Here is a 247,878-nt window from a genome sequence, read left to right as displayed (position 1 = left end):
AGGGATTTACTTTGCGGGTTCCTTCTGCGCGCGCGCGCGCGCCGAGCCTGCAGCGGGCTGTGTGGCTTCCCCAAATTGCGTTTATTATTGCACCTCACCACATCCGTTCGGGTTGATTGCTCGGCCCGGACCGACCCACGGGCCATTATGGGAAGCGAATGGGAAGAATGGTTAATGGACCGGGGCCATCATCGGGGCCGCGGGACCGTTGCTTTCACTCGGCGCAGTGAATCAGCGCACGGAGCGCACGAAGAATGCTTAGCTCGTTGGGAAACGATTACCGAAAGCCGATACGGGCCACCATCGGGGGGAATGTTGATGATTTTTAAACAAAATGTATGTTTAACTTTATGTGAACATCATTCCGCAACGTGTGTCCGATCCCGGGACGAAGACGCTTTCCGGTTCCAGGCCGGGCCGGGCGAGCCAGATTTCAGATTGCCACCGGAACGCCCGGACCGTGGGGAATTTTTCGTCCAAAACTCGAAACACGCATTCAAACAAACGGCCTGTTTACCTCCCTCCGGCCAGGGTTCCTCGTAAAGTGTCCACTTTATGATTGGACCAGCCTGGGTCTGTCTGGTTGCGCCGAAATGTAGCTCAAATTTCGCGTAAAAGTAAAGCAATACATGGTTTGGTATGTAAATTTGATTTCCGTTCATTAGCCGCGCTCGCTTGATCCGACACGACACGGCGGGGGGTAATTGCAATCTCGGACCGCAAAAAAGGTCCCGGTGGCGGTGGCAAAACTTTTCACATTTACCAATGTATTTATTTGACTGGCCTTTCGGAAACGATCAAACCGGACCGGGGGTTTGTTTGGCCCGTGTTAGAACGATGGCGGCGTCTTCGGTGTCGAAGGTTCGGAATTTATCATAATAGAATTTCACCGCTCGGTACGGAAAGTGCAGGAGAAATTAATTTCCTGTCCCATTGCTCCGGTGGCAACGTCAACAACATCGTCGTCGTCGTCGTCGGAAGCTAACAAAGGACGATCAAATTTGATTATGGCCGACAACTAAAGTAGCGAGAGCATCGGCGTCTATCGATGGCTCGAGGCGGCTTATCTCGACGACAGGAACACAGGATGTAAGGATCCTCCTTTTGACAGCAACTTTATGATGACTAAGCATGGCGCGCTGGGGCCCCCCCCCCCTCGGGGAACGGTGCATAAATTAATGACAATCCCTCCCAGGGTGGACCTTGTTTACGCGATAATAAGTGGCCCCAACATTAAGAAGAGCGGTTGATTCCGGGGGGGGGAATCACCGTCGTAGTACTCAGTACATTTTAAACATGCTGAAAATATTCTGTAGCCACCCGGTGGCCAGCTGATGAATGATGTCCGCTGGAAGCCCGAACCACACGATCATGGTGGGTGGTTTGGGGGTTGGCTTTCACCCGCCAGGACCGCCAATCCGAAATCCATCACCGGACCAACGGAAGCGCGCTAGAGGTGCTCCGGAAGTTCAAAGTTCATACCGGCCGCAACTCTACCGGCGTGCCAAGGCCAAGCTGGTGTTTCATTTTATGAAAAGGTTTGGTTTGTACCCTCCACATACATGCTGCACGGTCGGCCCATTCGATGTTGGCGAGCCATTGTGATGAAGCCCTTTCCGGCTTCGCAGCGATTACCGGGGGTCAGCGTTTCGCTAAACCGGACTGCGTTTGACAGGTATGTTGCGGGTTCTCATGGGGGCATTCTGCATGTTTGCATGTTGTTGGCCCAGGCCAGGCCACCATCGTATCGGTGCTATTCATCAACACGTCCGTTCATCAAAGGACCGGGAGTGGCCAACAAGGCACCGTTCCGAATCGAACAGGTTTGGGCGGGCGCTGCAAGCTCTGATCCTAATTTATCTCGTGCAGGAATCGGATTCTAGGATGACTTTACTGCTGTCACCAGACGGCCTACGGAACCACGAAAATTCCTCTCAACAGTCAGCCTTAAGTTTAGTTTCCGTTTCCGATTCATAGTCGATTCGGATGGCTGAGATAGATCCGCTATTTCCGGATAAAATTATTGATCTGAGCCGAGCTGGTGTCTCTGCCAAAGTCCATTTCTTGACCAGCTCTCGACGCCTTTAAATCCCAGCCGAAGCTTCAGGATTAAGCAAACACCCCTACGGAAGCTTCATCGAACAAATCCGACCTACACAATCGCATCCGGAATCGACTTCGGCTTCCGGCTGGCTATCTTCATTTGCAAGTCAGCAAAAGTTTGCGGACCAAGAGCGGACCGTTATTGCGTCGATAAAAGTTCTGGCCGTCCGGTCCGTCCGGCGCGTTGATCCGTGTGCTGCAATTTGATCATTAAACGGATAATTTCCTCAACCGGTCACGGACTCCTGCTTCTGTGCCGGTAAAACTCCTAGTGCCTCTTCTAACATTCGCCACCGTCACGGTCGATTTCTGATTTCTACTTTCAACCTGTTGCGGACGGACCAGGGCAAAGACGGTCCCAGCTTTCGGACATACTCGGGGCGTCAATCGGGGTCACGGAGTGCTGCTCGTTTCGTGCTGCCGGGGCGAGTGTTTAATCGGAGAAATAATTTAATCATACGTTTTACCAACGTTTACTGACATTTTACCGGCCGCCTGCAGCGCTGGCACTTTAACCGACCACAATACTGCTTCTTCTTTGGCGGACCTGGAATCGGGACTCCCGCGGAGAATTGCTCGGTGCCCGCGGCAACGCGTAGCATTCCGACTTTCGGGCGGAAAAATGCAATAACAGTGACCTTGCTATCGTTCCCAGGAGTCCGACCGGTGCACTCTCGCCAGAAGTGCCGGGCGATAAAATGGTACCGAGTGACGGAAACATCGGAGTGCCGAGCAATTTGCACCTTGCATTGTGTTCGGATGCGGAGGTTTCCGCCGGCTTGCCGGGTTGGAAACTGTTTGCCTCGTTTTCGGCCACCGGTTTTTTGTGTTTGTTGCGAAATGAAAGGGATGACGGAAGCACTTTGACGGCGAAAGATCCGAAGCAAGGTTCGCAGGCGAAAACATTTGCGCGAGCGCGTTCTTCGGCAGCAGCATGTTTAATGGATGCAAATAAAACGCGGTGCTCTATGGGCCGGCCGAGAATGAAGATCCCGGCCGATAATGGCCGTTATTCTTCACTCGGTTCTCGGTCGATGCGACTAATTTTGTTTGCTTTACTCACGTACCCGCTTCAGCGGCAAGGATTCGCTTGTGCATTGTGAACTCGCAGGACCGGTTGGGCTGAAATGGAGATAGATTTTAATGCCATCGTCCAACCTTTGATTAAATCACAAGAAATTAGTTCAATTTTACGCTCGTTAGGCGTTGCAGACTTAACGATTCCGATGCCGGTTGATTGCTTGCAGTTCTCAAAATTCCATTTTGAAGTCAGTCCATTGCAGTCCAAATTAGCGAATGTGCTCCTTGAGGCATTGCCGACCATTGCCAGGGCCTTTGATCATTTGGTTGGTTTTTTTTTCAACAACATCAGTCAAGTTTTTCAATCAACGCCCATCCTTGATGATTGAGTGGTCAGGTGAAACAAAAACGAGAACGCCATATGCACTCGGCGGTGCATCTCCCCTTAAGGGGATTGCCTTTGGGAATGCCTTAATGATCCCTGGAATGATGAGTTCCTGCTAACTGCGAGGTGGTGGTGATAAATTGTCCGCTCGATGCCAGCGCAGCCCGGTAGAAGTGTGAGAGCTGAACGCTGGAAAATCGGCATTCCCAGGGTCATTAGTGCAAAATTCAACATCCTTTTGAAAGTATATTAAACGTTTTTGTGTAGCAACACACTACAACACCCGTGTATATCCCGGCCAAAAGGGCGTGCCTACGGTACCATTTTTGTCGATTGAACCCGGTGTAAAGTGTTGCTTAATACGGAGCCCAATCTGTAGAACAAAGCGGACTTTGCCCAGCAAACCGTTAAGATAAACTACACGCTTGATTGGAATCCCCCAAAAAGGGACTCTGTAGGTTCGGTTTTGCGCGTGAATCCCGAGCGAACCTTTCGGGGTGGACTTTTCTCCTATTTCGGGGGCCACTATTCGATGCGTCGTCAGCATTCAGGGTAGTAATGGGCGTAGCGGCAATAACTTCATTAGCGGTCTGTTGGAAATAAAAAATTTATCGTCTAATTAAAAAGTGCCCCTTCCTTCGCTCGCTAGCTCGCTGTGGCCGCACTGGGTTAAGCTTAAAGTGGTGCTCTCGGGATCCGGATCTTAAAGCCCCGAACGATTTGCCCATTTGCGCTTCCTATCAGTACGAAGCTCGAAGTGGGACTGGTTTTGATTATTTACTAATAATTTGTTGTTCTTTCCAGTGGGGCCCGGTATTATTACAAAAGTTTCCACAAAACTTCACCGATTCGGGTCAATTTTCCTTTTTCCTTCCGGAGTTTAGCCACTCGAAACTTGAGCCACTTCGGGGGTTCATAAACGTTGCTGCCTGCCGGTGGTGCCTGGAATGAATTTTCCAAATTTTATAACTTTTTTGCGCAACAACACGCGAAGATCGCGCTTTGCGGTACACGCCGGACCGCGGGGGTTTTGGGTTGCACTTTCGCCACTCCGAACCCTCCACTCGTTTCGCCAACTTCAAGTGTCGATCTTTCGGCGGACGACGAACGAACGTCCCGGAAGTAATAAGAATAGAGATTACGTTAAAAATTCAATTTATCCACCCTTACGCCCGTCAGGGGGCGCAGACGGACGTTGCGGTCATGTTAGGGTGTGTGTATATGTGTGTGTGCGCGGCTCCGAGTAACAAGTAAACACCCCTGCGGACATGACATCCTACCTTTAACGTTCAGCCAGGCTTCCCGTGGCTTTAAGGTGCTCTTACGGGCGTAAAACTTTTGATGGTACAGGCAAAAGTTGTTCCCCCGGCAGGACCCTAGCCGCCAGGACCGTTGATGAGAAAACGGAAACTCGCAAATTAGTGCGCAGAGCTTTGCGTATTACGGTGGGCGCGATTTTGTTTTGTTAAGGTTGGCCGAGGGACCGCGATGGCCAGAGGGTTAGTAAATCAGTGAAATTGTCCCGCCCCGGGGCAAAAATGAAACGCTAGATTGCGCGGCGCGTTGTTATCTGACAGAGTGATCGAAAAAGTTAACCCACAATGGGGGGGCTATCTATCCCCATTACGTCATCCTGTGAAGATAAATATGAGCTTCGTGATTCATATTTTAATGGCACCCGGGAGTTGCTTGCAATCTGCTCGGTGCCACACGCTCGCTTCGCCAATCACAAACTATTCAATCGACGACAGCAGCAAAACTGTAATTGATCGCTTATAAAACTGTAATTAAACTTTGTCCTGCTCTCCTGGAAACACAGGACCCTCGCCCGCAGACTGGTAACCCCGGGATGCTCAGGAATCGATTAGAACTTACGAGGAACGGCGAAAGAGTTGTGCAAAGATGTAGATTATGAGTTTCATCGCCGACATCTTTTTCGGTAGTAAAACTACCATCGTTGGCTTCTTCGCCGAAGAGGAAGATAAGCGAACGTTGTTGCCGTGGGTCCGGGAACCGGTAGGTAGCAGTAATTAGGTTTTGAGAAACTGTTGGAAACGAACCGTAGTCATCCGGTATCGGCTTCGAGGAAACGAACGCGCTGGCTGACAGTTAACCTTTGTGAAATGTCCCATCCGAAGGCAAACGGCTTCACACGGCACTGCAACAGCAAACTGATAATCGAGTTGAATAGATATTTATCACAAGTAAAACGTCTCCTCCAAGAGTAGCGTTAGCCTTCTGCTTTTCGGAAATAAAACACTTTTCGGCTCACAAAATTTGGGCTACGGGCTAGAAATGGAACTCAAATGTCACGGAGGATATAAACTTAATCACGGAACAAAACCACAGCTTGCTAGGACGCCCACAGCAATTGCGAAACGTTCAGCTTGACAGCCGCACGGTCTACTTGGACCGTTTTTGCATTTTGGAAAAATAAGCGGCCCGGACCATCCGTCACCGAGGTCCGGTTTGTCGCCCTAGGTGGGTTGCCTCCGCGTAAAGCTTAAGAACCGTACGATTTATGTCGGCTTTCGGGACTCTCTCTCTCTCTCTGTTTCTTTTTATCGCGTTTCTGTTTCTTAAACCCACGACGGTGGCCGGCACGACACGACACGAGACGGATGGGAATAAATTTTTACGACCCGCTCCAGTTTGATGGAGCTAATGGCGAAATCCTCGTTTCGGTTTCGGGGCGCCGCTCGGTGTTTGTCCGAAACCGAACCGAGAGAGCTAATGGAAAAATGCCACCCCCCGGCGGGGGGAGGTTGGAGCCAGGACATGCAAAAAGGTCATTTTTTACACCCTCCCCAAGCAGTACAGCGCAGGGTGTCTCCTACACGGACCATGTGTCACCGAGCCATAAGGAGTGCAGGATCTTCATCGAAATGGACACCGGGGGAGCGCGTGTGCAGATTATATGGCACAGCAACTGTGATTTAATGTGGTGAAAAATTATAATGTACGTCAGCGTCTAGTGGCGTGTGCAGCTTTTACGATCTCCCGGAGATGCGCATCGTTTTATGACGCTGACGCCGGGAGCTGAATCCGGAGTGAAGGGTGATGACAACCGTGTCGGGGACGCGAAAGGAAAGTTTAATATTTTCCGAGCGCATCAACCGAGCGCGATGGTCCTCGCGCTGTCCTATTTTTTTTTTTTCGAAGGACGACGTTGTATTTGAGCAAACGGTACGATGCTTTTACTAATGCACCAGGATCCCAAGTCTCGAGTGGACGAATTCAGCGTGCCAAAGCTGCTGCGCCGAGGCCACAGAAAGTTATATCATTAATAAATCAAACCCAGAGACTTACTCGTAAAAGTATCAGCCCCACCAGAGCAGCTTATCGTCGCCCACCGGCGGGCGCGAGTTGGGACAAAGAAAAGTTCCCTGGCCGAGTTTCAGCTGGCCCACCTGGTGAGGAAAACACCCACACAGACACGCGTCAGCCGTCTGACGACCAACGAGACGTGTTGCGCGCTATTCAATTAAGCCCTCACGTGTGCTCTCGTTTCATTTCAATTTTCCTCTCGAACGAAGGACGAAAGCTCAGCGTACCGTGCCGTGGGCCGTGGGCGCCAGACACACGGTTCACGGCAGGTTGATCGCTCGAAATGAATTGAAGTGGCACGAAAAACTCGCTTTTCCAACTATCGCCCCATTACTTAACGGGAGGGGGCCCTAGACGCGTCGCACCGTTTGCTTTGGATGGTTTTAATCAAGTGCCGATGAGAGCGAGGCTCAGAGCGGAATATACATTTACGAGGTGAAGCAGAAGATACTGTCGGATTTGCATACTTGCCTAGGACTTCGGGTGCTGTTTTCGATGATTATTTGGTGAAAGTAATGCTCGAATTCTTCAACATAAGACGTACTTACGAAAAACAGGGGTCACACTATGTTCACGTCAGCTTCCGTTAGTTACACTCTGGTTACGAAGCTTGTTTTAAATTTAAAGTGTAAACCACCGAGGACCCTCGTGGTGCTTCCCATTTTTTTTTCGACCCCCTTAATTAAGCCGCACACTTCTCCGTGTCGGTTGTAGGTAATTTGCAGCCTACGGCGGAAGAGCATAAGCACGGCGCACAAGGACGTCGAGAGAATTTCCTTTAGCCAAGTGACACTTTTGTGTCCCAGGAGTGGCCAGAGTAATGCAAAATGCAATGCGCGGCCACCGGACCCGGCAAACGGTTAGAAGCCAACTCGGTAGGTCCACAGAAAATTAGCACGGCACACCGTCGTCTTCAGTTGGGTTGGACCACAAAAATAATAACGGCAGCAACCTGGGGCCAGGAACAGCGCCGCACTGTTGGTCGGTAAACTTTTACGGCCGTGCCCCTTTGGGAACTTCTCGGAAAATCACGGTGACGGTCGTGCAGGGGATCCGTTTTCCTAGATCCGAGCGATATGTTGTTCCACGCTCTGATTAAGGTTCCGGGTTGTGCCCGGGGAGACCCGCACCCCGAGAGAGTTTACTGCTCCTAAACACCGGCGAAAAGCACGTGTGACAATGACAATTACCCGAGCGGAGTCTCGAAGATTGTTTCTCGCAACGGAACGGAGACTCTGCGGTTTGGGCTGCGGACCGCAAGCGTAATTACAACGGAAACGGGCCCGAGCCGATAAATCATACAGATAATTGGCCCATTACGAGAGGCGGCCGGCATTACATTCCTTCGTCCTAGGTCACCCAGAAAGCAATCACCCCACCATGTTGATGTTGGTCCCATTAAAAGGCGCTTCGTCTGGGGGCCACATTGGTTGCTTCGCAGATTCTTTGGTGGCTGAAAGGCCAACCGGAAGGATGTCCACGCGTAAACCGCACGGTGTTCGGGACGAGAAAAAAGTTATTCGAAAATTAATAAACTTGCACACGACAATTGGAGCCCATCGAAAGGGCCCCCAGCGGTCGTGGTGTCGTCCGAACTTTGTTTAGCAGTTTCAATTTCCGGACCACTACCGCGTGCATCACCCACCAACTCGAGCCACAACCCAGCCCAGGATTTGGTGTGAATTTAATATTTGAATTTAATTTTCACCAGCGACCACGGAAAAGTTTACCACAAACTCGTTCGCCAGTGAAAGTTGGCCGATTTTTGGCCGCCCATTCAAAGTTTGGCCGAAAAGTGGATCCACCCAGTGGCCGATACTCTCCTCGCTCGCTGTTCGCCTCGGTAGTAGCATTTAGCTAATGGAGTGGCACGCCGATAAGTTGCCGGCATCGTTCGCCAACTGTACTGGAAAGATAATGATGCTAATAATATTGGAAAATTCTTTTAAGAAGGAGGCCAACCGAGAGACCGGAACGCTCAGAACTTAACCAACCCCAGGTTTCTGAGTTTTCCGGCATTCTGATTCTGATTGGGCCTCTGTGGGCTTCAAGGCTGGTAAGACAGAGTGGTAAAGATTTTATCGCACTTTCGGGCCACCAAATCTGCGTTTTGCTGCGTGTCCATAAACGTTATTGATCCATTAGGTGCTCAGTTTATCGGAACCCAGACGCGCATATTGCACCGTGCAACGGCGATAAATTCCACATGGAACTGCCCATTAACCAAAAAGGCTGCCGCTCGGGCGCGAATGGTCCTGTTTTTTTTTTCGCACGTCCATTTCGGAAAACGCCCGATTATAATGTCCGAAAGTTATGTCCTTAATGATTATTACTTCTCTCCGGCCGCGTAATTGCTTGTTCCGTGCGCGATGCCCCATGATAAATGCGGCCCCGTATCGTAAGTCACGATTAAATTAGTACACAAAAACTGATAAAGACATATCAGTTCACGCGGCATAACAATTAACGGGCTCGGGAAGGTGGCTCGATGCAAAACGGGGGCCGCGGGCCGGGCGACCAAGACGATCGTCGGGACCGCCGTTCGCGACCCGCCTTTCATATTGTTTCTCCCATTTTCGCCCGGCCGTCTTCTCGTTGGCGTGGCGTGTATTAAATTATCAAAATCCCATGTTCTCCCGTTGTCGCTGTCGCATTAAGCGAAATTTATTCTTCCATAAATTACAAGATTGCCTCTCAGAGGCTGCCGGTGCCGTGCTGGGGTAGCAGGCTGCGTGATATTGGACGAAGAGGACCGCCCGCTGCATCGCACTTATGTTGCTCTTTTTCGATTGTTTCTTACAGCCAAGACAACTGGGACAACGGAGACGTCTTCCGAAGCAGCGCTGTGACCTACGCAAGTTGTGATAGAAATTTAGTGGTGCTCTCATTGCTGTTGCGGATGCGATCGGAATCGGTTTTGAGCGAAGGCAGACGGGCACGCGCCAACCGGCTAGAGGCCGGGATGGGGAACACGACATAACTGGGCGGCATTATGCAAATCGTCTCGCGTCAACGTTTCGACGGATGGTGCCGAACGTATGCCGACTGACGGCTGCGTAGGGACGACTTCAAACCGCCACGGGTCATGGAGTTGACGAAGCGAACCGATTTGAACCACGGTCTGTGATAGATCCGCGGCGCATCCGGCGCGGCAGCGATCGTTTCCCCGTAGAGTGCACCGTTTGCTTTAAGCCCGCTGTTCCGCGTAGCACCGGGAACTGTCAGAGTCCGCTCACATTTGACATTTGAACGCATCTCTCAATCGTAGTAGCCGTGTGGTCGTCGACTCTCGCGAAGGATAAAAGATGTATCCAAGCTACCCGGGCGCACCGATAGCGCTAGGATCTTTGGGTGGACCACAGTGCATCTACCGGAGCTACCCGAATCTTCCCCACCAGTCGTCGTACCCGTCGTGGCTCGGTCCTCAGACCGCCGGCACCACGTGTTTCCCGCAGCAGTCGATGACCCTTCCATGACACTACAGCTACCGTCAGCAGCAGCAGCAGCAACAACCCCCACTACAACCACCACCACACTACACCCCACAACAGTCCCAGCAGCAGTCGGCGGCGGCGTCGGCCACAACTACACTGCCAACCGGAACCGGTTCGTTTCAGCGGAAGAAGAACAACTGTTACTACTGCAACAACAATATCAACCTCACCTGCACCTGTCTGTCGTCGAGCGCTCTGGGCTACTTCTACTCGACCTCCCAAACCCTGCACCACTCGTCGGCTCCGACGACCCTGAATCGGCGCCGGCCGTCGATACGCGCCCCCGGCAGTGTTTCGTTCGCGTCCGACACCCTAGCGCCATCTGGTGCCCGTCTCCAGCAGCAGCAGCAGCAGCCGTACTTTTATTCGTCTCTACCACGACACTGCGGTCGGACAGCGCCCCAGCAGCCTCTCCTGCGGACTGCGTCGACCGTGGCCGTCGGTGTGCAGGTTCCTTCTCCACCGACCCAGCCACCAGCAGCACCACCGGTCGCCCACGCAAGACGTTCGCAGCATCACCAGGAGTCACAGGTCGATGAGAAGATGCTCGGTCTAGTGAGCGAAAGCCCGAAGCCGTCATCGGCAGACCCAACGCAGCGCAACGATCCCCTGCAAGGCGGCCCCGATGACGAGGACGATGATGATGACCTGGACAATCCTGACTCACCGGCCCTGTCGGCGTCACCTCCACCGGCACCACCACCACTGCCACCACCGGTCCGCAATGGTTGCCAGCGGTGCCGCTTTTCGATGGCATCGGCCAGCTCGACCCTTAATCGATCCCATCCACACCTGGCCTCGCTCGGCGGCGGCGGCGGTGGCGGCGGTACCCTTGGGTCGGGATCGATCGGAAGTGGCACATTGCCCCGGTCACACAATCGGGCTGGTGGCACTCTGGAGCGTAACCACTTGACCGCCAGCTCGGGACAGCTGCAGACGGGCGGCAACGGCACCTATCCTGGTAGGTCCTGGAGTGCTTCCAAATGGAGTGCTTCTTTTGTTCCTTTCACTTTCAACTTATTTAATTTGAGTCCCCGACGAGGACGACGTCCAGACATTGACCACAGATGAATTGTTCTCAATAATGGCTTCATTTTGCGGACCACTCGAAGTACTCGGAGGTGACTGACAAAAGAGGTAGCAATTTGCGTGATGGACCCAGTCCGAACGATGACACGAGAGTGCACAGGGTAACGGGGCAGGATGCGGCGTGAAGATAATCCCTGGTCCCGAAAAAAAAGCCCATCGTCATGTCACTCACCCAGAGCACCGACGGGCAATGGCTCCTGAGATAATAACAATATCGAGCGAGAGGTGTTCATGGCTCAGCTCCCTATTCCCCCAACGAGGATGATGATGATGGGGCGTCGAGCGAAAAGTTAGCCCTTGGTCATTTTGGATACTAACAAGCATGACTCGCCTCCCCCCCGTCCCACATTATCATTTCCATCACGATTTACGACGAAGATAGCCCAGGACTCGGGGTGGGACCTTGAGCGAGGATAATGGAGTTGATGTATCTCCATTCCATGCGCGGTCTACGTAGGCGCTGCACGAAAACTGCACAGACAGCAGGATGTGTGTTCATTGTTCAGTGCTCCGTTCCCCGTGCAAATATCGGTCCCGTGTGCCATCCGTCAGCGCCCGGGCCGAGATGACGAAGCAGTTCGCGTGGCACAGAAATTAATATTCGCCCGCTTTCGGGCGTCGGCCACACCCCGGTGAAAAAGTTAGTAACGAATCAAGGGGGCGCGCAATTTCATTAGGCTTATCGACTTCGCATTCTGCCTAGTGGCCTGGCCTGTGGATGGAAAGGTGAAAGTTGGTGCCCACCCCACGGGCAGGAAATGGCGTAAATACGGCACGACGACGAGGCGGATTAAATTTATGTACCGAGCACTCATCGTCGTCGCTCCGGGAACGCTCGTCATTCGAGCGATGCCACGAAACGCCATTCATCACATCCACCGCAAAATATGCAACGACCGCCGGCGCCGCTGGTGCACCGCCGATCACCGGGAACGGAATGTCCCTCCCGACGTGGGTGAAAGTGATGCACTCGAGCGTCCCATAGTTCACCGGGCGGGGCGAGCTATAAAACAATGCCAGGCAGACAACGGGCCGGCAGAACCAACCCACAGTGCGAACGTTGATCTTTGAGCGCATAACAAAGCACTCAATTATGTCGCCGTGTCGTCGCGGCCCGAGGTCCTAGCTCATGAGCTCTGGCGTGAAGTTTCAAATTACTGCCCTCCGGCCGTGTGGGTCGAGGGAAAATGATTAATTAGGATCGCAGGTCGGCTCGCGCAGGTCTTAAACGGTGTTTGCCGGGTTATTTCTGCACCGGTTCCACAATATCAAAGATTCAACGAAATGAATGCAATTAAATGGGGCCCCCTAAGTGCCTACAGTCGTACGTTTAATGTTTGCGCCAGGACGCTCCGGAATATTGTTAACAAACTCTACAAACTGCACCCGAACAAGAATCCCAGTTAGTGTTTGCAAATTAGTTTTCATTACGAAGTCACACCGCAAGCCAGAGTTCTTTGTAAATCTGTGGTCGAGACGCTGGCCAGCACACCCGGCTAGGATGGCCAACTTTTACGGCTGGTGTGAAACCCCAAAACATACATAAACGTTCTCTCACTCTCTCGCTTAGTGTTGACGGAGTAATTCGTGGAGTTCCCGTTTCGGGCCCATTATTTATACCTACCCTTTATAATGCAAACTTTGGGGCCATAAACACGAAACTCACGAAACAAAACAAAAAACTTTTCTTTACGCCGGCCCACATACGCTCGTCCCGGGAAAACTCGTAATTGTAGCATTATTTTCAACTAGCGGGCCGTTCTCTGGTCCCTCTATTTTGCGTTGCATTTTGTGCAGCATCGGAACACCTACGAATGGGGCTACGCAAACACTCACCTAACTCAGTAATAATTCATTTATTAAAGACCATTTAAAAAGTGTGATGCCTGAGTGATTGATAACCATCGCTCCGCTGGAGTTCAACCTCAACGATTCCTCTTTTTTGAACATATTTTCCTCTTTAAACATGATGTTAAATCTATGTCCATTTACTTGTTGTGCCTTCGTATGACCTCTGTCCGGTAGCTTGGGGGGCGGGAGCGTTTATCAAAATGCGCCGAACCACACTCTATGTAGGGACACCCAGGACACTAGGACATGAACGGACAGCAAATGAAGGGACGATTCCGTGCGGCCTCGCACCTGGCCTCGGGCGGTTCGGTTCTCGTTTTCAATCAAAATTTATCTACACGGTAAATGAATTTTTGATCGAAATTTGATACCTCGCCCTGTGGGGTTGTCGTCTCTCGTCCTCGTCACACACCACATGTCGTCATTTCCCCATTTTCCATTCATAAAATTCCCGAACCCGACGAATGGTTTTCTCATCGTTTTTTCGCCTTCCCTTCCCCCGCCCGGGCTCGACAGGATACGATCGGAACCGGTTGCTGGATGAGGAGGACTCGGCGTACCCGGCGCTGCTCGAGCGGGAGCTCCACTCGCTGCACCGGAACGTTCCTGCTTTGAGGCGGGCCGGTGTCGATACGACGGCCATCAGACAGGTAAGGTGCCACGTGCCGGCTGTCCCCGCCCCCCCGAGGGTTGGTGACGTTTGTTAAACTGATTTTACTGTTTGACTTTTCCCCTTTTTTTTCATGTCCTTCGTGGCCGTCGTCGATACGTCGGAAAAATTGTTTGCGCCTGCACGCACGCACGCACGTCCTGGGGTCCCGGCGCACGTAGCACTTCTACCCGGACGGTGGCTGGGGCTGGATCGTCTGTGGTGTCGCGTTTCTGGCGCATGTACTCACGACCGGCTTCCAGCTTTCGTACGGGCTGCTGCTACTGTACGCGATACGCCATCTGGGTCACGAGGTGAATACCGAAGCAGGTTAGAGAGCACGAATTTATTTCCTTTTTTCTACCCCTGTTGTTTTTGCCGTGTCCGTGTTCTATGTTTTCCCACTTTTTATGCAATTGTTTTCAAGCCACTACCGTGCCGGGTGTCAGAATTAACTTAAAGTTGGAGGACCCCCCCCGCCCTGGGTTGTGTGGCACTAAAAGCGGACAGCATCTGCAACATCAGCCGTTTCAGCATAAAAAAACCGGTCCCGACCGGTATCGATTTTGGCTCGGAATTCTGCGAATCTGCTGCGCTCTTACGCGATGCTAAAGGTATCGCGATCGATATCGGGCCGTGTTGGCCACCACATTTTTCACCACAAACTGTCACTGAGTTACTAAAGATACAGAGCAACCACCAATTCCTAACGCCTTTCTTCGGACGGAAAAAGGCTGCTAAAAGCGATAAAATATTAAACCAACATCGGTGGACGCGGTGGACATTTTTCGTGTAAATGAATAAACAATAACACAATGGCCCCCGTCTGGCCATTTCAACGATTACTTATGGCGCACGTCCCGTGGCGGCAGATAGTTCTTGAGCCGGTGTGAGCTGTGTTTAAGCATTCAGCAATCGTGTCCGCGTGACTGCACACGGTCTGCCTGTCTGGCATAAAATATGCGGCAGATTAGGGAGAACTCCCGGGATGTCCTGTTTCCGGAAACTGCCACCGAAAATAGAGACAGAGAGAGAGAGAGAGAGTCCCATTGGTCACTGTATGGGCAAACTATTCGTCTCGACACACAGTTCCGGGGTAAATAAAAGCATCCTCATGAATTTTACACTTCATTCCGAGACTTCCCAGCCCGAGGAGCGACGCCATGGTCGGGCCATACGTGCCCTGGAGCCCGGCCATACCAGCGGTCATAAATCAGCGTCGACGATAGTCTGCTGCTGCCGGTGGCGACGCCGGTAATAAATAGATATAAATAAATATTATAACCTAATTTATGGCATCGGCGCTCGAAAGTGACCCACGGCGGGACGCTGCAGGACACGCGCGCGCCCCAGGCCCAGATCAGGCGGCTAATCATTTACCGCGCTCTTTTTTATGAGCCCCGGTCACCGGCGGAAGTGATTCTACGGACGTGTTCGACAGAACGTGTCACGACTCGGGGAAGAAGATAAAACTAATCTCTCTCTCTCTCTCTCGGTCCGTGTCGTCCGGCCACACTCCGTGCGAAGAAGATTCTCTTATCGGCCCCATTAGCGGCGGATGAAGATCGATTACAGGGGCCCCTGTTTGGTGTCGTCAATTTTAAATGTCAAAACTACATGGCCATTTGTATCCTTCAGGTTTCTTGTGACCAGAGTTCTATCCATGGTTTTTATCCTATTTTCTGTGACCCCTTTTTGGGTGACAAAACTCAATCGCAATCGAATCAATCTTTTTGCTTTGAATCCCGGGCATATGTGCAGACGCCTGGCGACGACAAAAAACCGATTGCTTTCAGTGGCGCCTGGCGCCTTGCACCGGCGAACACAACAGTTCTGGCCGAACAGAAAACAATAACCGATGGTGAAAATCCGGACCGACACAATCGGAAAGGGTCCCACCCCGAAAAAACCAGGTGCCTTTTCTCGCTTCAAACTTTGCTTCGTTAGTGACGCATTTGTCGCACTGCTGAGGCCACTGCCGTACGGCAAATGCATTTTGTGTCCTGTTTACGACAATCGTTTCCTTTCGTGTACGGCATCTTGTTTTTCCTTTTTGCCGGTGCCGATTGGCCACCAGCAACAAAGCACAAAAGTTTCGACGTTGTTGTCGTGGAAGGAAGTTCAAAGCGCAATAAATTGTGTCATGTATTTACGATTCCTTGGAGGGCTCCTTGCTCTTCCTGTGGCGCCCTGGGAACCGGGTCCACGAACGGGCAGGTTAAGTAAAAAGTTACTTGCCCAGTGCAGTCAACAGTGTAACGAAAGTCGACAGCTTTCTTTGTGGATACGCTGGGAAACATTGTAACACAGTTGGTACCGTGTTCCCTGTTTACCTTACGCTGCAATTAGCCTCGGAGAGCTCAAACGCTTACCAGTTCACGCGGGTGCCCGAGAAGTGATCAATCATGAAGCAATTTTGTGTCGAAATGAAGTAAGTATCTGTCGGTTCGGTAGAACGAACTGCGATCCGATCCATGCAGCACTTGTAGCCGACTCAGCAACACCTCGAGGATAACGGATGACTTCCGCCGTAGGTTGACGCCGGCCGTGAGTTGGCTGAAAAACTGCTCCCTTACAGAATCCGCGAACGGTTCGGCTCGATTCGATTGATTGATGGTTTGTCGTTACGCACGCAGTGCGTAATCTGTTGCTGAAAACTTCAATCCGTCGTACGCCGATAAAGCCATCACTGGTTGGTGAACTCGCAGTGCTCCTCGCTCCAGGCTCCGGGTTGGCAGCAAAAACCCATCGATGGCGCTTTCGATCAATTTCGCACGATTGCGCCTTCGCTAACAATTTGGTGTTGGCGCGCGTGTATGTGGTGACACATAAGTCAACGTAATAACGCGGCCACGCAACGGTGGCCATTAGTTATAATTAATTGACAATGTTATTTCAATTCCGGCCCGCAATTGGTGTGTCGGGGGGAGGGGCGGCTACAAAAGCGTTGGGAAACAATAACCGAACGGAACCCGGCACAATTCAGGCCGTGGTCGGCGCCTCTCGCCCAGAGTGCTAACGAATCGGTGCTCTCCGTTTGGCAATCGTCCAACCAAACTACACTCATAACTCATCCGACACGTCCCTCGCTGTGTCGGTGAAGGTCCTTATGTTTCATTCCTGTGTGTGCCTTTTTGTGAGTTCTGAGTTTTGGAGAGGATGGAATTAAAACGAAATAGCTCGTTCTTCATGTCCCTTGGGCGACATTTTTTGACGGGTCGATAAACAGAGAGCCCACCGGATGCCGGAGGGCTAAGCAATAACGGCAACTTGTCTGGGTTGATGAAAAGAATCGGCAGCATCGGCAGGGACCCTCTGGGGGGCGTAACGTCATCGGTCATACACGTGATCGTTGGTTCAATCGCTCAACTCATTCGAATCGGCTCTGGAACCGGAAAACAGAAAAAAGCCGGAACCCCGTGATTGTGGGACGTTCTTTGATTATTCGTCCCAAATATGACGCTGGGGAATTGCCGGTAATGGAGACGCCTGGTGCCTTTCAGCACCAAAATTAACACCTTCCGTGGAGACGCATGGTGCTTTCGGTTTTTTTCTTCTGCCTGTTGGGGGATCCGGGAATTTTCTTTCAATTTCTTCACCCGTTACTTACAGACGGTAGCCCCGATATGTGACCAAAGGTTGTTGTTTGTTAACCAGCGAGGCGCACTCGCCTCGTTGGCTGTACTTTCGTCCTGAACGACACGCGGCCTGAAATCGACGAGCAATCATCGGATCGCAGAAATCCCATTCCGTCACTCGGCCGCACTCAGCGGTGGCCACAGTAACAATAATGTTGTTTGTTGTTTTCCGTTTCCAGACCGGAACCGTGGCAGATGTTGATTGGATCGGCAATGTGAGAGCCTAACGGGATTGGGAATTCTTGGAAATCGGCTCCCGCAGCCCTCGAGCGGGGTCAGAACCAATTTGAAGAAGTCGATTGAGCATCTGTTTCGCAAGGGGGCGGTTTCGGCAAACCTAACGAAGCCAATCGAGTGGCCAGACCGCAACGCGCGCAACCAGCGTTAATAAATGGTTCAACAATTTCGGCGCCATCAATGCCATGATGCCTGTCGTGCGCTCGTTTTTATTGATAAATTACTTGCCGACGTTGAGCGCCGACAATTGAAGGACTCCTTACTTTCCTTTGTGCCGTGTCAAAGCTTGCGGTTCGGGCGGTTGGTTGCTGGTGGAACACGTAGCGCTATTCGGAAGGCTAATGCTCGGTGCTTGAAATGGCTTGCATGGGTTTTATGAGTTTAAATCAACCAATCAACACCTAAAACGAAAACGGGAAATGATTTACTTTCCTGGGCGATTTTCCGGCCCCACACGCGATGCGATCCGACGTTCGACGTAAGCTGCCATTATTTATCCGTCGATTTTCCACCGAGCGAGGTCAGCGCGGAGAACGGAGCACCCGGAAATGGCGGGCGTTACACTGATCCCATAAATACCGAGGCCAAAGCTCAGCCACAACACACACATAAATATCGCGGCTCCTGGGCCAGGAGATATGCACATTAGGTGCGCCGACCATCGACCGAGGGAAGGCGCATTGTGCTGGCGTCGTGCAGTTCGCAGCGGGACACTACCACCTGCTGGGTGGGTGCTGCTGCTTCTGCTGTATGTTCACCGAATAATTCGCCTCGACATCCTTCCCGAATGGTATCCACATGCAGTCCCGAGAAAGGTTGTTGTTGCACCAGCGCAATGTGGCCACAACGGAGCGAGGCGGACATTCAAGGAGACCGTCCAAAGTCGACAGTTTTATAGATATTCTCTCTCTCTCTTTCTCTCTCTCTGTCGACCCAACAAATGGCCACCATTACCAAGGGTGGAAATGGCCACTACTAGAAGGGTGTCCCACTTTTTGTTGTTTTGTTTATTTCACGGCATTTTTACCACTCCGTTGTTGGCACCGTGCCTTACATTGTAGCTCTTGCCACTGCCACTGTTGCAGATATTTCTTCTTTTGTTACACCACAGACCTTCGTTGTTTTCTGCCCCGCGACAGGTTTTGCCCCTTTTCCACCCTCCGAAAGACGCCCCGTAATACGCCTGACAAATGTTTTTAGAACGGAACGAATGCGCCGCCAACGTGCGCCGTTGCTATGGTTACAAGGACCTGCCGTCCGTGAATTGACAGCGAAGACGCTGGTTGTGTCACGGTTGCAGAAAATAATGCTCGACGTGACCTTTGCGTTCACGCTTGCATTTGTCACCCGGCGCCGGTGAAAGCGGCCGTGACACATGTGAGAGGCTTTCGGAATCTGCAATCGGAAGAAAAGATGCCAAACCCTTTTGATTGATTGCGCGTACGTTGGGCGCAATCGCCGTGTGTCAATAAGGGACATCCATTGTGGCAAATTCTTATTGTTGTGTGACTGTTTGGCTTTAAAACATTTTTTGTGGCAAAAATATATAAGCAGTGTAACTCGATAAGTGAACAAATCCCGGTCTAAGTGAAATAAGTTTAAGTGATCCTGCGCCGTACATTTTTCCCTCATAATCTGCTTAAAACACGGCGACGACGACGAGAACGACCGAGAAGCACGACACAATCCCGATCCAGTTCCGGTTCCGGCTTCCGGCCACATTCATGATGCCTTTTAACCACTTGTTAGCTGGGCGAAAATTTATGCAAATAAATAATGGTGCGAAAAGCAGCTCGGCAGCGCGCGCCCTGGGCTCGGCTCGACGTCCGCTCCGACGAGTGTTGCCACTTGCTAAGTAAATTCATAATTCAAACCATGAATTAGATCCATGGTGAGCCCCACTGCCGGCACTGCTGCTGCTGTGTGGCGCAATAAATGCTCGTGGTGATGTCGGTAAGAGGCGAATAAATAAATAAATAAATAAATATGAATTCATGTTGAAGATGCGTCTCCACTGGCCAAAGCTGCACCATCAGTCGCATTTTGATTTGCCGAATGCCCAGTCCCGGGGGGTACCTCCTCACCAGCAGCCACGTTCGCAGCGACTGTAAACGAGGGAAAACACAATTCATAATTTCTCATAAAAAATCTACAATGTTTCCCGGTTCTAGCGCCACCGGTTCCTCGTCGGAATGGCGCACGGTTCGCACAATTCCATTACCGATGCTTATTTACTTACGCGATGACCATCTGTCTCTCTCTCTCTCTCTCATTACAGGATGGCTCGGGCCGGCCAGCTGGGCTGCGTCGCTGTTTTCGGCCACGATCGTTGTGGCGCTTTGCCGCAGGAAGTCCACCCGGCTGACGGCCGTCCTCGGTGGGCTGGTGCTCGCCCTCGGCATCCTGTTCACATCCTTCGCCACGCAGCTGCACCAGGTAGCATTCAGTTATGGTAAGTAACGGCCTTCAGCATCCGGGCGGGGGCTGTTCAAACATCTTCCCACGAAAAATAGTCCGCATGTAGGCCGCGATCGTGCTGAGCTGGGCTTATGCGAGCGAGCTTCAATTTACATCTTTATTGGTCTTCATTCTCCCGTGTCGACGAGGCTCACACGGCTTTCGTAAGGATCCTCTTCATTCTACTCTCATTCGCGTTTTTTCGGATCCGTTATGCGGTGCCCAATTTGGTCAAACTGAGTAATATAAAGCTACACAAAATGGCAGTTTCAGTTTGCTTGATAATCTTTTTGTTGAAACCCAAAATACGTGTTATAAACATCATGCAAGGAGACACCCTAAGGACTAGTTTGGCAACGATCCGAGCATCGGATAGTCTTGTTATCCCATTTGTGGGCCCGTTTGTGGACCTCAAAACGACACTCACATTAAAGCCAATTATTGTTAGTGGCTTGTTGTCATCCATATGGCATCTTAAAGCTCGCATAAATAATTCATATATTCATTGCCCGGCCAGTCGTGTACGTCGCGCCAGACGAAAGCTCATTTAAATGGCATATCTATGCGATTGCTTCAGCCGCCAGGATATTTGCGGGTAAAAATAGCTTGCTCCATTACGCAGGAACTAAATAAAGTGCTTCATTGAATTTTGTTGTGTTCCATTGTGAACAATAAACGCTTGCGGCTCAGTTGAAGTCATTATTAAATCATAGCCACCCAGGATCTTCGTTAGAAATGGGCGCCTTGTCCAGATTCACAATTTTACGCACCATTTCAATCTAGTTACCAACGTTCAATTTTGGTTCCAGTCGCATGTTACGGTACATGTGTTTCCGCTTCATATGGCTTATCTCGAATGCGGTTCCCTCCGGAACCCTGCTAGGCTAGCGAAAACACATTGTACCTGTCCGAGAAGAATTATCCGTATCCCGGCAGAGTGCCTGGCCATCGAGGACTGGACCTCACCCACTGGTTCACTTTTACGGCCAATACGGCTTAGGGAGTCCATTTGCTCATCTTCTCCCGCGCTGGTCGTTGTGTTTACGGCATCGTATCTGATCTATAGTTCCTCTTCTCGGTGCGTGTGGTGCTCTGTGTGCCGTGTAGAAGATATAAAATTGTCAGAGGTTTTTATTTGGCTGCTTCCAAAAGTTATGTTCACCACAGCCCGAGCCGAGGCCGGGTCACCTGGCAGCTATTCGGAGAGCACTTCCTGTTGCGGTGTTAGCCTTGGGAAGCCACAGAAAAATAGGGCGCTTCTTCGGGTCGTGTGGTCTCCCGAAAGCCGATGTTGCTGTTGTTGTTTGATTTGTTTTATGGCACTTGCGTCTTGCCGTGTACGATACGTGGAAGTCACGAGTACTATGGCTGCCACTGGGAGCGGCGAGAAAGGCTTGATCGCATCGGCTTCATTATGGATTATGTTTCTGCTCCGCATGCAGCCGTCTGCAATCAACATTTGCCCCCGATAGGATCGCAGGGCAGCCCTCGTTTCCAAAGGACACCGAGGCGGACCGAGGTTCGAAACTACTTACAATTCGTTTGCGTTCGGTACGGTTGGGTTCACTTCACCGACCGACCGACCGACCGACCGGGAGACCGTTCGGAGTCATCCAAGCCGAAAGAATGGCGAATGTACGATTAACCCAGATATTTTCCACTACCGGTGGTGGTGGTTCCGTCCCGTTGACCATGTGGCATCCACCCTTCGAGCCACTTCGGCACCGCCACCGAAACCCATTTCTGCCTAATTCCATCCGCTCTCCCCTCGGCTCGGCCTTCGGTCAGCGCAATTGTCCTTTGACCTTGGGGACTTGGGGAGCGAAACACCACAAAGTTCCGGCAGCCCCTACCTCGAACACCACACTAACCCACATTTTGACACCGTTCGTCGTCGTCGTCGTCGTCGGTAGCATCGCTGACAGGCAGACAGGACTCTCTATTCCCGTTTCAAGCAGAGCCTACTACTTCACGGTTTAGCATTTTCCACATCCTTCGCCGGGGTCTCTTTCTTTCTTCTTTCTCTCTCACTCAAACGGTTGTCGGCTCGGCGTCATGGCGTCCTTTGCGCCGAACCCATCGTCATTATCCTTTTTCTCTCTGTATTGCAGGCGTCATCGTTGGTATCGGTTCGGCGATGGTTCGAGAGTCGGCCGCCGTTATGCTGGGCCATTACTTCAAACGTCGGAGACAATTTGTTGAAATGATCACCATGTCCGGCGAGGGTGTCGGTGTGGCGCTATTTTCCGTCATCTTGAAGGAAGGCGTCGGGTAAGTCGAGCCGTTTAGTTGCGATATGGTCCCTACGGTTTGTCCCGTCCCGTCTACCTTGTGGTTGTTTATTGTCCCGGCATGGCCAAAGAAGGCACACATCGCAGCTTTGATCGTAATATGAGCAAGGCTCACAGCCTCACTGTTATTTTGTCTGTCAACTTGAAGTCTGACATTTATTTCGCTTCGCCCTTATTTCCGAAGTTTCCGATGTCCTACTTTTTCCCATCTTCAACTCTTGCCACCGTTGGGCGTATCTCTTACCACCGGGGTAAGCTGTAAAGGAAACGAAAATCAAATCTAACCAGCAAAAAGATTATTTTCCTTTTAGCCCCGTTGCGTGAAGGCTTCGTGGAATCGGTTTCGCTTATCGAGCTTTTCGGACTCACCGTTAGCCGTTCGCTGCGCCAGAGAATCCACCGTCGGGTTGGCTCTCAATTTCAGCGAGCAAACATCACGCGCTAACGTGGAACCCAAGCGTAGCGAAATCAATCACCACCGAATCGCACCAGGATTCAGTGAAGTGAACGGGCCGGACTCTACACAATCAGTCAGTGTGCGGTTTTTGAACGGTGAACGACGGCTTCCGATGATGGCATGGCCAACAGAAATCCATTATCATTTCCTCCCGCGGATGAGGGCATCCGCTGTCGAGTTAGATTGGAACCATCCGACCCATCACCGTACATCGGGCAATCGATCAGGCAGCGATGGGATATTTGAGGCTTAAAAAAGGAAGCCCGATTATTAGTTCTGAAATGAGCGAATTACTATTTCTAATATTGCCACAACTTTCTTGAGCCCAAGGAATAGGGTTAAACTTTTTACAAAAGAAACATACCTTCTTCTTTCCGTTCGATCGGAATCCTGGAGCCCTAACTTAAGTTCTGGATTTATGGAGCTTCAAAATCACGTGCAAAAACTTCCCAACCACCCGGAGGCCATTTATGGAAGTGTCTGCCCGCCAAGTGTCTTGCCCGCCCCTTTCTCACTTTCACTCTCTTGCGCGGGCTCCTCTCGGGAAGTAGGTAAAGATTTTGCAGCATAATTCGTAGTAAGGACGCCGGCGGGCAGTAAATAATTCCTTCAATCCGTCGTCAGCCTAGCCGGCTGCCGGGTCTTCAACTCGTTGTGTGTTGCGTTGGAGAGGCCGACCCCAGAAACACGCACTCGCTTTGTGGCACACAATGGAGCAGGGATCAGCAGGATCTCCGTTGTCTTATTATGTTTACCTTACGCCGAATGTCCTGTCACTTATGCCCGGGCCCGAGCCCGGCCCGGGCCATAATCGCTTTCACGATCCGGTGGGGATTTTTGTGACGCTTTCCTCGCTTCTCTCGCTTCCAGGAAGATGGGTTGGCGACTCGGTCTGCAGGCCGTCACCGGGCTGGTGTCGTTCAGCTTCTTCATGGGACTGCTGTACCGGCCGGCCTCACTGTACCATCCGCAGCGGCGCGCGATACTGCACTTGAAAAACCAAAGGAAAAAGGTAACCCGAGCTTTCTGCGTGCTGTAAGATGATTGTTGTGTCCTTCCGTCACAGTCCTTCCGGCGCTTACTACTGCGGGGCCACCATCGCAGCCCTCTGACTGTCCAAAAGAAAATGGTTTCGAAGCCTCGGCGTCATTAAAGAACAACTCATCAAAAATCCCGATTCGTAATGCTTAACAAGTTAAAGGGGTTAAAGGGAAGAACTTTTCCAATCTGAACCCTAATTTTCTTTCATCGTCAATATTTCGATTCCGCAGGTGAAGGAAAAGAAAACTCACGTCCGTACGCCGAAGCCACCGTTTCTCGATTTCACGCCCCTAAAGTCGTCGTCGGTGCGAATGCTGTCCATATCGGCCTCGGTGGCCGCACTTGGCATCTATTCTCCGATATTCTTTCTGGTAAGTCTGGATTCGTGTGGACCCTTCCGTAGGCCCGTAGGAGGGTTTTATTTCAGCCCCCTGGATCCGTGTGTGAAGCGGAACGAACGCAAACACCCGGCATCCCGGCAAAGGGATCCGCCCATGGGTGGATCCGTTTTCTTTTGCTAACTAAGGACGCAAAAATAGCCCGACCGTCTGCCTGCGGGGCGTAAATCAATCAACATATCGGACCGGCTCGATTGAGAAGAAAATTGATTCCCAGCTCTGAACCAACCAATATGAAGTTGGAATCCGGAATCGAGCGAAAAAGGACGAATCGAACATTGCGTGATGGTAAAAAGTTGTTCACCAGTTAGCGGTGTTTTAAACGATGATCCTTAACACCCCGATGACCGCACATCGCACGGTACCAACAACATTAATCGTTTGGGACAAAATGAGTCCAAAATTCCTGGTCGGGTTGCGATTAGCGACCGAGAGAGAGGGAGTGTTTCAATTTGCTCCATAAAATCGCCCCACCGCCGCAAGCTGTCTCAAATAATAATTCAATTCCCGGCGTCCATCAGTGTGACCACTCGCACACATACATACGTAGAATTACCACAAAATGGCCACCGCACTGCAGGAAATAAGCGTTCGCGTTCGCGTTCCGATAGCACCCCGGGTGGGCTTCCATTAAATCGTCATTAAGCCGCAGCTTTCCACGTTCCAGTTCGGTTCGGTTCAGGACTACATGTCCCGCCCGCACGATCCGGCCACTAATGGGGGAAAAATCGCACGGACACGAATCGTGCGAAGTAAAATGGTGGCTAATACCTTTATTTATTAGAAACACTCAGCCCTCGGTCGCTCAGCCAACGATCGTGTGGCGCTCTCGTGGGGCGCAGAGGATTGAAGGGCACGCAAAGGGATTGTTCCATGGTCCAAGCTTTTACACCTACGTACCGGCCCAGACCACGGCATTTGCGGTACAGTTTTGGGGGATTTCAGTTTAATCGCTTTAGCCGTCTCCCGTTTTTCGCTCTTTTTAGTCCTTGCACGGGTTCAGCGAGGGCTACGACATGCAGGATCTGGTGCTGCTGCAAACCTTTCTCGGACTGTCGATAGCGTTAGGCATAGTGTTTAGTGGTTCATCGATCAACAAGACGCTGGAAATTTCCTTCCGGAAGGTGCAGATATCGCGTCAATATGTTTGTCAGGTAAGAACGGCCCGCTGATGCTGATGCGGATGTCAAACGAAACCGAGTTTAACCACAACGATGTTCGCTTCCCGGGGCGGCTGGCAGGGCTGTGTTACGTTAGTGTCACTCTCGCTATTAGTGTTATCGGCCGTGGCCGACTACCGGGGCCTCTGCTTTTCGGCGTGGGCCTACGGACTCGGGCTCGGCGGCTATCGGTACACCTTGAAGATGCTGGCGATCGAGCGGATCCGCGGCAAGTACTTCTCCAAGGCGTGGGGTTTCATCAAGGGAGCGGAGTCACTGCCGGTGCTGTTCGGGGTGCCCCTGTGCGCCTTCCTGAACGACTCCTCGCACCGGTATGGCCGAGCCGGTTACTACATTTGCGCCGCCAGCGCCGCCATCTCCGCCATCATCCTGTTCTTCGTCGGCTACCCGGACGGGCGCAACATGAAGTACTCCACTAATGGGTAAGTCGAGCCCTGGAGCCCGAGCGTTCGCTGTCATCACTGTTCCGTTCCGCTCGTCGGGTCACCCGCAGGTCCATCACATCACGCTGCACGGTCCCGACGTCCTCGAGCGCCGACTGTCAGCATATCCTGGATCGCAGCTTTTCCTCGCACCGTTACAACAACCCACCGTGGTACGGCGGGGGCACCAACACGCTCGCCACGAACCTCTCGAACGGTTGTCACGGAACGACAGGCAGCTTCAGTGCGGCGGCCGGCCCTCCGGGCACACTGCAGCGTGGCCTCTCGACGAGCCAATTCATGAACGGTGGTCTGAACCTGTCCTCGGGAGCAACGGCCGGAACGAGTGGTACCGCTGGTCACCTGCTAGGCAACAGCCAGTCCGTCGATAATCCGCAGCCCGGTCCGGCCGGCGGTGGTCAGCCCTTCGGCAGCTATCACAGCCCGTACTGCGGCCAGGCGGGTTCCGGGACGATGCCGCATGGCCGGCTGCACAAGAGCCTCTCGTTTGCGTTCCAAACGCCGATGTTCAGTGACGATCCGGTCCATCACACGTGCCAGCTGGCATCGTATGCGGCGGATTATCCTCCGAGCCGGTGCTACTCCAGGTGGGTCCTTAATTTCGTGCCAATTAGCGTAGACACCGGTCGAATATGTTTCGAAGGCCCCAAAATGCAGACCGGCTTGTTAACGATCCTGACAGGACCGTCCCGGCTAAAGGCAGCGACAACGCATCTAAGAAATTTGTAGAATTTCCTCTACCAAGCCGTGTTTGTTCGGACCGAAACGACGACTGGTGTTAAAGTCCTCGCCCTGGAACCCTTCTGGAAAAATGTGGCCACAGCTAATGAAGATTAAAATATGCGAAATGAAGCAGCGACCCGGGCCCAACCAAAAGATGTTAAACACATTTAGAAGGATCCGGCAACCGGTTGCTACGACAGTCGTCGGGCTGCCCAGGCCTACTACGACTCCTTTTGCCGGGAGAAAAGGTACCAGCCGTAGGTAATGTGTCAAACTGGAGCAAGAGTTGTGTTTGACAGTTACACTCTCTGGTGACACTTTCCCGGCCAGATTTACCCGGCTCTAATACCCGGCCAATAATCATTCAGCAAACGCTGGCCCGAGAGTTGCTTAAGCCCCTCTGTTGGACTTTGCTTAATGTGGGCAACATTTGTTTGGCTGTCGTGTCACGTTCCGCGTTGAGGAGGATAATAAATTTACTTAAATTATTTTCTCACCAGATTTAGCCCACTGGCTGGTCTGACGTGATGCCGCACGCCGCACCACAACCGACCGTCACCAAATCCACAGGGGACGGTGAAAAATTTCTTGGTGCTTAGCAGGATTTATGGAGTCACACAAAACCGATTTATCTAACTTTTGGCTGCTGTCACGAGAAAGTGGTTCTGAAGAAAGTTCTCCGAGCCGACCGAATAGCTTCATGAATAATTCAGTAAATCGCATAATAGTTGTTAATTTAGTTGGCTCTGGTGCTGATAAAAGCATTAACCGATCGATTTTATCCTGCGAACCCTCTCGGGGCCCCCCGCGAAACATTATTCATAATCGCATAATCAAAATCAAATAATGGCGCCCCGTTTCGAAACTAATAAAATAGAAAGGGGCCACCGAAAAGTTTTCGACAGCAGACAGGGGACAGTATTGCGATCGGTTATTGGTTTCTTTGTTTCAGCCCCCGGCCCGTGTGGCCAAACTTTCTCCATCGCCCCCCCCACCCCGTTGATCAACGTCAATTATCGAGCTTAAACACATTAATAATGCTGGCCGAAAGTAATAAATTCCCCGTTCCGCACGCACGCAGGTGTGAAGTTCACAATCCGTCAGCGGCAGCGACACCGGTGACGGTCCACCGTGACACTCGGCAGCAGAGCTTCCGTTCCGGTGGGCAGACGGGTCGCACCCAGACCCAGGGCACACCAGGGCGTCAGCGAAGCGTGGGGCAACAGCATCAACCGTCAACACCGCACCACCACCACCACCTTCAGCAGCAGCATCCGTACCATTATCCTCCTCATCAGACCCAGCAACGGCATCATCGTCATCCGCATCATCAGCATCAACTGCCACCGTATCCGGCAAACGGGCTCCAGTATCAACCGTCCCGCAGCCGTAGCGTTCCGGAGGGGCTGGGCGGGCGGCCGGGGCCGGCCACCGGGGGTGCGTTCGCCGACTGTCACTGGAATCACTGCCACTGGACCACCGCCAGCGGGGTCAACTTCTGCCGTCCGAATCGCCCGATTCAGGTGGTCGAGCAAATCACGACGTCCGTTTGACTAAAGTTTAAAATTCTCAAGTTCTTCCTGTGCATCTCGCTGCACCTGCTGGAGGGACTGTTTTCGTAGAGCAGCACCTGGATCACGGACCCGGCGCTCTTTTCGAGAACTTGAGCCAACGGAACGACTCGTCATTAGAATTAAATTCCGCGAAGGTCAAGCGAATGTCGAACGACTAGTTACAGCGTTTGGGGCGATCGGAATTGTGTGGGAAAATCAGTTGTGAAAAGCGCAAACCGAACCGAAACACGCAAAAATTCAACATTAATTCTCGAAATCGATCGGCTCGATTAAACGGTTGTTTTCATGGAAAGTAAAGTCGACGCACAAAACGGCCCACGAACAAAGAGCGAGACGACCAATTTTCATGCCCCTGGCGTTCGGCGTGGGGCCTTCTAATTAAATTGCAAATTTTCCACCGATCATCGCGTGCAAGTGCGCCCACCACTCGAATCCAATCAGTAGACCTGCGGGGCCACCGTTTTGCGTTTCCATCTCGGTTGTTGACTAAAGAAGCGGCTTTTTATCAGTTTTTAGATGCCTCTTTTTCGGTGCAAAATGGGCATTTTAGATGGAGAATGAAATTATTGTCGATCGAATTCCAAATCGTCACGCGCATTAGCGCACCGATAATCGTATCGGTTCCACCGGGTATCCTTTTTCCCCCCGTGAGGTTCCAATTGTGACATAAATCGTGTGCGTGATTGTTTCGGATAAAATATTAAATTATAATTACGTGCCCGACAGCTCAATCGGATTAGTGGAGGAGCCAGTCGGGACTAGGCAGACGGGGGCGCAGAAACTGGCGGCGGTGGCCATTTTAGTGAGTAGAGGCTTAGAGCGAAATATAAAAACGCGTATATAAATAAATAAAATGAACGATGGGGCACACATTCGGGCTGGCACGCACTAGGTGGCCTGTCCCGGTGAATGCACCTCCTAAATCCATAGTCAAAATCCTAACGAATTCATAATGTTGATTAGTGCAAATTATTATCAAACGGCGAGGTGTTCAGAACCGCGAGTCGGGTCGGGCGATAATTATAACAATGTTTTCCGATGTGTGTTTCGTTCTAATTTATGTGTTACGCTGGTGAGACGAGTTAGAGTAAGTTTGGTATTCGGAGGCGATTCAGTTGAGTATCCGTTTTTCGGGGAGCGCGTGATTCGAGAGAGAATATTTAATAAACAGTTGATTTTTAAACTGAAACGCTCGTTTGGTTGCTTCAATGACTTATTGTACACTCAATTGTTGATCGTGGATAATGCACTCTAGCCATTCATTCTCGGAATGTGGCAGCGAATTAATTATGCATTGCTCTTTTGTATTGGTTTTCAGCAGTTTCAAATTTGCAACACTGGTTTGCAGAACACCCTCTCCGTTGTGGCCACTAGTGAATAATTAAGGTTGTGGCTTCAAATTAAAAACCTATCCTTTAAAAGCATCACACAAAAACGACCAGCTTTAAATGTCCACATAACAAGCTCTCTATCGCTATATCGCCTTTACGGAATCAATTATTCACCGGGCAGCGCATAGGTTAACGGATCATTCGTCATTTTCAATCGTATCTCTCTTTCGCTCATAAACATTATTTGGCAATAAATTATCTGTTGGTCATTTTTATCGCAAACGAAACGATGGGAAACAATTATCTACCAAGGAGTCAACGATCATTTGTCGGTGGTGAAACAAACAATTTCATTATAAAAATTAATTTTCGCCGTTTGCTCGAACCCGATCTCAATCGATTTAAAGGGAATGATATTGGGAATGGAGAGCCTTCGTTAGCACTATCTCTTAATGGGCGATAGTTTCCCGTAGTGCAGCATGTTTTCCAAACACGAATCCGACTGAAAAGACGGTTATTGCTCAGTTCCTCATTATTTTTACACTCACCGCATCCGGGTGCTTGGGACGAATAAAAACAGTGAAAACAAGAAAGAACTGTTCCGTTTCTAGCAAAGCTAATATCCCCAACGACGACGACGACGACGACGACGTGACTCGATATGTCCGCCGGATAGCAAGGAACCCGTCGTAACTAACCGAACGCGCTGCCTTCTAGTGAGTCCAGCAAAAAGGACACCCTTTGTTTTATGTCCATTACTTCCCGCTGCATCCAGGGGATTGAGAAAGTTGCACAAAGCTCCAAGGACCGCTGGTCCCGGTGGGCGAAAGTAAAGTGAGCGAAAAACTGGAAAATGAAATCATAATAATGGTCACAATTTCGGTCACATTTTTCATCCTATTTGAACGATTTACATTCAGTCGGTGTTCGGAGTCCAGCAGGATGTCCGGAGCAATGAGCGACACGGCGAACGAAAAGCCATTCGGTGAAGCAGCTGAAGGTTTGCACTGCATTCACTTAAAAGAAATGTTTGCCCATCTTGATGGGGCAGGCAGAATGCACTCTCCGGATGGACCGATAATCCCTGGTGCATCCCGTCGGAGGAGCTTTTAAGTCTTGCCATTTCGGTCCGTCCATTTCGAGATCGAGATTTCAAATCTCGGTCGGTTGATAAAAGTCTGTTGCGTCGAGTGAACTGGACCGGAACTACCCTGTTCGGGCCAGGCCACAGAGTGGTTCGTGTTCGTGAGGGCATCGTTTTATGGTCGAGTCGATTGCACACAGTTCCAAATTGCTTCCGCAAATCATTCGTTGAATCCCGCACAATCTCATCATTCGCTTCCTTTTACGAGACAATGGATAGTTTTATCGAACGTTTTTCAGGTTCTCGAAGCAGCCCTTATTTAACGGGGCAAACGGGAAATGAGAGCAAATAAGATGTTGCTTGGAAGGTTGGTTAAATGTCGGAGGGATTACGTTAACGCTTTGCAAGGTGGAAGAGTCAAATGAAATATTCATACGCAGCAGAAACAACAAATTAAAAACGAATTTCATCGAGGGAGCATAATTTGTGTCGCCAACCAAATACCGAATTAATGTAACACCTACGGCCGTCCTTGTTTAGGAGGCGATCCCATACGGGACGAGTCTCTCCGAGCTGGTTTTCGAATACCAGAACACCAGAACCGCCATTAACCTAACGACGGCTTTGCAGGCTGTCTTCGCCGACAGGGAAAAAGGCTGCTAAGCCTACTGGATGGACGCCCGTTGAAAGCTCTTGTATCTTATCATTCTGCTAGGATAACTAAATCCTTCCGGTGAGAGGCAGACAGCGCACAATGTGGAAAAGGCGTTCAGAAACCAACTTCAAAAATTGTGGGTTTTGTATATATTCTCATAAAATAGATAAGTTAACTATTGCAAAACCGAATTTTTAGCTTTCTGCGTTGCGTATATTCCGAGAATTCATCTGTCAAAGTGGAAAGCGCGATAAATTTACTACTTAAAACAAATTTTTATCTTTTTAAATTAGTTGTTTAAAAATTCCCACATTTTTTTTACACTCATAAGACGTTAGATTGAGTGACGATGAGTTGAATTCAAACAAATCACATGCAAAGAAAATAATAAAGTTGAAAAAAGTTCGTAGATTCTTCCTAAAATCAAATATGTCCGCCTTTGTCGTACAAATTTCCCACTGTGCAGCGTAGGCTTTATTGTCCGGATCCCCACTGTTGCCTACTTTAAGGCGTATCGAAGCAGACGGCGCAACAGAGCTTTGACAGAGAAAAAGCTAAGAAGCGTGGCAAATTTTCAATTTCAAAACATTGGTTTGTTGAACTTTAATTTCAATCGAACCCAGCGATCATTGGTGGTAAATGATTGGTACAATTTGAATCTAAATTGAGACATAAATTATTAACGGAAGGAATCATGCACCGGAACTTAAATCGTCTTCTTTGGTGGAGCACCCCACTTTGACCGCCATTTCGTACGAAGAAAAAGTGTACTTCCGTTCTCGATTTATTACGCATACGCAATTGCACGCCGCGTTTCTACCGGTCGCTCCAAATGTTATTGAAGATCGGCGTGAAATATACCCCATCCGGCAGCAATAGAGAAACAGTAATCCTACCGAAACTGCAAGCCGCCCGAGGCCACGCAGTTAAAACATCAATTTCCATTTCCTAATCCATGCTTTTATTGCAGCCGCTATCAAGGCTTAAACTCAAAACCAGTGTGCACGTGTGTGACCGCTGGTATCAAGATTTATGGCACCGTTGACCCATTCCCCATCGGAACCGGAAGTGCTAAAGGAAGAAGCAAACGACTCCATAAAAGAGTGTGAAAAATGGAGCTCTTCTAAGCGGACGGCGCGATGGAAATGAAGCCCGGAAGACAGGATAGTTCCAAAGGAGCGCTTACCCATTCAGCCAGAGCATACGGCTGGAGCTGGAGCTTCGATGCGACTTGGTTTTGCCCCTATTCCTTATCCCATCCGGATGCGTCCTTGTGACAGCGCGGCCATATGCAGCATATGCTCGTTCGTGAAATGAATAACGAAATGAATGAATCGAAACCATTCCTGCGCTTCCGGAGCCGGGGCTTGCGGAGTGCCACCGTCGTCGTCATCACCCGGGACGAAGGACAAACGTGGGCGTTCTTTCTAACCCCGTCAGAACGACGAGGACTTTTCTATTTGCGTTTTCGAAGCACTTCCAAGCTTCGTACGCGAGTTTCGCTAACTCACAATGCAAAGACCGCATGCTCGTATCGAACAATAGACGAGCAGCCACCCGGGACTTTCTTTGTACCGGGAGCTATTTATTGTACCACGAACGACAATCGCTAATAAGGCAATGGATCATAAAAAACGAACTCGAAAAGCACGGTTCCACGCGAACGATCACTCAACGCGAGTCAATCAATCGAGTCGAAGCGTATGCTCCGGAAAGGGGCTACCAAATAAGCAAGTTATAAAATCTATGTTTTATTGCGTACAGCGATTCCTCCCAATCATCACCAAAACCGGAAACATCTTCATTCGTCGTCGTCGTCGTCGTCGTCGTCGTCGGCGAACAATCGCACTCCATCAGCGGGTGGCTTTACACACAACATCAACACCGAACATCGGGGAGCAATAAATAATATTCTTTTCATCGCCATCCCCCGGCTTATGGGATAATGATGAGTAGCTCTAGGTGGCTGGCGGCGCGCCGAAAGAAAGCGTTCCGTCGGGACCCAGCCGTCTTACGAAGCCCATGTGTGCCTGTGTTTCTTAGATCGTAGGAGCAACGACGCGGCCACGAAAGCCTACTTTGGGAACGAAGAAGAGCCTCAGACCATGATTGAATTTGCTATTTTCCATGGGCAATAAAACAGAGATTTCGTGCCCAAATTCAATCCAATAGCGCCACGGTGGGCGACGACAACAGATTGGTCAATAATCGAAACAAGGCCATTTTCTTGTTTGCTTTTGTAATGTCTGATTTCTTATAACAGCAATAGTTTTGGGGAAGACTGCGTTTGCGGCCTAGAGTGGCCCGCAGAGCCCACAGTGAAAGGATTTTTTTTAACCGCCCAGCTGTGAGTGATTTCCCACAGTGCGTCCGCGTGAATTCCGTGTCCTCCGGTGTGCGGCAAGCCGCTAGAGTAGCGGGATACATAATTTTATTTTTTGTCTTGCACCTTGTTTGGGAAGATTGCTTATTTTGTGTAGCATTAACATTCACATTCGAGCGGATGGAGAGAGACATTTTGCGTCGCCTTCTTCGGTACATCGACTGTGGATGAAGGACCAATACAGGACGACAACAATTGACGGCATTATGCGAAGCATCCCAGCATTCGGCTCCAAAAACGAACGGAAGCTGCTGAGATCTAAGCAGCCTGTGCCATGTTGTGGCAGAGTATTTGTAGAGCAATGATTTGCCCATACACGATTTGCTGGTCGAAAAGTCGGATCGAAAAAGTTCGATTTTTCTTCTCTCTCTCGCGCGAAGTACGATGAAGAGCCACCAGTCGCTGATAAGCGTAAGAGATGGGAATCCCGAAACCACTGATAAGGTAGCGACTTTTTGCAAACAAACACAGTGCGCCATGATGGATTTTGTGATTTGTTTTTCGATCAACTTCGCTCATTTCAATTTCGCGTCGGTGTCTTTCTTCTGGGCCCCGGGATTTGGCATCATCTACCGGTTCTACTGCGGGGCTGAGGGAAGCGAAAATGCAAATCTAACGATTTTCGGGTAAACACGCGCCTTCGATGATGACGACGGCGCGGTCGCGGCCATAACGATTTTCCAATTCACCATTACGACGTCACTGGCGAGGTATCGTAAAAGAAAATGTTAGATCCCCGCCCGATAGTTTGGGCTGAAAGTGAGGGAAACTTTTGCCTCACTCCCGACTCCCGATCCCGCTCCATAATCGGATGTGTGCCAAATGATGTGCCATGGTTCGGAATTTAACGAACAAAGTTGTTACTCCGTTCGCACCGCGCGGTCACCGCGACTGTTTGGCTTTTAGGTTAAGTTGTTAAAAGCTATTGCAAATAGCGTGTTTGAGTTTCAGGCTCTTGGTTTGGGGGGGAGCCATGTGTCGCGTTGTGATATGTCGATAATTTAATGCAACAGCGGTTTTCAAATGAAAACTTTTCAGCCATCATACAGCATTGATGGCAGCGTTGATGAGCCCTTAATAAATGGTTACCAAATCGGTTTAAAGATCAATCGGAGGGATGGTCGCACTTTATCACCCACTTTACTAAATACCATTTCCAATCTAAGGCCAATCGAGGTCTGCCCTCTGCCTGATTCCAGTCTGCACACACAATCGGACAGTGATCGGAAGCTTCGGTATATGAAATTACCTTCCCATTACACCGGAAGCGGAAAGAGCATCCCACGCCACCATCCTGGAGCTGGAGGGACTTGGATGTCTGTTAATTGCATTTGTTCCACATCCTTTCTTGCCCGGGGCCGGTCACTTCGGCCGGCCACCACCGACGGAAATTAGATAATTCGATGACGAAGACAGTGGCGAGGCTGGCGAACGATGGGGCGAAATTGATGATTCCAGCCACTGCCGCTGAGTGCCCCGAAAATGAACACGAACCAGCCGAAGAGTAGAACAAAAAAAGCCGAGCCTCGGAATTACATTTCAATCATCGGGCGTTAGAAAAGGTTCTGGGCCAAACGACGGGCCCAGTTGCCGGTGCGCGTTATTGGGAATATATTTTCTGACATCCCATAAATCAGCGGCATCGGCTCGAGAAGAGCGAAACACGAGGGGCCGAACTAATATGTTTCGATCTATTTTTTAAGGAGCCAATTTTGTCTCGAGGAACTGCAACTTTCAGAGCTATGCTCAAATTATCTCCCCAATTTGGACAAACATTTAACAAATTCGATAAACATTTAACAAAGCGTATGTAGGCATGGCATTAAACTTGCAAGGACTCTTTTCATCTTCAGCCATCCGACAGTAACGGTCTGCTTCATTATTAGCGTAAATGGCCCCCGGCCCAGTACACGATCGTTTGCCAAAAACATGCCCCAAACGCTTCCTGCATCGGATTGAAAGCTAAACGTCGTTACCGGAGGCATTGCTCCGGTGACTCCGTCGTGGTACTCCTCTCCGCTCGACGGACTCCGGTATCGAATGCGAATTAGTAAATAATGCTCCCCACATGCTATCTCGTCGTGGGTCGCCGGCGGCATTTCGGCTTTCGCCGGGCCAACCGGAAACTCATTGGGTTCGACATACCGCGGCGAGAACCGCGTCGTCCTCATCGTCGTGGTCCCCAGCGAAAACATAAACATCTTTATTCTAAATCCAAACACGGACGACGATCCGGTACAGCCAGCGCGGATGCGCGTGCTGCTCGGAGCGTGTTTGAAGATTAAAGCGCGCCAGAAGCCAGCAGCGTTTCGGCCGCCGCCGTTTGATCTGTGTCCTTGCTGTCTTTATCTGGCTCGCAACTTCCGAGCCTTATCCTTCCGCGACAGGCGACAATCAAACCGACGGCACACCATCATCATTATGATCGACGGCAGCGGCGGCGGTTGGCAGGATCCGAGAAGCCACCAGAAGGTTGTGGGTTTATTGTTTTGTGCTGGAAAGATAAAAACGTCCTACGGCGCCACAGCCTTATTAGCGGCCGTTTTTGGAGTGGAGTTTCTTTTCTTTCCGAGCCGGGCTTGGTAAACTTTTTGCAGCCCTTTTTGTTGCGTTCCACTCCAAACACACAAAACTCCGTCCGTAAAATGGCATAAGTGGAAGAACGGATACGCGGCCCGACCGGGTACCCGGGAACTGGCAAAGCCGAGAATGCCGACGGGTGGGCGAGTTAAAGCTTATTAGAGATGTTTTGCATTTCTTTTCTTCGGCGCCGGAGTGTGCTTATGCATGGCTAAAGCCTCTTTAATTATTAACAGCTTTCGGAGGGGCTGCTGCAATGCGATGTTCCGTCGGGTGGTTCCTCTTCAGATCTCGAATAATACCCTTCGAGTTGGCAGCGGTGGAGCTTAACTCAATTCAACATGGGTTTCGGAATTAGATTTGCCAATGATTCAAAAACAAAACCGGGAGCCACACTCGTTTGTTATCAATTATCCAAACGAGTAATATCATTCATCCGCCATCTGCCTACGTCACGTGAACGCGCGGCTTAACTCTACTTTGCCTTTCAACAGCCGGCCAGAAAAATGTTATTCTAAAAAAAGCCCCAAATAATGCTTTATTCATGTGCGCCAAATCTGCGATGCTAAGCGCCCAGCGGAATGGCGATCGAAGCTAAACGAATCAACATATTTTCTCATCGCCTCGTTCCACTTTCCGGCCGGCGGATCTGCGGACTGGTTGCGTCCGGCGCCCAAGACCTTTGGCCGCGTATGGCATGTCAACGCCCTGCGGTGAGCTACACCCGGACGCATCTGCTTGCTGTTTGCCAAACCGGCATCGAACCGAACCGGGTCCCTCCGGCGAAGAATGGTGTCGTCGTTGCAGTGTGATAAGAACTGGCACTACCGGGATGCATAATGTCATGTAACACCGCTCTGATCCTTATCGGAACGCTCTCTCGTAAGACTTTCCAGGGTCGTGCATCGATGTACGAAAATCTGCATCGTCGTCGTAAGTCTACTTACGGCTAAGCCAGGCTCAAGCTGTTGCTGTAACAGAGTGCGAACACTGTTGGGGCATTTTTCGTGAATGAAACATTCAGCCGGATCGTCGCTTTAAATCGTACTTTAAAGACGGGCCCCATGCTGCCGGTCCCATTGCCCCAAAAAGAGGTATGTCGTCAAATTAGTGCGCCTCAAAGATTGCACCCGTGCGCGCGATGCCGTCGATGGCAAAGTAATGAGGAAAGGGCCCGCGGGACAAAACAAATCCTATCATCATCAACATCAACCGTGAAAAGCGATACGTGCGGGAAGATACGCTCGCTACAAATCCGGGCTATCAGCAGCAGCACCCGCCACCAAACAGCGCCAAACGCCGCGGCGTACGACGTCGGCGTCCACATTATGCAAATCATTATCATCGCCGTCACCTACAGCATCATCATTATGGCCCCCGGTTCGGAGGGCCTTCGCCTTCGCCTATCCGTATTCAGGCGGTGTACGGAGTCCATTAAAGAATGGCTTTGCGGGTTGGCGTTCTTTTCTCCACTCCTCGCTGCTCGTTGACTTCGTCTTGACACAAAAGTACCTTCACCGGGGTCCTTCCTTCGTCTGCTCGCCGAGGAATCGGATTTGACGGATGCCCCAGCTGTTGGTGCTGGTCGGCGGCTGCGGCGGATCATGATGATGGCGGTGATGACGATGATGATGATGTTCTCCACATGTCACCGTTTATCAAATTGTTTCAGCACGCACCATCTGCCTACGCTGACGGTGTCCTACATACGCCGGTTCTCCCTCTCTCGAGGGGATGCAAATCATTCTCGTTCGCGTTCGTGGTGCTGTCAATGAAAAAAAAACACACAAAGAGAGCAACAAATCGTATCACATTGCGTTACGCAACAGCTTCCGGGGCCCTCGCAAAACCCCAAACGGGGATCGGCATGAACGAATAAGTTATTTATTAATTTCTTTATGCCTCGGCATTGAGATGTGCGCGCGAAATTACCAAAACTGGCTTCTCTCGTCGACTGGCTGGCTGCTATAAATAAGAGTAAGGTGCGCCCACAACAATCTGGCGGGCGAAAGACCGAAGACGTTCTTAATAAACAGCTGGAAATGGTGCAACATTAGCGTAATGCCAATTCATCCATCCATCGGTTCGTGATTTGACGTTGCGTTCTGGACTACGCAGGAAACTGGCACGTGAGGTACGCCGGAACGGGTGGCAATCGGTGGCAGTGAAAAATGAAGCAACATCGAGCGTAATCTTGTTTATTCATCACTCCGGTCCGGAAGGAGTTTCGTGTTGTTTTCCGCGCCCGACGCGCTTTGTTTTTTGACGCTTCCAATGCGGGGAAAAGGTCTGGAGAATGCGAATTTTCCGTCGCGGAAAACCATAAATCATCGCAGCGTTCGCGTGATGCGCTTCCGTTTAACGATATTCGCATCCGGCGTTTAGAGTTCTTTTTGTACGCCGTGTTGTTTAGATGTTGGGACGGAATAGCGAAAAAGGACGACGTATACTTTGATCGATTTCGCGTAAACAGTTAGAGTCAATTGGGAGGGCCCACTTTTGTTTGCCTATTAAAAATGGTTGACTTACCTGTAAAATTAACCGATACAACCCGGGACAATATGAAGCTTAGCTCGTGGCGGAATGAAATTAAATTAATATCGTTCAATGAACAGTCTTTGAAATCGCTTCAAGTGTTGTATGGACGACGCCAGAACGTCACGAAGCCCACCATCGCCTACTTCGGAGCTGGTGTCAATTATTTCTAATAACTGTGCTAAATACAGCCCCTGCGCGTACTTGACATTTCTCCATTTTCAGCACCGGCCCTTCTGCCCTGGAATGGTCTCGCTTACGGCGCTCGCGAAACGTTGGACACAATCACTGCCTGCTGCGACTGCGTAAACTTCTGCTGCTTGGCGGAAGCTGCGCCGGATGATGGCCACGTCAAAAACGATTAACTGCGCCGCAGCAGAGAGACAGCTGAAGCATTTTAATCGTTCGCTCCATTCCGCAGATCGTGTCGAGTTTCTCTCTTTTGAGTTTTCCACCAAAGTTCTCGGGAGACGTCCACAAAACGCGGATGTCACTGACCACCGGGTCTTCCAGAGTCTTCTTTCGTCGGGGGAGGGGTAAGTTTCTCCAAGAAAATCGCCTACGATCGTGCGCTACGCCCCGGGGGCCCACGGCGTGATCGTCTTAAGTGAATTGCTATTTCTTCCAGCCCCGCCGAGATGCTCCGGTGGGTCAGTGTTACCAGCAGCAGCAGCGGGGTCGGGATCGGCTGTGATGGAAACACTTCACCGCGGTTTTGCACTTCATCTCCGTTCCGTCATGGGAAATGTCAAATCGTCAGCTGTCTCATTCTTCCGCTGGTCGTTTCTCTCTTTCACACCGTTCCAGGAAACGGCGGCGGCTTCCACACTTCGTTCCGCAAATTTTACATCCTCCACGCCAACCAACTTTTGTCCGCCGGTCGTACGTTCTCTTTTCCCTGCTCAGTGCTTCTGACGCATTTTTAGCCATCTTCCTGGGGGGACGAGAGCTTTTGTCAGGTAGAAAACACATCCGTCTGGCACGACGTTGGAAGCTTGGTTCTATGTTTTGGCCCAGATTTTGGGGAATTAACTGTTACCGCTTTACAGTTCGTTCCCACGTAACATAATTTAATGCTCAAATAATAAAAATTAGAACAATAAAGATGAGAAGACTAAACTTACTTAGATTACAGTCGATTTCCGATCTCACTTGAGCCGATACGGGGACTTTTCTTAGGAACTACCCAAAGGTAACAAACAACCAATAGCAAACATTGATAATTTTCGTTCATATTCCGTTAGAAAGCCAGATACCAATTAATGGTGCTAATCGCCTGAAATGGTGGAACCCGTTAACGAAACGACACCGGTCAGCGGCGGTCACGCAACACTTGGCCACCGTCTTGGCCCCCGTGTGTTCTAAGAAGCTCGCGGGGCGATCCAGAACAAGAGCACGAACGCCCGTGAGCGGTTGCGGAGAGCGTATAACCGCAAACCTACTCACACAACTTGTTTCGCGACTTCCGTGGCCGAGGCGAAGACGAGCGGCACTTTGGCCGGTTGTCAGCTCGCGTATGACGTCCACACGTTTCGCGAACGGGGCCCCCCTTGGTTTTCGTACGCCTTTCACTATCCTTTGCGTGGCGAGAGCGAGCGAGCCCGAGAACCGAAACCGTGATTTGCGTGGCCAAGCGCGGGCTGGGTGTCGGTGGGGAAGGGCCCTTCATCTTATAAAAGAGACTTCCCGCGAGGACCGTTTCTTCAGTATACGAACGAACTCTGGCCGAACTCTGGCTGGTGGGGTTGGCTTTAACGTGCTGTGCGCGAAACTACGGTACGCTGCGGTTCGCGATCCTCGGAGTACGCCGCGACCTGCTCTCTGACAACGAAGGGATTTAGTGAAGCAAGAATTGATCCACACATCGGACGTGGAGCACTTTATTTTCGCGCAAACCCCACGAAGCTGACTCAGCGCATTCGCGATCGATGATCGATTGATCAGTGCTCGGTTCTACTCCGCGGCGGCTCCGCGCTTGCGTATTGTCGCCCCCTCCGTCGAAGGAGGCTTGCCATCTTGGGTCGCTCTCTCTCGCTCTCTCTTCTGCCCTCTCTTTTCATTTGTCTCTCCCTCTCTTGATCGACGATTAAGTTGCCCCTTCTTAAAAAGCCACAGCAGCCCGGTCTCCATCAATCATTGACTCGCAAACTGGCCAACGGGCAGGACGGTCAACGAGGTGCCAATCCCAGTGATAATCTTACCACTTCTCCCTTCCGTGCTTTCAGTGATCAGCGTGCGTGAGTGTGTGTCCGTACGCGCGTGCGTGGCTGTGTGAAAAGTTCTAAAATTGGAAAGCAATCGCTAGTGATCCTCAAGAAAGTGATCCCGAAATAATCACGATTGCAATGGCGATGAAGTGGATGATTCTGAGCTGTTTGGTCATTGCGTGCGTGATTCACGCTGGAGGTGAGTTTTTGAAAGAGATTTTCTTGTAAAATTGCACGTCACCTCTATGTGATCAAGTGATCTTCATGTGCATGCCTGCATCTTCATTTCGTAGTGTACGATCGTGTATAAAGTGTTGTGTACATAAGTGATAACCCTTTGACAGTGTATATATGTACATATAGTAGCCCTCCGGTTAGCCCTCAAAGCTTCTTTTCTATTCTGTCTTTCTTTTCTGTCACTAGGTCTGTCTGTAGCATAAACTCTGTCATGTTCTATTTCCTCATAAAAGTCTTTGTCATATTTAACACGTGCACTCACAACGGTTTATTGAAGCAGGATTGATTTATGCGAACTGCGACTTCTTTTAACGCCTTCGCCCCTGACCTTACGTGGGATAACCCACGGGTATAGAAGAAGCAAATCTGTTGTCCAGCCAAATGAATAAGCTGACGGGAAAGACTAACTTGCAGCGTTCGAATAGAATTCCCATGTAGTCAATTTTTAGATGATAATAAATAGAAACCGATCCCCGATTGATGCGTATTAACCTACGCTGATAAATGGTACAAATGTTGCACAAAACGCTACGAAGCATAATTAGTTGCCGAACCAGCGCGAACGGCAGCGAAGTGGAAGCAGATGAAAGGAACACACCCCGTGCCATTATCTCACTTTGTTGATTTATGTTGCTACAATTGTTTTTGCTCCGCTGTTTCCGCTTCGACAAGAGGAAGCACCACTGGAGGCAGGCACGGAGTTGGCGTGACGCGTCCGTTGGCGCGCCTCGGGTACTCCGTCTGTATCACGCTCTGTTGCTCCAGCTGGGGCTGATGACGGAGCTACCGAAGCCCAATCTTCATTTTATTCGACGAACCGCACAAGGTCATCCCGCTGCGATGCGATGATTCATGATACGCGGCCCCACGCGGCTTTAAAAAGGGACGAACAAACACGGGGCTCGTACTCCCTCGCGGATCCGAGATGAATATTTTACCGCGTGATCGATCGTGACCCGCGAGGTGATGCCATAAAAATCGTGCACTACTTCCTGCTGTTGAAGCTTATTAATTATTGTTTAGGAGCAACGGATCCGCGATCCGTGTATCCTGTTTCTGCTTGAAAGCGAGTCTTTGGCCTTGCCCTCATACTGCATACATTAATGCACAACTGGTTTTTTATCAGATTAACAGATATTTCGCACAGCATAGAGCTGATTTAGCATTTAGCGGAACCACGCGGAGGCTGCCACGAAGCGAAATTGCGGCCATAAGAAGTGAGAAATAACGCCATTCGGTGCCACTTCAACCACCACCGAAAGCTGTGTTCTTTTTTGAGTTAACGGATGTGAATGTACTTCGTAAGCGAAGGCACCGGTCTTTACTGGTTTCGAACGCCTAATAGGCTCCCTCTGGCAGCCTCCGGAAGGGACTCTTTTACCCACCATCCTGAACCGGCTGGCAAGTTGCACGCTTCAATGGGAGCAATTGCAAAGTGGCGCACTTGGCACAGAAAGAAACACGAAAACGATTAACTTGAAAGAACGCCATTGCCCACACTATGCCACGTAAAAGTTAGTGAACACATAAAAATACGAAATAAAATAAACCACAACCGGTGGCAACACCAGCAGGCAGCCTATTAGCCGCTCGGATGAGCTTCTCCCGCTTGGCCGGCGGCTTGACCGAAACGAAAATGGTAGAATAATTAGCTCCGCTGCGCTTCTGACGGCCCTACGCGAATGTCTATGCCGGCGGCGACGGATATCGAAGCCCCGCGATCATAAAAGTAAGAGAAAGAGGACAGAAGCTGCACAACTGCAACTTCGGGCCGTCGGGGCTAGACGCTTTCCCCTTTCTAGAGGCGAAAGGAGGGTATGCAACCCGCGGGAGCCCCATTCCTCCCCCCGATGGGAAGGTGCCAATGGCCGGGTTGATGATATTTTGGCATTCCGTTATTCGAAGCCTGGAAACATGGGAAGGAAAATGCGTAAATTAGGCAAATGGATATACTATAAATAAATAAAATCAAACGACACAGTTCAGTAAGTCAATTTTCTTTATTCAATAAATTCACATAAGGCCGTCGAGAGAGTTGGGACTAAAATCCGCTAAAGATGTTCCGGAGCTCGGCTAAAACGATGCTCTATATTTTAATTTAATGTTACCACACTAATCATCTTTCGTGGCCACTGACTGTTGCCAGCCGGCCAGGAAGTTCGATAACAAATTCGAACTAATAAACTGCAGGCCCCAGCAGGTTCCAGTTCGGACTCCTGGCCATGAAGGCCGCGCTGATGCTGGTTCTGACCACCAGGACCGGTGGTCGTTAATTCGATCATCCGTGCACCACCCAAAACCGGTTCCGGCTGACCGGCGACCGGTGGTGGCGTTAAACTGCGCCGTGCATGGGCACCAATTTCGCATGCACCGCCACCGCCAACCCGACCCGATCCGGCGGCGGGAACTGAATCCCATTAGGCCGATGGCGATTTTTATTGTCCTACCCGTAGCCCATCGAACCGGCCTCCGGAAACACCCGGCAGAATCCGTTCTCGACACTTAGAAATTCGCGGGGCTCGGGGAACCGGGAAATAAGGGCTAAAAATATGCAACCCCCCCCGCGGGAGGAGGTTCAATGTCACCCTTCCGATGCCACCCGCGCTCGCGCGAATGGCGCAGTAGCAGCGGCGCGCATCGAAAACTGGTTGCACTTGCGTATTATTATTGTTATTTTCCCTTTTTGTCGGCTCCGGGGCCGTCCTAGGGTCGTGATAGGAAATCGAGATCGGTTTTAAAATTCCACGTGAGCGCTGGGCGTAGAACGTTCTAGCCGTGGTCGCGGTCGTGAAAACGAGTTTCCACTGCGCGACTGACTCCCCGGGGGCCCCAAGGCCGGCCGGCCGGGCGTGGGCAAATGAAGTGTAAATTTGCACGGCAAATATGGGGTGGAAAGAGGTTAAGAAGGGCGCTACCAGGCAGGCCAGGCCCCGGGAGCCAGGCTGCTCCAGTGCGGCACCCCCTGGGTTGTTGATTGATGCGATTGGAATTTGTTTAACCGGATCTATAAAGAAAGCTTCCCTTTGCCGCCTGACTCATTTACTATTGGAACGAGTTGGAATAAAATGAAGTAAGCAGGTCACTTCGGGGCATGTTAAAAGAACATAAAATGTTGAAGCAACCTGCGGCGGCAAATTGAGCGATCCTCGGCATTAAATAGCGATCCGCTAAATAGAATTGCAACAATTTAACCTGACCGTTACTGTCAGACACCACTCTCCGGACAGCTCCGGAGAAGAGAAGAGCCGAAGAGAAGGCCATAAAAGTCGAAAAATCTCATCAATCCTAGAGACCCGACCGGCATCCTCCGCCGGGCAGCGACTCCATCCATGTGTCGGCAGCGGCCATTGCGGAACAAATCGCCGTACAGCAGAAAAAAAAAAACTCGAGACTCGAGAAACCTGGGCGATATAAAGTAACCGAAATTGCTGCCCGTCATCATCATCATCATTACAGCGATCATCATTATCGTCATTAGTGCAAATAAATGCTCGCTTGGTACGTGGCCCCTCGGCCCCTCGGTGTGGATTCTTTGGCCGGGCCGGAAAGGACTTCGATCGACAGCGAGCTACGGAGAGATACAACGAGAGAGGGAGAGAGAGATTTTTTTAACGATACATTCCTCATACGGGGCGGGAAATTACCTTAAACGAGGGGCAGCTGTTTGGGGCCGATCGCGTCTCAAGGTCAACCCTCGCAAGATCAACGATCGGTCGATTCTGGGCACACTAAACACGATCACACGAGACGATCAACATAACATACGCAATCCACACCACGATCGCCACCACATAACTAATCACTCTGCATGACACACTAATCTGTACATTCTGGGGAACTTTTCGAACTGTATTTTGAGCACCAGGAAGTAACATCCGAACCGCCCGAACACTAAGTACCGTTCTCCTGCAGAGTCCGCCCCACGCTATCAGGTGTTGGAGCCACGCGAAGGTTACGTGCCAGTGTACATTCGCGTCGGCGATCAACCGTTGGTCGACATCAACCCGGAGCTGGCGGCCGCGTTCCAGGAGTCAGTAGGTCGCGTGAGTCGCTCCGAGCTCGCCCAAGTAAGTGATTGATCGTTCGCAGCTGATCGCCTGCAGTTGTCGAATCTCATACGTCGCTTTGGTCTGTTTGCTTTGTAGGCCCTGCAGGCTGACCAGGGTGTCGCTGGGCATTCGTCGAGCCTAACGGACTCGCACTCACACTCCGCTTCCGACGAGCACAAGATACTGTTGGCCGGATCGGCCGTCAAGCCGGAGGCACCACCGAAGGTTTAGGGCCGCAGCCGCCGGATGACGAAGCACGGAGTCCTGTTACACTAACCGGCACAGTTACCTGTGCGATCGAGCACACGTCCAATGTTATTTATTTCGTTATATGCAAAATGCCGCTGTTGTACTACACTGTACTAAACCCGAACTTTCGGTAGCATTCCCAATAAACGTACGCCACGTGCGCGGGCTTCCACGCGTGGACCCAGAGTGTTTTCGGTGGTTTGATGTTCCTCTGTCCCATCCCGAAAGGCCCCACGGTTCGGTTCGTCCTGACTGCTGATGGTTTTTTAAACGACTCCCTTTCTGTACTCCCACGGTAGACGCGAGTCCGGACAAGCACAAGGACTACCCGAAAAAGGGCAGCTTCGTGCCGGTTTACATCCGCTTCGGTAATCAACCGTTAGCTTCCATCAGCCCCGAGCTGGCCGCCGCATTCCAGGAAAGCTCGGGTCGCAGCTCTCGCAGCAAGCTGATTCAGGTAAGTCACTTCGTAAGTACACTCCCCGTCCGGTCACTAAACCGCTTTGCTGTGCCACCTTCGCCAGGAGCTGAACCGCCCGGTGCGGTTCTCGTCGGAGTCGAGCAGCGACGAGGAGCTGCGGAGTGACAAGTCGACGACGCCGAAAAAGGTGGACTCGGCCAGCAGCGAGAGCAACTCCATCTCGAACGAATCGATCTCTTCCGAGAAGGAAGCCAAGGAGGCCATCAAGAATTTGCTTAAACAAATGCACGCTCTCAGCAATCCGCCGTCGGTGAAGACAAACACGGTCTAATGGCTGTGCACTTGCCAGGCACTTCCAGCGGCCCTCATTAGGGCGGCTGGAGAAAGGCGGCACGATGGAAAGTTGGCCGCGTGTGTTTACTAAAACCCTCGGATACTCTTGCACTGCATACTGCCATTTTGATAAATCGTATTTATAGGGAAGAAATTCTATTAAATTCGCAAGAAGAAGACTGCATTCATTTAGGTCGGTCGGCTTTTTTGGCAAACCTTAGAAGAAAACTATGAAAAACGAATGCTACAAGTGGTTCCCGGCCTTTTCGGGAGCCCGATTAGGGAACTGAGATTTACATTAGGTAAAAGGCCAATAATAAAAACATCAACCGCTGTTTGAACCGAAAGCTAACATCGTCGTCGATCGGGGGGGATTGAGGGCGAAAGAAGGAAGCTGACCAGATTGTCTGCCGGAGAAGGTAAGTGCAGGCCGCGAACATGTGCCAAAAATGATAACCTCTTGCCTGGCTTTGGCAATCAAAACTGATACATTCCGCCGTTTTGCGCTCCAAACTGGAGCCCCATTGGCGTCCCGATCAGCCAAGGCGGGTTAGCTTTTAAATCTCGTTTGGTCCACAGTCACGAGCTATTCTGTGAACGACAGCCACTGAAGAAAGGCCTCTTAATAATGAAGTGTTTCTTGTTCGTCATCTTGTCGCTGGCCCTGCTGCTGGCGCAACTGTCCCCCGTTGGTACGCCGGGTTGAGCCGAGTCGCTGACCGTTTTGAATAATATAAAATAATTTTTCTCGTTACGCGCCACCCAAAGAACCAACTACTCACGGTGTCGCCGACCAGGGCCTGGGTAAGGTGCCGGTAGGTCCTCAGGTAACAGCGAACCCCGAAACGGAAGGGTCAAACTCATATTGCTAATGGTTCTTTCGCGCTTCCCAAACAGCGCGGTCCCGCCGATCAACCCAGATTCGGAGTAGGCGATGACGATGGGAGCGATGAAGACCTCGGTCCACCGGGACCAAGACTGCCGGATGGTTTTTGAAGCACAGCGTTATTGCAACGATTCTGCAAACAGGATGTGGTTGAACCGTGGTTCTGAGCTCCGGATTGATTTCACCGAAACTGTGAAGAAAGCCAGTGGTATCCCTTTGAACATGAGATGATACCCTGTGGTGTGCTATGCAAATGAATAAACATGTCCAAAACGATGGGCGTATATCGTCCTGAGCGTGCTTTGTGCCGTGCCGTTCTGTTCCCGTACCGGAACACACATCCCGTGGAGCCGATTGTACGATGGCTCAATCACACAGTAGGGATTATTTGAGTGTTGCACCAGCATTTTCGCGTGCCATCTGGTACGAGAGCCGACTTCCGGTCACTGTGTACATACGGACCTACAATCAATCGTTTCTGGCGACCACTTCTCGGGATAGCATCTTCTCGTCCACCTGACTTTGATCCATGCTCAAGCGCAGTCCTGCTCCGTTTTCGCGTTACAAAGGATTTCGGGAACTTCGGGTCATCATCGTCGATTGGTTTTTGGTACACGCTGTACCATGGACTCATCTTGACGGGTAGAACAATATTGGAGGAATGCATGGATCGCAGTAAGCTTTGTTTTGTTAGCACCGCTGAGCCAAACACTGTTTGCGACGAGATGTCAATCCACCATCCAAGTGCCCCTAGGCAATTCGAATCACATTGGTCTGGCCTTCTATCTGGCCGATTCCTATCTTGGCGCACCGATAAACGATTGGGATTTTACACACCGGCCTATGGCCCGGGTGCTGCCGCTGGACCATAATTCGGACTTCCAGCGCAATTAATGTGCGATAATAGGTAAGCCGAAACGTGCTGCGATTTGTCAGGTGCAGGTGTTATGTTGAAAATACAGTCCATCCGCCGTCCACCAGATTAGATATCGACGTGTGCGACGTAAAAAGCCCAACCGGCATACTCCATTTGAGCAATTCGCGACTAGGCAGCGGTTGGTTGGGCAATAGTGAATAATGAAGGTCCTGTGGTGTGTCGTCTCTTTGATCCTGCTCGTCGAAGCGGCCCCAGGTACGCCGTGCTGCCCTGTCATCGGCGTACGGGTGACTTTAATTGGCTTCGCAATTATTTCGACCCACACTCCAGAGCGCCGCATCTTCGGTGGATACGATGCGCTGGCCGGGGAACTTCCGTATCAGGTGTCGATCCAGCGGGCCATTCTGACCACCCGGACACACGTCTGCGGTGGCAGCATCCTCAACCAGATGCACGTCCTCACGGCCGCTTCCTGCTTCTGGACGGACTCGAGCTCACGCTTCGAAGTGGTCGCCGGCAATCTCCGTATCGACCAGGCAAGCGAGACCCAGCAGCTGCTGACCGTCAACTGGATCCGTATGCATCCGGAGTACAACGGAGGGCCCAGCTCATCTGACCTGGCCATTGTATGTAGCGTCTCGCGGTGCCGTGTCCTGCTCAGCGTGTAATCCTGGGACTTGCTTTCTAGGTCCGTACTTCGTCAGCTTTCTTCTACAACCACGTCGTCCGTCCGATTACGCTTCCTCCGGCGGATCAGCTTCCTTCCGGTGTCGTGCGCATCGGTGGCTGGGGCTCCAGCACCACCAGCATCCTGCCCGGGAACAACTTTTCCAACATGCTGCAGAAAATTAGTGTGCCCATTGTGGACTGGAACGAGTGCTACGCCGTTCTCGGCGGTGCCGAAGGTCCATTGGACGAGCGGAACATGTGTACGGGACCACTGACCGGTGGCATTTCGACCTGCACCGGGGATGCTGGTGGGGCCGCCGTCCAGCAACAGGGTATCGACGTTTACCTGCAGGTTGGCGTCATTTCGTGGAACCTAGTGCCCTGCGCCGCCATCAACACACCGTCGATCTACACCCGTGTGTCCGCCTTCATCGACTGGATACAGGCAAACTCGGTCTTGTAAGAAAACGGAGCTCGATATTAAACTGTTACCTTTGCCACGTTAAGTTTGTTCGGTTTCGAAGTAACAATATCACAACACGATAGTACTGGCCTGGGTCTTAAAGCACAATCACTAAATGGCCTCCGAGTTGGGCATTGAACATTTGATGCATGGTGAGTCGCTAGGGTCGAGCTTCATCTTCATCGGCATCCATTATTCGGGGATAATCTTATCGTGTGCGGAGTGTGCCGGATGATCCTTTCCGGTTATTGTGTTTCGGTACACTGATAAGGTGGCCGCGAACGATGGGTTTATTCATATATCATGAAGCCGTCATCAGTTTGGCCGTTGCAGTTCGGTTGTGAGATTTGTGAAACTAGAACCATAAAATGTTGCTCTCGTCAAGATTAATCGCAGCTCTGCTGGTGGCAGCCATTGCTTCAGTGGCGGGTCCGTAGTTCTCGACTTCAGCGCATAATGACTAGGTGTAATGATTCCGAACTCCAATTTCAGCTAACGTGGGTGACAAAACGGGTCAGCAGCGAATCGCCGGCGGTGTCCGGGCACTTCCCGGTGAGTTCCCGTGGATGGTGTCGTTGCAACGGATGCTCTTGACGCGTGGTAACCACGTGTGCGGTGGAACGATCCTGAACAATTTCCACGTTCTCACGGCGGGAGAATGTTTCTGGTTCTACGAAAACAGCCGCTACCGGATTCAGGCCGGTAAGCTGCTACTCAACAGCCTCGAGGCCACCGAACAAACGATGAACGTGCTCCGATTCACGTTACACCCGTTGTACGATGGCAGTGCCAGTCCTTACAATTTGGCCGTCGTCCGTACGGCTTCCCCGTTCGGGTACACTGCCTTCATTTCTCCGATCACCCTCCCGTCGATCGACTCCATTCCGGAGGGAGTGGTGTCCATATCCGGTTGGGGACAGACCGCTTCCGGGCCGTTTCAGAGCATGTCGACCGAGCTGCAGATGTTCCACGTGCCGATCATGCCGAACAACGTGTGCCAGATAACGGTCGGCGGATCGATTGGTAGTGGGCCGGTGACGGATCGAAACGTTTGCCTGGGTCCGGGCACTGGCGGTATCGGAACGTGTGGCGGCGATGCGGGCGGAGCGGCCGTTCAACGGATCCTCGGACAGGACGTGATCGTGGGCGTAATCTCGTGGCCGGTGTCGACCTGTGGCCAGGAAGGCTTCCCATCGATCACCACTCGCGTGTCGGCGTTCGTCGAGTGGATCAATCTTAATTCTCAGATTTAGAGTGTGATTCTTGCGGCAAAAGTAAAGACCAAATCAATGCGTTCCCCGTACCCCGTCAATCACATTTTATTGGCCTTTATCGTCAAGTTCGGTATTCAGCGCGGGGCGCGTGTCAACGTTGTCCACCTCCTTCACGGCCGGCCGAGGCGATAGTGGCCGCTTCCTGAGCTGCCGGCATAATAACGGTAGTTGCCACTAGTTGACAAGCGAACGTTAGTAGCCTTGACGGTAGATTTTGCCACACCGGGCACCATTTACTTACTGATTCCACCGTACTTCATGCCCCATTCCATCCACGGTTTGAGCTGCTCCATGTCTTGTCGCTTCACTCTGGTTCCCGTGGGGCTGCCCTCGGCTACGATAAGGACGATAAGCAGCAGCGGAATTGCGTGGTAAAATTTGAACGTCATCGTGCCGACGCTTCAGCCGGTTACCAGTGCACCAGTGTCCGAATCTGCTCCTTTTTATAAGTTATGTTTCCACGCCTCGTGATTCGTTAAATGTAAATGGGCGCTTATCATTCGGAGAACTATTTTGTAGGCCAGGAATGTCTAGGGGTTTTTATTGTTATTTTGTTGATTGCTACTCCTAGGTACGGGTGGTTCAGTTAGTCAGTGTTGGCGAGAACCCACGGAATGTAGTGCGAGAGACCGACATAGACCGACGGGAAGCCGACGGTTCCGCACGGGATCCAGCCCCACGAAACGATACCGACTTGCTCGTGAACATTTCCGACGATGCGGTACAGTGGGCCACCCGAGTCACCGGAGCAGGCGGACACCCCTCCGGTCAGTGGGCCAGTGCAGATGTTGGTCGGCCCAAGGGGCGAGTCAGGGCCGGCAGCGGCTTCACACTCAGCGTAAGTGATCAACGGCTTGGAGACCTTCTGCAGAATGTTGGCCGGCAGCGGGATAGCTCCACCGGTCGAGCCCCATCCGGCCAGCGTTACAGCCCCGGTCGGTGTGCTGCCCACGGTTGGCAGCGTGATCGGTTGGATGAAGGCGGTGTACGTGAGCGGACTGGCCATCCGCATGACGGCAATATCGGACGGGTTCACACCGCCCAGGTACTCCGGATGGACTGTGTGGCTCGCTACGCTGATAGTCTGCCGAGTCGCTTCCGTCGCGGAAACATCGTGGGTTCCGGCCCAGATCGCGAAGTTGGCCCCTGCCGGACTCTCGGTGATGCAGTGAGCAGCGGTTATGACCCAGAAGTTATTCAAAATGCTGCCACCGCAAACGTGAGCCGACAAGATCAGGATCACCCGTTGAACCGAGACGATCGAGGGGAATTCTCCCGGAAGCGCATCTATGCCTCCAACGATGCGTCCACTCGGGAAGCCGTATTTAGTCTGCACCGCGCCTGGAGACGAATAAAATCAGACCAATCAGCCGCATGGAGCAGAATAGACAAATTAGGCTTCTTACGGGGCGCAGCGGCAACGACAGCTACCACAAACAGCAGAGCAAGTACGGACTTCATTTTCAGCAACAACTACGGCAACTACGTACAGCAATACGCAGTTGAAGGGGTTTTATAACTACCGCACCGCATCGATACCAGCGAGCCGTATCGGTGCGATTAGATTATTCGGTGATAGTCTTCTAAATCGCTGGGATCAGATCAGGGTTTACAGCGAGAAAACCCCGAACGAGTGCGACGTCATCAGGAGCGTAACTCGATAAGCGGCCGCATTGGAACGGAACATGTTTCGTGACGAATAGAACTCGGGTATTTTCGGTGCACGATTGGTACCGCCATCGAACGATAGGAAAATACGCCAATACGCCGGCAAGATAAAACCACGTTTGATTAAAAACTACTAGAATCAACGCCTTTGAAAGAAAAAAAATGTACCAAACTTATCAGCAGCAAAGCATATCACAACGCGAAAGGTTGCTCTTGTAAGCCTACCTACAAAGTTAGAAAAGTTATGAAAATTATAAAAAAAGGCTTTTTTTTCGGAACTTTCTCAAATCAGCTGTTTTCAACTTCAGAAAACAACATCTTGTAACGGTTTTTTTTGAAACATTGAAAGCAAGGTAAACATAGGAACGATGTTTTCGCATGCGCATGTAAGCAGCTTGGTAAGAGCGAATTTGGCATTGTTTTGCTTTACAAACAAAACATTCCAGCGGCGAATATTTTCGTTAAACGAATCATGCAAAAATCGGATCTTACGTTCGATGTGAATAAAGTTTGTCGGTTGTGTATCCAGGAGCTGCAAAATGGACTGCTGGTCAATCTGTTTACCGTCAGTATTTCCGTCAATCCTTCGGTGATGCTTGCTCGCTGTACATCAATAGAGGTAATGACGGGCCACCGAAGACGACCGCGGTCAACTGTTGAGTTACTTGTTCGTAAATTCGTAGGTATACGAAAAAGATGGGCTACCGCAGGCGATTTGTAACGATTGCTTTTTCAAGCTGGGCATGTCGTACGAGTTCCGCAATCGCTGCGAAGCCTCGGACCAGAAGCTGCGCCAGTACCTCAACATCTTGCCCGGACCGAGCAAAAACGAGCTGTAAGTGATCGAGAGCATCTTTTTCTACTTTGGGTTACTTAACCGGTTGCTGCGCCGCCTTTCCTAGTGAGCACACCAAAGAGGACGATTTGTACGCCACCATGACGGATATATTTGGCCCTGAAGAACCGGAACCCATCGTTGAACCGTCAGCGACGACGGGCACCACTACTAGCCCCGAACCCCCGACGAAGATCGAGAAAACCGTGGAACACCGTTCGACGAAAAGCAGCGGTCCCCAGCGGCAGATAAAACGGAAATCACAGCTCGATGAACTGTTGGTTAAGCACAAGGAAAAAATGTGGGTAGAAAGCACGAAGGTTAAGATATTTCGCAAAAAACGCACCGATCGCAAGAAGGTGGCCAGTGGGAAGGTACGGCCGGCGCAACTGGAACCACCGGAACAGTGCTCACGCTGCGGCACGTTCTTCCACTACGCTGGTCAGCTGGAGACGCACCAGCGAACGGCGGGTGCGTGTGAGAAGTCGTTCGAATGTTCCGTCTGCCACCGTCAGTTCGGTCAATCCAAGAACCTGCGGATGCACCTCCGGGTCCACAACGAGCGGCAATATCAGTGTGAGTTTTGTAGCAAAATGTTCAAAACGTCGAGCAACCTGAACGCTCACCTGAGAACACACTCGCAAGAGCGGAACTACGTGTGTTCGGTCTGCGAGAGGGCATTCCGGACGAACCGGGAACTTGGGAACCACGCGAAAACGCACAGCGAGTTCAAGAACTTTGTGTGCCGCCGTTGCGGCAAAGCGTTCGTGAAGCTGTCGTACCTGAAGACGCACCTAAACACGGTGCACGTGGGACTGAAGCGCCACCGTTGCCAGGAGTGTGGCAAACAGTTTTCCAACAGCTCGAACCTGATCGCGCACCGGAGGGTGCACACGGGCGAGAAGCCGTACGAGTGTGGCGAGTGTGACTCGAAGTTTAACCAATCGTCAGCCCTGGCCCGTCACATCCGACAGCAGCACCGGCCGAAGCCGGCCACTCCGGAACCGGTCGTCCCACCGGTCAACGAACCGGATGAGCCAACGATCGAGGTGGACGAGAATCGGTCCGTTGAAAGCACGGCCAGTTCGGAACTGTCGGTAGCCACCTCGTACATGGATGCCGCATTCTCGTACGGAGGCATGCCATACACGAAGACCTTCATGCCGCAGCATTCCGTCAGCCAGTCCCAGACGCAGCTTCACCATCAACCGACCCATCCATCACATTTCCATCACCAGCAGCAGCAGCAGCAGCATCACGGAACGCATCACCATCTACATCACCAACCGTTTGTGCAATCGATGCCCGGCGCTGGCAACCAGCAAGTGCCGGGTGCTAACCTCTACTCGACGGACTATCTGCCCTACCATTCGGCGCCACAGCAACCGCACTACGAGCTCGGAGGGTACGACATGTGCTACAGCATGCCCGCACCGACCGTGCTCAACCCTAGTCTCATGAATCCGCAACCGACGTACATCTTCGATGAGTGATGTCGGGCTTTAATAAAACAAAGCTAACAACCGAACTGATTATTGTTAATTGGAGTTCTGTTTTATTGTTCAGCCCCGTTTTAAGATAACAAGTAGCATTCCGGAGTTGAGCACACGACGTCGCCACACGTTAGCCGGAAGCGTTATCGTGCCCTCTACTCGTCCACGATTACCGCCATTGTGTTTTGCAATATTTTCTCAGCCCTTTCGCTTAAATATCGAATGGATTGTATAGTGTTGCTCCGTCCGCTCTCCCAACCGGAACACCCGCTCTTTCCACAAGAGGGGCTATAGTTGAAGCTACGAATCTAGTTTATGAAGATCGCCCGAAAGGAGGTATATAAGAGGATAGAAAGCGGAACCCTACACTAACTGGCCCTAGGTGGCTCTATGGCTTTTGGTGAAACAAAAGAACAAAACGGAAATGCAACTGGCCGACCGGGTGTCGCAGGGGACACGGGCTAGGTGAAGTTATTCTAATCCAAATCGTCCACGCGAGCACCACCGCCTGTGCCTGTGCCTGTGCCTGCGCCCGCACCCGCACCCGTGCCTGCTCCGCCGCCTGCGCCAGCGCCAGCATCGGGTCCACCGAAACCAGGGAACCCACCAGCGAATCCGGGAAATCCCGGGAAACCTCCGGGAGCACCACCGGCCCCGCCGGCTCCCGGGAAGCCTGGAACACCTCCCTGGCCGGACTGCGAGTACAGCTTCATGAGGATATTCATGATTTTGGGATTGTTCTGGTACTTGGAGATGTTGGCCGGATTCGAGAAGATGTCGGACATGGCCGCCGTCACTTCTGGGTCGCGGAAAGCGCTGAACAAATCGGCACCGGCTCGAGCATCGAAGTCGGGCATACCGCCTGGTCCACCGCCCATGCCAGCGGCCGCCTCTTCCTGTGCCTTACGCTTCTCTTCCTGTGCCTTCCGAACGCGTTCCTGTCGCTCCCGGAGCTCGCGCTCCTTGCGGCGCCGGTCCTGTTTCTGTTTGTGCTGCTCGATCTTCTTCGCGTTCGGGGTCACCTCCTTAAGCCACTCGTTGGCCTCCTCGTCAAAGTCCAGCTTGCACGCCTGCCGCAAATCTTTGGCCGCTTCCTCCCAGTGGCCGAGCAGTCTGTTGGCGCGGCCACGGAACTTGTAGGCCGTGGCCGAGTCCGGGTTGATTTCCAGCGCCCGATCACAGTCCCGGATGCAGGCGTTCGGTTTCTGTAGCTTCAGGTACGCCTGGCCGCGCTTGGCGTAGTATAGGGCACTCTTCGGGTTGAGCTGAATTGCGCTGGAGAACAGTTTAACCGCTTCTTCGTACTGTTGATCTCCGTACGCGCAGGCTGCTTGCGAGCGCAGGTCATTGGCTTGGTCAAACTCTTCCTCCGTCGGTTCCTTCGAAGAGTCACCCATCGGTTGGTCCGGGTCGGTGTCCGGATCGACGCAACCATCGTTGTCCAGCTCGAGGTCCGACTCCGGGTCCGATTCCGCCCCTTTGGCCGTCGGTTCCTCACCGGCCGTGGTCGAATCCGCCGCCGAGGCACTGGCACTGCCACCAGTACTGTGGCTCGGAGGCGTGTTGTTGCTGCTGGTTTTCGCGCTACCGCCCAGATTGGCAAAATCCGGCTGACCTTCGGGCACTTTTCCGCCCAGGCTTTCAACAAACTGTTTGAAAAAGTCCAACTGTGGCAGGTTCAGCAGCTGCGGACTTTTCTGGCAATAGTCGACGAACCCTTTGAGCTTCAGCAGCTCGGCCGGATTGATGGGGCACTCCATTTTGTTTCTTTCTTAGCAGGCTGAGGGACGAAGGAGTGCGCGTTACATTTTCGTACCAGCGAAAAGTGTGCTTGGGCAAGGGTTTACGTGTAGCGTAAGTACGTTTGTTGGGCGTGTTACTTACGTTTATTTGCGTTTTCAACACAATGTTTCGTTTTGATGAGAAAAATTACGCCTTGATTCCGGGTGGAACGAAATAGATGAGTTATCGCAAGCGATTTCGCTCCCTTGGTACAAACAACACAAACAACTGTCAGAAATGGCGGATTTTCGCCTTTTCGCCTTCCTGCAGATTTACGCTACATTCTGAACTGTAACGGTTTTTTCTTATTTGCTTCACAACAATTGATCGAGTGAAATCCGAGTGATTTCAAGTAAATCCGTTCCTAGTGGAAAAACACCATATTTATCAAGCTGTTGATTGAAAGAGAAGTTGTTGGTTAGTTGCTAGATTGAGTTAGTGAGATTAGTTAGGTTAGTTAGTGAGATTGAGATTTTGTTTTAAAAACAACGTTTTGTTTTGAGGGAAACAATTCAATAAAGATAAAGTGAAACAAAACCAAATAAGTGAAATAAGAAAATAGAAATCTTGCATTTTCAAAACGAAGAAAAAAACAAAGAACTACAAGAAAGAATTTGGCCAAGGTTCGTATACTTGGTGGCTAAGGTGAGCGCGAAAAAACTCCTCTTCTCTCTCTTTCGTGCGCTGTCAAATGTCACGATGTTTTCGTGTTTATTTCTCGGTCTATTTTTAACGGTGCGAAAAATTGATTATTCGATTCCAGTTTTGAGAGTTCGTGTAAAACGTGAACGTTTGGTTCCGGCACAAGTGTAACGAAGGTGAAATCACGGCAGAATGCTAACGAACCGAACGATGTACGCTTAAACACTACAATGTGTGTGTTACGGGTATCTTTCTCCGTAGAATCCGCTGGAGACCGTGCCGGAAGATGGCCTGGCTACGGCAGGTTTGTGGGGTGCTGAATCGCAATGGTTTGCCAGTTAAGGCCGCTTCGTATCCTGGCCTCTGGGCAACCGAGTCGATCAATCACCGGAGGTTGCTGGCAAGCCACGCCTCGGGCAAAGCAATAGCGTCGCCCGGAAGTGACCGTATCCTGTCCGTCAGTGAATGGCAGGACTCCAATCGACAGCGACGGAGAGGCTACAAAAACTTCGGGCATCAGCACGAGAAAGAACCGTTCATCACGAAGCTGTTCTACATTTTTCTCTTCACCATGATCGTGGTACCGTGTGTGGACTGGAAAAAGTAAGTTGCCCATTGTTTGTGGGGAGCGTTTGTCCCACACACGCTTACATCACTTTTCTCTATCGCAAGACTGCGGGTCGCCATCGGTTGGCCGAAAGTGGATGCCGATGCCGGCGTGGAGATGGGCAAGAAAGACGACCACAAGGAGCTGCAGCAGGACGACGACGAGGGCGACGGCGATGGTGAAGTGGATGCCCAGGGCAGGAAGAAGGCCCGTAAGGAAAAGATAGGTTTTCGCGATCGCAAGGTAATGGACCCCCCTGTTGATGTCCGTGAAGCGAACTAATGTTTCCTGGGCGATCAACTTCACTGTCTAGTCCCAAAATAGAAGAACCGTGTAAACATGATCTTTCGGAGTGCGCTTTTATTATTTGACCCACTGTCATCGTTTTATTTTCTATGTACCCTCATCTTGTCGTCCACCTTTGGTCAACACTTTCAATACGCGCGCGTTCCCGTGACCTTTGCTGATGTATTATTTGCTTGACGCACGTTCCGTTACGCTGCCACCATTTGTCGCCGAACACAATATCTCGCCAACCTGAAACCATTTCATCCACAACACACCGTTGCGTTGCCAAAAATGCAAATATCAACCCACTGCATCCATGCACCTGCGCTCCGGCCTCGGCCTGTCAATGTGTTGCGATCGCGATCCCCCCCCCGGGCGGGGCAGATCATCGAGTACGAGAATCGAATGCGAACGTTCTCGACACCGGACAAGATCTTTCGGTACTTTGCCACCGTCAAGCTGCTTCACGGGGAATCGTCCACGGTCTATATGACACCGTATGACTTCCTGCGCGCAATCACCCCGGGAATGAAGCAACCGGATGGTAATGTTTTTCACCGTGCTTTTGCTGTGTTTTGTTCCTATTAATCCGTCCGTTTCCGTGTCGACTAACCGTAGAGTCTAGGCATTCGTGTTTAATGACGCCCCCCGAGTATCGGGTGGCACCGTGGTTTTTGCGTGGTTTTTCGGGCTAACCATCAACCGTCGTCGTACGTTGCTTAGATAACTAATAACGAGTGTTAACGTGTTGAAATTATACACGCCGTAGGTACCTGGTTGTGTTGTGGGCTTTTTAAACAATAACATCGCTTCTTGTTAGTTCGTTCGATTTATTTAGCTTAGATTCTTGGCCAAGCATGTGTGGGAAACCAACGTGTCGCGTGTTCGGTGTTACAATGCCCCTTAAGAATTGAAATCTGTCCCAAAATTATGATTTATCGTGTGTACTTCTTTTCTTTTCTTCACCAATGATCAGTTTATTCATCATTCGACACAAACACGATTTAGTTACGTTCGACACACTTTGCTCCCTAAATGCTCTAAGCTCACACCAAGCCTCTTTGCGCCACTGTTGTTTTTTGCCAGATCATTGAGTATGAGAACCGCATCCGCCAGTACTCGACACCGGACAAAGTGTTCCGCTACTTTGCCACCATCCAAGCGCCGCAAGGCGCCGGGGAGAGCGTTGAGGTGTTCATGACTCCGATCGATTTCCTCACTAGCATGACACCGGGAATGAAGCAACCAGAGGGTATTATCGGAATTATTCTCGGTGTAGTAATAACACTTTTTGCTCTATATCGCACGGGCTTTCTGGTTTTATTTTGGAAAACTCACACCGTTTCCTTGCGGACAGAAAAGTTTTTTCTTTTGTTTAGTTTTTTTTTATTTATCTGGAGCCTTTTTTCCACTGACGGGGATTGTAGGGGTAATGCATGCTGCTTCGTAGTAGTTCCGTTAATGTGATGCCTTTATGATCGATAATCTATGATACTGATGTTTTTCCCTATTTTTGCTGTTCCCGAATCAACGCAACGATCGACATTCGACGGTGGTGATCATGTTGGATGCGCTGCCGCAGGCCTGGGACTGGATCAATACAAGCGCTACGATTCGAAGGTAGGTGGCTCACATTTTGACTAACTTTTTACATGCACACACTCGACATACACTGATTTCCGAGAACACACGGATCACGTTACACACTCCTCGTCCACCTTGTTTCTCACTCAGCCATCATTGCATATTCTCTCGACAATGTACTTCACCCTTTTCCGCGCCGGTTGTTACACTTACGTGCCGATCAGTGTTTTAAGCTCATCTCTTCACGTTGCAAACAAACTCTTGCTCTGTTGTTTTGCTCCCTCTCTCGCTCTTTCTTTCTCTCTCTCTCTGTCATGCAACACCATCTTTTCCAGTTTGAATCACAACCGGATCACTTGATCACTTTTGAAATTTTTCTCCAAAACTCTTTCCCCCGCGTTCGAATGATGGTTCTCCAGTTTTTCCCACAAGCGCGCGGCTCGAAACTGTAGATTTGATGTTTGTTACACACCTTCTTGGGACTTGCTGTCCCGTACTCTGTTGTGTCCCTTGTTTTGGTTTTCCGATCCTTGCCATTCTTTCGCCATAACCACTAACTTAATTGGGTGATGGTTTTTGTTTTTCCAATTCAATTTATGTATTTGTTTGCTTTCGATGTACTTTTGTACAGCCTTGAAGAGACAATTTATGCATTTTGTTCGTTTTGCTTTCCTCTTTCTCTCTCTCCGTGGTGGTGGTGAGGTTGCGGAATAATTATTAACAATATAGGGTTTTCATTAACTTTTTAATGCTTTCCTACTCGTGGTGGTATCGTTTTTGTTTGAACAGCTCATTTAGAATAGAGGGTCAGCCATTCATTCAAAAACTGTACGTTGTGACCCAACGGTAGACACTTTGATCCTTTAGAACGGACATACGGGTTTTAGAGCAACAACGTGCGTCATTCCAAAGTATCACCATTAACCGATCATAGGGCTCTAGCCTTTTGCGTTTGCGTCTTCACGAACATCTTCAATTTCGTTTCCTTTCTTTGTCATCTACCATCGGTCACTATCTCGAAACTAATCTATTGCTTTTGATGCTCAATCACTTCACTTTCGTGTACTTTCAGAGCATTGAAGAGGTATTGCTAAATGGGCGTTTGAAAGCAAACGCCTTCAAACGATTCAAACAATAAACAAGCTTCCAAACGTTGAAACGAGCCAAAAGACCAAACAAGCCAGTATTTCCCCCTATATCTCTCTCACTCTCTCTCTCTCTCTCTTGCTGAAAAGCTCTGTTTTCTTCTGATCTTTGTCTATGGTTTAACCGTTTTGAACTATTTCTGTCTATTTGAATGCTGTGATAGCTTTTTGTAAAACTTATCATATAACAACTGTGTCTGCTGTGTGCTTATGGTTGTGATTACTTGCCGTGTTCTTTTTCTTTTTCACACACCTAATACCAACAGTAGTTAACAAACCGAAATTTCATAACCAACAGCAGCAGCAGCAGCAAGCATTAGTATTAGTTTAAAGTGGTATCTCACAAATTTAGGAGCCAAATTTCGATCGCTTACAGTTACAGCTAGTTTTAGAATAGTAGTTGTTACAAGGCCTGTAGCTTTACATTCGGTGCACTTGCTGTGTGTTGAGAAAGCAATGGATAGCAGGTTTTGTTAAATCACCGACAGTTAAGAGATTGTTTTGTATACTCAGTTACGATTGATCTTCCTGAACAGTGCAGAAAATAGTGAAAGGTAGATCAAGGTTTGGTTGTGCACCTGTTTAAATTTATCGTCAGCATCTCACACATTATTGCATGATTATTTTACAGCTACTTGTTATCGTTCTCTCTCTCGGACTTTCATAGGCACTATTATTAGCTGCTACAAATTCTTACTTAACCTTATCACATCTTTTTCTGACTCTTATAACATTCTTAACATTAAAGCAATAGTTTAACAGTTCTCTTTCTGTAGTATCTTAACGCGGCTCACGATCGCTTAGCTTGTTGCCTCTCTATTCGCTGCACGCAGTAATGGCGCCGCCGGGCACGCTTGCTAGCGAGAATCAATCTTGACCGTTCTAGGAGCGATCTCTACTCAAACGCATTTTCCGCCAACGGCTTAACAGCCAATGTTTCCATTACATCCAAATTGTACGCGCATAAGCCAGTTTTTCTCTAGATTCCTAACAAAATGCTGCACCGTTTTCTCGATGGTTCGTGCTGTGTTGTTAGATGGAAATAGCTTTAACAAAACGGGGGGAACGGCGCTCTAGAGCTCTGTCCCCCTGCCTAGTGTACGTTCGTTGGCTGTGTGTTTCCTGTTTCCGTACTCTATTTCGTATGGCCACCTAATTTACGAGCAGCACTCTCGGCGAGTTTGGCAACTGGCACCGTCCTTTGATGTTTCTGGCCTATCGTTCTGCTGCTATGTTATACTGTGGGAAAGAAATTGGCCGTACCGTAAAAATTGGAACGCTAATTCGGCCGCCTTTTGTGTTGAGCCAACGTAGCTCCACAAAATTCAAACTAGATACAAAGCCCCGCTCGCTATTTTCCGCCGGACAAAATGTGTCCTCCGTTGTTCCGTCAGCAGAACGGCAGAGAGATTTGGGGAACATCAGTTCCACATGTTCCCCAATTTAGTTGTGGTTCTCGCTTATGTTCCGACCTCCGTTTTTCCCGAGCAATATCGAGTTAAGATTGATTTGTGTTTTCTGCTTCGCTTCCCATTATTATATCCCCGGTCCTTTCCCGGTTGCCTGCCCCGCCGCTCAGTAATGGCTAAAAACCTAGGTAACGATGGGTGACACGGAGGACTGCGCCACTAATGTCGGGCTGTTTCGGTTTTACAGAGCGTGTCGACGCGCCTGGATCTGCACCTGGACAGCGACAGCATCTTCTACAAGCTGGGCGCCTACGGGTTGATCTCGTTCTCCGACTACATTTTTCTGCTCACCGTCCTGTCAAGTAAGTAGATCCCCTGGGGCAACCTACACCCGATAGGGAACAGGGGGTGCTGAATGGCTGCTGGTGGTGGTTTTGGTTCTTTCTATTCCGATCAAAACACAATCAGAAGGTCATACTTTTTTCGTATTTTATTTGCCTCAATTTTCTTCGGTCGGTTTGTGATAATATCGAAGGTACATTAGTTGACAAACGACAATGGGTCTACGAACAATAGTAATACGAGTCGAAGGATGAGAGGATGCAGTTGTTAAATATCATTTCATTGTTTCCATTTACGTGTGAGTGTGTGTGGTTGTAAGCACGACAGAATCCGGATTCCAGGATGATTATGGGTTGTCATCGGGTGTGCAAGGGTGGTCGGTCTGTCGCTAGTAGCACTCTTGGACGGAGCACTACGAATGACGAAGCCTACTATGAGTGACGTTTTCTAAATGGTTGACTTTATGTGTTGACTTTCTTTTCGCTTTCCTACGCGTTATTGGGTGATAATTATCGAACGTTATGAACGGACTGTCGTTTTGTTAATGTTGACAAGTTGTTGTCCTCTTTGAACGGTGACGCAATAGAGTTGAAACTGTATACTTTAGATCTAACCTTTAGAAGTAGTCACTAGCATCAATATTTGCTGTTTTAACTATTTTATTATGTTACTATGGCTGGCTCCAGCTAATGTGTTTCATGTTCGGTTTCGAGGGCTGGCTCTTCATGTAAATTATTGAATCTATTTCCAACTTTGTTCGTTTCTCGATTCGTGTAGGTGTGTGCTTCATACTGTTTGTTTATTTCTTGTTTCCTATTGTTGTGTCTCGCTCTTTATCGCTCTGTGTTGTGTTTTTCGCTCGCGTCAAATTACGCCTATAGGAAAAGTGAAAACAGAAAACAGAAAACTGTAAACGGTGTTTGAGTCAAAATTTAGAATTTTGATTTGTTTTTCTTCCGAAAATGGTTAAATATCTTTATAAAAATCGCTCACAAAACTGTTTTTCTTCTGCTATTTTGCTTGTGTTCGCTCCCTTGTTAGTCTCTTTATGTTGCTTGTACGTTCCACCTTCCAGCCTCTCTATCTAATCACTCATCGGCCTCAGTGTTCGCCCGGTCCTACTATTTTCAATATACTATTTTTAGTTTTAAATTTTATTTCACGTTATACAATATATACGACATACACAGGTAACATCAAACAATTTTTTCCGTAAATCTTTATCCAATTTTTGTTATTTCTTCCGGCTGCATACTAATGGAATTGCGATTGTGTAAATATTTTCCCTAGAGTTTGTCCCCATCCACCGGCTCCGTTCGCTTCTGGTCCGACTGTCTACTGATGCTTTTCTGCCGTTTCTGCGGCTTTGACCTCGTCGAGCGGTGTCAGAGTCCATTCCGCCTATCTATATCCTACGATCATTATGTGCACAAAGGTGTTCTCTGCTAAAGGAGTATCGCCGGGCGGTTACAGCACAATGCCGCTAGCACCATGTTAACACACGCGGAACCCTCAATCACCCGGGCGAAGAAGATGCGCGAAGATTTGGTTTTACTAGTTCTCTCAGTTTTGGCACTTTGAAATCCCTTCATCGCTGTTCGGCTGATGCGGCTTGTGAGCGGAGCGGTGTCCATGTTCCTGTAGCAACGGAACGTCATTACGAAAGCTTTAAAAATGAATTGATGTCGTTTACCGGCTTTCCTTTTGCCATTTCTCGCCCGTGTCAGAGTTTTGCAGTACTACAAACCGCTTTTCAAATCTACCATGTTAACCGTCTCGGGTGCTTCTAATTCCGGTGGTGAAACGTTCCAGATTTCTTAAGCTCTTTAAAGAGAAACCAAAAGAAATGCTCGTGTTTCTATTATCCAGCTGCGGACGGTAGAATTGCGCTGCAAACGTAACAATCGAAACACAATGCGTTAATGCCACTTATAGATAACTATTTATGGTGGGATTAAGTCCTTGTACGGTCGGTTTCTGTATCATTAGCTGTTCACCTGTTTCGGGCCGGGGCCGCGTTCGCTGAATGAACCTGTTGGATGCCACCAGGGAAGGGTGTTTACTAAACAGCTAGCTATTCTTGTAGTAACGCAGGTTGCAGAAATGTACATTTTGCTAAAAACGGTCAGTAAAGTATCTCGAACGCGATGGTATACGTTTGTATAATGGGAATATTCTTGGTGCGGTGCACCACTCTGTGGTGCACAAATGGTGCGCAAAATAACTTTCTATGAACTATCGGTGCGCATACACGGATTGGCCCGGAGCTATGACACTGCCGATACGATCTACATTCACTGTCTGTCTTTTTAGTCTTTGTTTATGCTTTCGGTGCGCGGCCCTAGAAGCTGCTATCCGTAATCGGGCGACTGAACGTAGCTGTAGTACTTGGTGCTGTTGTAGCCAAACAGTTCAAAGTCCAGCTGGTAGATCTCCAGCACGTCCGTCAGTAGCTTTTCGTCGATTTGGGCAAAGTATCTGCGAATGAAAAGTCAACAAACAAGCCGCTGATTTGTAGTCTGCCCCGGATGGCGAAGCGGAACGCGATCGATCCACCGTCCGTACCTGGGAATCAAGTTCCGGGTGTCGCTCGTGGAACGATTCGTTATCCAGCGAGCCTTGTAGCGGGGCATCTTGTTGAGTAGCAGCGTTTCGAGACCGGCCTGCCGGATGATGTACTCGCTGTCACGCTGAAAGGTCTCCATTTTGGCAATCAGCGTGAAGTTGATGCTGCACGGTGTACAGAACGAGTACACCGGGCTCCAGTGCTCGTCGAAGCGGCCACCCGACCGATAGTGGCTCACGAGAAACTCGAGAAACTCCCGGAACGTGGGACCGTGTGGTGTTTTCTATTTTCCGGCAAAGAAGAAGGGTATGTAAACACATCGGTGCCTCGGAACGGGGAGCCACAGTCTGCAGCTGCGTACCTGTGAGCCCTTGAGTGGGTTTGCTTTCCGGAACTTTTTCACAATCTGCTCCCCGAGCAGCTTGTAGTACTTGTTTCGGCATCCTTCCAGCTTGTTACGATACGCCGAAAGCAACCGCTCGAACGGTTCCCGCACGATCAGGAACGATATCGTGTTGGAGATGTAATCATTCAGCTCGTTGGTGGTGGGCCGCGGAAAACGCTTCCGGGCCAGATCGATGGGCGAAGCCTTGGTGCGCTGTAGGTACTGCACACTGTAACCACCTACGATGTGAGGACACAACCATACACACGTAAGGGTATGTTAATTCCCGAATCCCGTTCAAGCGATACCTACCGAGTATGTTGAAGTAGTACATCCAGGTGCTGCTGGCCGCTTTGAAAATGTTACACCACGCGATACCGTGGCCGGGCGAGATGAAGAATTCCCACGCGTTCGGTGGGTACTTGCCGATGATCCGATGCTCGGCACACACGTTCCACAGCACCATGCGCCGCTCGTTAAAGTCCGTCTCGGCGGCCGCGTTCATCTCGTCCGAGTACTCGTAGACCGGGTTCAGCGTGGACTGGTTGCCACCGGCCGGTGCCGAATGTCCATGGCCGTGCGTTCCTTCCTTCACGTCCTGTTGCAACGACGGTGGGAACTGACGCTGCTGTTTACTGCTGCCCGCTTTGGCAAACCGACGGCTCTCGGCGCCCACCACACTGTTGTGTTTCGCCCTCTCGTTCCGTTTACTCTGGTCGAATGGCGCCGGCAGGACATGGGTGAAAAGAAAAAAAAGCGGCAAAAATCCATCAACTTTTCATCACTCCCGCCACAACGACTCCGGTGTCCGGTCCGGTTTTGCATTTTCATTGCAAACGGCGCGCCACACTGGAGACGCATCGCCGGGTACTGTGTAGTGTGGTTGCTTGGATGATTGTGGTGAATGCTACGCCTCCTTCGATCGCCCCATTGCTTCTTAGTGTGTGCGCAGTTTGTCTATTATTCATCACCACGATTCGCAACTATCCACTTTCTCCGCCAATCATTCACTGTTCCGGGGCTCCACCGGTGGCCACCGATTGTAGAGAAATGATAAGCGAAGTGGTTGGATCTGATGGACAAGAATAGGCATTTGAATATTTAACGAGCGCGCTTCCCTTTTCGGGGGCCCCCCTATAACTTTACAACCGTGAAGCGGACGTCCCGCCCCATCGGGTGTCCACCCCATCGGGTTGCTCCTTTGACGTGCAATAACGGGCATTATGTCCGAGCAAACGTTTTTTGTGCTCGCTTCTTTCCTATCAGCGCTCCCCAATCGTCCGGGCTCGGAGAGTCCATTATAGTCATAACCTCCCCATAGGGGTGGTCCACATCAACGCTTGATTTCCGCAGGGAGTGATCAAGTGCAGAGGAGGGCTCCAGGTAAACGGGGCGCGTTTACTGTAAAATATGTCGTTTTTGAGCACACGCCTGAATGTATTATTAAATAGAGTTTAGCTACCCGTGCCTCCTGCGTAAGGCAAAAAATGGTTTCGGAAGGAGGAAATGGCGGAAATATATGGGTCACCTTGTCGAGAGGGGGGTTCGGGTTTGCAAGAATCGGAATTTATTTACATAATAAATACTGCCACCTGTCGCGGCGGTGGACCCGCACTTACCATCATTGTTTCCTGCCTGCCACCGATGGTTCGCTGCGAGAGGACGGCGGCAAACGATGGCACGGCCGATGACGACGCGAACGGAGAGGATCCCGACGCGGAGGAGGCCGATGAGGACGACGAGGAAGCGGTCAAGGCGCTCATCGATTCCCGTAGTAGCAGCATAAAGTACAGACCGAACACTACCACGAGGACGGCAATCTTCAGACACAAATAGCACCGCCGTTTGCTGAGCTTTACCGGAAGTAGCAGTGAGCTCATTTTCCGCAACCGTTGCTTTTCACTGCCACCCGACGACGTGCCACCGGCCGCCGTACCGCCGGTGCCAGTCCCGAGAATCGGAGAGCCCACCATCAGGAAGGGTGATTTGTGGTACATTTTCTGTTTGATGTCGATGCACCGGGGCGGCCGTTGATGCACCAGTTGATGCACCTAACTACATCCGGTGCACATCCGTCCCGTGAATCCGGCTGCAATAGGCTTGGTTTTTTGCTGCGCGCTAATGGCACGACTCGCCGTGACACTCCGATAGCACTTGGTTCACATCATTTAACCGCCACTCTGATTCCGATGGACCGGTTCTGTAACTATTACAAAACACAATAAGTAGTCAGCGACGTACGGTGGAGCGCGACCCGTAATTGAATCATTAAAAAATACTCCGACCGCGGCCTGGACCGATGATATCAGCCGCGGGGACGGACTCGTTGTTGTCCTCTCTCGTTAAGGGATTTGTTTTAAGGGTTTGTTTGCATTTCATTGGTGGTTTTTTTCGTCGGTGTCTACCCCTTCTTCCCCATTATGTTTCCCGCACACAAAACCAAGTTCCTGGCCCCGGAAATGGGACGAACGGGCCGGGAAGATACCGGTGTGTTAGTGAGCCTCATATTGTAATCACTTGTCGCGCCGTTGTTGGTGTGCTCCCCACAAGCCGATCCGAAACTGGCCACGAAGAGGAGCGTGAAGAGGAGCACCGCGCTTCTGGTGGATCACAACTTGGAATTGAGTTCGGCTTGCGTGTGCTTCTTTTGCTTACTCTTTTGCCCGGGGTTTGTTTGCGAACGGCGAACCGTGTTAATTGGACGAAGTATTAACGAAACACGAAACAACACTATCTTGCTGCTGGGGGGCCTGCGAGACCGGGATGGGGGCTACGGTGGGGAAGGACTCACAAACTTCACCATGGTACTATTCTATGGCCCTTGCCCACCGTCCCACCGTCCCAAATCCGTGTCTATTGCACGAGGGAATATTAAGCAGTAAAAACGGAATTGCCTTCTGCTCAAGTCTGGAAGACAATCAAAAGCACAAACAGTGGCGAATCCTGCTCGGGCTCCTTGGACTGTCAAAAGAGTTCACGTTAACTTCACGAATCGGTGCTCGGTTTGTAATTAGTGATTCATTCCGCTGGGTCACTCATTGCACTGCACGACAATTAAGCGCATTTCCTTCGTTGCGTTGAGCCTGAAAACGCACACACGACCGCGTGGACAGCCATCAGCCAGCACTGAGCTTCTCGGACCTAAAGTTCCGAAGAATTGGCCGAACGGGAAACTCCTCTGGAGGCTCTGGACGGAGCGCTTACCGAAACAGACACAGCACCAGAAGGACCAGAGTGCCACGCCACCTTGTTGAATGCAGCAGGACCGAAGTTCAAGTGTTCGAGCCTGCTCGAGTGGCCGCGCGCTGTGACGGATCGGTCCGTCGGTTTTGCAATTTGCGTACCGCACACACTACCGGGAGCCCCAGAAAGGCACCAACACCAGTACGGAGCCGAACCTCGGCCAGCAGGAGCCGAACCGGGCCCGATAAAGAGTGCGCTGGCCAACGGCATCTCACCAACACATCGCCACACGACGGAAAGGACGAACGAGCGCGCGCTTGTGTTTGGTGTGCATCGCCTGCTCCGCTCCGCGTTGTGATGCGAATCTCGGGGCGAGCGCATATCAACACAAGACCAGAAGCAAAACATTACAAAATCGCACAACACGGGTGTCCTTTTTGTGTTGGCGCCGCGTCACGGTATTGGTTGGGTCACGGCGTTTCTGATAAGTAACGCGTGTTCGTAGAACTGAAGCAGCGTTGTGTGAGTTGAAGCGATAAAGAGATACAACCAGAAAGTTTTAGGAATCACTTTCGCTACGACCCTGTGCGATGCCAAAGCTTCTTTGCTCCTTTTGCATTGTCCTTTTTTCGGGGAGCTGGGGTTTGGGAGCGTTTGATTGCTTGAAGGCAGCTTGTGGCTGCTCCCCGGTTCCAGAAGTCGGAGATAGTGTACAGCCACGGGTAGTTGGCACTTTGGCGCCACTTTCCCGGTTCGACCGCGGTGTGACCGCGAACGGTCGGGAAAGGCCGCAGGAAGGCGACGACGCCGAGCGTATCGAACCGCGTTCCGCACTCGTCGAAACGTTCACTTTCGATCACTTTCGGGTTTTCCCCGGGACGTCGAGTCGGACCGGCACCACACTTGCTGTGGACTTTTGCGTTGGCACCGATCCAGCACATGAACGTACCATAAATTATCGGCTCGGTTTGCAGCCTCTCTCGGTTTGTCGCTCTGATGGCAGCGGCCCCAGCGGACGGCTTGGCCTCCGGCATTGTTTTAAGTATTCATCCCGCGATGAAACCCAACTATCATGCTCGTGACGATTTGTGCCTCTTTCTCCTACTCCTCCTCGGGGAATTGGTATAGCTATTTTTGGACGAGGATTTGTTGTTGAAAAACCTGCGTCAAGTGGCCGCACGGTCGCCAACGACCCAATGGGGTTGATGATGAGCAAGTTTAAAGGCTGTGCCGCGCGTGTGGGTGCCCTCGCTTTCTATCGACGGGATTCGATCTAATTAGAAAGGATTTGCATGTTCCAGCTGTCAGCGCGGGAGCTCTCCGGGTGGGCCGCGGGTGCCCGATCAATTTAATAGAGCTTGCCCTTTCGTGCGAACATAAATTGCACCGCTCCCATAAACAATCGTTGAAGAATCGGCTGGTGGGTCTAATAATCAGCAGAACCTAGGGGGCGCTAAAATTAGCTACTTTAATTAAGTTCGATCATCCTTCGGAGCGCGCGGCGTTCGGTATGGCGTTTCACATGCATCTGCAGCTCGCGCGGCTGATAACGGATGGCAGGAGGAGGAATGCAAAACCAATTCCCGGAATGGGTTTTAGTTGTGTTACGCGTTTAGTGAAAATCAATTTCACTTCAGCAGTCCCTGTCGCTTTTAAGACAGATTAATTTCCACGCTGGAAACGTCTTGGAACCGCAATCCGTTTCGAGGTCAACGTTGCGTGCATAGTTATTGCGAAAGTATTATTGAGCTTAATTGCTTGAGAAAAGAGCCTTGAGAGGTCGATATTTGTATATTTCTTATTGGTAAAAAGGTCGCATCAATGGTGGTTTCGTCAATGTTATGACCACGTCACAACAATCTAGTAGCCATGGGATGTATTTTGCATCTTTTGACAAGTCGCAATTTACCCCTTACACCAGAGATGTGATGTATTTTTCGTACCGCAATATACTGGATCAAATCAATAAAAGCTTAAATTTTTTGTTCATTTTGTTCTATTTTAGGCCACTTTCCGCACCATTTGTTCCGGTTAATTTATTATCGAACTGGAAGTAAAAGCTGTTAATAGACACATAGCTCACCGCCAGCTACCATGCGCCTCCTTTCGTAGCGGTCACATTGTGATTGTGACTTGCGCAAATTCCTAGAAGTCTCGCACAGCGCCACAGCACCGAGACCGCACAGTGGTGTGTCATCATTAAAAGCGCCAAAGGAATTGCATCTACGCCTCGTTCCATCTCCTTTTGGTTTCTGGCCGGCTGCCTGATGATGAGGATGAGGATGATGATGTTGTTAGTTGGTACTTTTGTTTGTTTAGTTTTGTGTCCCCACAACCAATCTGTGTCCGACTACCGCCGTCCTTGTGTCTTTGCTGGGGGTTTCCTGATGCGCGCCGTAAAAAAGGAACAAAAACCTACTCCAGAATGACGTATGTCCTTTGAGAGAGCAAATCGGGCAGAAAGAGAGGATAACAGTGACAGAGAGGGAGATTGAGAAAGAGATGCCGAGATTATTCGTGTGGTAGTCACCAGCTGGTAGTTGTTCCGTGGAAGATTCTGCAAACGCTCCGTAGCTTTCGATTGCATTCTTATCAAACTTGAAAGCTCTCTCCGTGCGAAGATGGTAACACGCACACAAGGACACGGGGCACATCCTTTGGGAAGAATCTGTCCTACGACGCTCTCTCGCCCTAACAGGTTGGTGTGTACTTCCACACACAGCCACTCTCGATGCTTAGAAACGAACCTTCTCGGCGTATCACGTTGTTGATGTTTTTGTTGGCCGTGCCTTTGCTAACATTTTCCGTTCCGTTTGTTGGCCGCTTCCTAGAAACGGAACTCAGTGCCCGAGGCGAATGTCAGCACTTGTTCTTTGTCCCGTTCTGATGCATTCGTTGTTGGTGCTGGTTTTTTTTTTGCATTCCCCCCCGCCCCAGTGTATTGCCGACACCATGGTCGGCACCACCGACCGAGCGACTACATTTTAATGGGCCACGAAGACGGTTTCCACCACGCCTCGGAAGCGGCTTTCCGTGTACCTCACACCAAATGCCCCTCGTGAATGTGTTTCGATTAACCGAGAAGTCCTTGGAGAAAAGAAACCCGGAAACAGGAAGCCACTAGCATGCTCGTCCTGGCGTGGCGGTTGCCTGCTAGTTTCGCGATCCGAACGGAAGCCGTATGCCCCGTGCCGGGCCGAGCCGGGTGTCCTTAAAATGGATCCAAAAATAGAACCGCTTCACGGTGCCTCAGCGAAGCAAGTAAGGAGGGGAACCAACATATCCTTTTCCTTTGCCACGGACCCACAGTTCTTGGTTTGTTTTTTGCGCGCCCGAAGGACATTTTTGTCCACAAGGTTTCACCACGCTCACTCGGCGTTGATTCGTCTTTTAGTTTTTGCACCGTGGCAATGGACGGCACCCGGTCTTTACTTGCATCCGGAGCGGGTCGGACACTGGTCGGCTTTTATTTTTACACTGACACACAGAGAGAGTGGTGTGCCACTTTGGACGATGGACACTGTTTTCGTCACTGAAAACCGCGCGATGCTTTTAGTGGGAAAGCGGAAAATTGTTTTTCGACCGAACTGGCCGAACTCGCTGACTGGCTGGTTGGCGGTTGTTGGCACAAAAATTAGGGCACACTCAATTTTATGCATGAACGGGAACTGGCACGGAGCGACGGACCCGGCGGGTAAAACAGAAACCTGATCTGCAGGGCCAGCCTTGCAGAGAGGGCAGGAACAGGTGGCATGATTTGGCTTTTTGGCGATTGAATTCGACGGACGAAGGTTCTCGGTCACTATCCGCGCGCACGTACATAACAGCGGGAACCGGAATGGCCTCGGCCAACGGAAGGAGTAAAGATGAGACAATTTCCTGTTGCCTTCTGCGGCGCAGTGCTATTGGGCGCTAGTTGGAAGGTTATTTTTGTTTCGCTCCTTTCCCGCCATTTTTTGTTTGGCTGTCCAGTATCTACCACACCGCGAGTTGCACAGCGGATTTGGCGCGACGTTCAGGATTTATGAGGGAAGCTTTTCTCGGTGGTGCGTGGCGAGCTGAAGGAAATGAGACCATTTTCGACCCATTTAGAAATTGGGGATAGCTTCTCTACAGACCCGAACGATGGGCTGTTTTTGGTTTGAAAATATGTAAGAACTATTACTTTAATAATTTCCTTAAGGTTTTATTAGCACACTGGACGAAAAGGTACTTAAAGCGGGGTTTTCCAATCACACATAAATATTCATGTCCTCAATCGTTTACTAAGTTTTGTGTTTTTGCTCAAAGTAGAGTATTGTTTGAATAGATAAAAAACTGTGTAATGTTGGACCTTTTTCTATGGAAATCGTCTTCATATTTTCCTAGTTAATCTGTACTGTTATTGAGATTAGCCTCTACGCTGGCCGCTTCCTCTTCAATGTTGATCACTAAACGGCACCGTCTTCCCCTGTCTCTTCGTGCCCTCTTTCTTTCGCAGCGTCCCGGCGACACTTTGAGATAGCCTTCCGGATGTTTGACCTGAACGGGGACGGTGATGTCGACAGTGAAGAGTTTGAAAAGGTCGCCAATCTGATCCGGCAGCAAACTAGTATTGGTAACAGACACAGAGATCATGCAAATACGGGCAACACGTTTAAAGTAAAAAAAGTAATTTTACTCTCCAAAAGATTGATGCTGAATTAATGCTCCTCTTTTTGTTTTCTTTTGCGTTCCTTGATTTCCGTTCCGGCCCCGGTTCGGTTCCGCCTTTTCGGTTATTCGATATTACCACAGGGTGTCAACTCGGCACTGACGACCTACTTCTTTGGGCCGAAAAACGATGAAAAGCTGACGATCGAGAAGTTTCTGGACTTTCAGCAGCAACTGCAGCGCGAAATTTTGACCCTCGAGTTTATGCGTAAAAACCCGGACGAAAACGGTAACATCAGTGAGGCTGACTTTGCCGAGCTCCTGCTGGCGTACGCCGGCTACCCGCAGAAGAAGAAGGTGAAGAAGATCAAGCGCGTCAAGAAGAGGTTAGATAGCAATTCGAGTCGAATCGGATCAGGAATGGTTGTTTTTCATTCATGCACCTTTTTTTCTCAAATTACAGGTTCCGCGATCATGGTTCCGGCATTTCGAAGGAGGACTATTTGAACTTTTTCCACTTTCTGAACAACATCAACGACGTGGACACGGCACTAACGTTTTACCACATTGCCGGTGCTTCGATTGATCAAGCAACACTGAAGCACGTTGCCAAAACGGTTGCGTTGGTCGAGCTTTCCGATCACGTGATCGACGTAGTTTTTACGATCTTTGACGAAAACAGTAAGTACTGTAAGCGGAGTTGAGTTCAATTCGGGAGGGAACTAATTCAATTGTTTTCGGTGCAGTGGACGGACAGCTGAGTAATCGCGAGTTTGTGGCAGTGATGAAAAATCGGCTTCTCCGGGGACTGGAGAAACCGAAGGATACCGGTTTCGTGAAGCTGATGCACTCGATCCTGAAGTGCGCAAAAGACACCAAACCCGTTCTTCTAGATCTGTAAACGTAATCTTTCAGCAATCCTTTTAGCAATCGCCTAGCTCGAAGAATCCAAGTCAAGTCAATCAAATACAGGTAGAGAGCGCTCCGGGCTGGACGTATATGTGTTACCTATCGATAAGTTTTTCATAATTTTAAATACAGTCAACAAAGTTTTCGTGAAGGTCCTGCGAGGGCCATCCTGTCATAGAGCCATAACCGATCGACGCTTGTTATACGCTTCTCAATTTTTCCATTTCCAGTTTGTAACTAATCCAGAAATGTCATCTCAATGAATCTTGTTGCGAAAATAAACGTTCGATAATTGTTGTAACTGTTGTGTTGCGAGTTTTTTCGTACCGTATTTTTGGATAAAATTTAAACCTTTTCGCCCATTTCGTTTGACGGTGTACCTGGTTTGTTGACATTTTTTGTGACGTTAGTAACGTCATCGCGCGTGCGCGGTTTTTTGGTTTCCTTGCCGAAATTGTTTATCTGTCAAACTGTCGGATGCACGGAGACCGAAAAAGTGGGCCGAGAAGCTAAACATTTCTTCCTTAAAAGTGCAGGATTCCCAACATGAACGAAGCACAGTTTCGTTGCTAGCTCCGGTGCGATTGTGTGGTTCTGTTCGGTGTGCGCGCACCGTTCGTATTGAGAAATGTTCCCCGAAACGCTGGTTTTTGCTCTGGCCCTGCTCATCACGGGCGCGATACTGTTTCTGCTGATCTACTTCGTATCCTTTTCAAACAAATCATTTCCTTTGGTCCGCGGTTCGCTCCGCGAAGTAAGTGATGTTTCCTTAGCTTCGTCTCTCCGTAGCTGATTATACTGTCCGATTTGGAATGCGATTACCTCAACGCTCAGCAGTGCTGCTCGAAGCTCAACTTTTGGTCCATCCCGAAGCTGGCCGGCCACGGGTTCTTGGCCTTCCTGCTGCTGATGCACGGCAACTGGATTCTCTGTCTGCTGAACCTTCCGATGATCGGATGGCTGGTGTACGAGCAGTACAAGGTACCGGCCGGTAACATCGGCGTGTACGATCCGGCCGAGATCCACAACCGTGGGATGGTGAAGAAACACCTGCGCGACACCATGATCGGACTGGGGTTTTATTTGATTATCTTCTTCATTTATCTGTACTGGTAAGGGCTCTGGTGTCGCAACACTTTGTTCACGAATTTTAACATCGGATTAAATTTTCTGTTTCGCTTCTTTCCAGTATGATAATTGCCTTACTGAAAGGCGACCCAATAAAGCGCCACGAGGAAGAGGAAATCGTAACGGAGTTCTAGATGATCCACGGAGCTGGTTTTACGGATGCGACTAAATTCGATACATGCACGAACGCCCCGATCGTAAACTGCTCAATGCCTCTAGCCCCTCTTCCGTAGCATGTAGCACCAGTAATGACATTTTTCTAGTAGCCGAGCGTAAGAACGTTAGCCAAAGATTTTCCGAAGTTGTAAGCTTAAGGACATTTGAATTAAAATAAAGCCAGTCTTAGATTTACTTTCAGCGCGCCTATTATACTGCCCCAACTCGCATGTCCTCGTGGGAATCGCAACTAGGAGCGGTTACGACCCCCGGTGTGTTTCTCGCGAGAAGCAATGAGAACGATGAGCGAGTGCTATCGAGGCGGGTTCGCCAGGTTTGGCTGGACATTCTTCGTGGAAATTGCTCTCCGATTCCACACGAGAAACCATCTCCGGGCCCCAAATCTTACGATGCATTTTCTTCGCTGTTGGGGCTCCCCGTAGTGCGAGGAATCTGGATCGGATCTTTCCGACTCTCTCGTAGTCGCTCTCTCTCTCTCTCTCTCTGGCTGACCTGCGCTCTCACGCAAAGCCCGTGCGCTCTCGCGCGCCACAGTTGGGGGGCTTGCGTGTGTTTTGCGCTCCGCGGAACTGCTCAGAGTTCACCGTTTGCTTCAGTCGGGTGGTCACGCGTACCGTATCCGTTTTTTTCGGGCGTCGGGCGAATCACTACTAAAAATCGCGGAGGGCGGCAGAGGGTCGCCCGTTTTTGCAGCAAAACCCTTCACCTTCCCGCGGTCGCTCCTCCGTATGTGTGGTCAGTTGCACCGTCCGGTACCGTGGTTTCGCGAATGACCGCAATTTGAAAAAAAGTGAGTGCATTATGGGGCGGTGTGCGCTGGCAGCCCCCATCCCCACCCTGGGTCAGTCTGGTCGGGGCTGGAACGCGCAAACCGGCGGAAAACAGGACAGAAAACAAGCCAAACAATAATATTGACGAGACCCAGCGGGCGATAGCAAGTATTCGCGGTGAAATCGTCGCTTCCGTGGGGCAGCTTCTTTATGTCGGATGCTTTGGGGGCAGCGAGCGAGTGGCTGTCCTCGATCCGCTGCCGTTGTCAGGTGATGATGCTCAATTTTTGCGTGCCGCGCAGAGAGATGTTGGTGCGACTCGTAGTTCCCCGGTAATCCGGTGACCGCGCTCCCCATCGAATGGGCTGAAGACGGCAGAAGAAATGGTGAGCCTATCGTCGCGGCCAGCTCTCAGCTGTTCGTGGACAACGCAGGCAATCGGAACCGCGATCGCGAAGCTCCGTTAGCACCCCCGAAGTGGGTCTGAAATGGAAAAACAACTTGCGCACCCTTCTTTTTTTTTGCTTTTTTGTGTGACCATAAACGGCCACTGCCAGCAAACCCGCGAGTGTGCGTATATGTGTGCGCGACCCACTGTTTGTTGTTTGTGACGCATAAATGTGTAAACAAGTGCAAAGTGGCCAACAGGACCAGCGCTGCGCCGTGAATGATGAAAACACGCCGCGCGTGCACGCATAGCTGTCACTGCGCGAAGGAGAACACGGTGTTGACGCGTTCGCCGATCGCGAGATCGGGAACGATCACGCAGCAACCTTCACCAATCGCGCGCTCCCAAAAAGGGTCTTGTGACCGGGCCGGGTTCTGCACGTCTGGAAGACTGGATCCTCGGTCGAGGCTTATCAGCATAAGCGGTGCAACGCATACACCCACCACCTCCTCGAGAGGCACGAGAGATCATTTTTACAGATAACGGACGACTCTCCGGGGGAGGACCGGTCCCATCCTTCCCGGTGATGATCGTAAGCACCGTCTAGAGAAAGGGGCTCCCCCGTTTCGTTGGTGGCGTGTCGCGCGTTTGCATACGTGGAACCACATTACGAGGCGGAGGCTGGCCTTACTGGTTGTTCCGACTGCAGCTTCTGATGCGATTCAGGATTTCTGGGGGAGCGTTTTTCGGGGGCCATTTCGTGCTGCAGTTCCTACCGCGGACACTGGAACGAAAGAAACGAAAGAAACTCTGCCCTGTGTCATAACATGACTTGGATTAACCACGCGATAGCGCACCACGGATACCCCTTCCCCCCCAAAAGTGTGTCCTGCGTGCATGTGTGCGTTGTGCTGTGTGCATTCACTGCCGGCCGAGCGAGAGGAGGAGATAAACCTTCCCCAGAGCGAGAGTAAGACACCGAGAGCGAGAGAAGAAAAGAGCGCGAGGCTCTCTCTCGAGGCGCGTTCCGGAGAGCCGAGCTTGAATGGGCACGCGAGAGAGAGCATGGGACCGGATTTCTGGTGGAGCCTCAGCATCGATTACGCGGACGAACGGGTGCCTCTTGGCGCGCGACATTCATCACTGGGTCGGGCGCACGAGTGGACACTTTTCTGGTCGCGTGGGAACCGATTGGTGTTGGCATCCGTTTCCTTTTTTCTTTCCACACTTTCGTTGGCCATTTCCATCGTCGGCAGCAGCGGTAAACTGTTTTGGGCCAGGAAAAGCCTGTGTTTATGTGTGCGTGCGAAAGAGTGATTTGGGGGCCAAAAGAAGTTGGCAAACAAACGTCCAAGGAGCGCCCATCCATCATCGTCGACGAGTGTAGGTCAGTTTCGCGTTCAGGAGGAGGCGAGAGGTACGTTTTTGGGCAGGGCCGCCCCAAAGTGATGCTTTTGTGGTGCGTGCGCGGTGCTCGAGTAAACTCGACGATTGGCGGATTATGGCTTTGTTTTCCGGCAAATTATCGAAAGCTGCTTCGAATCAACTTCGAGAGGGGGTTAGGCGGAGGATCTAAAAATAAGGTTCCTTAAATCGGCGGATAACATTATGATTGGCCTGTGGCCCTACGACACTCACCCAAGCGCGATCCCTGACCGCGGACAATTCGCGGTACGTTTCAGTTTGGCAGTTTGGAAGCGGTCGAGCAAAGGTTACTTAGATCGCGTCAGCGTGGAGTGTATGTCAATCAAGGTGTGCCACGCTTCTTCATTCCCGTAGAAACAGATTTTAAAGAACTGGCACAGACCAGAAGGTTGTTAGCAATTCAAATAAACTATTTTGGAAATTTGGACATCTATCTGTGTGAGGACACGAGAATTGGCAATCCTGGGCCGTAAAGTAGCGTTGATTTGCTACCGAAAGTACACTCATTATCCCACCGGCCTGTGGATCGGGAACGAGACCGAGCGGCCTGGCCAGCGTTTTACGTCCTAATAAATAAACATCACCACGCAACTCGCAACGTTGCTCTCGCATCTCCAAGCCGCGTGGCAGGTGTTTGCATCGTAAACTGCTTTTAGCGGCAAACCCTTCCCGTCCAGCACCACCGCGGTGGAGGTTTTATTTTAGAACTGCCTTTGCTCGAACTGCCTCGGTGGTGATCGTCGCACCGCGGCTCTAGTTTAGGTCCTAAAATCTCGCCCATCGAAATGATCTTTTAAATGCCCACCGACCGGTAGTTGCGCTCAACGAGGCAGCTTCCTGAGGCAGCAGAGTAATGGTTGAGCCAGTTACGATCTCGTGGTCGCAGCAGTTTAAACAGATGCACGCCAATGCGAAACTGCATCACGCAGGTGTTTAGCCGGTGGTGGGCGGCTCGCGTGTCGTGACGCACGAAGCTCTCTGCCAAGAAGATCGATGTGACGATCGTCGTCGGCATGTGTCGGCTTCTGTTTTGAGCATGATTCATACGCAGCAGTTTCCGCGCGGCTATCCGTGGTTCCGCCGTGGCTAACGAGGGACGCAGCGCTAAAAACCGTTTTGCAACCGTTTTCCGTTACGGTCAAGACGCGCCCGAACTGCCAGCAAGTGCAGCCCGAGTGGCGGCACTGCAAGGATGAGCTGCAATTAGTCAAATGCGCTCATAAATTATCTGAAGTTTGTTTCCCACCACCTGGCGACCGTCCGCCTGTCCCCCGTTTTAAAAATAATTTTTAATAATGAATCTTTATTTTAGGGGACCGCCACCGAGAGATAAGACCGGGCAGACACGGCGCTGCCCGGCTAGGATCGTTTGGTGCAAATTTGTCCGACACCGGAATAAAAAATCAATCAGGAAGAAAGGTGGCTAACGGGCGTCTTGCCGTCACGCCGAGCATTATTTGCGTTCGGGTTGGGTCCCCTGTCAAACGTGGAATGATAAAGCATTAAATTTGTCTAATTTATGGCGGTCCATCCAATTTATCTGATTCATAATTAACTTGCTTTCGAAGGGCGCGCGGGTTTTCCCGTGGTCGAGGAACTTGTGTGTGCTCAAAAGTTGCTCAAAAGTCACCACCGGTGGAAAGTAGGATCAGGGGTCTGGGCCAACTCTTTCGTAATACAGTTTTTCCACCACTTCATTGATCGTTATTGCCGCCGTTGGCTTCCACGAATACGAATTGCAAACTCAAAAAAAAAGCATTTTTTTTCTCGGCCCCCCACTTTTCCGGGAAACTCGACGCTATGCAAAACTTTCTGCGCTGCAGTTGAGCACCGGTCCGCGCGCGTATCGATTATTGATTAAACCGGCTGTGATGCATATTGCAGTAGTAGCGGAGTAGCAGTTAAAACAATGAACTGAAACTGCGCCCGTACCTCACATCCGTTTCCGCGTGTTCCGGCATCGAGTGGCAGATCCGAAAGTTTTATCTCGTAAAATTTTGACGGCTTTGGGACGAGGACGCATAGGGTAACTTACGGCGTGGTTGAGGCGAACCATACAACGGAACAGCTTTTTTGGTGTTGTTCCAATGTTCCAACTTGCCATCAGACCGGGTGAAAAACCGGAAAGTGGTCCCCCGTAAGCCTAAGGCAACGGGGACGGTGTCTTGCTACGGTCCTTCCTTCGAGCGGCCTCTCGTCATCCGAATGTGTCACCGTCGTCGGTTTTCGGGAGCCGGCGAAAGGTATTTCATTAGAAAACCCACCTTTTTCACGGCCCACCAATCAGAAGGACGCTTCGTCCGGAGGCGCTGGGCCGTACGAAGCATGTGCTCCACGTACCGGCAAGCGGGCCGCTGAGAGCTATTTTCAATTAGCCAGGCCCCCTTCTCGGTGCCCTGCGGAAGGTATATGTTTGCTGCTCTCGAGCTCTCGACGTTACATGTGCCGATCAGGAGAGCTAAGTGGTTCCGAGCCCGAGAGCGTGTGCCTATAAATGGCGATGACAAGCAGTTGTGGGGGGCCTGGCGAGGGGCTCCTTCGACGTCGTCGGTGTCGTGGCGACGGATAAGGGACATGCATGGCGTAAACCGTCCGTCGGTACTCGTCGCGTGTGCGAGAAGGTTGGCCCTGCTTTGGCCAAGATGACGATGATGGATCCATTTCCAATCCGTCAAAGTTGGCCCCCGGGTAAGGCCCCGGCAGGGCGGGCGGGCAGCACACCGATTTATGGTAGCACACACCTTTCTTAGCGTCGATGGGCGTGTTGCGTTGGTGACAGACGCCCGGAGCCCTTTGACGGCGGGCCAGGTACGTCGGGGCAGCGGGGTCGTTTTACGCTCGACAGACTTTCGTGGGAAACTCACGCGACGCAACGGTGGCGCGTTCGCTGTACACCGAATAACACCGGACAAATTGGAGCCCCAGCTTTAGAATAATATTTTGCTCATACCGTACCGGGAGATCGGGTGGACTCTCGATCCTCTGTACCGAAACGAGAAGTCACAGTAAGCTGTGTGGGGTTTACGGGGTGGCCACATGTGGCGGAACCAGCGCACCAACTACGCCATCGGTGAAGCGAAAAATCAACAAAACGTTCGACCGTGAAGGCGCCAACCGCGAACTCGGGTCACTTCTCGGTGCCGGGGATCGTTTTCGGCGGATGTTTTCCGATGCTGGGCATCCCAGGATCCGTTGGAATGATGTCCCCAGCGAGGCTGTGGTTTCATGGGGCAGGGTTTAAATTCTTGTTTAACAGGATTTTTTCTGCTCCTGTCCGGACCGTCGCGGATGGAATTGAATAACCATTAGCGCACCCAAAACGATTACATTAGAGAGAGAGAGAGGGTGTCACTCGTTGGCCCCGACGTCAGTCAGCCGGAACGATCGTAAAAAATTCATTCGCTTCGGCGCAGCGCAGGGGAAGAAAGTGGCAAAATAAATCCGCAAAACATTTATACGCTGAAAATCAAATCATCTACTCCGTCCGACCGACGACGAAGCCGCCCATTCATCATCAATCACTTAGCGGTGGCTTCTGGCCGTCAGCTGCGGAAGTGTTTGCCCAGGACCCAAAGGCGGGCACCGCATCACAGGGAATGGCGAGTGGCCCCGACGTGGACGACGCGAGCAACAAGCATCGGAAGCCGATCGGAATGGCATTCCGACTTCTTTCCCGATGCGCCGTCTCGGGGCGGGACTAAACGATTGCTCGCCAGTGCTCGCTCCATGTGTTTGGCCGACTCCATAATTTGTGCCCATCTCGTTCGAGTTACCATCAATCATCGGGAACCAGCGAACGGGTGGTGCACTCCGTCGACGAGGATTGCATCTTCCGGGCTCGGTTAGGCAAACGATTTTATGGTGGCGATTGTGCTGTCGTTTGCATAAATTGGCTCGGGCTCTCTGCAAGCGTTGGAAGAATTAATCCGGCGTCACGACAATCGGCCGGAGGCCCATAAAACACATTCACATCTTTCACGCGCACCAATTTTTTGTGTTTTTTCGTTGTAGAATTCGAATTCCCCCCGGACGCGGACAGTGAGACAGGAGCAGAGAGGTGAACCGAGAGTGATTAATTGAAAATGTATCCATTGGGGTGTGAATATTAATTACAAACGCAACAGTATGGCCCAGTACGGGGGCACGTGTTGAGCCGCGTCGGAGTGAGTGAGGGAGCCGCTAAGCTCCAGTGTTCCGGTGTGTTCAGTGTTTTCCGGGCGTCCCTTTCGGTTACGTGCCGGTTGCTGGTTCGCGTTATCCTTTCGTGCCGTGCCCGAAAACGAACAGACGCGCGGAGATGGCTTCCATGCTGACGGCCGGGTGCACATCGCCCGACGCAAGTGGCAAGCAGCAGTCGGTGTCCCCCCAGTCCTGCTCGCCGCGGATCGGCGCGCCCCCGACGACGGCGAACGCCCAGAATGCTGGCCAGACGACGGGCAATTCCGCCGTCTCCGCCTCCGCCTCCGCCATGAATAATCCGACAGCCGTCAAGCTGGGCGTTATGGACGTCCCGAAGGCGCTGCAGGACGGCGAGAAGTTCATCAAATGGGACGAGGTAAGTGGAAAGTGGCTTCGCGGAAAACGGCGCGCGCCATGCATATGCAATGAGGCTGTGTATTTGCCCCGTCCAAGGATCCAGGTTTGCATTAGAAAATGGCCTATCGGCGGTTCTGTAATCGGCTGAGATATTAATTCGAGCTGACAGCAGCAGCAGCAGCAACGGCCCGCTGTCTACTGGAATGTACAGACAAGCGGAATGTGCCCGTCGATCGGTGAGCAGACAATGAAATCGGTTTGACTTGTGGGCCCGGCTGTGTCAAGCGCTTGTTGGGAAAATCCTTTCGGCACACATCGTTACCACCAATTAACGGGTGGCAACTTCTCAATAGCTGGCGGCTATTGAGAAAATTGGCATTTTCATCAGCCGCGCTGATCGTTTTGTTCCACTTCAGACCACATTTCTTGGCGTTTATGGCGCGGTGGGCCAACACGCAGAAATGGCAGAAAATGGTGCTCAGCTCCGGTGTTCGAGGATCGTAAAAATTCGTCCGGGACCCGGCTCCGATGTTTTTTCGGATTTGCCAAAAAGGGGATAATGGGAGGATTTATACATCTTTTTTCCGCCCGAATGAAGTTAAATGGTCGGATCGCCGGGGGTAGGTTTCTCTGAAGTAGAAGTTCCACACCGTCGGGTTTTGAAGGGCACTCGGAACGGCGCATAAAGTAGCATTGAAGCGAAAGGAATATGCGCTCCTAGACCTGGCTGGGTGTGTCTGATTGGAAGCTGAGTGACGCTTTTTATGTGGAACGCACGCCGGAAGTGCCGGATCCCGACCGGATCCCAACCGGAACACGGATGCACGGATGCTGTACTTCATCCCTCATGATTATGGGTTATTGATTTTCTCTCTCTCTCTCTACGCTGATGACGAGGTGCCGAGGGCTTCGCCCGGTAAAGACAGCTTCCGTGCCGGCTCCGGGCCAAAGGATTGAAGATTTTTCAATTATCCTTCCATGGGTACGCTTTGCATGCAGTCGCACCACAAACCCGCCGTGTGAGCACTGATGAGCAGTGGTGGTGGCCACCGTCGGGTTCTGCGCATTTTTTAATCAACATTTCTTTAAACATTCCATCAAAGATTAGTTAACGCCGGTAGGGCCTGGGGTACATCAAACCGGTTCCGGTTCCGGGTCAGTTGGCCGATTTTCCTAATTACTTTCCAGGATGTTCCGGAGTGCATTTCTGTAGAACGCTCAGGGGGGTTGGGTTCTCTCGCTCGCTCGCTCGCTCACTCGTTCCTGTGGAATCTGTTTTGCCCGGACCGGGCCCGAATACCAGCGAACCGCAAAGCTAAGCTGAATCGAATCCCGCTCGATCCAGCTCGGATGTAACCGGGCGAACCGGATAAAGGACGTTCCGGCACGTTTCTCGGCCACGATCTGTGTGCCGTACTCGCGGCGGTAAGCGGCCAAACCGCAACCGACCAAAGACCGACCGGTGGCAGGGTTTGGGCACAAACGTGTGTCCGCGTATGCGGAATGTATCGCATAACAGTGCGCCGCTGCCGCCACCACGGCCGCCACGCGGGAGACGGTTCATGGCTGCGAATGGCAAATGGGTTCGATTTGCGTGTTTACGATGCGCACGCCGCGCGTTATCGGATTACCAAAAGAGTTTTCCGGGGGTGGGAGAGGTGGGGCGCCACCACCACCACTACGGCGTTGTGGCCAGATTCCCGAAGACTGGCAGCAAACAGTGTGCGGTTTTTCGATTCGATTACTCGAACCGTGCACGGGCCCGGGCGGGCGCTGGTTTACTGTGAATTGCATTGTTGATGGAGCTGCTTAATGCCTTGCGCTTTTTTCAATTAGCTCCCCCCCACGTGCTGCATTTTGCTGCGGTTCGTTTTAATTCTAGTGGAATTTTTTGCTGGATGGCTGGGACCTTCCATTTCGGGACTCTACGTGCGTCTCGTTTGTTTAGTTAACATTCTTTAAAACTGATTATAAAATCTAATTTTGATCGAAAATGGGTTAAACTTGTCACGATTTCAAAATTCTAAACAAGAGATCAGCTATTTAAAATCCCATTTTACAATCTCCATCATTTTGCGATTGAAACGGTTGAAACGGTTGAGATATCGGTTGAATGTTGAAATGGCTGAGTCGGTGACCGAGCAACGCCGGCTGCTACGATTGTTCGATATCATTCCTTCGATTGTCAAACAGGGTTCTGAATTTGTAAAATTCTTGGAATTGTTGATTTGGCGTTGATTTTAGCCTTTAGCGAATATGCAGCGAGATGAATATCTTTATTTTTTCTGCTTTTGATAAGTTTATGTTTTATGCACTACTCCATTTAACGTTTCGGAAAGACGGAGTCTAAACATAGACTGGTCGAGCAACGATTCGTCACTGCCTTTCGCGTTGACTTCAAATCCTTTCGGATCAATTGACGGGAAGATAACAGTAGGCCACTAATGGCTGATACATACGTAAAGGATATTTCTGTTGTTAGTTATTCAGTACGGTATTTGCCAAGGCATTATGTCTTCATGGTTTTTGCATTGTTTTGACAACCTAGAACCAGCACACTGCAGATTCTTGCCGAAGAAATGGTTTATAAAATCCTGTTTAATTCGCCTTTTAATTTAATTTCATCCCCTCTGGCAAACTGGTGGCCAAGCAGCTACCTTGGCGCAACCGGTATATGTGCTTTTCATCGTCCGCACACGGAAAAACGGAGCTATAAATACCGACGGCGCATACATTGCCCTGCACCTCGTGCATTATGCGCCGAGGTGAAACATGATTACCACACGGAATAAGAGGCGACTTACAATTTCATTTTCCTATAAATCTACAGCCATGACTTTACGAGAAAGAGCGAGAGAGAGAGAGGGAGGGAGGAAGAGTGAGTGAAAGATGAGAGACTCCTGGTAAAGGGTGCACCGATCAACACGACGGACAGCGTGCTGTTGTGGTGTGTCCTTTAGCAGCGCACCCTGGTCCTGCTGGCCGTAATTCCAGTGCCATTGTAATCCTGCTGCGCACACATACACGTAGGGTGCGGGATTACCCATGTCCTTAAGCTGCAACTGAAACCGTTTCCGTGTCCGCCGGGCTGTTAGAAGCTCCCTCGCTGGAGGCCGGCCGCTGGAAAGAAGCAGAAACGAGCCACTTCAAACGAGTCCCATAAAATATGCTCTTGAACTAGATTTCCTGCTACACTACTACTATATGTGCCGCTGGTTTTGCGCCGTGTCCTCGCTTGGGGGACGGCCACACGGTGTCGTCTTTTCCTTTTCAGCACCACATTTTCCCAGACACGTTTCGCCTCCTCTCTCTCCCCTCCTCGCTGTCGGTCTCATTTGCTTAAGTCGAAGTGGGGCCATTTCCTGGCTTTTTTTCGAGCCTCGGCGAGCTTCGGCGAAGAAATATTATCAACAAGAGCAGCAGCACACAGTGTCCTCTACTTCAACCAGCCCTAGTTTTCTCTCTCTCTCTCTCTCTCTGTCGCACGCTGTGTATACATACTCTTGTTGATACAACAAATCCCCAGGCAAGGATCTTCTCCAGGCCCTCGGTGCTGCTTTTTTCCGGTACGGTGCCAAAGTGAGGTTAGGTTGTTGAACATGCCACCTTTTTTGACGCTTGCGGCTGCTGCTGCTGGGCTGCTGCTAGGGTCCTTGATGATGATAAAGTTGTGTCGGAGAAGAGTAAAATGGCACGAATGAGCCTTCAAGGTCTGGCCCGGTGGAAGTTGGGCTGCCGCCTGCGTCACCCGGCCGCCCCCCGGCACCCGTGCCCGTGTGAATCTGTCTCCTTTCATTCGCCTCCCATTTGGTGTGGGAGCCTTGTTTGGTCTTGTTTCGTGTTTTGTCCCTATTGCGCTTCTGCACACGTGATCGCAGGGGTCCTGGGCGGGGGGGCAGGATTTTTCTGTGGTGTTGCGTCTCGTTGACGTCGTTATCTTGTCTGCTCCAGCCAGCCAGCCAGCCACCATACGAGCAGCGGGACCAGGAACAGTAACTGACAGCAAAGTGACAGGCCGAAACAATGGCTCGGAGCTGGTGGGGGTCGCTTTGGGCTAAAAATGGATAAACTTTTAAAGGTATAAAACAACTAGAAGGGAAGTGGAGAGTTGGATGTACTTTGGGGACCGTGCCGCTCGTCTTCGGAGTACATAAAGAGAGTCAACAAGATCAAAGGACCGTTTGGGGCCGGGAAGTGCAAAAGCCCAGTTACGTCCATGCACTCGAGATACTAATTTATGCAAATATTAGGTGAATTCGTAATGTAGGTGCTTCGTGGGAGCATGGGGCTGCTGTCGCCGTACGGAAATTCGTTATTAATAGTCCCAATGGATGGAACGGAAACAAAAATCATTCAGTACCGGAGGTCGGAGGTGGTCGATTAATGATTTGTTAACAGATGTGTTCCATTAGGTTAACCACCAGCACCGGGCCCAGCCAAAGAAGAGCGTTTTCGGACGGGCGGCCATCAATCACCACGGCAAAGCTGAAAGGCCAAATGCAGAAAGTCAGTGGCCGACGAAAGGGAGTGGTGGCCGCCGATTTTGCTTATCGATTTCCGGCCATCGAGCGCAGGACTTCCGACATCGAACCACCGATTGGGCGGCCATAATGATCCCGGGGCGACCGTTGCGTGGTGCTCGTGGCAGGAGAGAAGAGTCCACAAAAACCACGGGATGTATGTTGTGATTACTGCGCGACGCCTCAGGGTCCTTGGCCGGTTTGGGGCGTAATCTCTGCCACGGGGCCCTGCATTCGCCAGGACCCACCGTGTGGGCTTGGAAAACAGAAAACCATTAGAGTTGCGTTCCGGCGCACCGGTCGGGGCAAGGTCGCCGGTATTGCTGATTGAGTTGGATTCGCCTTTATCCTTGCCGGACAAAGTTTGCCCGAAAAACAAACCCCTGTTGACAGTTCCTGTTGGCCCCTCGTTGAGGGCGAGAAAGCAATTTCCAGCAAAGCAACCTTTTCGTTTGCTTTTCCGACGCTTTCCGGTGGCCAGGGGATTGATATTATTATTTATAGTGGGGGGCCTTTTGTTTGTGGTTCGGTTCGAACCACTGTGTGAGCCGCTGTCGCGCTGCACACATACAGGTTTGCAGAAAATGCCGCATTTCTTGGCCAATTTCACACCACGCAGCTCCTCACCGTTCATTACATAGACCGATTTATTCGGCGCTTATAGTCGTTCTCGGAAGGTACATTTCAGTCGCCGCATCATCACGCCACTGTGCCAATGTTTTGCACTACCTGGCCCATAAGGAGTGTCCTGTTCGCGCGCCCTAACCGATAGCCCGATCATCTTCGAGTGTTTCTATCTACGAACAGAGCAGATAAATAAATAAATAAGAAAACGTAATAAAAGCGTCTCCCCGATACACGTGCCACGACCAGAGTCCGGGGCTCCGAAACACGCTGCAACCCGGAGCTATCAACCCAAACAACGAGTTTGCGCCTTTTTTTCCTATTTGGTGAAGCACACCACAAACGGCCTTGAGAGAGATAGAGGTTGCCGGGAATAGACGACGTGGGCGCGGTCACGATGGTCACGGTTGAGCGGTTTGAAAGTGAAAACTGTCACTTTGGAGCACTTTGCCGGTTTCGCGCCCACGGCACGCGGCCTCCCCGTCTAGGATGGTCCCTTTTTTGGTGCTTTTGAAGTTCCTGCGCTCCGTACGTATTCTCTTTCAGGTTTTCGTCTAACTCACCAGTAAGGGGGAAAAACGGTGGCCAACAGCTGTTGCCCCTTTCATGTGCTGTGCTAAAAAAAACCACTCAGATTGCGTCTGCCCTTTCCGTCGGAACCGATCATCAAGCACAGACCGGCGCATCGGAGATGCGGCCGAGATCCGCTAGCTTCACGCTCCAGGGCAGTCGCTGCGTCTCATCATCGTGGGTTGGAAAGACTTCTCTTTGGGGAAAGAGAAAATGAAAACTTGCCTACAGAAATGATCCTGTGAAGCACAGTCTTAACCCGAACGGTGCTCGATCGGGCGGTCCCTTGGTCGCCGGACACATTGCTCTAGTGATGGTTACCACGCAGCGACCAGCGACGCACCCGTATCTGATGGCCCTTCTAAGCATCGAGCGGCGATAAGGCAGAGCGAACACCGAGCGATTGTTTCGTGTTTTTTCACTGGCATATTGGGGCATTCGCTGCCCGGCAATGGTGCCCGGTGCCCCAGATGCGAGAATCGAACGCAGTTTTATATTTTTATCTCTGAAACTGGTCCCGCTTCGGGCGTGTTAATCTTTGTTCGCGAAACAATAATATTATGCCACGTGCTCTTGACGTTTCGCGGTGAGCGTATCGCTCACTCTCTCACACACGCATCAGGCGAGCGGAACCTTACAATAGTCGCGATAACCACATCAAAGCAAACTGAAAAATGACGTTTGCTGAAGTGGTTCGAATCAAATTGAAAATTCACGAATTTTACAAGCACCGAATATATTCGTGAAAGGTAAACGTTTTCCCATTTCCCTTTCCTTTAGCAAACATCGTTGTAATTCGATGGAAAAGCTTGTTTCCGACACTGTGTATCTCATGGAGCCCACCATTGCGTATCTAATTCTATTTGCTATATCATTTCGGCTCCCATTATGCTCCACGGCCTTGGTAGCAAACATAATTCATAAAAGTTGCAATAAAGCGGCAAATGGCGTTCGCTTAATCTCGCCAAGTGCGTCTCTTCTCGTGTCGGTGCGTGGTCGTTCTTTCGCTGGTGACACTTTCTGTTACGCATCGTGCCCACCGCACCTTGCGGCTCGTGATTCCTTCCTATTCGCTCGCAACTAGAAACCCGGAAGATTTTCCGCTTCAACTGCGCGTGGTGTATGTAAATAGGATACAGAGAACCTCTCGGGGTCCGTGATTTACGCGGTTGGTTCACGCCATCCCCGGGATGTGCAGGAAGTGATGATCTGATGTGAAGCGTGCACAACCTGCGAGGCAACTGGAACGTGACGGATGAGAGTGAACTTGGTCGTTGCGGGTCGTCTCACCATCACGGTGCGATATTTTTATGCGTTTTTTGCGCTTGCCCCTCAACATGGCCCTCGATGAGGGCCCTCGATTGTCGTTAATATGCATGAGGCCGAGAATTGGGTCATGTTTGGGAGATGTGAGCTAAAAAAAAATTTGAGGTTAGTTTGAGCATAAAACTGTAAACACACCACACGGACCCGCCGTCGCCGGCGTTGGATGGTCAATCATTTTCCATCAACCGTCACCTAATCGTGCACGATTCGAAATCCGGATCCGAATCCGACGTGCATTATCTATGCTGGGGTATTACGGTCGGCAACGCGTGATTTATGGAGCGTTCCGCTTCGGCCCAACATTCAAATTAGATGTCCGCTTCGAAATGCCATTTATCCGGGTTCGATTCGGGGTTTGCACAATTTTTGGCAGGCCCGCGTAGAATTTTCCGCATCGACCGAGCGGTGCCAAACCGTGCAAAATGCTGCTCTAAACGGGGCGCGCACCATGTGCTAAATTGATTTATGGCGTAAAGTTTATTTTGTTGCCAGCCCCCACTCTTTATGGCGCCCGTTTTTAATGTCTGAGCGTCCACTTCCTCGAATCCACCGTTGACACTGGCCCGCGATTGGAAGTGGGTTCTATTCCTTACGTTTTCCAACACTCCGTCAGTGCTGGGTGATAGCGGGTTGCGGTGGCTGCGGCGGCGGCGGCGGTACCAAGTTGATGGGTATTTTTTTACGACAAAACTTCGTAATTGCTCTGTTCCTTCGGCGGTGATTGTGTGCCCGGTCGGGTGGTGTCCGCACTCGTCAACAAGTAGTTGCTACGCCATTAGTGGATTTGCACTGGACCCGGTGTGGTTTAGGGTGGCGAAAGTGGAACAAAAAAGGGAAAATCTGCATCCAGCGCAGCAGAACACTGTTGCCGGCGTGCGCCTTCGTGCTTTAATTAATTCCCACCATCAGCGCCGCTTTCTCTCTCCGCGGCCAAAATTAAGAAATCGTTGCGCTCCCTAGCACCGTTTAGGAACAGCCGGACGCGGAAACACGGAATAGAGCTCGAGTTTCTCGCTTCTCGCAGCCCTCCCGTGTACCGTATTGACATACATTATTTATTAATAAAACTCAAACACCTGTTACGCCCGCGAGTGCTGTAAATAAAATGTGCGCCATAAAAAATACAAACCACAAGCCGCGCCACGCCATGCGCCAGCGTACGGCCGAATGTTTGGCCGAACGACTGAGATTGATTATCAATGTTTCGGGATGTTTTATTTATGTCTTATGCCACGGCTAACGTTGCGTCACAATATTGAAATAACCTCCGTGGCGAGAGTATCGAATCAGCTACGAGTCAAAGCGGACGTTCCAATTGGCTCAGGTTGGCCGGTTGGAAATAACAATCAAAATGGGGATAGGATTCTTGGAAAAATCCCCAAACACTCCGGCCACACCTTCGGCACTTGGGCAAATGTTTTTAAAACAGACGGCACTCGAGTCCCGTACTCGACCATCCATCGAGAGAGCACGCTTCACACGAGTGGTTCCAATTTTTCCAGAAACCACCCGTTTGGTGTGAATGGGGGAAGACGTCTGGGGCGACGGGAAATCGTGCCATTTAGGGAAACGTGAGTTTGGTTAGTCCTCTCGCCGCGAGTAGCGGTGGCGCCGTTATTCGGGGAACAAATTATTTTTGACCATGTTACAACTACCGCTCCTTTTCTCTCTCTCCCCCTTTCTCTCTGGGCGCGTTCCGGGCCAGCTAATAGCACCATTAGACAGGAGGTGGATAAACAAATTTCATGTTTAATTTCATGATTACGATACGGCCGACCGGCGATCGGGTGCTGAAGTGCTCGAAGACCGGCCCGGCAGCCGATGGAGCCGGTCGTCCGACGGTTAACTCGTTCCGTCGGAAATGGGTCATTTCTTGACCGGCAAGGGCAAACTACCGGCCACCAGCGACTGCTCTGAGTCGATGGCCAAACGGGTGTACCGAGAACCCGTGGTGGACGTGTGGTGCCTGTTTACTCGTTCGCTGGCGTATTCTTATAAGTCGCGGACGTGATGTGGACTTGGTGTTTGGGAATTTGGAAAAAAAGACGGGTTTGTGGTTTACGTCTTGCCGTTCGCGGCCGTTTAAATGGCAAATTCCGGTCCCGGAGGTGTAGTTTATTATCATCTGAAAAGATTATTTATATTTTTTGACCGAACCGAGCAACATTCTTTTATCTCTCCATCGGCCGGCTCCGAATAGAAAATGGTTCGTAACTATTTGAAGACACAATCGCATTTTAAACGTTTCGGATACTATGAATGGAACCCACGTGGAACCGCATCCGGGTCGGCATTGTCTGCGACGTGGCATCTTATTTTTAATCTCCAATCCCTTCGCACGAAGCGCAAACATTATGGTGCATAAGGAAAGGCATAGGGTTATGTGTATTTAAAATTCATTATTCACACGACGACCGTATCGTGCCGTCCAGAGGCAGGGTACCGGCTATTGTCAAATCGTTCCACGCCACGTTCCATGCGGTTGTCGTTTACAGAGATTGCACTCGACGTATCGCGCGGTCCTGCCGCGCCGTATGGAATGCTCCGGCAGGCGACAGTTTTGCGATGCAACGATGATAAGATTCAGCTGCTCCGATGCTCGTCTCGTTCACGAACAGGGCCACCACAATTGGGTCCCGTTCCGCCCGTGGGGGGGCGGTTGGCCATAATGGCCTAACAAAGCACACGGGACACGAGCACGGGCGCACGAGATGACAAATGCAAACCAGATGCAAACCCGCCGGCATCGCTTATCGCATTTGCCATGTTTGAGAGTGTGCCTTTTTCGATGGCTGAAAGATTGTTGCCATCAGTTCGGTAGGGGGATTCAGATTTGAATGTTTCCGACCGACGGTGAACACGACGTCCTGATGGAGGCGCCCGGTTGCTCTGGGGAAGAATCCGATATCTGAGGGTCGCCCTGTGTCTCTATCGGTCGTTTGTCACCTGCCGTGAAAGTTGGATGACAAAGTGCCTCCCTCACCGGTAGGCCTCGCGTTCCATTTAATTCCTTGCGCTCCGCTCCGTAGTCGGTGGCTGTCGAGACAACGACAACGCGTGAGGCATGATGCATAATTGATGGCTGAGTGGAATTTAATTTTCACTTTAGCTAAGGCAGCGAAAAAATCATAGCCCCGGGGTGGGCTTTCCCAGAATGGAAATAAAAATGGCAAGGTGATAAAATGTTTTATTAATACGCTTTTAATTACAGGAAGCAAGCGAAGGAGCGGAAGAAATCGCACGCCGCAGTAGTTGTGCACGACAGGATGCCGACGGAAAAGTGCCAAGTGACGAATTATTGATGTAAGCGGCCGGGTTTGGCAGCCGGTGCGTGCCACTCGAGTCGCTGGAGAACGGCAGGATGCGTGTGGCTGCCCATTTGTTGCTGGGCGTGAAAAATGGAGACACATTTGGTTACGGCTCGCCGCCATGACACATCTTAGTAGGCAAGTCGGTCTCTGACGGGTGACCTATTTACACGTCGTCGGTATCGTATTACGCCTTAAACGAGCTAATCATCACGACGGTGCTGGTAACGATTGGAACCCAGGTGTCCCAGTGGTTACAGGTCAGTTCCGGAGTGCAGCAGCCGCAGTGTGTGGGGAGGAGGACTTCTCCTTTGAACCTATCGAACCTCGCAGAATGTGTCTAAATATTTGGGGCAAAACCCTTGTTAATGGCATGTTAAAAAGGTACGAACGGCCGCTGGCGGGCGAAAGTCGTAAAAAGTGAACCATTCTAGCCGCCGCCGCACCGGGTCGACTGTTTATGGAGTTTCGAATTAATCTATTCTGACATATTCCATTTGTCTAACTGAACGTCCCGGCTGGCTGGCCGGCGTTTGTGTTGCAACCATGGCAACCGGTAACATGTTCCCTCGTAGCTGTTTCCGTCTTTTTTCTTTCCCCTTCTCAAATTCCGCATTTCGAGGCCAGATGTCGAGAGGCTATTTTTTAGAGGAAATAATGAGCCCTCGACGACGGGCGCCCCCTCCAGGGGCGGGTTTGTTTACCCTACGACCCGTGTATGATTATCAAATCTACTTCTGCCCCGCTTGGTGCTTTGATGTTGGGGCGCATGTACAGTGTCTGTGAAGTTCATAAAGATTTCTCGTTATCGATTCCGGTACGCTGTGGCCGGCACACTGTTTCGTTTGATGGCATTTTTTAAAAAACGCCTCCGATGCGTAAAAGAGAAAACCTGAGTGCTGGGAGATTACTTTTTATTGAATTCCTTCGCTGGGAGCGTCCCGGGATTGTGGGCTAAAAGGGCGACCGGCTTTGCTGTAATGTTGCGGCCGGTATCGTTCGATAGAGAGAAAAAAACCTTCCAGAACTACTACGGCCACTTTCTAATCACTAGCTTCTGCTGCTTCCCTGAGTCTGCATTCTTTTCCGACATTTTTCGTTGGAAAACCAGCTTCGCCCGTCGCAAGCAAAATGTGCCCCGGTGGTGTGTTGCCGGATGCCACAAATGCTTGGGACGCAGTTCGTGTGTTCGAGAAACGAAATATTTATGACCTTTGAAATGGCCTTTTTGTTGCCATTCACACTGTATGTGTTCCTCGGGTCCCAAGAAAGTCCTGATCGTTTTCGGAACCGTCCTGTACAGTGAAAAGGAAAATATTTTGCAGTTTAGCCTTCCATGTTCTATTTTTTTCCTACTCAGCGAAAAACAAGCCAACACATGGTCCGATCCGGGGTTTTCACGTTTTTCTTTTCCCGCAACCGGACACAAGATGTTGTTGCTGCGGCCGTTTCGGTTGGTCTCAAACATTGAACAAACACAACCGGCAGTGTTTACCTGTGGCACTTGTCTAAACGTACCCGTACCAGCTTCTTTCAATTGATCTTTATCAACCGGATTTAGCGCACATTCGAGGCGACTTTTAGCTCACTCTCTCTCCGGTACAGTTCCTCAGTGGCTCGAGCGATCGAACCAATCGATACCCCCTTGGCTGGACCTTGCCGGAAAGCCATGTGATTGCTTGCCGGTGGGGAGAAAATTGAAATTTGCTTCCCTTCTGTTGGTTTATCCGGTGTAGAGGAACCTCCTTGCCCGAGCGGCCGGCTGACACTCGGTCAATATTTGGCGAAGCCCAGTTTGATGGTTGCTAATTATTTTTTTCCGTTGTTCGGCCGCTCTCGATCGGATCGGATGATGGCGCACCGATGGTGGTCTTGATGGTTTGTTTGCAGCCTAAAACAACTTGTTAGACCGCATGAAACGAATGACATACACGAATGCATTAAAAGTTAATGCTTCGGTTCGGTTTCGGGTTTTTTTCTGGGGCGGTAGTTTATTGGGGAACATGTTTTACACGCGAAAGTTGTGTAGTTGAAGCGTTCAAATTCAACACCGTGTGCGATGGTAGAGTTCGCCACACATGATTGACCTTCGGCACCTTTCAGAAACAGCAGCGCCAGGCGTGAAGGACACCAACAGGCGAACGGGAAGTCCTTGCGTGGGCTCCCTGCTCGAGGCCGATCCCCAATTAAAAGGATAATTAATTTGTTTCGCCATTGCCATCGTAGCCTGTGCCACTCCAGCCTCTCAAACGGGAGAGAGAGAGAGAGAGTGTGTCCGGGTTCTCGGGCAAGTAGCGTGCGGGGCTAAGATTCAATTAAGCGCCTTCGTCGGGATTTGACGCGCGATCCCTGACGCGTATCCGGCGCCTTCCAGTTTTCTGCTTCCGGCCCCAGGACGGCACGCGGACGCCATATGCTTGCGGTGCGATAACCGGAAAAACGGTTCTACATGAAGCTGTTGCCCTGGTCGGTGAAATTTCATAAATATTAAATTCCTTCCGGAGCGCGGGACGTGCTGCACGATCTTTTCACGCCTTCGCGGACCAGACCAATCGTTTATTGAAAGACCCCGTGTGTATCTGTGAGCTAATCATCATGACTCCATCGGGTGGCATATTCACAAAACGCCATCATCATAATGCTGATGGTGAGGAGAGTTTATACACTTGAACGCGCACGGCAAACAAAACGGAACGGGCCATAATGGATCCGTGGGGGAGGGGAGCCAGAAAGCATGGGCATGAAAAATGTAAAACAAATGGCTCTCGGTGCCACGTGGTGACCGTACAGGCCGAGCCATAAACTCGTCCGCGCAGTTTGGCTAATTTTGCATGCATACAGTTGCTTTATCCTCGCATAAAGTCGCCCGCCACCGTTATGTTCGGGGCTTCCGCGTTTACGATGCTGCCAAGGGCTATCATAATTTCGAAAGGCATAAAATTGGCAAGCATAAATTCCCAAAAACCGCAACCCAAAGTAAGAAGTTTTCATCTTTCTCTGAGACGTCACGGCGCTGGCGCTGTGCTGTTGACGATGATGGATTGCAGAAATGGAAACCCCTGGATCCCCCGGATTTTGCGATTTGCTCCGTAATGTGGAGTTACTCAAAGGGGTGGGGGAGGGCCCTTTTGGCGGTTCCGAAATCGATCCTGCGTCGTGTCCATTTCTATCAATTAGCTACGGTCCGGTCGCGTGCACTTGGAAACCCTCTAACGACGTCGCCGATGCCGCCGCCGACCGCGGTCACCGCAGCGAAATCTTGGCCATGGAGATAATTGAATCAATTAGCAGTACATCGCTTTCCGATTCGATTGGTCCGGGTTGCCGTTCGATACGCCGTCATGTTATGATATGTTCGCCGATCAACATCGGCATCGTCGGCACACTCTGGGCAAAGGGCTGGACGATGAGCTGACGAAGCGGGGAAAAAAGTTCATCTATCAACGGTGTCGCCTCACGCACGCGTCTTGTCCGCTATCGTCTGCAGTCATCTCGGTTCAGCATGGATGCGAAGGGAACGGGTTGTGCCTTCCGAGCGTCGATTGTATTGGAAAGGGACGGCGGAATGATAAAATCAATCAATGAGCAATAAGCCGGGTATGACATGGCTCTGACAGTTCACTCTCACGGCTCTCGGTACATATCGTGGCGGAACTGTGGATCAAGATCGAATCGGTTGTTTAATTAATCAGGTTTTCCCCGTCAACTATGCTCCCGGGAGAAAGATCTGCTTGATGTAGTCACTTCACTTCCTTTTTTTGCTCAATGGTCACTAGGATGTGGGCTGTTCCAAGTGACAGCTGGAGATTTAAGCAGAATTTCGTCAAACTGCCAAACAACTTCATGTCGGTGGTAAATTATTAATGGATCCTAAAAGTTAAGCCCTAACCTTAAATTCTACTGAAGGTATCGCCATTATGTTTGGAACTAAAATGCTGGGTGTTTCTTTCTTCGCTAACAATTCATCATATCGCTTACCGATCGTTGATAAACGTTGGCAAACACCCCGGGAATGGTGGAAGACAACACAATGGCACTGAGGTACAATAAACACGAATCTCATGAATAGACATTACGTTTTATCGGAAGCTTCGGATCCTTGTCCCTTGTTGTTGTCAAAGGCGGGCGGGAAATGGGCAAAGCTTCTCAAAAGCTTGCCCAAAAGCTGAACGATGGTAGGAGCATAAATTATACATTCGGCCTGTAATGGATTTACCAATTGAATTTTAAATTACTTTCCCTCCGAGACGGTCGGTGTTATGTTTTGCAAATGGCAGACGGCAGAAGAAAAGGTGGCCCGCCAGAGGTGCTTTAAGGTTTATTAAGGTTTTTTGCGTTGCTTGAAATTGAAGATTACTATCTAATATTGGAAAACTAACTGCCTCGTACCTTCTACGGACAATGCAGCGCATGGACCAGCATAAGGTAACAAATCTCCTTTATCAGGGTTCATTATTTTGCTTTGCAGCAGACAGTAATGTGGCAACGATTACACATTATTTGCTTCCAAAAAACCTTCACCTCTCACACTCTGAATGGTCTGAATAAGGATTAACAATACTTTTCCGTTCAGGGCTTTGGCCAGCCAGGTGCTGGTGGTACGGAGGTTTGAAATATGCTGTAAGTACAAAGCAACCTACGCTGACCAGCTGGGGACGGTAATTGAAATCCGTGTGGCACTGGCACTAGTCGGAAGAATATAATCGGAATTACTTGTGAGTTCTCAAGTGCAGCCAAGTGGTTGGGAAGGGAAGTAGAGGCCTCCTTTTCGTAGAACCCGGTGGGCCATATAGCATTCCGTAATCTTGTCAGAATGTGCTGTACGAAGGGCATTACTGCATAGTCTAGTGTGCCATGGCTCATTGTTCTATTGGCCGAACAAAGAAGGTTGTTTTCTGCTGCTAAGGTCTAAAGGGTGTTTCCATTCACCATCTGGGTTGCGGGATTTTGATTAAAATGATTCCCCGGCCACCACCGGTTGCACAGGTTCCGGTGTAAAACCACTTCCAGCTTCCGGGGGGGCGTTTTGAAATATTTATGAAATTAAGATTAGAAACGATGGGGGTTCCGTGAGCCTCCTTTAAGCGCCTTTGACTGTGAGGAAATTACATTGCGGCTAATCTGGCCTTCTTCGCAAACGGCAACCATTTGCAGAAGCTTTGTACCGTCGGAGAATTCTCGCCTTGCCAATTGTTCTTTCGAATCAATTTGTTGCCACGAAAGTCGTGTCGTGTCGAACGAATAGGGACTCTACCACGGACGTACCCCGGACTCTAATCAAAATGGCGTGTGTACGTTTACACGCCGTGGGTCGTGGGTTGTAAAACGGATAGATCACGCTTCTCTCCGAACCCCACCACCTGGCGGCGGAGGGTTAAACCAATGGACAATGTAGCACCGAAGTACGAAGCATCCTCCAAGGATGCATTACATTGCTACACAAAGTGAAGCCCAAGGTGTCCGTGCGTGGGGACCGAAATCGTGTGAAATGCGATAAAAAGTTAAGCGTTCCTCGCGCGTTGGCACGTGCAGAAGGAACAGCACATCATCTGCCTTTTAGCCGTCGCGTCTTGAAGACACGACATCCGGGGCAGAAGTCACGAATCTGGTCCTCTGGCTTGCGGCTTGGGGTTCAGATTGTGACTCTATAAAACGGGGCTGCTGCGAGATTGGAATGTGGTTGGTTCAAAAGCAACTTCAAGTGAGGTTTGTTAAACGTGGTTCGAGGTCCTCGAATGTCCAACAGAGGCGCGTTGCAGACCGAGCCGCTAGGCACGGCACGTACCGAAAACATGTGGCCGCTATGCTAACCTCTTTGATGGATCGTTTCGCTCTGTCTGTTAGCAGCAATATGTTGGGGCCTTAAATGGGACCGCTTCCTGTCGGTGTTTTTCGCGTTAATGCGTTAGCCAAGACCGCGAAAAGGATTTCGCTGCCGTTACCACAGCCAACACGCGCGCGTTTCCCGCGTACACCGGCAGCACATTACATATTAATCAAAATTTCCGATTCTATCGTAAAACCACACCGGTGATGGAGGCCCGGAACTTTGCTGCTGGAAGCTAAAAGCGTTGGCAAACCCCATTGTTGAAGTCATCAACAAGTTCTGTGCCCCAGCGCTAGTATCTAGCATGATTTGTGCCGTTTCTTTCATAAGATGGCGCATTTAAATTCATGTTCTGCTAGACAGGAACAGTGTTGTCGGCAACTTTTATTACCTTCCTTGATATCAAAGCCCGCACTCTTATCACGCTTAATACTTTAAGTCGGCTACGATTGTGCCTGTAATTTATTTGGCTTAAAAATGACCATCAATCAGCTTGGAGGCTTGGGCGCTGTGAGCCACCCCGCGGGGCTTATCTATCTTATCTAATCCTTGGCCAGCGACGGCAGAGCGACATCAGAGTGTAGCCCCGCATCCTTTGCGGGATACCCAAAAGTTCTAGCCCCATTAATGATGCCCGATCGGGCAGAATTGTGATTACGCAGCCCCGTTGTTGTGCGATGGGGCTTTCCTCTTCTTGCCAGCGCCGGAAACTGGACGCTAAGGACGGCATTCGACCTGCGATGGTTCGTCGTTTCGGTTGCCAGGGTTTAAATGAACCGTTAAGATCGATAGCACCCGGTGGAGGAAGCCACTTCACTTGTCGTTGTTGTGTGCTGCAACCCGGGACCCGCTTTGTGGTCATTCCATCCTATTCGGGGCATTGGCGTTCAACAAAAAAACAAAATTATGATAAACTGTTTAACAAAACTCGCTCTCCAGTAGATGAGCAAGTTGGAACGTTAATTATGGTGGCCATATAGAAAGCACTCATTTCGGGACATTTCGGGACATCGAAAATACATCTGCATCGTGCCCCGCAACATTAAGCCAATTGCTGGTATGAAATCGCATAACAGAAAAGGAACTCGAACGGGTAGCCGTAAAAATCACAACCCTTCGGGGCGCTATCCACGGCCCAAGCGCTGGCGAGAGATTGCTGACCGATCAATGGGCTGGCTGGCTGGGCATGTAAATGGCCGAATAAAGGGACCAATTCGGTGTCAAAACGCGTCGAACTCGAGGGCACACCTAATTGGATTGCGCGCCAAGGATCGCTCCGCCGTCGCGTTGCGTTGCGTTTCGCTCGGTAGTGAGGTTAAAATGTGAGGTTATTGCGAAAAGCTTTTAGCGATAATTTTCGTCCACTGGCAGGGGCCAACAACCGGCCCGGACCGGCCCGGACTGTTCCGGAGGATCGTGGACCTCCTCTTCCGTGGGTCCAGTTGCGCGCGTCGATAAGAGGTCACAAACCAGTCACTAGATAAAACAACAACCGACGGCGACGACGGAACAGTACCGCGTTCCGGCGAATCGACCGAATTCGATTGATGTGCCGTCCTATTTTGTGCTACAATTTGTCTCACGCTTTTGCTGTCTTCGCATTCTATTTTCAGGACTCCTGCAACGGGACACCGGTAACGTTGCGCGTCGACGTGAAAGGTTTTTTCCTCTACTGGGTCGACCAGAACCACGAGATGGACATGCTGGACATTGCGACCATACGCGACGTCCGGACCGGACAGTACGCCAAGAAGCCGAGGGTAAGTTTTGGTGGTGGTGGTGGTGGTGGTGGTGGTGGTGGTGGTGGTGGACGCAGCGAAAAAGTTATTGTCCGCCCTGCTGCCTTTTCTGCGCCATAAATTGGCACGTGATTGACATTAAAGTTAATTTGATTATGATGGAACCGTAATTGGTTTGAAATAGATACCCGGCCTGCGCTGTCCTTACCCGTGACAATGATTAGCATTTAAGTAGTACACTTTAGGCGCAGAGTTGTTTTAATCATTCGCATCAAACTACGGGCGCCCCGTAATTAAACTCATCCATCCGATTAGCTACCAGCCAGCCAGCCAGCCAGCCAGCCAGCGGATGGTCGATTAGGTGTCAAAATCCGCGAATTATACACCCGCCTCGCGGCTCGCGGGCCGAAAATCGATGCAATCCTTCGTGAGCCCACAAATCATCATCAAAAGCTCCCTGGAAAGCGATAAATTTCAATTCTCACGAGGGCTGCGCCCGCGGCCCGAAGCCAGAGTGTTAGTTGTCGCAACCGATTTGGGGCTTGTAAAATCGTGTCCCGCTGGCAAAAGGCTTCGGGAACTTTACACGGGCACTAATTTATGGATAATTAGAAATTATTCATTTCTTCTTCCGCGCTGCTGGTGGGGAGCCTGGCTGCCTCTGGTCGGTCGCTTGTGGAGATTGAATTGTTGCTCCACGTGCTCCATCCTTGAAAGTTGGCGAACTCAATTAACTGAATCAAATTCGACGCACCGCCACTCAGATCCTGTGTCCCCGTTGGGTGCAGGTTACGGGCCAACTTGTCACTTAAAAGATTCGTAAAGCGGGACAAATTCCTGGGCTTCATTTCTAGTATTTTTTACACCTTACACAACTTCGATACCTTCGCCGTTTCGTTTGGCTTCACGAGAAGTACTCTCGTTGCCGGTGTTCCGACCGTCGGATAAATAGGCTCGAATTAATTATGCGATCATTCACCGTTTATCCTGGCCCGGCCCCCGGTGTTTGGAGCGGTTTACACCACCAGAGCCGCTCCGGAATTTTCCCTTTGCGTAGGCCACCGACTGGCCTACAACTTCCGTGCGTTCGTGAGCGCTCCTTACCGGTACGGTGATCCAATTAAATTTAACTGCCGTACTTTATATTCCACCTCGACAACCACACCTTCGCAGTCATCGGCCATCGGGGTGCGGTTGCCTGTGCGTGCGTAGATTTGGTTCACGTTCCGTGAAGTTTCTTTGCCCCAGCAAATGCACCCAGCAACTTGAGCGGTCCCCCAAAAATGGGAACACGAAAATAGCGCCGGGGAAAGTCTCGGAGACTCCCGGAAAAGCTCACCTTTTTCACGCCCTTCGCTGGGTGCCACATTCCTTATCTTTTTCGCCGTTTTGTGTCCTTTCTGTGCGAAGCGCAACACGATACACCGGCCGGTCGGTCGGTCCAATTGGTGATCATCATGGTGGTGATGGTGTGATCCTGATGAAGATGAAAACTCCGAGCGATATCTTTCGGACAACGGTCACATTTCTAGCGGTGGCGGTGGTGCTCGGGGGACCCAAAAGTGTCATTGTGTAGCAAGGCTAGCTGCGTGGGACGGACGGGTCATTTTGGGTCGATCGTAAAAAGTTATGGGGACTTCTTTCGCCGGGGCAGAATTGTAGCCTGAATGGGCGCCGTGCTGCGCAGGAGTGGGAAATCTTTCCATTCGCCCCTGGCCCCTGGTTGGTGCTGGTTCCTTGCCGGTGATAAGCTTAACCAATGGTGGCTGATCCCCTCGATGGCCAGCCCCCAACCGATGATGACCCGGATGATGCAAAGGATAACAGCTACAGCTTCAGGTGAGCCTCACCGCCGACAGCCTGGCGGTGGTCTTTCGGTTCGGTGTGTTAAAAAGATAAAATTATTTCACGTGCTTACATCCAATTTGGCCAGGGATTGTGCGTCGTGTAATGGGATCAGGGGCTGTTGCTGTCGCCGAATCGCGCGTGAAATGGATGAAAGCTTCAAGGCTTGTTGGCACATTAAAGGCCGATGGGAGAGTGGCACAATTTGCACTAGAAGTGGACTGAAGTGAAAAGTTTGTGAAATCCAGCCAAAAAAATTTCATCAAAATACCACGGCATTGCAAATGAAGCTTTCGAGCTAAACAAACGGTGTACTAAGAACACCAGAATGGAACGCATTTCATTTGAAGCGCTATTTTTGCTTTCTCGTTCTGCAAATGGATTGTGTTTGCTATCTTCTTGAGAATGGCGTTTCTTCGGCCCTATGTGTATTGTGTTGAAATTGAAAATTATTGTCTTCATGACAGCTTCAGACAGGCGAGACAGGCGCGATGGTTGCTTTGATTTGCTACGGGCGCATGGATTGTGACACCCAGAAAGTGGCACGCGGAATGGAGAAATAAAGAGCCAAAAGCACTTTTCATTTTCATGTACCCCACGCCGTTGCTGTTTGCATCTGAAGTTGTTTTTCTTTCGATTCCGCTCATAAAAGACCGTCTCCGGGCGGGCGCTCGATGATCGATGTTCCCGCGAAAGAAACCACACAGAACGATACTTCTGTATCATGTTTCATTTACATTGTACATAGGTTTTTGGTGCCCGACTCCAGACAACACGGTGCGCTTGGGGAAGCTCATCCCCGCCTGTAGCAGGAAACGGGAGAAAGAAACCAAATACACCATCTAGTAAAATTGATCGATCAAATACTATACTACAGGTGGTGCGACATGTTGGAAAACGCAAGCGCTACGTTCCCGTTCCTGGTTGATGTAGTCATAAGTTCGTTTCTTTTTCCTGCTCCCTTAGGGTACCAAACGTTTATCGAACTTTCAAGGAGTGAGCGAATAAAGTATGGGGATGCTCGGAGCTACGGTACGCCTGGCGTGTTTATGTAAGAATCTTTTCATGTGTTCAGGTTAGAGTTTATGGCTCTCGCTTTATTGAGTTTTGCAAAATCAAGTTATAATATTGAACAGTGTTTGCTCACACTAACGAGACTTGCGAGCACAACAGACACGCCACGACGGAGCACAGGTTGCTAAGGAAGATGCTAACTCTTGTCATTGACTGCAAAAGCATTCCATTGGTGGTATGATGGTGTGTACTAAACTTTAAGTTGTTCGAAGTCGCCTCCTTTGTTCGTTAGGGAAAATACACTTTCTGGATTTACTGAGTTGTTCAATAAGTTTTGCGCATCAATAACAGAGGGCGCTGCTACTAGCTTAATGTAATATTAATGTTGTTATGTTGGTACATTCTTCATGTGAACGTATGTGAAGTTTCATTTCAATCTGTTAATTCATTTACTATCGACCTGTCAAAATGGAAGAAAATCAAGTATCATGCACTTATTAAACTTTTATTTTTGGAAGGTTTAAAAGCGAAGGAAATTATGAGCGTATGTTGAAACCATATAAGGATTCTTCGCCTTCGGTAGAAAGATGGGTTGCGGAATTTAAACGTGGTCGTACAACCCTTTAAGAACGTGTGGGGGTTAGCCCATATCATATCTATGTTTGCCGTGCAAATGAATGTGTTAACCTTTAAATTAACCTTTGCCTTCTCGTACCTTCGCAGGATATTAAACTTCGCCAAATTGTCACGATGGGATCGCAGGACACGCTCGAGGAGAAGACTGTGACCGTGTGCTATGGGGCCGACTTCGTGAATGTCAACTTTATCAACTTTTGCTGTACTCGCAAAGAAATCGCCCGGGTAAGTACACGCTTGTTGTGCGATAAGTTAACAGTGATAAGATTTCACCTTGCCGTTGCCGTAGAAGATAAGGTCCGAAGGTGCGTGACGCATTTCTTACTCAGCTCTCACGGCACAGCAAATTATCTCCAAATTGTTGCAAAGCTTCAAGTACCCGCTTTACGGTCACTTTCCATCTTTAGCATATAAAGCAATAAGCAACCTTCAGATGTTGGCTAGCGTCACAGACATTCCTATGAACAATAGAGAAAAGGCTAAATGAAACCCGAAACTCGCGGCGCGTTTCGTATACTGCAGAAATTGAACGACAAAAACGATGCGATTTTTTTTTTCAGTTTCGGGTGAAAAGTAAAACAGTGCCAGGCCAGAATGCATGCGGCGGAAGCATTGCGAAGAAATAAATTGACGGTATTCGTGAATTCAATATTCATGAAAGTTTTCATTTTCTGCCCTCCGCCTTCGTCGGTTGGTTGGTTTCGGGGTTGTCGCACAACTTTTTTGTTTGTTGTGTCCGTACAGTTGCCCCGTTTTTTTATTTCCGGGAAACGATCTGCCTGGTCGAGTCGCCAGGCGCTTCGTCATGCTCGGAACTCGTTCGTAGCATATTGCCTGCCGTTCGGTTGCGTGCCCGTTCGCCCTATCTGTGGCAGAACCGGAAGTTTGTGTTTCTTGTTCCGCTGAATGGAAAATGAACGACGGTGCCCTCTCTAATATAAATGTGGATGCATTAGGCCGCAGCCGTCAAAGAGCGGAAAACGGAACGACGATTGGAATTGGTGACGGTATCATGTGCCGCCTCGTTTGCTCTATTTCTGAAATACTGAAACTCGATTGGGTTCCTCTCGTTGGTTGACGTCCGATTTGATTTGCATGAAGCATTTTCGCTACCGGGTTCAAGTGCCGGGTCCGAATGTTCGACAGGAGGGAAAAAAGCTCGATTCAAATCACGTGAATATTGTGGGAAGGGGCTTTTTTTTTGTTGCGTTGAGAAACATTTGCACTTTGCCCACGAGTGGGTCAAAAGTCGGTGGTGGATTCACGCAAAGTGCCATTAGATGGGCCGCGGGTCCAACCGTGACTTAAAACATCATTTGCTTCAAGTGGCTGCATTGGGACATGCCGAAACACATGCCACTCTTCTGCCTACTTTTTCAATCTCATTTTGAATCGATTAATTGAAACGTCGTCCCTGAGCCCCGGCACCTTCTGAAGGTGTTGAAAATTTAATGATCCTTTGGGGAACGGGTTCTCAAAGTTATTGTTTTCAAACAAGATGGAGATGGCCGCTTAACCGATGGCTGGTTTTTGCTTTTCTCGAAAGTTGCTTCCGTGCAAGAACCCGAAAGTTCCCGGTAGAAAAGTTTTGTCATTCATAATTCCGCAGGGTCCACTTTGGCCGGTGGTGGTCGTTCCGCGAAAGATTTTAAAGGTCGATCGTTTAGAGGCAACTTTTGCGAAGCACATCTTTGCGACAGCAAACGGAGACATTCGAACAAGACTTCAATCGAGTCAGGTTGACATAAAATTCAATCCACTCTACAAAGTGGCAGAATAATTTTCCAACTCTTCTTGAAAATAATCGATTCTCTGTTTTGGATGTAGTCCGTAAAATTGTAAATATATTTAACATAAATAAAATCCCAAGCCATAGCCAGTGATTGTTCAAAACATTTTCAACGCAATCGCCCGCCGCGTTGCACAAATTGCTGGGTTTTCATAGTCGGGTCGGGAGATAAACTAAAGACAGTCCAGAGACTGAGGAAAGAAGTTTTATTTTATCGCTTGAATTATACATGAAGGATTAGGAAGAAGGAAAACAAAGGCTCATCATGTTCGTGGCAACTTTTCGTCATCTTTTTTTTCCATTAGCTCACTGGTTGGGCCTCGCGTCGCTTCCTTTGTGGAGGGTCTACAAGGCCCCCCAAATCCTTCATCGTCTTCAGGGTTTGTTTTTCGCTGCCAAGGCTCTATGCCCAAATCCTCGACTGTTTAGCGCCCCTTTTCAGGCGATTTTCTGTTCCGATTTGAGATGCTGAGATTCAGATTCGTCTGAGGCGACGCGAGGAGCTTTACTTGGCTCGGAGGTTTTTATTTGTGAGCTTCACGCGGCATGATACGGTTTCGTAGTTTGTTGTACACATTTTTCTCAGTTTTATTGTCCTTTTCCCGTTTGTTCATATTTTTAAATTATTTTGATATTTTGCAATGGCCATCTCTATTAAAAAAGACTGATTGGCTTGGGTTAGGCTTTGTGCGATTGATTTATTTTTTCCCCAACACTGCCATCGCCCGGCAAATGATTGTGGCGACGTGTTTCAAAGCTAACGGCGCAAGGTAGTAGTGCCGCGAACGACCGAAGAAAAAGTGGCCAAGGAGAGGCCTCGCGTTAAGCAGCAATCGTCGCAAGACGTCGCCGGCGGTGGTAAACAATATAAGCTTCTTTTTACGATTCAATCTCAGTGTCACAGCGGGTAATTTTCCTCCCGACCGCGGGCAACGCGGAGAACGGGTGGAACAGACAGCAGGAAGCGAAAAGGACATCGACTTAAGTGTGGAACGTGAACGGGCAATATTGAGGCGCTGGTCCTGGTGAGGACACACCCAACAAGCTTCACCGTCGGTCCGTCAGTCCGTTGGCGGACCATCGATACAACTCTGTGTCCTTGTTATTGTGATTGGTCGGCGAAGGGAAACCCAAAGCGCGGGGCGAACCATTTCCGGCACCCACACTTTCCGGTTACAGCGGGGAGTGCCCCTTCGCTGATGGCACGATGGAAGGCCGTTTTTCTTCAACGCTCGTTATGGTTTACGGCTGTCTGATATATTTTACCTAAATCCAACCGAGAGAGCGAGAGAGAGAGAGAGAGAAAGAAAAGGCGCGCGAAAGAGAGGCAGAGAGTTGGAGCTGGTTGATCGATGATAGATTGTGCTCAGCAGCAGGAGCAGGAGCAGGCGCTGACAACAACGATGGTCGCGATGATGATGGCGCTGGGTTGCCAGGACTCTAGTGCTGGGAACCACATTAGCGATAAGAAGGGATGTGGAGGGCTGAGAACCGTTGAAAAAGGCAACATATGACTAATAAACCAGAAAGAAGCTGTTGTCGAGGATTGGCCTCCCCTATGCGATGGTCACAAAAATGATTGTTCAGACCTTTGCTGCTACTTATGTGCGGGCCACTGGAAGGCCACACGACTGGCTGTGGATATAAGCTCACCCTTGAGTAGCATAGTAGGCGAAGTAAGCGGTACAAATCTGGGTCATAAAACCGGAGGAATCGGATAGTGAGTAATTCGGTAATTTTTTCAATAATGTTTTGATTGTTATTCATGTATTTCATGTCGTTTAACAAACAATTTGAAGGACCTTACGCCCGTACGTGTTTGACGTCATTTCGGCGAGCTCTGACGTCATTTCAGCGGCCTCTTCAGGGACTCTGAGATCGACACTGACAAAAACAGCGTTGTCGTCCTTGCATATGTTCACACTGAAGGAAAGCGTTTAAAAATTAAATTTCACATACGGTTCCAAATACCACGAACCCCTTCCACCCAAGTTGAGTGACATTGCTGTCAGTTACGGGTTTTTTCTGGAATCGCGTTACTAAGATCCTAACCCATCCGAGCAAGCCGCAGAGCCGCAACACTGCAAAGAGCAAGTTTCAATTTAATTACCCAAACGTTTTTGGCCGCATTTTCCGCGCCAGAAAATCCGCTCAATGGGTTGCCATTGGGGACAAGAAGAGCATGTGTGAGTGTGTTGCCGTCGGTTTACGTAATGTGCCACCGTGGAAGGCAGATTACGTGCTCGTGTGCCGGTTAATTGGAGCGAGTCCTGTATAGAGTAGGGAATCGACATCGAGCACCGGGATTGATAAAACTTCACTCGGTGGCACAAATTAGAATGTGTTGCACGAATGTGTGCTCAAAAATATTGTTTGTTGGGCCATTGTCCTACGGAAATGGAAACCCTCGTTTGGAGCCGAAAGGAAAAAGCACAACTATGGCGCGGAAGTGATAACTTGCTCCGAGCGATTGCATGTCGGGCTTGGCACATAAACGTCAACGTGCGATACTCTGACTGACTACTATGTTCTGCCCGAGGCACTTGAGCATGGTCCTGGACTATCTCTCTCTCTGCCTCTCTCTCTCTTTGTCCCTCTTTTGTCTTGTTCTCTGACAGGTTCTACTTCTTGGATCGCTCCACGGCTCTTATGTAGTCGTTTGTTGAACACTCGAAGGACGATGGTCCTGAGAGGGATGAGTAATGAATCAACGCAAATGATTATCCTTCTCCAGGGTTGTGATTGTCGTCACCGAGTTGAGGGAGCTTCATAATTGATGCAGGTTCATTACGTTGCACATTCAGCTGCACATGCACGCGGATGCATGAGTTCATTTGTGGCACAGGACCTGTCTGTTTCCTTGTCACACAGCAAGAACCTGCCGCGCGCTTGTCTTTTGTAAAGCAACTTTGTGTGAACCACCATCCTTTTCTGACTCGTCCTCTGCCACAATTTGGCCAGCAGGGATTTTTATAGAATCGGTCACCACAAATGGTTACCCGTTGGTGGGGTATCTGTGCCGGCGTTTATGTTGCTTCGTTAGTTCTGATGAATCGAAACATACCCTGGTTGGTGCAGTTGCTGGGGAAGAAACAACTTACCCGGAACCATTCAAGAAATCACGGAATGAGATAGATAACGACTCTTGACTTGATTCAATAAACCGGGAATTCATTGACATTCCACTTTGCTGCTGCTGGAGAGCGGAGAACAATAAAACGATGTGACGTTAAACTTTGTAGTCCATTTTGAGCCCAGTTTGTTCGATTTTTCCAACGGACCAAAATGCTGTTTCTGGAAAATAGTTTTCATATTTTAATCGTTCCAATTCCAATTACTTTGGAGCGCTGAGTGTTGGTAGAGTGCTTCCTTGGAAGTAGAATGTTTCAGCCGTCCTGTTGAATGGGAGAAACGCCACAAGACGTTAAACAGCCATCGAGTGGGAACCGGGTGGTTCCACCACCACCACAGAATAGTTTGTCATTTATGACCCCTCGTAAAGTTTCGATTCAACTCCAACTTATGTTCGCACCCGGCCGCGGACTGTTAAGAAGACCTATCACGACCCGGAGTGCGAGTCGTCTGGTTCATTACGGAAATTGCCTTCTGCCGGAAAGCCGGTGTGTTGTTTCTTACTAGCCACCGCCACCACCCGCTCCGTACGCCCGAGCCTTACGCCGTTACGACCTTTGTTGTCGACTGCAAGGACTCCCGACGCGACGCCGGAATGGAATCGTTTCGGAAAGTTGATTAATGAAGAAAGTTAAATAATTAATTTAATGTTTATCGCGGCCACTGGGAAAGTTTTACGCACACAACACCACCACACCGTCCTTGAAAGGCTGGTGCGGTTTCGCCAAGTAAACGCGGGCCGGGCCTTGTCAGTCAGTGATTGGCCTGGCCTTTGATAATTTTTGACCACTTTCGAGGCAGCAGCAGCTAATAGCCTTTGGGTATGTGAAGGCCATCCGAGGGCTGAGCTAAAGTTGAGGTAAACTTTTCGGTGTCCCCGACCAGCCAGCCACTCTGTCGTTGCCCTCCTCGCTCCTTGCTCGCTGATGGCGCCACTCTTAACATGGAAACAAATGGTGTACCGTTGCAATCAATAAGCACGTGTACCGGTGGCCGCTTTTAACAAGATTGTATCCACCGGAAATTGATAGCCCAAATATTTTGCTTACGCCGGCAGGAGCGTAAGACACGTCGTGCTACACTCCAGTCGTCGTGGCGGTAAAAATGGGAAGTGTAAATATTGAAAAATGGGTCCAATCCTGGCATTCCGTTACACTGCCTGGCGTGTATTTATCTTAGTACGCGGGGCGGACGCGGTTTCCAACATCCATCATCACCACAGGCGGGGCGCGTACGTGGCGTTGCTCATTTTCGTTGCCGTCTGTCGGCGTCCTTCGACGATTTTATTCCCGGCCGTCCCGATCGGAACCGGGCTGTCTGTGCTGTCAGCCTCAGGAGCAGCTGCAACGGTGGGCTTACGTGTTTAATCGGTCGCTGCGCGACACGCGAGCTCCAGTGTCTGCCTTCGATGCGTGTCCTTGGCACTGTACCGGAACGGCCGGGCCGGGCCGGGCAGGGGTATGATGCGCTCCACTGCAACAGCCCCCGCTCGAGGAGGAACAATAAGACATGGTGTTGTGGTGTCGTGAGGTCTCGGGATGATGGTCGTCCTCGTTCACGCTTGCCACGTCGCGTTATGATAAGCAAATAGTGTGGCGGAAGCGAGAACGGGGGGCCCTGCTCCCCCGAGAGCTGACCTATTTTACGGCACCGGGATGAGTGCGATGAAGGATTCCTAATTTCATATTTATAGCCCTGGTGGCGCTACTTGGGTGCAGAGATAAATAGGTTCCCGTTCTGTTCTGCCGTAGCGTGACCGGGGGTTTGGGGTTTGGGATGGAACGCGGGAAGTGGAACAGGGGCTTAGTGCGTGTGCCGGTCGGTCTCTGAATAATGCAGAGAGCGTGGGTGCAACTTCCGGCCCCGAGTGTGTCCGTGTGGAGGGTCAAAGGGATAAAGAGTCTGACGAGTAAAGGATTAATTTAGCATCACTTCAATCAACAGCCTGTTGATGAGGCCTGCGCCTTTCGAACCGGACCGGCAGCGGTCCCGAGAAAGAGGGTTAATTATTTAAATGGACTGAAGAGGACTTTTTAAAACCCCGGCTGCACCGGATAGTAGTTTCCATTGGCACCGGGTAGTTCAAAGTGAAAGTTTTGTAATAATGTTCCCGATGCTTCGAACTAATGTTATTATTCCATTCCAGCATGTTATCCGGTGGAACCACCTTCTCGACTGTACCACCCGTGTCCCGTGCACTTCCGACAGTGTTTTAATTCGATTCCAAAGTTACATTTTCCTTTGATAACAACAATGTTAGCATTAAACGTGTGCCCACCGCCCCCGTTGGATCGGGGGCCCTTGTCTAAATGGGGCCCTCCTCGCCATTTGAGTGTCATGAATGGGATTTTGAGAGCAAAGAGTACAGCAGAAAAAAACGAAACAATCTTTCTAAAGTTCAGTCAGCGGCCATTCAGGCAGCGCGATAGCAATTATAAAAGCCGTGGGTGTGTGGGTTGTGGCCGGTGAATAAAGAGGCCAGCTTATTCTCCTCCTGTGTGTTATCGCTTCAGGCCTGAGGGCTGCGGAGACCAAAGTTTTGCTTCCGCAAAATGCCAACTATTCTGCCCAACTGTGTGCCAATGGCAGGCCAACTTTTGGCCCACTTGCGAACGTGGAAAAAGTGTGGTCGTTCGATTTACATTGAACCCCGCTCCAATGGCAGTGAGCGGTCGGTCCATTCGGTGGAGCTTCCCAGCATCGACAGACCCAGCGCCCCGTGGCCGGGCACGAGTGGGAAGATAAACATTGATGTAGGTCAGAGCAGCGAAAGTTTTTTCATAGTCATGCTCCCCCGTTGCTTCCCGTGCAGTTCTCGGATTCCGGGTTACGATGGACGGTGGACGTACTTTTTCCACCATTACGTCGTGTAGTTTTAGTTGGTCGACTTCTTGCAGGACTGTGCAAAGTGCACAGCGCCACGATCGTCGACTTCCGCTTGCCGACACGCTCGCGTCGGAATTACTTTGACTGCCACTCCCCGGATGTGTTGTCCGTAATCTGTGAAAGAAAAACGAAATGGAAATGTGTGTTGCAACAGAGTCAAAACTGAGTCCAAAGCGAGAGCCGAGGGTTTGGGGAATTTTTTGTGACGATGGACACGTGGTCAGACACTTCTGTGGCAGGGGACCGCACAGCGACAGCAGCAGCAGTCGAGTTGATGAATGTTTGGTCTGTGAGTGACGGACGGACCACCGATTCCTGCGGGATGGGTTGGTTTGAAAAATATTTACTTTCCAACTGAACTACGCCGCCCATTGGCCGCCCGCCCGGATGGAGTTGTGTATGCAACTTTCATTTAATTAAATTCTGGCAACGGCGACACCAAGCGAAGTGCAAGTGCTGTCCGTTAAATATTGTTCCATAAATTTTCCCACTGCGGGTCAGACTAGCTTTCCCGCCAAACTTGCGTGCTTCTGACGCCTGTAAAGATTGGGAAGTAAAACCGGATCCGATACGGCAACGGGAGGGGACAGTGAGCGATTCCGACGGTGCGAACCGTAATGACCCATCCAACCCGGTGCGGTGCGGTTTTCCGAGGCTGTCCGTTAATGTATCGTTATTCCTTTTTCGACCTTTCCGATGACGTCAGTGAATGCGCGAAACGTGACGCACTCGCGCCCCACCGAATGCTTCGGTCGGCGTCCTGAGCCAGGCTTTTTGTGTGATCCGGCACCAATTGTTGGGCACCTCTAACGCCGTAACATACTTTTGTGAAAAATGGCACTAATTAAAAGTTTGGCTGCGCCGAGTGAGGTCCGCCTGGGATGTGTTGCGGCCACGCTCAGCTCAGCATTTTGCACAACCCTAGTTTAAGTAATGTTTTTTTATCTCGCCCCTCTGGGACACCGATAGCGGGAACCCATCCTTGACCCATCCGTTTCTCATCATCACACGCCGCTCTGCTCTCTCTCTTCGTCTCGTTACAGCTGTGGTGCGATGAGCTGATCCGAATGGCGTACAACTTGACCCAGCTGAACGGTCCGGCTATTATGTTCCTGCAGAAGGCATACACCAAGCTCTGCCTGCAGGTCGACAAGAGCGGCAAGATCCCGGTGAAAAAGTAAGTAAATCCTGCGGGCCACATTTTCCCTGATTCGGTTTCCACCTCAATTTTAGCGCTGCCCTGCGTGGTCCTCCAGCTGCCTCGCGAACGACCCGAGGGCACGGAACAGTATCACGGAACGGAACACGCTGATTGAGCTATCAAGGGATCGTGTCGTCGTCGTCGTCGTCGCCTAGTGGAAGCATTTGCATTTGACGCCCGAACCCGTGGCCGGGACGGAAGCAGTTTGATTTTATTCCATCTTTAATTGCACATCCGGAACACTCGCGGAGCGCTTCCCGGCGAGGTTTTCTTTCCCCGGCAAAAGAAAGTGGTTTCTGTTTGTTTGTTTGCCTTCCTTGATTTGCAATCCAACCAGTTTGCCGCGGATGCACGTGCCGTTTTCCTGCGGTTCCGCTTTTCCGATCGACCCAAGCGGAGTGCCGTGCGTGGTGTGATGGTTGGCCATTTTTTATCCCCTTTCCACCGGCGTGGTTGGAAATGTGGTTAGCTTTTAGTATGCCTGCGGCTAAGCCTGCGGGTAACTAATCCGGTCCGGGCTAGGCCCGGACACTTGTGGAGCATTTTACGCTTGGGCGAATACTAATTTACATAATTCCTGCTCAACGTGGCGTTTAAAATGCTGGATGCATGTAACTATACAGAGCGACGGTCGGGGGGTTTCCAACGACGATAAGCTTGGGATGTTGGAAAATCGGATTTTAATGGGACAACGTGCGCTACCGTTTATTGAGCCGCAGTGACGCATTAAAATGTTTGTCAATTTGAACAATTTCAACAGAGTTGTTCAATGGCAATGGTTAGGCCAATCAGGCCCAAACAAGACACTGCCTCTCGTTCGAATCGATTTCACCGCGTTATGGCCACTCTTCCGGCGACGAAAGTTGATTATAATTGCGACCGCGGGGAACCCAGAGTGCCCGGGAAAGGTCAGTAATAGCGAAGTTCCTAGGAAAAATACAGTTTGCAGACGGTGGAGGGATCGGAAGATAATCTATCTAACCACGAGGCCAATGGCCAGCCAGAGGTTGGGTTCGCTACGGGGCTGCATGTTTGTACGTCATAAGGACCTGGCGGTATCGGATTGCTACCCAGCAAACCGATTGGTTCCGACTGGCTCACTGGCGCGAAACTAAATCACGTCCGTCTAGAGACATAAATGCTCGTTATGCTTATGTGGGTGTGTGTTGTGCTGGCGGGTCAATAAATGGGCTCGGTCAACCGGAACAAGAAAATTACATTAGCGCAGGTGATCGATCGACTTCCGGCGGGTAGGCGGCCTTCTTGTGCCATTCACTTCCCGTTCCGCGCGTGGATGAGGTTGTGATTTTGTGGTCCAATAGCGGATTTTTTTTTTTGGTTTCGATCTCGTCCCTGTCGTATTCTATGTTAAATGTATTAAACCGAAGAACACGGCACACATCCTTGGCATAAATATCCTTTCGCCGGGCGCGTGGGTCGTGGCCCGCTGGCCGAACACGACTTCGACTTGTGTGCCGACTAATTGACATTGTTGGCGGCGACCGTGGCCGTCGGGGCTCGTGTTATCAAAGATGGAACACAATTTCGGGGTGGGTGTTTGTAGCACAGCGTTGCCGTGGGTTTGCATTCCGGAAAAATACTGCCTCCCGGGAGGCCTCGGGAACTGTGAAAGTGTACTTTCATCATAAGCTACGCCCGTCGGGGGGTCAACGTCGGGAGTTGGGTGGGTGTGTGGTTGACAACTAGTTATGCAAAGTCACGCAAATGAAGCCAGCAGCAGAGCCGGAAAAAGGAAAGCTTCAAGGACGACCCGGGCTTCGCCCGCCAGGTTTGAATGGTGGTGCGGCATCGTTCATCATCCGTCAGCGTCCCGTGCCGGACGAAAGATGAAACGATCACAGGCTGCGGAGGAGCGAAATGGGGCTCGAAATCTTTCTGCTGACGGCGCGGGACCAGTCCGGGACTCCGGACTGGCGGGATGCCGGATCTTTTTTGTGTTGTGGTTTTGTTTGTGTGGCGCAAGAAACGGCCGAGCAAATTGGTGGCAAAAAGTCCCCGTTTTGCGATGATAGACGTTAAGGTCCTAGCTAGCGGAGAGAGAGAGAGACAGAATTTGCTACCTCAGCAAACTCATCCTGCGGGTCCACGCGTGCGGGGGACAGCGACCGTCGAGTGATTTTCTGGCCCGCCTGACAGCAAAGTGTTGTTGCATAATGGTGATAAGATTTTTCGGCTGCGGTGGACGTGAACCCGGGCCACATTTCAATGGCCGCGCAGGATTATTATTAAAACCAAGAACACAAAAACGATAAAGTGACGATGACGAACAGCCATTACATGAGAGAAAGTGCTTAGCGAGGGCAAATTGTGCGCTGGGCGAAACAAATGATGGAGGAAATGATGATACGGTTTTGGACGGGCTGCCACCTCACAGCCCTAAAGAGAGCTACACTTTTCTCTTCGAGCGATAAATTGCGCTTCAGTGGCCACTCGGTAGTGGCAAATAATTCACTGCAACGTTCAGTGCCGTGCGGCCAATATTTATGGAGGCGCCAGGTAGCCTGTAGTAATTTCGTTAATGCAAATTGAAGTGGCACCGAGCTGTGAAGGCTTCGGTCGGGCCGAGAGCCGATTTGTCGATTGGCTCGTAAATTGTTTTCATAAACAAACGAGTCGGTGGCGAGATTCAATTTTGTGTGGTGCGAAGGAGCGGCACGGCAGAGAAGCCCGGGACCTCTAAGTTGCGCTTAATTGATGACTTGTGCCGTGCCGTGCCGTGCCGTGTTTGTTGAACTGAATAACAATCGACCTGTACACGGCTTCACGGCCGCAGCATCCGCAGCCCCACCGACCCTCCCGGGGGAATCATGAATTTATCTCTATAATTTTATATTACCGGAACGAAGCCTTAGCTCCAGTCAAGCGAGTCTCGGGAGTCCGGTCACCGGGCCGGAATGCTGGGCAACCGAAAGAATCATTAATTTTTTCGCCATTAATCATTAAGAGTTTGCTCGGCCTTCGCAGACGCGAAACGAAGCGAGAATGGTAATAAATAATGCTGCAGGATGGCCGTAACAAGGCACACGTACGCCGCGTAATCGGATTGTGCTTGCTTTAGATTACTTTTTTCCACATCGGTTTGTTTTGAAATTGTTCTATTAACCGTTCGTCAATGGAAGCTACAGCGGGCACACTGTCAGGACGTTCGCAAACATGGTAGCAGGCTTAGAACAATGTGCAACACTGAAGCTGCCCCCTGTCAAGCGCAGGTAACTGTCCTCTTTCATGTTTTTACTACGGTCATACGAACGAACCGTTCAGCCGTTGGGCTCTTTTGTGTTGAAATTAATGTTTTAAGCGTTTGAAGTGTTTTTTTGTTTACATTCCAAAAGGGCAGTAACAATGTATTTAATTGCATTCTGCGTTAGTGGCGTAGCGTTCAGAAACATCCCGGAACGCAGCAGGCCGTGCATTGTTAGACGTCACTGTTGCAGTTTGACAGGACACAATGTCGATTCTATACGCATGTCCATACGAAGTACGTTTTTTTAAATTTTGTTTAACAAGTAAATATAGAAAATATTGTGCTCAGAGTAGTGTTCAAATTAACACGCACGAAGCTAAGCTGCAAACAGTTGTGAGGGCATTAATTTAGGGGCCCGCCACATAAAGACGTCGCTAGAATTTCTTCGCACCGTACAATGGAGGCGCCTGGTCGTTGGTGGCGCTGCTCCGAGCGGGCGGATGGGTGGATTTTGGTGTAAGGTTTCTCCATGGGCCACCTCGTACAGTTGCCTGACTCGGTGCCATTTCTTATTTGCTCAGGTGTCAACCCATGCAATGTTACGTTTATTACGTGCTAAGCGCCACTAGGGGGCCCCGCAACGCATCCATTAGCTCGCACTCCCCAGGGGGGCCTGACGAAATGACTAGAAATATTGTTTCTCCGGCGAGTGCGTCCGGTATTTTTGTTTTCCGGAAGGCGAAGTACACCAGAAAACGAACGGCGATGAAAGTTCGGCTTCCTGGTTGGGTAGCGTGCGCCCCTTTTCCGTTGAAGATTGGTGCCCGAATTACTCGATTATCGATTGTGGGGGCTTACTCTCCATTTCTTTGGGGAGTAAGGGATACGGCCATGGCTTTTCTGTTTGATATCTTTCATAACTCATTTCCGTAAGAGGGTCGCACGTCCTTCTAAACCTGATTATTGGTAACAGATCGGGTGACTTTATCGATCATCTTCCCATCACCTCCGGTGGGATGGTAAAAAAGTTATAACAATGATTCCACGACGCCAACAAAAATGATCGCCGCTTGCAGCAAGGCGAGAACAACGAATTCTACGAATGCGATGGCAAACAGTTCCGTCCCATCAGCAGTTTCAGTGTCCCGTCTCTGGCGGCTCCGTTTCTTTTTTTGTATCGGACGGGATTAAAATGCGCATAGGAAAGTAAACATAAACCCAGCACCGAGCAGCAGCAGTTGTAGTGAAGCGAAGTGTGACTTATCGGATTACCGTACGGGGCGTTCGCAATCGTTTTTCATACTTATTTTAATCTCGCCTTTTCGCCATGTTTCACCAACAGCATCATCAAAACGTTCGCCACCAACAAGGACGACCGGAGGCGCGTGGAGAAGGCACTGGATGTGTCCGGGTTGCCGTCCGGGAAAGGCGATACCCTGGCGTTGGCCAAGTTCCAGTTCGAGGACTTCTTTAATCTGTACAAAAATCTCTCCCAAAGAACGGAAGTCGAGAAGGTGTACGATGAGCTGTAAGTATGGACAAGTGCCTGCTGCCGGACCGCCGGAAACACAATCCGCAGGATTCTGTGGAAAGCGGGCACAAGGAAAAGGAAGATTAAAAAGCTTCTTCCTTCCGTACGGATGTGCACCAAACGCCAGCGCAGACGAGTCGGGCGTTGAGCGCAAATATTGATTAGTACCACTTCGGGAAGAGTTGGTAATCACAGTTCGAATGCATCCTCCCGGCTTGGTTCATGCTTTTATTTGCCGGCACCATGCCGGCCGGCGCCGTTCGGGCTTCCGACAGTGATTGATTCGCTTTCCGAAACCGATGTGTCCAAATCGACCACTGCTCTCATCGTGTAACCCCACTTGAGGGGGTCGACAATGGTCCAAATGTAAAACTAACGGCCAGAGTAACGGTATCGGTGCTCGCTGTCGGGACAAATCGCCCCCCGGAGTCGGATGCACTCGAGCCCAGCCCACCCGCAGGAGGTCCTTGAAAGAAGATTGATGAACGATCGATTCTTTCGGGAAGGCTTGGGGAATCTCTTTCGGCACTGTATTCCGGTTGATCCATTCTGAGCACGTTTCACATTCCCAGGGTTGGCACGTCGAAGCGCCGGCTGATGTCGACCTCGCAGTTGGTGGATTTCCTCAACAAAACTCAGCGGGATCCACGGTTGAACGAGATCCTGCACCCGTACGCCAACACGGCCCGTGCCCGCGATCTGATCCAGGAGTACGAGCCGAACAAGTTCAATGCCCAGAAAGGGCAGCTCAGTTTCGATGGATTTCTAAGGTACGTTCCGAGCGGGGTTCGCACAGAAAAAGGGGTGGTTTGAATGTATTGTTGCGCTTAGATATCTGATGTCCGAGGACAACCCTATCATGGCGGCCAGCAAGCTGGACCTGAGCGACGACATGGACCAACCGATGGCGCACTACTTCATCAACTCGTCGCACAACACCTACCTGACCGGCCACCAGCTGACCGGCAAGAGTTCGGTCGAGATCTACCGCCAAAGCTTGCTGGCCGGGTGCCGGTGTGTGGAGCTGGATTTTTGGAACGGCCGCACGGAGGAGCCGGTGATCGTGCACGGCTACACCTTCGTACCGGAGATCTGCGCCAAAGACGTCCTAGAAGCAATAGCCGAGACGGCATTCAAAACGTCGGAATTCCCTGTGATACTGAGCTTCGAGAACCACTGCAACCCGCGGCAGCAGGTAAGTGCAGGTGGACCGCCAAGCGACACCGTGTAACACCGTGATTTTTGTACTTCCGCAGGCCAAGATAGCGAACTACTGTCGTGAAATATTCGGCGACATGCTCCTCGATAGGCCCCTGGAGTCCCATCCGCTCGAGTCGAGCGTCGAGCTACCGGCACCGTCGCTGCTGAAACGGAAGATTATCATCAAAAACAAGAAAAAACACCACCATCACCATCATCACAAAAAGGGCACCACGGCGACGGCCGCCGTCGTTACCAGCCCGCAGCAGCAACAACCACCGGTGGCCGCCGCTAATAATGGTGCCGCTAATGCAAATGCCACAACAGTTAACAGCAACTCCACCCCCATTAGCGGCGCACCGGTTGCGGCCAACAACGGTGCAAACGCGCCAGCAGCAGGTAAGCCACGCCACGAGCCAGATGTGCGAACGACCGCATAATGACACCCGTATCACCGCGACGACCTTATGGGCCTACGATATCGGGAAGCAATGATGATGATGATGATGGTTTTGGGTGCGTGTCATCTGTTGGCCCAATCGAAACCAACATGCGGTGCGATGCCAGCTTCTGGACCGTTCGCGTGTCACTCGATTGTTTGCTGTCCCCGCGTGCCACATGATGGAATGACCTACGGTGTCAGAGATGCGATTCGCAACGTTCCCTGCCCCTGTTACCAGTTAATGTGGGTCACGTATAAGCGCAGACATATGTTTGTGACGTCATACGGCTGGTGTTCCCACTTTGCGGCCAAAGCGAAAATCGAGCAAAATCTCTTTGCTCTTCCGGCAGCCGAGAGGGATGATGCTAACGAATGTTGCTATTTGTTCAACTTATCCCGATCTGCATGCGGGATCCGACGGACGGCCACGGTTAGCACACTTGGCAATTGATGAACTGCGATTTAGTTCCATTACCATGACGCCCGGGTCCAGCCGATGGAGACGGTAGAGACGGAACGCTACGTGCCCCAGCAAGCGCAATGTGACGCCGCAGATCCTTTTCACTAAATCCACGATGGATGGTGCCATGCGCCATGACTGCACTTGCACCCGACGAGAGTGAACCCAAATGTGCACCCTGTAATCGCACCCCACCGGATGGATGGGATACCATTTACTTAGTTCCGCTTCCTTGGGATTCTATAATGCGACGCACTAACCCCTTCGAATCCCGTTCTCACGGCTTTCTTTCTTTTCTCTGTCCACGGCATCACGGGTCCAACAAAAATGCATCACCGCAGCTGCAACGAGCGGCTTGCAGCAGTCTCAGCTGGATGGCGACCCGAGCGTCAACAGCAACAACGGCACAACACCACCACAAGCAATACAGCCACCGACCGGGAACGGCGACATTCCGCACCATGCACCACCGTTGCAGGTACTTTTTCGCGTAGTGTCCCGGGTTCAGGTTCCGGTTCCGGTCTAGTTCGGTCGCGGAAACCTATACACACTGCTGCTGCTGCATCCACTATCTAAACCACCGGGGCCGGAAGGGACGTTTTTCCTATAAACTCCACTTCACATCCTGGATATTCTAATCCGGAAGCGATATCGGAAACGTCACCCCGGAGCGCCCGGAACCGGCACGACTGAATGCGGCTCTTCGAAAGGAAATTGAGTTCTTTCTTCTGCGTCCCAACATGGTTGCGTCACCCAAGTGCTCGAAGTGCTTTTGTACAATACGCTCTTTTAGAAATAATTTTAAGTTTCCATTTAAAATGTGTATGCTTCCGTTCGCTCATGTTACCGCGTATTTTCCCGTTCTCGTTCTCCCAAAATGGCAGCAAATTCGTCAAAGCTCAAAGGAAAGCACCGGCTCGTCGGACACGGACAGTTCGAGCGATGACGAGTCGATTCCGGGCACGCAGGTACCGGGAGCGATCGGGCCGAACGAGGCCGACAAGGTGCCGCAAACCAAAGAGACTGAGGCGGGCGCGGAGATCTCCGCACTCGTCAACTACGTGCAGCCGGTGCACTTTAGTAGCTTCGAGAATTCGGAAAGTACGTACGTAGGTGTGCCGGTTGTCGGCTGCAATTTTCCGCTCTAATTATTTCTCTCGTTGTTTCGTCCGCACGCAGAGAAGGCCCGCTACTACGAGATGTCTTCGTTTGACGAGAAGCAAGCTACCACGCTGCTGAAGGAGCGCCCGATCGAGTTTGTCAACTACAACAAGCGACAGCTATCGCGTGTCTATCCGGCCGGAACACGCTTCGACAGTTCCAACTTTATGCCACAGGTTGGTTGGCACCGTCGGTTCGCTGGCTTCGTGAAATGAGCCACATCCCAGCTACGTTCTTCTGTAAACACCGCGCTGTATGCCTCTCGACCGTATAATAGTTCAAAAGTCTGTAGATATCATTCCCGGTGACATCCATTGCGTTCAATTAAATTGTTTATACCGAATTACCTGTTCCTGCAAACAGAGCAAATCCTGAAATGTAATCTGCGCGGTCGATAATACCTGGATTAGTTTTGAAACACACGGCATGGTGCTGTTCGATGTTCCGTGCGATTTATTGTCCTGTTTGTCGCGTTTGTCCATTTAAAATATTGTCGTAAAGCTGGGGATCATTAGCAATATAAATGTTTGCCATCGTATTTTGCGGGGAAAAATCAGTTCAATGGCTGCTAGATCGTTATAGAGCCACGTTGGATTTGCGGCTCACTATCTCAACTTTTTATAAGCATCCAAGTCAACATTGAACATCGAAACGTCGAATCGTCAAATGCATTGATTCAATCTGGTTCTTGTCACTTCCCCGATCTGTAGCTCTTCTGGAACGCCGGTTGTCAGCTGGCCGCACTGAACTATCAAACGCTGGACCTGGCGATGCAGCTTAACCTGGGCATCTTCGAGTACAACCATCGTTGCGGTTACTTGCTGAAACCGGAGTTTATGCGCCGCAAAGACCGTCGGCTGGATCCGTTTGCGGAGAGTACGGTAAGGGGACGCTTTACTCCGGTCTATTTCGCCCAACACTGTCGAAGGTCTGTCCTGTGTTTCCAGGTGGACGGCATCATTGCCGGCACGGTCGTGGTGACGGTTATGTCGGGTCAGTTTCTGACCGACAAGAAAGTCGGCACGTTCGTCGAGGTGGACATGTTCGGATTGCCGGCCGACACGGTGCGTAAAAAGTTTCGAACCAAAATAGTGCGCGACAACGGCATCAACCCGGTGTACGACGAGGAACCGTTCGTGTTCAAGAAGGTGGTGCTGCCGGAGCTGGCCGCCATTCGGATAGCGGCGTACGAGGAGGGCGCCAAACTGATCGGGCACCGGGTGCTCCCGGTGATAGGGCTGTGCCCCGGCTACCGGCATCTGACGCTGCGGACGGAAGTGGGACAGCCGATTCCACTGGCCACCCTCTTTCTGTGCATTGTCGTCAAAGACTACGTTCCCGATGGGCTGTCCGACTTTGCGGAAGCCCTCGCCAATCCGATCAAGTACCAGAGCGAACAGGAAAAGCGCTCCAAACAGCTCGCCGTGCTGGAGGAGGACACGGAACCCACCGAGGAGGACTCATGTAAGCGTGCTGACCGATTCATGTTGTTGCAATGTTGCATTGTTTTATGTTGCTGCTTGAGTTCCCCGGTTTTTTATTTTGTTTGTATTTGTTTTGTCTCTATTCCCGTCTTCCGTATCGCCTGCCTGGGCTTTGCGTGTTGGCTTTCCTCCATTTAACCGGACCAGTTGTCGTTGTATCTCTAGGTTTGAGCAAAGGCAAGGGCGATACACTCAACAAATCGAGTGACAACAACACCGTCGGAAGTCCGGCACGGCAACAACGGCCCACCGGTCAGCAGACGCAGGTCGAAAGTGATGCCGAGCGGGAGGCCCCATTGGAGGTGGTGACCAAAGTAGTGTCTCTGCCCATGGCTCAACCCTCACTGGATTCAGCGCCGGGCAGCGCTGCCGTTCGGCCGCCGACGGCTGCCACCGTGCACGTCACATCCAGCGGGGGCGGTGGACCACCGATTACCACTACCACCAACGTACCGCTGGGCGCTTCCGGGCCCGGTACGGCCGATTCTGCGACGCACCAGCAGCTCCAGCACCACCACCAGCAAGACGGTAGCGGTAAGATTGTGGCCGATCCGCTGGAGAAGATATTCGAGGACAAGCAGATCCGCAAGAAGCGGGAAGCACTCGAGAAGGAGCTGAAAGCTCTCAAGAAGGGCCACGACAAGGAGAAGCTCAAGAACCACGCGGCGCAGAAAGGTGGCGAACTGGCCGGTGGTGGCGGTGCCGATGGGCCGCTGAAGAAGTCCAAGTTCGCGATGGGCAACAAACTGGTGAAGCGGTTCAGTAGCAAAAACATGGCCGACATGAACGTGAAGGTGCCGCCGTGTGCGACCTCGGACACGGACGTGACGGGAGACGCGCAGGCGGAACGGTTGCGGCAAATCTGCCGCGAGCACGCCAGCAGCTACCGGGAGGTGCTGGAGAAGTACCACGAAATCATCTACAGCCTGGCGGAGGATTTGCTCCGTCAGTCGCAGGAGAGCCAGATGAAGCAATTGAAGGTGAGAAGGGATTAGGGCCCGGATCGAAGGGCCCTTCGCTGCGTCGCCTGCGCTCCCATTGCCACTCATTAAGTTTCGGCTTCTTTGCAGACACAACTCGAGCGTGAAACGACCGAAGTGATGCGACAGCTGCAGCTGTCACGCAAAAGCGAAGTGAAGCAGCTGGCGATGGTCCACAAGGACAAGGACGAGCTGGAGCGGTGAGTCTGCCAGTTGCTCATATGAGGCCCATTTTATTTATGATACTTCTCCGCTTTCCCTCGGTGCGGTTCCCTGTCAAATGTCCCGATTTCCTTCAGCATGAAGCGTGAAGTGGATTCGACGCTCGTCGAGAAGGGCGTCACGGAACGGGTACGGCTAACGGCGACGTACGAGCGGAAACGGGACGAGCTGCAGCGACAGCACGACACGGTGAAGCAGGGTTTGGAAGACCACAAGCTGAAGGTAACGGCGGGCGAGGCGGACGATAGTTTGCGCCACCATATTTACCGTGATAACACGCTGATAAGTGACTGACCTATTTGCACGCCCCCATTCCATCCGTACCGCAGGCACGTTCGATGCTGGAGAAGGAAGCAGAATCTCATGCCTGCATTTCGGACACATTCCTGGTCCACCTGAACACCAGCAACAGCACCACGAGCTGTTCGTCGGTTGGTGGCACCACGCCGCACCCACCGGCGACCTCCATATCCAGTGGCAACATTTGTGCCACCGCCCACGGCAGTGCCCACGAGAACAGCGTCAACAATACTCACGCCACGTAGCGTGGTGGTGGTGGCCCAACGTAAGCCCAACAAACAGGCAGCTCCAAACGTTTAAATCGCAAACTCCTTACAGCTGTTACTATTACTACTAGTACTACTACTACTACTACTACTACTACTACTTAAGCAACCACACTTATTGGCCTAATTACTGTTACACTCTTCCGGGTGAGCTTTTTCGAGCGAAAGTATCACTCCGAGAGAAAGAGACCGAGGTAGCGGGCTACCTTCACACTTACCTGAAAAGGGCTTATTGGAAATCTCAAAACGTTTGTGCTTATCGATTGTTCGTGTCACGTGCTCGGAGAGTTTGGAAGCGTGGAGGGGAACGGTTCAAACACGGCAGGTCACACAGGGAACACAGGTTGTTGGATTCGGTTGTGGGATATTTAGGCGTTGGTTACTGTTTCGGTGACTCCGAGAAAACGGGCCGCCGAGAGTAGTGCGTGGCAACGAGTGCCGAGAGAGAAATGTGGCACTCAACATACTTTTAATCGCATAAAGCCGGCGCCGGATGGAACGATGTTAGGACGTTGATCGTCGGAACGGTCGGGGCGTCGGGGATTTGATTCGTGTTTTCTTCCTCTAGACTAAACTAATGGGTGGGTTAGTTGGTTAGTAAAACGGTACAAATGAGCGGAGCTACATCAGGTTTAGCAGGTTTGATTAGTAGGACCGTTGCCGGAGGGTGCGGAACACAAGGAATCTTAGTGCAAATGCGGGTAAATCTTTGTAAACAGAATACATATAATTCTAGAACCCTCTAGAGTAGCTAACCTACATATTGAAACCCTTCCGAGGGAACGGTATCTGGAGATTATTTATTGCCCCGTGGATGGGGGAAGGTCTGAACCACGTACTCTTGGTTGCATTCTGCATCTGTCATCCCGGAATTTGCCCATCTCGTCTAAACGAATCTCAAGCAGAAGACGACCGAATGAAGAATGCTGTGCTGTGAAGTACACTGATATTTATTTTGCACAAACGGACTAGTTTCGGATCTTTGGCGGACTGAGGACAGTTGGTTGTGGGTACTTTTGGGAAGCATAAGGCGAGCCTTCGATTTCTGTGCAATGGTTAGAAAGTTTGACTTAATATTATTTATGTGATAGCATTATTGTTGTGTTTTTTAGAATAAATGATTAACTTTCTTGCTTTCCCACAAAGTTTGCAACATTTTGAATGTTTTGTGGAACAGTGAGACTCACACTCACGTTTTTTGACTCGAATAAGTTAACAGTTTGTCCAGGTGAAGACGAGAAGCTTTAACGCGCGCGTGGGAATTTAGTATAAATTGTAAACATACACCATTCCGCTGGACACCCCGGGTTCCACGAAATGGAATATAGACACAGTCAAGCAAACAAGCAAACCTATACGTAGCGTTAAACTGCAGCTAGAAGCATAGCGAAAACGTAATTACATATTGCAAAACCAACAAGTAAATAATACTGAAACAAAACACACACAAAACAATATACAAGATGAATGTTAACATTAATATATAGCGCAGCAAACGTAATCCGTACTAAATCAGAATACTTACACTCTCTCTCATGAGCAAACAGCAGAAACGTAACAACAATCACTATATATATTATATTGTATCCGTTAATATACATATATGTATGTATGTATGTGTGTATGTGTTGCGACAGTGTTTCAGTCGCAGTCGCTGTCCCAACAGCGCTTGGTCGCAACAATGGGAACCTTTTCAAAACATTGGTGCAGGAAGGAAGCTATTTGAAAAGTAACCGACGAAAAATACCAACCACACTACAACCGGGCACCCGGGAGATAGCCATTAGAGAGAAGTTTAACAAACATCAACAACATTATATTTATTGATGTAGTTAAGAACGTTTTATAAATATTGGGTGTTACATTTGGTCTACACAATAATAATATAGAACACATTGATCGTTAACACGTCGGTCACGGTACAAGTGACTCAATCTGTACCACCTTCCCCCCCAAAAAGGTATCGGAAGCTTTGAAAAGCCAACTTTGTATCCCGATTCCCTGGCCAACATTTGAACTCACCGACAATGGTACGACGAAGGCGGGATGGCCGCACTTCTAACCGGTTGTTCCGTCGTCAACCAGAGAGCGAGCGAGAAAGATAGGGAGAGAAAGAGAGAAATAGAGAGAGAGAGAGAGAGAGAGAGAGAGAGCAAAACTTAACGCAACGCACTATTTGAATTGAATGTTTTAGACCCTTGGACCTAGCATAGCGGCGTAGCACGCTTGTGACCAATGGGACAAAACCTGGAGGAATTGGGACGGAGGTAGTAGACCGAACGCGCTTACATTATACTGTTGATGTACTACTTTAACACACTGCTAAAGGATTTCACGGGACCCTGTTCTCGTTCTCGTTCGAACCGATCCGATTCGATTCTTGTCGATGTTTCCTCGTGGCTACCACCGTGCCAGCGAGTGCCCATTGTAGAGCATAAGTTTCCTGTAGTAGATCATAGTAGGCAGCGCAGCGAAGGGAACGAGAGATAGCGAGTCGTCAGAGTGGAATCAAGTGATATACCCACCTCCCCGTGTAACAACCTTATTAACATAGAACATGTATTCGCAGTAGGCGGCGATGTGGCGCAAAAAGAATCCTGTGTACATAGTTTGGTGCGGAGCCATCAGTTTGATTCGAATACTCCTCGAAGAAACGAAAAATGGACGCACGTGTGTATGTCTGTAAGTGTGTCTCTAGAAATTCTGCTAGTTAGTTGTTGAGAATTATTATACATTTCCCAGAACGAGGTCTCTGGCAGCAATCAAACTTGCCTCGGACTAGAAGAGAGTTAGCACAAAACTGTTTAATAAATGTCCGTTATTTACATTTTTATTTTCCCTCGTTTCCCTTTCATGTAGCCTTCGGTAGCTTTGTTTCATTCGATTCCGTGCATTTGTTTGATTCCGTTTCAGTTCGTCCATCCTTTGGTTTCAATTGATAACGAAGACAATCAACTGGCAACTACCACTGTCATCTTATGAGCGAACGGTATAAGAAATTTTTGGACTGGCCTTTCTTTCGGAAAGTAGGGCTTGTCTTTGAATTTATTCTCAATTCTTTTATTAGTAGTTCTCTTTTCGGTTCCCCGATTGCACCTTGCACCTACTTTACGCTGGGATTAACATTGTATCACGAAAGCGTAGGAAAAGTGGAGTTAAGATAGCCGAGAAAACTCAAAAACAAATCGACGAAACCGTAAACGTGACCGGAAAACTACATTTTCTATCTCTATGTGCCTTGTACGTACGAAAATACGACAAATGTTGAAAACAACAAAAGAGGAAACACTCAACACTCACTCATTCTGTCTTCTGTTTCATGGTTTCCCACACTTCATGCCCCACGTGTGGCCCCTAAGCTTGCTTATGGCCCCACGGGCTTAAGCCTCATTTACCAGACGAGCGCCCCGGCTCGTATGTCTGTTCCGATCGATTTGTCGGCATCTTATAACAAGACGGCGAAAGCTAAAAGGGCAAACACAAACGCATGTTAGTTTACTCATTAGACGAGCCATCGGGAAACAGATGAAGAATAGAAACAAAATCAAAACACCATATTATCGTTACAGTTTGGAATGTTCAAATTGCCGCACTAGGAGGGTATTTGGAATTGCATATTTTTTATATAGGAAAAACACGCGCGTTCAAACTAACGGTCCCTGGACTGGACGGTTCGATTTAACAAAACACAAAAACTTATCATACTCAAACTCCTCGACTGATGATTCCAGATTTTGGGCTTCGACGATCGCCCGACCCACCCCGGCCGTGGGGCGGGATGATCGCGAATACTTGTACATTACAAACTCGGACTCCGGGTTACAGGTCCGTGTCGAATCTCGGCACGAACTCTGGGGCCGGAGGCCCGAGGCAGCAACAGTATCTTATTGTGACACATATGTGATTGAATACAGTCAGAGCACCAACCAACCCGGGACACGGGGCACGGTCGCCACCGTGCCGCGTCGGCGACCCAAGTGGCCAAGTGTTTCTCTTTCCTATCACTTTTGTAGGGTTAATTGCGGCTCGACTGGTGTAAATGCCCCTCGGCTTTCCGGGAGCCATTCTCCGCCCTTAGCGGCCGGAAGCGGGCGGACGGAAGGCTAGACGAGGCTGGAACTAGCGGCCAAACGATAAAGCTATTGATTATACTGCATAACACGTGTTTCAAAACAAAACGTTCATTAACAAACCGATCGTCGTAGTGTGGAGGGAGTTTAGGAAAAGTAGCAAAATAGCGTAGCGTTGTGGCAAGGAGAAAGGATATTACAAACAACAACCACTATCTATTACTGTGTGACTGTAGATATGAAGTAACTGATAGTACACTAGAAGTAGGTTGGATTCGATTTGAAAACCCAAAACGAAATACAAAAGTTTTGAAGACGTAGGTTGTTGGGACTCCAGGGCGAGAACCCACTTGGCGCGAGCGGTGTTGAGATTGTGAGATGATAAGCAATTGAAAATAAATACATGAAATAAACAAGAAACGAAACAGCACACACTAAAATTAAATCGTCATCGTCAATTAAAAGATGCTGCTCAAATGGCAGCAGTCAACTGCCACTGTCCTGCAAGAACGCATTCGTAATGCGCTTTTCTGGGAATTCCTGGGGAACGGGGTAGTCATCCATTCACATTCAGTTCATTGGACTTTTGGATCGGACGATCGTGTGTTTTTGTTCGCCCTCCTGCAAGTGCAACTTGTGGCCTCCGCGACTTGCACTCCGTTATCAGCGACGATAACGAGCTTCTTCGGCTCATGCCGCGTGCAACGGCGCAATGTGTGTCATAATGGCTCGTGATTGGCCGTAATGAGTGCACACATTCGAATCACCGTTTCTGCCAGAACTCGGTCACGGTCAGGAGACGCGCAAGATCGGCGCATTTGTTGTGGAATCAAAGGTGAAGTTCTTTGTTTTTGTTCCAATTTGTTTACTCACGATCACGTTTTTATTGCGTCTATGTTTACACATGTTTACTATGATTATGTATTGTATGCCTGTAGGTCTTTTAAATGTCTATGCCTCCTCCATCTTCAACCGAGAGCCAGTCTTCGAGCACCAAGGGACGTGGACGAATACAATTTATGTTGGATCAGTGAACGGTCTCTGCCCCGCGGTTGAGGTAATTATCTTACAATGTTACGACACTTTCCCTATCGACACTGGGGACATTAGGTGATTAAAATAACAGAACATCGTCACCTTATAAATGTGCCCAGAAACCACGTGCCACTTCGCAACGGACGGGCGGGCGGATAACAGAATAGCGAGTGCGGCGGTCCAAAACGCGGAACCCGCTCACGCCGTACCTGTTTGTCCGGGGGTTGAGTTTCGTTGTAAATAAAATCCTCGATATTTGGTCCCGGGGACGCGATTGCCCTACCGGAAAGCTGTGTATCACTTTATCATTTCGATAATCATTAAGCTAATGGTGGAACCGCACGCCAGCCCTATACCGAGGAAGGCGGCCATCATCGACGAGGCCATCTCCTTCTCGTGCGGTTCTACCGATCGTGGCGCCCCGATCAGGGCAATGTTGGCGAGGTATCCGTTCGACAATGAAAACGCAGCCATCAGCACAATGAATATGTAATCCGAGTGGATCATTACCGGAAAGTTGTGATGCTGCGTAATGTTGCACAGGAGCATCGCCGGTACGAACGCAATCCGGCCGATCGTTACCACGCTGATCAGCAGTGCGTTGTTCGATGGCTGCAACGGGAAAGCAGTAAGGACCACGCATTTCGGTTTGCCGGTTCGACTTCTACTTACCCACTCGAAGAACCCGGCAATAACGCGCCCCAAATAGTCACCGGTGTTAAACAGCAGATAGTTCACGACGGGCAGGAAGTAAACGTCGTTCCACGGACGCCCATGGTTCTGCGAACCGACCAGCACCGTCACGGCCGGATAGATCGACAGGGTAGTGACGAACACGAGCCACTCGGAGAACCCGTACAGCCAAATCTTGCCCAACACCACCGGGAACCGGGGTTCTAGCCGGGGGCACAGTTCGCGCGAACTCAGATCCGCCTCCAGTGAGCTTTTCATCAGCGCCTTCGATGAGGTGTAGTACTTGAAGAACAGCGTCTTCGACATGACGTAGTAGGCGAGTTGCGACAGGAACAACACCACGCATCCTATGATAAAAAACACGAACGCCGTCGTCGTGGGGTTGCTGGCAAAGGTCAGGGCGACGATATCGGCGATGGCAGAGAAAATCCCTCCCAGCGCCTGGCCACTCACGGCGGCCGTCATGTAGTGGGCACTAAACTGTCCCGCGATCCCAAACAGCCCACCAGTCAGTATCGCAGAGAAACCTACCAAACGGGAATGGGAACCAAAACGTTAATCTTCAGTCCGAGATGGGAGGCTGAAGGATCTGGTTACTCACTGTTTATAACGACGACGGAGAGCATGGTAAGCCTGAAGAACGCATCCTGCCACTGGTCGGTGTCCACGCGAACCATGAACGTCGTCCCGATCATGATGAGGAACATTAACATTAACGATCCGTTCATCCGCACGTTCAGCGGAATGCGGTGGCCAACGCAGGCATTGAGGATGAGAAAAATGGTACTCGGTACCGCCGCTGCGATGCTGAGATCGGATTGGAATTCGAGCTGGCGCGGTGTAAGTATCCCGGTGTCGTTGGACGAAACGTTTCGAAACTTGTACTGCCAGTATTCTTCGGCCGTGACAAAGAAATTCCACGGCACCATCGTCGTCATGCCCATCAGATAAAATACTGCGTAGGTAAAGTGGAGCTTGTCCAACGGAGCCACCCGACTTCCGGGTCCACCGCCGACGACGATCCGTGTGTCGGTGGGCTCCTTGGACGCGTCCGGAATGTTGCTGCTCGAAGCGTTTATGGAACCCGCAAAATTATCGTCCAAAAATGCATCGCTGTCCGTCTCGCGATCGTCGGTGTCCTGCAGCAGTGGCCGCGAGTTTATCGTTGCATAATCCATGGCTACCGTGATTGAATTATGGCAAGCTCTGCCGATCGATAAGCTCGCCGTCCGTGGTCACATCGATTGCACGCGCACTACGCACTCGCGAAACAAAGAGTAAGAATGTTTCACGATGCTCACAGCAGCTCGTACTTTGTGGGCCGCTGATGCATGGCGCGATCGCTGGGCGTTGATAACGGAGGCCCGCTCCGCTGCGAAGGGCAGTGGAACGAGTTCGCAGCTCGGAATGATTGCGGGCGCAATTACTCGTAAAGCAACGACCTACACCGAGAGGGAATGGTAAACTGTAAACTGTGAAAGCGCCTTGTTATATATATCTTGTTATATTGATGCACTCTCACTATTATCGAGGCTACGAACTTATTGAACACCTTAGTATAGTGCAATGTTGAAATATAATATAATTAATGTATGAATAATATGAGCAAACTATCGACTTAAATCCCTCTTCAAAATAAACAATTCTTTTCATTTTTCATTATTTTGTTTTTGGAAAATATATTGTTTCCTTTTTGGAGACGTCAGACGTCAGACGTCAGACGTCAGACGTTTCGACCCGGCGTTCCCGGTCCCTGGTTTTTGGCTGGCATATTTTGAGCATGACATTTCTCCAACTTGCCAAATTAGTGAGCCGCCGGCGGCTGAAAAAAAGTTAGCCGCCTCAACGTACGCTCCTTTGCACACAAGCTGCGGTGTATTGTAAGCATCCGTTGAAACTTGTGTGGAATCTTTTCAAAATCTTAAATTTCTTATAAACTATGTCCGTTATTGATGTTGGTTCGACGAAAGACGGTCGTATCAGTCAGAGGGACGGTTAGTATCAGTTCTGCTCAATATTGATGAAGAATTAGAATAACAAAATAATGATTAGCAAAAGAGTGGCAGCAAAGCTTGATTGCTACCTGTGTGTATGGGCAGCTTTTCATAATCATCATCAAACATAAATATGCTTCTGTTGCTTCGTCAATCTCGCGTAATAAAACCGGATAAGATGTGATTAAAGACGAAAAATGCGATACCAAAAGTATCGCTAACCCCCCGTTTTATGGATGTGCAACGAAATCCATCCATCGGCTATCAAATCGCAATTGGCACCAGTGGGAACTCGCGTCTCACATCGACGCACCCATCAAAACGCAGTTTCTTTTATGGTGTCAATAACCGAACAAAAGCTACGGGGGAAGTAAGTCATTCACTCATCGTCACCGGTTCTACTGTATCGCCCGAGTGAAGTTGATAATCTCTAGCAGACGCAACTCGCGGCCAATTCGAGCAATTGATATCTGATATCTGCACCCGTTGCGCGCGAAATCGCCAGACCATAAAACGCTAAGAACGTTGCCGGTGGACGTCTTTGAGAGAGGGTGCGAAAACTTTGCGCCAGATCTTCGGAGCGAGACGAGGGCAAGTTTCTCGAGTTTGCAACCCTTACGGAACCGGCCGGGGAGGAGCATTGTCACGCGATTCTTCCAACTTATTTGGCACCGGGACCGGGAGTCTTGCCCCTTGCCGGGATCAATTCGATTAATCGGAATCGCGATGCTTGCAAACAAGTGGTAATAAATAAAAGTTCTGCAGCTAGCAGCACGGAACGGAGCACGAAGCACACAGGAGGTTCGGTAATAAATTTAAGTTTCTTCCCATTCATCTACAACTTGTTTCCCGAGCAGCTCTTCCCGGGTAGTACTCTTCTGGTCCATCTCGATGCCATTCCAATGCATTCCGGACATCATCCGGGAGCTCCGGACGACACCAAAGTTCCCGGGCTGGAAGCTCCGTCGTTGAACTGCCATTTTTTCTTCAACATCGACAGCTTCCGCTCCATCGGAGCGCGCGTTCTTGTGCGTGCGGCTCTCTCGCATTGTCTGGGGAAGTTTTTCAAACACCAATTGATGGGTTTAGGTCTGACCCACCCAGTCAGCCAATTCTTTCGGTTTCCTTTCGCGCCTTTTTTGTATCGCCACCCGTGGGCAGGACACCCGAGCCCGAGGGTGGCGGGACTGGCGCGGACTTGAGGATTCAAATTGATGTGCCGTTTTTGCCTCGCTCGGGAGCCCCTTTGGGCAGTTCCGGCGAACTCGAACTCATTCGTTCCAGTTTTATTCATTTCATTTTGACATGAAATATTGAACGGCATTTCGAAAGCTGTCTACCCGCTGTCTCGACTCGCTACCTACCCGTTGCCGTTGAAGAACCGCGTCATCCGCGGGCTCTGTTTTCTGCTCGGTTTTTTATTCACTTACAATCGCCCCTTTTCGCTGTCATATAACGCAATTGCATTACAATCGTTGCCCTGAAATGTGATCCTTCTGCCGCTGGCGGTGGTTATGATGGCAACGACCAAGATACGGTCGACAAGTCTCTACGCCAGGAGGTGCTATTACATTTGCTATCCTCTGGTTTACACAATCCCGATGTAGCTTTCACGCTTTTCTTTTAAAGGAGGGTAACGATGAAGACTATCAGGTGGATCCAACTACTGCTCGCCGTGATAACGAAACGTATACACTTCTTTTAATTGACGCCAAATTGATTATGCAACGGATATCTTCTGTTCATCAAAACCCAATAAATTTATTAGCAAAATATGCACCAACCGCAACAACGGCTCCACAGGCAAGCATTGCTGGCCGAGGCATGCGAGGTTCCGGTTAGCATAACTTCGGTGTGCTGGAAAATGTGTTCACTCATTAAAATCGCGCCGGCTAACGGCGGAAGCCGTCCAGAACCGGGGCTGAAGGATTCCAGGCGAACAAGTAATCAAAGTCTGGGTAGTACTCAACGCGGGCTGACTTAAGGTACTCGCCGTCCGAAAAGGAGGAGGAGCAAAATTCTCTTCCGGAGCACTTACCATGACCCGTACCTTGTGGCCCAACCATTAGTGGGGAAGATCGTAAAGATAAGGATCGTTTAATGGAAGTGGTTCCGATATTACTACAGCTGGAGTTTACAACGGGGTCGCGACGGTTCATGGATCAATTGTCTCGGCCTTCCACTGGCGATCGGGAACACGGGTGCTCCCGGAATCGATAAGGGGATCGAGGCTAAACTGTCCGGATTATGCGCTCCATCCCGCGGGTGAGCTAGTAAAGCACAGGAAGTGTCTGCGGAAAAATTGAAAATAAAACTTTAAGAGGCGGTGGGCACCTGTTTCGTGCTTTTAAATATTTTATTGGCCCCCCCTTTCCCGGGCCCGGCATTATCTTCATGTGAATGTTGCGGTTGTTCGCTGTCGCGCGCCCAAACGAGGACTTTGCGATTTTAGGATCACTACCGCCCGGAACCGACGGGCCAGGACTTTCGGGGTGGCGTGACCGTAATCGTTGAGAAACACAGCCCAACCGGCGATCCGATCATCGTCGTGTGCCGCTTGCTTATTAGTCTCCCCGGGGCCGTCGAGCCTTGGCGAGGCCGACCGTCGGGAAGCCTCCCAAGGGCTTTTAAACGATTTGTGGAACGGAAACAGTTTTCCAGCTTCCCTGCCTGCCTGCCGATGAGAGTTGGCAAAGTTTAATGATTCCGGTTTGGTTGCCGACAGGCGGTGTTCGCGGAACCTTGGCATGGCGTCGGGTCTTGGTGGCGTCTCCGCCGTGGCGGAGAAGGATATAACGCTTTCGGGCCCGGCCTCAACGACTCGGCTCGTTTTATGATTCAATCGCCAGCCGTGAACTAATCAGAAACGTGTCGGAGGTTGTGGCCGTCGATGGTTATGGTTATGGTGGATTAGGTTCAAAGGGAAATTTGGTCGCACTAAGCGCCTGTGGTCTGTGCCGAAATTAGTAGCAGTACTATTAGAAGAAGCTGGGTAATTATCGGCGAGAAGTCTCAAAATGGATGATGAGTGCATGAAACCTGCTTCGGAACTAATTTGAAGAACTGTTCTTATGTGCAATTCATTGTGTGAAATAAAGCTTAGTAAGGAGAGGTTGGACTTAATGATAATGGATGGTTTTGGTGTGGTTGCTTACGTAATTACATAATTTTTACTCATCTCAACCAACTCTTGCCCCGTACGCTAATCCAGCTCGACACCAAATTATTGCCCTATCAAACCACTTCCGACACGTAGTCGATAGAAAATGTGAATCCTTCCGAACAGTAATTGGGCCGTGGGTCAAGCAAAGGAGGTCACCCGTAAGGAGATGCAAGCAAAACTTTGCTCCCTAATATGTTTATCTTGGTGTGCAGGAACTAAGATGCTCCGAGGTGGCCCCGAATATCACACAACGAGCAGCAGTGAAGTCGTGGTCAAAGTTTTGGCGAACAGATTAAGACTGTTAGACCATAAAGCTGAGGATCTTTCGTGCTTGGTGGTTGGCTCTCGGCTTAGGAATGGACCGAAAGACGCTATGAGACTGCAAGACCTTTCGGGTGATGTAGAAAAAAGTATTTGCTCACTTATCCTGTACACTATCCTGCCCCTTTTTTGAAATGGAGCATTTAAGCTGCTCCGGTACCACAAATGTGCTGCACACCCGGCCAGGACCGACTTTCGTTAATGATTTTTCGCCAGAACGTGCGGTGGGCTGTGAAGTTTTAATACAAAGATTAAAAGGATCGGCCGGTCACACAGCCTGTCGTCGTAGGTAAATAAACCCACACAAACGTTTGCCCGGCCTTTAATTATGCAACGAATGCAACGAGGAAGAGACTTTCTTTAAAAAGCTGCATGCATTTCTTATTAAACCCATTATCGTCTACGCTCCAGCTTGTAACCGAAAAAATTATCAGCTTATTTGCTCTATGTGTAACTTGCCCGCTTTTACGACTTTGCCTTTAAAGAACACGCTTAAGAAAATTCCTTTTTGGCACAAAAACAGGTCTTAAAATCACCGCCGCCGCTGGAGCGTCTTTCGCTTAATCCAATCTTGGAAGCTCGTCCGGCGAACAGAGAGTGCATTCTCTCTATTGGGGTCCCGGGACTCCCCGACACCGGCGGCCAGCACCCGGAAAGTGCTGATTTGAAAAGTTCGAAAATTTGAAACGACTTTCAATGGGGAACCGGTTGGGAACCGGCACGGTGCATAGTGCCGAAGTCGACCGAACGAACGAACCTTTCGATGGGAGTTGAAAACACAAATGAAGCTCCGGACTCCCGCGGGTTGTGCACTTCGGTCACTTCTCATTGGTGTTCAGCAAAAGCAAGAGCAAAAAAAAACGAGACTCTTTCACTGGCTTTCGCTTGATTTTAATATCATTCGTCGTCGTCATCGGTGGCCACCGACATTGGCATCCGAAAACATTCGCCGACGGAGCGAATGCCGCCGCCGATGGGCGCAGTGTGAAGGACGATGGCGCGCGCGCATTATTGGAAATTTCGTTTGGAACCTATCGTGTTCTTTTTTTCCTCTGGCCGGAAAGGATTATGCTCCCATACGGGGCGGTAAGTGCATAGTGAGAACATCAAAAGGATCAGACCTCCTTAACTGGTTCGCGGTGAGCGGGTCGAGCGCATGAGCGTTCGAATTCGCGCCCGAGTGGTACCACTCCGGTCCATTTGATTCGTTCGAATCGGCGCAAAAACTCGCAACGCCGCCGCTCTAAAATGGACCGAAATTTGGGTCCATACCTGGCCTGCCTAGTGCCCGGGTCGGCGCGGGGAACTGTGTTTCATTAAGTCCTTATTGCTTTTCAATATATCGCGTCCATCGTCCTTTTTTTTGGTTCTACACCGATTTGAAAGCGCGCAGAGGCTTCGATGTGAACCGACACTAGAGCGGGACCTAGTTAGGCCTTGTCCTTTCCAAGTTTTTCGCCTCGATGAGAACTTCTATTTTGGAGGTGGCTTCATTTTGGGCAACTGGGATTGCCTGCGCGTTGTACCGGAATGTCGAAAAGTTAGATTTTTAATTTAATTACGTTCTGTTTTATTGACTATATTGCACTGTTTTATGAGGGCAATAAGTGGGTGCCAATTTGAGCAATCGAATTGGAAACCTGAAAAATCCGCACAATGAAGCGCGGAATGGTAGCTTTTTTGCCTTTGTTAAGCAAATATGGGCGCATTCTACGAAGTCACCTACTTGGAACCGCAATTAGAATGATTGGGGTCGGTAAAGCCTTCCGCACTCGTGGCTGAGCTCTGTGAAGAGTGGTTGCCACATTGCCCATACAATATGCCACATGGCCGGGGTTTTCTTTTGATTTGATCCTCTCCCTCGTGTATGGCGGCCCGGAGCGAGAATAACAAGCAATCAAAACGAAGCAATCCTCCGAGTTCTGAAGAAATGCACGATTCTCCTTCCTTCGTTAGCAAGTCGTGGGACGTCGCGCGGGTTCCTTAAGCCATAAGACGTGGGGGCTTTTTGTGGCGGGATTTGCTTTTCTGGAAAATTTAGCAATCGATCCTTCCGTGCTTCAGTATTGCTTAAAGACGGCAGAAAAAAAGAAGAATTCCAACAAAGATAATTAGAAATCGGCCTATCGGAGGCAAGCATTCCTAAAGCTCTCCGGTGAGTACCCAGCGGGGAGACCTTCTTCGGGGAATTCCACTTTGAAACGGTTTGTGACATTTTCAAAAATTGCAATTTCACATCGAAGCAATCTAGCAAACAGCGTGACAGATGGAAGGCGCCCGTGCCCCACTCAGGTGAAAAATGGCATGGGAAACGTGTGGGGCATGGCAGTATGCAAGAGCAAGACACGGGGTGAAGCAAGGAGATCGCAGCAACCAGAGCAACAAATGAGTCTGTCAGAACTGATGACGAACGAATTTTCGTAACTGTCACTTTCGTCACAGCCAAATGAGTCTTTGAATGAGCGAGGCGGTGGCGTTAAGAGATGACCGGAAAGAAAACGAAAGAAAATGAAAGTTATTTTCCATTCAAACACTCGAAAGCAGCGGCGAAAGCGGCTTGGTGGACCGGACGCGGACAGTAGTAATTTTCCGGCTTTGTCGAGAACCGGGACCAGTAATCAGTCGAGTTCGGTCGTGACGGGAGTAGATGACGCAAAAAGTTGGTCCAGCCAGGACGCGAGCCGTGGAAAATAAGAGTGCCGCCGTTCCATCGGATGTAAATCCCGCTGCGAGCAGCCCCCTGGGCAATGGGTGAGTTTTATTTGCTGTAACAAATTGAAATTGGGGTTTCATTTTATTGCCCACAGCGCCGTTTGGCGCTGCGCATAGTTTGGCCGGCAGAGGAACTTCGGCATTTAACTTGAAGGCGACTTAAGCCCCTGCAGAACGTCAACCAGGGAACGAATTTCGGTATAAACGACCAAAGCAACCCCCGAGTGGAATGATAATGTAATGACAATAAAAACGGAACACAGCAACCCACAACTGGCGGAAGAAAAGTGGAATCCATCTTTCAATTGTTGAGCAGGATGTTTAAAATGTCCCCAGAGCTTTCGGTATTTTAATGATGCAATCAAAATTGTAAAAAAAAACGACCGAAACGGTAGCAAAAATCTTACAACCGTCTCACCGTTATTTCTCCTTCACCAGGTTGCACCAACATTGTAGGACGCGCCACGGGCATTACGAGCAGATTAAACATGCTACCTGCAGGTATCATTGAAGAGACAACTTGGCGCGTAGATTGATGGATGGAAATAAGGCGGTGTTCGTCCCCGTAAACCCCGAAGCCGAAAGCAGGTTCCGGCACTCCGGTATTTATCCTCCCCGAAAGGGGCAGACAGGGGAAACTTTTCCCATATCGCATCGCAACTGCCAGCCATTGTTTAACTGCGGGCAATCGGAATAATTATCCGATGAAATAGTTTTCAAGAATGAATACGAAATTAATCACGGAATCAAACATGGTGCCCAGCCCGGGGGGACCAGCCCAACGGCCCAAAAGTTCATCTCCGCAAAAGTTGTCTGTTTGACATGGCAGAGCTTTGTTCTCGTAGACGGCAAATAGGGCCGAGCTCATGGGTGGGCGAGAGAGAGATAGAGGGGTGGGAGGGGGGGGGATCAAATGGCCACAATGAAGTTTTGAGGAGATTCACAGCCAAGGCGTAAGAGAGAGAGAGAGAGCGAGCGATGAGTCCGTGAGGTTCCCTGACACTGACTTTCGATCCGGAAGATGCTGCACTTTGCCAACAAGGGAACCGCAGAGCGCAAACATCACATACGTCCTCGGTTTCTCGCACACAGACACACAAACACCGCAGCCACGTGCACGCGACGTGTCGCTTGTAGCTGGATGTGTACCCGCAGTCTGTGGCGAATAACTTGAGAAATTTGAAGCGCAACCAAGGTTTTGGGGTGGCCCGGGGAACGCAAAACACACGAATACACAAGTTTCCATAAACCAGTTTTAGTTTTGTTGTGTACGGGGTCTCACTCTGCGCTCTGCGCTCTGCGGTGGCGCTGTCCCTTCCGGTGACGCGATCCCAGGAGCAACTTCGTGATGGAATTATAATGTCGCATTCAGTCCATTTCGCAGCGCAGCAGGGCCCGTGGCGCGGCAGGGAAGGTGAGACACCAAGTGGCACCAAGTACTAGTAACAACAACAACACCACCGGAGCGATCTCGGAACTCTCGGAAGTTTGGCAAACAGCTGCCGGGGGTTGCGCTGCACGGCACGGGTAGAGTTTATTCCATTTAACACTTGTCCCTTTGCCACACGCTGCTGCCCGTGGCGTTCTCGGGAACTCTATTTACGTAGTCTTGTTTGCGCTAAGGTCCTTGTCTTTGGGACGCCGTTTTCGGTTTGTATGTTGATTGATACATTCTCGTATTCACGCTAGTAATTACAACAGGGTTCCATAATTTATATTTTCAGCTTGTGCAACTTAATTGCTGTTTCATGATGTATATGGTCGGGTTATGTACTCCCGGGCTACGGCGTCTTTACGAGTGTCGCACAAGTGCGATTGTGACACTCTGTGAGCGAACCACTGTAACCGCGACACCCAATCTGCTTCAGGTCCTGTGCAGGCATTCCGGCAACGCCAAGGCATCCCGTGGTGTAGCATTTCATTCGGATCCCGCGTCGTCGTCGGTGGTGGTGGTTCTGGTGGGGCATGAAATTTGATCTTTTCTCCGTTCCCTTCGCAGCCCGAGCACAGGAGATCCGGTTGCGGTCGAGTGCCTTGTGGTGTGTCCTTGTCTACTTCAAAGTTCCCGCACCCGCAGCTACGGGCCTCTCCGGGCTCCAGAGGCAGGAAATAAAATATTACGAAATGTATTCATGTCCTGGGGCCAAACATTCGTCGTCGTGGTGTTGCTTGGGGTCCCTTTGGCCTATGCTCACACATTCCACCGCGTCACCGAAGGCAGCTGCTGCCGAGGCTGCACCGTCGGCTTGAAGTCCTTCGGCTTCAGAGGTTGTAACGGATGTTTGTGTGCGGTAAGGGCGCATAAACTTCCCGAAAATTCGCCAGCGCCCTCACGAGAAATGCTGCTTTATGGTATGGAAAGCAGAGCAAATTGAGCTCGACGTTCTTCAGTGCCACCTCCAGTTGCGGTGGTGTTCGGATGCATTCGGAAACCTGCAACGGGTGCAATCGGGTGTTTACTTTACTACCCCGGAGCCCGCTTTCTGTGGCTTGCCAAAGTTTGGTGAGTGTAGTGGCGAAAATAAACCCTTTTTAATTTGAACCAAAGTTCAGCTCTAAAGACACAACAATGGGGCTGCTCTGGACTAGCGAAATTCTTTTATCCTTAATTTTATGAATTTACTGCAAAATGACGCAGTCGCAAAGGCGACATGTCGACATGAATAAAATATGCTTCGAGGGGCATTCCGATGTGGGGTGAATTGAGAACGCTGACCGTAACACGATTAATAAACTATCCGGCATGTGGCATAAGGCTTCCTTCGGAATGCTAGGCCGGGTGTGGTTTGAACACAGAGTAAATCTCGCAGCCGGATAAGATAAAATAAATCAGGCATGAGCGTAACATTTGATCATCAGAATGCTCGAGCTGGCGTACGAAGTGCATCAAGGGGCGTCGAGATAGAAGAATAAAGATTGCAAAATGTAGATGAAACGTTCATAAAAACATTTTCTCTTACACTACGTCGAGTGTTTTGAGACATCATCAGCAACATCACCGAGCTGAGTGCAGGCAAAAGATGAAAGGTGCCATAAAACTTGCCACCATTGTCACCGTTCGGCGTTACAGAAAGCTGCAGCCATCAATAGTCATCTCGAGAGAACGTCTCGCGTGAAAGCACCGTAAGCCACCGAGTTGCTTTAGAAGTCTCTGCGGTACAGTGGAAATTGCGGAAGATGGCGGAAAGAACTAGATTGCGATCTCATACGCGTCCTGCAACGCGTCCGTCGCTGCATACTAACCGGGAGAGTGAGTGAAAATGATGAAAAAGTTTTCCATCAACCGGCGCTGGGGAAGCTACCAAGGGAATTCCGAAGGCGGGATGCCGGAGCAACCGACGGTTCGTCGGATGCGCGTTTCGCTTGTTTCCCGGGAAGTCTTTAGGGAGTTTCATCATTCGTTTGCTCATTTCATTCGCGAGCGATCGGAACGATTTATCGCTTCTATCGATGACAGTACGGAGTAGGGTAGAAACTCAGCCACCAGTAGGACCGAGAGAGGACCGCTTTTCACTTCTCGACGATGTTGTTTTCAAACATTTCACATCCAGCCAGGGCCAGGGGCCCGCAGCGTCACCGGCAAGTAATCCCCGCGGGACTGTTCGCTGTCAATAATTCAATTTCTGAACTTTCCCATTCGACCGAGGAACCTGCGGGGAGTTCGGTAGGTTGTGTTCGAATGTTTGTCACATTCGGAGTTAATATCGAGGCACATCGATCGGAATTGGACGGCGGGATGCGGCGGTCGGCATTCCCTCAAGACCATCGCAGTCCTTCGCTCGCTCGCTCGCTCTGACAGTTTTTGCGTGCCAACTTTTGGGGCCCACTTCGGTGACTTTGGCGACAAACATGCGAACTATTCCGAAGGGCCACATGTGAAAGAATTTGTGTATGTGGTTTTCTTTGCGATGGAGACCGCAGAAATGGAGGCGCATGGTGCCTGGTTCCCCCGAGGCCAGTAAAGGCCAGAGCGAGAATTGGATCAAATTTAAAGCGAATCAAAATCCCATCGTGCCAAGCAAAGTTTGATTTTGTTCACCGCAGGGAGTTGGCCGCAACGTATTTGGGGGTTTCAACTGAAAACAAACGCGTCCCTAGAAACAGTAGATGAGTTTTTTTCCGGAACTTAACGCATGTTGAAGCTTAAGACAGTGTTCCACGCCAATGGCTTACCCATGCACGCACGCACGCACAGTCCCCTGATGGAATTGGCCACGGTCACGATCCGTGACTGGCCTCCGTTCCGGGCCTTCAACTGGTGTTTCTTCGACCGGGCGCAGCGCAGAACCACGAGCGCAAATTGAGTTAGCGCCAGTTGAGCGTGGAAATTATTGCGATCAACTGACTGGAAATATGTCGTCCCATAAAGTAGCGGTCATCCCCGAAAGGTCGGAAAGGATATTTTTTGCTTTGCGTCGTCCCCGCGCCCTGTTTTCGGTCTCCCTGTAATCCAATTGGCAAACGGCACCGAGTCCCCCGGCGTGTTGTAATGGATTTGAGCTTTGGCCTAGAAACATCTGGTCGGCCGGCTTGCCCGATTCCCGAAGGATCCCCCATTCCGGGCCCCGTGACTAGCGGAATTGGGGCTAGTGAAGCGAATAAATTACGCTCACCGATGGTCCCCTGCCGGATTTTTTTCACCGTACACTGAGTCCGTACTTGTTGAGGCGGTGTCCGGCGAACCTTTTTGGGAGGAAAACTTTATTTCCCCCGTGGCAGGAGAATGGCTCAAGAAAAAATTGGTGCCGTCTTGAATGTTGAACAGACCGAGTGTCCCAGGGCGCATTATTTCGGTTAATTTATTTATCTAAGCAATAACATTAAAACCGGTGCGTAATTGATATTTATTTTCCACGAATTCAACCCGAATTGCCACGGTAACCGCACCAAGGTTTGGCCACAATCAGCAGCACCACTTGGTAGGGCTCTTGGTGGTCGATTGGTTCATTTGTTTGCCGACGCCGATCTATTTTGCGTGCTCACAGCACAACGCAAATACCGATTTGCGTTACATCGGCGAAGATTCTCTGCGAGAGTGGATTGACAGGATTTGAGCGCTTTAAATTACAGCAGCCACGGGCCACTTGAGAAGAAAGTGGAAAGAACCGAAACCCGGGAATGGGGAACCGCAACAATAACCAATCCTAGCGGCCAATCGTGGGAAACCGCGAACCTTAGAGCTTGGCGATTGCTTTTCTGCGTATTTCGATGGTTTCGATTGCATCGTCTCGAATGCTGGGCAAATATTTTTCTTCCTCGCATTGGCAAGCGGGATGATGGCGACGGATGATAATTTAGACGGTGTCATCTTCGGACTTTGATTGGGAAAATGTAAACGATAACCGCGGGCGATGATTGGCGCTGACTATCCTTCTGCCAAACCAGCGTGTTAGTTAAAATGTTAATTAAACTCTCTATTTGTGTACCGTTTGAATTTAAATGTGTTGCCACGTTTGTAGTTTTTCAATAGAACCCATAAGTAATGGCCCCGTTTACGGGCCACAAATTGGGCCTGGGTAACGTGCGGTGCTTGCGTAAACAAATTATCAATCACACGCGGCACCCAGTGGTGCAGTAGCACACATTTCGTGCCCATAAATATGCGTCTCCATTGTAACGCGCGAAGTGAACTCTCAGCGAACGCACTCCGAACAAATAGAATTCGGTCGCTAAAGTGCACACCCCTTGTTCCGCGTGATAATCGGATAGATAAACGAAACACTTTTCGAACGGACCGGATACCCCAGAGTGGGCCCACCAGGAAAGGGGAAAAAATATATAAATATTTATGTAGACAGATTAATAATAATCTCCCCACAGGGAGAGGCCCACGTACCGAAACGGGAACGAGTCCCGATTGTTTCCACCGGCCACGGGCCGGTCGGTTGGTTGGCTTTTGGGTCCACGTCCCCGGGAGCGAGCTCGGTGATTATTCTGCCACGGTCATGGCCTCCTGCTACCTACTGCATTCACTAAATGACAAACATCAGCTGTCAAAAGGGGGCAGAAAAAACATGAAAGCGCACAAAAGCCTGCTACGATGCGCAGCGATGCAGCAGTAGCTACTCTCCGGTAAGCTGAACTGGTTGTTGTTGTCCGATCTGCCTCATGTTTTGGGCTCATTTATGGACATGTTTTTCATGCGTTTTTTCTGCTGCCCGGTTGAGTCCGGGTCCGGGCATAACATAAAATAACATTGCTGTTTGTGAACTTTGTTTCAATGTGATCCCCATCTATCACGCGTTGGCCGGACCGGGCCCGGTTGGTGCTGTGTGAATCGACATCATGTTTGAGGCGATGTTTATTCGTCGATGAATAGAAGTAAAAATTATGGCCAATTCCAGTTTTCCCTCTTCCATTTGGGCGTCCATCCGTACTGTCAGGTTTGGTACATCAAACTTTTACCTTTATTGGTTGGATTTCCCACGCCTGGCTGTTCCATTCATCTGAGGGATGCACTTTTAGGATTTCTAGTGCCACAGTCGCATATTCATTGGACAGAATCCGCACAGCCTGCTATTGGGTTTACCCCGTTCAATGGGGTCGGTTAATAAATAGTGAAGCTAAACTTTCAGAGCACTAACATTTCGTAAATTTAACTGTTGGTGACTTAATGAAATGAATCAAAATAAGCATTAATAGTATGGCCAGTTTTAGTAACTGCTTGAACCGTTATCTTCTATTTCGTATCATGAGCCGCCTTTCTGCACTTCTCAATCTGCAATTTTGAAACCGTTCCCCATGTGCCGTGGCCACGGCTAATAGTACGACACGACGGTGCCATTTCACGCTGCGCATTCTTTTATCTGTAATGATTTATGTTATCAAATTTTATTTGTTTTAATTCCAGATAGGAAAAAATAATTTATGGATTGCACACTGCGTACCGTCGTCGGCCATCGTACCGTCAGCGGCACAGGATTCCCGATGTTGCCGGCCTCGTTGCAGTGTTTTGAAACGAAACCGGGACATTGCGCTTTTTTATCACTCCTTCGTACTGATGAGTTGCCGTTTTTTGTGACTCGTTCTCACGCCTCTCTTTTCATGTTGCATGCACCGGTGTGTGTTGTGCGCTTTTAGATCCATTGATTCTTTCCGCAGCTCGGCACCCGGGACGTAAAGGGACCGAAATATCAGAATGATAAACGCCCGCAACACCCAAAAAGGGCAGTAGAAAGAAACAGTAACGTGATAAAAGATACGAAAAGCGGCAGCGAAAAATAAATCCGCCTGGAATCCGGCGGCACCGTGGAGGCTTGCGAACGCCACTCGGAACGGGTGTCACGGAAAATGTCGGAACATGAATTAAGCATAAAATTAAAATATTGATTTGCGTGCGTGCAAACACACCGAAACACCGGGGGGGCTAATTACATTAGTCGTTAAGCGAATTATAGGCGAATTTTTCACGCCCGCCGCGTTTCGGGACGGAATTATGATTAAAAAGAAATGGGCCGAAAGAATGGTGGCTCATTTTTTCGTGGAAAAAAATGCGCCATTTTTATCGCGACAGTTTTGCGCCAACATTTTGTAACTCAATTTCGCGCACTGTTGTCGGGTTGGCCGGCACGACTGGCAGGCACGTTGGCGCTTGTATCATATCAGTCGCCCCGGCGGCACTGCAATGGGGCACTTCGATTGCATCCGGTTCTAGAATTGCTCCCGTGGGGCGGACTGCGCCCGTAACGTCCGGGCGCAATCGTCCTTTCGTGCATAACCCAAAAGGCTCTCGGGAGGGCTACATGAATCAGCTTCGCTGAGTGGGATTTACGTGGCCGGAATCGGATCGGACACCGGGCGAGTGTCCTAGTTGTGCCGCTGCTTTCACCAGCACCAGGGCCGGTTCCCGGGGATTGGATGATGAAATATTTATTGTACATGAGGGTCGTAAAGGATGGCTTTTTGTGGGGTGCAAAACAGAAAAAAAACCCTCTGAATGCACCACCATTGTGTGTGCCGCAATCGGATACTTTGGCTCGGTTTTGAATGATGCCGTGTTTTTGTCCCCCCCGGTTTGACCGACCGACCGACTGTCCTTTTCAGATAGTTTTGGGATCCGCTCTTAATGTCCTTTTTTCCCAGGTTGCAAAGGCGCATGAATAAATGCACGCGGTAACGTACAAACAATTGTCTGGACGTTGATACGAGTATTAGTCACCTGTTTTTTTGCTTCGTTCTTTTGGTTTCGTTCACCAGTTGTCCACCATTTTTTGCCATCGGCTGCGGCTTTCGGCCAGCCTGCAAATTACCCGTTCGTGAGTGAGAATATAACCGGATTAAGATTAAACATCCGGTCATCGCGGGGGTCCGTCCGTGGAGGTAATCCAAATGAATTTGTTTCGTCTTTAAAACGAGTCTGACGTGGTTGAGTCTGGAATTTTTGGCATTTTTTTTTACCAATTTAATACACATTTTTATCTGTCGATCTGTCACAACCGACCAGGCTCCTTGTGCCGACCGGACTCCAAATCACGATCCCAACCGACGGACGTGTACCGACATATTGGTAATGATGATCTGGTACTGACAACCGTTGTTCGCCCCGTAACTCCCACTTTAAACCGCTAGGGGACATTTTAATTTCCGCATTTTAAGCACTGTTTTGTGCCCCGTTGGCACCATGTTCCGCAGTGTTGTTGCCAACCGTCACTCCATCATTGTGCACGATCCTTGCTGGGGATCGGGGGATTGTAAACAGTAACAGAAAGAGAAAACAGTGGAATGCTGTTAATTATACCCGCTACACGTGGCAGCCGATTAACCATTTGTTTGAGTGGACCTTAATGCCGGCTGCATTGAATTGCGCCGTTGCATCGAGAAGTGGGGATTTTAAAACGTTTATCTCGTTTAATTGAAAAACGGTTGATGGCGATTTTCTTTGATTGCAATTGTCGGTACCATTTGCCAACTTGAAACAAAAACCATTGTTGTTTGAAATTTAAACACTATCTCAAAAGGTCTGAAAAAAAATTTGAGGTGCTACAATCTCCACGTCCGAATGAAGGGACCTCAAAGCGGAATATCGATTCGTTTCGATTCATTTCAATCCAATCCGGCTGCTGTTTGTTTTAACCGGCCAACGAACAATATATTTTTAATTACAACCCTCAATGGGTAATTTACACTTGAAACGGAATTGGAGATGTAGTCCCGGGGTGGAGTATCCCGTCTCTCTCTCGAAGTGATATTATTTTAAATTCTCTGGCCCGCTGTAACGAAAAATCTTCCAACATTCGAAAGCATAGCGCTTACAGCTTATAAAGGAACATCCGTAGCAGCTTTCAACGGTTCCGAGCGGCGGTAAAACAAAACATTTCCTTGCACCGAACATACTGTCGCTTCGTTTGCGTTCTTTTTTTTGCGGTCCAAAATCTCTCCATCATTTTATGCAAATGGCCGTGGTTCTTCTATTCTTATGCTGCTCCCGGTGCACCGTGTGGAGCCAATTTCCTTCGAACTAACCGCAACCGCGCACACCGACCCTTTGCGAGTCCCTTGACGAGAAACCTGGCCCCGTAGGAGCCACCCCGTAAGCGTATTCACGGCTCGTTTTCGATTCGTTATGCATAATTCAGTGTGTGCCAGGGGTGCACTGTGGCGGAGAAATATATATTGAACAGATAAAAGTATTAGAGATAGAGGATTTGCACCTCGGCGTCCACGGTTCCCTCGGGGGGTGAAGAGTAACACTCATCGCCAAACAAACATCGCCCCGATGCTGGTCGTTTCTAAAAAATAGAATGCTTTTAGTAACTCGATAGGTAAGTCTGACAAAATAATGGAACAATGGTCACGGAGATTCAGGAAAGTGAGGTTTCGGCAGTGCTGCCGAAACATTGGCCAGAAGTGTGCAGTAGCGACCGTCGCATAGGTACACCCAGTGCACTTACGCTGCTCCCCGATGTGGACCACGCTCTCTCTCGGCTCTCATCGCTTTTTAATATTTTCCTTTACACTTCATTTCCGGACACCAGACCCTCGGTAGCTTCCGGTTCCGGACGGTGGTGCAATCCTTCCCGGGGCCACCGAGAGCGAACGGAGAATGCGAACAAATCCATTTCCTAGTGCTACACGGCCTGGGATTTGCCTTCCCCACGGTGGCTGATCGCTGGCCTCATTTTGGTGGCCACCAACCCCAAATTCACGGCTTCATTCACGGTGTCATGTTTGTCCAATTTTTCATTTATTTCTCGGCAAGGGGTTTTTGGGAAGGTTTTTTTCTCGCTCCGCCTGCGAACTGCGAACATGAACACGGATGAGAAACGGTGGCATCGTGGCCGGCCCGGGAGTGCAGCCGGAGCCCGCCGGAGCAAGCAAATCTTACGGTTCGGTCCGTTGCCGCGCCGGGGATCCGCTTTTATTTATGCAGTGCCATGAAAGGGAGATTTGATTTTGGCCCGTGATGACGTGATGAAGAAATTGATGATCGGTCCGTGCCCGGTGGGGCCGGTCCAAGAACCCGGGTCCCGGGGATGCCGGTCCACAAGGAATGCCGCATCCTGTGTCCTGTTGTCGGCGGCTGCTGCGAAGGTCGAACCGCAGGGATCTTCTACAATCTAATTTAAATACTTTTATGATGTAGATAGGCTGTTTGCCGTAGTACCTGGAAGGAAGGTTTGCCGTTGAAGGCCACAAAATCTTGTTTCTTCGTTGGGAGCATATTTTGGGATATGGTTTTACGGCAGCGTGAAATAAAAGGGATGATTGCGAACTGCGAAGGTTTAAAGTTATGAGTTTACCCTTTTGCCGATCTTTAACTTAAACTTAATAAGTCGTCCTTTGCTTCATATTTATCAAAAGAGAACGATTTCGGTGTGGTAATTGACGCTCGTTAGCTTCGGGCCCGAAACAGTAAATCAGCATAACGCCGAATGCAGCCTTCGCTGACAGTGAACCTGCACCAGAGCTCCGGTTTTTCATAAGCAGGTCACCCGCCGAGAAGCGGCCGGACGGCGTAAAGATAGAATCCCTTATGAATATGCATGATTACGGGGCAAATTGTTGTCGGTGTTTTACAAACTGAATTCGCTGTCAATATTCGCCCGTCGCGTGGCCCGGTCGAAACGCTTTTTCCCAAAGCTTGTGGTCAGCTTGGGCGACGCGAAGGACTCACGGTTAGATCACCGTGGGGACCGTGGAAAGTAAATACCGTCAGAAGCGGGGCCAGGACGTCGTAACCAGGGTCTCCCATTACTATGCTGGTCGGACGGGATGCTCTCGACCAGAAGCCTCGAAGCGTGAGTTCCCATTCCGCAGACCGCCGTAGACCCCCACAACGTGTATTGAGAAAGTGTTTTTACGGTTGTTCGGACACACTTCCCAAATCACTCCTCTGGCTCTTCGGGGTCACTCCTCTGGTCCAAAAGTCCCGACGCGGTGCGACGATAATGGGTGCGAATGGAAGTCGCATTTTATCTGCATATTCATTTAATGAAGCATAAATTAAGTGTCCTTTCGCTTGTGGGGGGGATTTGTGCAAACATCGGTGAAGCTCTTCATAAAACATACCCAGCGACAATCCCGGAGCCGGAGGATGTAGCAACAAGACACTTTAAGACCCGCGTGGTGATATATTTGGCCCTTCTGAAAAGGCGTGCCGACAGCGCGTTGAGGTGAAATATGGTCACAGGCTTTCTTGGCGGCAATGTTCCGGGATCGAGGAACCCAAACTGCAATTGGCCAGATATTTGCATCACTGAAATAAATTACCTGTACTTGAGGGAATTTTTCGAATAATTTTAGGCCACCATATTACATACCAATATGAACTCGGTGGTATGTATTCCGTCCTGCGTCGCAGTGAACAAAACAATATTAACACAATTTGTGCGACATTCTTGTGTGGTCACGGCTCGCCGTGATTAATGGAGGCAATTATGAAGGCCACTTACTCGCTTCGCTGCTAATTATTGCCGGAAGACTCTGGTGGTTCTGCCCGTCGCCGATCGAATTCTTCTGCAAAGCATACTTTGACCACTCCTTGCTGTGTGCGCATTAGAAACGAAGCTCTGAGAGAGAGAGAGAGAGAGAGTAGTTTGTGATAAATTTTCGCTAAAATATTACGCAACATTCATCAGTGTGCGTGCGTGGTCGGTTGTAGATATTTTTCGACTAACTGTGTTCACCGGCCACTGAGGCTGGCCAGCGAGGTAAACAATAGTGGTCGCGTTCTTCTAGCTGGTGCCGGTGCCAAAGCGACCCATTAATCATGCACAAGCCTTCAGGGGGGGTCTTTTGTAAATAATCTGACACGTAGCGCAAAATTGAATTATGTCGAACATCGGTCGAAGTGCGCCGTGAGGTCGGTGGCGGTCGGGTTTTCGGTCTCGGTCGCTATCGGTTTGTTGCTGTGTTGATATTTGGCCAACTTTCTCCAGCAAGACAGCTGGCAAGGGCCGGCATTTGGCCAGCAGCTAGACCGTTCCCTTTAAGGCGAATCGAGAGAAATGCTGCCCGGAGTCGGGAACTTCGTGAAGCGTGGAGCGCCGACCGTTTCAATATTTGCAAACAATTTATCCGATTTATTGAATATGCAGAGAAGAAAATTGATTTATGTTCTGTGGAAACCGGGCGTGGCGTGGTGCGTCGACAGAGGTATGTACAAATAAGCTAATTTGTTTAATTAGGCGCTAGTACTGTCGCGTCGCTGACCGCTCGGTGCGTGGTGCCCAGTGTCCTGTGGCTCTCGTGAAGTGTAAAGACATTAGTTTCGTTCGATGCACCGCTGAGTAGGCAATGAAGTGGATGTCGTAACGATAAGGGTAAATGTGTTTGCTTAAAGTCTGTTTCATTACTCCCCGTGGCAGTGCAAACAAACGGAATGGGGGTTTAAACAGAGCGAAAAAAACAACCTTGTGGGGCAAATTAGCGACGCTTGGAATGTTATGTCGCACAGAAAACCTTCGCAGCACTTTCATCGGTAAGTATTTTTTAAACATTAAAATATACCTTTATTAAAATATACCTTTATTACCTAAATATTACCTTTATTAAAATATACCGTTATTTTAATACCTTTTACGCGAAATCTACTAAATTTTGTGTGCACAAGTTTGCGAAAAACGAAAGATCGCCAAACAAGCAGAACAAACTCCCTAAGAATCAACGAATCAGATGAACGATCGGATTTCTACTACATTGCATCCGTGTGTACTGTGGTGTAGTCGATGACTCATTTTTCTTAACCCCAACCGGTGCTGTCCTGCTTTCCGTCACTTCCGTCACTTCGGCAGATTGTCGCGCTAAATTAGTCCCACCCGAACCAGTCGGGCGGAACTGGATTACGGATGTTTTCACGGAGCGGGCGCCAGTGGCGACGCCAGAACGGCGAATTGGGGTCCGTAACGATGCATTTGAGACTTATTAATACGATTAATCTGTCAGATTTAATTGGCAATTACGAAGATTAATGCATACGAGTGCCGACAGGGCGCAAATGGTGCGTACTGATTCGCGTACGATGCGAATTGGATTATTTGCGAGAAAGTTTGCCGACGGCAGTCGGAAATCAAGAAGATCGATTAGATTGAGGGCACCGTTCGCGAATTTGCGGGAGGGAAACGGAACGGGCGATCGATCGATCATCGGGAATATCGTGCAATTCCGCGGCGATTGACTTGTTCTGCTGTTGACTCATGCACAATTGCGATTCAAAGCCTTTCGCTTCGCAAGGTTCGTTTGCTGTTTGAATTCCAAAGCAACACATGGACGGATGGTTAGACAGCTGAAAAATACACAGTTTGAAAAATAAAATAAAATATTCAATTTCCCAGCTCCCTTAATGTACTAGCAACACCGATTCGCTGTCTCTGTTCATGGGTCCAGTGCCGTGTGCGCCATTTTGTGATACCTCGAAAACGGGTGAAAAGCCTACTTTACTCGTTTCCTAGAGACGCGCCAATGGAAACTCTATGCCCAATGCTCGGTAGCTGCCACCGGGGCCAACTGCGATGGAAATTGTTTTTTGCTAAGTACTTGACCCTTTGACTTGGCGCAATTGAATGCTGCGCTCAAATGACCGGTTCGCTGAATAGGATTAAAATAGTTGTTGTTTTTTCTTGCTTGAAAATTATGTCATGATAGACAGCGATCATAACGGACTCCAATGAATGCCATAACTTTACTTTAAATTCTTCGCGCAAAAAAGGGGATTTACTCGGAACATTTTGTCGATGCGCCAAGCTGAGCGGTGCGATGGAGCACAATTTATTAAAACAGCTTTCGCCACCACCACCAACACGCCATTCCCAAGGGGGTCCAGGGGTCTGCGGTTGCGGTCTTCGCAATCGGTTGTTTTTAATATTTTACCCGTACTTAATAATAAACCGTTCAATAATTAACAGCGCCACAGCGAACAATATTGTTAAGTTTAATGGGGCTTGAAAAAGCGATTCCCGTTCGGGGCCGTCCGTGGCCCGTGGCCTGGGTGGCCTGCAGGCAATTTTTCTTTCCGTATTTTTTCCGCTACAAAGCGTTTGTGGCCCGCTGTGCGGGGTCGTCGCTTTGGTCGCTGCTGCACCGTGCATCGCGCTCACATAACTCATCCATCGTCCCCGGCCAACATAGGCAGCGAATTCCTGTGCGTACCTGTGCGGCGCAATGACAAATGCAGCACACTTAGGCCCCCGGGGCCGGTCACCGCTCTCGGGTCCTGAAAACCGCTGTTGATATAAATAAGTGGCCCAGCAGGTGGCCAAGTGCCAGAAAAACACACGCAAACACCGTTACGCGCCGCGTCTACGTTCGTGCCTCGATTAGTTTCCCGGGGACAAGGAGCTTCCTTGCCGTCCTTTACTGCACCATGCGCGCGCGCGCGTGGCTGTGTGTGCAGTTTAGATTAAATCTTCAAAATTAAAATGAGAGAAGTAGTAAAACGGAACAAATGCCGGGCTGAAAATATTGTCTGCCGGAATGAAAAATGATGCTAGTTTTCGCCTCGCGCTGCACCCCCCCACCGGTGGCCACGTTGCAGCGCGCGTGAAGTGGTTCGCTTGCGGAATGTTGAGAGTGTTCATTTGTTTTGCTTATTTATGCGCATCTCTCGCTGGCAAACGGTGGCCCACCACAGCACAGGGAACGGGCCAGCCAACGGAATGCGGGATGAAAATAAAATGCTCCTGAAAATGAAAATCACCATCCAGGCGACATCGCTAGGTGGGTTGATTTATTTTGTGTTATTTTTATTACTTTCGGTGGCCACGTCAAGTGAAACGGTACATTGTGGCGCTTTTTTATAATATGTTTAATGAATATTTTTTAAATTGTGTTCCTTCAAAAATGTGCCCAATGGTAGAAGTCACATGGTTTAAACAGCATTATTCTTTATTGCTAAAATACAATAGCACCCATTTTTAAATCCCTTTTTGTATGAGTAAAATAAAGCAAAATATTTACTGAAACAATAGACTCAATAGGCTCAATAGTTTTAATGTTAACTTAAGGAAGAAGTAATCTCAAAACTACTTTTGCGTTAACCCTTCGCTGGGTACCGTTTGTGGGCGAATCAGGATGTGGCTGCTGAGTGCCTGCTGCTGCCTACGGCTGACACCTTCCCCATTGGGGCCGCTGGGACACACATACACCCAGTTGGCAGTTGGTATGAAAAATGTTCCGAGTTTTTCTTTTATTATGGCGCGCCGTTATTTTGTCGTTGTCGTTCCACAGAAAAACTGTATCTTCTGCTAGCTGCATTGCGTTGAAGCCGTCCCGAGCCCCGGCTTTTTTGTGTGTTAATTCTCATAAACAGCAGAAGCCATGTTTTCCGGTGCAGGTTCCGGAAATGGTGCTGGCAGGAGATGTTAAGGAGGAGAAGAAATTTCGACACGTATGGCCCGGACGCAAGATGCCATGCTCTGTGCTGGAACTCTTAGGATGGCTCCGTAGGAACGACTAGACGAGCAAAAAAAAAACCACAGAATCCTCAACAAATCCGTAGGGAACATGAAAATGTTTTCCACACCGTCGTGTTTGGCAACGCAGCGCAGCGTAGTTCTTCGATACTTTTTGGCACGCCCAAAAGTGGCCGTTTCCGCTCCGTCAGACGCACGCGTCACGCGGAGACTGATGTTTCCCGAAATGAAGTTCATTGTTTCGCCGTTGTTGTTTCGCTGTTGCCGAAGTACTGTGGTCGGCAAAGGTTTTCTAAGCCGCGGGTTGCCTCCCGTCGGCTGACAATGGCCACTTCCGGTTGACTGATGTGTGTACGGAATTGGGCGAACTTTTCACGGTGGCGTGGCTCACCTAGAGTGCACAGCGGAAGGAGCAATGGCGTGGAAGTCGTAAAAATTTTCTTTTCATAAGTCAACCCCGCCGGAACCGGCACCGGTACCGGAACCGTGGTGTGGTGTGTTCGTGAAATCTGCATTCGTCACTGTACGGAATGAAGATGGACGTTGAGTGAGTGAGTGATAAATGGTGAAAAGGGTTGGCTGGAAAAAAAAACTTGGGTCCCAATGTCACGTGACCAAAACCTGGTTTTTGCGTTTGCCATTAGGTGAGTCAACAAGGAGGGAAGTATATTTTCCCGGTGACATTGTTTTGCAGAACCAACCGCTAATGAGCTGGGCCGCCATCTTTACCGCTTGGCCTAATCGAATCGCGTGGCGAATGAGAGAATGCGAGATACTAAGCTCATTACACTCCAATTAGTGTAAAAGCCATTGCAGGGCGTGAGTGACCGCCCGAGCCATCATCATGACGTCTGTCTAACAAAGGATCACCGCTTCGTCTGCAGTGTGGCCGACCGGCCGTCCATTTTAGAGGAGTCCGACAGTCCATTACGCACCGTGTTGTGCATGTGTTTGTTGGAAATTATTAATCCATTAACTAATTAATCCACGTCCCGGCCCGACCCGGTCCGGCGTGCTGCGCCGAACGAAGCGCGTATTTACTAAAATGACGGTCCTGGTCCGCTGTTTGCCGTTTGAGCTTTATCGTCACGCCAAATCGCTGCCGCTTCTCGGCCCCCGGTCGCCTGGCCACCATTATCTGTCGGCATCCACAAAAGCATCGATTCATTATCTAATGGCCACCGCCTCGTCACGTTTGATGGAGTAGCCTGATGATGGTTGTTGGTGTGAAACAATAGAAACGCCCAACCTCAGAAACCGTGGCGCACGGGAAACACCAACCTCGACCTCAAAAGGTCGCGGTGTTGGGTGACTTACTACATCCTCGTCCTCGTTTGCGTCCTCGTCGCGTCACGCTAGGCGAACCCGATCGAAAATGGTGTCCCCAGTCCCGCAGGACATTAGTCGGGCGATTTGAAAATTTAAACGCCCTTCTCACTTGTCTCGTTTGACGTTTTAAGCAGCAAGCAGTCCCCGGCACCCTCAGGGCGTCTTTTAATTAATTCTGTCCTTCGGGTACATTCTTTTCCCCATTCTGCGCGATGGAAGAAACGCTTTCTCTTATTGTCTTGGATCTTTCATTTTCACGCTCATTTGACGTCGTCCCACCTTCCCGGGAGAACCTTCCCGCCCCAGTTGATGTTGGAGTTGGAAGTAAGTTTTTATGTTAAGTGATCGTTCTGGGCTTTCTCGTCCGCTTCGGGTCCACAAGGAGACCGGAGAGCGAGCCCGGAAAAGTGTTCACCTTGGCCGGCCGTCACGTGCGACTTCCGTTTGCTCAATCGGCACCATCTTTTCTTTAATTATCGTCGAACTTTTGTCGAGCCTCTGAAGTTCGGATGTCCTCTAGGGCAGGGTAGATAATTACCACCGTCCTCGGGGGTTCGGTCATCTTCCAGGGCATTCATCTTCCAGAGCCCACGGTACCCGAAATCGAAATTAAAACAGGTGACATGCGTTTCCTTCGGGCGGCGAGAACTAGGTCTCGGTTTGGACGGTCGCCACAAATTTACCGACAAGTGGAGGAAATAAATTCTAGTAACAATCTTCACGCTTTCCCTCGCTCTCTCTCTCTCCACCGGCCCCTTCGGGTGCTTCATTTGGGCCGATCGGAATAAGAAGTAACCAAAGGGCGAGCATCTGCGGGCCACCCTGCCCATTAGTTGCGGACAGCGTTTGTGGAGGAATTCCATAAATTTCGTCGCGGAAACACTTGCGAAGCGATTTGTGGAACTTGATTCGGAACAGGGCGCGGGGGCTCGGTGGAACTGACAGGCCCAAGTCCTGGCTGGGTGTGCATTTTATTCGTTTGCTCGAGCGTTCCGGTGTGGTTCCGACTCGTTTCCCAGATCGTTCAAGTGGGCCACAGACACCGAGGACGAAGGCTCGAAGTTTGTGGCTTCGGTAGGGCACAAAAAAGTTTACGTGGCCAACTCAAGTCAAGTGTGTTCTTGAAAAGTTTCATATTGTCACAGACAGTGGTGACTTAAAAAAAGGCCTCCTGAAGACTGCTTGTCCGGGAAGACATCAACTGAGACAGAGTGGTGGCTTATTGGGCATCGTGAGGCAAACGTGACGTTCATTATTTGAGGTTATGCTTTCGGAAATTACATTCCTTTTCATCCTATTGGGAGAAAGATGAATCGGTCTCTTGATCGGCACACGATCGGTTTCATCTTTTATGGCAATAGTTTCTTTTGAAGGCAGCCCCATAGTAGGCGCGGCATAGTGAGGTTCGTTTATTTGTCTCTCCCTTGTTTGGTGTTTGGAAGTAGGCTGTGAACCATCGGTAAGTGAGTACAGAGCCGTCAGCCATCTTTGTGTGTTGATAAATTTCCATTCAAATGTGTTTATTTCCATTCCAGGCTCACGCCCGGGGGATGCACTTATCGGGAGCCGCGCTCAATTAGCCTCGAACAGCGATTAAACACTGCTTACAGTCCAGCACTCGAGGATAACCAGCAATTAGGGCCCCGTTGGTGGCCACCGTTTCGTATGCAAATTGAATCCGCCTAATCCGAACCCGCCGGAAAGCCGCCGTCGTCGGTGCCGCCGCGAAAGGCGACATCGTGATATGCATCGGTTTTGTCGCATGTCAGGCTGCACTATCCTTTCTTTTTTTCTGCCGGTCACGGTTCCGGGTCTTGCGGTGTCCGGGGCCTTCGGATCGAGTGGTTTGCCCGCCCGCATTCATGCCCGGACGGCTGTCGGCAGGGCCGGGCCCAAAGTGGGACGATAAAACACAGGAAAGCGCACAGGAAAACAGGAATATAAAAGTTGAAAATTAATGTGACACAAACGGAAGGTTCAACGAATCTGTGGAGTGAAAACAAAGAAAGGCCACCGAGTGGTGGAGCGCCACGATGAAATGAAAGGAGTGAAACTTTCTACCGAATGGATATTGTTTTCTCGCTGCCCGACGTCGACGCCCGGGGAAAACCGGAAACCATGCATACCGGAAAGGAAATGAACATAAGAGACCGGAAAGGCTTGAGCACCGAGGATAAGGCACCGCGAGAGAGAGAGAGAGAGAGAGAGAGGGAACGAAATGTCAAGGAGTCCCTGCACAGCGCCGGAAGTTTTCGTGTCTTTCGGGTCTCCGTGGTCTCCGTTTGTAGGAGTCACATAACTGGCACCGGGGCCCGTGGTTCGCTCGGACGTGCGACATGGCTGAAACAAACGATTTTTTTATTGTCATTCGGGTCCCACCCAGTGCGGTGGGTGGCTGGAACGAAACATATTTTTCCTTCGCACCACTGCATTCCGGAGCGGGCGCGAAGAAAGTTTGACAGTGAGAAGCGTAAAAGTTGCGCTTCGAAAAGGGCTCCGGTAATATTAAAATTTCCTTTCCCGAAGTGAGGCAGCTATTTTGGCAGTAATTTTGCTCGATCCGGTCCCGTCAGCCCAAAATCCGGACCGCGCGCGCTCGGGAGAGATTAAAAATATAATAAATTCCAGAGCTCTATCTGGGCGCGCGTGTTAATTGGGTCATCGCCGTGCGGCCACACTCTCGGAAGACGTTTCGGCGTACGATAATGGGTAAAAAAAACAGGGGCGCACAAAAGTTAATGCCGCGGACACGAAAAGCGTGGGCAAAATCCCCGATTCATTTCACTCGGACGCTAATGGCCACAAAGAATGCGAAAAAGGTGAACACGGGAATCTGGTAAGAAGGGGCATAAAAACACGCGCCGGACGCGCCGTGGAACCCTTTTGGGGGGGTCCGGAATCAGATTCAGCTAAAAAAAATCTTTCACAAGCACGAGAAGGATGCCGGGATTAAGGCGAACAAATTGTACCGCAGTTCCCCGGGTCTGCCCCCCCCGGGGGGTTTCCTGCCGCCGCAGTGACGAAAGGAGCAACTTAAATATTCATATGAAAAACCATAAAAATCTTGCGCGACGATAAAAATTGCCACCAGCCAGCCAGCCAGCGAGCCAGCAACAGCATCCGGCCCCGGCCATATGAGCCTTGGCCGGCGCTTCAAACCAATAAAAGGATATATGGTGAAATGCTAAAAATATTTATTTATTCGCATCCTGCTGCCGGTGCCGGTGTTGGATGCCTTTCGGTGGCCCAAGGAGAAGGCTTCTTTGGTGTGTGCGTTTTTTTTGCTCCTTTTTCGCGCCACTACATGGCCACGAGCTGGCCAGCGCCAGCGAGTTTCGCATTCACATTCATGACCTGCCTTCCTGCCGTCGGTCCTCTATATGCATGCAGATTTTCACTGGTTTATCTTCCCGCCATTCGGAGCCGGGCTCGGCGGGCAATATAGGCATCCGGGCGGTGGAAATGATGTGCCATGCATTCGGGATTCCAGATTAGGAAGCGGAAGTCCCTGGCAGCGGTTGGCTTACGGAGCATCATCATACGGCACCGCCTCGAGATCTCCGGCTTCGGTTCAGATTTTATTGCCATTTTAATGCCGGAGGACAGGGGGGTTCGTTGGGCCGGAGATGCCGGAGATGTATGGAGGCCGAAATTAAATATCCATTTCAAGCGGTTCCGAAAATATTGCTGATGCTCCCGGGAGTGGAGACCGGGAGCGCCATATGCCGGAAAAATAGAGCAGCGAGGCAACCGAGAGCGAAATTAGCATTTTCAAATATGAAAAATATTGCTCAAGAGTGAGGCCATGAGATGATTCCATCATTGGTCCCGTTTCGGTGTGTCCGGTTTTCCAACGTCGCCTCGAAAGAGTTCGAGATTTAAATCGGACAGAGGAATGCTGTACCCACCATACATAATTTGAACACAAGCTCCGCCAAAGGATGAACGCGTTCGCAAAAGGGCCAAAGCCGTTCCTTCGGTAATCCTGCACCGAGCGCACAGTAGTAAGTGGTCCGGTTGTTGTGTTCCGTTGTCACCGCAGATTGCACTGCACCATTAAAATTGGACCCTCTACAGGGGCCCCCCTGGGGCCCTGCGGCCCGTGGGTCTAATTCCTCTCGATTATCTCCTAGCAGCCGTTGCAGTGCGCAGAGACCGCAGAAACAGTTAGGCCCTTTAGGCGCCGCATTCGCTCCGAACGGTTGTCCATCGTGAAACCCGAAGCCCTGACCCCAAATGAACGTTTTTCCGCCAACGTTCTGACCCCCGCCACACGCAAACGCAGCACACCAATTTCGTCACCAAGCGTGCGGTAAGCGAACCAATATGCGAACCCGGCAATCGAAACGGAAAATGGCCACCGCACAGAACCGAAAATGGACCGCAACCGCGCAGTGTACATACAAATTGAAAAATACCTGCCCTCCACGGCGCGGGAAGTGGGCGGAAGCGAGGTGCCGCCGGAAGTATCGAAAGCCAAAAGCTTGTCGAGCTCGAATGGCCGTGCTCGAAATAATGTTCCGGGCACGCGAAATCAGCGAATTGACCATTCGGCACTGATTTTTGTACCGCGGCCGCCTCCGGGCCGGGCAGTTCGGTTCCCGGTTCGGGTGGACATCCTAACAAAGGATCCTGTCCTCCTGGCGGTGGCGGCGGTGCTGGAGTTGTTGTGTGCCGATGCGTTGTTTTGGCCATGAAAAGGATTGGGGTTGGCCCATTTTTTGTGTGTGTCTATTTTCGTGGCTCTGTGGCCGTTGTTATCTTTTGGCTGGCTGACGGTGGCATTCGGCTTTTGGTGTGCCCGGCAGCAAGCAGCACCACCGGTATTGGTTACCGATGCGATTAGGCTTGTTGAATAGATTTTCCGTGGCGGAGGTTTTCCGGTTTTCCACTGCGCTTTTTTTTTACTTTCGGTCAGGTTGCATCCATTTCATGCGCGGATGTGGTCGCTCGGGTAATGGGAACAGCGAACGAGTTCCGGCCGAACGGCCCGGCCACTAGTGGAAATTCCGACGGAAGAGATTGGTTGGCCCGCGAATCCAACGATGGTTGCTTGATTGGTTTTTATTTAAGCAATTTGATCGTCGTTAGAAGTACATCGTGTGGCTCCGTAACCAGGCAACGCTGCTAAGTTTCGTGGAATCGCTTGGTAAGCGATGCCATTTCTCCCACAGTTCGATTGAAAAGAGTCTAGAACTTTTAGCGATTGATTTCGTGTTGAGAGTGAAATTATTTTAAAAAAATCAAAGCATGGTCGCTAAAAATGGAACAAAAACGCGTTCGGATGCAACTTTCTCGGCAACGATTAAAAAGACTCCACTGAATAATAAAGTGTATCTAGCGTGCCACACCAAGCGAAAATAAACAATTTGACATTAATCTTTAACGTCAAATCGATCGCGCTGATGTCAAATCGTACATGAATCCGCGACTCATACTATAAAAACGATAAACCATTTTAAGTTAAAATATTCATAATATTATATTACAATATTTATTTGGCAAACGATTCGACGTTAATGATTGATGTTAAATCGTTTATTTTGGCTTCGTGTTGCCCCCCCGTGTAATACAAATCGTACTGCGGGTACAGACGATGCGTAACGTAATTTTTTTACATTACAAACTGCCGCGCTTCTGTCAAAACGTATATGTTTTGGCCGAGGTGTAAACAGTTTGGCATTTCAAATTAATTTTACGATAGTTTTTACGCTTCGTGTGGCTTCCCAGATAAGATTGTGTATTCATTATCGAACCACAAAACTTATTGAACAGCCTTGCATTTTGCATAAATTTTGCACAATGCATTCTCATAAAAGGATGTCTTGCTGCAGAAAATGGTTCACATGATCGATCGAATTGCAATTGCGCCACCTCTGCGCGACCGTTACATCACTCGCCACGAATCCGTTAATATCCGTCGCACGAGTCCTCGCGTCCAATTGGATGCTTACAAATGAAATTAAAATTAATCTGATCGCCGTTGTTGTTGGCACCGCCGTCGAGGCGTCGCTGTTCGTTACTGATTTTAATATCCTTATCCGCCCGTTTGGGTGGCTAAAATGGAATAAATGAATAATGAAAACAACCCCACATACACACGCAGCGGCGGCCACTCATGTTGCGGGGTGGGTCTTGGGCTTCCGCCATTATTTTGGTAACTGTTTGCGCAAAAACAGAAGGCCCATTGGCTCGCGGTGTGGCGTGTGTGGCTTCCGGCTCGTGTAAACATTCGTGCGGTGCAATTTGCAAGTTAAGCAATTAAGCGAATAATTGCAATGTTGCCGCCCGGGGCCCGCCATTGGCGCCCTGTGAAATTACTCTTTTCCCACGCAGGAAAAACCGGAAAACAAGGGGTACCAAAAATTATGCCACACTGCCAATGTACTGGAACCGGTGCAAACCCGCGGCAGTTGATTACGGGAACCGACCGGAGCGCCGATCGTGTCACATGGCGATGGCCACCAGCACCAGACACCAGACCGGAGGCCAGGATAGGTCGACGTCGACGAAGCGTATTTAATTTTGCGCTTCACTTGGGATGCGCATCCTGGTCCGGGGTCCCAGTGCAATGCATTGTCCCCGAAAATGCCAAACTCCCGGAGCTCGTCATTCGTCATGGCCACTCACTCCGACCGCGGTTCTCTCAGGCTGGCGGGCCTGAAGAAGAATGCCGAAATATTCCGGCACCGGCCTTCGTCGAGTGTGGCGCGGACCGTCGGAGCGAATTAAAAGTGGTATTTGCGATGCGGGAAATTAAACATGGAAAAATCTGGTTTCCGTTCGATGTTGACACAGTTGGCAAAATAAGCGTCCACTGTTACGGAGCGGCCGGCTTTCACCTGCATGTTTTGCTTGGCGGGTAGAATCCGCATTTTTTTCCCCACTGACCGACTGTGGCCGAATGGGCTGAGTTCATCACGAAGCGGAAGTGGCATGTTTGAAAATGGGAATTATTGGCCAAATCTGCCGTGTTTTGAGTAAGAATCTCGTGACTAAAGTTTGAAGCATGCTCACAGCTCATCAAATGTCTGACTATCCAGAAACCTGCGTTCCTTGTTGAGCTTTGGAAATGAATGCATAAAATGTTTTCACGGGTCACTGGGAAAACTAGATAACCAAACTGGACCCCACTCGATCGGCACGCGGCAGACAAATCAAATTCGGTGAATCCGTGCACCGAATTGTAGACCGGTTCGTGTCCGGCACATGCACGGCACAGGACAAGCGATATCCGTTTACGTTTAATTGGAACCATTTGGGCCACGTCGGAGCCGGAAGGGTTTCGTTTTACGCGGTGGGCCAGCGTGAAGTCCGTCCGCCCGGTCGGTTGGTGGCTCAAATTTGTTGCTCGTTAGCAAATTAGGCTGCACGAACTTTCACGGCTCCGATTGGTCCGGGCCCACCCCCGGGGTGCGTCGATGGTTTCTGGCAATCACGAAACCAGACCGAGCCCGTTCCGTTCCGTGGCCGCCGTTTCGTTCGATAATTTGACGGGCACTGATGCGCTGATTATTTACCGGCGACTGAGTCAATGTTGACTGGTTTAGGTGCGATTTTTGGCAACGTCGTTTTTGGTGAGCTTAATGATCGCTCATTCCTCTTTTATTGACACGGTGCACGGCAACAATAAGTTTTGGAGCGCATATTGGCGTTAGTTGTTGCGCTGCACTATTAGTTTCCGCGCAACAAGGCTTCAGAATGTCTTGGCCATCCCGCTGTTGATTGATGCGTACTGACTTGAGTAGCGAAAGAGAAAATAGGTATCATTTTAAGCTAAAACGAAATTTTTTTTGATGAGTTAATTGAAGTCCTTCCTTGTGCAGCCAGCTACGGCTAGAACGTTCATTAGCGAAATGCAATTAAAACACGGAGCTAGCCTGAGTGCCGACCGGAACCCCGTCTGTTGTGGGTTAGTTAATACGTGTTAATAATGCGGCCGCTGGCCATTGCGAAAAATGTATTCCACATTATCTGCCTTCCGGTAAATAAATGGAAGAAAAATGAACAAATCCAATGGCGAGGCGCATCGATCGAGAGCGGCCAGGCTGCAATCAATCGCCGATGGATGATTGTCACGTGCATTTTAATCGTATCCCATTTTGCATGTTGTCCCACCACAGCGTGGCCTAAGGGATTTTCCGGTTTTGCGCCACATGAGGGACGATTTTTCAATGCTGATCGATCGATGCGGCTAATGCAGCCGGTTGATAGGAAAGGTGGTTGTTCGTTTTTCAGACCAGCGGACCATGGGCCAACGGGAGGATTGTCCGTTCCAGGCAGGATTGTTGGAGTAGTGATTTTAATTTACGTCAATTACGGACTTAGTGCCTATTTATGTTTCATCCTGTGAGCTCGGCCGTTGAAATGGATCAACATTGACCGACCGATTGAGCGACTGTTAATTTCTCTCCATTCGGATTCCAGGGATTGGGACTGATGGATTGAATGTTGAATAATGGAACCTCCATGGTGCCGTGGTAAACTGTTGATTTAGGCAGCTCTGGCCACAACAAATTCCGGACCGATGATGAGAAATAAAAAAAAACTAAAGAAAAAAGAAAAAGAAAACGGAGAAACGCGATACGGCGATATTTCGTTGTTTGAAGCCAGAAAGTGCGACAGAGAGATAGAGGGAAATCATCTTCAACGGGAATTCAGCAAACATCCTCACACGGGGCGCCCGAGATGGGAACACGTTGATTTAGCTTCGGGCCTTTGGGGGCTTCGGGTTTGCAAGCTCCTCGCTGACTCGGCACCCCGATCATGTGCATGTTCAAAATACATTATGTGCCGTCCCCGGGGACCGGTGAGCAGATTCGGTTGGCTTTTCGCTCGGCCGTTGATCGTTGATCGTTTTTTGGTTTTTTCATTACCAAACCCTCGTGTGCCGCAGCGGAAAAAGTTCGGTTTTTACCGCAGTGTCGCTCTCCAGAGGACCGTCACCGTCGACGCAACCCCGGAGGCGATTGGTGGACCGATCCGAACGGTTGCTGTGCGGCTTTCCCCTTTTCCGTTCGCCCTCCGTGCGTGCGATGGTGAGGCCACCGGTGGAACAGAAAAAATCGGGAGCTTATTCAAAAACCAACCACTTGCTCCCCAGCGGTGGCTGCGGTAGTAAAAAAAATCATCTCATTCCAGGTTCCAGAGGTTCCCGTGCCCGATGGGCGACGGTTCGAAGCAGTTCCGTGGTTTTAAAATAAATGACTACACATACCTCCATAGGATTATCGTCGGACGGGCACCACCGGAACATGCTTTATCCCCCGAGGGAGCAGCAGAGAAAGGTGACATAAAATGAGACACTGCGGAGCCACAAATTGCGCATTATGACAGGGCGGGCAATAGGCGAGTGGCAGCTTTTTTCTCTCCTGCGCTGCTGTTTGGGGGGCATTTTTAACAAAAAATCCTTTGCCCAGGGTTCCTTTCTTGCTGGCATCAAGCGACATGTTTAATTAGGCACCGTGGGAGCCATCATTCGCGCCGGAGAGTATGGAGAATGTGTTGCATTCGTTTCATTACGGTCAATGCAGATGGTTCGTGACCTTCTGCCTAAAATTGTGCCTTTTGAGCTGCGGCACAGCCTTACAATTTTAACCAAATGATGTTGTTCTTGCGGCAAATAATTTTGTTGATTACTGAAGGGTGCTCACACTTCCATGTTGATCTTGACGCAGCTTGCAGATTGAGATCGAGAATCACTCGCAAATGGCCTTTCGCGGAGAAGCATGTCAGTATCGGACCAATTTGCACGTCTGGTACCGATATGTCCTTTGAAAAGCTCTTTATGTTTTTTTGGAAATTAAGTAAAAAAGTAGTTAAGCCCAACTATAAAATCGGACTCCTTAACAGATGGTTCTAGCAGTCAATTTACACCTTTTACTTTTGCTTTTTTGGTAACATTACCTTGTTTTGATAACAGGTAAGTAATTTGAAGAAAACTGCCACATAATCAAATCAAATGATTGTCGAAGCATGTTTTTCGAAGATCGCAGAGCTTTGAGTGGTTAAAAAAATTACAAAATTGCGATTTTGACTTCACAAGAATGCCGGAGAACGCCGGAGGACTCCAAAAAAGGACGTTGTGATGAAACAGAAAGGTGTGGTGTATCACAAGCTTAGACAACCTGATGAAACCGTTAATTCAGATCACTGCTGATAGCAAATGATCAATTTGAACCATGCATTGATCGAAAACCGCCCAAAATGCATTGTTTCTGGTCAGCAATGGAGGCGCCAGGTGGGGCTCAATGACCATTGTACCTGGCGTCTCCATTATCCCCAATGCAATACTGGTTCAGGATACAATCAAATCACTTGGATGGAAGCTGCTATTCGTCAACGCTGTATTCACCAGACTTTGGCTCTTTTCGAATATCATTAATTTTCCTCGATGGTACACGTTTTAGCTGAGCAGCACTTCGTTTCCTACGAGGAAGACGAAATTGACTAATTGATGACTGACTAATGACTAATTGGGTCTTCAAAAGACGACGAATTCTTTCGACTGGGAACCAACAATTTAGCAGAAAGATGTATAACTGTGGAAAGATGTGCATGTATAACTAGCAATGACAGATACTTTGAAAAAAGAGAAGTTTTCATTTCCATGTAATAAACATTTGACGCCTTTGAAAAAGGTTCGATTTTATAGCTTGAAACCCGCGGTGTTTCAAATTGACGGTTGGAGAAGCTGTCAAAAGTTTTATCCTTTCTGTCATCCTTTGAAGAAGCTGTCAAAAATGGGATCCCTTGTAGCACCACATTAAATATTCAATTGGGAAAAACAAAACAAGTGGGAAGACGCTTGTTCCGGTCAAAATACGATCATAAAATACCCTGTACATTATGAATTCATTTCCCTTGAGCTAGTTGCGAATGATGGTTCTACGTGTAAGTTTTGTTTATAAACTGACCAATGTTGATCAGTTCAATGAATGTCGAACGAACAAAGGACGAGTTTGCTCATTTTTGCAAAGTTCTTCATTTATTGTTCCCCTTTTCGCTCAACATTCACTCTTTTCCAGCGAAACCCCCTTCTTTACCAACAGATTAAATGCATTTCTAGAATTGCACCATTGCAGTAAACAAGGAAGTAATTAATCTGTGCTTACGATTGCTTATGAAAAAAAGGCCACGTTCCAATTTAGATTGCGCCGAGAAAGGTTGAAGTGAATTCTACAGAAATTCATTTTCGCACAGTAAATCCCGCGTGCAGTTGGCACAAAAAGCGAACCGAACACGAGATCTGATTACACTTTTGCTTGCTTGACACAAAATGAATGTGCTAATTAGCAGTGACATGTACGAGTTCACCGTGCCGCCGCTCGATGGATGGCCCGAACTGCACCGGATCTTGGTCACCGGAGCACTATGATTTGCAACGTTCACCCGGAGCTGTGCAGTTGAACACGTTCGTTCATTCACTCAAATTACAAAGCTCGGCCAGCGTGGTGAGCAGAGCGCTGTTCCAACGCTTCGCATTTAATCACGGGTCAACCCGGGCCGGAGTGTTTTTTTTCGTTCACCTCAGCCGGTAGTAGCAGTAATTATGCTACCCTTTGTTGCACAGCATAGTCCAGTCCGACCGACCGCTGGTGACACGGGGGATCGAGTGCGCCGACACGGCCCAGGCATCCCTCGGGTGCGGGCTGATGGATGAATCCTTGTAGCGTTCCTTGCTCCGATGGGGCGCTTTCATCGGATCCGTAATAATATACTACGAATCAGCGCGTCGTGGGTAAATGAAATTTGCGTGGACCTCTGGCGCTGGAAGTACTCAACCTCAACACGGGCACTTTGGCCTTCGAAACAGACCTGTAATCATCGTGATTATTTTATTCAAAACCTGAACGGGTTCTGGTGTTGAAACGGGGCGTAAGACCACCGCTTCTTGAACCACACGAGTGCAGCACCCCTGGAGTTGAAATCTAAAGCTGGAAATTAAAGTAAAATCGAATGCCAGAACCTTTTGGCCCCGGGCCGGGTCAAGCCATTCCGTCTCCAGACGGCAAAACATCGACTTGGAGAGCTTCTGAGGTTCCCTGGTCCGGGTAGTGAGCTGGGCTGGATGATTAATGCGCCCGATAAGGCACAGGTCACCGGCGGCGCGTCGAGCAGTAATAGGGAATCGCAAGCAGTCGTGGTGGCCTCCGGTTGGGGTGCTATAATAATTAAGCATCGATTCCTTCGAAAGTTGCATTTCCACGAACCGCACGAACGTAAGGACCCGGTTTGGTCCGCGTGGCGACAAAAATTAGACTCACCCGGGTGACGGATTTGGAACGCGAACGCCACCCTACGCCTTGCGGCCCCAAGAAACGCTTTATCATCGGCCAATCTAATGGATTCTCGTGTACGACAACAAATGATGATTGCTTTTTAATAGTCGTTCATTAAACGGTGGAATAGTAAATGAAAGGCGCAGTCATTCCTTTCCGTTTGGCGCCACACCGACCATCCTTTGCGGCGGCGACGACGACCACGACGACGTTGAAAGGATATTCATTAGGAGAACTCTAACGTTCGGCGAGCGATGGTGGCCACAAATTTGTCTTTGTACTGCGCGGCGCAGGAGTATTGGAGGAATTGATTAGAAGCTTCCTGCAATCTTTGGGTGACGAACCTTCTTTGAAGCCGTTCGCCTTAAAGGGTATTCCCCGAGTTTTACAGTAATATGCTAATCCCCGGCGACATGAGCATGCATCGGAAACGTGCCGGTGACACTCGAGCCAGACCGAGAGGCGTGTGTTATTCTGCAATTTTCCGCTAATATTCCTGCCACCGGCCCGGGAAGCTAACGAACTTACATTGTTCCGGAACGAAGTGCCGTTCCGTGCTCCTGAAAACTGAGCTACCCTGTCGCCATCTTGCTAATATAGTTAGCGTCTTATTATAATTAAATGCCTTGTGAAGTAGCGAGCCCAGCCAGCCAGCCAGAAGCACGCAAGCCCTTCAGAGTCCTTCCCGTGAGTCCTTGAACATCGCGTTCGCCCCTGGCGGCGGCGACGGTTTAATTTAAAAGGAAAGTTTTCGGGAAGTAGTCGGATTCCTTCTAACAATTTGCCTAATTTTCTTCACCCAACACATCGTCGTCGTCGTCGTCGTCGCGGTGGCTGTTAAAACATCTGTTTCTTCGCTGCTAATAGTACGTGATTCCTCCATCCTGGGGGTGGTTGTAGTCCCGCGTTCGTGAGCCAGTTCCATGTGCACAGTAATAAGGGTTGAGGTTCGTCCCGAAACCAGAATGTTTGATTACGCTCGGGAGAGACAGAGAGTAAATTTGGGTACTTCGGCGCTGGTTTTTGTCTCAATTTTGATAATTAAATATCCTGTGAAAGCTAGGAGCTAGGTAACGTGATTTGTTTGCAAAAAAATCATAGTTTAAAATTCTTTTTTCTTTGTAATAAAGTTTACGATGTATAAAATGGCGCATGATCCTAAAAAATCGAAGGTTTTCTCGTGATGAGCTTCATTTCTTATGGATACCTCTGAGTTTAGCTATAAAGCAGCCTCCCAGTCCCAGGGGTTTATTATTCCTTCAATTGCCGTTATTCTGCGAGGCCACCAATACGGGAGTTAGCATGCAATAACAACGCGTATCCCTGATCCCCATTATGGAGCTACTTTTTCTGTAGAACCCACCTATTGGATCATCGTGGGGTGATATACTCGTTAAATTATGAATAGCCCGGTCGCGTGGCCAGGAGTCACCGAAAGTGGTGCCTCATGAGCCGTCGGACGACCAGACCAGACACGGGACAGTTCACGAGGTTGTTTGCAATTTGCAGAAGCAATCCCATTTTCCCGGAACCATTCCACGCCGTTCGCCAAAGTGCAATTGCAGCAAACCGTCAGCGGTGGTGGTTTGCGTACCATAACTGCTGGTGCTGGCAACCGGTCGTCGGTCGGCTCGTCTGATGTCTTGTAAGACACCAGACCCACAGGCCACAAGTTACCAAGCACAGGTTCTAGTGGACGACAGACACGGCTCGTCTAGACATGCAGGTGCCAACCAGCAGCCGTGAGGTGGTTCGGGACGTTTTGATTACAATGTAAGTGCTGGCTGGTGGTGCTTACGGTCGTTGGTAGTTTATGCAAAACCTCGGCACACGTAGGTGGTAAATTTACACGTTAATCGTGTTCTGTGTTGTGGCCAAAACACGTGTTGGTAAACATTATGATCGTGGCTTTGGAAGCCGTCCAAACGTTGACGGTGCGCCCGAGAACAAGCGTGATCTTTGTGGAACTAGAAACTAAATCATACTCGGGAAAGTCTTTCGATTTTCCAACCGCTAACTGCGCCCTTGACCAATTTCTTTCGAGACCTCAATTAGTGAATCATTCTTGAGCTATCGTCCAACATCATTGAAATAAAACATTCTATCAACCGCGGTTCTTCGGGTTCCAAGCTGAGCCTACAAAAAAAGCGAATCTCTGCCTGGTCTCGAACGTTTCCTTTGACTCGCTCCTTCGAAAGAGCTTCTCGTGATTGCTTCGTCTCCGGTAAATTGGTTTTCGTGCGCTACCCTTGGACTGACTTGACCTGGAGCACCCTTGGCTGGTTTCGTAGAAAACGGTTTCGTTTTTTCCTACCGAGCAATTGCTTTCTTCGTCCTTCCACGACCGATTGCAACAATACCAGAGTAATACTCGTGAGTGAACGTTTTGCCAAATGGTTGCCGGAGAAGGAAGAAAAGAACGTACTTTAGCTTTCGTGGCTCGACGATGTGTCTGTTAATTTCGAGAACGATATTACAAACATTTAATCGTTTTAGAGGTGATCTTGGATTGTCGTTTCGGATTCTTCATTCTGTCTCGAAATAGATTCCATCGACTTGGATGATGTTTTAGAAATCATAAACCGGTTTCAAGGGACCACGAACAGTGGCTCTTCATACCCCCTCGAGGTCTGTCTTGCGAAAACATTACTCGATGATGTGCCACATATTGTTGAGCAACGCTCTGTCCGGGTGCTCCGTTTTGATTACTTAACGTCGATTGCATCGATGGGTCCAAGCCTTTTCCATCAGTCCGATTGCACTCGTCTGTTACCGGCACCGGCACAATGGTCATGTCCGTGGTGTAAGTTATTTTTCCACCGCCTTTGGAAACAGATACATGGGCGAAGTGACTCGGACGTGTAACGATTCCTTGGACAGGGTTTATTGTGTGCAGATGTGGTGTGAAAAGACTCAAGCAAGAAAGTTCGCCACACGAGAAGCCCCCTGCATCTCGATAGTATTTAGTTTCTTCCAAGATCGGTAGCCTTTTTTCTCCGATAAACATGTTTCACTGGCCAATGGATCAAACATTTCCTTACTTTCCAATCCCGCTGTCGTTGGTACTACATTGTTACCGTATCGCTGCGCCGTCGGTTGGCTTGTGACCAAATCACCGCAGGACTTGCGCCCGAGCTGCCATTGTTGGCCGGGTGGGGCCGGTTGACACAGTGATTTATTGCGACATATTGTGAAATATTAAATTTCTTCGCCAGCAAGAGAAAACGTCGCCAGGGGAAACGGGGAAAACTGCCTTCACTGGAACTGCATAGAGTGGACAGGAGTACCGCTAGCCCCCACCCGAGAAAGTAGCTTCCAAAGCAGTGCACAATGCAATTTGGTGCGGAATTCAAGCAGAAAATTGGGCGTCGTTTAAATCACGATGATAAAGTGGAAATAAAAGTTATTGAATGCTGCTGCGCAGGACGCAGGATTTCAATTTGGATTGTACGTTTCTTTCGGTGGCCTCGCTGGTGGGGCATTGTTTCATAAAATTGTTTACGAAGCGAAAACCCAGTGGATGCAGTTTTGTGGCCACGCCAAACATTTAGTAAGACAATGCATGACAAAAATAAGGCTTGTTTTCGAATAAGGCATTACTGTGAAACATAACCGCCATTTCAAACGGGCCCTCAGTGGTGCTCTCACGGAACCACTTATCGAAGTGTGCGTTGCCTGCAAGCCCACAAAGCCCACTTTGTTTGCACTAGCTGTCAGCGAAAGTGCGCGAAGAGATACGAAAATACAAATGGCCGCTTGGGTATATCCATTTGGAATTTGTCTGCTGGCACTCGTGGAATTGAATATTTTCCATTTCAGAAACACGGCCATGGAGCTGGAAAACGACCATTGCATAAGAAAGCCAAATAAAAAATGGATACCGTACACCACACCGGGTTGTGGTGGCGAACCGAACAATGGCGGGACCTTATGCTTAACGCACGCATAACGAGGCGCCACACTTTTGCTTCGGTTCGCGCACCGTACACCGAATCAAATATTTATTTTTATCGTGTACATAAACATTTGTCTGCTGCCACCGCGCGTCCGCTTGCCAAATGTGGAATAGATACGTTTGGATGTTTATTTAATTTTTATCACCAACCCCAAACGCAGCAGCGCGATACTTAAGGCGCTCGATCCGTGACCCCCCGTGAAAACACAAAAAGAAAGGTGCAAAAACAGAGATGCGATGGGACGAAACAATGTTGAAACGGTTCGAACGAACGGCTTACTGGCGATTGTTACGTGAGAATGTTCCGATCGTTCGGGCCAGCTTGGACTGGCCATTCTGATGGCGTCAGACCGACAAAACGGACTTCGCAAGCAAGGAAGCGACCCGGTGGCCGCTATCTCGGGTTGCACAGCCTGCCAGAAGTACCCGCCCCCGGTGCAACTAACCTCCTTCTCTATGAGAGTATAATATTTACGAGCTTTATGCTGTTTTATGAACAGATTTGTTTTTAGCTCCCACCATTTAAAGCCCCCGACGGGCGCTTCAACCCACACGGTAGGGGTGGTTGTGAGCAAAAACAAGTGCAAAGTACAATAATGTTGTACCGAGAACTGACCGTAAGCGGTACCCGAGGTCAAATGGAAAGTGCTGCTGAAAGATATTTCCATCACTTTTCCCTTACGGCTGGCCAATGGGCGCGGCCCCGTCAGCGTAATGAAATCTTTCAAATACTCATAAAAAAAGCATGAAGGCTACTTTCGGAAAGTAATCTACGCGCCCGAGCAAACTTTCCCCGGGAGACTTTCGGACCGGGAAAAGCGGGATTTTCTTACGCAAAACTTGATTGCTACAGAGTGGCCCCCGTTTGTAGGCTTCTCCGGAACCACCCGTGCCCAAGTTGGGTGAAATCAATTTTTTGTCTAGTTCGTGAAAATCGGCTCCCCTCGGCCGTCGACGTCGCCGGACGGACTGCGAAAGTTTTTTTTTTTTATTTGCACTTCGCAGTAAAGTCGCGAGCGCGAGTTTCAAAAAGTTGTACTTCAATCGCGCAAGGAACGCGCTCCCGGCCCAGAAATCCGGTCCAGATGAGCAGTGGCTTGCGATTGGCCTCGGGCCGTGCCGGGGAATTGCCGGGTGCCGGGATTAAAATTGATTCCAAGACGCGGCGAGTGCTACGCCGTGCGCGGTATTAATGGCCCATTCTATGTTTCATTGAGCAAATATTGAAGTTTGCCAACTTGTTCGCTTCGCCAAGTCGGTTTATTTGCAACGCCAACAACGCGAAAGGCCATCCTTTATATAGTGTTGAGGCGAATGGGGGAGGTGCATTTTAAAAAGTTTCTGTTTCATTTTTTAGTTCACGTCGTTTTTTACCTCCAAAGTAGGTTTTTGCTACGGTTCGTTTTAAGAAGAAAATTTGGTCTTTTCATAAAATTATAATTGAGTTCACTTTCTTTTGCTCATAATTATGGTGCAAGCCTTTTTTTTCTAGTGATGGTTTCATTTCTTCTTTGATTGTGGACAATTACTTAACCTAACAAATTGTTAGATTTTAAACCTAACCGGTAAATTACTGAACTGATGAGAATATATGTATCGAAAATGGACTTAACAGGGACTCTGGAAAGATTTTAGCTGAATAAATTGGAATAAAATGTAGGATTTGACAGAAGCTTCACATTTTATCCTAATGTTCGGATCTCACTCCTTAAGTTTTCACTTCTCATTTCTCATTTTCTTACTTCTCACTATAGTTGACGAAAGGAATGGCTACATTGATTGCAGTTGAATTTGAAATCATTAAATTTAAAACTGAATTTTTTACGCTCTTTTGGCCCTTTCGCTTGCCAATCGAAGGGACCGGAAGTCCTCGTGATGGGATTATCACGTCGAATCATATAATCATCAGATGGTCCGGTCACCGCTCGGACACTCGTCCGGTTGAATTGGAGTTTTCCTCACCAATTATAAACCTTGCTTTGTTCTAAAGAATGATAAAAAAACTCTGTCGTCAACAAAAAGAGAAGAACATTTTTTTCTTATATCATTACTACGAAACTCCTGTCGCTCCAGTCTGAGTGGTGGTCATCTGTTTGAAAGAAAGTTTTTCAAACAATTGAAACTGCTTCTTAACAACGAAACGTCTGTTGGAATCGCTCCTACGACCCATAAAACATAAATAGCCCCTTTCGATCGTCCGCTCGCTGAGCTTGGCCTGAGTGTCGAACTATCGAACACATCCGCCGTATCTGGGCACGCGAAGATAAGAACTGCTGGCCCTGGCTGGCAGCCTGCAAACGGGCGGGCAAAACCGGACCGTAACTCAAACTATTATGGCAATTTTTCTCGCACTACTCTAATGATTGCAGAATTGGCTCTACGCCTTGCCGGTGCCTTGCCAAATCTAAGATGCTCGTTTCGGTTGGACGGAAGGCACCAATTGGGAACCTACCGCCGCCGCCGGGTGCCGGACGGTCAATAATGCTATTTCTATTTGCCCGCACAAAGTTCGGTGAAACATTTTTATCGCTTTTTAATGGGTAATTTTATGGTGCAGGATTTATCGAGTATCGATGATGATGCTGGTCACGGTGCGGTAGTGCGTCTTTGTGGGATTTTTGTAAAAAACGGCATGCCCTTGCTGTGAACGCAATCGTCCTGTAGGGTGGTCGACCCAGCGGTGTCGGAAAGAGGATGAAAAATGGCCCCGCTCGACGGTGGTGATGCGATAAGGTTCGGTGGCTTCGGTGGCAACACCCGGGGCGGGGACAAAGTTCGCGAAAGGTTGACGAGGGCTCAAATACCGGGAGATAGGTTTCAAAGCTCTGGCCCCCGTGCTCCGTCCATATTCTCCGGCTCTAGCACGTGAACATGATTGGGGCCTTCCGCCATGGTACGTCGCCGATGGCACATCGGCAGAAGATGATTGATTTTCAATAAAGCACTCGGCGAAGCACTTTATGTCATCGGTGCATTTTTCTGCAAATGTGAAATATGATTTTTCGATTCCATCATCATCGGGGCCCACCTCGAGGGACGCGGCGGGACGAGCGCATTCTTCCGCTCAAAGGAGCAAAGCATTTCAATAACAGTCAAAGTCGATGTCAGCCCGATGATATGAGCACAAAACCTGGGCCACCGAGTCCCGAGCCGGTGGTGCACCCCCGGTTGGGACGATAGTGTCATCAGGCCCGTTGATGCTGATGCGCTGGTGACATTCCCGAGTTCCGATGTCATGTCACAGGCCGCACACTCGGGTGTGCGGATGCCTCCTGCCTGCTAACTGCCAACTCGGCGTTACTCATGCTGATTTCTGCTGCTGGCCTCATAGTCATAGTGGAATGTCCTTAGCATGACTTATGCTCCGCCAGCACCACCACCACCCCTCGTGCCGTGCCCGGGCTACACGGCATTTTTAAACGAACAAACGAACATGCACTCCACGTAGCCACCGCGGGTCGTGACACTCTCGAGGACCTGCCGGCTCTCTGTGCCGGTGATTTTTGATTGAAGTGGAAGAGGAACAATGTATGACAGTTTTGTCCCTGCGCGCCTCCATTGTGGCCTTGCATTGAGATATTGCAGCGTATTTGCATTTTTATCTACGCTTGTCACTCTCTTTCGGATGAGTTCTCGCCGCACAGTCGGTGGTGACAAGTGTTCTTTTCTTTATTAAAACATATTAGATGGTCCGGAAAACTCCGAGCCGTTATGTTTGAAAGGTTACACAGAGTTGGATATTGCGTAACGCTTACTACGTTAATTGTTCGTTTGAATTTGAAATTTAACATAAGAATGACAGCGTGCCGTGGTGAAAATGGTGGTGGTGAAAACTAATCACACTCAACATATTGTTCATCTGAAGTATAATAATTAAATGCAGAAAGCCTTTTGTAAAGCAATTGTTCTCGCTTCAAATAATAGAAACTTTCTAATAGATTGACCCGGTAATGGATGGTCTTCTATTGATCACTCTATAAATCTATTTGGTTAAATTAAACCCTCAGCTCCTTACGACCGCTCGTTTACGAGCGCTTTCCGGGAAAAGGTTCCCGAGAACACATAAAACGATGTATGGTTACTTTATTTATCACACCCTCTAATACCGGCCACAACACACTACTTTCAACAATTTGTAATTTATTTCGCTTCGACGCCTCGACGATGCCTTCTTGGCGGGCCGCGACGATCGAGAGCGGGAGCACTACCTGAACCACCGGAAGTGAGCCACCAACGGCCACTGGGTGAGCTGGGATCCACCAACGGAACGGTCCTCCGGCACGCCAAAGGAAACGGAGGCGAATGGAAATTAATTGAAAACGAAAACAACTTCACGCTTCACCTGAGGCAACAGATATCGCGCCGTGCCGGTTTGCCTGCGGTTTCTTCTTCCGGTGCACTGACGGCCACGTGTAAGGGGGCCCAGACCGGGTGCTTCCGGTTGCACCCCGAGCCAACCAGTGCCCCAGCGTGGTCGACCACGGAACACCCCGGTTGTGTCTAATTTCAATTTGAACTTCTGGTGTTTACGGTTTTATTGCCCGGTGATTACATCGGATAAATGCGCGAATCGTTCACGGGGGCCGACCCCACCGCCTTTGTGCGATGGTCGTAATGGCCACGTGGCCCCCGCTCGTCAGAAGGTCAGTAAATCGATGAGCAACGCGGGCGTCCTTCCTGCACTGTGGCTGTGGGTCGTGGGCAGCAGCATTGAACATAAAATTGTTAATTACAAACCATAATTAAATTGTGTTTTCGGGAAACGCACAACAAACTTTAATGCCAGGGGAGACGCACTACGCACAGTCCCAGTCCCCACGAGGCTGGCCAGTTGTGGTTGTTTCATTCCCCATGGGGCCCCGAAAATTCCATTCCAACTTGGGCACTTCTTGGCCTACATTGTCCATTGCTCCGATAGGGAGAGCCTCTCCGCTTAAAGGAGCAACGGCGGCCAGTAATTGAAACTGAATAATTAACCAGCAAATTATTGCTTTCGACCGTTTTTTTGACCGTCCGACGCCCTTCGTTCCCTTCTGTTGCGCACGATTGGCGCAGGACCGGGACCGAGCCCAGTGTTCCGGGTTAGAAATGATTTCAAATGATTCTGCCCGCCCGGAAGTGGTCCGAAGGGAAAAAGAAATCCCCGGGTTTTTTCCAGCATCTCCCACACTCGGCCACAGCAACCGGCCGGAGCAACTTGACTCGGAGCTCGAAGCTCGGTTGCGTCGGTGCACGCGGTCAGCCGATTGATGAATAATTGATAGACCGGAAGCGGAAAACCTGGGCGCCCGCAGAACTCGCCGTGTGGCTCAATTTCCATCACCCCGTGCCTCGTGCCGATGGCTAATCAGAGTCAGAATCGTTGGTGGTTTTCTGCAATCTACATTTGAAAAATTGAACAACCGGCAGCGGCGTGGCCCGTTTAGCGGCCACGAAGGAAGCTAAACATCCGCACCGGGATCCCACCACGAAATGGGCGCGGTTTGGTGAAATGATAATAATTGACGAATTAGCCGTTGATTGCATCCTAATTTGCACGGTGCCAGGCCAGGCATCAAATATTAAAGTTTCATAAATCAAGCTGGCTGCCCGAAAAAGGCTGCGTTACGGCATTCACACCCGAGCTTTTGGGGTTCTCTCCACAGTCCACAGTGTTGTGGTTGGAGCAGTAATTTTGCTGTTTACCCCGTGGCGTTCCGAGCGTAATCAAATCTGGATGACACGTGATGGTTTTTGAATTGGATGCGCAATTAGTGCGCGATCACGTGCCGCCGGAAGACCGCCACGTGCATTTGCTAAATAGGTGCTTTGGACTCGCGTTTGATGAAGGGTTTTGATAGGAATTAGTGGCTAGGATTTGGTTTTTCTTTAATTTCATTGATCAGTCAGTTAGTATCTAGTTACTTTCCATAACAAACGTGAACCCTTTTCCACTTGTTATCCTTTATCGTTATCGTCGCTACGTACTGTCTGTCGGAATGTTTTTGGAACGGTAAAAAATAGACTGAACACTAGAAATAGCTTGTAGGTGACGTTCCGAACCGGACAGCAACCGGGCGGAGATAATACGGTTTCTAATTGCGCTTGAAATATGATTGCCATCACTCTTCACTGAAATTCAAATTAGCACTTTTGCCGTTAGTTCTACCATTCCGGGCCATTCACCTTGTGGCGGCGCCTGCGACCGGGCCCGAAGGATGCTCCCTCAGGATGTACGACGCGACGAACGGAACGATGCTGAAAAAGTATCCTTCTTGTGCCGGGCCGTCGTCGACGCAATGTGAGCCTGAAATCGAACGGTGGCCGAGAAGTTGCCGAGCTCTAATTGACCTGAACTTCTGTGCAACGGCCACAGATACGACGCATCGTCCTGCGTGAGCCTGGGCCGTGTGCCACACACCTGAGAGAGCGTAGGGGACCGAATCAAAGAAAAGCAATTTTAATTAAACTCCTGTGATTGTTTCGCAGACGTTATTGCGTAGCACCAAGAGGGTGGCCAGGATGGCCAGCAGAACACTAACTGCCCGGGGATGGTTTCGGGCTAACGCAACAAAGCTACCGAGCGACCCGAAATTGTGTCCGAGCGGACACAAGTGATCAAAGCGCGGTGTCCGACTGCTCCGAGGGGTCCAGCGGACAGCAAATCTAGTTCCGGCCGCATTCGGTGCTAATGGTTTCAGATTTCACTTCAGCTTTATCGTTCTTGATGCCAACGATACCGGAACCGGGTCGAAGGCCGAGGCTGACGCAAGGACTTGCGCTCCGTTTGCCCTCCGACGAGGCATAGTTAACGGAGCAGCTAGGAACCCTCGACCGACACGAGAGAAACACGAGAGCTTCATTAAAGTTTGATCCATGCCTCCCGAGAGACCCCGGACGGGGCACGAGTTTTGGACATTCGGCCTTCGGCCCTATGTTCGAGATAATCCGCTTGCGTTGGCTTACAACTGTGTCGGGCCAAAGCAACAGAAGGATGGGCATTTAGACCTGTTCGAAGCAGTATTGGGGGTCTTTTTTGGCAAAGATTTTTTGGCGTTGGAATGAAGCATTGTTTTCGATGCACTCGGCCGTAATTGTGAATGCTGCTCATTCTAATGGCCTTCTCATCGACACGATTTGAAGTGAAGTGACAATATGAGGCTTTCAAAATGTTCAGAAAGAAACCATAACAAATTCATCGCTGGCATCGCTCTACATAAATCACGCCACGTGTTCAACAGATGCGAATGGAAATGGACCACCGTCCAAAATGGAAGCCTTTAAAAAACTCCAGGCTCCCGCTTTTTTTAGCGGCCATGTTTGCGGCTCCAACCGCTACGCGAACCGGTTCGGAAATAGAACTGTTCGAAAATGCAAATAAACGACATTTTTTGCGCCACTGCAACACTGCGACTGCATGAGTTTGTTTTTGCGCCAATGCGGTTGATGTGCCCGAGATATCTATCTATCCACAACTCTATCTGTCGTCAGATTGCAATTTAGTTAAGCCAACTCATTCGCCAAACGAATGGGCCGTCATTTACCAGCAGGGCGCCCTTGGTTCTGATGATCAGAGCCCCCGAGAGAGAGAGAGAGAGAGAGAAAGATTTTATTTGATTTGCTCTTCGGACAGTTTGATATAAAATTCCAATTTCGTTACATCCGTGCCGGAGCCGCCGATGGGAACCACCGGGCAGGCCCTTCATTTTTCACTCACGCATCGGCCCCAAATCCGGGAAAGCGTTTTTGGGGCCCAGCTCCGGTTGTAATCCTCTAGGCCCCCGACGGAACTGCGGAATAAAGTGGTGCAGTTTCGAGCAAATAAAAACGGGAAAAAGTACGGCACCAACCCCGATAAGCGCTTGTGTATCGATAAAAACAATTTGCTCCTCATTGCGACTGTCAGCTCGCACTCTCCGGCTCTCGGTGCAAAAACGGTCTGCAATATAATCCAACATACAGTCAGCTTCTGTTCCCTGTGGCCACCATCACAACACCACCAGAGATTGCAACAGTACGACAGCGAGTCGGCGGCAGGCCAATCGACAAATATATTTCATTTATCTATAATTAAATCTAGAAACTATGACCCCGGCCGCGGCCACCGGTCCCTGTGTTTACTGGCACGGACCCTGAGCCCTGGCCTCTACTGCGGAACGTTTCTCCTATGTTGCTCCCCCCCCCCCCCCAAAAACCCAGTCCCCCGTGGTATTTTCGGTACCATTTTCGGGCTTTATTTGCTCATTTACCATTCCGGTGGCTGGTGCGGCTCCAGTCTGGTGACTGGAACGTTGCTTAATCCGTGTCGAGTGTCAACATCCAGCCGGGCAGCGGCGGCGGCGGCTGACAAATTTGTGCCGGCAAGAAGAAATGAAATAAACGACAATACAAATGCAACATATATTTTACCCCAACATTAATCTCACTCACCATCAGTCCGGGCCGTCCGCAATAAGGGCAGGTTCGGCCAACGGGGACACGTCATAACGGCGGCGCTCAATACGCAGCACGATCCGATAGCGATCATATATCATGTTCAGTTTGTTGTTTGGAGACCTACTTTGGCCGCGTGCCCTTCCGACACACGTTTCGGTTACAGTTCCGGGAGTATTGGGCTGGGCCAGCAAAATAGAAACGGGCCGAAAGCTTTCGGCAAACAAGAAACACACCAAAACCCGGAACGATTTCCGATTCGCCAATGGGGGGAAAAAATCAGAGGCGCGCAAGGCGAACACGGGCTTTGGATGGGAATTTGGAATTGGGATTTATGGTACACAGCCTCGGCCTCGGTGTACAAATATGATTACAGTCCGAATTAGCAGCAGTGAGAGTGCGTTTTGGGTGCAACGAATCGGTGCAGTCGGCCAATTGGAGTGGTGGTCGGCCGAGAAACTTAAAACCAGAACGGGGCCTTTTTGGGGTCAACGAGTTCTACAGCATGAGGGATAATGTGTGCATTTTATGGCCCAATTGTGAAGGCTAATCGAATTCGGCTCGACAGTAGACCGATTTGCGGGGCACAGAACGGACGCCACTCTGTCCTTTGGAGCCTTTGCATGGCGTGAAGTTTCTGGGGCCTTAAAACACCCAATAATTAATCAAACGGCCACAAATTGGGTTTGTTTAGAAAGGATAATTTTTGTTTCCTTCCTTGCTTCTTGTTTATAGATGCAATAATTTGTAATTTATTCAAAGTTCGCATTAAATTCTTAGTTGATGTTGCAACGTGACGAAGCGTTCAGGAGTTCGAATCCAATCGAACACATAGCTAAAGCCGATCGATACTGAGCCACGATCAGCATTCAAACACGTACCACATTACCATTTTGTCACAAACGCCAAAACAACAACGATTATCGATAACGGATCGGAACGGCCACCCGATGCACGCTAAAGTTTCGCAAAGCAAAGGGCGCATTCGGGCCACAACCAATACACCGTGTGTTTTATGGGGCCACCAGTTTTGCGCTCATTTATCTTTTAGTTCAATTTTGCAAAAATAAATTCACCACGTACAAGACCACCACCACATCCGGTCCGTGGGATCCGTGGTTCCCGGTGGTTCCTTGAGGCCGTGTCGTACGTGTCGAAGCGCAACCGCATCCCACTCACGGTGCAGCACGGGCTGAGCGCAAGCGAACACACGTGTGACAAGCGATAATTAAGTTTCGACTTTCCGACTCACATGTGCAACAGTCCGCCGACGGTCCGCCGGATTGCACAATGTGCAGGTGGTAAACAATATACTTTACGCCAACCCCCGCCGCGGGGTAGGGGCCTTGGAGTGCCCCCGGGGGCGGCCCGTACCGGCTAACGTCTCGAACGTCTCCTGCGGTCGATAAGGGAAAACTTTTGCCCGAACCCCTGCAAACTGACGCGGGCACGAGCAACATTCCTCTGGCGTCGAGTTTTATGATCTCGGTGACTTCCACCATCATGTGTTCCGTACAGGTAAGGCGATACCCCTACCTTGGGAGACCGTGACCGGAGACACTTCAGACGGCGGCGACGACGACGACGGCGACGAAGGACCTCGGTCCTTCGTGGAGGCCAACATGAAACGCATTCCTAGAACAACGTGCTAAGCGAACATAAATAGCACCGAAGAAGTAGAAGGAGGCAGAAGGAAAAACCTGAAACACCTTAGCCCGAGACCCCTCCCAGGGGGCGGCGGCCCAGGGAATGCGGAAAACAAATAAAACTCGCAAAGTCGTAAATTAAGTTGCACACAACAGCATTAGGCCGAGCCGGGCCGAGGCCACTTTCTCACGTTCGGGCTTGCCGGGGGGCACCCTGCGGGTCCTTTCTCGGCCCTGAAATCAGTGACGACCCGCAGGAGGAGGACCTGGCCAGGTGTGATTCTTATTACCCCCGGTGCCGGGGTCCTGGCTGGCGCGGCGGCTTATGTGCCACAAACATGAAGCGCAGCTCGGTGAGTTATTGCAAGTCTTATGTGGCGACTGGCGCATGAGGGTGCATATGAGGTTCGTCGTTTCGTGGCTTTTTCCATACTCAGGTAACGAACACCGGCGCACGTACACAGCTTCCGGTTGGGGCTGGCTGGCGCTGGCGGTGACCGGTTGGCGACAAAATTGCTTACGAGCATCGCGCACCCGGGAAAATTCATCCAATTAATCTAAGAAATAACGATCTTAATTACATTGCAGCCAGCGCAGCAGAGCGCAGCGCAACCAATCAATTTGTATTTTGCTCATCGTCCCGCCGAAGGCCAAGGGAGCCAAGGGAGATGTTGTAAATTTCTTCCTTCGTTCGCTTCCTTCGCACACCCAAATCACCACCGTGATGCGGAATGAAGGTGCGGAAAACTTACGGCCACGCCACGGGCACAGCTTGTAATTACACTGTGATAAATTTTTTCAGCTTCCGCCCGCAGAGTGAGACAGTGTAATTAAAGTTAAGAATAATTTAGGCCTTTGTTAGGGCTCCACTTCGGTGAGGACCACTTACTAACTACTCCGTAAGGATGCCGGTGAAGTGGGAAAAGGAGATCGATCTAGTTACCGGAAGGTGTGCGGTTGCTGGTGTGTGTTGGCAAGAACCATAGCAACCAAAAGCTGACTGGGGCTCGCAGAGTACTCATATTACTGTGACCAAAAAATAACGGGATATCGGGATCTTGCTGTCAAACCGACCAAACTGTCAAAGAATGCTGTCAAAGAACTTTTCGGACGGTTTCAATAATTGGAGCAACTGTAGGCATAGATTTAAAATATTGAAGAAAGAGTTTTCGAGCTATAAGTGAATTTCCGATATTTTTTTACCACGGTAGTGATTTACTGAGAGAAATTCTTTATGAAAACATTGAGTGTATGGGCTTTTTCGCAGTAACTCGCTCAGAAATTTATTTGTAGCGCGTAAGAACGCAAAGGAATGGAGTAGTGATCAAACAAAGCGAAAACCCATTGCTCTCTTGTCGTGCGCAAGGATGGCAGATTGATTTTCAATCTAATGATACTCGAGTCAAGTGAAGAAGAATAGGTAGATGGTTGAGATGGTTCCGAAGAACAAAATGTCCTAGGCACGGATGGAATGTAGTTCCTTGCCCGATCGGAACCTGAGAGGCCCTGACCGGACCAGGGGAAACAAACATGATTACGTTCGCCGTCGCACCATGTGTGTCCACGGTGGCCTTGGGCCTCTCCCTAGCGAACAGAGATGGATCGTCTGGCCGGGGATCTGGCAAAAGTGTTTTGTGTTCGTTGAAAATAAATCCAACATCCAGCAGGACGCAAGCATCCGCATGACCTCCCGGCGACAAATCCGTTCCGTGGGCGAAGGCGACCACAAGATGCCTCTTATCGGGAGTGCAGCGCGGGATGCTCTTCTGCTGCGTTCGCCCATTGCCCCATTTGAATAGGAACTCCAATCGAAAACGAAAGAAATCCCTTTGCGAAATGGATTTCATGCTCAATTTCTTCGCTTTTCTTTGCCGTGGCGATAGTTCTGTCCCGCTGCTCCCAGATGCATCTTTGCAGCCGTCGGCGTGTGGTTGGCGGCTCCAGAAAGCGATTCCGGCGAACCGGTTCCCGGCTGGGATCTCCCTGGGAACGGTGGACTCAAAATGTAATTTAAAGCGGAGTTTGCAAAACAAATCTGATTCTTATCGCGGCACAACAGACTACAAGAGTTCAGGATAAACGGAATGGGTCCTGTTCGATTGGCTACGGTGGCCGTGCATGTGAATCCTGTTTTTTATTTCGTAGCATCAATTTCAGCATTTCCGAGTGCATGCCAGTTTGCAGTCCGTGCAAAAAAGGGGATATAAAATAGGCCTACTCGCCCCGATGCAGCGTCACAGCTGAGGGCTTTTCTTTAGGGTTTGTTTGACGGAATTTGTCCAATTTCACACCGTACACCGGTTCTCTCGTGAATCCTGGGTACCGGGGAGATAACCGGAACCTTCCCTGATCCTCTGGTTATCCGCAAGTGTAGATAAATTCCCGATCCCGGAAAGCAACAAACTCTCTGGGCCTGGGAAAGTTGGAAATAAAATCGAACGGTTCGAATGGTTTCCGTAGAGAATCCTGTGACTGTCGTCCTGCTGCCCTGCTTTATTGCTTCCGATCCGACACCGTGCCGGGTGGCGAGATGTTCGCAAATTTCCAATGCAAACACAAATTCGGTTTAATAGATTTTCGGCTGTGTCCCCGCCAAGATAAATAGGTATGTGTCTCGGAAGACAATGAGACTCGGGACGTTGGACGTGTAAGGTTTTGCGTTAAGAAAGGAACGAGTGCCGATCTCGACTGCACAAGTTCGCACTCCATCGCCACCGGAAGGTCAGACGGGTTGTCTCGCTGGCAGTTCCGGTGAAGAGGCAACCACCACCACAGCCATCGGGACAGCCACTGCACACTCTGGGTTGTGCTGAGAATTGAAAAATAAATAGATGCAAGGGCACCGCAACAAGGGCTTCAGGTGGCTCCCGATTTTGCCCAGGAAAAATGTACTCCACTCCAGGCGGCTGCGGTCTCGAGGGACAATATATTCATGGTAAAATAAACATAAACTTTGCAGATCGATTCCCGGCTGCCACCGGCCGGTTGTCGCTGTCGGGATGCTGTCGCTTACTCCGGGCTCATGTGGAGCGCGTTGTTTAGAATTGATGCCGCATTTTGCCCCGGTCGTTCGCTGGAGAATGGAACGCTGCGAGAAAATGATGAGAAAATTTTATCTGTCCGTAAAAGGGCCGGTCCGTGGGGACGATAAATTCTACGGCAGCTCTTTGGGCTTTGGGATCTTTCGCAAAGAGTGTGCGCGAATATTTGCAAACATTCGCATCAAATTTATTTTGCATAGAGTCGTAGCATTAACATAAATAACCACAGCCACAGTGGGAAGCGTCCAATGGGTTGGAATCGAATGGGGACATTTTCTTTTGAATGTTGCTGATAAATCCTGATGCAACAAAGGGTAAACGGGTTATCTACCGTAGGAAAGAAGCATTCTGCAACTAACAGAATGCTTGGCCAATTATTAATTTTGAATTGAATAAAGAAGAGATAGTTTATGGTTTTTATTTTGCCACTTTCTACGACAAACCAAGCTCTTCCAGACCTAAATACTAGTGGATGCAAACCAACGTCCCTTTATTGCCCCACTGTGCTGCTTCATTGTCACTTGTAGCACTTCCGGCCCGGTTCGGAAAACTTTGACCACTGATTGTCCCAAATGTGCCATCCCTTAATAAACCTATTTCGAATGGATGGTCACGCGCACTTTCGGTGTGCCACTTTCCGGGCGGAAGCTTAAGGTCCGAAGTCCGAAAGATAAACAGCAAATTGCTAATCCGGCTGACCCACCCATCGCTGGGTGCGGGATGCGATGGACCGAACGATCGACAGCCCGATCGGAATTCGAATTGAGCGGAGAACATTTGTTTATGGAGCAATTCAGTGGCACGGCGCACTGGCATCCTGTCTTCATTATGCCACCTTTTTTGGGAAAACGTCCAGCTGGGCTCGGTGAAGAGGCCCCGAGATGGATGGCGCCGATGAATTTATGGTGCTGATGACGGTGGAGACGCACAGGATTTATGGCCCGTTTTTCGGGCCGAGATGACAATCCAGGGACGAAGGGAACCGGGACGAAGATAATGTTTTTCTTGCGTACACATTCACCGGCTGTCAATTTTGGGCTTCACACCGATACAGTTGGCACTTCCGCCGTTCGCTGAAGGATTTACGAGTCACCGGAGCTCGAGTCGGAGCGGAGCGGATCGGATCGTTTTTGGTGCAGAATATTGTTAAAATGCATTCGAATCTATTCGATGCCCCGAGTCCCGAAAGGCGATTGACGAGAACGAGGCTCACATGCTAATGGCTATGTTTAGACCATGGGCACCCATAATGAAAGGGCTTCTTAAGCGCCTTAATGGCGCCGTGGTCTGCAGAGAGAGACCGCGGCCAATGCGGTGTGGCGTGTTGCGTGTTGCGTCACGCTCCGAAAGTTCCCCGAAAAACCACTATCCTGTCCTGCGCCCCACTTTGGAGTTTGGCCAACAAACCGGTCGACCATAATTTGGAACGCCCACTTTGGCAACGGGCCACGCCGATTTAGGCTCGAACCGTTCCGGGGAAAACCCCTTTTCGCAAGTGTGCGTTCCGTGCTCGGGTCCGTGCGCGGAACGGCTTGGCAACAGTCCGAGGCCACTTGCCGCAGTTCCGGGTGTGGTTAGAGAGCGATGTTGCGCAGCGCAACTCCTTGGGGTGCAATTCAACGCAGAAAACAAAACCCAACCCCGACCGGGGGGCCGGGAAAAACTTTCTCTCACTTCTCACATCTTCACAGGATGGAACCGGGATGTCCAACGCAGGATCCGACACGGCATGGCAATGAGACCGCAGGGTGGAACGTTTCATCGATGCCATAGATTACAGACCTCGGGACTCGATAAATAATAGAGCGCGCGGCTGACCCGGTCGACATATTTTACTGTCTTTTGAAGAATTTTTGAGGTTAGCCTCTTGGGAGTTGCGAGCCACCGAGTTCAGGGTTATCTCGGCAGTTGGCAGATCATTGTTTCCGGAGCTCTCCCGAGTTGACCGAGTCACAGTCGAGAACGCGTTGGAAGCGCTTACGGATTTTGAGATGTAATTTTATAGTAATTTTGTATCCCATCCAGACTGGGTGAATCCGGCAAGACTCCGTTGTTATTTCAGTTATATGCAAATAACAAACTAAATTAGCTACAGGATGTTGATGGCCATGGGCCATGTGATGGGCTGTGGAAAACTTCAAGTAACACGCCTCGCACAAGGATGCTGCAGCAGAGCCCTAAGCTGTAACGGATCTGGAGCGTTGCGGCAGACAATGGAATAGAAATCATTTGACCAAACGATGCAATACATCAAGCCAACCTGCTGCTAGGGCCTGCTGTAGCAATTGCTGGCTCTCTAGTTTACCCCTCGGCAAACACGGTGACTGGGTTTGCGGTCAGCGTCGCTTCGGTGGTTTGCAAATCCAGTTGAAAGTTTCTTCCTAATGCGTGCGGTTTTGCGTCGTCCTCGTCGTCGTCGAGAGGACGCGCCAGGGATACGTGCATGTGCACGGCAAAAGTCAAGGATTTCGACTTGTGTCTTGTGTGCCGGGGATGGCAACAACTTTTCCCGGGCCAGCGAAGACGAACTTTCCGGGCGGACCCGGGATAGGGCACGGAGTTGAGCAATTTAATTTGAATCTTTTGGACTACACAAACCAATAAACTCCACCAGCCGTGGCGTGGCCGTTCGGGTCTTAGGTTGGGTTCGTTACACTCCGGCCCCAATCCGGGCCCCGTTTTCGTTACGCATCAACACTTCCGACGCTTGGAAACGGCAACGGGTCGAAGGATAGCGAAACAGTTTGTTGTGCGGTTTCCAACATTATTACGGACGTCCCGGGGATGGCCCTCCTTTCGGTGTAATTGTTCGAATTCGCACAAAATCGAAGCGAAGCGCTCCTTTGAGGATTGTAATTGTTTTTCGTTCTGCTTTTCCCAAGACGGGCCAGGCAATCTAATGGGACGGCCGGTCATGAGTGAATAATGTGCCCCTCTCTGATGAAGCCATTCGTTGTATTGCTTAACGGAAACATCCTACCGAACCGGTCTCAATGGGTCTGTTTATCCAGCTCTTTTTGGGCAGAGAAGGAATTTTTGTTCCAATAGCTCCCGCCCCGCATCATTATTCTGCGAGCGTTTTCGATCCGAGGGTCACCGTAGTAGTTCCCAAAGCTCAATTATGGCAGTCAAATGCTCGACTAGTTTGCTGTACGATAATGTTTATATCGGGGTTCGAAACGATTATCACGTACTTGGCGAACGGTTTTATTGATTTTGTTCGTGGAACTAATCAAACCGAACGAAGGAATCGGCGTCCGCCGGCACCGAAACGGACCGCCCGTTGTCGTATGTTGCGATGGACCCGCCGATACGAGAGTTTGGAAAAACCAATCGAACAAGTACCCGCTCGGCTGCTCCGGCCGCCAGCCCCCCCAAAATGAGTCATGATCCAGACGACGACGACAACGACGATGGTCCGAATGGAGATGAAATCATCAACGTGGCGCCACCGATGGCCTGTCCCTCCGAGGAGCCCGCTCGGCTTTTGTCTTCGCCCTTGGGGCGTTCGCTGGCTGAAAACGAAAAAAGTTCATTACATTTTATTGCTCCTATATCGAACTTTGTGTCTTTCGGCTCGAGCCCGCTCGAAAGATAGTTGTCGCTACACGAGGGTCACGAAGATGGCGAAATATACGCACAAGTAGCGCGCACAAGTCGCAAGAAGCTCGTTTAAGGGGCCGCCCATTGGCCGGGTCGGGAAGGTCCGCCCAGCGCTCGAAGTAATTGTGCTTCGGCGAGATGAGCAGCACGCTGAATGTTAAATAAAAAGGCGTTTGCCGAAACCCGGGGACCCGAAAGGGACCCGGGCCAGCCCCCTGCCATCCGTTCCGAGTGGGTCACTTTTCGTTGATCCATTCAGGATTGATGATTTGTCTTGATTTACATTTAAATTAGTTTCCACGCCGTAGGACCGAGTGTAGGATTTTTCCTAATAAAATCCCACTGTCCTGCGATGAGGAGCAGCACCGAGCCAGTGAGGTTCGGCTACTGGCCCAGACAGCAGAGCAGTCTGGGCTGGGCTATGTGTGCGAATATTGGCCCTGTGAAGTGATGTAATGAAATTGTCATCGTATCAACCGTCTCCTGCTTAAGCCCAGAGACTCTGTGGCTGTGGGTTGTAGTTTGCGAATTTGCGAACGGAAGCAATTCCGGGACGGAAGTTCGGAGGCATAAAGCCGGGATCCAATTGGGCTGCATTCAGCCCAACCGCAGCTCATTCGCAAAACCACACGTAATTCCATTCCGGTGCAGCAACTGTTCTCTGCATCGGTGCCGCTTCAAGAAGGACCTTCCTTCTGCGGGTCGCCTTGGCCACCTTCCAGCACCGAGTCACCGGGTCTAAAGAAATTAATGGTTAATGGTTGTCGTAGGATTGCGCCTGGCGCTTGTGGATAAGACTGCTCATTTTATCACACCGCCGCGCCCGTTACGGTCCTTAGACATCGAAGCACCAACATTCACTCGGGATGGCTGGGGCGGGATCCGTCCCTTCTTTTAAACCGATAACCACACGGAGACTAATCTCCGTCGTGAAACTCGGAATGCACCAGCCTTGCAGCTCGCACCCCGCACAGCCGGCAATTAGTCGAAGAAAATGGAAAACAAACCATAATTAATGAGTTCTGCAGTCGGTTGCATCGCATCCGGGCCCGGTACGTGCTGATGTGTGGAAATTGAGCCGTTGATTGGATTTTCCTGGCGAACGAGGAGAGAACTCCAATCAGGGCTCTGGTGGCGATTTTGAAGGCGCAGCAATTGAGAAATTGGAACGAAATAATTGGGATTCTATTGGGCCCCTGAATATTGAGGCACTGCTTAGTTGAGCTTTCTTCCACCATTTGGAGGCTCATCTCAGTGGAGCAATTTTTCAATGAAGTTAAAGTACATCAAGTACTCCTTGAAAGCGCTCGACGGCTAACAAAGTCAAATCATGCAAATGACATTGCCTCGGCGAAGCCCGTGACCTCCAGCTGGCGGTTGCTAAGCAGCAATAAAATTATGCAGGCATAATACGTTTTGTCAGTGCCCGCTGCCAACCAATAAAAGTAAATCCGTGCACTTTATCGCAGTATCGCTGCTCCCTACCCCAGGGCAGATTGCGTCAATCTTGTACTGCCCATCGGCGAGGTTCACGGGCTGGAGATGAAGATAAAGAAGTGTGTTACCCTTTGCCATATTTTGCTTCGGAGAAATTACGGAACGAAAAAACAACATCTTGAATCAGGACACAACACACCGGAGAGCGGAAGATTTTCGCATTTGTGGAGCCAAACGAAAGAAAGGAGCAGCACGCACCGCCGGAGCTCTTCATTTGGATGGGATGGCGATGGAAAAACAAAGCCAACATGCCCAACAACGCACACTCCTGACCGCAGCATCCAGCGAACGGCCGTGGGAGAAAAAGAAACGCCGTGCCGGAGCCTTTCGTAGAAGGACACCATTCCTTTGGCTCCCTAAATTCGTCGTCGAGAGAGCCGTACTGGAGTGTGCAAAGCGAGATAGGCATCTCTGTCTCTCTCTCGCTCTCTCTCTTTTCCATCGCAGATAGGGGATAAAGATATTCTCTCGCCGTAGCGCGAGAATGAGACAACCAGGTTCTAAATTTGGCGAAAGGGACGAATCTTCTGGTTTCTGAGAATTACCCACCATCACCCAACGGGATATTTTCTTCGGTTCGATTCCTTGCTAAAGGGATCTGAAGGACCAAGGGATTCGGTAAAGTAGCATCCATTTAAGGCTCATTGTTTATTCTATTTTTAAGGACACGTTGCAGGTCGTAAATAAAGGATGCTCATCGTTGCATTTTCTGCCTACAAACCATTCCAGTAATTAAGTGCCCCAACTCGTCGTGTCAATGTGATGGAAAACACCCCGACGGCAATCTGAATGGGGCAGAGCAGAACCGGGAGGGAAACGAGTAATTTCTGTGATCAACATGGTGCATAATGAAGAGCCGGAACCCATCCAAACCACTGGAGTGGATAACCACCGGCCGGATGTTGCCAAAGGTCGTGATAGAAACAGTGCACGAAAGTGAGAGCGAAAAATTATGTGGCCAACCCGTCGGGTCTCGTCGGGTTTCGTTGGGATCGGGGGAGAGGGCGTAATTCGTCAATGTACGGAGTATGGTGTGCATGTCCTAGAGCCATGCAGTTAGGCGGAGGGCGACTCAACGTTGTTGATGTTTGCCTTCGAAAGAGCCGAGGCCCTTGAGGGTGTTCCAGGCCGGCACTCGGGAGATGCTTTGAAGTGTTTGTGGAAGGCTCCGCGCTCTGCCGTGCCGGGAAGAAACAAAAGGAACCCGGTAATGTTTCACCAAACATCAATGGACTCGAGAGTGCCTCTAAACGGTGTTGAATTTTAATGGGGTCCCTATTTAGCAGGCGCCAAAAGCGTCTGCTTTTGTAAATGCAATTTGCTTTGCTGCTTCCGTTTAGGTACTGAAGTACTTTAAGAACTGACTTTATTTGGGGAACATATTAAAGCTACGTTGTCCGCGAAGGATGCGTAAGGATTTCGTGGAAACCACGGCAAAGATTGTGAAAATCCTGATTGAGATCGCATTATTTGTAAATCAATAAGCACCTCCACCGAGAGGTGTACCGTTGGGGGTCTGCTAATACCAACATGAGACCGCAGCTTCGTTCACGCATCAACCGACAGCGGCTGCCAAGCGGAATCAGGAATAATGCGGCTCCCATTTACAACTTGATTCGATTCCAGCCACCGTCGGTCACACCGTCGGGTTAATCCCATCAGCCGGCTGATGTGTGCGACCATCGACCGACGAGCATTGACGTGCGATTCGATCCATCCACCACCAAAAAACCTGTTTCGCCAATGGACGGACCGTAGGACGGACGGACGGACGGATGGACAGATTTTCTCAATCTCATCGGAAAACGGACGACGAACGGACGGCGACCGGCGAACGGAGAGATTTTCTTTTTAGTGTGCACCCAAAAAACCGAATCATTCAAAATCGGATCAACATCGAAGGACCGGGCCCGGACCGGGGAAGGTGACGATGACAGCCGCTTTGTGTCGCCGCTCCGGTCACAGCCACACGCACCCAGACCAGAAAAACTGACCCACAGGATGCCAACAGGCGCCAACGCAAGGCACTACCGGCACTCCCACGACAGTCCGTTGCATCATCCAGCCACAGGGACCGGGTTGCGGCCCAAAAAGTTGATTCGTTTTCCATTAGGGAGCGCAACTGATCTCCCCTGTCGCCTGTTTTTTGGTCGCCTGGAAGAAGAGCGCTGGAAGCTGCTCCCGTTGGTTATCGTAATTCAATCCATCGCCGTCGTTGCTCGTCGGGGATCGAATCCTTCGGAATCCTTGTGTGCGTACAGCGACCAAACGTGACTTTACAGTGCTACTACAATCAATCCCTCTCACCAGGACCCGTGGACAAACGACTCCCCCGGGAGGAGGAGCCGCTGGCGCTGACGCAGTGACCAGCCGTTTGCGGCTCAAACGCGTGACAAGCGGCTGACCATTTTCGCGTTCACGTTCGCGTTGCACGCGTTTGATGAATATTTCAATTTGGTGCCACCGGGTTTAAGGTTGCGTCGGCGGCCGTCCGGCGGGCCCGAGGAATCATTAATAAATCCTGGCATCAAACACGGCTCCCGCGGCTCGCCATCGTTCGATCGAACCTTCATTACCGGCGACCGGGGAACCGGGCTCGGGATGTGGAGCTCTGGTGCGTCATGATTGATGAAAGTGTCATTCGAGATGATAACTGCCAGTTTGGATCCGGTCCCGTTGGGGACATTGTGGCAGACGAATCGCTGCTGCTGGGGCGAGATGAGATGGCACGGAATGGGTTAAATGGACTCTTCCGCTTGCTCTCTCTCTGGGGAAGGCATTAAGTATTAAGCGGAGGGAAATTGTCGTCGCGCCATGGGACCATGGGACTGATTCCCTGAAGGCATTCAAGAGTCTTGCGGTTTAGTGCACCGGAAATAGATACGCATTCGAGTTACACAATGCAGTCCAATAAGTATTGTATCGCAATTACGCAACTTTTGTGAAACATTCTTAATCCCGTACCCTGACTCCTGTCTGGGGCCCATTATTGGAACGTTGCGTGATTTATCGTTGCGCCGCGTTGCATCTCCGGTGGAAAGCACATATGGACGTCCGCGATAATCCTCGACACTCACGCGTATTTATCGAACACATTCAGTCGAATCAATATACTTACTCCTCGTGTCGTGTCCACACGTTGCCGTCCCATCGTTCCGAGCGGTCCACTTCATTACATTTACACCAAACAGCGAGGACGATGGAACTAGGGGTGCAGAACATGATCTCTCGATTCGGCCTACTCGTCACCATCGACGCCATGTGTGCGCATGGGCCCTTTCGCCCACGCCAACCATCGGCCCTGTTGAATGAGCCACGTGGCAACGGTGGTGGTTAAGTTATTCACCCCCTTTCGGCGTTTTATTTCATGTTTCGCCTGATGCCCATTCCATTTCCGCTGCTTCGGCCGGTTCCCTCTTATCGCAGGTCCTCCCTCTGACATGACTTTAATCAAACGTAGACGTGGCCGAGCTCGTATCTTCCCCGGGAACCCCTGTTCCCGAGGGGACCCGAATGATGGTCGGGCCGCGGTGTGATTTGTTTGAATTTGATATTCTTTCCCTTAGGCCTTAGGTTCGGCACCCTCCTGGGAGCATCGCCTTCGTCGCCGTCGTCGTCGTCGGGACATTATTACACCGCCGGAGGGCAACATCCCCAGAGAAATTGCGTTTCGTTTCGGTTGCGAGCCATTACCGGTGCGCCAATGGAAAATTGGAAAAGCGAAACAATGGTGGCCAAAATCGATAACCACGAGCCTGACAGACAGTCAGGCCCTTAATTACTATTTCACTAAGCACATTTCAAACATGGCTTTCATCCAATAGAGCTATTAACATTTGACAGAAAAATGCGGAACACTTACTCCCGTTAATGGGTTGATGATCATAACGTTCCCATTAGCAAGGAGTGTGCGTACTTTAAACCAATTTCGCCTCGCCTTTCGCTTGGCAATAATGGAAAATATAATGCAAAATAATGGAATTACGGATTGTATCCTGACGGGGAAACCATTCAACGGAACGGTAGCGACTGGCCGTGGGATACCAGACCACGACCGCACGGGCGACCCGGCCAAGACGTTGATGAAGCAAACCGCATTCTGTTGTCGCCTGTCAAACCACGTGCTACGTGCTAACGCCAGCTACACACCGAGCCGCAGAAGGACCTCGCCCAGATACTTCCCCCCCCGGGTAAGGGGTTCTCGCCCATCGCACAAGGCATCTGTTGTTCCGGCACACAGCACAGCGCGCTGCTGCCGTCGCTGTGTTTCTAATGTTTGTGCAGCATAAATTATTCATCACTAATGGAGCGAAATACTGTACGGAAATAAAAATACAAGCAAGACACGAGCCAGCTGGAGCAACAGTCGGCGCGAAGTGTTTCGGAGGCTGCGTCGTTCTCTTTTTCTCTTTTTTTGATCCCTTTTGCGCGCTGCAGAAGGGATCTCTTGCAAGAAACAGAACCACACTGCAGAAACCCGATACATGGTACATCGGCGAATAGTAATCGTAAAATAACATAAAATGTTTAGCAGCTCCGACACCGTCGAAATGTAAATGCGCAAAATTTGTTGCGCCACCACCACGGAGAGGCTCTCGATGGACCCAATGGGCGAATGGGCCTTTAAGGCGAGGACCCCCCGACGCGACTCGTAATGCGTTTTATTGCAGCATTTGCGATGATATGCGCGAATGATAGTCACGCACCGTGCGTTCCGAAGCCGCCGACCCGGATGTGAAGGTCGCGGAAAAGGTATAAATGCGGCAATGTGCGGTTGCATTTGCAGGAAAGAAAATGTCGCCATCGCACCGCACCGATCGTTAAAATCACTTTACTGCCGTGGCGATAAAAGTTTAAATGGTTTGCGCCAAACATTTGGCAAAAGTCTGTAACATTCCAGTCAGCTCAGCTACGGCACCGCTGTGAGTGGTTCGCCGGTCGATTAGAGTTCATTGAAAATTCATTGATTATCTTCTAAACTACGCCCCGCAAACGGAATGCCTGGCCAACTTCGATTCGGAGCGAAGCTAGTTCAGTGAAATCCCGCAAATCATAATTCTCAATTACGCTCCAAGAGCGCCTGGCCTCTACACAGTCAGTAGCACTTCAAACAAACGGTCCAGGCTTGCCCGGGTGCGAACCGACCGAACTGGGCGCACCGGAAGCGCCGGAACCCGTTCGAGCAATCGGTTCCTTCCGCTTTTTGAAGTTTCAAACGGCATCATCCATTAGACGGTGCGCTGAATTATTCATCAGCGCAAAATCGCTCGACTTATTTAAATTTGAGTCAATTAAAAATGGCTCTCGAAAGTTCGCTTCTTGGTTCCTCCGGCGTTCCGGAGAGGATTCCGGGCGAATTAATAATACGTCTGTCTGTTTGAAGTCTCTCGGTGGCGGTGACCGGCCGTTCGCGTTTGATGTTCTCGAGCCCAGCGCTCCTTGTTAAATTTGTGGACAAATCTTTTGCGTCCGCAAAAAGGGTGACATCGTGGAGCGTCTAATTATTACAGTGACCCCACCCCGGTGACGCACGCAACCGCGAGACGAGCTGCAACGTGGATCACGTGACCGTAATCGAATCACTTCCCTGCCCGCCGCAGCCAGAGGCAAACATAAATTATGCGAGGCGACCAACCGGAAAAAGAAAGACAAACTCCGGCCCCGGCCGCGAGCGTGGCCAAAGACACATCATAATCATAATTTGGCCCCACCAAATTTGGCGGCGATGAAATGGAGCCAAGCCGGAGGCGCGCGCGAGAGGTTCATAAATGGCTTAATTCGATTCCCATTTCCACACATCATAATCGTTCCGTGGCCTCTCTCTCTCTCTCTCTAATCGAATTATGCAGCATCTTGAGAGAGAGACTGCGGCAGCGTGTGGGGCCCATGATCCCTAACGGCCCCACCGGTTCTGGTGACACAAGTCTGGCGCAGAAGGAACAAGCGGAAATGGAAATGGTCCCCGGGCCAAGGTAATTGAATTCACCCCTCGGTCTCGGAAGGGCTTTGCGGCATGGCGTTACATGGCCGCATGATGTTGCGAATTCGGTACCGCCGTCGGGATGTTCGCCTTTTTTGCGTGTTCCGCACCATCCGGTTGACAGCCGTTTCGGATTCTTTTGACCAGAAAATCGGTTTTCCAAACATGGCTTACGCTTATGTTTCCATGTCTTTCCGATTAGGCGGGATTTATCACGAACGGGTGTTGATGGCGCAACATTGAGATCAGTTAGGGTTGTCACATGGGTCTAAATAAATGGGATGTCCATTAGCAGTTTTAAGTATAATGGGATGTCCATTAATAGTTATTAGATAAATATCAGCGGGTTGAATTAAAGTAGAAAAATTTTGAGCTTATAACGAAGAGTTCGACACTTCTACGTATCAAGTCACTTCACTACGCCATCGAACCCGAATCCTTTTTGTCCTTTCCATCCTTTGGGCATATAATTTCGAACTTACCCGCACCGCCCGTGGCTCATTTGCGGACGATTTTATGCTGAGCTTGCCGACGGCGAGCAACGGTGGCATTCCCTGCGGACCAATCGGTCGCCAGCCCCGTTGTTTGGCAAGTTGAGTTGTGTTCCAGTGTGGCCAATTTATATTCGTTGCTTATCGACATCTTGTGAGTGGTCCGCCCGTTCCGTTTTGTCGCTTCTTCTCCGACGGGCCGCCGGTTTCACTTCTTTCACCAAATGGCGGCAGTTTCGATTTCCGATGTGCCCGCCTTGTTGCGCCAGCAACAACGGTACCGATTCGGTGCGGAGTCAATAATTCACAATAAATTATGACAATTTTATTACGTCTATTATGAATTATTGGCCACCTTCTCTCACTGTGGCCTCGCTCCAATCTCGCGTCCGTCCGCGATAGGGTTTTTTTGTGTGTGGGCTTCCTCCTCGAACGGCAGCTTCTTGTGACCGACAAAGCGACGAAGTAGGCTGTCCTTTCGGAGGCCAGCACTGTCGGAAGGGAAGGGAATCGGCCGGTCAGTGGACAATTTGTTACCGTAACAGCGGCCAGCCACCGGGCGGCCGTCGCGCGCCATGACGAGAAAATTGATGGCTCGTACATTTCGACATTTATTTTGGGAACAAATGTTTGTTTTATGCTGGCCATTATGTTCGGCACTGTTGATTGCGATGTATCACTGTGTGTTGTCGACGCCATTGCCGACAGGAACGGCCACAGCTCGCGTGGTGAGTCTGTGGCTAATGGTTTAAAAATAACACGATAAACACGATGGCACTTGGTGACATTGGAAGGTTGTCCTGATAAAACTAATGGAACCTTCGTATTTATCACTGACTTCCTTCGGACCGGGCGCAACCGATTGGGACGTTTCCATAGCGACCAAGGTTTGCTGAACTATATTTTCTCCACTCGCCAATGCTCTATCGTTTCCTCCGTTTTCCTATCTAAATTAAATGGCACCGGCAGAATTTCAGAATTGGGTTGGGATCCGCTTTGCAGCTTTTCACAATTTTTAATCTGATTTCGTCAGCCTGAAGGTGAAGCTGAAGAAACCTGGAAAACTATGAGCGAGATAGGAGTTGGCTGCCTTTGGCTTACGGTGAAATATTTCCCAAGATGAAAACTCGTTTGGGACCTGATCATCATCTCAATTCAATTTTCCATCGGCGAGCTCATCTATGAACGGAACGGGAATGAACTTAACTCCAAGAGAAGTTTATTTCGGGTCGAAAGTCTCTAAATAAAATTAAAACAAGCAGCAGCGCATTGTCCCCACGAATACACCGTGGACAACTTTGGCCTCAGTGGCAGGCCCAGCAGCAGGAAGAAATAATCCAACTTCCGCTTCCGCTCGGAGCCCGAGCGTCATTGTTCTCTCACTTGGTGAAGTTATTTTTAACTTGCGCCCGCGGTCTACGTCCTCGATTACAGCAGAAATGCGCCACTCGGCTGCTGTCCACCGCCGGATGTCCGGTACGTCCGGTCCGGGCCACCACCATCACCGCCGCTGGCCGGTAATGGGGCTGCATGGCGACACTCATTATAACTTTACTGGCCACTGGATCAATGTAACTATTTAAATAGAGTGCACAAAAAGTTGTGGCTTGTTCTTTTGGGGCCATTTTTCCCGAACCGGTTGCTTTCACCTATTGGACACCGGACACGGAGCTACGGACATTGCTCTTAGCGATGACCATTAGCATGCTTCCGGTGTCACTGTACGCCCCGCCGTGTAAACAAGAGCGCCGCGCAGCAGGGCCCAAGTTGAGTCTCATTTCCGCCACTTCCTTTCTGGGGTGAGGACAACTCTTAAACCCCTATTGTCGTCCAGCCCGAAACCAGAACATCCCTCCAACTGTCTTTTTTTTGGCGATCTTCAGGACCTTTCATTACATTGGTCACCAGTGTGTCAAGACCTTCCAGGAGAGAGAAAAAGAGAAGGAGAGAGCGCTGCTGCTAAATACAGGCTTCCCATGTGGGAAATTTGGAGAAAAAACAGCATTACGATGTGTAACTTTTCCAAAAAGTGGTATTAGCATAGCTCTAGATATGGCCCAAAAGCTCCACAGAATGGTCGAGCCCTTGCTCCGTCTCTCTCTCTATCTCTCTCTCTCTCTGCTTCCCTTTCGGTTCCAGTGAGTGGATGTCGGCGGCCCTCTTCGGCCGACGGCTCCGACATCCGTAATGGCCTTTATTCTTCATTTGCATATTAATACAATTTTCATGTCACCACCGTAAAACGGCGGCCAGATACTGGGCGCACACATACGCACGCAGCCGGACCCGGACCTTTGGAGTGCTCATAAATTTACAAATAAAACATGTTTACCCAAGGGAGAGCAGGACCGCAGGGCTAAAGCAAGAAAAAAAGAATGGCCTAGTAAGAAGCGCTGAGGCGAGTGAGTCGCGAAATTATGAACTGCAACCCGCATTCAATCTCGCCTAACCCGTGGGCCGCACTTTTTAACAGCGACTTTTCCGCTGTTTTTTTTCGTCGAGTCGAGTGGCGCCGAGGTGGGCAATCTCTTTTGGGGCTCCGCTTGAGATCTGTGTTCCATCTGCGGCTCGGTTGAATGATTATGGTTGGTTTTGTCTCTACGCGCGCGCTGGTTGATCCTTGTTTTACTACATCGGGCCTGACTTAGTTCGGTCTGCATTATCCGCGGATGCTGTGAATGCGAATGAAGAAAAATAGTTGACTTCTGCCGGTGACGGTGGTTTGTTGGAAGGTCACGAGTGTACTGTCTCTTACTTAAGTCTAGAGTCGGCACTTTTTTGTCCTTGACTGCAATGGGGGACTCCTTTCTTTTATTCTGTAACGCGGCTGTCCTTTGCAGCGACCAGAGGAATATGTTTTTCCTTTCATTATCTTCAGCGGCGCTTAGGACTCCATGCTAATTGGAGGATCAAGTAGATTTCATCGGCATTGTTGCAGCACGGAAGAAGAGGTTTTTTATATTCTGTCTAGTTTTGTCCACGAAAAAATAATTTGATTGGGCTTATCCACCGCGTCACAAATTTTATTTTTCATTTTCTATTTTGATTTCAATTTTTACTCTAGGCTTGGGGGCTTACCGGGTGGACAAGTTGGATGTGTCCAAGCTGAAGAAGCCACATAATTTTCAGAAGAACCTTACAATATTTTTGAAGCAACAAGCTGTTTAATAGTTCTAATATGACTGAACCGTATCTAATATGTCTCATCATCCCACAGAGCATCTTGTTTCAGCCGAAACGATTTGCAGTGCATGGGCTGGCTTAACCAGCTAAAAGCCGTATTATTTTGTTTTTACGGTTCTTGAAAAATAAACCCATTTTTCATCGCCAGGGACAATCCGATTCAAATCAGACGATTTCTGAAGGGAAATGGCTGTTTCATAATAGGAACTCATACACCTAATAAATCTCGAGTCAAAGGGTCTGTTAATTCAGAACCTTAATTTAACACTCAATCAGTCCCTCAACAAAGGCTGCAGTTGATGCATTCGACTGAAATACATTCCATAACCAAGGATTGAAGCTGATTTTTCAGTTCGCATCTTTCGTGTCAGATCTTCAAAACATCCATTGCAAACATCAATACAAATCTATCACCTTTCTTGGGTATAAAGTGTTAAGCATTTTAAATATTCTTATGCAGCAACATATTGCTATAAAGATGTTTTCAGTGTAAAACGATGCAAAGTGGAAGTGCTGCCATCCCCATAATTGGCAGTAATAGGTGACGATGGCGAGCACGCCGTCGCCCTGGGGTCGAGGCACGTTTTTCGCTGATCTTGCCATTTATTTTCTCGTTCCAACCCAAACGATAACTTCCAAGCAATTACAACGAGGAAAATGTCCTTTTTTCTTCACTGCTTCGCTGCTTCCAAAAGGGTGACGTGGGAAAGGCATAATACAAATAATAAAATTTACACCGCGATGCCAGCCCGCCGAGCCGAGAGAGACTCGGGTGTCCACTTCGTCCAGCGCAACGGACCGTGAAACGCCCGGGGATGGACATTTTTCGCAGCATCTTCACAATCGCACCGTCCTAGAAATGGGGCTAATTACGCGAACACGCTGTGAACTGAACCGTTGTGGGTGCGTTAGGCATAAATTACCGAACCGTCCTTTCTATTTTTTTGCCGTGTCCTCTGCATGGCTGTGGAAATATTTCTTCTGTTTCGTCGCGAAGACGCCACTCGCGCCGAGTTCACGGTCCAATTAATACACGCACCACGCAGGCACGGGACAGCGAAGGAATGGTTGATAATGGTCCTTTTCCTCTCTGCACAGAATTGGGCCGTATCGCGGACGGCACAAAGCACGGGAGAAATGCCCGCAGGCCGCGGCGCAGGCAGGCCGGGAGTGAAAACAAACTGTTGACGGAACCGGGCTGGGGGGAAACGGGAAATATCTTTCTGCTAGTGTGAACGGTGCGGTGCCATCCTGGCCGTATCCGGTAGGCTACGCACTTCCGGCGCTCATGGTCGTCGATCGTAACTCGCCCGGCGCACACAGGCTTTGCATTCACCACGTCATTCCGCCGTCTGCCCGACGACCGGAAACCGTACGGGAAGGGGGTCCAGTAGAAAAAAAGACCGGATCCTTCGCTGCTGCGAGAGTGACATTTTTCACTTCCCCGGCCACACCTCCAGGACCCATCAGCTCGGTCGGCCTTCGCTGTGGTTCGTTCGCTTGTTTGCCGGCGACATCCCGGCGGTGGTCGATTTCACCCGTCGTCGGCGTCAGCGGCCTCGTCGCCACGGCTCATTTGTTCTAATTACTTATGCACCCAGAAGGTTGTTTAATTAAACGACTAAATTATTTATCGCCCGCGGCCACCAACTCCGGCCCGGCCACGGCCCGGGTGGGATTCGAAGATTCGAGAGACTCCACAATTTCAAGGCGGTTCCGTCAGCGGCGGCGTTTGTGGCCGCCGGTTCCTTCTTCCTTCGGGCAAACAAACAGTCGCGTCTTCTTCAGCAGTCACCGTCTTCAAAACGGGGCCGGACCGGGTCCTTGGACCGTGCTGTCTGTGCATTGTGTCGATAAATGGTGAAGCAAACAAATGCCGAGGCCCAACAAAACCCAACCCGCGCCTCAAATCTGTGTTCCGAGAGTGAATTAAAAATAAAATGAGGAAAGCGCGCAAGTCGCGTACGTTAAATATTGATTTTTCAAAATAAGCAAGGACAATATGTTTACGTGGCATAAATCCACCGCTTCGGACGGCTTCGGAAGCAACATTTTCCGAACATCAAGCCCGGGCAGGTTTCAATGATGTTAACAACCGGGAGCGAGAACTTCAAAAATAAATTACCGACATTTTGCTTTTCTTTTTTGCGGTACCCCATCCGATCCATTATTTATTCGATTACAAACAGCCGAAGCGAAGGACCTCTCTCCAATGACCTCCAATGAGTCGGTGCCTCGGAGGTCGTGTCAAGTTTTATGCAAAATTTGCTCTCAACCACCAGAGTCACATCATGATCGTCATCATCATCGCCGCCGTCATCATTATTTTGCAGCCAGCAAGTTTCCGGCTAGGGCCCCGAGGCCTTTTCCGGTCGTGCCTCACGTGCACTGGCCGGCTTGTTGTTGGTTGGTGCTGGTATATCAATTAACTATTCATCGAGAGGATAGCGTGGCTTGCTCATCGAACGACCCCATGACATGGGCTGGGACCTCCGAGGAAGCTACACCGTAGCGGTAGCGGTAGATAATCTATCTCTCCGACGTGCCCACCGGGGACACCGACACCAGGATGCTGTGCAGCGCAAAAAGAAAGCGGTGAAATATTTATAAAGATAGCAAGTGTTAATTAAACAACTTTGGATAGCCACCGAAGTTCCCGGCACCCGCCGGGGGCAAAGGGGATCTCCCCCCGGGGGGGCAAAGATCAAGAGAACAACGAGCGTTTCCATATTAATTTGTTTCTCCATCCTTAATCCATCCAGAGGTCCTTAACAGGTCGCCGGTCTCCGCCGTGAAGCACACTCAATTTTCCACTGGATTACAAACTTTGCCCGGTGCCGAGGGGTCGCGGGGTCCTGGCGGAGAGTTACAGGTCCCCTGGGGGGGGTTGGGGAGTAGTGCCCCGGCACTCTGTCCCGGGTGATGTTCCGTGGCAGGATGTAGGATGTTATAAATTTTAATGGTACGTCACTTCCACCACTAGCTGCGAGGCTGCGCCGAGTATGCGAGAGGCATCACCAAGACTACTTAACGTTCAATCAACGTAGGCGATGGAGCCTGGCACATACACTCGCAGTTGGCGCGTTTGGGAATTCGAGGCGCCAACTAACGCGCCCTCCACACGTGTCGGTGTGCGTGTGGGTGTCGACCCAGCCCTTTCGGCGGGGTCGGCATGGCGCAAAAGTTGGTGCTCCGACCCAACCCGTGTTGCTGGGCGAAAGTTTTGCGTGTTTCGTTTAAGTTTGTGTCAAAGATACTTCCGGATGGCTTGATCTGGTGTAAACCTAGTTAAAATTTCATAAATCTTCAAAAAGATTGCGGTAATGAGTTTTGAAACCGATGCCGGGACGGTGTAAAATTGGGCCCGAATGCTTGTGGCGCCGACTGACGAACTAGGAAAAAGTTTCCAGCTCAAGCGGAACAACTAGTTAGGCGATTGTTGAACTGGAACGTTCCAGAAATTATGCCCCAACATGCCGGTCTCTAGGGAGTTGTTGGAAGAGCCAGCGAATTTATGGTTCCGCGGAAGCTATTTCGGTTCGTGAGTTCGTTGCGATTTGGATAAGGTAAACAGCATGAACTTAGATATTAGTTGCTTGTGTCCCAGAATAGATAGTATTATAAATAGTAATATAGAGTAAATGTTGTTTTAGCAAATCTTTGTGTCTAATAAAAGGAAAGAAACAGGGTAAAGTGCTAGCTCACGCAACGCCATTATGAAACCCTACAGAACCCTGCGATGCGTGGCGTTTTTTAGTAATTAAGCTTCCGTTTTTAATGTGCCCACGCCCGCCACCGAAACGAGGCGCGATTCCGGTTCCGGTTACCTACCGGAACGCATCCGGACGTAATGTTTCCCATCGAGCATAAGTTAAGCCCTTTTGCTGTTGATGACTCGCGGGAAAGCTGAAAACGAAAAATAAAAGAGAGAACAGAACATGATACCCAAGGACCAAACAAAAAAATCTCAATTTTAATTTGTTACGGGTTTCAAAATTACACCGTAGGAAGCGGTGAGTGTGCAGGATACCCGAGGCCACGGCGGACCTACACGACAGTAGGGAAACGGGAACCTCCACGTGTTCTCGCGTTCTGCTAACCTCGGCGAAATGGCGCAGGTAGGCTGGCTTTTGGGTGAAACCCGAGCATCCTTGTGGGTTCCGGGTAAGTGTAGGGTTGACGGCCCTGAGCCACTTTTCCGCGGATCTCACAGCATCCTAGAGCAGTTTAAGCTTAAGGGCGTGATTGCGCCAGCGTGCAGGCAAAAAAAACCGGGGGTTGCTCGTTGAATACGAGGCCCTTCTGTGTTGAGCCTTTGCCGAGAAGGTTTTCGTATGTTTTTATGCCAGTTTTTCATGTGATACCGGCCAAATGGAGTTTTCGAATGTGATCAAATGTAGGCGTTTTCTGTGTGGGGTAGTAAAAAGAAACTATAGCCTGAAGAAATTCCTACTAACTTTCTAAAACATACTGATAATAGAGGTGGATATTTATAGCAGATCTTATAAAGCAATTAAACGGAATGTGTGGTGATTAAAAGAATCGCTCTTTCCCAGCTGCCGGCAGCCAAACACAGGTTACGCTCCGTTGGGTGAGTAGAAACCATTCCTGCACCATTTTCTAGTTCCACGGCTCGCAGTCGTGCAGCGGTGCATTTCCGGTGTGGCCACTAATTGTACCGAACGGCGCTGACGCTGACGTCGAAGCCGTCGAGCCGGTAAACGGATTGGTTTAACTTTTTTTGCTCCCTCCGCGTGGCCCAATTTCCTTTCCCACCCGTGCCCGTGCCTGGGGCACCATACCGAAGGGGACGCGGGTAATGGGAAGTCGTTTTAATTAAATTAAACCGATGAGCAAACGATAGGTGCAATTTCAGGCCTTGTCGCCCGTCGGCCCGGATTACGGTACTGGCGGATCGATGCCCTGGCGCAGGCAGAAGAATTTACAACCACCGGAATTCGCTGCATTCGAACGCATGAACGCGAATCGCGAATCGGATTTAGGTGTGAAAAGGATTCCCGCTTCCGGTGAGATTGTTCGCATTGCTCGAGTGCCAAGAAGTGAACGGAGTGCATACATCTCAATACGCATCGCTCAAGGTGCGATCAATTGAATTCCGTGTTCGGAAATTGATTTCGAAATGAATAATAACAGGCGCCCCAATGGAATGCTGTTTCAAGGACTCACTGCTTGCAGGACGTCGGATGGCTATTGAATTATTTTATTTGAAACGGCAAAAGGATGTGTGGCCTATTTTCAAATCACACCACTACTCGTTGACATTTTCGTTGCGATTCGATTCGAACCGGCAAAGCAGCGCCAGATCGGCGCACAGCATCATCTGGTGGGAAATTTTTGTACCACCGCACAATGAGGGTGCAATGGCAGCATTTTCTCAGTTAATTTCTCTTTCCACACTCTCTTTCCGGCCACGGAGCTGGCCAGATTCTCCGCGCCATCCCACGCCCTGCCCTGCGCATCGGTTCTCGCCGATCGCCGGTCGGTCGAGCAACTCGTGGAAAATCTTTCCACCTGCTGGCTGGCGTGAGAAAAATCTCACTCCGCAGCGGCCGAGACCACGGACAATAAACGCTCGCGTGTCCTTGCCGCTCCCGGAGAGAGTGAGAGAACTGTGATTTTATTTTCGACGACCCGTGTCTACGACACGGAAACGGAACGGCCGGTGATGGGCGGCGGGGGTCCCACAAAATCCGCCAGAGAGGGCGAGAGACGGACGACGAAACAATGATCATGATAAGAGCGCCGAGGCAATAATCAACATTTACCACCCGGTTACCCACCACGTCAGCTAGTTCACCACGGCGCCGAAGTGAAACTCACCACACCAAACACTCACGCGGAAACTCATCGGCGCCGCGCGTGAGCGGCGCCCGAACTTCGTTCACGTGTGCGACACTCAGGCGCATGCTTGGATGCGATGTTCGAAATTCGAAAATCGCTCTCCCGGTGGACGTTACGCTCCGGAGAGCGTAGATTTTCCCATTTTCCGGCGGCCGACAGAGCGGTTTTCCTTCTTTTATTTACCTTCATCCCATGGCCGGACACTGCGTGGTCGACGAGTGAGTGTCGTTCTCGCTCCGATCGGCTGTGTGTTCGAATAAAACGAATCTTCGGTCGCACGGTCGGGTTTAGTTGCGACCGTGTCCTTACGCCGAAAGGATGATGGGAATGGGATTCGTGCGTCTCCGCGAGTGTCGTAGTTAAACGGATCCACACTTTCAGTCAGTGGAAAACCCAGCCGCAACCACCGGGGGTTTCGGGCTGCGGGCTGCGTGGTCCTTTGTTGTTGTTCGGGTTAGTCCGTTTGGTGGGGTGTGCAAGCGAGAAAAAGTCAATGCCACCGAGCTAACCCAGCGGAGGGTCGCTGATACGTGAACCGAAAAATCCGCTCTCCGTTCGCGAAGCGTGTGAAAGTGCCGAAAGCTTACTGAAAGGTGAATAAATCGGTTGAAACGTGTTTAGGATTAAGTTTCACACCACGAGCGCCACGACGCTAATGGCGCATCGGCGAGTTGAACTCCTTATGGCATGGACCTGACGAGTTACGAAGAGTGTAAACAGAGTATACCGAAAGGTCAACTTTCCGTTTTTTTTCTTTTCCATCCTGATCTACATTTTCAACATCTGGTGGGTGCTGCTCAGTACTTGGTCTTAGTCTGCACCGGCTAAACCTTCGCTAGCCGTCGGCGTCAAGTTCGTTAAGTCTCTGAAATAATCCTCGCCTGTCGAGATGCACTCGAGACGGTCGGATCCCGCTGCCCAGCTGCCAGCTGGTCCGTCGTCCTTCGCCCCTTGAAGCGCCCGTCAAGACCGGGGAAGCCATTTAGCCAAGCCCGGCCAGCTAACCAACGCACAGTTGTGTGCATCGCACGCCACTGTGACCCAGCTGTTGGGCATTTCCTTATCGTCGTTCCGAGTCCCGACCGCCTCGGTTACAGATTCACGGGTACGGTACTGACGTGAAGTCAAAAAGGGCAGAACGGAATAAACTTTTCGCCTAAAAGTGCGAGATGTAGTGACAAAAGTTGGTTGCGCCAGTGAAGAAAAAAGGGACGGAATGAAAAATGTGCCCAACAACGACGGGGAGGACGACAAACGCCGCATTACTTCGGGCCGCTCGAAGCAACAGCGAAACGATTTCCAACTTCCCGTGGGCCACCACGAGGGACGTTGGGACGAACATCTTGCTTTTCCATTAAAGTGATTGCAGTTTTTTTGCCAACCCGGCAATGGAGAGGCCCGCTACGGGGTTTGGGGCGAAAGTCGATTGTCGTTTTTCACTCCCCAACTCGCCGGAAACGGTTGGAACCGGGCGTGGAATGGGCTGCGGCCGAAACAGCAACGGAGGGACAGCTGGGACATCCACCGGGGACCCCGGGTGCGATCCAAACGACGGCTTCATCTTCACAAAATTGCAAGATTTATGTGCCGCTTCAACAACTTCCTTCCAACACTCTCCCCACCACTAAGCTGCCCTGGCCAGTAGGGGACCGAAATTTAGACAGCAACCCGGGGCTGGGGTGGGCAGCTGTTTTATTGAAATTGAAAATTAATTAATTTTCCGACTTGGTGCATCGGGTGGTGTTACCTCGGTTCCGGTCAGTTTTGACGCTCGACGTCTCGGAAGGAAACAAAATGGAATGCGCCACGAGAAGGATGCGAGAAAAAAACGGATTGTGAGTCGCTGGGCACCGGAATCCGGAAGGCAAAAGTCGAGAGATTCCTTTTCGCGATGACTTTTCGCGTTCTCTGCATATCCCCTTGCCTCGCGTAAATAACCTTTCACGGGCCACCGAAGCAAAAGGGAGCAAGGCGGATCGAGCGAGAACGAAACAAATTAAGGACGACGGCGGGACGGTTTATAATTTTCTTCGCTTCGCAAACAATTTTCTGACATTCCCTTCTGTGGCGCGGAGCAGTGACAGAGTGGACCAGTCGGTGGGAAGCCATCGTTTAATTGGCTCCCGGGGTCTTAAGATGTTCGTGCGGCATGTTGCGGCATCCTTCAGCCGAGCCCAGTGTGTCTGCGCTGCAGCAGGTCGTTAATGAGAGAGGTCTGCTAACGCGCGCGTTGGCCACTTGAAAGGTCTCCCAAGGAGCTGCAATTTGAAGGGCATCGTAATGCTGCATCGTCACAAGGGACTGGGACGACGACGTTTGTGCAGTGCTTAGTAAGAAAATAAACATACGGCTGCTGACTAGACACTAACGGCTTCTCGAGTGCCGTACCGTGTGAAGTGACCTCGCCAGAAGGCGTGGAGCACCCGGAGTGAACATGAATGTTGCGCTCGTAATTAGTTTCAAACGGTTTTGTGTGTGGAAGGGGCTAACAATGGCTCCCAAAACTGGAAGCTACTCTCGAAAGCGATTCCCTCAAAAGTTTCTCTCAGAAATGCGATGCGGCTTTAACCCGCCTGCCGGTGGCCAATCCACTCTAAATATCCATTCAAAACAAGCCGTTCCATAAACTCCTTCCAAGGAATCTACTTTATGCGTTTCAATTGGCGGCGCCCGTGCTCTCCGTGCTCGGTCGAGCAATCGGAGAAGGTGTTCGGATCGCTGGAAAGTTGAGTTGATTCCCGGGTGAAAACTTTTCCTCAAACCAACCGCCACTCTATATTGGCTTGGCGCAAATAAAATCAGCAGCGGTGAAAAACGAACGAAACGGAACGAACCGGCCAAAGGCTTGCGCGGCGAAAGCGAGTGAAATAACCAAAGGCAAATAATGGAATGGAAATGTATCCCCTATGCGCTGCGTTTATGTGTGTTTTATGGTTTGTTTGCCCAAGTCTCCCCTCCGCGGTTACCTTCACTTGATTTGAGGCTCAGATCCACCCGGCAACTTCCAGCTCTACGGGGCGGCGCGGCTGGAAAATCAGTTGCAATTTTCAAACTTTCTCAATTGGGAGATAAATTTATAAAGATCCGGGGCGCACATAAAAGTGAAGTTCCCTTTATTTCGTTTCACCGCCAAGCCGTGCCGTGGCCGAGGGCCCCCCTGATTTGAATTTCTTGCTCCGGCGAAATTTGGAGACAACCGAAAAAGAAAACGCGTCTCATGTCCTGGCGGGAGAAAATTGTATTCGCAACTTTGAGACAGCTTGGCCCGGCGGGGCCTGCAAATCTTCACCCAGTCCGAAACCCAGTGAATTGTTTCGCTTGTTTTGGTGTTGTGCCTACAGCAGCGTTTATGTTTCGGAACAGCCCGGAACTACCCAGGGCGGGGATCTTTCGCGCTTCGAGCCCGTGCCAAAGTTTCGGGGGTAATTTGCGACTCGCAATCATTTTGCCTCCGTCGTGTGATCCGAAGAAAGAAATCCGCTTTCGCGGAGCACAGAGCAGAATTGTGTCCTCCACACGAGCAAGTCCCTATAGGAGCGAGTCGTAATAACTATCTTCTTGAGCGCCGCCATTCACCAAACTATGGGGCGGATGGGGACCAGGGATTTCGGTACGCACTTTACAAGGGACGCAAATCGCGTCCTCGTGCGTTTTGGGCACTTGTATTTTATTGTACCATAAACATGGCGTTCTCCGTGGTGATGGTTGTAAAATTGGCTGGAAGGTAAAAAAAGCGCCCGACCCACGGAATAAATAAATAAACGATTGCACGATCTCTTGTATCGAAGAAGACGCCCGTCTGGCAGCTTTGCGATGGCGCAACGGTTATCTTTAAGGTGTGAGCCTTGCCCACTCGTCCAGAAGGTCACTGCCCTGACGGGCAATATTTTTACCGTCTTCTGCAATTTGTTCAATTCAATAGCTTCATTTCCGCGCAACCGGCAAATCCCCTGCCGCGGACCCAGGATCGACGGGTGCTCCTGCGACAGATTGAATGAATCCAATCCATTTGGAAGCATCCGGTTTTGACATAAAATAAAAGACTGCTCAGCCAGAGCAACCTAAGCCACGTGAGGCCCCATTGGCTGGAGCGGGTGTCCTTAAGGGAAATTCCATCGCCGACGAGGACAGCGCCAGCGGGGTTAACAAAAGGGGCGAAATGCGGCCGGACTTCGCCCGCCAATGTTTCGAAGTTTCGAAGATGGCAATGAAGTTCGGTCGGTCCGGGCTGGAACGAGCCGGAAGCGGAAAAGCGCAATATCCTTCGTTTATTGTTCCTTCTTTTGGCGCCCTTGTTTTATTCTATTTCGACCCACCGGACACTTCGGGGTCGGGCCAGGCTTCGGTTCCGTTCCGACCTAGCGCTTGATTTCTCTTTGTTGCTTCGCTCCGAGGTTCGTTCGAGAATTCCGAGCGGCTCATTGAAGATGGACACGTTTCACACATTTAACGTGTGCCACGTGGTTGTGTCGCCAGAATGGACCAGAACCAAATAAGGAGAAACTTTTTCTCACCACTTGCCGCTCGTTGTGCTTCCCGTGTTGCCGTGGCCAAGAAGACAAAAATGTTCTTCTACTTAAGCAGAAAAGAATTGTGGGGTGCACTGTCGGAAGTATGTCAACTGGTGTTGTCGAACCGAGTGTTGTCCCTTTCGAGTGTCATTTAGTCAGCTTTTAGCAACCAGGCTCCTTTTTCTTAGAACCTGTGAAAGTGAATATTTGTTCAGTGTTTTATTTTCTTTATTTTCCTTTACTGGTTTATCTGGTTATAATTCAAAACATACGGCCATCTTTCGGCCTCAACTCGTAGTCGTAGCTCAGTATCCGGGGGACCAAAGTGGGCTCGTCGATCAGCCATTCCAAAGACAGTGGTTTGTTTGGCAAGAAAAACATCAATCCTAACGAAATCGACACCACAAAAACAGTCAGGTTCTGCTTCTGCTCGAGCGAAAATTTCTGGCCCCAACAAGGAGGAGGATAAAAAGCTACCAAAAGAAGGAACGCAAGTGCTAAGCGTGACTCGCACAGCTTGATGACTTAGCGAACGGTGGAAAAGTAGTGGCTTTCCTCGGATCCGTGTTGCCTTGGTTCCGAAAATTGTGCGCACGTACGACGTAGGAAATTCAATACCAGCACACCGAGTGCAGCAAGTAGTCGTCGGTCGGTTCGGAACTAATCCACTAGCTTTGATGCTTTCAGCCCGGCATTAGCCGCCAGCATCCAAAGCTGTTACAGTGTGTTGGTGAAGGTTTGTGAGACGCCGAAACTTCGTTGTCTTTGGTTGCCCGGTCGGTGCCAAGTTTCGGCCAACGCTCGGAGCAGCCAGCAGGAAGCTGAAAACTTCTCCACAGCTTATCCTGAACGGGCGTGGGCGTCCCGGTGTCTGGAAGGAACTGTCTCCGGTGTGTGCTGTCGGTCGCACCTGGTCTTCTGAGCCGGAGAATGCCGAAAGAAAAAACCACTACTACGCAACACAAACTTCCAAGACAAGAATGCTCGCCAAAACTGCTGCAAAAGTTGGCGAAAAATTTACATAAATAGTTAACGTGTGAGGCGAACATGGTGGAGAATTTTTGCGGCGAAGAAAAGGAAAGTCCTTACCTCGGAACTGCAACTCAACTCCAACGAACGTTCCGTGATCAGTCCGTGTCCAAATTTTCCAAATGAAAGACCTTGCGCAACCTTTGAACACCGACCCGCGAACCGGTGGCGTCAAGAGGTTCATGTATTTTAATAGATTCAGGCAAAAGTTTGCGATTATTAAGTGATTGTGCCCAGGTGCTGTCCCAGATATCGGGGAGGGCGTCCGAAGCGTCAGCAAAAGAAACTGACTTTTGATGCTCTTTGACAATCACAGAGACTCCACAAGTTCGTCCGAAACAACTGCTGTTAAAGTGACCAACTAATAATGGTTCTTTTCCTCCCTTTTCAGTAGTAGTTTTTAAATTAGTTACTAGTGCAACCCAAAGGTAGTAGGGAGCGAGCAAGCAAGTGGCTAACGATCTGCTGATCGCCGTTCAGAGTGCTACTTTTGTGAAAAATCAAAGTCGGCCCGCGACGTGAAAGTGGCGAATGTCAAGTGGCAGTTTAGAAGGCAGTTGCAATATTCAGTAGGCTGCGACCGTCCGACGGTCGTGCGTCGTGGTTTCAGTTTTCCCTGTCCCGGTGGAGGGGTCGTGCAGTTGTGTCAGGCCAGGCAAGGAATGCGGCAACCGTGAACCGTAATATGATTTTTCCTCCACCCGTGAACAGCCGCTCTGCACGTGTGACATTTTAGCGACGATGGTACAACGCAGCAACAAGTCAAGGTAAGCGTGCTGTAGAACTACATTAATGAATGATGGTGATGTGTTTGTGTTTCACCAAACCCATTTTTCAATTGTCAAATTTGTTTAGAAAAACACCTCTTTTTGACCAAAAATTGCTTTGCATCACAAGTCAATTGACTGACGAACCAAACTACAAGCCAAATTACCAAAGGGACCATCAGGGGCTGAGTGAATGATGATTTTCGTAATAAACTTTCATGTTCAATGGAACCAAAAGAAAATACTCCATTTTTCTATAAAAGAATAACTGTTGAATGTAATTGAGCATTAATTTGCAATCGAACAATGTATACAACAATCAATCACTTCGGCCCACACATCGCAGGAGAAGAATGAGATGTAAATGCGCTGCGTAAACAATTAAACGTAAAGTGTCCAAGGAACACATTCCTACCCGAAGGCGTTCGAAGACATTGCATGCGGCAGCAGGGAAATTCACCGGAAGCACGACAAGATGTCATTTCTGTCCGATCTGGTTTAATTATTTGCGGCACACTGCACCACACCGGCCATCCTTTACGGCTATCGGCATTCCGGGTGACAGTAAGTGGCACCGCGCCTGCCGCAGGATTCAACATAGTTCAATCGATTTGCATCGAAAGCGTACACGGCCTGCCTCGATTGCGGCGTGACGGTTTACATGATCGGTCGGTTGGGCTGTGAAGTTCATTACCATCATCGTTACAGCAACGTCGAGCAGATGTGCCAATTATGCCAACATTTACCGAGGCCGAACTGTGTCACGGCTGTCCATTGTGTTTACTGGAAACGGAGATTCATTATCGGAAAATGTGGCTGCAAAATGCAAACCGACAAGAGAACCGGTTCGAAGGTCCTTTTTTTCAATGTTGGCGAGCAAAAGAACCCGGCGGAAAGCTTTTCTCCGTTCCTTACGCTCCGGCGAAGCGCAGGTGTTGATGCAGCGGAAAGAAATTGGCTTCCTCCAACCAAAGCCAAGGTCTCAGGGCCTCATTTTAATAGAAGGCATTAGCGTTAATCTTTAATTAAAAGTTTTTCACCCCACTTCCATCGGGCGTGGCGGCGGGCAGGCATCGAACACACATCCGGGAGGGCCTCGATGGGTTTTCCCGCACATGGTGTTCCATGACCTAGTCCCCAAAACGCCGAGCCGAACACTGCAGACAAGAAGCATTAACGATGAACTGGTGGCCCCGCAGTGCACCTGTGTGTGCCCACCACGAACCTCCTCCCTGGCGGAGGTTCTGAGACGAAATAATTATAAAACTAATTTCCTTCCCATCCGCCAGTGGCCCACGGAGGCTCCGCTCCTGCCCCGTCGCTTTCCCACTGCTCCGTGCATCGGAATCGTTCCGGAAATTCACGCCGTTTCGGCCGTGGGAATGGCTTTTGTTCGATCGTTGCACATCGTTCGGGAGCGTCGGTGAAGAAACTCGTTCGCCTGCAACTCGTACGGGCGGAACTTTTGGGAATATGCACCAACGGGTGGGAGGTGGGAGTGAACAATAAGTCCTCCTCGGTGCAGGGATCGATCCTGGTCCTGGTCGTCCGTTGGTCGGTGAACGACCACGCCAAACCAGGGCCAAGGCTTTCGCTCGAGTTTTTCAGAAGATCCGTGTCCGCACACACAGCGACCGAACGCTGAGGACGGTAATTTATATTCATAGGCAAGCATTAAAACACCATTAAGATAATAAATTACATTTGATTAAATCTGCATAAAGCTGGCATGTAAAAATTGTTGTAAAATTTGCACCACCACCACCGCCGCATTGTGAGCAGTTTGTCCTTCGGTTTTTATGCCCGAGAAAGTCCCGCCGACGACGACGAGGACGATGACGCCAGGACGGTTCGTCATTTGCTCGTCGAGGGAAAGGTTTTTCGGGCGGCCCGGAACTGTGAGAGGTTAACGAAAGAATCTTGGGCACTGGTTGGAGGTACTACCGGCGTAACCAACCTGCTGCTGCTGCTGCTGCTGCTGACGACGATGAGCACAAGGAGGCCAAAGCCACAGCTTAGCCTCATGGCGTACGGAAGAGTCTCGGCGGACGCCCAGCACCCGGCAGCCGGAGGGTGTTAAGTGTGGTAAGGCAAGGGTGAAAGTGATTATGAGTAGCACGTAAAACCCCGACGGGGCCCGAAACTGCCGAGCGGCCGGCAGCGAAAGCGAATGCTACGACCCGGGCCATGGCCAGGAAGCAGGAGCGAAGCGAAACGAGAACCGGGCGGCTGTGGGAATTATTAAAATGTGAAAGACGATGATGTGCAGCCCGTTATGTGCCGGGCCGGGTGGGTCTGGACCACACAGCGCCACACCGGTTCTGGCGTCCATTAGCAATGAAGTACACAATGAGCCACACAATGATGCTGGCGCTGTTCAAAGGCTGCCGGAGAAGCTCCAGCACCGGCAGCAGCAGCAGCATCATCGTTATGTTGTATTATGCTGACGATGGGCGCGCACCGTCGCAGGTTACACAAGTTTGCTCGCAAAGTTCAGCGTCATAAAAAGTGGCGCCAAATGGCCGGTGGAAGGGTTGATGAGTTTAGGATTTCGGCAAAAACCTCGGCCGGCGTCTGCAGGTTTCCTCATTTTATGGTTCGAGCTGCCGAGGGGCTTCTCAGGCGGGTCTACCGACGAAGCAGACCAGGACTAGAAAGTTGTCGGTGCACTACTAGTCAATGACATAAAGCAGAGAAGCGGCCGAGAAGCCGAGAATGACGATGGGGTCTGGGCCCTGGGCCGTGCCAGACTCATTTCGCCATAATGAAGTATGGCGACCGCCACCGACGGCCCGTTCGCATGTTTGTGTGTTTTGTGTAAAATGAAAAGCAGAGCAAAACGTGAGTGAGGACCGAGAAAAGCTCGTCTAAATTTGCGGGAAATCAAATTTGGAATTTGGGCACGGAGTGTGTCCCTCGTTAATGCGAGATGCCCGAGATGCGGAGGTCAGCCCAAGCAAAGGAGCACATTTCACGCGTTGCTAATTAGAATACGAAAAGTATGGGCTCAGTGTTAGATGGAGCTAGACTATTTCTCATTTTTTCTTTTTTTTTTTTAAATTGAAAGACTAATAGACAATTTACAAAACTTCAACATTATTTGTAGCTCAATATCAACCGATAACTCCGTAATGGCACCTTTAATTCGAGTTGAATCAGTCACTCGTACAGAAGTAATGAATGAACGACAGCTCTGAAATGCGACCTAAAAATGTGAGGCTCCGCTATGCTGCCCTAAAATACCACATCAAGAATTCGAAGCAGCTGGTTCTCCCTCGTCAAACAATTGAATTGTTTCGTTCGAGGGACACAGAACGAAGGGAACGGTTTCCGGGGCGGTTCAGCTACCTGAAGCTCCCCTCAATGGGGTTCTATGTTTAAATTCGTCCCTAAAATTTGAGGGCCACGAGAATGACGCACAAAGAGCTGAGCCTTCCGTTATTCGAAGCGCATTGCGTGTCCGAATTTGATACATACCGCTGGTAACGTGTTTTCGGTTTCTACCACAAAAACGTTCTCTCAACCGGAATGGTTCAATATTTCAGTTTTGGTGCACTCTCGAAATGAATACGCAGAATGCGATTTTACTCACTCAAACGTGCGTCGTTTTGGAAGCAAGGAAGCAGTTGACCATTGTGGTTCCGTATGAAGGTTGTCTTTTAATTAAATATTTACCGTACGGGGCTTTATCAACAATCAAACCAGTTGTGCAAACATAATGCACACGTTTTCTACCATCGGTATGATGGTGAATAATCGTCGGTCTAAGTTTGGTAAACTTGGAACGATTCGATAAGCTCCCGAGAGACCTTAACTAATAGAAGCTATTTTTGGTAGCTTATGATGTGTGCCATTCCGTATCGCAGTTTGATGAAACAATATGCGTGTTTTGGTCCAAAATTATTCACACAACTGGCGATTATTCGTCGAACTCAACGGAAAGAGCGGATGATGTTTTGCCGGATCCGAACGCTGAAGTGTTGTGAGCTTCGTTTCCGCTTCCCTGGCGGGAGTTTCGTCAGCTCTTCCAGAATGTTCCAGGCTATTGTTGTTGATTTCGATTGGTTTATGTATGTAGATTAATTACTGTCAGTAAGGTTGGGTTTGCTGTTGAGATCGCCACATATCTTTTGCCCTCAAACAGCTCTTCCATTTTTCTTAGCTGCTAATCTCAACCGATGCGGTTTTGTACTTGCAAGAAGTGCTAAACCCCGGTCCAAACATGTATGCATCCAAAACACCGAAACAAGCATCACCACAAGATGTCAAATAAAAATCATCAGGATGACAACAAGGGGCCAAAAGTTGGCGATGATAACGAAACCGAGCTAAACGGCCAACGATTTCTGCATGCACGCCTCAAGACAGGACGACGGGTCGAGCGCTCGAGTGAAGAACTTTGAAACCAAACCTATCCGGGCGGACCGGGATCGAGCCTAGCCGGTGCTGGCGGAGTGTTTGGTACGGGTTTGATGGAAAGTTTCTCACCCACATTCTGGGCGGCTGTTTTGTCCTGCCGCCACACACTCCACCGGCCACCGGTGATTGTCTCCGGCCGGAGATGACAATCGAACATTTCCATATGTTACGGATCAGCAGTCGAGTACCGTACCCGGAAGACGGACCGGGCAGTAGTCCAACGATTTGGCCGCCAATGTGGTTTCAGTGTGTCTCTGTGTCTGTGTGTGTTCGTCCTGGCAGCAGCTTCGCAGCCCGTAGACCCCATAGACATAATTTCGAGGCCCGGCCATGCAGGCTCAATTTCCTAGACCACTGCCAGCCTTCGAACTTTCGCGTGACGTTGACCTCGGTCGCCGGAGAAAAGTTGCCTCCTGGCGAGACCTTCCCGACCTTCCCCGGGGGAGCCCCCGAGGGAGCTTCCCTGAGCATTCCCTGGTCCTCGTGCCAATGCACGGAAGTTTGGACCGCGTGACATCCTGCAGATGCTTTGCAGGATGCTGTCCCGCTTTTGCAGTGTCCTTGCGCGTCCGGACGCGTTGACCTGAAGAGGCGAGGCGAGGATTGTTGCGGAAAGTTTTTCGTTTTATTTATTTTCCCAACTTCGACCGGACCCGGGGAGTGATGGAGCCTGGTGGCGGCGGAGGAGAAAACGCTTCCCCCCTTTCGCTTCGACCGTGATGTGGCGAAGAAACTGTCTTCCCGAAAATTGCATTATCTGGATCCCGGGGCAGGGCCGGGTATCTGGCCACCGAAAGGCACCGGGCTGCGGAAACCTACGCCAGAAGCAAAGAGAATACCGAAGCCTTCTTCTTAATTTTAATGAGCACTGGTTTAAGTTTCAAGCACCATTAATAGCGGGATCGGGAGTCGGGAATGGTTTGCGCCGAATGTTGATGGGGTCTCCGAAAGGAGGCTCCTTTGCCGCGTCCGCACGGGAGATTCCTCGAAAACCTTCCCATTTCAATGGGATCGGTGAATAAAAGCGAGGGGCGTGCACATTGGGGAAAACCGAATAAAGAGAAAATGGCGGCGAAAATTAAAGTTCACTTCGTTTGCCTACTGCCGTCCGCCGGCGGCGCTCCGTGGCCAACCAGGCCAGCCTTTTGAGCAACCCGAAAGTCCCTTGTGATGGAAATTGGGAGAAAAAAGTTTAAATTGTTTTTCACCATTTGCGTGTGCAGCGGCAGCGAACGAAGAAAGCGAATTTCCCGTTCCCATTTTCATCGGAACGGGGCCCCTTTCATCGGGTTTCATTAATTTTTCCGCCACACAATTCGGGAAAATGGGGCTCGGCTTATGGCGTTTTCTTTTCGCCACCGCACACACCCAACAAACGGGAAACGAACCAAAAGCACATTGAGCAATCAGCGCGAACGATTGTTCACCGCCCGAGCTTTGTGGCCATTTAATCAATAGAAAGCACACGGAGGCAGGCACGTCTGACGCAAACAAATGAACGCCTCTCGGTCGGACGACGAATTTTCCGAGTGACGGTGAAAAGAAACGCGAGTTTTTCCTTAGTCTCCAAAATCCGGCACCCGGAGTGCTTGCGGTGCGCGAAGAGTAAATAAATCCATCACATTACTAGCTTAACCCTTGGCGTTCGCCGCTCAATTGGCCCGGCACCGCACCGGTGCGTTTCCGCTTTCCAATCCTCACCACCTCAGCACCGGAGCTCGGAGAATGGTCCATTGTGTCGGTGGCACACAAAAAACAGAACCGGAGCTCATCGGTCTCATGTGTTCTGGAAGTAAGGAGTGCAAGATCGTGAGGTTGAATGGTGAGCAAATAAATTACATGTTGCCCGTGGCTTCCGGGAAATCTTGGGGAGGGTTTTCCTTCTCGCTTCGGAGGAGCTTATTTTCCAGTCTCCGCTAGATGCTGGTGGCAGTGGAGCTAGAGCTTATTTGGCAGTGAACGTTGGGTGCATTGCTTGTGGTTTTCGTGCCGTTGGTTTGTGGGTCAAGTTCGCGTGTGTTAACACAGCCACATGCATGAACTGACACCGATTAATCGCCAAGTAATGGTTTTAAGGGATGGTTTAAGGACTTAAAGTTATCGTCGTCATAATACGAAAATCATTTTAAAATATTGTGAAAAATATCACCGGTTGGGGGTCCTCTTCTAGTACCGAATAAAGCACATTAAAATCTTCGATCCGATAAGTATCATTTGTATATTTACATTCGTAGAATCATGCAAATGTTTTATCACACCTCGAAATGGGAATATATTACACAGGCGTTGCGCGATAATCTTTCCCGCACTATCACCGATCGAATTAGTTCCGGGGCGAACAGATTTCGAACAGAGTGGCACCGGATTTATGCACCCCTTGGCCGTGCGCTGTGCAAGATAAGCTCTAACTCTAGCTTCCCACGTAAGGCACGTTCTGCGTCGGTCCCGAACTTAGTGCAAAGAAACCCCCAGCGGCGGCGGCGGCTGCCACGTTCGCGGTGCGCGAGTTTGAATTTGAATTTTTGATTATAATTTGTACGTGGAAATGTTTAATTTTTGGCATAAATTACGTTAGCCTCCACGCAAACTTTGACTTCGCTCTGGTTCGGAAATTCGGTGCCTCTCAGATGCACCTTTGCGTTCGGCGCTCGCCGTGCCTACGCATCCCGCACACGTACATCTTCGTTCATCAGGCACACGTACACCACCACACAGGTGTGTGCGAGCTACTGAATGGGATGCATTTATGTGCATGTTGAACGGTGTGGGGCCGACCAAAAAAAAAGAGCGAGAAACGAGGAAAGCTCAGGTGAGATGACATGTGCAATGAAAAGCCAAACCAATATGGTGCTGAAACTGATGTGTAATTTTCATACACCGTACCGGGCGTTGAAAACGAATATTCCGGACAGGGGCGCCGCCGCAGGTGTGTACCTAGTGGTCCATTGTTTGACGGAGAATGGGGCTTGTAGCATAAAATCATACGTCGACGCATGAATATGTTCGCCAATCTCCCTCTCGCACGGTGAACGGCCGTGCGGTGCGTCGATTTTGCATCAGGCGAGCCTTCAACGCCCAGCACGGGGTATTATGCCATTTTGGATTGCCTTTAAAAAAAAAGTACGGAAAATCCTAACGCCAGTGAAAAAGCGAAACCTTCTGTCGGTGAAACGAAAGCACTGTTCGGCACCGGCATCGGGGTATAACGAAAGACAAATATCGCTTGGAGCAGGTTAGGCGGCTCTTGATGAGTGCACACGCCATACGATGATGTCTGAACGGATTCGGGCAGGAAAATGAATACATTCCGTACGGGGAGACAGGTACGGTTCGGGAATCAGGCAGAGTTTCACCAGAGAATTAGACTTGATTAAATACACTTTCGAACTTTCAGCTCAACGGAGCAAAGGACCGGAAACTCATCAAAATATATCTTTACCTACTGATGCAATAATTTGTCTGGTGGCCCCCAGAGCGCCCCAAAGTGGCACCCTACATATCGCCACCGATGTATCACCGAAGGTGATATAAATCTGTGCCATAATCTGGATACATTTATGCTCCGTGTCCTCGTTTCGTTTTTTTGCTCCTTGCTGCTCGGCACGCTATCGGCCGCCGCCACCGCCGCCGTGTCGTAATGCACTTTTTGTGCAGCCGTTCCACTAAACCGATTTTTATCCGGCCCTTTCGCTGGTCGTTCGGCTCCTGGAAGCCGGCCACCGGCCAGCCAGCCAGGAAGGAGGAGAAGCGTATCAATTTATTCAGATTTAATGACCAAAGCTGGGACAGTATTGAGAATTATCGGTTTTTACTGTTTGCTTCGAGCTCGACGATGCCGGAGGCAGAGCGAACAGTCCCGGGGAGGCAGCCTGGTCAAACTGGGTCTTCTGGTCCGGCCCTGAGCCGAGGGCCCTGGTTGGTTGCAAAATTGTGCATAAATTGAATTTCGATACGAATTTAATTACGATAATCTGTGCTAGTGGGCCGGAAGAAATAAGTGCCAGCGTTCCGAAGGTTGAACCCTGCCGGGCTTGTCGCAAAAAGCTAATCCTCGCCCATTCGCTCGTCGGACCCCGACGTGGCTGATCGATTTCCAATTGCACGCTGATTCTCCCTGTCATTCCATACGGTAAATGGCCATCAAATGCGCCGAACTGAATGCCCCGTCCCTCGGATGGTGTAAAATGTGAAGGGTGGTGGCCGGAAAACTGGCCGCGGTTCGACTGGAACCTGTTGCCTGAAATAATTCTGATCCTTACCATCGAAACCCCCACGATGCCCGGGGGTGGTCTGGCCAACGGCTGGCTTTTAATCTGAAATCGATAAATGCAAAGCCTGAAAGCAGCGTCGAGTGCGTGAAAGAACATTTTGGAAATTGGAAAACTCGGTGGCCAGTGCTCTATGCAATCATCGAAATGAGCCTTCTGGTCGGTTAGTAATCGAACTCTCTCTCTCTTTTTCTCCGGTTCTCGTTTCAGCATGGATTACGTTAGTTTGGGCTGTTGCACGCTGGCCTTCGTGCTCTACATCAACACACTGAACGCGGGATTCGTCTACGATGATAGGTGAGTGTGTCGAATTTACTGAACGTAAAGCTATCAACAAATTACGCTATCAGCTATCGTCGGAATGGTTCCTAGAGTAGCTCAAAGTACGAGGAAATTCCAACCGTGAGTTTAGAAGCGACCAGAAAGATGTGCTTTACAAAGATAAACGTCGCAGTAGTTCACCGTTTCGACTACGGAGTCGGTCGCTGTTGTGTTTCCAATTCAAAAGACATTCAGTGACGATTTCTCGGAACGTGTTCAATTGAGCATTAGGGATTCGGAACGAACGGGCGCTGCGTTTGATGTTGGTCGATCGTCCAAAGCCTGCTTGATGTTGCCCTGCTGACGAAGCTGACAAAGTGTAGCTTAACGTATCACTCAGTCTCAGAGACGAAATGCAAAATTTTCATTACACTAATCCCACCACAGGCCCCATGCGAGTCTATTGTTTGATGACGAGTTTCCGATGGGAAGATCTAAAAGTCCAAAGTGTAACCTGTGGGCTGCACTCCTTTGTTCGTAGTGAACGGGAGCTAGTTCACTTCGGCAGGAGCTAAATTGAAATTTAATTCATCTCGTCTATTTACTGTGTTATTTCGATTTACAGATCCGGCCGCATCCTGAATCAATATTCCTTTCGAGTGGTCTGTAAACTTACGACACGACCTCAAGGTGTGCCAAGTTTAATAAACTGCTCTGAAACGTTCAATCTTGGTTCCGTTTCTTTGGCCACCGAGTGCAAGCTTTTTTGCTAAAACATAATAATGAAAATATTCATTAAGTTTTAATGAAAGCAGTGAAGCTCCCTCATTCACGTTGGGTCCCGATGACCAAGAGTGACCATAAAGAATTGGACGATTCGTCCGCTTCGTTTGGACCACATCGAATGATTGGAGACACTTTTTGATGTTCTCCGCTCATAAACGGGGTGATTTACTGGCTAGCTTCTCACCGGGGTGACAGCAGCAAAAACACTCGGAAGCGATCCTTAGCCCTAAAAACCCGCCAGGAGTGTCCATAAGTAGATAAGTACATTAAAGAAGATTTATATTCAAACAAACCAGGGCGCTCACTCGCCCGGTCGGGACCGGACCAAGGCGGTCCGCCCGGAAACGCCGGCCACATAATAGATTATTCACTGTATTATCACAAACGCAACGGCCACAGATACTTCATTCGCCAGCGAGAGCCCTTTTGCCGGTCGGTGGGGCTGGACGGTTCCGGTTCCCCTTTCTCTGCGTGTCTAGGGAATACCTCTTCCAGGGAGAGTGTCGGTGGTTCCGACACCCGAGTGGCGCCCGACGAAATGGTTATTATTTCATCGCTTCGGGATTATTTCTGGTATTTCTTGTGGTTTGTTGTGGTGAGACCCGTTGGCCGGAGAATGATATGCTGGTGCACCTGGACGGGTGGAGGGCACCCGATTCAATTTATCTTCCCCACATTCACACATCGGTCGAGTCGGGAAGCCCTCCAGGTTTAACCTCTTGCATGACAATCTGACGGCTGTTCCGTCGAATTCGGATTCAACCCCTGCCTCGCCGGGGATCGTAATGGTGACTTAAAATGTGAGTAACAAACGGTCAGTGTCAAGATACAGTGTTGTAATCTGTTAACAGGTGAAATGTATCAGTACGTGGTGTATTGAAGTTTAGTCCGGAATTCCTAACGGAAAGCCACGCAGAGGAAAAATGTTGGTCAAATAAACTTTGTATGGGGAAAGCACCGTAAATACGTAATGGTCTGTAATTTTCTTGTCATTTCTAGGCCAACAAGTTTGAATGTTATCATCGTTGTCACACTGATGTCCCAGACGACCTGGGCCAGATAATTAAGGGGTTTTGGGGCGCCTCAATGCCTGGGAACCATAGGATATAGGTGCGCTGTCGCAGCAAGGACACGGATACGAAGGCCTACGTTCTATTATTGGACTTAGAGACGCTACGTCAAGCCACGCGTTCGTAATAATTGCAACCGATTTCCACGAACAATGGCGTCCTAAAATAGAGTAACGGTTTGCGGGACCGAGGGACCGAGGGACCGAGGGACCGAGACAACTTTCTTCGTACCAAATATAATCTATCGTAGCACGTTTTCATATGGAAGTAGGAATCCGAAAGGCATATTAATAGCCTTCATAATTACCGAGTGATTTATGAATTCTGAATACACTTACTTGCTCTTATTTCCAGGAAATATTTCAAATTGAACTCCCGAGTGATGACAAACAGTACGTTCTTTTGGTTGTTGAAGGACTACTGAGATTCACTTTTACCGGTGGTTGAACGCCGGCGACTGACAAAAGGCTCAACCGGCGAACACCTGCAATGCGGTCGATATGTTACCGATATCGGCTGCCATCGTTGTCAATATGTGGCCAGATGGCCACGCTGGGCAAACTTGGCGAAGAATTCTCTCATTACCCGTACGCTGCCGTGGAAGCTGTCGTGCTGATAAGTGGACAACTTTTTCTTCCGTACCCGCCACCCGGCACCCGGCACCCGGCACCCGGCACTGGAGTTATTTTAGATGGCTAATTAATGACGGCAGCGAGGACCACATGAGCGGACCCCTGCCAGCGCCGTTATGCTCCGACGGCTGACGGCTACGCACACAGGCGAACAATGGGTTGTGTGCGGAGCAAAAAGGATCTCATTAATCGTTATGGGCTGCCATTTGATGTTGGCTTGTAACGCGATACCGTCTGGCTCGGGCTGGCTCGGACTCGCCGTACGTGCCATTGAAGAAAGCTGACGGATTTCGAGCTGCTCGCCGGACGGAACGGTTATGTACTTCGTTCGGTGGCGTCGAACAAATTTTTAATGAGCCATACACCACCAACCAACGTTTGGCAGCACTTAATAAAAAAAAGGGTGTAGAATAACTCGACACGGTGCTAATTAAACTAACAAATGGCCACCGACCGTCATCACTTTTGCAAGCCACACGCGAATTACGGGTAGGATTTCGGGATTATGTTTTAGATTGGGACTATTTGAAACCATTTTTAATTCACTTGCACTGCGCTTCTTTGGGTTCAATGTTGACTATGATCGATGATTCAAAAGCGCTCTCGGTTGTTCAACAAACAATCGAAGCACACTAGTTTGGGACGTTTCCCATTTCCCCATCAGCTTACTGTGATGTATTCGAGGAAAGCACCGCTTTTTTGCATCTACCTACGTTCCAATCAGGAATACCTTTCGAGGTCCTCTTTTTTTCTTGTGGCTCAATACTCTTCCACTATTAAACGATCAGCTCAACCGGTACATTCCACAAACAACCAGGCGTCTCCACTAGTCCGAAACGCTTTGACCCCCACCAGGAGTACCGTTCGCGCTAATAGAGCTGCCGAAAGCAGAGGGTCGACATGCCGAGCGGAACATTTAACATGCTGCTGCTGTCGCTGCTGGTGGTGGTGGCAGCGACGTGGCTCTAACAAAATTCCCCAGCAAAATACATAACTCGGTGGCGCACGAAAGAGGACAGCTCCGGGCAACGTGGACGTCGCTTAAACTCTTTGTTTTCGGGCCTGTGCTTTCAACACTGATAAACTATTCAATTGAACATGGAAGGAATGTATCGGTGCAGCACAAATCAAACGAACGGATCGGTGGGCCGGGGGATAGGGAACAACAACTCGGGAACACTCGCGCTCTGTGGTGGAATGTTATGGACGAAGAAAAATGGCCAATTGAATCAACGCTGGCAGACACATACAGAGAAGGGGGGACGGCAGGCTGGTTGGTGGGCTGATGTTAGATGATGTTCGAGCCCGGCACCGGCCGCTGACAGACCGGTATCGGTTTCTCCGGGCTGTCTCCGGGTGGTTCGGAAGCGACACGTGCGCCCGGCAACGACACGGCAACAGTCAACGGACCGTGCCCAGGAAGCCGCAAACTGTACACACAAATGGGACATGAAACGCAACATAGCGGAAAAAACAAACGAACGGGACGGAACGGGAGCGAGTTGTGCCACAACACGATGTGGATAATGATGATAAAATAATTCGGCATATCCGTCCGCTGTCTTGTGTGCGCCCGGCGTGCTACGGAGCTCGCGGTTCGATCGGCTCATAAATCATCCACCAGCCGATTATTAACCAACTGACGATAAACACATTTACCTGTGATTGACGGTGAATTGTTTACGAAAAGGGACCACCGGAGGCCCCCGGGCCACGCTGGCCAATCATCGACCGATTGGAAAAGCGACTCCCCCGAGGGAACTGTGGGGAAACAATTTGTCGAATAAATATTGCAAGGCTCCATTTTGAATTCATCGCCCGTACGCCGACACGAGTGCGTGCCTTTTTCCCGGGGAAAAACTCTTTAAAACTAGCATCAGTAGGGCCCGTTACATATTCCAACAAGTCGTACATCGTAAACGGCGGGAAATTCGTTACTCATTACGACTGGGGGCATAATTTTCCAGACATTTCATGCGTCTGATTTCACCACATGTTGCGCGCCGCGTATTCCTGCGCAAGATGGGACTTCCCCCAAGCTCGATCCCCTCACCGACTGTAGATAAGACCCGTGCCGTGGGATGAAAAATTAACATCACTTTTTGCGAGACATGCGAAAAGCTCTGCTGCCCTCGAGTCCTTTCCACCTTTCGCGCGAGACAGGCGATCGATTTTTCATCACCCTTCCCGAACCGTATACGCTTACGCTCGACGTCGTCGACATTCCTCCGGCGACGGATTCCCGGCAGACAGTCCCCTCGCTCGTCTAAATCTGGAACGGTTCCACGGTGCGGAATCAGGCTCGTATTTCGGTGCTACCCCGCGTGTTGTAAGACGTGCTGAAGGAACGTCGTCGTCGTCGTCGTCTTCGGGGTGACTTCTTCCATTTTTGTGTGCCGTGTGCCGGTATTATTTTCCTATAAAAGCAATCTAATGACAATGATTGATGAAAATTATGATCTAATGCTCCACTCCAGCATGGTTCGCTTTCGGCGCTCTGCTGCTGCTGCTGCTGCAGCAGCGAATGAAATATGTTTTGTGGTATTTTCGGCGAGGCCACCGGTCCCGGTCGGTCGTCTCCGGGAAAGGATAAACGGATCACGGAACGAAAACTGTTGTCCAAATTAATAACGATAGCCAGCGCTGCCGTGTATCCGAAAACGGGACGGGCTATCTTGATACCGTCCCGGGACGATTTATTTGCCGGAGATCGGAACGAAAGGAATTTGCTTGATGACGGCGACGGGTTGGCATTTTGGAGCTTTGTTTCGTTTTGCTTTTTTCTCGCCGGCTTTTCGGAAGCGATTTTCATCGTTACTTCAACCGTTGACGACAGCGCGACCACGATCGGGCTATCGACGAACCGAGGCCGAGCCCGTAGGTCATTTGTCAGGAAACGGGCGTCTCCGGTCGTCGAATGGCACACAGGACACACCAGGCTCTGCGAGCAAGCAATCGTAAACGTGATTTTATTGACCGATACGCCGCTGTCGTCGTCGTCGAGTGGCCTATTAGTTTCCTGTTCGCCATCGGCATAGTTCATAGTTTGAGATAACTTGCTCCGGTTCCCCGGCCCTGGGGTATGTCTTCCCCGGAAACCGATACCGTGGCTTTTCCGTCCGATAAGCGGAATCGAATCGTAAGCGGCGCGCACGCAAACCTTCCAATGCCGCCGTCACGCCGCTTCCGCGGTCACGAGTTGGCACGCAAAAACCCATTTGCTTTCAACGGCAAATCAACAGTTTTTTTTCGCTTTTTCGACAGCAACAGTTGGGGTCTTGTTGGGTGCTTGGTTGCGTGTGATGCGCGTCATGAATGCCACGGGCCGCGACTTCAACCGACGGTAACGGCTCGCGGCAAAGGAATCCGTTTGACTTATGAAGTGTGTCAAAAGCAGCGTGATATGAGGCAGCATATTTATGTTGGCCACGGTCCCATTGCTGAACAACCAAAAGTCTGCTGCTAATGTACTTACTTTCAATTAAGACCGCTTTTGTCGAGTATTAGGCCGCTGAGCTGAAACCGAATGTAATCCTCCGCACCGGGCTTAGCACCTCCTAATGCTCTTGCCCGCTCGCAAAAACAACACGAACTCATTATTTTGGAGAAAATATTTACCCAAAGATTTTCCGTTCCGTCCGCTCGGCCGGGCTGCGCTTCAGCTCAAATTGTCTGGGCCCGCGGCCCGGCCCCGGGTTAGATTTACGTGTTGCAATGTGGCGTCCGGATCCGGGATCAGCACTTGCTCCGGACTTGCTCTCTTGGTCCAGGCTCTAAATGGTGCCTCAAAGTTTCGACCATTTGCCCAAACTCCCTCCGGTGGCATCAGGTCTTATCTTAATCGATTTAATGTGGTCAATTTATTTGTCGCTCCGCGCCACGCCACTCCGCGGGGAAGATCACGTCCCGCCACGCTGCGATTCGACCGCTCATTTGTCCGAACGAACCCGGGCTGGCGCGGCAACCAATTGGCAACCATCACTAAGGACCGTTAATTCCCGTGTAATCTCGTCGAGATTAAGCACAAACACTTAATTCCGATAGGAGTTTCGCTTGCTGCGCCACACGGTCCCGTTGTGTTTGTTGTTTCAGGCGCAGGATTTACACTTGACGCGCCAGCCCCCTCTTCGGTTGGTGTCTTCCGGTCGTGCGTCCGTTTCCGTTACGGTTTCGGTTTCGGAGTCTTTTCTTCTTCGCCAGACGGCCTGGGCACTCCGATACGGATTCTTTTGGAAGATAAATATTTGCCCGAAACCCGCTAATCAAAATGAGCAACGGTTCGCACCAGTGTCGGTGAACTGAAAAACCGAACGGCGAATCGGCGCTCGGTGCCGATGCCGGAGCCCGGAGAGGAATAGGAAATTAAATTCTAATTAAATCAAATCGAAAGGCGCACAAAACAAACACCGAACTCGGGAGGACCGAACCACCGAATGGTGCTAGGGCAGGATTAAGTATTTCCCGTTTTCGATTATTTCCGGTTAGGGCCAGTGTCCGGGCGCAAGTGTCCATCAACCCCTCTCCCCGCGGGTGGCTTTTGATTCGCGCGTTGAGGTGACGAAGAAAAATGTAAAATTGATAGCTTCCGTTGGCTTCTTTCGTCGTCGGCGAAGACCGCTCCGCAGGGGCCCGGAATTAACACGCTTTTAATTATCACCGAAGGATCACCGAAGTGTCTTTTGATTTCGTCCTCCTGAGGACGTTTTTTGTGTACTGTGCTGGGACAGTTATTAAATTTTAATGTCGAACCGACCGAGAGTCGAGAGAGCGGATATTAATTTAAAATGGATCCCGGATGTCGAAGATTGAAGGTTCACGTCTCCTGGCTTCGCCGGAAACGGTTCCCGTCATTTTCAATTGTCGAAGCCATGCGTTTAATCGTCCGGCAGAATCGAATGTGATCCGAACAATCGCCTGGAAATCGACACTGGCCACCAGCGGACCGTGGCTTATCATTCCGTTCGTGTCCGGGGGATGCCGAATGCCAAGTCATCCCGTTCCGTCGTCGTCCTCGTTGCGGTCGCTTATCTCCTCATACACAATTGCCCAAGCCTGCCGGGCGCTGGTCAAGCGGAAAGCTAACCACACCACACACATTGGTCGCACGCCCTCTGGTCGGGAATTGGCTAATGTGCGGGAAAACTTTGATGGTTCACTGATTTTACGCACTGTCATGGCATTTTTTCTTCGGCAACTTCGACGAGCCGGGCCCGTGGCGTAAATGAAGGTTCGAGCCGTTTTCTTCGTGTTTTTTGCCCGACGCCCTAAACAAAAAGAAACGCGTCACGATACCCCCGCCACGGCAAGGCCATTGGCGCGTGGGGAAAGCGATACCGATCAGTGGTAGGCGAGTCCTTCGAGTTCGGAGCCCACGGTCAGGCGCGAGCCCGGAAAAACCGCAAACGCTTGGCTCGGTCTGCCTGGTTGCAGACTGTGGCATCTTCCGGTCGGCGGTGACGAAGCCATTTTTCCCTTTTATGACGGGTTCGGATTGTTAAACGAGCGGGCAAAAATTACCTTCAATGGCCTTCGTTTGGTGGCTGGGGGCCGGGTTTCCGCGAAGACGCCGCAAAAAGCGATGAGCTTAACTTTGGCCATGGATTGGCCTTCTAATGGCACCCGGGGTGGGGAGGAAAGGCGCGGTGCTTAGATGGTGATCGATAGTGGCGGATGACAATGGGCCGATGGAATCGAGCGGTTTTTTTGGGCAGTCCACCTTTTTTGACGGAAATCTTCAAGATGCTTCGGCAGATCCCTTTAATGCGATATTTAGTAAACATTTTGAGTGACAAACACAATTCATGAATTCGTGACAAAAGAGATGCAACAGCCTCCACACTTACTCAACAACAAGAACAAGGGTTGGCCACTGCTGACTAATTTTTGTTTGAACCTAGGAATAGTCTTTAAGCGTCGTCCGGAAAATGAGGACTGTTCGGGGCTCAGGGAAAGTCCATTGTGTCTCGCGTGCTCTCCATTTGCGCCCAACCTGAAAGGACCAACTTGAAGAAGAGAGCTCAGCACACAACCCCCGACGGCTTTGCAAAGTCAGCAAACTTTGCGACTCCCTTTTCTCCCGGGAGGATGGCATTGACATTCGGTGTACCTATTTTTTCCGCATCTCCGCGCACCGCAAAAGTCCCGTCGTTCCTTTCGTGTTAACGGAGAGCTGGAAACAACGCACCACGACGGCCGCGTGTCCATTGAAAGGACCACGGAACGCGCACCCCAACACGAACCCGTCAAGAACCGCATCTTCCAATGGTGGCCGTAGAAAAGGTATAAAATCATTAAGACGCCGCCGAACGCTTTTGTTGGCCCCGGCGGAATGAACACGGCGAAGGCGAGCAGCTCGGCAACGGCAACAAAAACGACTTACGGACGGGTGTAAACGTCAAACCAATGGACGGCACGGAGACGGTGGAGTCCTGGCGAGCAAGTTTAGCTGCTAACGAGCGTGGCGCACTCAAGGTTTTTTGTCATCCTTCCCAGCTGTAGGGTTGGCCCTTTGGGAGTCACATCTTTCCCGAGTGCCCGTCGCGGTGCTTGTTGCTGCAGAAGACGCTCTCGCTTCTCGATTGGCTCCTACCCGGCACAACTGCATCCTGAGGGTGGGTGCCTTTAAGAACGAAGGCTGCTGACGGTTTTCTTACAGCAAAGTTTTTAATTTAAAATTAAAATTGCCTTGAAGGCTAACAAAGGGCTCGGCCCCGCGTACAAAAGAACCCCAGGCGGAACAAGCTTAACACCAGTTCTTACATTGCCCCGTGTATGTTGCTGTACAAAAGACAATCATAAACACCGTACATGATGCTTCGTGTTGCTTAACCCCGCAACAAAATTAAACCACCTGGCTGGCAGGCCAGCTGTAATCCAAAAATTACGTGTACAACGGACCCGGCTCTCATTAGGATCCCGGTGCCCCGGTCGTCTAATGCGGCCGAACCACCCCGTGAGAGAGATCCCACCGGCCGATGTTCCGGCCTGCCGGTAATGGCACTGCCAATTTCGGTAAAATAACAGGGTTTAATTAAATTTTTTCCCGAACCACCCGGTGCGGCCAAGACACACCGCGTACCCGGATTCCAATTTAAATTCGCCTCCTCCCGTTGGACGATCGGAATCATGGGGGGGTTCGCACCGCCCGAAAGTTGTTGCTCTCGCCATCCGAGATCCGTCTGGCAGGAATTGTTTTGCATCGAGCACAGTCCACCGGGGCCGGGGTGCCGGTTCTCTGGCCACAGCCAGCACCCGACGCCCGCCGCAGAAGGGTGCGAGTGTTTCCTGTCTGTGGTATTGACACCCTTGCGCCAGGCTCTCGATGATGATCCTACCCTTTTTGGGGCGGTGGTAGTGGTCCCGCTTCGTTCGTTGCCCCAATCAGATAATTTCTCTCTCCGTAGCGTAATCATCTCCAGGCGATGGAAGCATCGTCCTTCCGGTACCGTGCTACCGAATGTCGATAACACGCACAGACCGGGCGCCCGAGGCCGCTGTACACCGACGCCCGCCGAAAAGCAGACGTTCGGGGCCAAAAGAAGGCATCGCATCGGGTGATCTGCAGTGTGGAGGCATCCGGTCCTGGCCCTGGCCCAGGCCATGCTTTATGCAGTGTAAGCTCCAAGAAACACGGAGCGCGCTTCATAAAGTTGAGAGATAACAATCATTTGATTATGATTACATTTCGTGTTACGCGCGCCCCGGACCAGAGGTGCACGACCCGCGGCACCAGGATGGCTGCGCAGCGAATTGTCAAGGCGAACGCGCGGTCTTCCTCTAATTCGAAGCCACGGACGGTCGCGAGGAAGCCAAACGGCTGCGGAACCGGTGGGCGAAATGGAAACCCAAGAAAAGCCGGTGTCGCGCGGCCAAAATGGCTGTCAACAGGGAAAGGAATCCTTTCGTAAACACGCTCCACGGCTCCGGTTACTCGCTGCGGGCTTCTGTGACTTTTGTGTGGGTATTTTGTGGCGGCTGATTGCGGTGCCGGAGCCTTGCAGTAAACGGTGACAACGGCGGCATTTCGAACCCCTCCACTACCCGCCGGCGCCGGAAGCCCGGACCGGTCCGTTAGGCAGGCAAAATGTTGTCGTCTACCATCCGATGATCTACCGGCGGGCCAGGGGGACATTTGTTTGAAAAATATCAATCGCAGCCCGTAAGGCCACGACGGAGGGCGTCTTACGCCGGTGTCCCTTTGTCACGGAAACCCCTTTCTTAGTCTGGACGGCAGGACACAAGGCTCACGACACCGACTGCTGTAATCGATACCGCATTCGGGGTTTACAGCCTTCGGAACAGCAAACGCTACCCAACCGATTTGTTTGACGGTTCGTGGTTTCTGATATTGTTTGTTCACGGGTCCCCCTCCCCCGGGCCAGGCCAGGGATGATGACCCGACCAGGCCGACGGTGCCGGCGTTGTGTTAAGGATTTTAAACTCACGCGCAGGAAGAAGCATCGGAGGGTAACGGCCGGAGTATCGGTGCGTCGTCTTATCGATTTTTGTGAAATCGCAACAAGGGTGTCTCTACTTCATTTTAACACGTGGGTTGATGAGATTCGATGCTACAACATGCAATGTAAATTAGTTTATTATTAAAAGTAAACCGAGGGGTACCTACTTACCACTCCGATATGTTCTGTGCACATGAGGATTTCAATTCAAAATTTCAAATATTCCTTCCAAGCTTAAATTAATTTAAATAGCGCTAGTGTACGACGGAGACTGGATATGTTTCAGAACTCAACATTAAGATCGCAACACTAGTAAATAAAAAAGTTAATGAGTTTAGTTGACAATCTTCCTGACAGTTGCTTACCGAAAAAGCCACTAAATTTAAGCGAGACCGTAAGAGATTAGCCTCGTTCGGGACGTTCAAATACTGCAACAACGGGTGAAACCATCGCCAAAGTTCACTGAATTAAATGGGAGAAATAGCAGAGGATATGAACATGTCAAAAAATGAGTTTGTCACATTTAAAGTCAACCATTTTCCGTGCGATGGCTACCGCATGAGCTCAAGTTGTCATCACGTTGCCATCACGTTTCTAGTTGGTTGCCATGGCAACAATCCGCGAATAACAGTTCAAACTGCTTGACTATCCGCCTTAGTCATCTGATCCAGCTCCAAGTGACTGTTCTTTGTTCCTTCGTCAGAAAATGCCGCTTGGAGGACGGAACAGATTGGTAGGTCGGAACTTACCTTCGTACCTATTGACCCACCTACTACTTATTCCTTTCGGTACTCAGTGTTTAAAGATATATCTTTTTCCGCTTCTCTTTTTAGGTAATGTTCGAAAGCCGAGTGTATCGTTGATTGCCACCGAGTGAGTAACAAATATTTCAATTTGATGGATCGCACCCAGACCCGCACGGCGGAAAAAGGTCCTGCGATCTGGCCAGCTACCAATAGGAAGGCTACCGGTCCGTGTGCGGTCGATCCGTCACGAAGAGTGACGATCATTTTTATGACATCGGAACGGGAGCGACGGCATAATGGCATCGCGAAAAATCACGCCAGCCGTAATTTGCACGCCCGAAGCCGAAGCCGTAACCCGCGAACGCGGCGATGTGAAGGATTTCGCGTTTTCATGTGACATTTTGTGCCCTTTAGATGGTCCCCATTTGGACGGCACCGAGGGCCTGCGCCAGGGCTTCGGGGAGTTTTGTTTCTTTCCACCCGATGCGATGCGGTGTGACGATTCGATTTCCGGCCAAAAGGCTCCGTGTGTGGAGGGGGGGCAGAGCGATTTGCCGGGCGACAACCACATGCATATATGAAGCACACGCAGCCGGCGCTTATCATTATTATTCCAACATGCATTCGCGTAGATTGACAGCTTAAATAAACGAACGCCGCGTGCGGAATATGTGCCGCGCCGCGTCGTTAAACAGGCCGTCCTGCCGTGGACCGTGGAGTTGATGGGCGTAAAAATGACAAAAACTGTCACAATCTCGCATCACGATGCGACACGATGCGACACACGGGCACGGATGCGAGCTCGCCCGGTCCGTGCGTTTTTACGAGCCCATTCCTTTCCGCCCGGGGCCCGGCCACGAAGGACGATAAAACTGTGCAATGAGTTATCCCGATTTCGTGATACGGATTTTGCCTCTCACTCACCCTCCGCTGCTGGTGGTCGCAAAATGACCCCCCGTCGCGCTCGCACCCGGCCGGTAACTGCGGCACTTGTCACGCGGAGCCCGAGCAAGTGTCAGTCAATCGCGAGACGCGAAGGATCGCCTGCAGGCGCAGTAGGCTGCGCCGCTGCGCTGGTACATAAAATTTCAATCACTTTTTCGGGCCAAAGGTTCGGATCCTGACACATTTTCGCGCGGGCCCCGTAATCAAAACGTTCGTTATCGGTGGATTGAATTATTTTATCACACCGGAACACGGTTGCCACTTTGGGCCGGCCGAACGCCAATCTTTTGTGCGATGCGTTGATAAACTGTTGGCCTGAGAGACGTCCGGGCCTAGCGAGTGAAAACTATCACAGCAACCATCGGCGTTACGTGTAACAACTTTTCCCCAGAACGCACTCAGTAGAGCGATTTTTGAGGATTCCTTTCCACTTTATCTCTATGTTAAGGTTCAAATATCAAGGGCTGCCGATGGGGACGACGCTTATCGTGTACTCGGTCGGATCACAATTAGCCTACCAATCGCTTGTTCAACATTAGGGGACCAGTGTTCTGCGGCTCTCAACGCCTTGGCTCGGGCTGTTCAAGCGAAAACGTTCATTAAGTAACGATTAGCTTGAGCGCGGACATTTATCCGCCGCCGCCACCGTACCGTACTCTCTACCCCCTAAGGGCCAGAGCCGAATGGAATAAAACTGAAACACAACACCATAAGCTGATTGTTATGGGCCATCGTCGCCGACGCCGCTTCCGTCGTCGTCGTTGTTGTCGCGTTGGGCAATAAAACATTTTTGTAATTAAACATCGGCCATACTTCAACGTCGCGTCCGGAGGGACCGCGACGATCGACAGCACATGCTCCAGCGCTGCCAGTGGACAGAGAATGGCTCTTGATAAGGCAAATATTTACCGGCCACCTGAAACGCAACTCCGACGTCGTCGATCGGGGCGCGTTTTTAGATCGCCAGCGCGCCCCAGGAGCCGTGAGGGATGAATAATTTCTTCATTAGTTAATGCGTGTCGTGCCACGTTGCCCCTGGCTCGCTCTGCGTGCTGTGTACGGAGCGTTTGCCAATAAATTGTCCAGACCGGGGCCGGCCAAGGCGATTCCCTAGGCGCTTCCGATGATGATGAACTGTGTGCCCTTCTCGGTCCCCGGTGGGGCCACCGCCTTGTGAGGCTGCCATAATTGTGATTGTGATGTAAAATTATTATTCATTACTGTCGGTCACGAACCGACCACCGACGGGTGGTCCGAACTTTCGGCTCCCCGCTGTAGAGGTCCGACTGAAACTGAAATGGAGCAGAAAATGGACGGAACAATTAGGCGGTGAAGACGGCTCGATTTGGCTGAACACATTGCCCGGCGCCTCATTGCGATTCCGGTTCCGATAAACGACAAGTGTCGCGCGCTCGGGAAGCGATTCGTTTTGTGAAAATATTTATCGAACTGATTGTAATGCAATTTCTTGTGCGATTTGTGGGAACCGTTTATTCTTTCGGCAAATCCGATTTGTGACAGCGAATTCGGGGTCCGGGAGTTCGCCGAAGGACGATGGTTGATTTTCCACCCACGTTCAAGATTCAAGATTTGGACGCATTTCAAAAAACAAACCGAACCCCGATAATCGTTCACCCGAAGCGGAGCGATGCCTAAAATGGGGGCCGCTTAATCTGCTTAAGGCTAAACTTTCGGTCTCACAAAATGGCGAATGGTCAAAAGACCCGCTGGTGTACCACTGTCCACTGGGCAGGTTGATGACTCTTCAGCTCGTTAATCTGACAGTGGATTACAGTTTGGGCGTTGATTTCCCCCGGGAACCACTCGGATGCCGTTCCGTTCGCGCAATGCACCTAGCGCACCGTTGTCACGTGCTTTCGGGTGACGAATCGCAATCGACATTGGGACCGTATTCTGACGGTGGCACGGTGGCTCTTTTTATTGTCCACTGCTCACTGAAACCAACACCACGGCCGAGACACGAAACCGAAACAAAGCATGAAATTGTTCCGTGGAGTGCTAAACCGTTACGGATGGCAAACATGTTCGCCCGTCGCGCCCGTTGCTAATAGACGAAGCCGTAAAACGGAGGTCCGCGTCCGAGAAGCCGAAACGGACGTTCGAATTACAGTTTCTTGTACCGAGGCCCCGAGTAATGGCGTACAATAAAATCGAAACACAAACAAAAAATGGGTGGAAACCCTTTGTTTATTGCTTTGTGCCGGCGATGTGGACAAATAGAGATTTGACTTTGCAACGCCACGTGGTCAGAAAGGCGGTTGTGGTTAGAACTAGCTATTGTTAGCGGCCATTTTGTCATCATGACGTTGTTGCCTAAATGTGCAATCTAAAGTGGACCATAGATTGCTGTCCACTTTCGTAATCGATCCCAACTAGAAAACTAGCAGCGAATGCCCTGCTCCGTTGCCACGTCAAGGGAACGCACAATTTTCACATTTTTCAAACAACACGTCGGCACCATTAGAACAAATTAAATATTTTGTTGCGTGCCACGTCGGGGCCCCCCCGAGGGTCCTCTATAATTGATTGATAATATCGCGCGATTTGCGTGTTTAATTAACAACGCCGGACGCTGCTCGTGGTCCTGTGAAGTCCTGATCACCTCCGGCTAGTGAACGTTTCAATTAAAAGAAAACTAAATGGAGTTTTATGATCACTAATGCCGGACCGGGCACCTGAGGCTTAACCCCCTTCGGTTCGGTTCGGCTCGGTGTGTCGCATGTTCCGCCATCACATTCGAATAATTTCATCAAACGTAATGGACCTGAAATGGGATCCCCGGGAACCGGGGAGTGCCTTGGGCCTTGGGTCCGGTTCCCGGTCCCCGAGTGGAGTCTCGCCTGCGCAGTGAACGGTTCGAAGTAATTTGATTAAATTTATGTCTGGCCATGTTGTTCCTGATTGTCCCCTCGCACCGTGAGGTTTAGGAGCGCCTCAAGGGAAACGGAAGCCACACCACCGAGCCAAGTAGTAGTAGCCGGTGCCGGTGTCTGCGCGGATCGAACCCGTTTAAAGCACGGCGCGGCCTCTGCCCGGCGGGTTTTTGATAATTAAAACTCCGAGGAGCCCATAAAACCGAGGTTTTGCAATACACTTCTCGTCCCGGTGGCCGTAAGTGTGGGCCGTAAACTTTACACTCTTTCTCGCGGCGGTTTCCGCCACGGCGAAACGGGGCTTAAAATTGGAGCCATTCGTTGGACGTTTATTTTCAGTTCAACGCCTGGCGCCCGGTGTTCGGATTTTCACGACCATAGTACGCCGGAGGAATTAGCGTAAATGAATTCCGTCAGACATAATCCCACCTCGACGTCGACGTCGGGTCGTTCGGTATTTTTCTTCCACTTGCGATGAGGCGTTGGAAAAATAGTGAAAGAATCGGGAAAACTTGTGCCCACCGGTCGAGAGGGAATTTTCCGGTCCGCTTCGTGCGTTACGGCGCGTTTTCACCTATTTCCCGGAGCTTTGAATTCATTCTTTCGATTGCGCGTTTTCACATTTGTTTTCTTCTTCGGCTCGGAGCCGGTTCTCGGACCTATGAATACTTCAGCAGCAGCAGTAGTAGCTACTTCTGTGTCTTCCGACGGAAGCCGATACCTTTTCGCCGTCGCCGTCCCTGAGTTAAGTTGCAAATTTTAATCTGCGTGTGATGCGAGACATTCGCCGGTCCACGCTCGTGGCCTGGGCACTGATCTCACCGAGAACTTTCATTTCGATTTCCACTTCTAGCGCGATTCGAATGGTCCTTCTTCAGACGAACGGTGGCAGCTTAAGCCGATGTATTCAAATGCTTGCCGCTTGCGGCCTTTCGATTTGCCGTCGGTTTTTCCGAACTTTCTAATGAAAGCAGCAGCATTCTAATAGGCAGAGAATATTTCACACCGACAACGAGAAGGTTCAACTGTTGAATGAACTTTTAAGGGGCCGTGGCCGCCATGTTCGAAATTTGTTGCTTAATCCTCCGGCGGAGACTTTCGGTGGAAGTTTCGCAATCCGAACTCCGGTGAGCCTGGTGTTATGGCAACCGGCAAGAGGTGGCCTGGAAATGGGGTCATCGATGGCGGCTGGGTATGATTAAAGTTTTTTCACCGGGTGCGTTACTCAACGCACCGCGACGTCCTAGCAACGTCCTAGCAACGGAACAACGTAGTGGGTTTGAATTCAACCGCATTCGGGATTTAAAATTATGTGCATGCAAGCTTAAGAGCGTAATCCTTTCGATTCAGGTCTAGCTATGCTAAAATGGGTACCATAAAAGAACATCACCATTTATGGTAACAAAAATCGTTACCATGTTCGAAAAGATCAAATTAGTACGCCAGTTCGCCGAAACATAAATCAATCATGTCCGACGCCGACACCGTGCCTGTGCGTGTCCCTTATTGATGTTAGAAATATTAATTACACCACACTAGCTCAGGCGATGCTAAGATAACCGTCATGTCATGCTAGCGCTCCTGGGCCACTGGAGCATTGGGCTGATGGTTGTTCTAAAGGGTAATTATTCAATAAACTGGTCAAACCACCCTTTGTCAGCACGGTGTAGGCGAGTTTGGTCAAGCGATCGAATGATTCATTAATCCCCATTGGCTCGTTCCGTGCTGACCACTCATTACGGGGCGCCCACGTACACAAACACTCCACAGGACCCCCACCCAAACCAAACATTGCACAGAACAATCGTATTTCACCGCTCCAAAGAGAAAGCTACAGAGAGAGAGTTGCAAACAATTTGTCCATCACGATGAATGACATTATTGACATCTGATATGTTTATACTTAGGCAGGGCAGCATTTTTGTGTATTACATGTGCGCCATTACGTCGAGCCGGCCGAAACGACACGTTGTTCGACACGTGGATGAATGGAAAACAGTAATGGAATATTGCATTTATTTTGTCGATTTTTCCGATATTTTCGATCGGGTTCCCGTGACTTTTGTAATTAGAAAAGGATCGGGTCTCGTTCGCCGTAGAGATCGATCGTCAGCTATTGATTGGACTTGGAACTTACTGAACAACTTGGAACTTGGAATTTGAACTTTAACATTACATTTCGAAAGACTGGAACAAGGACAATATGTTGAGTTAACTTTAAACAGCTTTACGCTCTCGTCGAGCGGAAGAACCGCGAAATATGCTCCGAAAAAAAACGCTGACCTTACTGATACCAATACATGTTCGTAAAAGCACCGGCAAAAGACCAATATTCGATGTGCGTCCGTTCGATTGATAAATGCTCACTTCGACGCTCGGCGCGGGGTTGCGAATTCATAAAAACGCGAATTTTAAGCACCTGGAACATATGTCGCAGAGCAATATGACCACCGACAAACGGTGCACATCGATGGGTGTCGCTCGGCGGAGACGCCGACGTTGCTGACCATTTTTCATCGCTTGTGAATTAATTACAAAATCAATATTTTTATCATTAATCATGCGCGCGCGGCGCCGATCAGGGACCGCTGCTGCTGGGCTCCGTTGAGCCGTTCCATTGTGCGCCGCGATGCGCGATAAACTTGCGGCATATTTGTGTGGGGCGTGTAGTGTACAAAGGTCGGCTGTGGAAGTTGTCACTTTGTCACATAAAGGACACCATTGACGCGAGGCCGCCGTATGTGCCACGGTGAGCCCCCGATGTAAGCTCCCACGATTCGCGAGGTCGCGGTTGCAATTGAAATAAATCATCGGTGAAAATAAATATCTTCAAAACAGTGGCGAGGTGGTTCGGGGAACCCGTTTCCGATCCGGCACCGCTGCTGCCATCAGTTATTTATTTTGGTTTCGATTTTATCGCGCACACGACACGTGCACGGAATCGATCGTTGCGGAAGGTGTGCGGCGCAACCATTGCGACCGCAATGGGTGCGTGCGATGATTGAGAGTTGTTGAATATTTCAGCTTAATGATAACATTAATTTTTACACCCTATCCCGGCCGAGCACGTTGATGCTGCCGTCGGTGAACAAATGCAACCGCCAAGCATCTGCACTTAGCAAGATTAATCGTAGGTTAGACGTCCACAACAAGTGGGTTTTTTGCGACCCCATTTTGCGATAAATTGATTCGCATCGAGTGCCGTGCCGTGGTGGAGCGATAGTTGGCCACAGGTTTATCACACACTGAGTGTTTGGGGCAATATTTGCTGTGTGCGAACGAATTGAATGGACTGTTGACTGTTGAAGTTGTTCATTAAAACAAATAGGTTGCAGTGCGGTTGGCGTGTTTCTTTATTGTCTTCAAGCACAAGCCTTTATTTACACCAAATACGGGAAAACGGAAAGAAACGGGCGAAAGCATTCGATCAATACATCCTTTTGAGGCCACTGTTAGCCTCATGTCTATAATAAAGGTTTCATTTAAACTTTACACACCTACGAGCTCGAATATCCTTCACCGGACAGCTTCAGGGTTTAATCATCCAATTCCGATGCCATTTTTTATGTAGCTCTCTATCGGAGCTCATATTTTCGGTTTTAATGCAGAAAAAGAATGCGACAAGAAATGTGTATCAGTTCTCATCCCATTACATGGAGTTGGGCAGTAATGGAAGCAAAGGAATGCTTCTGCCACGCGCCAGAAGAAACGCACAAAAACATGAAAGTCGAGCAAAAGTCCTATTTGCCCACAAGTGCCCCCGAGCCACCATCGAATCGCAAAAGGGAAATATGATACTGGACGGACCGGTTGCTTCAGTTTTTGCGTTCAGTCTCGCCGAGCCGCAGAAAAAATGCCAGAAATTCAACCGGAGCTGTGGATGGTCGCCCGACCCAGAGCATGATGGTCGCTGGGGCTGTGGATTAAATAACAGTAGAATAATAATTTATTACGTGCTAAAAATTTCTAAACCATACCCAAGCCAGCCATGGCCGAGCCTGAGCTAGACCAACGATGACGCGATGCTGCGATGGCTGTACGATGGCAACGACCATCCTGCGCGCCGAGACCGAGCGAATGGTATCTGATTATTCGGAGCGGGTTTTAGCCCCTTTTCTGGCCCAGGGGATGGCGGGAACTGATAAACGGAGCAGTAGCCAAGAGGGATGAACGGCTTTTTGTAACGATCCATCTCCGGAACGATCCTTCTGTTTTGTCCTTGCGTAGCAGCGTCGAGCAGCGGGTTTTCATTAATTCAGTAGCACCGCACCGTTCAAGCTGACGCTTCATTTCGTTCCACTCCGGGAAGCAGAACGAGAGCGGACGATCCACTACCAATCCGAGGGACCGAATGGTGTGACGATTTGTTTGAACGATACTCATCATAATCCCCGCGATAGAAGAGTGCCGGCGACAACGAAGAACTGTCGCAACTTGTCACCAATTTCGAGAGCACATTCTTTTGTCAGTTAGTGCCACTAGTAAAAAAAAAACGGAACATTCTTTCTAAGTACGCAAGCCAACCGCACGTAAAAAGGAGAACAAACGTTTGCCCGAATGGCGTGAGCAACGACTGCAATGCTTTTTCCGATTTTTCCACAACATCGGGCTGATCACGGTTCCTGGAAAATCCGATCAGCTTTAAGTAGCGCAACAGCACAGCTGAATGCCAACAGCAAGACAGCTCACAATAATAATTGCCCAATTAGCCACAAGCGATAGAATGAAACAAAAAATACGATTGGTTTGCGATTCGTATTCCGATAGCGATTTCGAATAGATTCCGAGAAACTTGTTTTCAAGGAAAACAGGAAGAGATTGAAGCACAATCCAAAGGAAGAGGTTTTCGAATGGTGAGTTTCGTGAGTTAAAGTGGTGAAACTTTCCTCTCTCACAGTGGTGAATTGTTCGAACAGAGTTCACCTCACTTACTTAGCCTACCTTTAGTAGGCGTAGCCAGGCAACCTTATTCGCAATTAGTGCATTAGTTCCTCCTTGAGATCGCTGGCCAATAGTTTTAAATTGTGACAGCATTGTTTGAACTGCCGGCCATGTTCAGTTTTGACACTAACAGCCACGCCAGCCTTCGGCTAAGAGCGCATTGTTAACGAACAGCGGTCAGTTCTGTAAAAGGATTTGAGAAAATACCACCAGTGCAGGGAGTACCACTTCAGATGGCTTAAGTATGTTTTTGCGAAGAAGATTTAAGCAACAAAGTAGTAATAGTTTGCCTGCCCCTGCCGTGTTGCCAGGATGTGGAGTGGTATTTAATTCCGGACCGATTCTCTGAATCGTTGCACGCCGACTGCACGTGTTTAACACACCGCGAGCAGAGTGAGGTTTTCTGAGTAAATGCCCAGCGCGAAGGTCGTGCTCGTCTGGTTAATTTTAATGAAGCCCTTTTACAAACGAGAATCTCGTCATAATTGTGTGTAGCTCCTTCCGCAGAAACGACAGCTGTCAGTTCTGGTTGACGTTTACGTGAGTCTCGAGTCAGGAAAATGGAAAACAAAAACGTGCAAATGCGGATCGTAAGGCTGACGCGAATGCTGCTTTGCTTTCGAAACGAGGTACTCGTTACGGTAATGCGAAAGGAATCATATTGAAAACACGATGACCTTCATTTTATTCGATGAAGGCACAGCCATGGAGACGGAGGGGATGAATACAGCGTCTTCCGGAAAATAACCCTGTAGTTTACCTCCACCCAGAAATAATGCCACATAATAACGTAAATCAGAAAGCTGTTCCAGGAAGCGAAGCTCAAGGATAGTGGCCTTTCGAAAAGGTTGCCTCGGCTACGGGAACCAAGACGATCAGTGGGCAACTACATGTCGCACCGAGAGCCGTTCAAAACAAACCCTGGAAGGAACATCCCTGGTTCGGCACCGGCTCTGCCAGGGCTCTGTTGCTGGCACGTTGAGATAACGTTTTCTTCGAGCATCGCCCCATTAGCCGCTCGCTTGGGCCTAATGCACGAGCAAGAGGAGCGCCAAATTGTTGCCTCGTGTCGACCAGAGAGGATATCACGGAGCGCAACGAGACGGAAACGGGCGCAATTTCAACAAATTTGCCCAAAAACCATCGAAATAATCCCATTATGTACATCAATTTCGCCCACAAATGTAGCCGTTTTTCTACGAGGATGACGACGCAACCAGATCCACGTGGTATGCGAGTCCACAGCGAGTTGCACGCCGTTCAATTGAAATGGGCCGAAAATATTCCACAATTTACCGAACCCACCTAAAGACGGTCATTTCGATGAGTGGTTCTCGGTGATCTAGGTCCATGGTCCATGGTCCAAAGACCAGTCGTGATCACGAATACGAAAGAAAAAGCTACGAAAAGATACCGTCTTGCTACCAAAGTTGTCTTCATCATCATCATCGACCGATGAACGCCCGAGCAGTTGTGATGACGCGCACCGCAGTGTCCTGACCAGTGTGGATGGTCGAGCGAAAACGGTCTGTTTTATGGGTTCCAATTTCACCCGGCTCGTGTCTCTGACTCATGACTCATCGACACCTTCTGGGCGGGTTGCTGTTGGGTTTCGGCTGATGATGGCTTATAATGAACCACTCTGGTCTGGGAGCTCACTCGCTCCACAGCAGCAACAACAACGGTCCCATTACGCTCGCTTCTAATTACTTCAAAGGTTATGCAAGCGATAAACTTCCAACGCGCAACCCGCGTGGTCTGATGTAAGATTTTTGTTTTGTTTTTCTTTAATGGCACCGAGAGAGGGCCGAAAGCATCCTTACGCTGACCACTGCGCGGCTGCCTGTGGCTGGCCGAAACGTGCCTCATTTGGGGCCCGCATGGCCACCACTATAAACGTGGATTAGGTGCTGGCTTTCAAAAGAAAATGGAGCCAATGGAGTTGGGTCGTCGTAAATCGGTGTGCCCTAAAAGCAGCGCACGGGCGCGGGGCCGGCCCAGTCCGGCGGACGCGTCTAGTCATTAAACCTCTCGAGGCTTAGGCTGGAACGCGGTGCAAATTGGACACGTTTTTGAAGGCAATTTACGCCGCTCGACGCACCAACAACAACACGTGGAGCTTAATCGAAAGGCTTTCGGTTGAATTATTGGGATTAGGGTCCGGGGATTGATGAGTAGAATTTACGAGACCGACATCAGCGAAGCTGGAGGGTTTGAGTATATGAAACGGTGAAGGAGTTTCTAGTCGCGATCCATTTGGTGGAGCCTTTCGACAGGATGCTCTTTTTGCTATAGGCACGAGGGTTATTAAAAAAGCAGATTTTCTGTAGCCGACCTAATTATTGACAAATGGATTAGTACAATAAACGTTAAGGCAAAAACGATGTGCCTGTCCAATGCCCTTACTGTTACTTGGCCAGGATCTCAGTTTTATTGAAATCATTAAAAATTGATCTGCTCGCTACCACGAACCGTCGGTAACGAAACAACGAGCCCCACAGTTTTCGGAGAAATTCGATGCTCCACGTGCGGCGGACGCAAGGCAGATAGGTAATACGGAATGCAGAAAAAAAGGAAACCAAACAAAGCCTGAACGACGTCTTGAAATGTATCTGTTAGGGAAAGTCATTAGCAATTCAACAGCACGGCACGCCATAGTCCAAGTCCCGGGTCCAGGAATCAAAGCGGGAAACGCTATTTTGGTCCGCCTCCAGGAAACCGTCATGTCGGGCAGCTCCAATCAATGCTATCGGTGCGGCCGCTTTTGTGTTAACTTTTCTCGGACGCGACGCGCCGCACTCCCGTGTCCCGTGCTGTCGGTCATTTGTTTGCCGACCGGTTTGGTATTTAGTTTTTCCCAACCAGGAAAGTCCTGGAAGGAACGCACAGGGAGGACGGCCACTCGAGTGCTCAACAGATGATTTGCTCCATTCAGGGCTGGGCTTCACCTGGACCGCGTCGAGTCTCGGAGACCGTCCCGGTTCTTGTTATCTGATGTTGTTTGTCTGGTCGCTTCTGAACCACGCAACAAACAGCATCGACTTTTCCAGTGCCATCAACTCGGTCCGTGCCGGCACACAAAACCTGCCCCCAGAACAAGGTGAAGAAAAAACCACATCCACCAGTGATCAGCAAACAGTGGACGATAAACACGGTCTGTCCGCCGGAGCACCGCTCGTGGTTCTTGGGCCATTTTCCGATTCCTGCTGCGCATCTTCGTTCGGCCCGCATTTTGGCATTGCTCTCGTGCTGGTCGAAGCAACCGACAACGGAAAAACAACCGACCAACCGAACAAACCTCCGGACAAAACAGCGCCGCAGCATTGAACTTTACCTGAGGCAGTTGTTTTGTTTCGCCAGCCAGCGTAAAACAAACTGCTTGCGAGCACTTTCCAGCAACTTCCCGGCCTCCCGAAAAGGAGCAGCATTCCTGAACGCTTCCTGGCGGTGGGGGACTACCGACTGCCGAGGTCCTTTTTTATGCGGCCGTCGTGTTTTCTTTGGCCGCCAACGGGCCGCCGCAACAGAACCGAAGCCGGGCCCGTTTTGATTGCAGCTATTTTTTCCCTGAAATTCATTAGAATTCCTTGCTCGCAGTTCGGCAAAATATTGTTTCTCGTGCAGCAGAAAATCGACATCCGGGGCGGGTCTTGGCCTCTCCGCAGCAACGTGAGTGAAATCCACTATCTATTGGTTGGCTGAATCGATTCCTGAAGGGTTGGTGCAAAAAAACCGGTGCAGAAGTAATTGCATTACGGGCCCGACGTGCATATCGGTCGATGGGTGAAGAAATATGGCTACAAGCTATCAATTGTTCGGAAAGAGGAAACTTTCCGGCACTCGGAACTCGGCCGATATAGTTTGTTCCGGTTCAATGCGATGCGATTGGCTTGGTTCGTTTAATAATTATAACTTTAAATCAAAACTAATCCCGCACTGCTTGGAGCGCACCATCTTCATTGAAATGGTGGCTTCTAACGTGACCATAGTAGCAACCGAACTTGGCGTGGAACAAAACCCAATGAAAATGATATGGCATTTTCATTTGCTTAATGCTTTGCCCCAAAAAAGACCAGACTTGTGGAGAGACAATTCTTGGTTCAGCTTCCGCAAACTCAAGAGGGTAAACTTCCGCTTTTACAGTTAAGGACCCGAAACGAAAACTCAATTGAAGTTTATTTCTAAAAAGCTCTTTTCGGAGCGTTTCAAAAATTACAACAAATGTAGACATAAATGTTATTATATTGGGTTTATTTGATCAATAATGACCTAGATTTAAAGCAATAAACAAATTTTTTGAGTTATAAGCTAATTCCCGATAGTTTTGGACTACAGTTGTAAGACGATCCCAGCTAGCTATGGACAGCGTACTTAGAAAAGGTTATTTCTATATATTCTCAATATTCATTATTAAATGTTTGTGCATTAAATTTATGGTTAAAGCCACATTTACCCACGCAAGTAGGAAATTTTAATTCATAAAATAAAACCGAAAAATTCAGCACAAAACGGACAGAGCGAAAATTAAAGACACGAAGCGTCGTTCGCCGACGACTCGACGGATGAAGCAACAATTTGATATTCGCCGTTCATTTGCACGGTTGCCGAGGTAAGCACCTTTGCCAACGGTCGGGTGCACACACAAATCGTCTGCCCAGGTCGGGCATCACGAAGTCGGATGCTATGCTGCCTTTCACTGCAGCCGGCTCTTGCTGTGAGGCTGAATTTTTGTGACTCTGCACTTTCGCCCCGGCGACTCATCGGAATTCCGGACATTGTCACTATAATGTCCGGGCGCATCCGAGCCACCGGGCCCCGTTGAGCATTCTAATTTGTTTGCCAGGTTGCCTCGCCAGGCCTTGGACCGCCGCCCGAAATGTCCCTGAGAGAGAGAGTCCCTCGGTTCCATCGGGGCGCAGTGGAGCGCACGTACCAAGCTCAAAACACAAAACATCTTTCCACTAGACCCGTCAATGCTGTGCAGAGTTGTGGGGCAAAAAAGCTGGCGATACCCAACAAGTCCCGGGCACTGGGCCCGTATGTATCCACTTGTGGCAAGCCGGCATACGTTCTGTCATTTCTGCTGCTTCCGGACGGACGGACGGAAGTCGAGGCCATCTTTTTCTGCACCGTTCTCTGCGGGGCTTCTCGGAGTCTCTGTAAAACCGCACGCTAACTTTGTAATATTTTTATTCAAAACACACGTGGTCCCGCCGCCACGAAGTGTGCAACCCGGCCTGCAGCCTAGGACCTGCAGCTTTTCTGCGGGTCTGCACAATGTTCGGTTTCCGCCGGTAGCAAAAGTTTTCGTTTTCTCATCTCACCTCAGCAAAACATCCCGTCGTCCTCGTCCTTGTGGTCTCCGCTCTGTGGAATGGAAACCACCAGCTCCGGCCCCGGAAAGGTATGTTCTCCAGATACACAAATATGCAGAACTCGAGAAATCTCGAGCTGCAAACTGAATCAGTTCGGAGAACTCGACGCTGTTGGGACTCTGTCAATTTAAGGTGCTATTTCGGGTGATTTGGTGGCTAAGGATGAATTTTCAGTAGTTCCAAAAAAAGGAGCTGCGCTCGTTCGGTTAGTGTAGCTGTTCAATTTTCACTTCAGCTTACCAACAATAAAAACCGCGCGTAGACAATTAATGAAAATAATAGAGTGTCATAAACAAAACTTCGCTGCAAGTGTCGTGTCGAGTGCCATGGAAAAAGTGGATGCTACTAAACAATTAGCTTCCCGTGCACTTGATTATGGGGGACGGCAACGAAATGAAACTTTTGTGGTGCCATTACACAAAAAAAGGCTGTGCACAAAACCGCTGTTCGCATAATGGCGAAAAATTCCGCATTTTTATCCGCTCACCACATGCAAAATGGCTGCCTCGCAGGAGAGCAGTGCAGCAGTGCATTCGGGTTGCGAAACGGAATGTGAAACAATTCATAAACACCAGGACCCGATCTGGCCCTCTCGCACGCGGTGTTCATAATCATTAAGGGATATTTTGCTTCGTTCCTCTTTTTGTGCTCCGTTGAGCTTTTTTCCTGTTTGCTGTCGTCACCATGACCTTCGCCGTTCCGCAAGGACCTCGTTCGGGCTCTGGCCGGCTTGTGGTGCCGAGCGATAAAGATGAAAAGTGGATACACTGCTGCATCCAGCGGCCACCAGAAAACCCCTCCCTCGAGAGTGAGCGTTGGAAAAAAGCAGAATTTCTCTAAACTAGGTGCAACGTGCAAGAAGCGGCAACTGTTGCGGTTTAGCACGTTCGTTTTGTTGGAAAGAGGAGATCCGAACGCCACGGTCGTGCCACGCCACGAGTCAATGAGCTGCAACTCTGCTTAACGAAGTCAAGCACAAAACATGTGAAACTGTGGTTAGGAGCTGCAACGAGAAGCAAAAAAAACGCGGCGAAAGCCAGATAGGTTCTGTAAAAGGAAGGTAATGGACAGAAGAGAAAAAAAGAACGAGGCTGAAATGGCCGCGCATCCTTTGAGCGCGTTGTCTTTTCGCTAACCGCAGACCTTCGCTCGGTGCGCAATTCGTTTTACACATTTTTCAACACATTTTTTATTAAAGCTGACATTTTCCATTAAGTGGTTTGGCTACACGGGACGTGGGACGTTTTTACGACCCCCTCTTGGGATGACTACGGAGTTCGTTAAGCGTCCCGTGTCCGTAATCGACTTTTCTCGCATAACTCTCATCAGCGAATGGTTTTATTTTTCTTCACACCGATCGGACAATCGCACAGAAAGATTCCGGATGGAAATTAATTTGCGTATAATTAAAAATTTTATTATATCTCCCGTGATCGGAATTCGATCCGAATCGATCCATCTTTGAGCCCGTTCTTTGGATGAGTAGAGAAAGCGGCGTAATTTCTGTCA

General features: G+C 50.0%; 13 protein-coding genes and 1 non-coding gene across 21 annotated transcripts in view; 9 read left to right on the top strand and 5 right to left on the bottom strand.

The window, feature by feature from the left end:
- The first annotated feature begins 5,419 nt into the window (after positions 1 to 5,419).
- Positions 5,420 to 28,337, top strand: LOC131208008 (uncharacterized). The gene is made up of 12 exons (XM_058200650.1): positions 5,420 to 5,524; positions 10,387 to 11,290; positions 13,786 to 13,919; positions 14,101 to 14,248; positions 20,072 to 20,245; positions 22,362 to 22,521; positions 23,869 to 24,010; positions 24,270 to 24,410; positions 25,424 to 25,591; positions 25,679 to 26,040; positions 26,112 to 26,648; positions 27,866 to 28,337. Exons 1-12 carry the CDS (start codon positions 5,420 to 5,422, stop codon positions 28,335 to 28,337), a joined length of 3,447 nt encoding a protein of 1,148 aa, XP_058056633.1.
- A 12,300-nt stretch (positions 28,338 to 40,637) lies between these two features.
- LOC131208702 (uncharacterized) lies at positions 40,638 to 46,762 on the top strand. Of its 4 annotated transcripts, none has more exons than XM_058201526.1 (4): positions 40,638 to 40,702; positions 41,152 to 41,332; positions 45,968 to 46,125; positions 46,193 to 46,762. In XM_058201526.1, the coding sequence occupies exons 2-4, from the start codon at positions 41,272 to 41,274 to the stop codon at positions 46,418 to 46,420; spliced, it is 447 nt and encodes a 148-aa protein (XP_058057509.1). In that variant the 5' UTR covers positions 40,638 to 40,702; positions 41,152 to 41,271; the 3' UTR covers positions 46,421 to 46,762. The 4 variants fall into 4 exon arrangements, with proteins under 4 accessions (XP_058057509.1, XP_058057510.1, XP_058057508.1 ...); XM_058201527.1 differs by having other exon boundaries at positions 40,660 to 40,728; XM_058201525.1 differs by lacking the exon at positions 40,638 to 40,702 and having other exon boundaries at positions 40,758 to 41,332.
- Positions 46,763 to 48,385: 1,623 nt separating this feature from the next.
- Positions 48,386 to 49,317, top strand: LOC131208007 (trypsin-1-like). The gene is made up of 3 exons (XM_058200649.1): positions 48,386 to 48,440; positions 48,516 to 48,811; positions 48,874 to 49,317. The coding sequence occupies exons 1-3, from the start codon at positions 48,386 to 48,388 to the stop codon at positions 49,315 to 49,317; spliced, it is 795 nt and encodes a 264-aa protein (XP_058056632.1).
- A 115-nt stretch (positions 49,318 to 49,432) lies between these two features.
- LOC131208006 (trypsin-1-like) lies at positions 49,433 to 50,570 on the top strand. The gene is made up of 2 exons (XM_058200648.1): positions 49,433 to 49,469; positions 49,810 to 50,570. Exons 1-2 carry the CDS (start codon positions 49,433 to 49,435, stop codon positions 50,568 to 50,570), a joined length of 798 nt encoding a protein of 265 aa, XP_058056631.1.
- Positions 50,571 to 51,177: 607 nt separating this feature from the next.
- Positions 51,178 to 52,052, bottom strand: LOC131206941 (trypsin-1-like). Its single transcript, XM_058199546.1, has 2 exons — positions 51,998 to 52,052; positions 51,178 to 51,932 (listed from the first exon to the last, which is right to left on the bottom strand). The coding sequence occupies exons 1-2, from the start codon at positions 52,050 to 52,052 to the stop codon at positions 51,178 to 51,180; spliced, it is 810 nt and encodes a 269-aa protein (XP_058055529.1).
- Positions 52,053 to 52,731: 679 nt separating this feature from the next.
- On the top strand, positions 52,732 to 54,587 carry LOC131210404 (zinc finger protein 391-like). Of its 2 annotated transcripts, none has more exons than XM_058203644.1 (3): positions 52,732 to 52,878; positions 52,943 to 53,094; positions 53,162 to 54,587. In XM_058203644.1, exons 1-3 carry the CDS (start codon positions 52,732 to 52,734, stop codon positions 54,585 to 54,587), a joined length of 1,725 nt encoding a protein of 574 aa, XP_058059627.1. The 2 variants fall into 2 exon arrangements, with proteins under 2 accessions (XP_058059627.1, XP_058059628.1); XM_058203645.1 differs by having other exon boundaries at positions 52,843 to 52,938; positions 52,997 to 53,094.
- A 48-nt stretch (positions 54,588 to 54,635) lies between these two features.
- LOC131208743 (hsc70-interacting protein 1-like) lies at positions 54,636 to 56,575 on the bottom strand. The gene is made up of 2 exons (XM_058201581.1): positions 56,472 to 56,575; positions 54,636 to 56,367 (listed from the first exon to the last, which is right to left on the bottom strand). The coding sequence occupies exon 2, from the start codon at positions 56,345 to 56,347 to the stop codon at positions 55,064 to 55,066; it is 1,284 nt and encodes a 427-aa protein (XP_058057564.1). The 5' UTR covers positions 56,348 to 56,367; positions 56,472 to 56,575; the 3' UTR covers positions 54,636 to 55,063.
- Positions 56,576 to 57,094: 519 nt separating this feature from the next.
- Positions 57,095 to 74,353, top strand: LOC131211594 (calcium uptake protein 1 homolog, mitochondrial-like). Of its 4 annotated transcripts, none has more exons than XM_058205138.1 (10): positions 57,095 to 57,187; positions 57,273 to 57,614; positions 57,684 to 57,861; positions 58,993 to 59,158; positions 59,489 to 59,526; positions 62,292 to 62,406; positions 73,001 to 73,161; positions 73,297 to 73,538; positions 73,616 to 73,833; positions 73,899 to 74,353. In XM_058205138.1, the coding sequence occupies exons 2-10, from the start codon at positions 57,298 to 57,300 to the stop codon at positions 74,051 to 74,053; spliced, it is 1,590 nt and encodes a 529-aa protein (XP_058061121.1). In that variant the 5' UTR covers positions 57,095 to 57,187; positions 57,273 to 57,297; the 3' UTR covers positions 74,054 to 74,353. The 4 variants fall into 4 exon arrangements, with proteins under 4 accessions (XP_058061121.1, XP_058061119.1, XP_058061122.1 ...); XM_058205136.1 differs by having other exon boundaries at positions 73,001 to 73,170; XM_058205139.1 differs by lacking the exon at positions 58,993 to 59,158 and adding an exon at positions 58,291 to 58,450.
- Positions 64,576 to 68,597, bottom strand: LOC131211595 (carbohydrate sulfotransferase 13-like). The gene is made up of 6 exons (XM_058205140.1): positions 68,542 to 68,597; positions 66,957 to 67,543; positions 65,650 to 66,049; positions 65,314 to 65,576; positions 64,952 to 65,235; positions 64,576 to 64,864 (listed from the first exon to the last, which is right to left on the bottom strand). Exons 2-6 carry the CDS (start codon positions 67,332 to 67,334, stop codon positions 64,738 to 64,740), a joined length of 1,452 nt encoding a protein of 483 aa, XP_058061123.1. The 5' UTR covers positions 67,335 to 67,543; positions 68,542 to 68,597; the 3' UTR covers positions 64,576 to 64,737.
- A 203-nt stretch (positions 74,354 to 74,556) lies between the features above and the next one.
- Positions 74,557 to 75,522, top strand: LOC131210695 (protein cornichon homolog 4). Its single transcript, XM_058203976.1, has 3 exons — positions 74,557 to 74,764; positions 74,851 to 75,173; positions 75,251 to 75,522. Exons 1-3 carry the CDS (start codon positions 74,690 to 74,692, stop codon positions 75,321 to 75,323), a joined length of 471 nt encoding a protein of 156 aa, XP_058059959.1. The 5' UTR covers positions 74,557 to 74,689; the 3' UTR covers positions 75,324 to 75,522.
- A 6,724-nt stretch (positions 75,523 to 82,246) lies between these two features.
- Positions 82,247 to 124,132, top strand: LOC131208004 (1-phosphatidylinositol 4,5-bisphosphate phosphodiesterase classes I and II). The gene is made up of 17 exons (XM_058200647.1): positions 82,247 to 82,504; positions 100,274 to 100,420; positions 103,982 to 104,119; positions 112,745 to 112,878; positions 117,450 to 117,635; positions 118,211 to 118,408; positions 118,470 to 118,833; positions 118,895 to 119,237; positions 120,082 to 120,218; positions 120,625 to 120,841; positions 120,920 to 121,077; positions 121,612 to 121,782; positions 121,849 to 122,365; positions 122,533 to 123,365; positions 123,456 to 123,565; positions 123,665 to 123,809; positions 123,917 to 124,132. The coding sequence occupies exons 1-17, from the start codon at positions 82,247 to 82,249 to the stop codon at positions 124,130 to 124,132; spliced, it is 4,272 nt and encodes a 1,423-aa protein (XP_058056630.1).
- LOC131212986 (small nucleolar RNA U3) lies at positions 88,255 to 88,455 on the bottom strand. Its single transcript, XR_009156936.1, has one exon. It is a non-coding gene; the product is annotated as a small nucleolar RNA U3 (small nucleolar RNA).
- A 4,963-nt stretch (positions 124,133 to 129,095) lies between the features above and the next one.
- Positions 129,096 to 131,327, bottom strand: LOC131209652 (equilibrative nucleoside transporter 2). The gene is made up of 3 exons (XM_058202764.1): positions 130,553 to 131,327; positions 129,931 to 130,478; positions 129,096 to 129,870 (listed from the first exon to the last, which is right to left on the bottom strand). The coding sequence occupies exons 1-3, from the start codon at positions 131,127 to 131,129 to the stop codon at positions 129,556 to 129,558; spliced, it is 1,440 nt and encodes a 479-aa protein (XP_058058747.1). The 5' UTR covers positions 131,130 to 131,327; the 3' UTR covers positions 129,096 to 129,555.
- Positions 131,328 to 211,550: 80,223 nt separating this feature from the next.
- Positions 211,551 to 247,878, top strand: part of LOC131208003 (protein O-mannosyl-transferase TMTC2) — a 109,081-nt gene continuing 72,753 nt past the window's right edge. The window contains exons 1-2 of the mRNA XM_058200646.1: positions 211,551 to 211,576; positions 220,474 to 220,560. Coding sequence (XP_058056629.1) covers positions 211,551 to 211,576; positions 220,474 to 220,560 — 113 coding nt within the window. The remainder of the gene's footprint in view (positions 211,577 to 220,473; positions 220,561 to 247,878) is intronic.

This window comes from Anopheles bellator, chromosome 2 (genome assembly GCF_943735745.2).
Source record: "Anopheles bellator chromosome 2, idAnoBellAS_SP24_06.2, whole genome shotgun sequence".
Lineage (NCBI taxonomy): Eukaryota > Metazoa > Arthropoda > Insecta > Diptera > Culicidae > Anopheles > Anopheles bellator.
The sequence above is the reverse complement of the archived record's forward strand: the minus strand, read 5'-3'. Positions and strand labels throughout refer to the sequence as shown.

Excerpts from the sequence above, each read along its gene's own strand:
- LOC131211594 (XM_058205136.1), top strand. The coding sequence starts at position 57,298 with ATGGCCTGGCTACGGCAGGTTTGTGGGGTGCTGAATCGCAATGGTTTG. Across the intron at positions 62,407-73,000 it reads TCTGCTCACCGTCCTGTCAA|CGTCCCGGCGACACTTTGAG; the intron begins GTAAGTAGATCC and ends TTTCTTTCGCAG. Across the intron at positions 73,539-73,615 it reads ATCAAGCGCGTCAAGAAGAG|GTTCCGCGATCATGGTTCCG; the intron begins GTTAGATAGCAA and ends CTCAAATTACAG.
- LOC131208008 (XM_058200650.1), top strand. The coding sequence starts at position 5,420 with ATGAGTTTCATCGCCGACATCTTTTTCGGTAGTAAAACTACCATCGTT. Across the intron at positions 5,525-10,386 it reads TGCCGTGGGTCCGGGAACCG|TCCCAGCAGCAGTCGGCGGC; the intron begins GTAGGTAGCAGT and ends ACCCCACAACAG. Across the intron at positions 20,246-22,361 it reads CCAGGTAGCATTCAGTTATG|GCGTCATCGTTGGTATCGGT; the intron begins GTAAGTAACGGC and ends TCTGTATTGCAG.
- LOC131211595 (XM_058205140.1), bottom strand. The coding sequence starts at position 67,334 with ATGTACCACAAATCACCCTTCCTGATGGTGGGCTCTCCGATTCTCGGG. Across the intron at positions 66,050-66,956 it reads GCAGGCAGGAAACAATGATG|AGTAAACGGAACGAGAGGGC; the intron begins GTAAGTGCGGGT and ends CCATTCGACCAG. Across the intron at positions 64,865-64,951 it reads ACCCGGAACTTGATTCCCAG|ATACTTTGCCCAAATCGACG; the intron begins GTACGGACGGTG and ends TTTCATTCGCAG.
- LOC131206941 (XM_058199546.1), bottom strand. The coding sequence starts at position 52,052 with ATGAAGTCCGTACTTGCTCTGCTGTTTGTGGTAGCTGTCGTTGCCGCT. Across the intron at positions 51,933-51,997 it reads TGTCGTTGCCGCTGCGCCCC|GCGCGGTGCAGACTAAATAC; the intron begins GTAAGAAGCCTA and ends ATTCGTCTCCAG.
- LOC131208006 (XM_058200648.1), top strand. The coding sequence starts at position 49,433 with ATGGCCTCCGAGTTGGGCATTGAACATTTGATGCATG. Across the intron at positions 49,470-49,809 it reads CATTGAACATTTGATGCATG|CTAACGTGGGTGACAAAACG; the intron begins GTGAGTCGCTAG and ends CTCCAATTTCAG.
- LOC131210404 (XM_058203644.1), top strand. The coding sequence starts at position 52,732 with ATGCAAAAATCGGATCTTACGTTCGATGTGAATAAAGTTTGTCGGTTG. Across the intron at positions 52,879-52,942 it reads CTCGCTGTACATCAATAGAG|GTATACGAAAAAGATGGGCT; the intron begins GTAATGACGGGC and ends GTAAATTCGTAG. Across the intron at positions 53,095-53,161 it reads GGACCGAGCAAAAACGAGCT|TGAGCACACCAAAGAGGACG; the intron begins GTAAGTGATCGA and ends CGCCTTTCCTAG.
- LOC131208007 (XM_058200649.1), top strand. The coding sequence starts at position 48,386 with ATGAAGGTCCTGTGGTGTGTCGTCTCTTTGATCCTGCTCGTCGAAGCG. Across the intron at positions 48,441-48,515 it reads GCTCGTCGAAGCGGCCCCAG|AGCGCCGCATCTTCGGTGGA; the intron begins GTACGCCGTGCT and ends CCCACACTCCAG. Across the intron at positions 48,812-48,873 it reads GCTCATCTGACCTGGCCATT|GTCCGTACTTCGTCAGCTTT; the intron begins GTATGTAGCGTC and ends CTTGCTTTCTAG.
- LOC131209652 (XM_058202764.1), bottom strand. The coding sequence starts at position 131,129 with ATGGATTATGCAACGATAAACTCGCGGCCACTGCTGCAGGACACCGAC. Across the intron at positions 130,479-130,552 it reads CTCCGTCGTCGTTATAAACA|GTTTCTCTGCGATACTGACT; the intron begins GTGAGTAACCAG and ends CCCGTTTGGTAG. Across the intron at positions 129,871-129,930 it reads TTGCCGGGTTCTTCGAGTGG|CCATCGAACAACGCACTGCT; the intron begins GTAAGTAGAAGT and ends TTCCCGTTGCAG.
- LOC131210695 (XM_058203976.1), top strand. The coding sequence starts at position 74,690 with ATGTTCCCCGAAACGCTGGTTTTTGCTCTGGCCCTGCTCATCACGGGC. Across the intron at positions 74,765-74,850 it reads TGTTTCTGCTGATCTACTTC|CTGATTATACTGTCCGATTT; the intron begins GTATCCTTTTCA and ends GTCTCTCCGTAG. Across the intron at positions 75,174-75,250 it reads TTCTTCATTTATCTGTACTG|TATGATAATTGCCTTACTGA; the intron begins GTAAGGGCTCTG and ends GCTTCTTTCCAG.
- LOC131208004 (XM_058200647.1), top strand. The coding sequence starts at position 82,247 with ATGGCTTCCATGCTGACGGCCGGGTGCACATCGCCCGACGCAAGTGGC. Across the intron at positions 121,078-121,611 it reads GTTCCAACTTTATGCCACAG|CTCTTCTGGAACGCCGGTTG; the intron begins GTTGGTTGGCAC and ends CCCGATCTGTAG. Across the intron at positions 122,366-122,532 it reads ACCCACCGAGGAGGACTCAT|TTGTCGTTGTATCTCTAGGT; the intron begins GTAAGCGTGCTG and ends TAACCGGACCAG.
- LOC131208743 (XM_058201581.1), bottom strand. The coding sequence starts at position 56,347 with ATGGAGTGCCCCATCAATCCGGCCGAGCTGCTGAAGCTCAAAGGGTTC.
- LOC131208702 (XM_058201526.1), top strand. The coding sequence starts at position 41,272 with ATGGCGATGAAGTGGATGATTCTGAGCTGTTTGGTCATTGCGTGCGTG. Across the intron at positions 41,333-45,967 it reads GTGCGTGATTCACGCTGGAG|ACGCGAGTCCGGACAAGCAC; the intron begins GTGAGTTTTTGA and ends CTCCCACGGTAG. Across the intron at positions 46,126-46,192 it reads CTCGCAGCAAGCTGATTCAG|GAGCTGAACCGCCCGGTGCG; the intron begins GTAAGTCACTTC and ends CACCTTCGCCAG.